Raw genomic sequence first — 288358 nt, 5'->3', positions numbered from 1 at the left:
ATTTATAGGTCAGTAGCAACTTGTGATCAGTTGTGCTGAAGCCTGAAGTATGTCAAATACTATCAGCATTATCACACAGTCATCCATCAGTGCTACATGAGATGTTGGCACCCATGTAGTGGTTGAAGCTGGATTGGGAAAGATCCACACAGTTGACAAAAGCCAAGTGTAAGTTGCCAGGGCCTGGGTGGCAAGTTTGGATAGTGGCAAACACAGATCAAGGAATCGGTCCAAATGTCAAGCTGAAGTAATTGTCGAGAAGCCAAACCAAAGGTCAGAAGCTGAGTCAGAAACCAATCCTAAACTGAAAGGTGAGACAAAGCTATAATCAGAGCTGTAGTGCAGATTTGGAAAACCAGAATGGAGCATAGAGTTAAGATTGAGGCTGGAGAAAATACAGGCTGTGTCTGAGCTGGAACAGGAACACGGCTGGGAGCAAAGCAAGTCTTGGAGCAAAGTATGGTACAGGAGGAAGAAGTAGTAAAAGCAGGATAAACATACAGGCAAGGACAGGCCTGCTGATGGGGGAGTGGCCCAAAGGGGGCAACAGCCTTGGGCCCTTTAAATCGCTGATGGAGTACCACACTCCAGACCCCGAGCAGGGCATTGCAGAGGGTGCTGAGAGCTGGGCGGGGAGTGCAGCACAGTCTGGGTGGCATTGAAGGCTGGCTGGCCCAGCCCTGTCCCTTCCACCCAAGGCCCTGTCCCTTCTGGGAATGGGAAGTAGGCCCATCTTCCCACCTTTCCCAGAGGCCTGGCTAGGCTGTCAGCTATCCTGAGCAAGGTACACAGAAACAGCAGTTGTGCCACCTCTTCTGCAAGGCTCATGTAGCAAACCATTGGCTTCTGTGACCAATCAGGAAGCAGAACTCGGTGGACATTGTTCACTGGGTCCAGATGACCTTGCTGAATTGCCTAGTAGCCAGGCTAGGAGCTAGCTGTGTTCCTGACACCAAGCCTTGTTGTAGCTCTGTTGTCACTTCTTTCTTGATGATTTTGCCACGAAAAACAATTCTCAGTTGGGCAATTATCAGCAGGGTTAACTGAAAAGTAGAAACAATATTCTTGAACAGTTTACAAGTTCTAAATAGAATTTACCTTTGACAGTGTTTGAATCTCTAATTAGTCGGTCTTCACAAAGTTTTGTCTGTACAAATGTTCATTGAAAGTGAAATTCAGGCGTGGAGCCAAGATTGTTTTGATCATAAAACAAAGATAGCTTCCCGATGAAAGAAAAATGTTTAGGCTGTTTAGGCAATTCAGCCAGTAAGCTCAAATGGTGAAACACAAATATCAAACATGAATTTCTGCACTGAACAGTTCACAGTTAACCTAGCAATAGACTGACTTTTCATCACGCAATAATGGCAAGTGAAAGAATCCTAAAAGTCAAAGTGTCTGCAGACAATTCACCAACAGAAAAGAGCATAGTCACTAATAAGTTATTCACTACAAATTGTACACTATGGCAAAATATAATTAAGCTTTTGTTTCCTCAGAACCAGGTGTGTTATTTATCTGTGTTAGGAGATTGCTTTCTTTGAAAGAGAGATTGTTAATTATTTCAGTAATAGGCCCAGTTGTTTGTCACTAAGGGTGTGTCTAGACTACATGCCTCCTTCGACGGAGGCATGTAGATTAGCCAGATCAGAAGAGGGAAATGAAGCCGCGATTAAAATAATCGCGGCTTCATTTAAATTTAAATGGCTGCCCCGATCTGCCGATCAGCTGTTTGTCGGCAGATCGGGGCAGTCTGGACGCAACGCGCCGACAAAGAAGCCTTTCTTCATCGGCACAGTTTAGCCTCGTGAAACCAGGTTTACCTGTGCCGATGAAGAAAGGCTTCTTTGTCGGCGCATCGCGTCCAGACTGCCCCGATCTGCCGACAAACAGCTGATCGGCAGATTGGGGCAGCCAGGACGCAACGCGCCGACAAAGAAGCCTTTCTTCATCGGCACAGGTAAGCCTCGTGAAACCAGGTTTACCTGTGCCGATGAAGAAAGGCTTCTTTGTCGGCGCATCGCGTCCAGACTGCCCCGATCTGCCGACAAACAGCTGATCGGCAGATCGGGGCAGCCATTTAAATTTAAATGAAGCCGCGATTATTTTAATCGCGGCTTCATTTCCCTTTTCCGATCTGGCTAATCTACATGCCTCCGTCGAAGGAGGCATGTAGTCCAGACACACCCTAGGTTTCAATAGCAGGGAATGCCACTATTCAGGGCTTTACTTTTAATTTAAGTGAGACAAATATCTGTCCACAAAACCATTTCATTTATTCATACTTATTAGGAACATTTCCTTCCCTTTAATTGATTTGGTTATGATGGGAAAGCTTTGTTTAAGAGAAACATTTTGCAAAGTGTCCAGAAGCTGGGCAGATTGTATATTAGTCCCACCTGCTCTAGATGCTTCATCCACATCTGAAATGCATTGACCAAGAACAATTTGTCTCTGATGTGACAGTAATTATTATGGTCAGTCCCTTCTTTTTCCCCTACATTCTTTTCTCCTTCTCTCACTTTTCCAATCCATGAATCTGCCAAGCTTTCTGAAGTGCATTCCCCTCCACCATAAAGGTTATTACACATTATTTCCATGTTAATTTCAAGTCACACCTATAGGATTCCTTTCAGTTTTCTAAAGTATTTTGAAAGAACAAGTAATGCGCTTTGCATACAAGTTTACCAGAGTCATTCAAACAGACATCTATTAAATGACAGAAATTAGAAGATCAATGAAGAAATTGGAGAGGGAGTCAAAGCAAAACTTTGGTGACCTTTGCAGCTCTTTGGAGCAGAGTTTTGAAATGAGTTTTTTAAAAAGACCTTTATAAATCTTTAGTGAACAAACAATTCAGATGATATTTGTTGGCAGAAGACTTTGAGAGAGGCAGGGATCTAAATGAGCTATCTATATTCTTGATCCAACTTTCATAACATGTTCAACTACCCCCAAAACAACCACAAGATTAATTCTATTCTCCTAGACAATTACTGCCTAACAAAATATGACTGAATTTAAGTTAGCTTCATTAAAATGCATAACATTTGTTTCTTTTTTTCTGGGAAGAAAGAATACAAGTACAAGTACTATATTATGTCCAAAGAGGAAAACTCTGCAGTTGTCTTTTAAATTCTTTACAAGACTACATACAATCCACCAGGTTTTGACTGTTCTATATCCATAAAAGAAAAAAAAAGCAATTTTGGGGTACGTTTATACATAGGTAAATTTAACTGATCAAACGTGGCATGGCAATTATTATAGCAACTGTTGGAAATCTCAAGGGGGGGCTAGAGAACAAACAGACCAAATGTTACTTAACCTGGCCACGGATTTGGGATACATCAATTTTATGTTACCTAACTGAAAACAGCTAGGACCTCATTTTTGGAGGTGCTAAATAAACTGCTGCCCCTATTGATGGGTGTGGGAGCTCAACAGCTCAGGCTTAGCATTCCGGATCAAAGGCCTTTTTGAAAATTTTAGCAATGGGGGTTGATACAACAGTAAAAAGAAAATGAGTTTAGGGCATGCTGGGGCAGTTTATGCATGTATCATTTGATTATGTTAATATCAATGTAATTAAATTAAGGGGGTTTTATTCAGCTGTTGATTTATTATTCACAGGGAGTATTCAGTGCATTAGATAAACACCATCAATAGGATGACAGAGTTGTAAAGTGTTAATTGAAAGCTAACGGAATATTATTCATATATCTGTGAATTGATATTATGCTTTACAGTTTCTTCCTATCTCCAAGGAACCATGACTCCAGAATACTTGATAGCACCATTAAGCAGCTGTGTAACACTCAAACTGAAACACAAAAGCTCATGCTGAAACACTGGAATTAACTGAAGAGAATACAAATTAGTTAACAGATTTATTTCTCACACTGACATAATAAACAAATATTGATGGTTTCCTGTGGTGTAATACATCCTTATTCACTGCTTCACAACTCACTCAGAGCTTCATCATTTTCTCTTCAGTGCTTCTGAATGGGTGATTTATCCCACACTTCTCGAAATATTAGCCTGTTTATAGTCTTCAGATAGCTAACAGATTGTGCATCATTATAGTTACAATGTGGAGGCTTGCATAGGAGGTTGCTGTGTAACTCACCTTTAACTTGTTAAGATTTTAAAGAAGCAATTAAACTGTGGTGCAGTTAGCACAAAATATTTTTCTTGTAGATCTTTTTAATGTCTTTGTAATAACTTATGTTCCCAAATACATTTCATTTTCTGAAATTTATTGTTTGGAGCATAAATCAAAATCCAAACTCAAGTCTGTGCTCTGCATAAATAATAGATATATGAGTTGAGTGCACACTCCAGGGACAAAGACTCAGAGAGTTTGAAGCACAGTTGCAAATTTTGTAAATAGCTCCAACACTCTCTGACTCAAGCTTTAGATTAGAGTTTTGTACTTGATCACATTTCTAATACAGAGCTTCATAGTGCCTGTGCACATCACAGAATCTACACAGGAATAAAAGCCCTGCAGTGCATAATGAGCTTGAGCTTGAAAACACCAGCCAATATAAGATCATGGGGCTCAGGCTGCGGGGTTAAAACTCACCATGTAGATATTTGTCCTAAGCCTGAATGTCTACACAGCCATTTTTCAGCCCCAGAGCCTGAGGTCTGCGAGCCCAATCAACTAACCCAGGCCAGCAGTGGGATTTTATTCCTATGTAGACATAGTAAATCTTCACAATTCTATTGACTGCAAGGGTTGGTCTAAATGACTTTTTGTTTGAAAGAGGATATGCAAATTCCGTGGGAATTTGCATATCTTCTTCCGATCGCTTTTTTGAAAGCGGGTCTTTTGGAAGTGAAAGCAGTCTGTGTCACGTTATTGGATTGTGAGGGGAGCAGCCGGGTCACTGCTGCACCCATGGGGGGGTGTTCACCCCAAAAGTGGTACAAAGGGGGCCATGTGAGGGGTCAAACAATAGCTTACTTTCTTCTGATTCTGTGTCTGCTCTTCATATATCTATATAATGTCTGTGTGTGTAGTTAGGAATCTGTAATCTGTATGGAGACTGGAAGTCTCTCTGAACGTGGTTGAGCATTGGGTAGAGCCCGGCCTATGGACATGCTAATTAGCGAGGCCCTGTGGGACAATAGCACTCAATGGGCTAAGGACACACCTCAGGAATGGTGACCGACACCTAAGGGCTACCAGCAGGGAACACAGTGATAGGCTGCTGGCCAGGTGACCTGCTGCAGCCAAGAAGAGACCAGGAAGGAGGTATAAATATGCCATGTGGCTGACTCCATCTTGGTACTCAGCTCAGCACTTCATCCCAGAGGCAGCAGTGCAGGGATCGAAGAGCCGGAAAGAACTGTGGACCCATCCTAACCTATGATGTGCAACTAAGGACTTCTAAGCCAGAAGCTATAACATCTCTGCTAGAGCCTGCATAGAGAACTGGGAGATTTGATGCATGTAAAGTATTATCCTTTAACAACCTTACTCTCATGCTTTTCTTTCTGGTAGCGATAAACCTTTAGATGTTAGATGCTAAAGGACTGGCTCAGCGTGATTTGTGGGTAAGATCCGGAGGGTAAATTGACTTGGGATCTGTGACTGGTTTCTTGGAACTGGACAGAACTTGTTCGGAGTAGGTAGAATTGGGTTCTAAGACCCCCCCACCTGTGTATGAGGCCCGGGGCCATCTGGGGCACGGATATTGCTGGGGCGTCAGAGGGGTTTTGCTCGTGAGGCTTCAGGCAGGCTGCTGAAGTGCTCTGTGAGACTGGTTTGTGGCCTGTTTGGAAAGGTCACCAGTCTGGGGGTTGTAAGGAGCCTCAAATTTGAGCAATTTGCCCTGAGCAGATGCCCTCAGCTGTGCCCAGACCGGCCCGGTCCATCACAGTCTGCATATGAGTTTTTTTGGAATAAAACCCCTTTTTCGAAAAAAACGCTCTTCCTAAAAAATGGAGGTTTACATGGTTTTTTGAAAAAGGGTTTTTTTTTTTCAAAAAAAAATGTGTCCAGACTACTTTCACTTTAGAAAGACCCGCTTTCGAAAAAGCGATCGGAAGAAGCTATGCAAATTCCTGTGGCATTTGCATATCTTCTTTCAAAAAAAAAAATCTGTAGTTTAGACAAATAATGGGATCTAAAAGTATTTGAGGCACTCACTCATTCTATTTACAAAAAAAGTGAAAAACATATTTTGTTACACAGCACTCATATTTTATCATCATCTGTAAACATCTCCAAATCCTTAAAATTATTATCAGTTTAGAATATTTGGGATGAAATTCTAATGCATTGACACAATGGAAGATTAATTATTAACTTCAATAAGGAGAGAATTTCAACCTTTTTAGATTGTGTACTTTATATTCCTCAATCTTATTTCTTGAAGTGAAAAATTTCATTTAAGGTCTTAAGAATTCCAAATCGAGGAATTAGGAATGAGTGTGGATTTTACTCACATTCTGAGGTAAGACATTTGAGTCTCTCTCATTTGGGAATTATCAAATAAGTAAATATCAGCCATTTCTGCAGAGAGGCTGGACAATGTTCAAGTAAAACAAATCTAATTGGTTTAAATTCAGATCCATTTGTAGACCTTATTCAGTCATTTGCATCAGTTCTGTAAAATCAGTTCTATATTTCTAATTGTGAATTTAGCAAACAAATTGACTTAGTGCCTTCCATTGACTCCATTGGACAATTGACACAAACCTTTGGCAAAGAAACTATCAAAATTTTTGCAAGTTGCTTCTTTTGTAGATTTGATATTTCAAACATGTCTATGAGTTAAATACTTAGTACAGTTTTCCCAGTCTTTTATAATACAAAAGCAGGGCTTTATATTTAATCATGTAACCTTTCATTCCAATGCACAGTTTTATGTGGGCCTGTGGAAAAAAAAAAGTAATGTAACATATAACATTACTCAACTGGTCTACAAAAATTTACAGAATCACGGGATTTGGACAACTGGTGAAAATTTTTTTTTAATAAAATATCAGAATTTATGGAACTTTCATTAAAGGAAGGGGAACTAGAGAAATCAGTCAAGTGCAAATATTTTGGCCTGAGTTATCAATCTTGGGGTGAAAAAAATAAATATATTTTACTAAAACTTTCTGTTTCACTGCATAAACTACACATTTTGCTGTAATCTTCATAGCTGTAAAATAATATGTTTCACTATCATATACTGTGTGTTATATGTATCATATTTGGAAAAGTATAAAAGGATAGAGCATGCTGATTTTCACTGCAGCAATGGCCCAATTATGAAGAGGGAAGGGATGAGTGAATCAAAGACATAGATTTCCTAACTTTCTTGGCAAAGTAACTGTCTATTGAGGGCCCTGTATGTTTGAAGTTTTGTGGGGGGAAGGGATGGAACCAGGGGTAGAGTCTTCCTATATGTCATCACTGATCTCTAGACCAAAGGGGAAATAACTCGCAGGATTAATACTAACACTGGCAACATTAATTTCCACAAATTCTCCTTACACTAATGCAGACTCCCCTTAAAGTGACAGGGCAAGCAAACCCTGAAAGCACTGTTTTTGTCTTCTCCAAACAAATGCCCTGGTCCTACTGCACAACTTGCTACTGAGGACATATGATCAAAAGAGAACTGGCAAGCTATTTCCTTGATACTATTACAGGCCGTACCTCCTTTGTTGGGCATCCTCAGGACCTGAGGAGTCCCCAACCAGGGAATTTGCCAGACCAGGGGAAGTCCATGCTGGCTTCTCTGCTGCCATGAGCTGCAGAGCTCTGCTCCAGGGAAAGCAGCCATTAATCATGTGGGGACTGGGGAGGGGTATTCGGGAGAAGAGGCGGGGTGGCTGCAGAGCCCTGAAGCTGGGGGCCAGGAACACAGATCTACAAGAGCTCCCTGAGCACCCACAGCCTCCGGGGCTGTGTTTCTGGCCCCTGCTTCTTCCCCAAAATGTCTCCTTGCCCCCACTCCTCTGCTCCCATGTATCATGGAGGGAGCACAAGCCACATCTATCCTTGACTCACCAAGAAGAGGCTTATTTCATGTTTTTAGAAATTTGGGTATTCCAGGTACCACTTGCTGTGCTTCTTGACCCTGTTTTGTAAATTGTACTAAAAAAAAGTGAGAGTTTTATTCTAATGCTTTCTCCATTTTGTTTCTTCCTTTCCTACAGGGAAGCTGATCAATTTTCAAAATTGCTAATAAGATGAAATTCACGCATGATCAAATCCCTCTCTGTTCCATCGATTTCAAGTTTGGCGTTCCAAGGCATGCTTTACATTCAATAGCTGTAGATGTATTGAAGAGTTTGCATAGAGACTCAGTATGACCAAGACTAAGCATTAAAACATCAGCCTGCCAAAATCATGAGACTGACCTATAAATCTTGAGCTTTTTAAAATATAAATGTTGGGTTCTTTGTATTTGCCTTCTGGCTTAGAAGTACTTACTTCATTTTTTTCAAACTTTCCTCTGCAACAACACCTAAGAAGTTACTTTTTTATTTTGAAATAAAAGCTGTGAGTTTCCTGAACTGTCACAATTGCAGTGGCTCAGTCTTTAAAAGAAACACTAAATATTTTGAGACTTGTGATAAAATTGCAAGAATTGGCAACACCACCATAGTTCAACCGACCTTAAGCAAATTCAGGAATTCGGGTGCAGTATTAGGATCAAAATCCAATATTGTACTTGCCAGTCTAAACTGTTAATTCATATAATTACAGTTTCTTGACTGAATTATTGCTAATAAATTATTCCATGAACTGAGCACTTTTTCTCCTCCAGACTTGCTGTGATTTGATTTTGCTTTTTGCAAAGGCTTTCATTATTCAACTAATGATAGTTGGGAGAAGCCCTCTTCTGTATATGGTTGTTTGTAACCTGTTCTCTTTGATTACTGATTAGTCACTATTTATAATGTATTATCAGTCACCTATATAACATACACTGTGTCTGATCTCTGATTAGATAGTTGATGTTCTTTAACAGGAAATTAACAAGTAAGCAATAGCAAATACTCTTCCTCACATGTGAATAGGTGTATTTCTGGAATGAATACCCATATCTCAAATATTCACATACAGGCAGTCCCCGAATTACACGGATCCGACTTTCGTCGGATCCGCAGTTACGAACAGGGCCCTCCCTCTCCCTGGTCTCCAGCAGACCAGGGAGAGGAAGCAAAGCGGCGGAACACGCGGGCAGCGGACAGCCCAGACGCGTCTGGGCTGTCCGCTGCCCACGTGCTCTGCGGCTTTGCTCTGCTTTGCTCCCCGTCTGCTTTGCAGACCAGGGGGACGGGGAGCAAAGCGGCAGAACACGCGGGCAGTGGACAGCCCAGACGCAGACCAGGGGGACGGGGAGCAAAGCAGAGCAAAGCTGCGGAGCCTGGGGTTCTTAAGTTGAATCTGTATGTAAGTCAGAACTGGCGTCCAGATTCAGCCGCTGTTGAAACTGATCAGTTTCAGCAGCAGCTGAATCTGGATGCCAGTTCCGACTTACATACAGATTTAACTTAAGAACAAACCTACAGTCCCTATCTTGTACATAACCCGGGGACTGCCTGTACACTAAAACTCTTCTTGTGAGTGTTTGCAAACAGTGAATACTAAGGGGAATTAACATGGTGAAAACTAAACAGGTCCTTGGAATTCAAATGAATGTCCTCAAAATAAGTTTGCAGCATTGGAGCAGCTCTATTTACATGTTTTCTGAAACTGCTGAGAACTTGTTCTGTGTGCATCACCCCTTGTAAAATTAGTTATTACATTTGTGTGCTCGTGCATAGCTGAGGGAAAGATTGAGCCATGCTTGATATTCTCTTTTAGCATACTGAGAATTATGTTGCGTTAGTGCAACTTTTATCAGCAAGCAGCCAACCATTCTGTGTAAACACAGTCCCTCCAAAAAATCCATGGGCTCTCTATTTCTTGTAAGGTTTGACCTAAATTGCTCTCCATCCAGATTGTCAGCTGGTGCGTATCAGCTGCTTAGCCATTTTACATCAGCTGGGATCTGGCCCCTTGTTTTTAAAGCCCGCCATATTCATTTTAAGTTTTAGTTCAACTAACATGGTTACAATTATTACCCCCCACCCCCACCCCGACCATGCAGCTTTTCTTCTCAGCTTGGAAACTAGGGATGTAAAGAATTAGTTGACTAACCGATAAGCAAAATGCTTATCAGATAGTTGACAGGATAGTTGACTAGTCACTTCACCCCCTCCACTTCTCGCTGCTGCTTCTATGAGACAGAGGTAGCAAGTGGGTGGGAGACGAAGGGGGTACTTAAAAGCAGCAGTGCCACACGGAGCCCAGGGTCAGCTGATCTGTGTGGCGCTTCCACTTTTAATACCGCAGGAAGCCCGGCATCAGGCTTCTTGTGGCATTTCAAAGTGGCAGCGCTGTGTGGAGCCTAGAATCAGCTGGGGACCCCGGCTTCTGTGTGGCATTTGAACGTGGCAGCACCGCTTGGAGCCTGGGATCAATTGGGGACTCCCCAGCTGACCTGAGGTTCTGCATGGTGCTGCCGCTTAGAAATGTATAAGAATCCCCAACAGGGGCTCTTGTGCATTTCAAAGAGGAAGCACAGCATGGAGCCTAGGATCAGCATGGGACTCCCCGCTGGCTCCAGGCTCCACACAGCATGTCAACTTTAAATGTACAAGAGTCTCCAGTGGGGGCTCTTGTGCATTTCAAAGTGGAAGTGCCCATGTGGAGCCCGGAGTCAGAGGGATTTCCTGCTGGCCCTTGGTTCCAAATGCACAAGAGCCCCCACTAGGGCTCTTGTACATTTCAAAGGTGGAACACGGAAGAGCTTATCGCCTAGTCAAGTAGTCAGTGGAAATTCCTACTTAACATCCTTATTGGAAACATATTAGTGTGCATGGGTCTGGGTATAGGTGTAAGTGCAGAAATCATCTCAGTTCTACTGATGATTTCTCCATGGAAATATTGAGACTTCTCTATGGTCCATGTGGATTTATACCTGAACAGAACAGAATTTAACCCTGGGTGCATTCAGGGGCACAGAGCAAACAAAAGCCCCAATAACACATACTTAATGTGCACAAAAGCTTATTTAAAGCCCATAAACTATGCATCAAGTCCAGACAGAATTTATTTCATGATGTGCAATCACTGACATACTCTGTACAACATATTCAGCTTTAACACTATTGGAAATGTCCAACACATGGGTAATGTTCTTTTTCTACATGCATGGTAGAAAGTGTGTAGAAAATGAAACTCTTAAGCCTCTGGGAGAGATCCTTCCTCTCCCACCCACAACAGGAAACTGGTAAAATATTTACCTACGTTACATTCCATAAGAGTCTTTCCTATAGCAACAAACAGGCGATAACCATTGATAGTTGAATAATGCCGACTAAGTAGAAGTCTTCACGTTTGGAAATGTTCAGATGCATTTCAGTCTTTGAGGCCTGTATCAATCTGTGATACTTTAAATATGGTTGAAATTGGTACCAGAAGTGCACAGTGGAGTTCCATTCTAACACATCTTGAGTCCCAGTTTCATCCATGTCCTTTTACTGTTACCAAAATGAGTTTGCTAATGATTTCTATGCAATGTTTTTTGGATGGCCTTCCTACAATAGATGAGGCAAGGGGTGGATTTGCAACTGAAAGAAGAGCTGCTGTTGCTTCTGGAATGTTAACACACAGTTAGATGACTTGATCTGTTATTCCAACCCTGGGCAAGTCACAGTGGTTTTCTGCTCAATATGGAATTGATTTCAAACTTCCTTTGATGACTCATAGAGCAGTATACCTTTGCATAAACCCTAGTCAATGTTTTAACTTATTTGACAAGCAATGTATTGTCTGTTCTAAAATATAGATCTGAATCTTCTGGAACATTAACTTTTTTGTCTAGGGGGCACCCTAAATACAACATTCATTTCTGCTTGCAGCTGAAAATATACTCAGGAGACACATTCAATTCTGAGCTTAAAGAACGCTGTTCAAGACTGTCCAAACTTTTTTTTCCGTATGTTTGACCCTTTTTTAAAATGACACTTTCCCCCTTATGTTATTATTTCCAAATTAATGTCATACCATCTAGCACTCCTGAATAGCCCAACAAAGCACTGTGTTCATGTGCTGGAGGATAAGAAAGGTGGCAAGGAACAGATTTAAGCTTCAAGATTCCAAAAGGTTATTTACAAAATGGATGGAGGTGGGGGAGGATGGGAATAGAAGGGAGAAAAAATGAATTATTTGTTTCTATACTGAATTATATGCTTCAGAAACAGAAGTGATTTTTTTTCCGGATGAAATAGAGCTGCCAGCATTATCAAGGCAAGACTTAGATATCCCTCCTGAGAGATAAGCAATAAAAAGTGCCCTACAAGCAATATTACCTACTAAAGCACCATGACCAGATGGATATACAGCTGAATTTCACAGAACATCCAGTGATAAATTACTTCCAATTTTAGATGAGGTTTATAAACATTCTTTAGAGAGAAAAAACGTGTCCTTATTTTAATTAACCCATGTTTCTGTCTTCTCAAACTAAAGAAAAAATCCCATTTAGTCCCTTTAAAGTTTAAAAAAAAAATTGCAGCTATTTGTTTGGAGAAAGTCACTCCTGTGCCTTTTTACCTGGTTCAAACCAGATTTGTTCTGGGCTGGTTCGTAGCAGATGGTACCCACTATTTAATGAATATGATAGGCCATTACAAATGGAACACTAGATATACAGAAAAAAAGGCTTTCAATGGGGTGGGATTTTTCATTTTTAAATACCACCTTCGGGGAATATTTTCTGAATTGGATTCAGTGTACAGTACGCAAATGACATGAGTTGAAACAGACGGAGATACAGCTGTTTCTGCTCAGTATGAAACTCATTAGAGATCCCCAATATGATTCCATTTGTTTTTAGTTTGTTCTAGAACCACTTCTACACCAGAATTTAGAACTAACCCCTTTGGCAAGTGATGCTCGTAGGAAGAAACAGAAAACTGGCAATCTCTCTGCACTGGGTGATGCATGTGTGAGAATGGGTCACCTCCTGAAATATAAGAAAGATACTAAATGTGGCAAATCAAAAGATTTAAAAGCACATAGCATCAGAAAGAAATAAGATGTAGCAAGCAGTAGCCAGTTACAAAATGGATGCTTAGAGGCTGCAGCCATTTGCCTCTGACAAATTTTAAAGGGACAAGCCCAGGAAGAAATGCTGACGGAAAAGTGCCTATAAGGAAACAACCCGGCCTACAAGGGCTGGGAAGATGTTCTATGCTAGCTAGGGAGGCTTATTCTGCTCTAGCAGAGGATTTAAAAAGCACCTATGTAAACTAAATAGCAGTATAGGGTGTAAGGCAAGTTGAGATGAATGAGTTGTTGCTATTTAAATGTACTTTTGAATATAATTTTAACAGGATATTCCTGTGCAGTTGGGAATATTTAGCGATTTCTGTCTACATGAATATAAAACTAGATGTAAATTATGCTGATCCTTCTGATATTAAATAAGCTACAACACGACTTGATACACTTGCATTATCATAAGTGGAGCATAGGCATATTGTAGCTAGCTGTCTTTGCTGAAGTTTTATAAATCATTAACTATGGAAGAAGTATACAGAACTTCAGAAAGCTACCCAAACTTAGTGTCCAATCATGTCCTGTTGACTCAAAGGGGAATAATTTCATTCACTTCACTGCAAGAGGACATATTGCCAAGCTAATTGAATGTAATTATTAAAGGCTTGTTAGAGTTCATGGAAACCTCTTTACTACTACAAGGATTCAATGACTAGTTTTCAAGGTTGCTCATTTACGGGAATATGATACCAGCCGATGTCGCAAAGAGAAAAATGCGGGGGCGAGGGGAGGAATATTTACTTGTCTTCAAGGGGATGGTAAAATTGCTCTAGTATTGGTACATGTTATGATTCATTCCAGTAACCAATTATTAATTCCTAAAGTCATCCTCATATTTGATTACCACCAGAGGCATCCTTTTCTGCTTAGGTATTATTATAGAGTCAGGTTATTTTTATTTAAAAAGTTATATTTAACAAGATTTGAAATTATTGAGTTTCAAGAGTCACTTAATTACATGATGCCTTTTTTCCTGGTATCTGAAAAATAGTTAAAATATGACAGGAAAAAACCCTCAGGCCAATTATATTAGCCAAAATATTTGTTGCTAGCTTGATATAGCCCAAGGCAACAAAAGAGTTTGATAAACATTCTCATCTGTTTTTTTCCTCTGAAATTCTGTTCCATAAGAATGTTTTGCATGAAGAAATATTGTTACTATAAAACATAGGAAATAAACAGCTAGAGTGAAAATAAGTGCTGTTTACCTCTAACCATGTGTGCCCACAGAATGCTTCCTGTTTCCCTATGTGCATAACAATGTATTGCACCAAAATATTATCATATGTATTATTAGAGGCTCCCGAGTGGTAGGTTTTGTACACACATGTAATAAGACACAATCTCTGCCCTAAAAGGCCTTATAGACAAAGGAACATATTATCTCCATTTTGCAGGTGGGAAAACTGAGTTAAAAATTAAGAAATTTTCCTGAGTTCCCACAGGAAGCAGTAACAGAATCAGAATTTGATCTCATGAATCCCAGGCCTGTGCCCTTGCCAGATATAATTTTTTCCTTTTTAGCTATGCTGTGTGCAAATGCCATCCACATGCTGCTTTTCCGGGTACTCAGGGACCATTTTCAGAAATGATATCAAAAACTCATTAATGACAATCTAACTGATAAAGGAAGTGAAGATAAAGTACAAGTTGTAGCTGCAGTGCTCCTTTCACCCCATTAGGTTATATTTTGTAATTTTGGGAACTTGTTTTGGTCATTCCAGTTTTAAGCATTTGGATAATTTTTTCAGACTACATTTAGGCTACATATGCACTACCCATGCTGCAGACCCCTGTGGTAACTCAACTTAAGGTACATCGAGTCCATCTCAGCTATTCATGTAGCTGGTGTTGCATACCTTGTTGACTTTCTACTACAGTGTAAATGTAGCCTAAGATACTATATCATTTCTTCTTTTTCTTCTTCTTCTTCTTCTAAATGGGTGTCACAAGAAGGAGGGAGACAAATTGTTCTCCTTAGCCTCTGACAAGAAGCAACGGGCTTAAATTGCAGCAAGGGAGGTTTCGGTTGGACATTAGAAAAAACTTCCTAAATGTCAGGGTGGTTAAACACTGGAATAAATTGCCTAGGGAGGTTGTGGACTCTCCATTTCTGGAGATATTTAAGAGCAGGTTAGATAAACATCTGTCAGGGATGGTCAAGTCAGTGCTTGGTCCTTCCATGCAGGCAGGGGACTGGACTCGATGACCTCTTGAGGTCCCTTCCAGTTCTAAGGGATTCTAGGATTCTTCTTTTTTAAATTTTGTAGTTCTGGAAAGGAAAGTATCACTAGTGCAAATCTGAAATAACTACCCTAAGTTAAAAATTACATGAATGTAAAGTGTATATAACTGATCATAGATTTGGCCCAAAGGTCTTCTAATTTATGTTCTTAATCTTATGCTCCCATTTTGTTACATCTCCCTAAGAATGTAACACAATGAAAACTTCTATCATAGTAATGAATGCAGATAAATAATATCAGGTTTTAATATGTTTTGCCCATGGATATGTGCTTTCCATGAGCCTACCAAGTCACAGTAGGCACTGCATTACTTGAGTCAAAGATAGAAACTGTGAGAAACAGTAGAAATGTGACATGACATTTAATTACCATTGAATAAAAAGAAATGTGTGAACTACTCTGGATTTTAGAATATTGATTCAGCAGAATGTGAAAGGAAACAGTATAAAAGGGTATTCTATCCCTATGGCTGAATGTAGGATAAGAACAAATAAAACTCATTCACTTCTGCAAAGGCATTTAATAATGACAATATCCTGTTATAAGAAGAAGTGTGATCTAATGAATAGATAGCTAGACTGGGTATCTGAAGACCTGGGTGCTGTTATTTGTGCTGTTCGAGAGCTACTGTGTGACCTTAGTCAAATCACCTCACCTTTCTGTAACTCACATTCCTCTCCAGCTCTTTGTCTAAGTTATAAATAAGGCTGCGGTTTTGTCACGAAGGTTGTGGAAGTCATGGAATCTGCAACTTCCAGAGACCTCCCTGACTTCAGCTATGGCAGCTGAGAGCTCTAGGGTACCTTTACTGGCAGAGGCAGTTGGGCTCTTCAGGCTCCCAGCCACCACCTGGGCAAGGGTGGACACCATAGTTCCACCGCAGGAGGTAGAAGGATCCTGCCGCTCCCAGCTCTATGGGTAGCAAGGACCCCCAAAGCTCCCTGGTAGTTCCAAGCTGCCATAGCTGTGGGGGCCACTGGAGTACTGAGCCACCATGGGTGGTGGAGGTATCCTGCAGCTCCTGACTGCTACTGGCAGAGGGCAAACCCAAGCTCTGAGCTGCTCCGAGTGGTTTGAGCTCTTAGAGCTCCTAATATGCCCCTGCCCCTACAGAGGCCCAGCTGGGGGGAGGGTTGTTCCCCTTCATTAGGCAGCTTCCCGGGGATATTAGTCAAAATCAAGGACAGGTCATAGGCTTCAATGATTTCTCTTTTTATTGCCCTGACCTGTCCATGACTTTAACTAAAAATATCCAGGGAAAAAACTTACCCTTAATTTTAATCTCTTTTGTGCTGGGATTGGTTCTTTTAACGTGAGTTTGCAGTCACTAAAACAGGGCTGCTGTCTGAAGTGGGAAGGTCCTTGGGTGGAAGGGCCAGGACTGGGGCTTGCATTCACCCATCCAGCCTTTCGGCGCTGCCCAACCTGCGCCTCAGGGGTTCTGGCAGCGATTTGAAGGGCCTGGGGCTCCAGTTACTTCCACAGTCTCCAGGGCCTTTTACATCACCAGACCTTCACGCAGTTGCTCCTTTTGCAACCTTCCCCCGCACCCTCCCTGGTAGACCTGAATACACACTAAAGAAAAATGATATCACAGCACTGTGGACACGGTGGAATGGCAAATGTTGATTTTTCTTAATGGCAACCACAATAATCTTCTGACGATATTGCCTTTTACTCAAAGCTACCACGATAACTGTACAAAGCCCCAGAGATAAAGGAAGTCGATACTACACTATATGCTATTATACAATCTACAATCTCTTGACACAAAGAAATACAATCCTCACGTGGCATGCTGCTTTTGAGATCTCACTTGGAAGTGTGTTTTGGCAATGAAGTTGTTTTAATCAATTATATTATCACTTGGTTAAAAAACAAAAACAAAAAACCTCACAGATTTGCTTAATAACATTACTCCTGCAAGGAAGTAGAAGAAAGGATTAGCAATAAAACTGGCTACATGTTAAAAAGGAGACACAACATATCATGTAGCATAAATCTTTCTTTTCTTTTTTGGAATTGCAAATGATTGTTCATGTATGATGCAACAAGTCATACAATAGATCGATACTGATAATCCCCACTATATTAGATTTTGTTTTCTTCTAGTTACATTTCAGTGATGTTTCCTGAATTAGACTTCTCTGTAAATATATATACCGGTATTAAAGGGGAAGTTGTTACTAGGCACGGAGAAGGCTGATCAATTTGCCTTTTTCCCAGTTGATCATTCAAACCAAAGTCTAGTTATTTTGAATGTTTTCTGAGGCTACAGCTACACTGATCACAGGTTTACAATGCATCTTCAAAATTCAGTGTCACGGCCAAGTTAGATTAATGCAACTGGAAACCTTTGATCAGCTTCATTATTCAGACCATAAAATTACTGATACATAGTCCTTTAGTACACAGGTCAACATTTTTCATAAAGCCTATCTGATATTGGACCTTAAATCCTATGAGTTTCCCACTGGGTCCAAGAATGGAGACTCTGGCTCATTCTACATTGTCAGAACTGATCTTGGGAAAATACCATCATATTTCAGTACAACACTTTTGTGTTGGAAAACATAATCCTACTTTGTACAATGGAACTACAACTATACTCACAAAATGATGCAGTCTAAATTACCTGTTCACAATCAAGAAAGATCGTGAAGTCGTTGTGGGTAGTTCTCTGAAAACATCCCTGGCATATGCAGCGGCAGCCAGAAAAAGAATGTGAGTAATTATTAGGAAAGGAACAGATGTGAGAGAAAATATCATAATGCAACTCTATAAATCCATAGTATACCCGTGCTTTTGAATATTGCATGCAGTTCTGGTCACCCAACCTCAAAAATATATTAGAAATGGAAACACTATAGAGAAAGGCAACAAAAATAATAGAGGGTATGAAAAAGTTTCCTTCTGAGGAGAGATTAAAAAGATTGGAACTTTTCATCTTGGGAAAGAGATGACAAGTGTGGGGGGCATGATAGAAGTCTATAATATCAGGAATGGCATGTACAAAGTGAATAAGGAAGTATTATTTACTCCTTCACATAATACAAGAACCAGGATCACCCAGTGAAATTATTAGGCAGCAGGTTTAAGACAAACAGAAGAAAACACTTTGCACACCATACAATCAATCTGTGGTACTCATGGCTTGGGGATATTGTGACAGTCAAAATTATAATAGAATTAAAAAAAGAAATAGATACAGTCATGGAGGATAGTCCATCAATGGCTATTAGCCAAGATAGCCAGGAATGCAAGTCCATGCCCTGACTCTCCCTAGCCTTAAGTTGAGGGTGCACAGCCGGATGGATCACTCCATGATTGATTTCCTTTTTTATAGATTCCTTTTGAAGCACTTGGTATTGGCCACTATGGAAAGCTGGGGCAATAGGCTAGACACACGTTGGCGGTGTCTACACTGACGCATTCTTGCGCGAAAACAGCCGCTCTTGCACAAAAACATGCCTCCTGTCTACATTAGCCACGTGTTCTTGCTCAATTAAACTGACGTTGTACTGTAGAAAATCACGGCTTCTTGTGCGAAAATGCTGACACTCCCTCTCAGGAAGAAACCCTCTTGCGCAAGAGCTCTTCCAGAACAGGCCAGTGTAGACAAGCAACATGAATTTCTTGTGCAAGGAGCCCCTATGGCTAAAATGGCCATCAGAGCTTTCTTGCGAAAGAGAACGTCTACACTGCCATGGATACTCTTGTGCAAAAGCACATGGCAGTGTAGACGCTCTCTTGTGGAAGAGTTTTTGCACAAGAACTCTTCCACAAAAGAGTTCTTGTACAAGAAGCTGCCAGTGTAGACGTAGCCCCTTAGTCTGCCCCAGATGTCTGTTCTTATCTGATGTTCATCACAGATGAAAAACAGATTTTGGATTTTTTTTTTCAATTCTTCATTTCTCATATAGTGAAAGTCACTAGAATCATGGGTTTGTTTCAAATAACCCTCTATAAATCTAATAAAAACCCATAGTTCTTATTTAGGCTTCAATTATATTGAGTCTGCTTGCAATATATGGTCACTCGTTACTATCCTGTATAAAGGGAATTAGTTGTTTTGAAAATTTTACCCAGAAAAAAAGCACTGTTGCAGAACTCACCGATATGTGCCGAACTAAAATGATTGATATGCTGTTGAAGAGAAATTTTTAAAATAAGCGATTGTTTTAATCCTATTTGAGTTGAAAATAGCAAAACATGAAAACAAACAATAACTGTCTGAGTGCCCCACCCAAGAAAAAAACATAGCACATGAACTACCATCATCAGAGACAGTACAGAACATGTCCAGACAGTTAAACTGGTGGTTCTAAGGACTGATTTACAGGACATGCTGTTAAGGTTCTCTGAGAATTTCCTTGCTTTTGTTCTCTCATTATTTTAATAACCCTTTAAATAAAAAGGGGATTTTTAAAGTATTTTCGTGTGGTTTATTTCTACTCTGAGACTTGGAATTTAATACATGGTTTTAAATTTTATGCATAAAACTAATTCAGGACTTGCCCGCAAGGGGACATCCAGGAAAGTCAATCCAAATGAACTCAACCAATTAGTTTAGCTGCTTTAACCCGTGCAGAATAAGTCTTAGACCACGTCTATACTGCAAACTTTGGTGAAGCGCGTTATGGTGGTGCAAAGCTGCAGCAGTTATTATACTGCTGGTGTGCGTGCATGCATTTATTTTAAGGTAAAATATTACACAGATAATATATTGAAAACAATACCTTCCTATACCCATACTAAAAGCTTACCAGAGGCCACCCATCATGCTCTTGTTGGGTGATAATCTTTCCAACCCTTCTTCAGGAGTCAGAGACCTCTTTGGACAGAAGGTTCGATCCATTTGCTGGAGGAAAAAGAAGGCCTTAGCAACTATAAATGACTGTTTTATACCCAAAGCTCTTTCTTTTCCTGTTACTCCCTGGAAAATCCAATGTGACCTAGTACTGGCAAGCCTCCCCAGGGTAGAGGTGTTTAAACTCTTAAGTGATTTTCCCTCATCACTCTCTCCTTTTTTTTGGCTCCTGCTGGAGATGCAGTACCTCCCGCTGCCCCCTGAGTAGCATGTAATCCCTGGCCCGCAGTGATATACACACTACATATAAACTTAATACAACAGGCAGGTCCACAGATGAGAGGTGGGAGGCAAAGGAGCTAGTTACCCTAGAGCCCAACAATTCAAAGGGCTGCAGCAGTAGCAACTGCCGGGGCCCCAGGCCCTTTAAATTGGTACCAGAGCCTCACACAGCATGATCCCAAACTTAAAGCTCCCTAAAGATCCTTTTGTTATGGCAAGTATGTGGCAGGGTTGCAATTTCTCTCAGACCCAGGTGTATTGCTTTAATTACGAGACCACCAATTTCCCCAAGCCCCAGTGTGGCCATTCCAGTATTGGGCATTCACTGTATATGTATTTAATTTGATTCAAAACAACCAAGCTTTCTAAGATCATTACAGATAAAGGGCAACTTTTCAGTCAGCTTCACTGTGTCATAGTTTTTTTTCCCCCCTCAACTATATTGGCTGCCACATACAGTTATCAGCATGTATAGTTCCTTCCTAATTGCTGGTTCCTCATTCCTCCTTCCCCATACACAAATTTTGTGTCCATAGAGAATACAACTGTTCTATCAGTGATCAGGTTAAAACTTTATTAGACAAGTTCAGGAAGTTCTTCAGTATGATTGTGTAGCTGGAATACCAATATAGCAACATTTTTGACAGAAATAGAAGCGGGAAGGATCACAGTAAATGTCATATCCCAACAGTTTACTCTGTATGCTGTTTAGTCTGTTTTCTTTTTAGATTTCCATTTAATTATATGAGTATTACACAATGCTGTTAGGGGAGGATTGTTACGCTTGCGTTGATAGTCCCAAAGCCAGCACAATATTTTGTGGTTGTTGAACAATTATGCAATTAATTGCTCAATAAGATTAGCCATTGTGTTGCTAGGGAGATAGTCAAAATGATTTTTTTATTATTAGTTTTGTAATTCAAAGTCGGTCCCAATGAGCATTGGAGTTTCTGCCTTGTTTGCTGTCATTCGTGCTCTAAATGTCAATGAGAGAGAACCTTGTTCATGTAACACTCTGAGCATAAAGGCAGTGGAACAGAGGACAATTTAGCATATTGATATTTTTACTTTTTTTCCTATCTCTCTAAACAAATTTTTAGTTTCACAAAAAATTTTATGAATCATATTCTTTTTTATTGTTAGAATAGTAATAAGATTTTATATATAAATTCCCTTCCTTTATCTTATAACATCTTTACTGAGGCCCTTTATATACAAGTTTTCTCTTGACTTTTGCACTTAAACACTATCATATGAATTTCTCTCAACTACATAACAGAAAAATAATCTGATCCATGCTTGCTGCGAAGTCATGTCAATTTAGCTGTTATGTGTGTGTAGGTATGGAGAAAGAGAGTGAGCGAGAGCTGAATTAGAGGTCTGTGTAAGCTTGAAAACTTCTTTCACCAACATATGTTGATCCAATAAGAGAAACTACCTCATCCTTGTTTCTTTTCTTTCTTACATTCCACACACACGCACACATGCACAAAGTATATACAGGAACTTGTGTGTGTGCATGCATCTGTGCATACTATCTTTATATTTATGCAAGATGGAAACGTCTCTGGAATTTGTGATTACGGCTGTGATTTTCCTCTTAAGAAATCCACTGGAATCCTCTTATACTCATCTCATTGAAGGAGCAGGCTTTGAATAAAGATACTGTAAAATAAAGGAAGCAACAGAGATTGGAGAGATATATTAAGTTGTGTGTCCGTGTGTCTGTGTGTCTGTGTTTGCATGACATTTTCTACTATATCTTTTGGCTGTTTCCTTCTCATGCTAATTAAATCTTCAGCGATGATGCATGTCAAAGAATACTTGTAATGATTTATTTTGAAATTTAATCATATTGTTTGGCCATGCTATTTTCTGGTTGCTGTTATAATAAAGAAGAGGAACCATATGGATGAAACAAAATGTAACAGAAATCCTACAAACTGTGATTAATGCCTCTTTCATACACCCCATATACCAATTAGTGCACCATGCTTCACCGCATGCAGCCTCATAAAAATAAACCCTCCACAAGGTTATCGACAAGACATTTTCATCTATAGTTAACAGATGAAAACTGAGAGTCTCCATCCCACAAAAGAGTGGTTATCTGCTTGGATTGCTGACTGAGCTTTGAAAACTTTGGAAAATCCAGCTTCCAAGCAAGCTCACTTTCTGTTAAACCAGACCATGTTTGCAATTTTGTGCTTGCAATTACATGTGAGCCTGCGGGGTGAATGGCACTTAGCTTACAAGCTTTGAGGGGCTTATTTGCCAGACATCGAAACTCTAGTGCAGCTTGCTGCAATTCTGTTTCTTAATGGCATGTCAGGGAGTTATAGCCTGAGGCTATAGAAATCTATGGATGTGGGAAACCCATGAATTCTGAGGATTTAGGGTCTTCACAAAGATTTCCTGAAGATTTTGGCATATTTTCCAGAATGTAAGCTTTTATTTTCAGAAAGTACAACTTCTGCAACAAGACAGGATGAGATGCCAGGGAATGTGAACCTCAGAAAAAATAAATATCAAAGAAAAGTTTCAAATGCAGTGGATTTGAACATGCAATGTTTACTCCCTCCTCACTGAGGGAAAAACTATTGATGGGAGTTTGCTTGAATGATGGCTGCAAGATTTAGAACTATGGGCCATAATCCACAAATATGACAATCATATCTGTCTCTTCCTTAAACCCATTTACTCACAAATGGCTAGAATGTGACATCAGGCACAAGCTTGAGCAAAAGGTGATATGAAGCATCAATCCAAGAGTAGTCCCAGGAGATGTCATGACTCAGAATCACATTTCTGTCACAATTCTTCCCTTCCTTCCCACTTGCTCTAGGGGATTAGTACTTTGCTGCCTGCCTATAGCTTCAGTAAATTACAATCCTCCTTCATCTCAGCTCTGCTAGCCACTGAGTGTGTGTATAGGAGGTAAGGGGAAACAATGAAGGCACTGTACATTCTTTGTTTCTCCCTCACATACCTCTTCTAGCTCAAAGTGTAAAAGTAGCAAGTGACAAGAGAAAGTAGCACCTGTGCTGTAACAGTATACGATAATTTTCCTTACTGAAGAGCTGTCTGGGAAGATGAAACAGAGCCAGAAATTCAGTCATATGCAACAGGGGGTTAATGGACATAGGTAAGAGTAAGAGTAAATGTTGCAAAATGGTAAAAGGCGGAGACACGGATGCATAAGAAATGTCCCTAGAATGCTGGCCAACAAGCATTTTGAGTAAACAGGTTGGTAGGGAATACTTTTTTCATTGAAAAGTATCAATTTGTCAGAAGTGAAACTGGGTTCAGTTTGATGAATTTCTTGACTCAAAAAATATTGAGAATCATTTTTAGATTTTTAAAACATTTTACTTTGACATATTCCAAATGAAAATTTCCAATCTTCTGGTTCAGAACATTTTTTGTTTAGAAATTTAAACTCAACAGATTGAGCAACATGTTTAAAAAGGTTGAATTCAGGACACATTTTATAATCAAAGAAGAAATGTTTTTAAAAAGTATCTTTGATTTGCCAGTACAGGCAGTCCCCGACTTAAGCGGATCCGACTTATGTCGGATCCATACTTACGAACGGGGCTTTTCTCGCCCCGGAGCTCACGGGCGGCGGATCGCCACCCGTGTCCTCCGGGGCGAGAAAAGCTTCTCCCAGTCACCCTGGTCTGCTGGGGGGGTCCAGGAAAGCCGCTGGACCCCTCCAGCAGACCAGGGACACCCGAGCAAAGCCGCCCAGGCGGCGGGAGTCCCGCTGCCTGGGCGGCTTTGCTCGTTTGCTCCGGAGCAAAGCCGCCCAGCACTCCAGGGAGACAGGAGCAAAGCCACACGGGCAGCGGGGTCCCTCCGCCTGTGCGGCTTTGCTCGGGTCTCCCTGGTGTGCTGGGGGGGGGGGAGGACTTTTTAGACCTCTCTAAAAAGTATTTTTAACCTAACCTCTCAGTTTATATGCTATGAATATAGTACACGGGAACCCCCAAGGGTGCTGGAATGGTTTGTGTATTGGAGATGTTGTGAGGCATTGAATGAAACTCTAAATCCTATGTGTGAGGGAAACCACATTAAACCAGGGGTTACAGCAGCCAGAACCATTGTTCAGCTCTACATCCCAGAATCATATTTCTGTAGGATATTTTTTCAGTTTCAAAAGAACAGCAGCCATGGAATTATCTATGTGTACCAAAAAACATGGCAACAGAGAGAAAGGAGGTGAGGAAATCTGGGCCCTATTCTATCACTAGATAGGTCTGCTCAGCAACTTCATTTCAGAGGAATTTACTTATACTCAGGGCAGAATTTGGTCAGCTTTCAAGTGAACAATGAGATAGCATTGGAGACGCATCTGGGAAGCATTCATTAGACCATCAACAGAGCACAGAGAGTGAATGGAGGTTAGAGAAGGAGAATAGAACTGAAGTCAGTCAAATGATGGGAAGAGAAGAGCCTCAGCAGAAGAACGAGTATGGATGTCTACAGAGGCAGCTAGAAAGAAAGAGGAGGCTGGCTTTATTAGGGGCCACACTTTTATAATGGCTGCCTTTACTAGCAGCCAATGGTCCATAAAGGGGAAGTGGAGAGGAAACTGATTGTACTGATTAGGGGTTTGGAATGGGTCCCATATGAAGAGAGAATAAAAAGACTGCGAGTTTTCAACTTAGAAAAGAGGAGACTAAGAAGGCATATGATAGAAGTATATAAAATCATGACTGGTTTGGAAAAAATGAATAAGGAAAAGCTATTTACTTGTTCCCATAACATAAGAACTAGGGGGTCACCAAATGAAATTCATAGGTAGCAGGTTTAAAACAAATAAAAGGATTTTTTTTTTCTTTACACAGTGCACAGTCAACCTATGGAACTCCTTGCCAGAGGATGTTATGAAGACCAAGGTTCAAAAAGGAACTAGAAAAATTCATGGAGGTTAGGTCCATCAATGGCTATTAGCCAGGATGGGTAGAAATAGTATCCCTAGCCTCTGTTTCTCAGAGGCTGAAAATGGATGACAGAAGAGGCATCACATGACGATTACCTGTCCTGTTCACTCCCTCTGGCGTATCGTACCTGGCATTAGCCACTGCTGAAAGACAGAACACTGGACTAAATGGACCTTTGGTCTGACCCAGTATTTGCTGTTGTTATGTTCTTTTTGGTGGACAGAGTGCTGCAATTAGGGGTTCTTGGTGCTGTAATTCCTGGTTTGACATGGTTTCCCTCACACATGCGATTTACAGTTTGATTCAATGGCTCTCAGCATCTCCAATCCAGCAAAGTCATCTAGCACCCTTGGAGGTCCCTGTGTGTTATATTCATAGCATATAAACGGAGGGGTTAGATTAAAAATAACTTTTTAGATAGCTTTGTGCTAGGCTAGCTGTTTCCAGTGGAATATAATTCTTACTCCCTTTTGGAATATTTTACTTTAAAGGATTTAATAAAAGCAAATAATTTTTTAAAGAGAGTTTGAATTCATGTTGAGCATTCATGAAAATGGATATAGAAGCAAAATATGTTATGTACATCTGTACTAAACTTTATTCTGGTATCTGTTTTTATTTGGGAGTTGACAATGAGACAAAAGAGAAAGGGTTGAAATGGATTAATTAGACAACATTGTATTGGACTCTATTATTGAGGAAGCAATGTTGTTAGACCTCTGAATGCGTATTGTTGTTTTGTGCTGTAAAGTGCAGATTGCTTTTATTTATGTTTTATGGTTCCATAAAAAAGAGAAAAGGAAGAAGAGCACTGATGGGCAATCTTGTTTTACATTCAGGGATTAGTACAATGCAGCTGCTTCAAACATAAGTAAAGGTATTCAACAGGCAATAAACTATTTTATCTCTGATTCCTTTTGTCAGGACTTATTGGACTAGGGGTATGTCTACACAGCAGGGCTAAAGTCGAATTAAGCTCCACAACTTCAGCAACGTCAATTGCATAGCTGAAGTCAAAATAGCTTAATTCGGTGTGTGGTGCTGTCTACACAGCAGGAAGTTGAAAGTAGAACACTCTTCCTTCAACTTTCCTTACACCTTGTAAAATGAGGGTTACTATGAGTCATAGTAAGAAGTCCTCCTGCTTGACATTATTTCGAAATAAAGCTTGTAGTGTAGACACACGCTGTTATTTTGGAATAACGTCAGTGTAGCTGCTGTATAGACGCACCCTAAGGGATTCTTGATTTGTTTATTTTTACATAGATCCCTTCAAGAAAAATGTACACTACAGGCCAAATACTCAAATGATGAGTGAATCCTTGTATAGATGAGTAATATCTCTTGAAAGCTGTCTTAATGAAAAATGAGTCATTTCACTTTGGCTAATTGATCATGCCTTGTATATTTGTTTATTCACATGAAACCATTTGTTCCTGTTCCTATTTTGCATCTTTAGAAAAGCAAAGCTGGCAAGTGGTAAATTATGTAACAAATCTTCTTTGAATCGTAGTGGCAGTGAGGAACTGTTAATTTCATTTTTGAGAAGTTGGTTTGCATTTCCTTTCAGATATAAGTAAATTACAAAACTGATTTTAAAATCACCTGCTAAATTGTAACTTGTCCTAACATGGTTGCACAAAAAAAGTAAAGGAAGAAAGGTCATAGACATGTTAATAGAACTGTGCCAATAGCTGTTTTTTAACCATCAGAGAAGGAGTGAAGTTCAAAAACATCTTCAATACGGGCAGTTCCCGGGTTACGTACAAGATAGGGACTGTGGGTTTGTTCTTAAGTTGAATCTGTATGTAAGTCGGAACTGGCATCCAGATTCAGCCGCTGCTGAAACTGACCGCCAGTTCTGACTTACATACAGATTCAACTTAAGAACCCCAAGCGTCCCCAAGTCAGCTGCTGCTGAAACTGATCAGCGGCTGATTCCAGGAAGCCTGGGGCAGAGCAACTCTGCCTCGGGCTTCCTGTAGTCAGCGCTGGTCAGTTTCAGCAGCGGCTGACTTGGGGACGCCTGGGGCAGAGCAGCTGGGGTGCTGCTGGGTTGCTCCAGTAGTACCGCTCCTCGGCGCTACTGGACCAACCCAGCAGCACCCCAGCTGCTCTGCCCCAGGCATCCTGATTCAGCCACTGCTGAAACTGAGCAGCAGCGGCTGAATCAGGAGGCCTGGGGCAGAGCAGCTGGGGTGCTGCCGGGTTGGTCCAGTAGTGCCCAGAGCGGCGCTGCAGGACCAACCGGCAGCGCCCCAGCTGCTCTGCCCCAGGGTCCACAACAAAAGCCTGGTCTGCTGGGGGGGGGGCACACTAGCTGCGCCCCCCCCCCCAGCAGACCAGGGACATGGGGAGCAAAGCCGCAGCGGCAGCCGGGTGCCACGCCTCTGAGGCTTTGCTCTGACAGTCCCCAGCAGACCAGGGGCTCCGGGAGCGAAGTCACAGCAGCGGCAGGTTCCCACGCTTCTGAGGCTTGGCCAGAGCAAAGCCTCAGAAGTATGGGAACCCGCTGCCGCTGCGGCTTCGCTCCCGGTGTCCCTGGTCTGCTGGGGACCATCTCCAGGAGACCAGGGACACCGGGAGTGAAGCCGCAGCCACGGCGGGGTCCCGCGCCTCTGAGGCTTTGCTCTGGCAAAGCCTCAGAAGCGCGGGAACCCGCCGCGGCTGCGGCTTCGCTCCCAGTACCCCTGGTCTGCTGGAGACGGTCTCCAGCAGACCAGGGGCACCGGGAGCAGCTTTTCTTGCCCTGGAGGTCGAGGTGGCGGATCGCTGTCTGCGAGCTTTGGGGCGAGAAAGCCCCGTTCGTAAGTGTGGATCCGACATAAGTCGGATCCGTGTAAGTCAGGGACTGCCTGTATAGGAATAAGGAAGGGGGACAACTTAGTTTTAAGAGAGAGATGGACAAGCGTATAATTCACATCAATTATCGTGGTCATTGGCAGCAGGATGCCCATTACTGACATAGCACCTTTAAGGACCACAGAAAGGGATATAGTGGGAAAAGAAAGACAAAGTAAAGAACCAGATTCTCAGCTGGTCTATAATGGCATAGCTCTACTGACTCCAGTGCTACTGGGCTGATTTACAATAGCTAAGGCTCGGATGTATTAAAGTTATTTTGCAGTGCATACAAGTTGCTTTTTAGGAAGTTGCATGATGATTAGTTCCAGCAGAAAATAATATTCAGCGGTAAGCTATATTAAGGAAAGAGATGAAAAGAAAGATAGGGAGACTTAGTCTGAGGAGGTATACCTCAAGACAGGAAGAAAGTGGAGTGACAAGTTGGGGACCAACCACTTAAGTAGTAGTTCTGCAGAAAAGGACCTGGGGGTTACAGTGGATGAGACGCTGGATATGAGTCAACAGTGTGCCCTTATAGCCAAGAACACTAATGGCATATTAGGTTGCATTAAGAGGAGCATTGCCAGCAGATACAGAGATGTCATTATTCCCCTTTATTCGGCTCTGGTGAGGCCACATCTGGAGTATTGTGTCCAGTTCCGGGCCCCCCACTGCAAAAGGAATGTGGACGCGTTGGAGAGGGTCCAGCGGAGGGCAACCAAAATGATTAGGGGGCTGGAGCATATGACTTATGAGGAGAGGCTGAGGGAGTTGGGTCTGTTTAGTCTGCAGAAGCGAAGAGTGAGGGGGGATTTGATAGCAGCCTTCAACTTCCTGAAGGGAGGTTCCAAAGAGGATGGAGAGAGGCTGTTTTCAGTAGTGACAGATGGCAGAACAAGGAGCACTGGTCTCAAGTTGTGGTGGGAGAGGTCCAGGTTGGATATTAGGAAAAACTATTTCACTAGGGTTGTGTCTACATTGGCATGAATTTCCGGAAATGCTTAAAATGGAATACTATTCCATTTTCAGTTTTTCCGGAAAAGGAGCATCTACATGGGCAGGCTGCTTTTCCGGAAAAGCCGCTGGACCCCCCCAGCAGACCCAGGGACACCCGAGCAAAGCCGCCCAGGCAGCAGGAGTCCTGCTGCCTGGGCGGCTTTGCTCGTTTGCCCCAGAGCAAAGCCGCCCAGCACTCCAGGGAGACAGGAGCAAAGCCACACGGGCAGCGGGGTCCCTCCGCCTGTGCGGCTTTGCTCGGGTCTCCCATGAGTGCTGGAGGGGGAACTCCCCTCAGCACCCCAGGGAGACAGGAGCAAAGCTGCACGGGCAGCGGGGTCCCTCCGCCTGTGCAGCTTTGCTCGGGTCTCCCTGGTCTTCTGGGGGGGAGGGGGCGCAACTAGTGCGCCCCCCCCCCAGCAGACCAGGCTTTTGTTGCGGGACGCCTCGGGTAGAGCAGCTGGGGTGCTGCCAGGTTGGTCCTGTGGGAACCTACCGGGCAGCGCCCCAGCTGTTCTGTCCCAGGCTCCAGATTCAGCAGCTGTTGAAACTGATCAGGCTGATTCCAGGAAGCTGGGGGCAGAGCAACTCTGCCTCTGGCTTCCTTTAGTCAGCCCCTGGTCAGTTTCAGTGGCAGCAGCTGAATCTGGAGCCAGTTCCGACTTACATACAAATTCAACTTAAGAACAAACCTATAGCCTCTATTTTGTACGTAACCCCGGGACTGCCTGTACTGGGCTGTCTACACTGGCCCTTTTCCAGAACAGTGTTCCGAAATAAGGACTTATGCCCAAGTGGGAGCAGAATAGTTTTTCCAGAATAGCGGCTGATTTTGTACAGTAGAGCATCGTTGCTTTTCCAGAAATTCAAGGGCCAGTGTAGACAGCTCGCAGCTTATTCCGGAAAAGCGGCTGATTTTCCGGAATAAGTGGCCCAGTGTAGACACAGCCTAGGAGAGTGGTGAAACACTGGAATGGGTTACCTAGGGAAGTAGTGGAGTCTCCATCCCTAGAGGTGTTTAAGTCTTGGCTTGACAAAGCCTTTGCCGGGTTGATTTAGTTGGGATTGGTCCTGCCTAGAGCAGAGGGCTGGACTTGATGACCTTCTGAGGTCTCTTCCAGCTCTATAGTTCTATGATTCTATGACTTTCACAGGAATTTGATGGAACAGAATCCCTTGTCTTGCTGGTAGCAGCTAAAACATTTTTTCATGATGCCTATGATCACAATTAGAGGTGTATCAGTTCGACTGAGGGTCACTTGGCCAGATGAATCTACCCAGGAGACATGATTCCTTGAAAATAAAAGGAGTAACTTGACTACCATGAAATGTTTAATGCTCAAGGAAATAGGGTGACCTCCCACCCCCAATTTGGGTGGGACAGTCCTGAAATACAAACTTCAAATCTTAGTCCCATATTGAATGATTGAGGGACAGTATTAGTCACGGATTCCCTGTGACACTGCTCAATACCTGCCTGAAGCTCAGAGCTGAGACCAGACTCTTCTTGGTGGGGGGAGTAGAGGGTTAGTTTCCCCTGCCACAAGCTCCCATCTGCTGTTCCTCCTATCCCTCCCCCCCAAAAAAACCTCCTTCCCCTATCCAGACCAGAAGCCAGACCCGAGCAGTAGTTAAGAGCTTTCCAGGAAACCTGAGCTACTGTAGAGTTCTCTGGACTCTCCCTAGGGATGGGGATAGAGGCTAGGGGCCGGTTTCAGGGCCCCCCAGCCCATGCTGGTAGAGAATCTGGGGCTTTCTCAAATGCTCCCTGGGAGGTTATTAGCACTTCTTGGCACCAGCTTTTGGCCTGGCCAGATGGTGGGCTCTCGGTGGGGGGAGTGGGAAAAAGAGAAGGAGGGGCAAGGCCACAGATGGGTTTGGCCTCCTGCTTGTGCCCTGCTTTTGCTTTTTGATAAGATGGTCACCCTACATGGAAGACCCTGCATAAGAAGGAGTGTCTGGAGAAATACCAAGTGTTTTCTCATCATCATTTACCTGCTGGTGGATTAAGAAAGGGAACTTCCACCTCTGCACCCATTCAAACAAGAGCATACAAGGGGAAGGAAGTGAAATGGGAGGAAATAACACTTCCTAAGGTCATATAAGGGTGAAATTCACCCCTGCACAAGGCACTCGTCTGCATGCTTGGTGTTGCACGGCCCTCTCCCCTGCTGTATTTAAAGCCATGAAGAGTGTTCACATTGCCCTTGCTGCCCTATTGTCTAGTGTTTTCCTAGATTGACAGCTAACACAATCACACTGCCATTCTTCAGGACTCATTTCTTTGATAGACAGTAGCCAGTAGCCTTCCTGCTTTAATATCAGTTTAACTAGCAGAAGAATTTTACTGTTTAAAATATTAAACACATCTTCAAATATTAAACAGTTAACATTTTTCCTGGTTGTTAAATTTGTATTGAGACTGCCAGGAAACGGTGATGCAGCCTGTATCTATGGATCTGCCAAAAGCTGGTGTCAATGGCTAACTCTGATCTTACATCCATATATGAAAGTAGAAAGTGTTTGTCGTGAAAGCTTATAGAACACTGCACAGAGCAAAATGGGGAAAGCTTTCCTTTTGCAGGATATGTGCCTTTTGGGATTGATCCAGTGGAAAACAAATCTATGCCAATGAGCCTAAAGAGCAAAATTGATCCAAAGAATAATGGACAGGTTATTTTTGCTTTTTTCCAATTTTAACAAATTAAAATAATTAAAAATGGGAAAGAAGATAAATGACAAAATCAACTTTTAGTGATTAGTTCCGGGGGCTAAAAGCTCTTCCTAGTTCTCTCCTCTCACTGAAAACAAAAGAAGAAGTAATAGGACTATGCGCAAAGGAACTAAGGGGAACAACTGGGGTTGGAGTTTTCTCAGGGTATGTCTACACTACAGCGCTAATTCGAACTAAGCTAATTCGAACTAACGCATCTAGAACTAAAAACTAGTTCGAATTAGCGTTTTGCTAATTCGAACTAGCGCATCCACATTAAGTGGACCCTGAAGCGGGGTTAAGGATGGCCGGAAGCAGTGCCGGCAGGGCATCAGAGGAGGACTTAGAGCGTGGAGATGCTGTCTCAGGCTAGCCGAGAGCTGTGCTTAAAGGGTCCCAACCCCCACCCCGGACAGACAGTTCTCAGGGGTGCCCCGCTTGCAAAGCAGTCCTGGCTTGGAGTGCCCTGAGTGCCCACAGTGGGCACATCACAGCACTCGGCCATCAGCCCGGCTGCACTTGCCGCAGGCTGCCATCTGGGGAGAGGGGGCAATTGGGGGGCTGCAGGAGAGCTTCCACCCCCAGAAGCCCGCAGACCCAGCCCAGTCCTCCCCATCGGGGGCTCGTGCCCCATTCCTCCCTCACCTCTTTCCACTTATCCTTCCCTAGCCCCTCTTCTTGATGTACAAAATAAAGATAACGTGTCTTCCAAAATGGAATCTGTCTTTATTGAACAAAACTGGGGGAGACTGGGAAAAGGAGGTGGGAGAGGGAAAGAGAGAGGCTGGGAGAGGGGAGGGCAACTAAAATGATCAGGGGTTGGGAACAGGTCCCATATGAAGAGAGGCTAAAGAGACTGGGACTTTTCAGCTTAGAAAAGAGGAGACGGAGGGGGGACAGGATAGAGGTCTCTAAAAGCAGGAGTTGGGTGGAGACGGTGCATACAGAAAAGTTCTTCATTAGTTCCCATAAAGAAGGACTAGAGGACACCAAAGGAAAGGAATGGGTAGCAGGCTTCAAAGTAGTAACAGAAAGTTGTTCTTCACAAAGCAAAGAGTCAACCTGTGGAACTCCTTGCTGCAGGAGGCTGTGAAGGCTAGAACTGGAACAGAGTTTAAAGGGAAGTGAGATCAAGTCATGGAGGTTGGGTCCATGGAGTGGTATTAGCCAGGGGGTAGGAGTGATGTCCCTGCCCAAGGTTTGTGGAAGGCTGGAGAGGGATGGCACGAGACAAATGGCTTGGTCACTGTCTTCGGTCCATCCCCTCCAGGGTCCGTTGGCCGCTGTCGGCAGACAGGCTACTGGGCTAGATGGACCTTTGGTCTGACCCAGAACGGCCATTGTAAGCTCAGGGCTCAGGGTCGGGGGTCTCAGTGGACCCCCTTGATTCTCTTGCACACCTGCTCCTGGGTGGCCAGGCTGGCAGCTATCCTGCCCAAGCCGGCCACTTTCCTGTGCCTAGTGCGGAGATCGTGGACGAGGTCCACGATGTCTGCTCTAGCCCAGGCGGGTGCCCGCCTCTTGCGGTCCCGGGCAAGCTCCCAGGAGCCACCAGCCTGGTCCCGGGAAGAGGGGGAGGGCTGGGGGGCATCGGGTCGGTGGCTCGATCCATGCCAGGTGCAGGGTCTGCTGGCTGGGTACTGGCAGGCTTGCACCTGGCACGGGCACTGTAGCCAGCCCGTGCCCCTTTAAGGGGCCCGGGGCCGGGAGGGGGGCAGTAGAGTTTCCCTGGTGTTGGCCTGAGTGGCTAGCCTCCCACTAGTTCGAATTAAGGGGCTACACACCCCTTCATTCGAACTAGTAAGTTCGAACTAGGCTTAATCCTCGTGGAATGAGGATTACCTTGTTCGAACTAAGCGCTCCGTTAGTTCGTATTAAATTCGAACTAACAGAGCGCTAGTGTAGCGCCTATGAAAGTTAGTTCGAACTAACTTTGTAGTGTAGACATACCCTCAGAGGGTGTGCTGCTTCTCCACTGAAATAATTACAAGCAATGAGTTTTAGTAGCAGCTGCTCATCCTGCATACACCAGGGGAGGCTACGAAAGGTGTGGTTAGGATTGTAGATCCACGTAATGATGGACCTTTTGGAAAAACTTACACCATGCCTGTTCCAGCATGCCTGAAACCCCACTTTCTGTTGCTATGAGGAGAGGGGCTTCACCGTGTGTAGGAGGTTCAGAGACTCTCCATAATCTGCCCTGTCCTTTCTTCTTGGCATGCAGTATATCTGTGGTAGGTCCACAGACAGAAATGAAAGGGGATATAGTGGTTTCAAGTCAGACTCAAAGGGGGGGCCACTCTGTATAATGATGCCACCTAGCTATTGATAATCAATTGGCAGGGAATTAGCAAGGTCTCTTGGAGAGTGATGGGAAACCAGCAGTCGGTCACCCAAGCTCTTCTCTTGGGGCAGATGGCAACCACTGTCAGGCTCCGGGCCTTTGGGGAGGGCAGAGCACATAACCGGTCTCTAGCCCAGCATCGCTGGCTGTGGCAGACAGCAAACAAACACAGCCCTTCTGGCCTCAGGTGGTGGGGCTAGCAGCAGGGAGTAAGGGGATCCAAGTTCACCCACTCCAGCCTAGGACCCTCGGACTCTAGTTGTGGTGAGTGATCCTGCCATTGGGATCAAGTGCTGGCACCACAACCAGACTAATTTCTGGTTTCCCTAGGCTACCTTCTACCTCAATCTGTTCATAGGGCTACATCATTCACTGATCCTTGGGATACTTGGTGGCCTGCAGTCTCAGCAATTCCTTGGGATATTTGGCAGACCTAACAGCTCCCTAGAGTATTTGGTGGATGGCAACAAGGCAGGGGTGTCGGCCTCCTTCACTTGCTCCTGTCCAACGGAGCTAGAGGCCCATCTACTATACTTCCTATACCACTTCTTTGCTTCTAGAATTGGTTCAACTTCGGAGGAAGGCCACTTTGACTTACTATGGGGAGGGAAACAGTGGGACCTGAACATGGGCAGCAGGTGAGGGACCAGCTGGGGATGGCAAGCTGAAACCCGCCCCTTCAACTGGAAGTCCTGTCCCTTCTAGCCCCACACCATATCCCTTGAACAACACCATCCCCCAATCAAGCCCTGACCAATCCCAGCTGAGGACCAAGGCTGCTGCATTACCCCAGCCTTCCCCAGCTTCCGGGGAACTAATCTGTCATGTGACACAGCCCCAGCCCCTCCCAGGTAACTGGGAAGTGTAGGAAGTTTGAGGAAGGCAATGCCTTCCCTTGCCTATATTACCCACTGCTCAAAGATCTGATTTTATGTATTTCTACAGGGAAAAAAATGACACTTAATAAATATTGAACTGTGCTGTCATTTTCTATCTAGGTCCACTTTCTTATATTGGATTCATTGCTAAAATCTACTCAACCAGGTCAAAAGACAGAAATGTTAAATTAACAAGTTGTGGAGTTTTATCAGTGTCATGCAGCTGTTCCATTCAATGTATTTGCATTGAAATGACCCTACAACTTCTGGAGACTACACAAACATTTATTTCATTACATTAATAGAACTTCATGAAATAATTAGTGGGATGAGGTTCACTAATCTTTCAAATAGATTTGAAGAAAACTGAATCATGCTTGTGACAGTTCATCTATAGATAAAACTGGAAAGTGAAGTCTTTAATATATCTATACAAAATTTATTAAACCAACAGCAGAAAAGTAAGGTTCCTTACAACACTCCACTCATTTGGTATAGCCTAGACATAGAGAGAAATAATCTCTGAGGGTATGTCTACACTACCCTCCTAGTTCGAACTAGGAGGGTAATGTAGGCATACCGCACTTACAAATGAAGCCTGGGATTTGAATTTCCCGGGCTTCATTTGCATAAACTGGGCGCCGCCATTTTGAAATCCCTGCTCGTTCGAACCCCGTGCCGCGCGGCTACACGCGGCACGGACTAGATAGTTTGGACTAGGCTTCCTAGTCCGAACTACCGTTACTCCTCGTGGAATGAGGAGTAACGGTAGTTCGGACTAGGAAGCCTAGTCCGAACTACCTAGTCCGTGCCGCGTGTAGCCGTGCGACACGGGGTTCGAACGAGCAGGGATTTAAAAATGGTGGCGCCCAGTTTATGCAAATGAAGCCCGGGAAATTCAAATCCCGGGCTTCATTTGCAAGTGCGGTATGCCTACATTACCCCGCTAGTTCAAACTAGCGGGGTAGTGTAGACATACCCTGAGTAGCTAACATGGTTGGAGAATATGGAAGCCACTTCTCCACCAGTATAAACTGTCAATTAGTGAAAGTTTCATTGTTTCTTGTTGCTGTTGTTGTAATGATCCATCATTTAGGAGCTGGACTGAGGCATTCAACTCTTTAGACAGATTTGTGTCAGTGTTGTGCAATTCTGTTGACTGTATATGTTGTATTTTGTCCAGAAAAAACTGGTTAAATGTCAAAATATTAAAGTATCATTGAACACTTTGTTCTTTGATTGAAATTTAAGATTCTTGAAATTGAAAATCATGAAAATTTCAACCATCTCTGCTAATGATTCTGTTTAGCTAATCTGAAACATATTTAATATTTACAAATGTGTTTATTGATTGATAAGTGAAATAGTGTTTCATTTATTTGTTTTATCTGAACATACACTTTACTGGAACTACAGGTTGGACCTCCCAGCAATATCGGACCATGGATGTCCTGGGACCAGGAAGTGCTGACTGGGAGCCCCAGTGGCAAGAGGGCTGGCCACTGGGAGCCCAGCGGGGCTGGGCTGGGACTGGGTCCAGAGCACAGCTAGGGCCATGGCAGCCTTGGTAGTGGCACTGGACACAGCAATGTGTCAGCTCAGGATGCTGAGGCTGCAGCAGCATGGCATTCCAGTGGTGGGGAGGGGAGACAATGGGTTGGGGGAGCTGATAGCAGGATACCTCCCCGGTCCAGCAAATTCCTTTGTTCAAGACCAGCCAGGTCCTGAGGGTACTGGACCCAGAGAAGTCCAGCCTGTAGTATGATGGTTATTTATGTATATTGAGGTGGGATTTAAAGAGAGGCAGAAAAGTCCAGAACATGGGAGAAAAATATTTCCATTTTGTGAGACAAGAGATCATGCTGCAGAACAGGTCAAGTTTCAGGAAAGGATAAATCCATGTAAGACTTTGAAAAATATAAGGGGAAATATTGCATAGGATTTTTAAATGGAATAGAAGCCATTAGAGATTTCTGAAGGCTGTTTTTTTCCATAAAGCCAAATACACAGTTGTTAGCAATTTAATTTTCTTTCCAGTTTTAAGAATCCATGAAGGGATGAACTACCATGGTTTTATCAAATCAAAGTTTACATTTTTAATCTAGAATCGCTAACTCAATTACAAGAGTTAAGTTCAAAAGTGCACCGGAGTCACATTTATATAAGAGAGTAAACTCACATATAAAAAGCTGACTATAAGAAGAGTGGATCTTTCTCCTATTTTGTTGACACTTCCATTCATATGGAAAATTCAGTGCCAAGTTTTCATCTTTTCATGTTCTGTTACCGCTTGTAAAAGTCAATAAGTTACTATTTTTTGTATGTCAGCTAAGACTGATTGGACTGCTGACTTTAAATACAGGTCAGAAAGTCATTGGAAAATAAAACAACAACCTTTGCTAGAATGGAACAATGCTAAATGTCACAGAACAAAAGACTTAGATGTATTTCAGAGAAAAAACATGCAAAATGTTTAGACTGTGGTGTTTAGGGGAGTGTGCTCTTAATCATATTATTTTTAACAAGCTTTGTGCAATGAGCCAGATGTCCTGCCCCAGAGAACAAAGGACTAAAGCAGCCCTTGCAGAGGGCTGGGGCAGGAGCCAATCAGAAGAAAGCTGAAGGCAACCAATCAGGGCCAGGCTAGGCCCTATAAGGAGACAGAGGACACTTAATTTCTCCTCAGGGCTCGAGGGAGATGGACTGGTTGCCTAAAAGGGACTGGCAAGGTGGCCAGCAGGGCTCCAACCTGACTAATGCCCAGGGGTAAGACCCTGGCAAAGAAGTCCCAGAGGGTACTAGGGCTACATAGGAGCATCCAGAGGAGAAAGAGGTAGCAGGTCTGTCCCTCTTGCTGCTGATGAGCATAGCCAAGAGTGCAGTTTGCCACTGAGGGTCCAGGCAAGACTAGGGGCTGCAGAGGGTCACTGATGCAAATAGGATCAGGCATAGCTGGTTCCTTGGGGAAGAGGAATCCTGGAGCAGACAGCTCCAAAGGATAGTAACCCTGGGGAAAGTGTGCCGCAGTCTGGGAGAGATGAGGGTCTCGGCATGGGGGTGGCAGAAGAGGCAGATAACTGGGGCAAGACACTGCCAGACGAGGGCACTCTGGGGCTGGAATGAGCTTATTCCCAGGACATCCATTGGTGGTGGAGACAGCATCTCCATTACCCTTTGCAATAGAAACATACAAATAGTGATAGCTTTACACTTCCCGTTCTCTTCTCAGCTGCATCAAACTACCTGTACCTTGAGTACAGTGAGCCCTGTGTTGTGAACCACGCAGAGCTGCACCTACTGGCACTCTGAAGAATGTCTCCAAGGACTTTCAGCACACATGGGGAGTGTGTGAATTTCAACACTCCTTTTTAGAGCACACACTCTTCATGCCGACCCCTCTCCATGGGCTGATCAAGCGGAGACTATGCTGCTTTTCTCTCCCCTCCCCCCCCATGTTCTTTTGGGTCATTCTACAGGGAGAATAACGAGATTTTTACAATGGCAATAAATGCTTCTCAGTAAAATGTCAGACCTGGGAATTCTGAATTTACTTCAGTTGCCTAATTCATTCCTTGTTCTGTGCTATTAATAATCATTCACAGAGCACTAGAAATGCACAAAGTACTTTACAGACATAGACCGAGACATGTCCTTGACCCCAGAGAACTCTAATCTATGGACTCAGTTGGGAAACACTTATTCACACCAGTTGTCATCATTCACAAAATTAGTCTCAGTGAAATAAAGAGAAATGTATGAGTGACAGTTGCAAGATAAGGCCCTAGCAATCACATCTGCATGTCTTTCTTTAGAACACACTATTTTAGTTCCAGTGATAGAGCAACAAGTAAAGAGCACCATAAAATGCTTTTGACAAAATGGAAATTAAAGCATTTGCCTATTTATCATCTAAGATCTGATTTTCTTCTTAGCGGTAACTGGATTTCAGTTTTCAAATGCACATTTTTTGGGGCTGTAAATAATCAGAGACAAACAATGAATGCAGAAAATAAAGTCCAGCTGTTAAAAACTTGCCTCTGACTGTACCTCAATTAATATGTTCTTCATACCCCTTTCAAAGCCATAACATCAACATTTGAAAATATGATGATGACTGGGCACACTATGGCTACGTCTAGACTGGCATGATTTTCCACAAATGCTTTTAACAGAAAAGGTTTTCCGTTAAAAGCATTTGTGGAAAAGAGCGCCTAGATTGGCATGGACACTTTTCCGCAAAAGCACTTTTTGCGGAAAAGCGTCCGTGCCAATCTAGACGCGGTTTTGCGCAAGAAAGCCCCGATCGCCATTTTCGCTTTTTTGCACAAAATGGTTCTCAGCTGTCTACATTGGCCCTCTTGCGCAAAAGCATTTGCGCAAGAGGGCTTTTTCCCGAACGGGAGAGTCATTGTATTTGCGGAAGAACACTGACAATCTTACATTAGATCGTCAGTGTTCTTGCACAAATTCAAAGTGGCCAGTATAGACAGCTGGCAAGCTTTTCCACAAAAGCGGCCGCAAAAACTTGCCAGTCTAGATGCAGCCTATGTATATGAAATGTTTTCTAAGACCCAAAGGCAATATTTTTAATTGCACAGTTATAGTCAATAGTAAAACAGAGTAGAAACTGGGAGATTTCAAGGTTTTAGTAATGGTATGTGTTATCTTTTGACTCTAGATCACATCTTACTAAATTTGGAAATGACAAAGGCATTACAATTTTATTGTTCAGTGTGAAATGCATTGTTAGTCTCAGTCCTATTCCTAATAGAGGCTCGGCCATCTCAAGAAATCTGCTATTACAAGGGGCATGAACTGCTATCCTAGGTGTCCATCTCTGCATGGAGAGCAAAGGTTAAATGAGCATTGAGATATTGGAAAGTCTCACCTCAGTGGTGATGGCTAAATTCTCCAACTCTAAATGAAACAAAGATAGATTCCTGCAAACACACTGAAAGTGGAACTCCTGCATGGTGGCATGGATATTCAGTTCAATATATTCAATATGCACAAACAGATATATCTGTTTAACAAAGCACCTACTAGGCATTATTTTTAAAAGTTATTTTGTTATTATGATTTCATGATATCTTTTTTGTACGATATTGAAATAATAAAAGAAATAATTGCTTGCTATGCTACACTAACTTGTATTTGATCAAAGTTAACCTACCTAATAACTTTAAAGTAAAACATTTCATTTTAGTCTATTCCTGTATTCAAAGTTAGTCATGGATGTCATCAAGGGAATTCAATCTGAATTTATTTAAACTTTGATCAACACAACAGCTTGAATAATTATTACTGACAATCACAGTTATTATACGGATGATCTGTGTAGTCCCCTTTTTAATGGTGTCATTCAGAGAAAAATATATGTATCATATTAGCGTATATTTAATATAGTTTCTCATTCAAAATGCAAATCAATAGAGCTAAATTTTAAGCAGCTTTCCTTTTTTTAATGGTAACTAATCTTCAGGGCCGAATCACTCCACTCTGGGCATATATAAATTGCTAGACAAACACATCACTCTAAATCTGGTTTGAACTCACCTACAAAGACACAGCACCATCCTTTAAATTGCCAGTTTTGGATGTTGACCTGATGAGGAGTTTGTGAAATCTGGGTACACCTAGGACAATAATTTTCTCAGATGTGATGTGACCACAAGAAGTTCTTATATTGCATGCAGAAGACACAAACTTAAATATGATCGCTGAAAACTTCAGGATCACATCTACATCAGCATCATTCCCCCAGATGTATTTATTTATTTAAGACCAGATTTGGCTACTCTACTCAAAATGACTAATACCTTAATTAATGAGTTGTAGTGTCATTGATTTCAATGGGATTGCTTACAAAGTCTTGTCATACTCCATCTCTATGTTTACACTACAGATAAGATCAAAGCAACTGCAGTCGATTTTCTGGGGTTCAAATTAGGGGGTCTATTGAAGACATGTTAATTTGAATTGAGAGGGCACTCCCATTGATACCGGTAGTCTTGCTTCTATGAGGAGTAAGGGAAGTCGAAGGAAGAGTGTGCTCCCTTTGACTTCCTGCAGTGTGGAAGGTACCAAAATTCGAATTAACTTGCTTGGACTTAAGCTTTACAATTAACAAAACTCCACTCCCCTACAAATATGAACTCCCGTCAGAGCCCTACTTCATTATAAGGCTGGGAATATAAATAGCCTTTGAAGTGTGCCCCAAAGGTCATTCTAATCTAAAAATGGGGCATGACTTTCTAAAAGATAACAATTCTTTAACATGTTTTTTATGATTTTGTATTTTTTCCGCTTACAATCCTCTATTTATAATTTAATTGAGAAACAAAATATTTTGTCTTTGATTTCCTGGAAAAAAAAATCAGCTTTCTTCAGAGTTCTAAGAGCTGTTTAAAGTCATTTTGTTTTTAAAGGCGAAAGTTAAAGGGAAACAATTTCAAAGAACCACAGAAGTGAGAAACCACAGTTACTGTGTCTTCTTGTGTGTGTATACTTTAGCGCTTACTTAAAAGAAGGAAAAATATAGTCTGTTTTCTTTGGGCTGAGGAAGTGAGACAAATACTGCTTAGAAATTGGCAACAGCAATGCAGAAAAAACTGACCCCCAACTCTCATTGAAATCAATGGGATGTTTTCCTATTTCTTTAGTGAGAAAAGGATATTCCTCTAGATACATTCTGTATTTACTCCATTATGTCATTGGGATTTCCATATTTAAGGGTAGAACATGATTATGACTTCCAGGTAGAATTAAACAAAAATGTCACCTGCCATAGTGAAAAGTTACAAATCTGACATTTTCTGACTGTGACGTTTCACCAACAGTGATTTCTTGACTCAGAACGAAAACTAATTTCTGGCATTCTCTTTTTTTTCCCATTTCCAGATCAATTCTAATAATAAAATTGTTGCCCATTCTGCTGGCACCAGTAACCGTTCCAACACCACTAATATCCTTCTTCCAAGTGGCAATAGAGGAGGAGAAACCCATGAAACAGACACTGGGTATGTTTAAAGTGCAACTTACTTTAATTACATACATACTCCATTCCTGCAACAAACAGCTACACACATGGCGTGGGCAATCTCCTCTTCCAGACATTTCCATCCTCACATCAATGCCTAGTTCCCAGGATGATTCTCTGAACCAAGAACTCTATCCAAATAGACAATTAAGCAGAGATGAAATTCCGTCTCTCATAGTTACTTCCAAAAGTTCACCATGTAACAAATCTGACAAGACACCTTTTCTTCAAGGACTGAAAACTTGCTCATATTATTAAACCAAAAAAAAAGCCTTATCTCTAACAATACCAATTGGAGATAATAATACTCCACATTTTTAGGATTTCATTAATTTCAAAGTTGCCCAGAGTTAACAATAAAGGGCCGACACCTCTGAGGTGAAAAATGGCATATGCTCTACCGCACCCAAGTAAGCACTGAAATATCAATTTACAATACAGTTGTCTTACAATAGAGAAGATGTAAGCTTCTCAGCACAGTGAGGTATGGTTGTCCAGTGGAGAAGAAAAGTTTAAACAGAGAATTCTGAAGATTCCCTCTCCCCAAAGGTAACAAATATTTTCATAACTATGGGTAACAGTAACTGACTTCATTTTCTGCTTGTTTATAGATAGTTTAATTTTCTTTCTCTTTTTGACATTTTCCTAGTTTTCATAACGATAGGATTTTTATTTACTGAATGAGAATTCATACCACGTTTTGAAATATTCTCTCGGCTCTTTTTATTTCCATCCTCATTGTAATCCTTTTCTTCAGAAGTTGTCAAGGTCCATTGACTGGAGATATCTAGTCTGAACACCTCAGAGGAAAACATTTGACATATAATATTAACCTTCTAAATGTAATCCCCTTTTACGCGCGCGCGCACACACACACACACACACACACACGAGTCCTACTTCATAATCTTATCTAATAAATGTAATCTGACCTATCCCTCATTTAATGATACTTCTTCAAAGAAAAATGTCACATTAGTGCAATGTCTCAAAGTGCCATTGCTTCAAATCTTCCTGGTACTGTAAAATCAGAACATATATTCAAAATATCTGATTATGAGATTGAGATGTCTTCATTGAGATGATAGCTTCTTTTTATTTAATTCATTTATGCCGTCGGCCCGTATTCAAGTAAAAGTTTCCTGCTTACAGTGGTCTCTCTACTTGGAATATTTTGATCGCCATATTTGTTCTTACATTAGTACTAGCACAAATCCTATTGAATCACCTATACAATTCCAGTTGACCTCATTGGGAGAAGGCTCATATTCTGATTTTTGCCATTTAGTCAATAATATTTTTACAAGGTTAGTTTCGTTAGATCATTGCTTAGTCTGATCTCTCAGGACTTGTCTATACTACGGAGAAGATCGACCTTCCAGAGATTGATCTTCTATCATTTGATTTAGTGGGTCTAGTGAATTCAGACTGAGAGGGTGCCTCCATCAGCGCCAGAAGTCCTGCCTTCTCACAAGGACTAAGGGAAGCCAATGGAAGCATTTGCTCCTTTTGAACTCCTGCTGTGTGGATGGCATGAAAACATGATTTAAGATACAATGACTCCAGCTACATAATTAACACAGCTGAAGTTGTGTATCATATGCAACTTTCTCCTTTAGAGTAGACCTGGCCTCAATGAGCTGTTCTGGCTGAGGCTCAGAGCAACCTTTCCAGACTCTGGAGAGAGCTATAATGTCATATAGGAGAATCCCAACAGTGGGACAATTTCAGGGTGGAGGAAGGAAAGCGAAGAAGAGTAACAACAACCTCCAAAGATTCCGCAAGAAGAAAAAAAGAATAACATTAATTAGATTATTTTAGTGCAATGTTTAATCTTTTCAAATGAACTGAAATCTATTTCCACCCCATCTCTGCTGATTTCTTTTTCTATAAAACCTCTATGGAGTCTTTGTAGGGTTGTTTTTTTGTTTTTTTAATTTACATGAAATTGTCCAACTATAGATAATCCACTTATATAGATTAATATCTAAATTACATTATGATATCTGTCCTGTATAAGTCTACATAATATCCTTTCTTTCATTTTCAATATACCTGCATAGAATCACTGGTCTCTATGAAAAGCTTAGTTTGTCATTTCCTAAACACATTCATCTTCTTTAAATCACCTTTTCAGTAATCTCTGAAATTAGGACAAATTATATGAATAAAAGACTTAACAATTTTATTTTATCTTCTGTTATTGTTTTTTTCGCACTACAGATCTGCTCTCAATAGTTTTCACAATTTTTAAAGACTATTCAAGTTCTCTTGCAAAGGCTTCAGTAGCTCTTAAATAGTTTCATCTCTTCTATATTAAATATTTAAACTTCCAACATTTAATAATGATGAATAAGATTAAGATTGGTGCTCCAAGTAAATTAAGAAAAGTTATTTTATTTCAGCCAATGATGGCCTAATAGTTTTATTAAAGAATTGTTAAAACTATCATTCCCATATTTCTTTTCAGGTCATAATGTTGTCCTCCCTTCTTTATGTTTAAAATATATTCCCTTTTTTGACTGTTTGAACCACTGTTGCTGTACTTTAGTTTTGGTGCCTGAAAGATCTTAGTCTGGCCTGGTCTATTTGCCTACAGCATATTGCTTTTTATGCTGTCTTTTGGGAGACCTAAGTTTGAAAGTGACCTGAGATCTTTTGATTTTGTTTGAGCTCAGCAGAGGATGGAAGATGAGGGATTAATTTGCAAAACCCTATGCAAGTCAGACCAATAGGACACCTTCAATGAACAAGTGCTAACCTACCTGACCCAATAATATTCTCTTTTGGGGCATTTTTCTTTCCCTAGAGTAGGAACCTGTTTTATCATTTCAAATAGTTTTTCTCAGCTCCAGAACTCTCAAATGTATTTTTAATCTAACAATACCTAATAACTTTCTAATGTTACCATTATTGCCTTTTATTTTCATATCTCCCTTTGAAGGAAATATTGCACTTCACATGCAGTCTGTATGCACATAGATTATTTCAGGTGGTAATGCATCCTGTTTGTGACTCTTATGTTTATACAAGCTAAGTGAATCAGATGTAATCTCAGGGATAAATCTCCTACAGAATTGCAGGATGCAGGTCAGTAAAATCAAGGCCCAATCCATAAAATCATCTCCTAACCACGGCATAGTAATCCAGGGCTACATTTTTGTTGTTTAATGATTACTTAGTAAAGAAAGCCCTGTCTCAGAGCCGAGGTCAATTGACTCAGACTCAGTTTGCAGAGCTAAATATATCGGTAATAGAAGACTTACCCAGCATTGCCTCAGCCCTTCAGGGCAGGGGGCTGGCAATGTGGTAGGTGCAGGAGTTAGGGCAGGGCTTTGGGAATGTCAGGTGGGGTAAGGCAGGAGGCTGGGGTATTGGGTAGGTGCAAGAGTGAGGGTTGGAGTGGTTCATCTTGTGGGGCTTTTTCCAGGGCGTGCCAGTGCTATATAGCGGTCCTTGCCTTCCCTAAGTTTGAAGAAGTGCATGCAAACAGACAAGTTCTATACAAAGTTCCTAAAATAAAAAAGTTTGTTTCTCCTTGCTTGGCAGGAGGAAGAAGCAGATAATGTCTCCCCGCTGAAAGCATTAACTGATTGCATTGTTGCTTGAGCACAGCAGCTGTCCTTCTACATTTAGACTCCTAGTGACAACAAAATTAAGGCAGTCTCCCCTCCTGTCAGGCAACAAAATGATTTTTTCAACTTCTTTATTTCTTATGAAAACTTCTCAGATTGGGAGGGGATCACAGGAGAGAGAACAGAATTGGTCTTTTCAGAGCTGCCCCTCTACAATAGCACTAAGATAGTCACGTGGAATTAGTCCACTGGATCATCATGACAGAGCCCATTCTTTAATGTCCCCCCCCCCAAAAAAAAACAAAGAGAAGATAAACAATCAAAAACTCAAATTCCAGTGTGCCCCAGGGAGAGATTTCCTTCCTGGTCCCAAATTTCCCACTTAGTTTAAATTTCTTCATGTGAGTGAGTGTTTTATCTTGTTTAAGCCCAGGCTAGCATAGGCAATCCAAATAAGTGTTCATTGTCTTCTTCTATGCTGTTAGGTGGATCCTGCCAGTATAGCCTCTGTGGCAGAGGACGATTATCCAGCCAAGGGAGGGAGAATGTTTCTGCAGGTATTTAACTCTTTCATTTTCCTTTCCTGAAGAAATGTCCAGATGCTTTCGCATTGCTACAAAATCTAAGAAGATCCCTACTATCCCTAAGAGGACCTTTCATTGCAGTAATGTCTATGATGACCCTAGGCAGTGTATGGATCAAGAATCAGACCTGCAGCTCTGTTATGTTGTGTACCCCTTTTGAGGATGTCATATGTGAGAGTGATTTGGCCCTTGGCTGCGTGTGGATCTGTAGCTCCACCTTTGCCCCTTCTCCTTCTTTGGCTCTTCCCAAAGTTGATCTAACAGAAAAGCTGGGGAGTCTCCACATATAGAGGAATCTACATATGGCACAACCCACTCTCCATCACCTTCTTTTAGCTCCCCCACCGTGGAAAGTACAAGTTGATGTCAAAACGAGGATAGAAGGGCATAAAGGCAGAGTGTAGTACTCTTCATTGTTCCCCAGATGATGAAGCAAATGACCTAACTTATGTTGGGAATTTAACTAGCCTCAGCAATCTAAAGCACATGGTTCAAAGCATTCTCAAAGTCATCTTAACTCCTTCCTTTTCAGGAGTAGTAATGATCCACTCAGGCTCGCTAGAGGATCTGGGGCACTATCTCTATTTCTTTTTACTGCCTTTCATGTTAAGCCATCATTGAAATATGGCTGTGTGATCTGGTATGTAGTGAGAAATAAGGAAACTCCAGATAATTTTACCTTCCAAGATTTTTGGAGAAAAATTATTAAGAACTCCTCTCTCCCCCCCCCCCCCAAAAAAAGCACTTTATCCTTTTCCCTGTCTTCAAACTCCTGTGAATGTTTTGTAGTTGCCCTCCTACCCTCCCATGAAACAAACAGATAGAGGTAGTCTCTTGAACCTGAGTCAACTGTTGCTGAGTAGAATTGCATATAGGTGAAATCAAAAGAAGAGGAGTACAATGGAATTACAATTTCACTAATATATAATGTTTTATATGAGATAAAATGTTAACATCTTTTAGGAAAGACTAAAGCACACATTTTTGTACAGATGTGGTTATACATGAGTGCACACCTACAGCTTAGAATTTAAGCCAAATGCTTGAGAAGAACTGCTGAGTTATTGTATCCAATAGACTATAGAAAAATTGTTAAAACTTTTCAGTACTAAGCTAAATTATCCAAATTTGCCACCACAGGCCACCTGTTGTCTGAAACATTTAGTTTCAGTTTTTAACTTTTGATTTAAACCTTGTAACTCACTTTTTTTGGCCACTTATTTTGAAAAAACCCTGTAGTCTAGACACACCCAGAGACTGACAAAAACCTCCTGCTGATTGCATTGCTGTGGGAGGAGGGGCAGTTGCCTTCTAAATCACTTCATTATTGAAGATTTGAAAATGATTCTCTGAATCTTTGTAATTGTTTCAGCTGCATTGCCTTTTAAACACTGCTACTCATTGTAATTTTAAACCTTGCAACTCTGTAGTTTTTGGAAAACCTTGCAACTATGTAACTCTCAGCTACTTTGCTTTATAAGTTCAGAAACTTACTGTAAACTTGTAAACTTGGTGATTGTTGAGCCTTGCAACTTTGTAATCTTTGTAACAGCCACTTTGCTTGTAACTTGTTCTAAACTGCATTCTCCCCTGAGATAGAAATGAGTATGTGTGAGTGGAGACTATTGTGTGTTTGGGATTAGAAACTGCAAGGCTGAGCACTGTGGAGCCAGGTGATAAGTCATCAGACCAATTAAGGAGACTTGCTCTGCTAGATCAAGGGAGGTCTAGGCACACTTGCTGGTGAGAATGTGGATGAGTCACAGGGGTTGTATAGAGGCAATAAAAGGAGTGGCTCATTACAGTAGCCCTCTTTCTGAGAAGCTCCTCTTTCTTTTCTGACCAGCTCCCCAGCCATAACCAGTAGACAGTCCCTCCAGAACCAATATGCCTTGGCTCCTTCTGAAACTCATATACCTGTTTAAGCATGTGAGTGCCTGAGGACAGGAATGAATGTGTGTGAATGAATGAAGGTGTGTGTTTGTGAGAGAGAGATAGCTGGTTCCCCTTTTTTAAACCTTTAGTGGCAGCTCTATCCTCTTTACTTTAACCATATAGCGCATATAGTGGAGTGTTAATTCCTCAATCAATAAATCTATACAAGTGTAACCTTGGGTGATCTCCAGTGGAGAATGTATTGGGTAACAGTTGCCTCTGGAGAAAACCATCTTGGAATCATCATAGACAGTTTTTAGAAAACCTCTGCCTAATGTGCACTGGTAGTCAAAAAAGCTAACAATGTTAGGAACCAATAGAAAAGGGATAGATAATAAAAGAGTAAATATCACAGTGCCACTGTGTAAATCCTTAGTGCAACCACATCATTAATACTGTGTGCTGGTGGACCCATCTCAAAAAAGAAATTAGAACTTCAAAAATACAGAAAAGGAAAAGGAAAAAAGTATTAGAGGTATGGAATAGCTTGAATCTGAGAAGAGATTACAAAATCTGGGACTGCTCATCTTGGAAAAGAGACAAAGTAAGGAGGATATCATAGAGATCTATAAAATCATGAGTGGTGTGGAAAAAATGAATAAGGAAGTGTTAGTTGCAAATGATTCGGAGGGTAGGATTAAAATTCAAAATATCTGGAAAACTGAAGAAATGGTCTCAAGTAAATAAGATGAAATTCAATAAGGAAAAATACATAGTACTCCACTTAGAATAATCAGTTGCTCACATACAAAAAGGGAAATGATCTTAGAGGAAGTACTGTGGGAAAGGATCTGGAGGCTACAGTGGATCATAGCTTGAATAGGAGTCAACAGTGTAACAAAGTTACAAAAAAAGCAAACATCATTCTGGGATATATTCAGAAGTGTTTTAGGCAAGATACAAAAAGTTGTTCTTCTATTCTATTCTGGGCTGATTAGGCTCCAAATGGAGTACTGTGTCCAGTTCAGGAAGCCACATATCAGGAAATGTGTGGACAAATAGGAAATAATCCAGAGAAGAGCAACAAAAATAATGAAAAGCCTAGAAAACATGACCTATGAGAGAAGATTGACAAAACTAGGTTTCTTTAGTCTGGAGAAGAGATGACTGAGAGGGTACATGATAACAATTCTCAGGTACATAAAAGACTGTTAGAAGAAAAGCTGTTCTCCTTAAACTCTGATGATTGGATAAGAAGCAATGCACTTAAATTGCAGCAAAGGCTGTTTAGGTTTGGCCTGAGGAAATACTTCCTAACTGTCATGGAAGTATTGCCTAGGGAGGTTGCAGAATCTTCTTTATTGGAGATTTTTTAAAACAGGTTAGACATACACGTGTATGGTCTAGATCAGTGTTTCTCAACCTTTTTTTAATACAGTACCCCTTTTTTTAAAAAAAAAGTTATAAGTACCCCGAGTAATTACAGTTTTCAGACACACAATTTTTTTTCTACCATTGCAACACATTTGTTTAAACAACTTAAACGTAGCTGGGTAATGACATTTTTGGGTGTAAAAAGTACATAAATAATAAAACACTGCAAAACTTAAAACAAAAAATCAGTTTTCTCCAAATTTCAGTTGTTAACATACCCCCCTGGATTTCTCTCAAGTACCCCTAAGGGTACTCATACCACTGGTTGAGAAACACTGGTCTAGATAACATTTAGTCCTACCATGAGTGCAAGAGACTGGACTGGATATTCCTTTAAGGTCTCTTCCAGTCCTGTGATTCTATAATTTAGCCCTTCACATAACACAAGAATGTGGGATCCCCCAACAAAATGAACAGGCAGCAGGTTTAAAACAAACATAAGGAACACTTCTTCACACAAAGCTCAGTCAACTCATGGAGCTCATTGCCAGGGAATGCTGTGAAGACCCAAAGTATAACTTAGTTCAAAAATAATTAAACAGATTCATGGAGATAGATCCATCATTGCTATTAGCTAAGATGGTCAGGAGCACAATCCCACCACACTCTGGGTGTCCCTAAAACTCTAATTACTAGAAACTGGGACTGGACATCGAGGAGTGAATCACTTGTATAAATTGCCTTATTCTGTTCACTCTGCCTGAAGCACTGTGCAAGATAGGATACTCGGCTATGTGGACCATTGGTTTTATCCAGTATGGCCTTCTTATGTTCTTATCTTTTTAAACCATCGTTAGCTAGGAGTTGCCATGGAAGATTGGAAACTAGCTTGTGTTATAAAGGATTTTTTTTATAAAAATGTCAATCGTGCATTTGAATTTTAGCTTGAGATAAAAACATTCCTTAAAAAAAACCTGAAGCAATGTGATTTCTACATTTTTAAATCTGATTTCAGCTATTAGAATCTTAGTGTGACATCGTGTTAGCCTCTTTGCAAGAAAAAAACTTAGAGCGTCCACACTGTCAAGCCATTTATTTCAAAATAATGGCCTTGATGTTTCTAAATAACTCCTGCTTATCATGAGGAATAAATCTTATTATGAAATTGTTATTTCAGGAATTATTATTTTGAAATAAGATATTTGGAAACATTTTTTATTATATACTAGAAGAAACTGGCATTGCTCAGACCCTTATCCCAATTAATGTTGGCTGGTTTTGTATGTTTGTTTGTTTGTTTGTTTTGAAAATAACATACAAATGTATATGACTTCATTTAAATCATTGATCTGGAGTGGGGTTAGGGAGGAGGGGTTCAGAATGCAGGCTGCCCTAGGCAGAGAAGACAACCCTAGCCGTCTCGCACTGCGTCAGTTTGGGTACGTCTAGACTACATGCCTCTGGCGACAGAGGCATGTAGATTAGACTACCAGGCACAGGAAAATGAAGTGTCGATTTAAATAATCGCCGCTTCATTTAAATTTACATGGCTGCCGCGCTGAGCCGATCAGCTGTTTGTCGGCTCAGCGCGGAAGTCTGGACGTGCAGGGGTCGAGGCAAAAGGCATTTTTCGACCTCCTAGGTATGCCTCAATGCCTTTGATGCCGACCCCCATGCGTCCAGATTACCGCGCTGAGCCGACAAACAGCTGATCGGTTCAGCGCAGACGCCATGTAAATTTAAATGAAGCGGCGATTATTTAAATCGCCGCTTCATTTTCCTATGCCTGGTAGTCTAATCTACATGCCTCTGTCGCCAGAGGCATGTAGTCTAGATGTACCCTTTGAGGCCAGGCAAGAAGTGCTTCTCTATGGCTACTGCAACTCCGGTGGGCATAGCCAGAAGATGGGTGCATGTTCCCCAGATGAGGGAGGTCCAGGTTCATCTGCTCCCTGTGCTCTCCAGCCAGAGTGAGGAATGCAGCAAATGAGCACTTTTCTCTCACTCCTTGATAATATGGGATCAGTCAGCAATGTTCCAGGACAAGTTGGGGGGGGAGAGCTTTAGCCCCCTACCCACTCTAAAGGATGCCTGTCTGGTGGGAGGCTTGAGGCTGGGACAGTCCTGGATGGTGGTGGTGGGAGGGAGAGACATGCCTCCAACCAGCCCCATTCAGCTGCCTGGTGGTTCTGTCCCTTTTCTGTGGGTATGTTTACATTGCACCATTCTTTCACGATAACTAAGGTTATTTTGAAATAACAATGAGAGCATCTACACAGCTATTCTGTTATTTTGAAATAATTCAGAAATAACAGGAGGCTTATTCTGAAATTTGTAAACCTCATTCTACGAGGAATAACACCTATTCCAAAATAGCTATTTTGAAATAAGGAGTGTGTAGACACTCCACTGCTGCTATTCCAAAATAGCCCCTCACCAAACCCATTTTGTTATTTCTCCCAGTGCCTCCTGGGGGTCTAAATTGAGATAGCACGTCTACATTAGGGAAGCCTGCCTTGGGCTAATTTTGAGGCTTCCCTGCAGTGTAGACATGCTATTTCGAAATAAGCTATATCGGAATAACTGTCCTGGAATAGCTTGTTTCAAAATTAGTGTGCAGTGTAGATGTACCATGTATATTTTATGTAAAGCAAACCCAATACAGGAGCATCCCATTTTCCTGGCAAAACCAAACCCTTACCTTGCTATAAATTACAGGAGCATCAGAGGAAGCTTTATACCAATTTTGGTGGACCTAGCTCTTACCGTTTAGGAGGAGTTCTTGAACAAATAGATGGATGGATATACAGTCACACAAATTCAAATACATGGGAGTAGATTGTTTCTTTGTAGGCACACAACATGAAGAATCCTTTTATTTGGACCTTTCCACCTGCTCTCCATCTTTCTCACTCTTCCTCTTTGTTTGTGAGTTCCTTACACTAAGGACATTATCACCTACCTCCAATGAATCTACATCGACCTCCACATTCATTCTGCCCCTAGCTTTCTATTTACACAGGTATTCATAGCCATGATGTCATTTATGTTATGAAATGGAGTCATGCTCACAGGCTATTGCTGTGAATCTTATTTAAATACCTAGATAGATGCCTATCACCATCTCATTCCACCAGAGATTCCTTTATCTGTGGCCTATTTCTTTAACATGTAAGCTAAATCAGTCCTAAGATTGTTAGGACACTATTGCTCAGTTTCTTATTACAACAATGAATTTTACATTTACATTTAAATTTGATTTCTTTTTCAGCAAAAATTGCAGGTTCTAGGTCTGCTATAACACAATAATTCTCACAATTATTATGAATCTTTCAATATTTAATGTTTTTTTTTAAAGCTCTAACAGCTGGGAAAAAAAGTTTTGATTGCATCATTTGTTTCTCAAAAAAGTTTGTGTCTAGCTGTCAGGGATGCAGACAAAGGCCAAATCAAAGGCATTACCCAGCTCAGAAACCAGAGACAAATAAAAAGAACCCCAAATTTATTATTTAGAGAAAACCCTCATAACTGTGTCTGACTAACTTCAATAAGCTCTATGGAATTGTAGGGTCTGGCTCTGTGGAGTTCTTATCAGAACTTCATGGGTGGAAAGCAAATAAACATAAAATTCACTGTTGTGCAGATGGCTCACATGAGGACTTAAGTCCTACCTATGTGTTATTTTGAATGCTTAAGTGGGTCTTAAATAGTGTATAGGTTTTGAGCTGGCCCTCTTCACTGGTATGAATTGCACTATCACAGGAAACAGAGTGGCCTATCCTCTCCACTGACGTCAGCGACATAAATTTTAGTGACTTCAATGGAAACAGCCTCCAGATAGGGAACATAACCCACTCCATCCTTATCCTTGATCTCTGTCTTCTGGATGTGCCAGCTCATTAATTTCCAAAGGAAGATGGATATGGACAGAATGTTGTTTTTTTGAATTTTTATTGAATTCCTCTCTCCTTACCAAGATTTTGATTTCTTAACTGTGTTGACCTGAGATCTTTAGTCAGTTTGTGTCCTACTTAACATGATACATTGCTGCTTCAGAAATTCAGATGGTGACAAGCTCGTTATTTATAACACAAGACCAGAATGAAACTCCTTAGTGCCATCCCAAAAGAGTTCTACTACCCTTTTTTTTCTGAGCCAACAGAAACATATTTTGCATTACAAACCATTAAAGTAAATAATAATTTTCTTTTAATTCAGTAACCTCAGTGTATAGTCTATCAATGCTACAAGGAAAGCTTAAAGTCATAGCTGCTAAATAGATCAAAATGAGCAAAGGAAAAATGCCTTTAGCTAAAGACAAATCACAAATGTTATTTAAGACACTTTATGTGTTTACAACATGCATGAATGCTAATCTTTGGGAAACTTCATGTAGCAAGCATGGTTTTAATTCTCATTTTTTGTTTTCTTAGTCTGGAACTGTAAATTAACTTCACCCTATAAAAAGAAATAGAGACATTTATTTTCTTAAGCGATCTGGCTTATTCAGCAGGAAACTAAATGTGAATTAATGTCCCTGATACACTGAATATAAAATTAGTGATACAGTAATGTGAAATGCACATAATGATAATATCAGATGAAAGAGTTATAATGTTAGGGTATAGCTTTCTTTCCATTAATATACTCCACTAGGATAAAAAATGGAATTCAATATGCTATCTAGCACTTGAATGCTTTTTCAAGAGCTTCTTTAAAAGAGATGGTAACACCAGCCATGCTAACACAATGAATGTACACTTTATTTTATTTGTGTGAGACCTGATTTATACCTATGTTATCCATTGGGAAAACATGTCTTGAATGAGGCCTGTATTTTGAGTGTTGCCTCCAGTTATTTCAGATATCTACTGAGCTTAGTTGCTTCTTACATTTATCCTGAATAGCTATTTCGGAATAAGCATTACTGTACATAGAATGAGGTTTACAGAAGTCGGAATAAGCTGACCGTTATTTCGAAATTATTTTTCAATAACAGAATTGCTCGCATAGTTATTTCAGAATAATAGCTGTTATCCCAAAATAACTTTGCTGAGTAGACACACCCAAACTGACCAATGGAGGCAGAGGATTTCACTGGGTACTGTTTGATAGAAATATCTCTGTTTGGGGGCAGAAGTACACATAGGTAGAGCTATTTGGGAATTATTCAGCCAAAAGTATGGCTTTTTTGACAAAACTGAAACTCTTTCTGGGAAATGTTTTCTTTTAATAAATTTCTTAATTAAAAAAGTAAAAACAGGTTTTGAAATTGTCAAAATGATCCAGCTTGACATTTTCAAAATGCAAAATTCCTTTCTTATGCATTTGAAATGGCTTTCTATTTTGAAATGTAAGTTAATTATACTTAAAAAGACCTTTTTCAAGAACTGGGATTCTAAAATGCTTTTTTTCTGGACATATTCCAGATTACTTAGTTACATCCAGCATTTGTCACTTCGTGCTCTAAATTGCTATGTAGTGTTGTGATGCACTCCAAAACAATTGCTGCATTTCACTTTACTGTGGGATACATTTCTTTTTATGTATGCAAAGGCATCTTGTTGAATGCTGTACAAGCAACCCAAACTCCATGATATCTATTTGATAGAATTCTGGGTATGTCTTCATTTGGGAACAAGATGTTTTCTCTCATGTTAGAAAACACACGATGACTAACGTGATTAAAGCTGTTGATTAATCACAGTTAACTCATGCGACTATCTAAAACAAATTAATCATGATGGAAATTTGTTTACAATTATAGGAGATAACACCGCCTGCTTCTTATTTACAATGTCACCTGAAAGTGAGAACAGGTGTTCGCATGGCATTTTTGTAGCTGGCATTAGAAGGTATTTTTGTGCCAGATATGCTAAATATTCATATGTCCCTTCATGCCTCAGCCACTATTCCAGAGGATATACTTCAATGTTGATGATGTTTGTTACAAATAATGTGTTAATGAAATTTGTGACTGAATTCTTTGGGGGGAGAATTGTATGTTTCCTGCTATTTTACCCAGATCTGCCATATATGTCATGATATAGCAGTCTTGGATGTTGAACAAGCACAAGTTCATTTAAGAACACTTTCACTGCAGATTTGAAAAATACAAAGAAGGTACCAAAGAAGGTATTGAAGGACAGCTACAGCATTAAGAATATGACACTCCTTCCAACATCTTAGAGGAAGGAATTGTAGAGTACTCTTTCAGAACTCCTAAAAAAGCAATGCTCCAATGAGGAATGTGCAGAACCTGAAGCAAAAGAAAACAAAATCAACTTTCTGCTGGTGGCATCTGACTTAGATGATGAAAATGAACATACATCGGGCTTTACTGTTTTGCATTATTATTGAGCAGAACACATCAACATCATAGACATATGTACTCTGGAATGATGACTAAAGCATGATGGGACATACAAATCCTTTCCTCATCTAGCTACAAGTAATTAGAACAAGGCACATCTGTAATGTTACACTCCATTTTCTTTATGAAAATGTTCTTAGGATATGAATAACCAAGATATGCTTTATGCAAGATAACTCATGTAAGGCATTATTGGAAAGAGTCTGATTTTCTGAATATGATGCTCCTGTTTGTATGCATGCACATTTTTTTATCCAAAATTAGGAATATTGATTATGTATCTGTATTTCAACTATGCTACTTTGAATGATGCCCATTGCTAACAATTCTGGTACAACTGTGGAAAGTCCAGACAGGACAATTGATTTTGAAAAGACTCATGGATGCTGTGATATTAAACTCTATTTTGGACTGCTGAATTTTTCCACTGGGAGGTGGAGGAATTGAACAAAGGATTCCCATCTCACAGAAACCCTATATGAGGTGGGGAAGAAAACAATTCATGAAGTTCATTTCTGTGTAGCTGGGTATGGCCCTGCCTACATGCTTAGCTGGTAGAAGCTTGTGATCCTAGCCCAGCAACATCAAAAAAAGGGGACCCAAGCTAGGCTGATTCATCTCAACGCATCAGGTGGCACTCAAAAGGACTCAAGACATCACAACACCTTATCTACAATTTTGGTTGACAGAGATAATAGTGTTGACATAAGGCACTTATATTTCAATATGATATTTGACATTGTATCACATCATTTTGATTAAGAAATTGGAATGATACAAAGTCAACAAATCACATATAAAAGTGATTAAAAAGTCTTAAAATTTAATTGTAAACATGAGTAATTCCACAAAGAGAGGTTCTTGCCCCAATATTATTTAATACTTTTATCAGTGACCTCAAAGAAAACAAGAAAAAAATCATCTCTGAAAATGTTTGAAGATGACTTGAAGAATTAGGAAATGGTAAATAATGAAACAGAGACATGTCTGATACGGAGCAATCTTGATCCCTTAATAAGTTGGGCAGAATCAAAAATTGAGCATATCAATAAAAATAAATTGAAGGCACAAAGAATGCAGGTTTTAATTATAGGGTGGAGAACACTATTCTGGAATTCAGTGACTAAAAAAGGCTTGAGAGGGCATGTCTTGGGGGACTGTATGTTGTTGGCTGACCATGAATTCCCAGTGCAATGTTGTGGTCCTTGGATGTATAAACACGGAAATACTGCACAGAGGTAGGTAGGACTTATCACCTCTGTATTTGATACTGGTTCAGCTACTCCTTCAATAAATTGCTTACATTTGAAGGAGAATGTTACAAAAATTGGAGAGGGTTCAAAGAGGAGTCAGAAGAATGATTAAAGGATTGAGAAACATGCCTTATAGTGAGAGAAACGATAAGCTACATTTATTTGGTGTATAAAAGAAATGGCTATCAAGTGACTTGATCACAGTGTACATCTACCAATGTAAGCAAAATAAATTTGGCGATAGGAGTTCTTCAGTGTGAAATATAAAGGTATAACAAATTCCAGTGTTTGAAGCTAGATGAATTCAAAGTAGAAATAAGGCATTTTTTAAAAAATAAGTGGCAATAATTAACAATTGGAACAACTTTCAAGTAATTCCGGTGGCTGCTCCAACACTGAAAATGTTGTAATTAAGATTGGATATTTTTCTAAAAGCTAAGTTCTTGTTCAACCACAGCTATTGAGCATCAAGAAGGAAGTACCATAATTCAAGGAAGTCGTACAGCCCATGTTATGCAGAATATTAAACTAGATTATCATAGTGGCTCTTTCTGTCCGAAAAAAGTCCATGAATCTAGGCTTCCTGATAGTTTGTGCCCATTAAACACAAAATGTTCTCTGTAAAAATAAAGCCTGGTTTCATAACTGGTAATGATTGATTTCCCTTCTTTTCATACATTAATCTTTTAGAAAAAAACAAATGTGTTAGATGTACTTTAACAAAAAGTTGCATTAAATTCCACAAACTTGCCTTAGAAAATTAATCCTGCAATTTAAAGCCACGTCATTTTAACCTTTGAGGTACTCATTTTGGAACAAAAGATGAGGGTAAGCAGCCAAAGTGTGACTCACAGGCCAAATATAATTATGAAATATGGCTTGCTGTCATCTTCATCTTTAATAGGATTATGGAGACTACAGGTTCCAGCATGCAATACTACATCTTAATATAAACAGAACTGCTGCAATATCACATGCTAGGACTTTTATTGTCTCTGTTTGACTTAAACTGGAATATTGAATGCTGTGACTAGAGCAGCTTTAAAAAAAACTGGACCATTTTCCATTGCAAACTGCAGTTCTGTGAAAGTCTAAAAGCTTTGTAAAATCATATTTAATTTTGGGACAAAAAGATTTGACCAAAATAAAAGTGTGGGGGGGGGGAGGGGGGGAGGGAATAGTTTGGCCATTGTCAAAACATTCTTTCTTGACAATTTTGGAATGGAATGGCTTTTTTAATGTTTCCTTTTGAAATAACTTTTACAATAAAAGAAACATATTTTGAAATGAAAAGTTCAAACGGAAACAAAATGCTTAGCTGGACGCAAATCAATATTTTCTGCAAAATTTTCTTTCCTTAATCATTTGCAATTTTAGGATTTTGTTCTTAATTGGGATGAAAATGAATTTTGAAATCTTGAAATTATCCATTAAGATTTTGTTCTTTTCACAACTGGAGCTGAGCCATAGTTCTTTGGCAGGTGGTGACGCTATAAAAATGATGACAGAAGCAACAGTTTCCACAAACAACTTCCACAAACTACTTCCAGCACTTTGGCATCAAGTAAACTGCCTTTATGAAGTCTTTGAATAATATTTGGATGTCACCGTGTAATTAAATCCCAAAAGAAATCTAGATAAAGCAACTAATTCTGATAAAGCAGTACATGTCTTGTATACAAAAGAGAAAATTCTCTGTTCAGGTCCACATGGCAAATTTGGACTCCAGTATTCTATTCAGCTGTAATGTCCAGGTCCAAACATGAATGTTAGTTCTATGAAAGAAAAGAGAGCAGAATATTGGAGGCCCTAGATTGGAAGCCTAAGGACCAAAGAATATTATTTTGTCCACAATAAATAATGAAGAATATCTTATTAAACATCAGGGACCACATTGGCATTCTGATTTTAAAATGATAACATAATTTGGTCCTGTATACTTAATATTATTAAATGCCAAACTACATACCCTCATAGCTCGTAGATCCTATGAATCAATAAGGTTTGACAGTTTTATTTTTTAATAGCTGTGAACTACCATTAAGTGACCAAACCACAATTAATGTCTTCAATTTAATATTAAAAAACTCCAAACTGTTGGACTGGCATAGTGACAAGCAACAGACTGTGATTTTATCTCATAGTTGTTTTTTAGTGTTTTTATTAAAAATGCTTTACAGACAAGATTTTATCGAGCAGGGCATGTTACCATTTTTACTTTCTCACAGTGAGTAGTATGTCAAAGACCCAGTGATGTATTTATAGAAGAAATCTTCCAGGGGCTGTGGAAAGAAAAACACTTAACGTTTGGAAATGATTAGGAATCCATACTTATGAGTGTAGTACCATAGATAAATTAGATAAATTATTATGGTGGGCCTTAGATACAAATGTCTGATGCTATGCACTGCCTAATATTTCAGAATCACTTTGATTTTCCTTCTCTGGGAGAGAGGGGTGATGAATAATTTATCCATCTCTTGACTATTTTCTGCTTCTAAAATAAGGATTTTTAGTTACAAACTTTTTATTTTATTTTTCTAAGCATTCTCCATCTCTCTGTGCATGAACATTGTAAAGATATGGTGGCTTAGACATTTCAGAATTCAATAACACGAAGGTTCTTCTGGGATATGTTATTCAAACTACAGGTTGAACATCTCTAGTCCAGCATTCTCTGGTCTGGCATCCATGGTCTGGCATGATTTTAGTTAGCTGGATATCCACTTATCAGTTTCCAGTGGCCCATAAAGTTTGTTTACTGCAACCAATCCTGGCTCTCAGTGTTCTATGCTTTTGTTTAGATCTCACTTACCCTAAATGTCTTCTGAGGACCCAGAAAGCAGTAGAAATGTTAGTAATGCTTGTAGACAATATTGAACTCCCGTGGTCTGGCAAATTCTCTGGTGCTGCCAAAGTCAGGTCCCAAGGGTGCCAGAGTAGAGAGATTCAACCTATACTCAACATTCAAATCTCTGTCCCATAGTGAGATTAAACATGCTGTTTTCAGGCTACATGAAAATGAGGCTACAAGAAAATTATTTTTAAAGAGTCAGCAAATAAGCTAATAAAACTGAAAAACATGCTGTTCTATTCAAATCTTTTATGGTCAAGGTTACCAAGATTACACCAACAGGACCATTGTGAAGCAATGAATTTGCAACATGTTAGTGCTTTTAGAAATCACAAAACCAATTATGCACATTTCCCTCATTGTGTAGACATACTCTTTGGTTACTTTTGAAAAGATACTTAGTCTCCTAAATCAGGGAGGTACTTTTGAAAATTATACCCCTTTTTTAATCTTTTGTTCTTTGTCATTGAAGCTTAACTGTAATTAACAGCTCAGTTTTACACTATCACCTTCAGATTCAGTCTATCACTGCTAGACAAGTAGGATGGTACAATTGTTTTAATCAGTTGGATAAGCTGCAATAATTATACTTTATATACACTGCAGAGAACATTTCAAAATGTTTGTATACATATATGTAAATATAGCATCAAAGTCTTGACAGTTGAGGGCAACACAAACTAGCAGGAAGAAGCTAGGCACAAAATGGAATTTGCCCTACAAGAAATTTTGATGTTTTTAAATTTCCTTTTGTTTTAAATCCATATGAAAAAGTTAAAATTTCTCAATTTATCATGGGATGGCAATGTCAAAATATTTCATTTCAGGATCATCAATTTACTTTATTAAAATATTTCATTTTGATATTGTAAAATATGTTCAATATTATGTAATATATATTAAATATAATATACATAATATGCTAAAATTACAAACATGAAAAAAGTCAAAATGAAACAAGAAATTTAGAACAAAAAACAGTTAAAATAAGGTATTGCATTTTGATTCAAATTGCTTCATTTCTTTCTGTCAAATTTCACTGAAAATGACACATTCCCAAGAAATGTTTCCATTTTGATAAAAATATTTCAGTCCAAAAAAAAAAAAAATCAACCATCTCTAATATGAATACTGCCTATTCCTATTGTGTGGGCAAGAGAAGAATATCTGTTATTTTAGGCTCAATTCCAGTAGTCTATAGGAAACTGGCATCTGTAATAGTACCCTTTGAAGTCAGACACCAGCTACAAGAGATGTTGTAGTTAATAGTACAATAGCACCTAATATTTCTATGCACCTCTCTTGACCTTGAATCAAGGAAAGTGTGGTTATGAAATCCCTCTCAGTAAGATCATGTTCTTCCAAGCGAATTCAGGAATCAAATAACGGTTGAGCTGATAAATTTCTAAATGTTCAGTTCTGATAAACACTTCCTATTTTCTTCGCTCACTTGCTCGCTCTTTTTCTCTCTGGGTACATCTAGACTGTGGGGGTTTTTTGGGATTCTGGTTTTTCCAGGGAACATGTTTGCACTTCTGCTTTTTTTTTGCAGAAGAGCAGACACACTGTTTTGGAAGCCCTGTCTTCCTAGTTCCATGAGGAAGAAGGGATCTTCCAAATGAGGTGATTTTTCCAAAATTTGGCCCAGTGTCGAATTTTGGAATAGCCTCTTCCGAAAGAAAAAGCGGAAAAAGGTACGCAAATTACAGAGCACATTTTCCATACCTTTTTCCGAAAAAAGGCTTTATGGCTATCGATCCTTTACATAAGGATCCATGGCTTCAGTAATGGCTTTCCCAAGTGGGCTGTGGCCCATTTTAAGAAACATTGTTCTATAATTTTTGCAGTAGTGTAAATTTTGTATGGAAATCTTTACATCAGACAAGGGTGGGGAACCTGCAGCCCTCAGACTTCATGTAGTTTGTCAGGGTTAGTTTATGGTAGGCCTCCAGATAGTTTGTTTACCTGAGCATCGACAGGCATGGAGCCCCACAGCTTCCAGTGGCCACGGTTCACTGTTCCCAACCCATGGGATGTGTGAGAAGTGGTGGCCCAACATGCAGCTCCCATTTCCAACAAGGGCAAACTGCACCCACTGGGAGATGCAGGAATCCCAGCTTTAGATTTTGGCAGGATGGAACCCAAAGAACCGTGCAGGACTCCCCATTTGTATAGGATTTTTAGTGAAAATTCATGGATATTGCTGCATTATGCTGTAATTAGTCATTTGAAAAATATGTTTTTTTGGAGATTGCTGGTGAGTTTTTTGGGTGTTGCCGTATCCTGAATTTGATGGGATTTATTATTTTCATTCATTGAGAGTGCTTGCTTTTAACTTTAGGGTCACCAATCTGCCTCTGACCTGTTACCAAATACTACAGGCACATATGATAGTTCCTTTGTGCCCACAAGTGTCTGGCCATTTGACCATTTGAATGCTGTGTGTAATTTTTTATACATTTATATTTTTGACTTACACAAATAAAAATTACACAGTTATTTTCTGAAAAACAGATCAAGTACAAATATTCTAAGATTAAGTAACTATTACTATTACAAATTTTTCCATAATATAAAACACATTCTTATGCTCTTAAAGAAGAAAACAATCCTAAGGATAAAAGGAGGCGCATAGCGATTCATAAGAATCTCCTGCTCTGTTCCTGTCTTAGCACTGATAAACATAAACAGACTGCTTGATGCATCTTTAGCAACAGCACTAGGCCGTTCCTTTCTGCTAGTCAGAAACAGCGGCTGGCAGGGTACACTACACATTACATTGCAAAACCTACATTTTAGCTATCTGGCTCCATTAAAAAAAGGAACAGGGCCAAAATGTAATCGTGGGTCCTTTAATTCCCAGGCCGCTCCCCCCTCCCTCCACCCCAGCATGTCCCAAGAGGCCTTCCTTCGGGCGCCATAGCCAGGCCTTAGAGAAAACAGAAAATGTTAGATGTCTGGTATTTTCTGAGTTTTTTTTTACTGGACAGAAGGCGCAAATACCAGACTGTTTGGTTCAATACCAGCCACCTGGCAAACCTACTCTAGCACATTCAGGACCAGGTCCTGAGTTGCAGCTAAATGCTCCTCACATTTCAGAATAAAGAGAGACAAAGTTGACTTTTTGTTCTCCTTGGCCATAGAATGACTCTCTGCCCAAGCACAGACTAGAATGCTACTTGAAGGCTACCCTAAGGCCTGGTATACAAAGGGAAATCTGGTCAATATCATTACAGCACTCGGTGTGAAAACCCCTCCCCCCCATGACACAGTTAAATTGTCTTATGCTCCCTCTCCTCCCGTGTAGATAGCACTAGCTACAACTCCTGGGGAAGTACACTAGCTACACTGGCAAGAGAAATAGTCCTCTTGTAAGGGAATTTAGAGACTAGAAACCATATCTGCAAAGCAGGAGCCATCTGATGTTCCCATGATGTCATCAGTAGGCCATCCAGAGTCCCAGGCAGGAATCACTGTACAGAATAGATGTTTCAGGAAGTACTACCCAATGTACTCAAAGTGATGGTTCCCTGTAGCCCTTTGATTTGACAAGCATTCCATTTAACATTAGAGGTTGTCCCAGGAAGTGGTCAGGGCATCCACACCAACTTTGAGCTTGCTGCAGGAGGCATAAGGGATCTGTCAAAAAAAAGGCTTTCTTTCTTGACAGATCCCCCTCTAGACTGCTGCTTTTTGCAGACCAAGTACTGAGTCGGCAAAATGCGGTGGCCATTTTTATGCAAATTAAGCACGGGATATTTAAATCCCTGCCTCATTTGCAATGTCGACCTGCCTAGTCTGCATCCCTCTGCCGACAGAGGGATGCAGTCTAGGCATACCCCCTGTCTCCTGAGCTCTGATCACCTATCCCAGCCTGTCTCTCATTCTGAATCTCATCTCCTGGTTCTACCTCTGATTTATGGCCCCAGTCTGACTTTGACCACCAAATCTTGCTTATTGAGCCTCACTCTAGAGATTTCTCTGACCCCAAACTACTGTCCCTGATGTGTGGACCCCACCCCATCTGTGACTGCTATGATAGACTGCCTACTGCCACTGTCTGACACCTGTCAGCAGAGGTAGCATCCTCCCCGAAGTACTACAGGAGTTCAGCTATAGCTGAAGTGTTGCAGCTGTGCCTCGGCATAGCTAAGTATAAACAAGTCCTAACCTGTTCTGACTGTCAACAGTCTCCAGAGGCTAATCCAGGTTCATCCTCTGTCACAGGGGTTACCAAAGTGTAGGGATATCTTGACTGCCTCCCCTGCATTGGAAAATGGAGTGACGGTAGTGATCATTTACCACACATTTTTATTTTAAAAAATCCAGAACACTATACAATTAACATGGCACTCATTAAATGGATTAAAAACTGGGTAACACAGGTCTCAGAATGTCACTGCAAAGGAAGCTGTATCATTAAGTGGGCCTGTTTGTAGGGGTGGGGTCCCTCAGGAATAAGTTGCTGGACCTATGCTATTTAACATTTGTATCAGTGTTCTGGAAGGAGGCATACAATTGTCACTGATAATGTTTGCAGATGGCAAAAAAAAAAAAATGGTGAAATGGTGAACAATGAAGAGAAGTCACTGATTCATACTAATTTGGATCACTGTGTAGACTGGGCACAGGCAAACAATACATGTTTTATTGTGGCTACATGTAAATTTACACATCTAAGAACAGAATGCGGGACTCAGGCCCAGCCAAATAGTTTGTGGGCCCCGAGGCAGCATGCTGTGTTTGGCTGAGCCACACGGCTATGCAGCTCCCAGTAAGGGCAGTGAGTAAGTGGCCAGGTGGGTGAGGCCAGGAGTTGGGCAGTGCAGGGTCCTGAATGCACGGGGCCATGGGGCCCTGCATGTGCAGGGCCCAGGCAACTGCCACGCTCACCTTGCCCAAAGGCCGGGCCTGGCAGGACTCTATCCTGGGAAGCAATGACTTTCAAAAAAGATGTGGGGATCATGGTAGCTAGTCAGGTGAGCAGGAGCTCCACTGCAGTGCCATGCCCAGAAGAACCAATGAGAGCCTAGGATATACAACCAGAGACATCTCAAATGAGAGTTGAGTTTTTGCCTCTTCATTTGGCACTCGTGCTACTGAAGGTTGAATCCTGTGACTAGATCTGATACCCACAACCCAAGAAGGGTGTTGATAAATTGGAGAGAGTTCATATAAGAGCCACAGAAATTATTAAATCATTAGAAAAAATGCTATAGAGAGAGGCTCAAGCAGTTCAATCAATGTAGTTTAACAAAGAAAAGGTTACAGGGTGATTTGATTACAGCCTGTAATTATCTACATGGGAAATAAATATATAATAATGGTCTCATCTGTCTAGCAAAGAACAGTATAACATGATGCAATGGCTGAAAGTTGAAGCTAGAAAAATGCAGACTGGAAATAAGCATAAATGTTTTCAGTGAGGGTAAGTAACTATTGGAACAATTTAGCAGGGGTTGCAGTGGATTCATCATCACTGATGATTTTTAAATCAAGATTTTTTTTTCCAAACTATCTACTCTATTATTATGGTTTTGGGAAGTTTTCAGGCTTGTGCTATACAGGAGCTCAGACTAGATGATAACTACAGGCCCTTCTGGCCTTAGAATCTGTGAAATCCTCTAAGGCAGCTCTGTGTCACTCAAAGGTTTCCCTAGACAGTGGCTTCAAGCATCTTTAAACCATAGAATGAGGCACAACTCATGTCACGTAAGCAACAATCTCAAGAATCATGAGAGAGGAGCATTAAGTCCACTTTACAGACGATCAACTGAAGCCAGCATTGCCCAGCCAGCCAATGGCAGAAGTGGGAATTTCAGATTCCCAAATAAGCTTTGCAGTGGTGATGCTGAGAGAGTCACCACGTCTAACTTTTGGTGCCTAGTAAACGTTTCATTTTCACTGGGTTAAGTGCCTAAACTTCCTGTAAAATGAATGGAGATTATGAACAACTACAGTGATATGGTAGTGGCTGAGCTGTTTAGGGTTGGGAGCTTCTTTTTTTGGAGACAGCTTTTGCTTCATACTTTCTGTGCCAGAAAGAGGAATGCAGAAATGTAGCACTGGTTCAGTCAGGAGGAAGACTTTTCTCAGCTCATTTTTGTCAATAAATAGCAGCTATTTCCAGTGCTGTACATACCGGGCCAGTACAATGGCAGAATAAATCAATAGCCACATTAATCAATACACTGTAAAATGCTGATCTCAGTGAATAAATTGTACAGCTGTAAGAAGGCCTTCAAATAAATTTCAAACCCACTCAAACTTTGTAGGCTTTCAATTTACTTAGGATAGTGAGATGTGTGACAGATTCCTGTTGCACATATGCAGTGCTTTTAAACCTCCAGGGAAGCAGTGCTGAATAACACAATTAAATCACACTCGCACCACCTAAAATGTCTACTTCATGGCACATCGAATGCCCCAGGAAATATCCTTTAGCTCATACCTGTCAGCACAGAAAATTATCATGAGGCAATAACTCAGGAAGAAAAGCCAGGATGAATGCAAAGGAGTATAGAGACTACTGGATGCTGAATTGAAATCTCTGCAGACTAGCAGGACTGCATTGAAGGTTTTATGGAGGTAAATATGGGTATATTTGTGAATCTAATTGCAACTGGAGATGTAGTGATCTTAAATGCTACCATTCTGCTTAGGGTAGGCTGGAACAGTTCTCCCACCAAACACTTTCTGATTTAGTGAGTGACCTTTAGCGATATGACTGTACTTCAGCTGGGGGCTGCTTGCCAGCCAAGGTGGACAGATGGTAGTTCTTCTAGATCTAGCATGCTGAAAGGAGCAGCATGTCCATGGAACAAGGTCTGGGGTGCCATTCAAGCTAGGAGCCCATGTACAAACTCAGCTCAACACTGGATATACACCTGGATTGCTTGCCTGAGTCAATTGCTTGCCTGAGTCATGCAGCCACAATACTATTTTTAGCATGCTAGCTCATGCGTAGCTAGCACATGTTCATCTACCACATTCGGAAGCGAGCTGCCAGTTGCTCTGTAGACATACTCTACAGGCATATGATGACCAGAAAGAATATTACCTTAAAGATCCACTAAACTATAATCCTCAGCTGAATGGCACTATGTACTCGCAAAGTATTATTTTCTCAGCTTTAATAATAATTACTCATGAATATCTAACTAATAAAATGAATCCTTTTCCTTGTTGAGGTGGTCAGGGAGAAAATACATTTTTTTTTCAAATCTATTTGTTGTTCAGAAGTATTCAGTAATTGTAGTTTAAAATTCAGGCGGCGTTCCTTTTTTTTTTTAATGTGATCAGTAAGTCAGATGGTGTTGATTCTGTAACATGATGAAACTTTAATGTTTCTGATTAGGTTTCTGTCTAGGAGATAAGACTGCTTTTGAACTCACATTGGGGTACTTGGTATTTGTCAGAGTGAAATCCACTCTGTCGATACGCCTTAGGTACTATCGTATCTATGGGCCAGTTTCTAAAAGGCATTTACCTCTGCCTAAAGATGAAGATAGATATCTAATAAGACTTTTAAAAGCGCTAGATACCTAATGCCCATTGAAATTTCTGGAAAGCAGCTTTAGAATCTGGGCCTGAACACCTCACTATCTTTTAATGTATGTATAAATCTTCACAAAATCACTTGAAATAGAGTAGCTCTGTTATCCCCATTTCACAGATGGGGACCTCGGGTAAAGACACTAAATCCCTTGCCCAATATCACACAGACTGTTTGTGGTGGAGTAGAAATTGATTTCACCCATCTCCTACAGCTCAGTCAAGTGTTAACTAATCCATCCTTCCTACCCAAACTAGGTCCTTATTGTGCCCTATCTGCATAGAGTACAGGGCAGTTGCTAGCTATCATACAACCTGGAGACAATAAACAGAGATGATGTGGGCCTTCCCCCTCATTACCTCACACCTAATATTCAAATGCAGCCCTTTTGCTGCCCTTCACAAAGGCAATTTATGTGGTGCAAGTGTATAGGCACCTCTTAGTGGCCACTGCCCTATTCTCCTTTCAAAAGGGACTTCAATGTCATGGAGGGCCTTGTGGTGTTCCCATATACCGCTTTGGATCTCAGAATTGTTGCCATCAAATAATTATCTTTCTAAAGACAAATATTGTCATATGAAAGGGCAAATTAAGTAACGAAAAGACTCATACCAACAGTATAAAAATGGCATTCTAATTGCTACCTCAGATGTATTTTCAAGTACTAACTGCTAGGAATTTACAAAGGAAAGAAGTGTGCATTAGAAAACCAAATGATTGAGGCTGCGGAGAGGCCTTTATTTTACCATTCTGTCAAAAATGTCTAAGTGACCTTTTCTGTATGGGAAATTTCTCAAGAAAGACTTTTTAAAAACCATTTCATAACACTGATTTTTTTTCATGCTTTTAGCATTAGGTAATGGTCACCATGAGAGAAATGCCAAGCCACTGTGTATACTCTGCAGAAGATGCAGGGCACATTTGAATTACGCGCTGCTCTTTTGCAACCTTGTTTCAGTTTTCAAGAGTTCGTATTTTTAATGCAGCACAAGTGGCAGAAATCCAATAATACACACTCAGAATTAGAAGGCGGGACACAGACATTATACAACTGCAATGTTAGAGCAAGATTGGACTTTGCATTTATTTAAATTATACTAAAAAGAGAGGTGCAGTATATGGTTCCACATTGTCTCCACTTTGAAAACTTCATCTGTATCCCTTTTGAACCAATTGATAGATAATTTGTCTATTAATAATTTTATTATATGCCAATTCACATTTAACCAAACATTTTCAAAACAGGCCATCTAAAACTAGGTCCTTAAAACCATGTTCAGGTACTTATATAAAAGTGGTCTGGTTTTCCTACACAACTTCTATAGTAATTGTGCATGCTGAACAGCTCTAAAAGCCAGATCCTGGACTAAACATCCACCTTTGAAAATGTTGGCTCAGATGATGTTATTTAAATATTCTACCCAAAATGTGCATAGGCCAAATGCCACCTTAAAACACCAGGCATCCTGTGGTGAAGCTAAGGAAGATGCATAGAAGTAGCTGAAAATCCATCCCTCTGTGATCTTGTTTTCATGTTTGTCATCTCAGCTGCTATCAAAAATCTACTAGCAAGAACAGAGTGAAGCTATAGGCTCAGCTCATTAGTTCATTAGGCAACAAGGAGTATTTTTGCCTCAGCTGTGCAGAGCAGTTGGAGCTCATCCTACTCTGCCTTCATTATCAAAGAACAGGTCATTTCAGCTGCTTGCACATTCCAGAAGAGGAGGGGAAAATCTGTTCATAGGGGGAAGGAAGCCTTCTGTTAATGTGAGTGGCCAACAATCCCTTAGCATAGAACACCAAGACAGGTAATCAGAGATGGTGCCCTGAGGCCTGGCAGATGGACAAACAAGCCTTAAGCAATCCAGGCACATGCTCTGATATGCCAACAGCAAAAGATGTTAGAATAGATGCTGTGATATCAAGGCATTGACAGAAGAGAGGCAGGGGACAGTCCAGGAAGGGGGCCAAGTATCAGCAGTAGAAATGTACAGCTGTATCCTGCATATATTTCCAATAGCAGAGGACCGGTCAGCCCAAGGAACTGGTCTAGCTGGAATCTAAAATAGCAACGTAAGTGCCCAGTGTACACGGCATGCCCTGCCAATATTCTGCACAGGCACTAGAAGACAACAATATGGAGGGCATTATGTTGGCTTGGAGAAGTGACTAGTTCCAGCTCAAGAATATGGTGAGATGAGTGAGATTCTCCAAACCCAGACATTAGTGAGGCAGCAAAGAATCAAGACTCAAAAACACACACAGGTTGCTGGGCCAGACATAATAATGCTTCACATGCATAATTCCCAAGACCTTCACATGGAGAGTCTAATATCCACTGATTTCTGTCATACCTCAAACATATTCAGTCACAGGCACTGCTGACCACCACATGCTCCCACCTATGACCATGATGTAGTCAGGATTTGCTCGCTTTTGAGAGCTGTCATAGGACTACCATTATTCTCACCATTGAATGCCCAATCCCCCATGCAAATAGAGGGATATATGCATGTAAGAGAGATGCATGTAAGAGAGATATATATAGGGGTATATCTGAGATCTGTTGTATTCATAAAAAGATGTTACCAGCCAAAAAAGAACTAAGATGTTAATAAAATCCTTCTTCACTGTTAGAACATTTTAACAGGTAAGCATGGTTTGAGGTTTCATATCAAGTTATTGGTAGTGACTACTTTTGTAACAAACATCAATACAAATCTTTACTATTTATTAAAGTGACAGAATAGAAAGATAGTTAAGACATTTGAAATGTAAAGTAATAAATAAGGCCTTCATTAAGCAGCATCTCTTATTCCCTTTCTGTTTCATTATCAAACCCTCTTGGACAGTCGTTTAGTGGTAGTTAAAGATGGTATTAACAGCACCTTTCAGTCAAAAAGAGAACAAGTCAGTATCGATAGTCTTGAGATCTTGCTGGAGTCCAACTTTGTTTCCTTGAAGACAAAAAGAAAACAAATGTACACAGGAGGGAATGAAAATGAGCAGCAAGGATAGAAACAGTTCTGTCTTTGGTGCTGACTTTCATTTGCAACATTGGTGCTGGGAAACACAGACCCATCATATGGTCTGATCAGTCACTCCAATGTGTGCCAAGCTTTTATTAGCATCGGGCTAAGACATTGTTTTTATCTCATCTTTTGTGTTACAGATTCACAGCAGTTTTTATAAAGGTTGTCTTGGCCAGCTGGGTCAGATTATAACTAGCAAAAGACTAAGAAATAAGACAGGGAATGAAAATGATGCACGCGTGAGGGGAGGCAGCAGGAACCTCGGGTTCACATCCCAGGCGTTAGTCAGGATTTAGCCCAAGCCAGTTGAGGGGTGACAATGCTTTGGTTCTCCTTCTGTGGCCAGGTCTGTTCACAGCTCTTACAACAAAGATCTAATGGTTTTGAAGTACATCTTGGGGTTCCAGATGATGGAGACGAGGTTAGTTCCTCCTAGTTCACACATCCCTCCATTTCTCTCAGGCTACATCTAGACTGCACTGTTAAATCGGAAAAAAGATATGCAATGTGTAGTATGCAAGTTGTGTATCTTTTTTTAATTTACTTTCGAAAGAGGGTTTTTTGTAATTTGGCACATCTACATGATGCCAAATTGCAAAAGAAAGTGCTCTTTCGAACCATCCCGTATTCCTTGTAGAAGAAGGTTTACAGGGATGGTGAAAGAGCGGTATCCCCAAAAAGCAATGCAGTCTAGATGTAGCCTCAGTAATGATCCCCACCCCATTTAAAGATTGCCAAAAAGGTGTTGCAAGCTCTTCCCATTGCTAATAACAAATCAAAATATATTTTAGTGATTTAACTGCAAATATTTCCCCCTGTTTTCTAGAATCTTTGAACTCTTTATCCTTGCTAACTCCTGGTGTTACCAGCAGCTTTGAAAAAGCCTCACAATTATTGCTAAACCTCAGCTATTCAAAAATCAGGAGCCAGGCCCCTGAAAATCATGAGACTAGCTTACAAATCATGGTTTTTTTGTTTTGTTTTGTTTTGTTTAATAATTCCATTGTCTTCTGGTTTCTAAGCCTTCAAGTTGCACTCACTGTACTTCATATTTTCAAGAATATTAGATTATGATGTGCCACAGGAAGAGAATGGGATGGATCAAAGTGCATCAGTCCTCAAGGCTTCCACAGTGGCTGGGAAATTCTTGAGTGACTATACACAGATAATGCGGGAAAATCTCCCACAGCCACAAGTTGCATCATACAAACCCTAGGTCACCACCTAACTGACCCAGTGGAAAATTCCTTCTCAGTCTGGTAGACTTTAATCATGTGAGCAATAAAACACCTGAGAGAATACTTGGTGCCATCTCAGAGCCTTGGCCTTCCCCACCCAATATCCTATCTCCACCCATGCTTCAAATGATGGAAACCAAAAATATCTGAATATACTGGCTAGTGAGAGGAGTGTCTTCCTGACCGTTGGTAATGGCCGGTTGAAACTGTTCATGCCTCGTGATTAGGAACGTAAGAGACACAGCACAGCAGAGCCCTACCTATTATTATCACAAGCAACCCTGTGATAAATTGCACTCGTAAATTTGTCCCACTCTCTGTAAAAACGAATTAAGTTGGTTGCTGACACAAGTCCTATTAGGAAGCTATTCCAGAATCTCATTCCTCTGATGGCTAGAAACACTCTAATTTCTAGCCTGAATTTGTTTATAGCCAGTTTATACTTATTTATTCTTGCACTCAATGGCTATGTCTACACTGGCGGATTATTGCTCAAGAACGGTGGTTCTTCTGGAAAGAGTCCACACTGCCCACCCGCTCTTTCACAAGAAGATTTACAATACGGCAAGGTAAGAGAGGGCTTCTTGCACAGGAGCTCTTGCTCAAGAGGACAGTGTAGACCCGCGGCAAGGGTTTCTTGTGCAAGAAAGCACTATGGCTAAAATGGCCATCAGAGCTTTCTTGCACAAGAGAGTGTCCACACTGCCATGGATGCTCTTGCGCAAAATCATATCTTGGACATGGCAGTGTGGATATGTTCTTGCACAAGAGTTCTTGCACAAAAACCCTTGCTCTAGAAGTTCTTGTGCAAGAAGCCAACAGTAGACATAACCAATCTGTGTCCTTTAGCTAAATAGCTTTTCACCCTTCCTGGTGTTTGCCACCCTGTTGTATTAGTAGAGAGGAGTAATATCCCCTCTTAGTCTTCTTTTTGATAGATTAAACAGCCCAGCTTCTTCTAGCCTTCTCTTATAAGATAGTCCATCTGTCTCTCTGACCATTCTAGTAGTGCTTGTTTGCACCTGTTCCAGTTGGAATTCATCTTGCTTGAACATAGGCAACCAGAATGATAAAACAATATTCCAATTGATGTTTTACCAGTGCCTCATACAATGGCATTAATTCTTCTCTATCTCTGCTGGAAAAGCCTCACCTAATGCATTGGAGGATTGTGCCTTTTTTCACAGCTGTATTAGATTTGTGGCTAATAGTTATCCTGTGACTGTCCCACAAACCCACATCTCTTTCTTCTATCATTTTCAGCTGAGTCCCAGCTCGTAGAAGAAATAATTATTAGACACCGAACGCATGACACTGCACTTTACACTTTTGAATTTTATCCCATGTTTGTTACTCCAGACTTCAGAAAGATCTGAATGAGCTTCTATAATACTCTGATCCTCTGTATTAACTATGCCTCCCAACATTGTCTCATCAGTTAATTTGATTAGCCCATCAAAATATTGAATAAGATTGGTTCCAAGATCAGTCCTTCAGAAACTCCACCAGTAACCACTCCTCAGTCCTATAATTCACATTTCGGCACAACGTTTTGCCTTTCTCCTTTCAGGCCTATCCTTATCTAGCTCATAATTTTGAACTAATCCCATCTTCTCTAATTACATTTCCTACATAGTACACTGTCAAATGTTTTATATACTTCAAGTGTTTTACATCTGCTGCATCTCCAATATCTAAAAAATCAGTTATTTTCTCAAAAGAAGAAAATCAGATTAGTCTGCATGTTGCATTGCATACCTTTTATTGTTTATTTCCATAAATTTAACTATTCTATTCTGTACAGTTTCTTTTAAAGCCTTGCATACTATTGAGGTCAGACTAACAGGGCTGTAATTGGCTGGGTCACTTTTTTCTCTTTCTTTACTATAAGGAAGGCACTAACTATTCATCAGTCATATGACACTACCCCAAGTCAACAGCTGTATTAAAAATCCATTAATGATCACATGTGCCAATTGTTTTAGTATTCTGGGAAATTATTTGATCCCCTTTAAGATTTTCTTCAACCACAGATGGGGTAATTTCCATTTCTACATTCTTACTCCCATCAGGCTTTCTGCCTTCCTGTTCCTCTTCCATATTATCATACTTATTGAAAATCAAGGTAAAGTATTCATTTAGTTTTGAGTCATATGTAGATTAGTTTAATATCCTTCCCATGCACTGCCCATATAAACTATAAATAACATACTTACCACACAAATACAATGCAGAATGCTATCAATGGCAGACTAAAGCAATGAGCATGGTCAATTTCAATTTCTTTTACTCTATAAAAGTTTCTTCAGGCAAGATATTAATATATTTTGTTAAGACCAAGTAAAATGTACCAATGAATATAATTTAATCCAGTTGTATGACACCAAAAGTCTGTGTCCTGCTGACATATTTAGATTATTATAAACAATAATTATTTATCTGTACAATCCCAACAGTCTGCTAGTTGCTACTGTTCAATCAAAGAGTTCTATAAAATTACAAATAGTTATAAGATAATGATATTGAGCTAGATCAGGACAAACCTTTTTTGCTGGGGGCCACTTCAGAAATTTTTGAAGTGACCTCAGGCCACACTGGAAGGAGTAGGGCCTCAAGCAAAAGGGAGAGAGAGCAGGATACTTCCCTGTTTCCCCATGCATAGACCATTATTGGCCTTTTCCCTGTCCCCCCCCCTGAGGTTCCCCTTAGGCACCCATGCCTTTGGCAGTTGGAGGAGACTTAGTGCGCTCCCCCTTCTGCCTCCAGGCTAATCAGGGCTTAGGATGGGGGAGCATGCAAAGTCTCCTCCTTCCCTGCCAGGAGCACATGGCACTTCTAGGCACTGTGTGCTCCTGGCAAGATGGAGGAAACTGTATGCTTCCTCCTGCCCCTGGGCTCTAATTGGACTGGTGGTGGGGGAGCAGCAGGGCCTCCACGGTTTGGATCAACCCACTTGGCGGGCTGGATCCAGCCTGTGGAGGCCCTTTTGCCCACTCCTGAGCTAGACTGTGCCTTAGTTACAGCCCTATGGAGCAGTCCCAGGCCAGAAATATGATCCAAAGGGACATAATTGCATCTTGGCTTCCAGGCTTTTTTATCAGAGGGGTAGCCATATTAGTCTGAATCTGCAAAAGCGGCGAGGAGTCCTGTGGCACCTTATAGACTAACTGAAGTGTTGGAGCATAAGCTTTCGTGGGCAAAGACCCACTTCATCAGATGCATGTACATGTGTATTAAACTTTCTTAAAAAAAACTTTTTTTAGGGGAGCTTAATACACATGTACCTGTCCTCACATGGGTAGTCCCATTACCTTTGCAGAAGCTCCACACTTTTATGGACCCACTCACATGAGTAATGGCTGAACTTTGTGAACATTGCCTCAAACAAACAATGGGACTAATTGCATGAAAAGGGGGTTGGTGGATTAGGTAAATGTTTGAGGCTAGAATGAGAATAGCAAAGCATAGCTAGGAAAAAATGCCTACATTTTAAAAAAATGTCTTCAAAAAGGAGAGAGTGCAAGCAACAATGCTAAGGAACAACACTGTATATCAAGCTGTCCCCGTGAAATGTTTCATTTTCAACTAATCTTCATTCTCTGATGGAAAACCACTCCCTCAGAGAAATTCTGACCAGTTCCTACTGTAACTAATATCTGCTTACCTGTGACCAAAAGATAACAATTTTTTTTCATTATGGTATGCTCTTGGTAATACTACACAAGGGTACATGCATGAGAGAGTGAAATGGATTCTCTTCTGGCTGTGATATCATCGACATGCAAGGGAAATTTGTAACAGTGAGGGCGATACACGAATGCAACAGCTTACCTATAGAAGTGAAAATGTCTCCATTGCTTATTGTCTTTAAATCAAGATTAGGTGTCTTTCTAAAAGACAGGTGATGTCAGGTTACCTGATATTAACATATCTCTTGTGATATTTGGTGTTTTCCATAAAGCCACAGTAGATGAAGCTCTATCATGGTATGAAAATCTTTTATTTTGTATGCAGGAATATGTGATTTTCAAGGTGGTAGAGAAAAGCTTGCAAATGCAAACTCTAAAGACTCAAATACCAGATGGCAAATAAAAGTTGTATGATTTTTAAAATCATAAATCTAGGTTTTTTATAAGACATTATCATGATTTTGGGAAAACGGACTCATTCTTTTTTGAATGTTTGGTACTGGCAAAAGAAACCTCATTCAACTACAAATGACTTAACTCAATGCCAGGATTATTAGGTAAAGTTATATTTGCACAAGCAGTAGTAAGACAGCAGGCTCATAAGATCTGGCCCCAGACTCTAGAAGGATTATTTACTGGTAGAATGAAATACAAACTCTTATATAAACAAAATCCTTATTGGTGTCAGTAATCCCTTTTTAAGCAGGTTTTGTCCACTGCCCTGTGTCAGAGTAGCTGTGGCCAGTGAAGCCAATCCAAGGGTTTGGGCTATAAGGGTATGTCTAGACTACAGGGTTTTGTCGACAAAAATGGACTTTTGTCGACAAAACTATACCTGCGTCTACACTGCCACTGAGTTCTGTTGACATAACATCGACAGAACTCAGTAGTTTTGTTGACAGCTATAAACCTCATTGTATGAGGAATAACACCTTTTGTTGACAGAGTTCTGTCGACAGAAGGCGTTATTGCATTTACACTGTCCTTTGTGTCTACACTGTCATGTTGACAAAAGTTCTGTCCACAAATGCCTGTAGTCTAGACGTACCCTAAAAGCCTGTTAGAGGAGGAGTTAAGGAAACAAGGTGTTCTTTAAGAGAGAGAATCTAATCCCTCTCAGGCAGTGAGTCCTTGGAGGAAGGACCAGAGTGCCTTCTTCTAACAAAGGATGCCCAGGAACTGTTATTCCAAAGAGTAATAGAGCTGGCTGAATAAGATTAATAGATTCCAAGGCAGAAGGGACCTTTGTAATCAAGAAGCTATATTCTAGAAAACCACCTAGTCTTGATTCAAAATTTGTCAGTGATGTAAACTCCACCATGACCCCGGGGAAGCTGTTCCAATAGTTAATCACTTTCACTGTTAAAAATGTACATCTTGTTTCCGGTCTGAATTTGTCTTGTTTCAATATCCAGCCCCTGGATTATTATATTTTCCTCTGCTAAACTGAAGGGACCATTATTAAATATTTGTTCCCGGGGTAGATGATTAAAGACTTTAATCAAGTCACACCTTCACTTCCTCTTTGTAGAGCTAAAAAGATGGGCTTAAGGAGTTCCGTCACTATAAGGCATGTTTTTTAATTGCGTAATCATTCTTGGGGCTCTTCACTGAACCAATCTGTCAACATCCTTCATGAACTGCAGGCATAAGAGCTGACTATAGTATTCCAGCAGTATTCAGACCACTGTCATAAGAGAAGGGAACTGGCTGGGACTAGAAAGCTGTAAAAAGCAAGATTACCAAGGAACCCTGGAAGAGGAGACTGTGGAAACTTAGGACAAAGAGTGAGCTAAGGGGACTTTTGTGGTTCATTTTACTAGCATATGTTTGTACAATAAGCCTACTTAAAGGAGACAGGGTGTGGCAATATAAGGCAAGAGAAGCTCTCTCATAAAAAAACTGTGTCTTACATATACATTTGCACATCTTTAACATATTTATATCTCTAGCTACAGATTCAATAGAGAGATACATGGACACAGTCAAACATGCACACACTTTTATGCTTTTTCCCAGGTTGCCTCTCATACTTAGCAACTCCCTAAAAATAACAGAATTATTTAATTGCCCTCCTTCAAATCGCTCCTTTAAACTCTTCTTTGATACGATACTTAATGAAAATACTTGAAAACAGTTAAGCAGCTAGAGTGCTGAGATTACTCTGGTCAATATTGTCTCACTGTTTCCCTGTGCTCACACCTGTTGCCTCATCTCCAACTTAAATCTTGCACTCTTTGGAGCAGGGACCATCTTTTATCCTGTGTTTGTACAGCACCTAGCATAATGGATTCCAGGCCAATGATTGTGCTTCCTAGGCACTACCAGGATCCAGGTAATGAATGCATAATAAATGTATTCACAAGCAGTTTTAACATTTAAGAATATGTATAAGTGTTTGCAGGATCAGGGCCAGTTGGGAATTTTGCCTCTGTAAAGGCTGCTGCTGGTTGCAGAATCTTTGAGTTGTAGGCTATGTCTAGACTAAGGGTTTTTGCAGGATACTGGAGGTATCCCGCAAAAACCCCACCACATCGAAGGAACACGTTTGCTCTTCCGCTTTTTTTCACGGAAGAGCAAATGCGCTCTTTCGGGGAGCTCTGTATACCTCGTTTCATGAAGCATTAGGCTCTACCAAAAGAAGAGGCTTTTCTACCATTTAGCCCCATCTAGACAGGGCCAAATGGCAGAAAAGCCTTTTCCGAAAAAAAGCGAAAAAAGCTACATAAAATGCAGAGCGCATTTTGTGTAGCTTTTTCTGCAAAAATGTTGCAGTCTAGACCTAGTTATAATGTCCCACAACCCACAAAGAACGAATGTAACATTTAGAGCCTGCATAAGTACAAACATAATTTCTTTGGGAACTGAGGAAGTTAAATGTTCGATTATGGAAAGGTAATTAACATGGAAACTTCCAGAACCATGCTTGCAGAATGGCATTCGGCAATGGAGCTGTGCTTTCGTTTCATGACAGAATCTCACAAGACAACATAAGGATACTCATCCTTCCATCCCTGTTATTGCTTTGCCTGTGGTAGACGCTAACAAATTCAGAGTGTAAACATCTGAAATTGCTATTAGCATGGAAAGGTGCCACGTGAACTGTAACCTACCTGCTGTGCCCATAAATTGACAGATACGGCACTCACTCTGACTATTCAAATTAGCTGAAAATAGTTTTACATGTCTCTATTTTTAAATGTCATCTGTTATCAAGTATGAAGCAACTCTAAACAATGTTCAGATGGCTTGTGGGGATGGGCATACAGTCAGATATCTGCTTTGGAAGTTGGCACTGAGTATGAGCTCTCCACAACACAAAAGAGTGGCAGCATCCCAGCATGTGCTTGCGAGGTGAAATCCAACTGTAACGTAATGAGACAGCATCTTTATTTTGAAAAAGATAATAAACTTTTCTGATTTTTAACCCTGTTAGTAGGTTGGGTGGTCTTAACACAAATAGTCTTTTTTATAATTAATCTCAGTTTTGAAATTCCTTCAGGGATGATGATGGAATTACTTCAGATTTGCACCAATTGGGGAGGAGAATCTGGACCATCTTGCTCTTAGGCCATCTGTTCCTTTTTTGAAAGATCATTCACAGTTGCTATAACAGCAAGGGTTGCCAGGTGAAACACTTGAAAATATGTGAGGTTCTCCATCTACAGAGGGTATTTTGGACCTTAAATGGACTGATGAGGCAAGCTTTGGATAGTCCTGATGAATTTCTTTGATTTAGAAGAAACAGTTTGTTATTATTCATTCTTTTCTTACTTACAAATACTCATTGGCCTGGTCTATACTAGACCAGAAGATCAGCTTTAGGTACACAACTCCAGCTACGCAAAATGCATAGCTGGAGACAGCTTATCTTAAGCCAAGCCTTGGTGGCATCCACACAGAGGAAGGCCAATGGGAGCAAATACTCCATTTGGTTTCCCATACTCTTCACAAAAGTAGGAGTACGAGACACCAGTGGGAGCTGCCCTCAGTGTTTAATTTACGGGTCTATACTAGACCTGCTAAATTGAATGCTAGCAGATAGACTTCTGGAGTGTCAATCTTGCAATCAGTATAGATGTGCCCTTTGTCTCCCAGAAAGTCTTCAAGGGAAATAGAGACACAACAGCATTAAGAGAGAGGCTGAAATTAGAAGAAATGCTATGGGTAAATATCTGAAGAGGAGTTGCTGTAGTCAATAGGCAGACCGCAGGCCAAATCCAGATTGCCAAACACTTTTGAACAGACTCCAAAATCTTTTTTACTTATTATGATCCTTATTGTTGTTTTTGTATTAGTTTTTTCTGGCGTGTAGGCCTCGACTATATCTTGACCAAGAAATTTGAACTTTGCCAGAAATAATTGGATCACCCCTGGCCTCCAGGCTAAGTGTTCTGCTGCAGTTTACATGGATTTTTTAAAATGAATACACTAAACAAAACACCTTTGTGCAATTAATATACTACAGAAAGCACAAAGATAATAAATACCTGTAGTATAAATCCTGGTTTTGTATCTAGACCATAGTGATGTCCCATGTACTGAATTACATTGGGGAGAGGGAAATCACAAGTACTGTATCCGTCTTTCAAGGATGGAATAAAAGTTTTAATTGTCTTCCCTGGAGCTGCAAAAGGATTTGTACCAAATACAAAGCAACCCTCCTCAACGTAAAACAATTCAGGATCCCCAGAATTTATTTTTCCCATCTGCAATTCCCCAGCATATATACCTTATCAGACCAGCATTTGGAAGTAAGAAATTAAAGCTTCCAATGTTTGAATTACCCTACTCTAAAACACAAGAAAGCTGTATTTATCTTGCTATCCTGGTCCTGATTGGCCCCAAACTGTGTTTTATTCAGAGGCTAGGTTAGGTTTGCTGAGAGTTAAACCAAGACAATTAGCTCTGTCTTGTTTGGCCAATTGTTGTTCAGGCAACCTAACTGAGTCCCAGGTGCCAGGAATCTCTTATGCTCATTTGATTCCCAAAAGCGAGAGAGAAAGGAGTTCAAACAACAAAAACAATTCTGCAGCATAGACAGAATGTAGCACAGAAAGAGAAAACACGACAAGATGATTTTTCATGCTCTATTTACAACACATTGACACACTGAATCAAACCACATACAACACTGAGGTTTATAAGCTATGGAAATATCTATAAAACCCACAAAACCCCAGACCATCCTGTGTCCTGTCATGGCACATCTTCTCTCTGTGCATTACTAAGGTAAAAAAGGTGTGATTAATAAGAGTGCTGGTAAGAGATTGATCTTTACTTCCAACTCCAGTTCCAATCAAACGACATAAGTCCAGATGACAAAAGGCTATACCATTGTCACATGCCAGTGATCATTGTCTAATAAGTCCAGGGTTTATTGTTACCTCTTCTGTTTGTTAAATCATACGCAAACAACACTTAGTTTCAATATAATTAGCAGTCATTAACAAGCACAGGTGATCAATGAAACACACCAAAAGAGATGGAAAACTTTTATGTTCTCATAACAATTCTGTGGTTGGTTTGGCTTCTGTAGTGGATAGTTCACCTTAAGCCTGTAATTTTTCAGTGCCAGAGACTGAGCCGATTGTGTTACCTCCATCAGCAGCATTTAGGATGTCTGCAAAAAATAGAGACAGTGTCTTCCTTACTTTTGTTTAAATATCTTCTTTTTCTCCAACACAACTATCTATTGCATGTTGTGGATTAAATAGATATTAATTAAGTACACTGGAAACAAATTTCTGTTTGAAATTTACCATTTTTTCCCACTTGACGTGGGGTTACTGTTTGACATTTTTCTTGTTCTTTATCCTCCATTAAAATTTCCTGGCATATCAGTTTCTTGTGGAGGTGGCTGGAACACTTTCTGAAAATTTTCATTTGGCTGCAATATACTGCTTCATGAAAGCTGATACATTTAATGGGGGTGTATTGGTTTTGACAACATTTACATTGGAAAAGAGAGACAGATTTCCATGCAGCTTGGTGTTTAGGGCACATACCTTCCCACACGTATGTGCACACGTATGCACACGCACACACACACATACAGAAAATCTCAATTTTGTCTGAAAATGGACATTTCAACACAATTCCATTTTCATAAAACACATTTCAAATTTATTTCTTTCCATGCCAATGTGGAACAAAAACAAATTCTGAAACAGCAAAAGTTTCTGATATGGAATTGCCAATTCTACTTATTTTATCTACTTTAAAGTCAATTCCTTTGTCTCAAGAAACAGTTCAGACATTGTGATTCTGCCCCTATGTTCACAAAATGGTGATCCTGCTAACATACTAGAAAGTGTAATAAAATATTGTAAACTATCTTAACTAGGAAACCCTTAAATTTCATTAAGGATATCTTTGCTATTTGCAGTGACTTTTATGTTAATCCTTTTAATTGTATTTAGTAATGGATTGGTGCTTATATATCAGAGTTCCTGAAATAAACTATATATAAATTGAGGTAAGTTATCATTTCCTAACAAACTATGACTTATAGTGTATGGTAATAAGCAATTACATTACTCCTCAGGGGGTTCTCTAACAGCTCAATTTTCAAAGAAACTGAGTATTAGCCCCCTTTTTTAAAAAAGTAGATTTTTTTTTTATTTAGTTCAGCTATGCAGGTCTTCCAGGAAGGGTGGCCAGGAATATCACGTGATTCTTCTGCATTTCATTGTATTCATTACAAACTCATTTCTCTGCAGTTCCTTCTTTTCACTTACCCTTGAAAGTGTGTTCATGATAGGAAGTTCCTCTTTGGGCCAGTATAATTTAATGAGGGTTTGTTTGGGGCTTTTTGTTTTTTGTTTTTGTGTTTTGCAAATTCATGCTAATTTCTGAATGTGCAGGTGTGACCTCAAATAATGATATAGGTTGAAACTCTCAAGTTTGGCACTATCAGAACCTGACCTGTGCTGAAACAGAGAATTTGCCAAACCACAGGAGGTCAATATTGTCTAACATCATTACCAACACTTCCACTGCTTACTGGGCTCTTAGTAGACAGTTAGGGGTAAATTAGAGCTAAATAACAGCACAGAACAAAAAGAGCCAGGACTGGTATCAGTAAATACACGTTATGGAACTGCAGGAAACTTGGCCGCACTGATAAGTGGAAATCAAGCTAACAAAAATCATGCTGGACCAGAAAGCACCAGACTAGAGAGATTCAACCTATAATACAATTTCTAGTGGTTTCTAATTTCTACCTCAGCAGATTTCTGCCAATATGCATATTCATGAAATGGCTCACAAAGGAACACAATTGCCAGCAGGTTTTTTTTTTTTTTTAATCTCAGGATAGTTCTTTATGCCACAGGTGACTAGTCTGCAGAATGATTAGTCACCTATTCCATCTGAGCTCACATGTGTTATAGGCGGCACTGGTGCTGCTCTGGATGAGGCCTTTGATGCGTCTGTATGAGTATGGTGGTTCGAGCTGTGAAAAATGTAACCTGTTCAAAATAAATACTAATTTTATTAAGAACCTGTTTTTATTCCTCTGTTCCTTTGGCCAGGTCTACACAACGAAAGAAAGTCAACCTAAGATATGCAACTCCAGCTACTAGAATAGCATAGCTGGAGTCTACATACCTTAAATTGAATTTCTGTGGCCTCCCCAGTGCAGTGGGTCAACGGAATAAACTCTCCTGTCAACTTCCCTTCTCGTGACCCCATGAAGTACCAGAATTAATGGGGGTGCCACCAGCATTTGATTTAGTAATTCTTTACTAGACCCCCTAAATCAAATCCTGGAAGATCGATCTCTGGAACATCGATCTCAGGGTAAGTGTGATCTTGCCTTAGAATGTTAACAGATTTCTCTTCCCTCTGGGCCTTTTGTGAAGGGGGAATGATTTGCACAATAATCATCAGTAGGAACATTCAGAAAATGTAACTATGTTTCATGGAAAGAATGGATATTGGTAAATATTTTCTACATATTTATTTTCTTAAAAAAAGGAAAGCAGACACAGCACTGGTCATTATGCTGAGCTTGCTCCTTACTTTTCAGTTTAGAAAAGAGGAGACTGAGGGGGGATATGATGGAGGTCTATAAAATCATGAGTGGTGTGGAGAGGGCTGATAAAGAAAAGTTATTTATTAGTTCCCATAATAGAAGAACTAGAGGACACCAAATGAAATTAATGGGTAGCAGGTTTAAAACTAATAAAAGGAAGTTCTTCTTCACACAGCGTGTTGTCAACCTGTGGAACTCCTTGCCAGAGGAGGCGGTGAAGGCTAGGACTATAATAGAGTTTAAAGAGAAGCTGGATAAATTCATGGAGGCTAGGTCCATAAAAGGCTATTAGCCAGGGGATAAAATGGTGTCCTTGGCCTCTGTTTGTCAGAGGCTGGAGAGGGATGGCAGGATACAAATCGCTTGATCATTGTCTTCGGTCAACCCTCTCTGGGGTACCTGGTGCTGGCCACTGTCAGTAGACAGGATACTGGGCTAGATGGACCTTTGGTCTGACCCAGTACGGCCGTTCTTATGTTCTTATGTTCTTACATAGTTTTCAGTAGTGGAGAGGGAATATAAACTTGTGTGAGAGGATGAGGAGATTTCTGGGCCCATCACCTTAATGTAAGGGAGCTAGTCCATTGATATTCGTGTTCATCAAGCTTCAAGTTATAATCAACCAGTGTTGATACATATTTTAAGCCAAACAAATCTATTTCAATCACTTACTACAGGGCCGAGTATGACTAATAATTGAATAAACTGAAAAACTTAATAAGATGATTTTCATTATCTTGTAGTATAAATATAAAACATTGCTTCTTTCCTTCCTCCTCAAATTCCTGTCTGAAGATGGATACACAGCTTTATATAGTGACTAGATAAATACCAGTTAATACATAGTGATTGAATCTGTCACAAGACTAGTATACATTTTTTAAGTGACAAAGGATTTTAACAAGATCTGATAGAGCATCATTGATCTGGTAAATGTGAGAAAACCGTGGAAATCAAACACAAAAGGGAAGAGTGAGATTTTTCCTTATGAAGATTGGTAAAATCTATACTGTATACTTCAGAGAGAGGGAGAGAGACAATTATAACACAGTCCTGCTGAATTAATTAAAGGTCCTGTTTACAAAACAGTAAAGGCATTGGACCCTATTTTCCCACCACATGATTTGAGTATCTTCTGGTCTGATCTCCTTAAGGGAACTTAAAATTAAGCCAGTTATGTAATATGAGTCAGGTGATATTCTGCCCCATTGAAGTCAATTTTGCTACTGACTTTCTCAGGGCCAAGATTTCCTCTGCTATGTACAGTAATAGAGAGGTAGCCATGTTAGTCTGATCTTGCTAAAACAAAAGGAAAAACTATGTAGAACTTTAAACACTAACAAGATGGTTTAATAGGTGATGAGCTTTTGTGGGCCAGACCCACTTCCTGGCCCACGAAAGCTCATCACCTATTAAACCATCTTGTTAGTCTTTAAAGTGCTACATAGTTTTTCCTTCCACTATGTACAGGCAGAGATGATCACATAAATGTGAATACCCTGCTATTACATGGTTCAGCACAAAACATTTCAGATTTTTTCCCCACGTTTAAGATTGTTTATGTGAAATCAATATGCAGAAGTTTCCAACAAACCACTGTATAGTTTATTGATATCAGAGAAAAACTCTCTTGAGATTCATCATTAATTCCTTCAACTGTTGCATTTTATTCAATGGAGTAGTATTGGTATAAAATGATATAGTGAAAGTGTGCTACGAGTTTTCTAAGGTCACACCAACTTTTCATCTCACAAACTGTACGTTTGTGAATTCTATTAACACTAAAGGAAATTATGTACACAAAGCATATCCCAAAGCAGCGAGAGGAAAATACACTCTTGAATATTTAAGTAACCATATGATTGGATTATTCCGTTATTTATTTATTTATTAGAAAAACAGAATGGAAGCAGACATTTAAGAAAGTGAAACAAAATTACATGGAGTTTCAAATAAGAAATATAGTACATCCAATATTTTCGAGACCAGTTGTGAAAATGTTTCTTATATTAACTTGAATGTTTAGCCAGCTCTGAAATGCTTGATTTATTGACCAGAATAGTTTCATTTCATGAAAAAAACCATTATTTGTGAATGTGAAGGCTGTAGCATAAGAATTATTGTCTCATTAAGGGCTTGATCTACTGGTTATGTGATTGAAGACAGTGGGATTGTTTTAACTGAATTCAGTGAGTTTTGGACTGGACTCTAATTCCTTTTATACAAGAAGGTGACTATTTCCTTTTTCAGAGAAAATAATTTGGTAAAGGTCAAAAGATTACATTGCATGCCAATTCCTGTCTCATGACTTCGTAATGGATGATAACCTGATGCAAAAAGGTGCAACAAGTAAACAAATATTTTTCAATAAATTGCAAAGTATCATTATTATTCTTTTTATATATTAAAATGAGGAACATAGAATAAATATCCACTTTACAAACAACTGCAAACCTATTCCCTCTTTGTTATCAATTCACAATTTATGAGTTGACTGAAGTCATTTATGTTTTTCATACAATTAACCTGGATTTGAATCATAACTCACTGTTAGCAAAATATAATAGAGGTCACTTGTTACAATCACACATCTATATTTTGGCACCACTCTATTAATTTATATATATTTATCCTCAGAATTCAATAGATCTTAATTAATGTAATATTTACATTCTTAATAATGTACAGTGTATATTCCCACCCTGCGATAATATAGTCTTCGGGAATGTTGGCTGTATCAAGATAAAATCAACAGCTGATATACTTTCAAAAGTCTATGATTGTCCCTGGTTTTAATCATCAAAGAGCTGAGAACGTAAGAATGCAACTCAGAATCATAATCCCATTTGTTACCACATGGACTACCAACTCAAATGATTTTGTTCCTCTGGAGTTTAAACCTATAAAAATACAAAAATAAAACCACTTAAGGAAAGCATGCATGAGTACCTTGTGTCAGATCTATTTTTCAAAGAATTCAGAATCATTCATATTTGTCAACAAAAATGCATACACAAATGTTATGAATTACAATAATTCATAATCCAATCATGCAAAGTGTGGCATATCCTCAGTGCCACTGATGCTAGCACTTCACAAAATTAGGACCATGGTGTTCCGTTTTCTTTAATGGGCTCACGTATATTTTTACAGCAGCATTGCCCAGGAATTACAGAAATAAAGTGACACAAGTGCATCTCAACAAGAGAAAGAAGGAACCTTTCCTAATAGCTGGCACCTTCTTTGAAGATACTTTTGGAGGAAAGCATTGCAAATGCGACACAATACCCCAGTTGATTACCACAAAATTGGGACAACATAATTCCTATTGATCATACCTGGTGGTCATTTTTTTCCAAACTGGGTGTTGGTCCCACTCTCTAGGCCACTGCTGGGCTATGTCTACACTGGCAGGTTCTTGTGCAAAAACTCAAGAACACAAGAACAAGTCCACACTGCCATGTACTTTTGCACAAGAGCATCCATGGCAGTGTGGATGCTTTCTTGCACAAGAAAGCTCTGATGGCCATTTTAGCCATAGAGGATTCTTGTGCAAGAAACCCCTGCCGCACGTCCACACTGCCCTTTTGCCAAGAGCGCTTGTGCAAAAGGGCTTACACTTAGAAAAGAGCATAGCTCTTGTGCAAGAAGCCCTCTCCTCCCACGCTTAACTGTAAATCTTCTTGCGCAAGAGCATGTGGGAAGTATGATTGCTCTGTGGAAGAATGGCCGTTCTTGTGCAAGAATCCACTGTGTAGACATAGCCCAGAGGTACAGTTACCCTGAAAAGTTGTCACAACCTGACTGTATAAATGGCTTTCCCTTTTTTTTACATTAAACATAAAGCTATACAAGCAACTGCTAAAGGTTTATCCAGCATTAAGCCGTGCTATTGGTCATCTATGGTGGTTAAGATCTAGTTCGCCTTCCCTTTAGAAGAGCACTGCCTGCATGTTAAACAATAATATTCAGAAAAAAAAACTTACTTGACATTTTTGGAATCCTTATTTCCTCACTACTGCTGCCATCCCCACCGTCACTGACTGTTCTTATTTCTATGAGATAATCTTCCTCAAATGGGACCATAATCTCAGCGGAGGTATTATTTGTCTCCAATATATGAGTTTTGCTTTGTCTATTTTGCCTGTACAAAATCTGAATGTGAAGAGATTAGAAAAAAAAGAAGTAATTGGATTTTTTAGGGTCTTTGGGAGAGCATTATTTCTCATCTCTCATACACATGTAATTCTGCATTTTCAGAACCCTGCAGATTTATTGAGCAGAAACACAGACTACTTCAGAAACTTATAATCATTTTCTGTGTAGACTCAGTATGGGGGCCATAATGGGTGTAGTGCTTCACGTACAATGCCAGTCCTTGTCCCAACTGCAATACAGTATTCATGCAATATAGATCCAAACCTCATTTACAGTGTGAATTCAGGCCAGGTCTACACTACACCAAATGGTTGGCTTAAGGTATTCAATGCCACCTACATAGAATATGTAGCTGGAGTTGCCTTACCTTAAGCTGAGCTTGGGGCTGTCTCCAATGTGGGAGGTCAGCATTGCAAAGCAAACACTTCTATCAGCTTTCTTTACTCCTCAGAACTGGGAAGAGTACAGACATCGGCCGGAGCTTCCCTTGGCACTTGATTTACAGGCCTATACTAGACCTGCCTAATTGAATGCCAGAACTTCGATCTCCGGTGTGGTGAATGAAGACTTGCCCTCACTGAAGATTATTAAAATGTATTATTCATGTATCTATTTCACTTAGTGTGGAATTACTGAGGATGGACATAAGGCCAGAATTTGGGGCTTCTCATTCACAATGGAGGCCAGATTTGAAAACAACTCAGCTCTTATTAAGATATCCAAGTGAGGGATTTATTTTCATAAATGCTCATCACTCAGCCTCTCCCCTTGTGACACTCATGACCCCATTTTCAAAACAGCAAAGAACCCATCATGCTGAGCTCTTTTGAAAATCTTCCCATTTGCTTTTGATCTAAAGTCCATCAACATTAGTACCAATACTCGCATTGACTGCCGTGTAATGCTTATCTGCAGAACTGAAAAACAGTGAAGCCACCTGTAGGTGTATGTGTTAAAAAAGCACAAGCAGATAAATTATGTTGGACAGTGTCGGGTAGAACTTCCTCTCTCCTTACACATACTTCACTGCATTTAGTATTGTTCATGTGGACTTTTTTTGATATCATTGTGTCAGCTTACAGATTGTTTGGTCTATGTCACTGGTGAATGTGGGCGAGCTGGTGATACATTTAGATGCAAATCCCGCATGCACAAATAATTTCTTCTTCAAGAAGTCTTTCTCCTTTGCATACATAGCTCTGACTTCTTGCTCTTGACAGCTTTTTGAGATTTATATGCTAAAAAGATAACTGAAGAGTGAAGTGGACAGAAAAAAGATATTAATGAGCATTTTAAAAATAGGTTTTTTGCACTGAGTACTTAAAGAGATTTTAAAATGTTGAAATAGAAAAATAGTTCCTAGAAGCAAATTGCCAAAGAAGGGTATGTCTACACTACTCCGCTAGTTCGAACTAGCGGGGGTAATGTAGTCATCTGCACTTACAAATGAAGCCCGAGATTTGAATTTCCCGGGCTTCATTTGCATGAAGCTGGCCGTCGCCATTTTTAAATGCCAGCTAGTTCGAACCCATTAGGCTTCCTAAAACGAGGCGTTCCACGAGGCATACAGCTAGTTCGGATTAGAAGCCTAATCCGAACTAGCTACTCCGTGCCGCATGTAGCCGCGCGGCATGGGGTTCGAACTAGCCGGCATTTAAAAATGGCGCCGGCCAGCTTCATGCAAATGAAGCCCGGGAAATTCAAATCCCGGGCTTCATTTGCAAGTGCGGATGACTACATTACCCGCACTAGTTCGAACTAGCGGGGTAGTGTAGACGTACCTGGAGTGAGCCTAACAGAGCTCAGCAGTTTAGTCTGTTCCCCAAAGTGTATAGCTTGTCAAATAACATAACCGACTAATAACATAGTGTGGACTCACCTCTTTTCAAAATATGTTGCACTTTTTTTTTGATTGGGAAATAACTGGGCATAGCCTTCGGTTGAGTAAACCAACAATACCACAAAAGTCCTTTATACCCATACACACGTGTGTGAAGACTTGCATGGATAAGAGTTTTGCCTAAAGGTCAGTATCTAAATTCTTCATGAAGGGAATGAAGAATCTTTCCTTTCTTGAACTGAATCATTGCCACATCCCTTCTTGATCAAAACCACTAAACAGGCTTCACACTAACTTTTCCTTTTTAAAATAATAGACTTCTTTAAAAAAAATTCAAATAGTGCTCCTTGGCTCTTTTGTTATTTAGAGGTCTATCCTCTGATATGTGTGGAGATGCATTAATGCATTCACAAATTATAAGAGCAGATGTCAGCCACATTTTAATTTTTATATTTAACTGCTCATCATGCATCCCAAACACTGAAGAAATCAGTATTTCCCATTTAGTGATTATTCTCACGGAAAGTTGGATCATCACGAAGCATTTGCATTACTTGTGGTGCCTCTATTATAACCAATATGTATGATGCATTAGACAAAGAAATGATTTACCTTATAGCCTAGCACTTCTGATTCATTTTCCATTGTTTTTACATGTTCCCAATTCAAGCATATTTTTGAATTTGTCAGCTTCCATGCAATGTTTGCTGGTGGTTGACTTGGTGCTTTAAAAAAAGATAATAACAAGAGATAATTGGATATTAATTTGCATAGTGTAATCAAATAATCTGCTGACATGAAAGTAACCAATGCATGACTGAACCAAGTGAAGAAGAGTAAAAATATTTTCAGGTCAGTCGTTACTATCATTTTAGATAGAATAGTAAAGTTCTACTCAGAACACATATCATTTACTGACAAAAGTGAAATTTTGGAATATAGGCAGAATCTGGTTCTTTCTGACAATATTATTTTACACTGAATAGATTTCATTGAATTTGAAGTACTATTGTTAGTGCATAGATGCAAGGTACTACAAAATGCTTTTTTTATGTGTCCTCCATTTCAGGGGGAGAAAAATGAGGTCACAAAGGCTATGTCTAGATTGCAAGCCTCTTTCGAAAGAGAGCGTCTAGACTGGACGCGGAACTTTCGAAAGAGCAAGCTGCTTTTTTGAAAGAAAGCACCCAGTGAGTCTGGATGCTCTCTTTCGAAGAAGCCCTATTTACATTCAAGAACGCCTTCTTTCGAAAGAAGCACTTTCGAAAGAAGGCGTTCTTCCTCGTGAAATGAGGTTTACCGCCATCGAAAGAAAAGCCGCGTTCTTTCGATTTAATTTCGAAAGAACGCGGCTGCAGTCTAGACGCAGGTGAAGTTTTTTCGGAAAAAGGCTACTTTTCCCGAAAAAACCCTGAGTCTGGACACAGCCAAAGTTTGAAGCAAGCTCAATGAACAAGTCTGTATTTGATAGGTCAGACTGCCAGTGTAACCCACTCACCTTCTGGGTGTGGTTCACTGTCCCAGCTAATGGCACTGAAAAGCAGCTGGCTTTTAGTTCATGCAGTAGAGACTCTCACACTAAGCTCTAGAGGTCCCAGGTTTGATTCTGCCCTCAAATTTCTGGGGTCTGCCAGCATTACACCAGGTTTTAGGAACCTTTATGTACAGTAGACATTTGAAGGCAAAAAAAATGCATTAGATCCTAGATCCACAATGTTCTAAATCCTCAAAGGTACTTAGGTGACTAATGCCTATAACAATCCATTGGAGTTAGGCTCCTATGCACCTTTACATGATTAGTGCCTAAATTCAACATTTAAGCACCATTAACATGCAATGTTGAATTTAAGCACCACTGAGATCCTCAAAACTCTGCTCAACTGCCAACTAACCCAGTAGGCACCTGGAGTCTCCAAGGACTTGTGGGCATGTACAAAAATGCCTATGTTCTGACTGCCACCAAGCTGCTTGGTGCCCTCACCATTGCAGGATCCCTTAATCTGAGATGTGTGCTCATAATCCTCCATCTTTTTTCATGAAAAAGGACTGACTAGGTTTAGGAGACGAACCCTGGAGAGGGTTCATGGCTGAGAAGCCTAAATAAGGTGCTGTGTCTCTCTTTGCCTAGAATTAGGCAACTAAATATCTTGGGGTAGAGACCAAGGGACTTAAGCCCCCCCTCCCTCACATCTTTGCATGTCCTACTGGCAAGTTTAAGGAGCCCCTTACTCAGCTGTCTTGGACTATGTCCCATTTGAGGATTTAGATCCAAGTATCTAAGCACAGTTTGTGCCATTGATAATCTACCCCCAAATGACTGCGTTTACATACTGGCTGATTCAGAGATCTCCAAGTATGTGTGAAGTTGAAACTGCATCTCTGAAGTAGATGGGAGATTTAGAATGGTGGCTTGTCTTCTGGCTGAATGGTGTATCCTTCTGGATTAGGGACACATCTGGGAGAAAAGTATTTAGCAATTAAGGGAATGAGATGAGATTGCCCAAAGAGGAATGTGGACCATTGGCAACAGCAAGTAGAAAATATCTCCAGTAGCCAGAGATGGGACATTGGATATGCAGGGCTTTGAATTACTATAGTGATTTCTTTCGTGAGTGTCTTCTCATTGGTCTCTCAGATATGCCCATGATCTGATTGTCATACCTGGTATTGGGAAAGAATTTTCCTCCAGGTCAGATTGGCAGATATTCTGGGATTTGTTTTGGGGGGCGGCCTTCCTCTGCTATGTGGGGCACAGGTCACTCTCAGGTTTGAACTGGAATAAATGGTTGATTCTCTGTAACTGGGGCTATGTCTAAACTACATTCTCTTTCGAAAGAGGGATGTAAATTAGGCAGATCAAAAGTGCAAATGAAGCAGAGATTTAAATATCCCACGCTTCATTTGCATAATCATGTCACAGCGTTCTTTTGAAAAAAGGATAGAAATGTAGCCATGTTAGTCTGGTCTAGCTGAAACAAAAAACAGGACTATGTAGCACTTTAAAGCCTAACAAGATGGTTTATTAGGTAATGAGCTTTCGTGGGCCAGACCCACTTCCTCAGATCAAATAGTGGAAGAAAATTGGCACAACCATATATACCAAAGGATACAATCAAAAAAATGAACATACATGAAAAGAACAAATCAAATTTCAGAACAGAAGGGGTATGAAAGAGGGACGTAAATGTCTGTGAGCTAATGATATTAGAGGTGATAATTGGGGAGGCTATCTTTGTAATGGGTAAGATAATTAATGTCTTTGTTTAGACCGAGGCGTAAAGTATCGAATTCAAGCATGAATGACAAGTCAGAGGATTCTTTTTCAAGTCTGGTGTTAAAAGGTCTTTGTAGCAGGATGAGCAGGATGCAGGTAATCAAGTCATTGAGACAATGCCATTTCTCATTGAAATGGCAAGAAACTGTTTTTTCTTTGTGATCCTGTCTAATATCTGTTTTGTGGGCATTGATTCTTTGGTGAAGCATATGAGACGTTTGTCCAATGTACATAGCAGACGGACACTTTTGGCATATGATAGCATAAATTATATTTCTGGATGAGCAGGAATATGTGTTCTTGATCTTATAACTCACTTGGTTAGGTCCAATAATGGAATCAGCAGAGTGAATATGTGGACAAAGCTGGCAACGGGGTTTGTTGCAAGGGAAGGTTCCAGGGTTGGTATTAGTGTGGTATGTCCTGTGGTTGTTGGTAAGAATCATCCTGAGGTTACGTGGTTGTCTATAGGAGACTACGGGTCTGTCTCCCAGAACCTCTCAGAGTTTAGCATCTTGTTCCAGTTTATTGATAATGTGTTGGACAGGTTTAAGTTGGGGGCTGTAGGTGATGACAGGTGGTGTTCTATTATTGGTTTTCTTGGGTCTGTCTTGAAGTAGATGGTTTCTAGGTATTCGTCTGGCTCTTTCAATTTGTTTTTTTATTTCTCCGGGTGGATAGTTGAGGTTTATAAATGCTTAGTAGAGATCCTGAAGTTTCTAGTCTCTGTCACTGGGATTAGAGCAGATGAGGTTGTATCGAAGGGCTTGGCTATAGACGATGGATCGTATGGTGTGTTCTGGATGGGAGCTGGAGGCATGTTGGTAACTGTATGAGTCGGTGGGTTTTCTGTAGAGAGTGGTGTCTAATTTTCCATTGGTGATTTGTACTGTGGTGTCCAGGAAAGGGATCTCTCGTGTAGAATGGTCCAGGCTGAGATTGATAGTGGGGTGTAGGTTGTTAAAATCTCTGTGGAATGTCTCCAGTGTTTCTTGGCCATACGTCCAAATCATAAAAATGTCAACGATGTAGCATAAGTAGAGAAGGGGTAAAAGGGGACAGGAGCCGAGGAAACATTGTTCTAAGTCAGCCATAAAGATGTTAGTGTACAGGATCTTTCGAAAAAGTGTTTTTTTTTTTCAAAAGAACCACATCTAGACAGTGGTTTCACTTTTGAAATACCCTTTTTTGAAAGAAAACTGTGATGCGATTATGCAAATGAAGCACAGGATATTTAAATCCGTGCTTCATTTGCACTTTAAATCTGCCTAATTTACATCCCTCTATCGAAAGAGGGATGTAGTTTAGACATTCTCTGGAAGTCTTCAAATCATGATTTGTGTATTTCAGTAACTCAGCCAGAGGTTATAGGTCTGTTATAGGTTTTATGGCCTGCAATATGTAGGAGGTCAGATGATATGATCATGCTGGTCCCTTCTGGCTTCAAAGTCTGTTAATGTAGATTTGGATGGAAATGAAGAAAGTAAGGAAGAATCTGGATTCATTCAGGCCAGTATGACTCCTATAGTTGGGCTTCAGATCCAAGATGGATATGTTAATTTTCTGGGATCCATTTTCTCCCTTTTAATACTATGTACCACTGTTCCCATAGCTGACCTTGACATTTAACATATGTAAATTATAAGGAACAGTTAATTGGATAACAATCTGTAATCTCTTTTGTTTCTTACAGAGATAGAACAAACTAATTGTTGCATTATGTGAGAAAAGTGGTGCTGTTTTTTCATAATTGTGAAGAGTTTAATCCTTTATATCATTAGGAAATGAAGATATTGGTTAACCATCCAGGTGTAACCACACAGATGTGTGCATATTTCAATTACTCTCTCACTCAGAAAAAGTGTGAAAGCTGGGTGAATACTGATTTCTTTTTTTAAAAAAAATTCATGAACTTGAATAAAAAATCAACTCACTTAAATTCATATCTGCTTATTTGCTTTTCGCAAACACTTTTACAAGCAATTATGGAAAAGATAGCTACATTAAAAATATGGACTGGCTTTGGCCTGCTGGAGAATAGGAAACGAAGTCTTCTTTATTTTTTTAACCACAGTATTTCAGATATCTTGGAAGACAAGTGGTTTGATGGCATCAATTTTAATACCCTTATAATAAATGTATACTGTTTATAATCACTTTACATATTATCAGTTCTCATTATTGAAAGATGAGAATATTTTTAAAGAGTTTGAACATTTAATACATATTTTAAAATACTGAATTTGTTATTTTTATAATAAATGAGCCATTAACATAATCCTTACAGTGGGGGTAGCATTAGTCGTTGTACAATAAGCATACATTTATTTTCTTCCTGTCCTGCCATCAGGTTATAATGTATTTAACCATTGTTATTCATGTACTAAAAAGAGGATCTTCTCTTGCATGTACTGAATCATTTCCAGAGACTGTCCATTTTCCATTATTCAAATGTCCTACTAAGAAGATCCCAGCCATGGACCACAGATATTATGGCTCAGTTTTGCTTTTTTTTTAAAAAAATGTAACAGTAGCTCACACTATGAATTATTATTTTTTTAAATACTTACATTGCACTTTTAAGTAATAATATGGAGATGGTATTTGATCAAAAGGAAAAATGCATAAATGAGAGAAAGACATGGTAAATACTTTGTTTTTGTCTATATAAGGACTGATCACATGTTCACAGATGAAGAGTAGCTTGTAGATACAAGGCATAAGAAAAGTTATAACACTTAATACTGAATTTGGGGCAGTTAAGTTTAGAATGTATTTTGAAAATCTGGTCTATTTCTGTGTGTATGTAAGGGTACGTCTAGACTACAGGCTTTTGTCGACAGAAGTTTTGTCGACAGATACTGTCGACAAAACTTCTGTCGTCAAAGAGCGTCTACACTACATTCAGTTCTGTTGACAAAGCAAGCTGCTTTGTCGACATGGTAGTGTAGACGCAAAGGACAGTTTACATGCAATAACACCTTCTGTCGACAGAAACTCTGTCGACAGAAGGCGTTATGCCTCGTAAAATGAGGTTTACCAGCGTTGACAAAACTGCTGAGTTCTGTCGACGTTATGTCGACAGAACTCAGCGGTAGTGTAGACGCAGGTATAGTTTTGTCGACAAAAGTCCACTTTTGTCGACAAAACTCTGTAGTCTAGACACACCCTAAGGGTACGTCTAGACTACCGCGTTTTGTCGACGGAAGTTTTGTCGACAGATACTGTCGACAAAACTTCCATCGACAAAGAGCGTCCAGACACATTGAGTTCTGTCGACAAAGCAAGCTGCTTTGTCGACAGAACTCCGTAGTCTGGACGCAATGTTATAGGCAATAACACCTTCTGTCGACAGAGTTCTGTCGACAGAAGGTGTTATGCCTCGTAAAATGAGGTATACCAGCGTCGACAAAACTGCTGAGTTCTGTCGACGTTATGTCGACAGAACTCAGCGGTAGTGTAGACGCTGGTATAGTTTTGTCGACAAAAGTCCACTTTTGTCGACAAAACTAGATAGTCTAGACACACCCTAAGAGAGTGAATGAACAAGAATATTTTCTTTCCAGAACTTCTTTTCTCTTTTCCTATAAACTAACACTGATTCTTGGGATCCTGGAAAATACTGTGTGTTTTTACATAGGAAATATTTGACTACTGATAAACAAACTCAATGGGGGCAAAATCTGGTTATTCTACTATCCCCAGAAGTTCCAGAGATCTCTAATATGGCACAGATCTCTAATATGGCACGATCACTGCCATAGACCCTAGCTGTAAAGTCACAATTCCTATTATGGTATAGATTCCGGTTGCCTTGTGCAGTAAAACTGTAATGGAGGGGGAGGAGATCTTAGAGGGAATACCTTATATAGGTAAAGGCCGTCTGGAGCTAGTATTAGTTCCCTTCAGCACAAGAATGTAGGCTGGCCTTCCATTTAGGAAATTTAGGTATTTCCTAAATACCAAAGTGTATTCTTCCATGCAGCTAGAAGTACCATATCCATTGTTGTAGGTGATACATCTGAGAAGGCCTGAAGATGAAGCTGGCGTTTATTGTGCTAATGAAATAGTCAGTGGTGCAGTCACTACCCATGTAAATTAGAGCAGTCTTAAGGTTGTTCTAAGTTACTCTGGAGGCCCAATTGGTCCCTCCAGCCAGTGCTACATTAATGGACTAGAAAGGTGTTTAAGAGCTATCTTTTCTCATCCCCCACTCCTCCTTATGTCTCTGCAGAAAGCCAGGTGACTGGACTGGTAGATCTGGCCTATGGAGAAAAAATAATGTGCATACAATATTCTTATTAAAATAAATTAAGCAAACAAACCAAAGCCTAACAGTCTTTGCAATATTTGGAATTAGATTTTCTTAAGCTCGAAGATTCATCCCATTGAATATTTTGATGGGCAGATCTCACTTTGATATGTCATTTTAGTGCCATGATAATCAAAAGAAAACACAGATGCTTTACTAAACCTCAAGTATTTTAGTGCCTACTGAGGAGTGGGCAGTTGGTGGTGGAGGTAGGAAGTATCAACAAAGCTTCTATTGAACAAAGCAAGTGCTTACCCTCTTTTCTGTCAGTTATAATAAATACTAAAGATCGGCCTGAAACACACAGATCCAAATCCTCTTCAACTGTAGAAAATTACAGTTCTAGATCAGAGCTTCTTAGTTCAGGCCCATACCTACTGTACATTTTTAGGAACTGTTCTCAAGTGATAAATATTAATCTAAAGTGCTTAGTTTCATTTATTATTACTTATTTGATACTTGTCACATCTAAAGCACCTATCTTCTGAGGAATTTAGAGTTTTTCAAATATTAGCTAATGAGGCCTCAGATGTCTTAGTATACTTATATTCTTTTAATAGACAGGTAAATTAAGCTTATAAGAAATTAAGGGAGAGATTCTGCCATTTTCAGTCAGGGTGAGTAATGCCTTACTGTATGCTAAGGTGACCAATTGCACAGCTTGAATGTCAGATTGTAGTAGGCTTGCGGCTTAAAAGGCTAGCCAGCCCTTGTTGCTATGCAGGCATACCTGAGCAACGCTCAACTATTAAGAAAAGGGGAAGCTGCAGAGAGGGTATTCCCTGGGGGTATGTCTACATTCCCACCCTAGTTCGCACTAGGGTGGTAGTGTAGACATACCCTGGGAAAGCAGAGTGGAGAAGGAGGAAGATGACTGATTGCTCAGAGCAAACAGGCTCCAGCAGAGAACACTGAGATACCAGGGATGAACTGGGAGAGCAACTTACGGAGGAGTTTATGAGAGAGATATAAAATTAATCCAAAGGTTGCTGGGAACAAGTAACTTCCAGCACAGAAACCTGGGATTTGGGGAGTGAGATCAGAGGCAGGAGGCCACCAACTAACCTGGTGAGAAGATATGTAAACAGATCAGCTTGCGGAGGGATTTGAATGTGAATTAATCTAATAAACCAAAAACTAAGGAGATGTGTGAATGGACAAAAGGAATTGCAAGGGCACTCAGCCACAGGATGACATATTCTAATTGCTATATGTCACGAGCTGCTCATAAAAGAACCATAGGCTAAAAGTTTCACCTAAAATATTCATTTTGAAAGGTAAATTAAATGGCATAAAGCAGCCACTTTAATCAGGAAAAAAGACCAAATTTACTGGATAAACTTTGTGTTACAAAATTTGTGTTCAGCTCTAATTCTGATGTACTCTTTTGAGGAACAGGCAAAATTCTGTTTTGCTGACAATGAAGGTTACAAAAACCATTACTAAACAAAACATATGTTTTCTCTCTTCTACAGGTTAATGAAGGTGGGGAGAAGGGACTCAAGGTTATTGTGAGTAAAATAAATTATATGAATAGTAACTAGACATTTAGAGTGGGAAGGGTAGATCTTGAATTATTTGGCCTTCCCCTATGCCCTAAGTATGATATTGCCAAAGAAACTCAGTGTCCAATTCCCATTGAATTTCAGTGGGAATTGGACACTTAACTCACTAAATCTCTTTTGAACATTGCTGTTTAATTCATAAAAAGGATTCATTGTGGAATTCTGTTTAGAAGACTATATGGTGACTAACAATGCATTTAAATTTAAATATGAAATTCACTTTATCTGTGCAAACATGACCATCTCTCCATATGTAATCAAGAAGTACACAATCTAAAATAAGGATGGCAATGTTCTTGTGGGTGTAATTCATAAATCAATACAATTGTCTCTTAAATTGACATTAATAGGGGATTCACACTTTCTAACATCTAATCTTTGTGAGGAAGAGAAGATCCATCAAGGAAATGCAAAACATTTTGAGATCATTGAGGACTTTTACATAGGCCCTAATTCTGTACAGAAAATGCCACTCCAATTCTGTTTTTTCTAATAATATTTGAAATACATAAAGAGACCAGAAAAACTATTTTCATAAGCTATATGTCCTGGAACACTTCTGAGCTTTCATAATGTATCATAGCATTACACATTAAAAAATAATTCGACTCTTCTTAGTTGCCAATATGTTTTGCTTCCAGCATATGCCAAATTTACAGACTCTGTGCCAGGTTTCTGCCTGAAGTTATTTTTCACTTTCAACTCAGAAACAACCAAAAATAGGAATTTATTATGAAAATGATGTAAAAAATGTATAGCAGAGTTTACAGCCAGCACTATAATAATAAATTGGTTTTATATATCCCCTTGTATGTGTATTTTTCCATCTGTAGAAATTATATGTAATAAAGGCAAAAAACAGAATTATGACTAGGATTAAGACAGTATGTGAGATACACAGCATATATTTAATAGCAAAGAAAAATGTATATCAATTAGTAACTGATATCTTTAACACTCCCACCACTGAATCTAATTAAGTATTAGTATACTTTCTAGCTGTAAATGCTATCAATCTTCAAGGAAAAGGGAAGTTTAAGTAGATGATTTAAGCCTTCGACAACAATGTGCTTATTTAGACATCATCTAGAGGTGATATAGCTGCTTAATATGTCATATGGCATGCACATGCATGCTCGCTATTGCACAAAATCGTTCTGCAAATTCTTGCTATATGTAACCCTTCAGTGCCCACTGAAGTTAGTGACTTCTACTGGGACTGGATTAGTCTTAAATCTTATTTTTATTGTGATTCTACAAATATGTCCCATCTGTGTAGATCTGTGATTTAATGCTTTTTCTATTACTGTTAGCTAATGTTAAGACTCTCATGTCACTTTAAAAACTTGATACTGCAAGATGTTTGGTAGCTCCTAGACTGTACTTGATATTTCCAGGAGTTTCTCAACACCCTATAAAAACAAACCTTAGACCATCATCATTATTAGCTTCATTGGACAGAGTTCTGAAAAGGGAATGGTATATTTTACCATTACAGTGAACCCTCGTTTATCGCGGTAGATAGGTTCCAAACCCGACCGCGATAGTTGAAAATCCGCGAAGTAGGGACATGTATATTTAACATGTATACAGCGAGCCCTCGCTACTTCGCGGTTCGACCATCGCGGATTCACGTATATACATAATGTAATGAAAAAAGTCCGCGAAGTCGTGAATCCGCGATGGTCGAACCGCGAAGTAGCGAGGGCTCACTGTATTCTTTTAGGGAAATTTAAATGGCTGGATAATATACCTTTATATGAATCCATTACATATATTTCTCTCATTCTACAGAACAGTGGTGGATAGCAATGTAAACAGTAAAAACTTTTATTGCAAACAAGCAAACAAACAAACACCCTGACGGAAACTCGTATTCCTGGTTCCCAATATTGTGGTTTGCCATTTGGAATAGCTTTTCTTTATTTGCTTGGCACCTCTTTTAAAATCTCACGTGAAAACATGCAGCAGTGAGGACATAATTGCTATTGAAAAGTAAATGTTTTTCAATGGTTGCCGCTTAGCAACATCTGAAATGCAATAAGGAGTCCTGCAGCACCTTATAGACTAACAGACATCTGACGAAGTGGGTCTTTGCCCACAAAAGCATATGCTCCAATACATCTGTTAGTCTGGATCTGCAAAAGCGACAAGGAGTCCTGTAGCACCTTGTAGACTAACACGGCTATCCCTCTGATACTTGAAATGCAATAGTTATTTTCTGTACCAAAAATTGTGAGTGACTGTGAAAATCACCTAACTGTAGTCTATAATGTACAAAATAGCCTGTAGGGGTAAGATCATGGTCCTATTTATATTAAAGGGAGTTATGCAATTGCCAGGACTAGATGAATCCACATTGCAATTAAATCCATAATTAGCCCATTCTGGCTGGTATACGCTTGGTTTAAGGGTCTGTTTTATTGTGTGTAGACATTTGGTCTCAGCCTGGTGCTGGGCTCTCAGACTCTGAAAGGTGGGAGGGTCCCAGAGCTCAAGTTGCAGCCTGAGCCCATATGTCTACACCTTAATTAAATCAAACCTAAGCCCAAATCTCTTACCCTAGTTCAGGTAGCACAGGTCAGCCATTGGTGTCTAATTGTAGTGCAGATATATCTATTGCAGCCAGGATTTCACCCCAGGAGTTCCCTTTTGGTGTCTATGTACTGAATTGGCACCTCAGATATCACAATGTAGGAAACTGTGGGTAAATGTTGACTTTCTCATGGTGACTACTCTGCCTATTTCAGAGGGAGAGATACAGTAGTTTATTTTGTAAAGAAGTTGATTTTGCTTAATTCTGTGAAGCTATTTGGGATACATTTATTAACGTCATTACAGAAAACAAAGATGCATTGTAATATATTTATATAAGGCTACACATTTGTTCTGCTTCTATATTCCTTATTTAGTATGACAGTAAATACTTACGAGACTTCTTAGTAGTGATGTTGACTGGAGTGCTAGATGGTCCTGTTCCAGCTGTGTTGTAAGCTCTTATTGTTGCAAAATATAGTGTGTTGGCTTTTAATCCTGTGATGTTTTTTGCTGTTACATTTCCACTGACTCTAACTTTACCAGCTGCGGTTTCCTTGGAATCATCTGTCCAGTATAAAACCTGAATATTAAGGGCAAAGAACAGGCAGTTCATTGTTTTCCCACCAATTACAGTCTTGATTGGAAAGGAGATAAGCCAACAACTAAGGTTTCAAGGAAGACAGCATGTTTTGTAATCAAAACTGCCAGGAAATAAAATGAAGCATGAATATTTATAGTGAAGAAATAAAATTTCAGACTCTGAATACAAATTAGAAAAGCAAATGAGAAATCCTTAGTTTTATAGATGTCCAAAAGGGAAACCTTGAGAAGGTAAGAAATTTTAAAGGCTTGTCTTATTTTATAATTTGAGCATATTTGAAGGAAACTTAAAAAAAGACACAATGAGACACTTATATGAGCCATCAAGGAGGATTTTAATTATGTTTCTTTACTATGTGGTTTTGTTACAATAGCAAATATTTTCTTAGACATCTCTTTTTTTCTAATAGATGTTTGATTTACTAAGGCTTGCATACTCTACACCCTACCACTTTATATTAATATAAAGTATATTAATAAGTATATTAATATAAAGTATATTAGTATATTAATAATGATAGGACAATAGAAATTTAAATATTTCTGTTGTCTGCATTAGTTTTATTAAGGGCTTATTTTAACAATAATGCATGTGAAATGGGCTGGATTTACAGGACTGGAAGCTCAAGTAATATTTCAGTGTCAGTGTATTCATAGAACATATAGAGCACAAATGGGGGTAATGTAAAAAACTTCCTGCCCCGCACCCTGCACCAGAGTGCCATAACTCTTTGCTGAAGGCATCACTTCTGGGGATCAATTATTTCCAGATTTATATCCCATGAAAACCCATTGATAGCAATAGAATTGCATGCTGCGTACATAAAGGTGGAGTTTGGAGCAGGCCTTCATGACTATTCAGTGCAGGAGACTGCCAATCAGTGTGTGCAATAGGGAGAAATGTGCTATTATTGTAAGCTGTTATTTTTTATTACTGGGATAGCTATTCGCTGCGAGCTGGGCTGAGAATATCAATGCAATTTACATAAGCTACAGAACAGTCTTTTGATGATAACAATTTTCAGTTACTCCCGATTTCAAATGAATTTGTACTGGTGACCCAATGTCAAAACACTTGCTCTCTCTCATTTATATGCCTCAGAGCCATCAAGTGCCCGATGTTGCTCAAACAGTATTGAATTGCTTATACTGTAAGAACATGAATGGATAGGTGGAAGAAAAGTTAGAGTTTTTAGAATAAAATGCAAGTACTCTTAAATAGGTTGAACCTCTCTAGTGCAGAAATCTCTGGTCTAACAACATCTGTTCACTTATCATGGGCATGGCCAAGTTTCCTGTGGTCCCATAAAGTTTGCTTAAAGCCAGCATTCCTGGCTCTCAATGTTCTGTGTTGTTACTTAGTTCTAATTTACTCCTAAATGTCTTCTAAGAGCCCAATAAGCAGTGGAAGTGTTGGTAATGCTGCTATATAATGTTTTACCTTCTGTGGTTCAGAAAACTCTCTGGTTCAACATCAGTCAGGATCTGAGAGTCCTAGCCTAGAGAGGGTCAACCTGTAGTATTCATTGCAAAAGAGCAGACCTAAGGGTTGATTATGAAGTCATAATTTATTTTTTGCCATTATAGGAAGGCACAGACAGAACGGTAGTATACAAATCCTTGTGATTATTCCAGGTGAAATGTTGCTAATGAGAGCTGGGTTAAGGTTTCTTTATCCATTAACTCACTGTAATGGAAGGCAAACTAGAATATGCATGGCTCTCAGAAGAGATATGATTGCAATGAAGTCCGAAAAGAACATCTTTCAATAAAAATATAATTAATGTTACATGCATCACCTCATAGCCAAGCACCCTTCCTGTATGCCTGTTCCATGCTATAGCATTCCAGGAGACTTCAACTTCAGAAGCGGAAAAGCTCTGCACGGAAACCCCCGATGGTGCAATCTGAGGCTCTAAGATCATAGGAAAGAAAAGGCAGGTCTGTAATAAATGCAATTTACAGAACATATCATTGGATTAAAAGCTGAGACCATCTAAAGCGCAGGAACTAAAAGGAACAAAAGGTATTGTGGTTAAGGCACTGGGCTGTAACTCAGGAAATTTGATTTCAGTTCCTTGTTTTTCAGACATCATGTGTGACCTTGGCTAAGTCAATAAGAGCATGATTTTAAAAAATGCTCAACTCCTGCAACATAAGCCAGATTTTCAGAAAAGCTCAGCTCCAATTTAAGCAACAAAATAAGTGGCTATGTTTACAATAGTGCTTAGCATCCACAATATCAAACTCTTTAGAAAACTATGGATATAAGCAGCATCTTTTAGCCTTCTTCTGATTCCATAGATGGGAGCTGTTAGATGATAAGTGGTTTTGAAAATCTGGACCTACACCCTCTTCACTTGAACCCCCATCCATAAAATGCAGGTCATATTTTTTCCTCTTCTATGAAACAGCCCCAAAGAGAATACAATAGCAAGCAAAATGTGGTAGCATATCTGAGCAATGCCTGGCACTATGAGGCCATAGTTCTCTATATTCTAGTAAGGAGGAGAGGATGGAAGATGACAAAATATGGGTAAGATCAGAAACAGTCAGCTGAAAAAGAGTGCCATTCAAAAACATCAGGAAATGCCAGATGGCTAAACAGTGACAAATTTTTAAATTGCTTATACACAATGCTAGAAGTCTAAATAATAAGATGCGTGAACTAAAGTGCCTCATATTTAAGGAAGATATTGATATAATAAGCATCACAGAAACTTGGTAGAATGAAGACGAACAATGGCACACAGTCATACCAGGGTACAAAATATATCAGAAGGACAGAATAGGTCGTGTTGGGGAGGGAGTGGTGCTCTTCGTGAAAGAAAATGAAGAATCAAATGAAGTAAAAATCATAAATGAGCCAAAATGTTCCATAGAATTTCTGTGGATAGTGATCCATGCTCTAATGATAAGAGTATAGCAGTAGGGATCTATTACTAACCACCTGACCAGGAGACCGTTAGGCTGCTTTTGCGGAAAAACTTGCCAGCTGTCTACACTGGCCGCTTGAATTTCCTCAAGAACACTGACGATCTCATATAAGAAATCAGTGCTTCTTGTGGAAATACTATGCTGCTCCCGTTCAGGCAAAAGTCCTTTTGCACAAAAGCTTTTGTGCAAAAGGGCCAGTGTAGACAGCTCAGATTTGTTTTGTGCAAAAAAGCCCCGATCGTGTAAATGGCGATCGGGGCTTTTTTGCGCAAAAGCGGGGCTAGATTGCCACGAACGCTTTTCCGCAAAAAGTGCTTTTGCAGAATAGCGTCCATGCCAATCTAGACGCTCTTTTCCACAAATGCTTTTAATGGAAAACTTTTCTGTTAAAAGCATTTTTGGAAAATCATGCCAGTCTAGACGTAGCCTTAGTGACTATGAAATACAAAAGGAGATTATAGAGAGGTTATCAAAATAAAAATTCAATAATAGTGGGGGATTTCAACTTTCCCATACAGACTGGGTACACGTCACTTCAGGATGGGATGTAGACATAAAGTTATATGACATCTTAAATGACTGCTTCTTGGAGCAGGTGATTCTGGAACCCACAATTTTGGGGAGAGGCAATTCTTGATTTATTCCTAAGTGGAGCACAGGATTTGGTCCAAGAGGTAAATATACCTGGATTGCTTAGAAATAGTGACCATAATGCAATAAAGTTGAACATCTCTGTGATGGGAAAAACACCTCAGCAGCCCAACCCTGTGACATTTAATTTCAAAAAGGGGGACTACACAAAAATGAGGAAGTTAGTTAAACAGAAATTAAAAGGTACAATGCCAAAAGTTAAATCCCTGCAAGCTGCATAGAGACTTTTCAAAGGCACCATATTAGAGGCCCAACTTCAACGTATACCCCAAATTAAAAACCACAGTAAGAGAACTAAAAAAGTGTCACCATGGCTTAAAGATAAAGTAAAAAAAGCAGTGAGAGAGAAAAAGGCATCATTTAAAAAGTGGAAGTTAAATCCTAGTGAGGAAAATGAAAAAGAAGCATAAACTCTGTCAAACAACTAACCAAAACCTAAAAAAGTAATAGCAAAATATTTTTAAGTACATCAGAAGCAGGAAGCCTGTTAAACAACCAGTGGGACCACTGGACAATCGAGATGCTAAAGAAACACTGAAAGATGATAAGGTCATTGCAGAGGAAATAAATGAATTCTTTGTTTTGGTCTTCATGGCTGAGGCTGTTTGGGAGATTCCCAAACCTGAATATTCCCATTCATTTTAGGTGACAAATCTGAGGAATTGTCCCAGATTGAGGTATCATTAGAGGAGGTTTTGGAACAAATTGATAAACTTAACAGTAACAAGCCACCGGGACCAGATGGCATTCACCCAAAAGTTCTGAAAGAACTTAAATATGAAATTGCAGAAATATTAAATGCGGTTTGTAAACTATCCTTTAATTCTATACCTAATTATTGGAAAATAGTTAATCTGACACCTATATTTAAAAAGGGCTCTACAGGTGATCCCGGCAATGACAGACAGGTAAATCTAACATCAGTACCGGGCAAATTAGCTGAAACAATAGTTAAGAATAGAATTTTCAGACACATAGATGAACTTAATTTGTTGGGGAAAAGTCAACATGGATTCTATAAAGGGAAACTTAGCTTTCCAGAAAGCCTTTGACAAGGTCCTTCACCAAAGGCTCTTAAGTAAAGTTAGTAGTCATGGGATAAGAGGGAATGTCCTCTCCTGGACTGATAACTGATTATAAGACAGGAAACAAAGGGCAGCAATATATGGTCAGTTTTCAGAATGGAAAGAGGTAACTAGTGGTGTCCCCTAAGGGTCTGTACTGGGACCAAACCTATTTAGCCTATTTATAAATAATCTGGAGAATGGGGTAAACAGTGAGGTGGCAAAATTTCCAGATGATACTAAACTGCTTAAGATAGTTAAAAGCAAAGCAGAGTGTGAAGAACTTCAAAAGGATCTCACAAAACTAGAGGATTAGGAAACAAAATGGCAAATGAAATTTAATGTTGATAAATGCAAAGTAATGCATACTGGAAAAATAATCTCAACTATACATACAAAATAATGGGAACTAATTTAGCTATAACGACTCAAGAGAGAGATCTTGGAGTCATTGTGGCTAGTTCTCTGAAAACATCCACTCAATGTGCAATGAGAGTCAAAAAATTCAAACATAACATTAGGAATCATTTAGAAAGGGATAGAGAATAAGACAGAGAATATGTTATTGCCTCTATACAAATCCACGGTATGCCCATATCTTGAATACTGTGTACAGATATGGTTGCATCATTTCAAAAAAGTTTGAAAAAGATTCAGAAAGGGCAAATGATTAGGGGTTTGAAACAGGTGCTATATGAAGAAAGATTAAAAAGACTGTGACTTTTCTTTAAAAAGAGGAAACTGAGTGGGGATATGATAAAAGTCTATAAAATCATGACAGGTATGGAGAAAGTGAATAAGGAAAAATTATTTTCTTGTTCCCATAGCATAAGAACTAGGGGTCACCAAATGAAATTAATGAGTAGCAGTTTAAAAAACAAAACAATAGGAAGTTTTTCTTTATGCAGTGCACAGTCAATCTGTGGAACTTCTTGACAGAGGAGATTGTGAAAACCAGGACTTCAACAGAGTTCAAGAAAGAACTAGATAAATTCATGGAGGTTAGGTCCATCAATACTTATTAGTCAGAATGGAGAGGAATGGTGTCCCTAGCCTCTGTTTGTCAGAGACTGGAAATGGATGACAGGAAAGGGATCACTTGAGGATTAGCTGTTTTAGTCACTCCCTCTGGGGCATCTGGCATTGGCCATTCTCAGCAGACAGGATACCGGGCTAGATGGACCTTTGGTCTGACTCAACATGGCATTCTTATGTTCTTAGGAATGTGGCTGGGAACTAAAATGCTAATTTAACATTAATAAAATAGTAAATAATAATGACAATTATATTTACCATCTTCTCCTGCATAGACAATGGATATGGAGCTCAGGGTTCCTTCTCCTTCATTATTGTAAACACCCACTTTAACTTCAAAAGGGAATAGAGGCATAAGACTTTCATTTCTGTAGATATACTTTGATGATTCTACCGAAGACACTACTGCCTTCGTCCAGCTTGTTGAACCAAGAGGTCGAAACATAATGATGTAGCCAAAACCTTCCCCATTCTGTAGTTCTTCAGGAACTGACTGTAGATGTAGAGGAAATCAATCAATAAGCATTTGAAAGTATATACAGTTTTAATTGAATCTTCATTCTATCAGTATATTTCAGGTGCATTGATTTGGTTGACTGTGCCTTAGAGAAGATAATAATATTTGCTCCATCAGTCAATTTAATATTGAAATAAAAATCAAAACAATACATCTATTGAGGCAATCAATTTAGAAACAAAAGATTTGATCAGCCCCATTAAAGACATGCTCTTGCAAGTGTGATTTTTTTTTTTAAATTAAAAGCATTTCACTCAACTCAGGATGTATCTGAATTGTTCCCCCCACAGGGACTAAAATGCTAATTTTGGACAATTTATAAGGAAAAAAAAGAAGTTGGAAAAGAGCACATGTGGGTTATACATAAGTGTATGTTAATTGCATACTTGTATGCACACCTCTTTTATTTCAATTTTTAGCATGAGTGCAATCCCAAGTGCATAAAATGTCTTTATTTAATTTTGTCTTGCATAGCCATAGACAAGTTATTGAAGGACTACATAGCAAAATTAATGTTTCTATTAGTGAAATCTCCTCTCAAAGTATATGCTAATGGTTCATACCAAGTGGGCACTTTCATCAGCACTGTTTTTTTGTTTTGGTTTATTTTGTGGTTTTTTTGAGGAAAAGAACACAATCACACTGGCATTTTGAGGAGAGAGAACATTTGTATAATATTTTATACAAGGAAGTGAAAGGACCAGTGCTGCATGATACAAGATATACAGGATGTTTTCTGTAGCAATATATCACACAGTGCAGATATTCACATCAAACAAAGATGCATTGAAAAGCATCCGTGCACAAATGGTAGAAAATCTAAAGATATAGTCAAGGGCAGGAAGAACAGCAGAACTGTTAGTGATCATTAGTTTAGAGTACAAAGATCTACCGTACATATGAATTATTACAGCCATCAATATCGTAAAAAGAAGTGGGGGAAGGGGAGGAGAAAAGCATAACAAGCTTTCTAAGGACAATATATTTGCTTATTCTCCTTAATCCTTCCAAGTCCAATGGCAAGTACCATATGAAATAATAAAGCTTAGCATCTGTATTAAGCTTACCCACCCTGAAGTACAAATAAATAGCAGAAGAAGAAAGCTTTCTCTTTTCTCTGATATTTGTATCCTGGGCATCTTAACTCCATTCTTCTGAAGAAGAGGGTTTGTTGTGCCCACGAAAGCTCATGACACCATCTACATTTTTTTTTTGTCTCTTAGGCTATGTCTAGACTACAGGCTTCTTTTGGAAGGCCCTTTTTTTGGAAGAGATCTTTAGAAAAATCTTCCGAAAGACAGCATCCACACACAAAAGCACATCGAAAAAGGGATTTGCTTTTTTGAAAGGTAGAATCCACACTGAATGTTTTCTATCTCACATTTAAGCTATGGTTACTATGGATGGAGTGGCCACCAGGGCACCTGTGCTTTTTCCTCTTTCCTCTTCTTTTGAAAGAACTCCCTCTTCCCTGACCACACACACCTTTTTCTGAAAGAGCTCTTTCAGAAAAAAGGCTTCTTCCTCATAGAAAGAGGATTACCAATGCCAGAAAACCCCCTCTGCTCTTTTGATTTACTTTTGAAAGAATTAAATTGCAGTGTGGACATAACTCAGGTTTTGTTGAAAAAATGGCCTATAATTAGACATACCCTAAGATCCTGCAGGACTATTTGTTGTTTTAAGTCTTTTCAGTTACAGACTAACATAGCTACCCCTTTGAATCAATCCTGAAGTGTTTTACAAACATTAATCCTCAAAACCCTCTGTAGTATATTTCCCCCTTCTATTTTTTACCCAGGACTGAGAGAGTTAACTGTTATATTATGGTCGTGGTGGGGATATGTCAGAGTTTAAGCTATTTGCTAGAGCGTTTAATTTGTTTTGAGGCTTCTGTGACCTCAGATTTTATCAGGGTGGTTGGTCAGTTCATCACAGTAAGCAGAAGAGTTGTGTTCTGTGTTGTTAGCCTGGTATAATTAGCATCTCTCCTGGCTGCTCCTCAGGATAGACTGTAGAGTCCAATATGCTAGATTTCAAAATGGGAATATGGTGGTGCAGCTGCTTGACACAGGTAACAGTGGGGGTTAAAGCAGCCCTCAAAGAGGCTGAGCAGAACTCTAATCAAAGGGCAGGGGGCTTACTGAAATATCCAATAGGGAGGAAGCTTGTTAGGACTGCCAATCAAGGTCACGGAGGGCCATATAAGAAAGTCTGCTCAGCAGAGCAGAGAGGAGTCTCTCCCTGGAGAGCAAGAGAGGAGGACTGGCAGCCAAGAGAGCAACACGGTCAACACAGCAGTGCTAGGTAGGATCAGGGGAGCAATAGGGAGCTCCAGCATGACCGGCTGCTAGACTGAGATCATGGTGTGAAGGCAAATTAGATGCTGGAGCTACTGGGAAGTGGACAAGGGAAACAGGCATCAGAAGCCGGAGCAGGGGTAGGACAGCTATATGATCCCTGGGTTGGGGGACAGACTATTGGGTAGAATTGGTCTCCTCCTCATCCACCCCCCATTGTTCCACTTGCCATTAAGGAGAGTGGTCAGAGCACAGACTACAGCTTGCCATTGAGGCAAGTGGCTAGACAGGCAAATGCAGTTTGCCACAGAGGCAAGTGGCTGGACTGAAAATTAGTGGCCCTTCAGAAGAGGAAAGAGAAAACATAATGGGGATGTTCCCAGAAAAGGGCATTGCGTTCTGAGGAATGGCATGGGTCCCAAGAGAGGAGACAGCAGTGATGGCAGGCAGAGATCTAATTCCGAGAACAGCCAGCAGGAGTTGCCACTGTAGTGACTCCTAGCCCATTACAGAGATAATTTGATGTGGCTGTCTGGCTGTTTTTCATGATGGATGAACAGAGGAGAAGAAAAGAGAAAGGAGAGAAAGTAGTATATGGAAACGTAAGAAAACCATCGTTGAAATGACATGGGCATGGGCATTCAGTGGACCTGATATCCAAGAAGAAAATCACATTTGCAGCAGTATGTGCAAAACAAAAAGCCCATTTTGCAATCTAAATCTTTTATTTCAAGATTCTTATTTGCTCAGTAACCACTTGTGAACTATTTTACTGTAATCACCACTTGCTCTTGGATTCTTTCCATGGAGGGAAGAAAATAACGGCAGTGTCATTTCTCAAGGCCATGGAAATCAAGGGCTGCCACTTGTTTCTTGACACTGTGTAACAGAAGAAGAATTTATCTAAAGAAGGTGAGTGAACTGTCTGTTTAACATATGATCAAACACAAGAGAATTTAGATTTGTTGTGGCCATTAAATATGGAAATTGTACCATTTAATTGTCCTTTATCTCTTCTAGGGTTACACCCTATGGGTACGTCTAAACTACATGCCTCCGTCGATGGAGGCATGTAGATTAGCCAGATCGGCAGAGGGAAATGAAGCCGCGATTAAAATAATCACGGCTTCATTTAAATTTAAATGGCTGCCCCGCTCTGCCGATCAGCTGTTTGTCGGCAGATCGGGGCAGTCTGGACGCGCCGCGCCGACAAAGAAGCCTTTCTTGATCGGCACAGGTATGCCTCGTGAAACCAGGTTTACCTGTGCCGATCAAGAAAGGCTTCTTTGTCGGCGCAGCGCGTCCAGACTGCCCCGATCTGCCGACAAACAGCTGATCGGCAGAGCGGGGCAGCCATTTAAATTTAAATGAAGCCACGATTATTTTAATCGCAGCTTCATTTCCCTTTGCCGATCTGGCTAATCTACATGCCTCCATCGACGGAGGCATGTAGTCTAGACACACCCTATCTGTGGGTTTGTAGCCAGACAGGAACCCCCACCTGTAACATCCATTTTTGCTTGCCTGGAGCATACATGGCACACAGAGCAGTAAAATCAGCAGAGTCTTTGAAGCCTTGACAGAAGGCCCAGATATGCTGGCTGCTGTGACCCTGGATGGCTATAAACAGAGATACGCCAATTGTTGACCTCGAGGCTGTGAGCGCTGCCTTGGCTGGCACCTATATTGATACGAACACACACTCGTCCGAGTGGGGAGGGGTAGGGGGAGGAATCTCCCACCCAGTAAAGAATGTCCAGTACTCCCAATTTAGTTCTCTCTCTTACAAGTGTAAATTAAGTTCACAACTCCCTTGTAAGAGCTGGTATCACAAAGACAAACCAGATCCATTTGGCGCCATAGATAAGGAAGAGAATACGTGACCCTATGGGTATAAAGATGGGTCCAGCTGCACACTCACTCTGAGTGTCAATCTACCATCTACTTGCTGGTTGAGTTAGGTGATTGGCCCCCCGAGGTTCCATGGGGACGCCCACCTCGTATTCGTCTTTCCTAGGAATTGAAGGACCGGCCCTGGCCTGATACTCTGGAGTCAAGAGGCACAGAAGGGGGTAAAAATTGTACCTGGATGTGTCCTTTGTCTTAAGTGTACACATAGACTTAGAGCTCTTTAAAGATTAAGCTGTCACTTGGTACCATTATTTTTATTTTCTATCTTTAGTTTCTTTGTAGCCATTTTTTAAAGATCTATATTTGCTAGCAGTTAGGAAATAGAGCCATAGCCATTATAACCACATGCTTTATAAGTTTCCTTAATAAACCTGTGACTGGTTAAGTTTTAACCTGACTCCTTCAGTTGCTGTAACAGAACCAAGCACAATTTAAAAGAACTTCAGCTGGTCATAGGGAGCAGAATCAGGCAGAGCAGGGCATTTGGATCGTGTCGCCTCGAGGGGACAGATCCGTAGGGGCACCTCTCAGCCTTCCCTAGGCTGCCCGCTGCGAAGGGATCATGTGTCCTAGCAGTCAAAGGCTGAGGTATAATAAGATCTCCTTGTAAACTCTAGGGCATCTGTCAGCCTGTTGGCTGCCCTCTGCAATGGGACCCACCACAAAGGGACCCTGGTCCTAGCAGTCAAAGACACGGACATAAAACTTCTCGGGGTGCCCGTCGGCCTCCCCTAGGTGTCCCGTTGTGACAGGACCTTGTGTCCTAGCAGTTGAAGACTCGGGTGTATAACACACACACACACACACACACACACACACACACACACACACACACACACACTATCCTGACCATGGGCTGACAGGGTTCAGTTTAGGACTCTCCACTCTTTGCAAAGGGAAACAACCTCATGAGGCAAACAGAGGAGCAGAATCAGATCAGGCTCCTCCAATCATCTTGAATTCATAGAAGAGGGAACATTGTGAACAGAAGAGCCTGACCCAAAGTTCACTGAAATAAATAGGAGTCTTCCCCCTTAAAACATATTTCATCTTGTAGAATTCCATATCTACTCCCCAGCTCTGTCCTATTCAGGAGAGGGTGAGGCCTACTTGGCTGGTGTTCAGCCTACAATCTGGGCTGTAGCATCCTTTTCATGTACAGGTTGACATTTTCTAAGACAACTAAAATATTGAACAGTGTAAATCCCATAAATTTAAATATGAGTTGTGTGTCTAAATCCCCAAATCACCTCAGAAAGCCAAAGCCACATTTCTTATCTATAACATGTCCCCTCTCGCCCTCCCCCCCCCCCAAAAAAAAACCCTGAAGGAAAAGAAGAATTGTTTTAGGTGTCTCTCTGACTCCCGAAGTGGTGATTGGAGTTTTAATCCAGACCACATTTTATGGGTAGTATATTTTAAGGAAGAGATTTCCTTCAGATATATGATTGGTCTTTATTCTCTAATACTAAGTGTATGCATTGAAGGCATAGCTCTTTTAATACATGGTATTCCCAAATAAAGCACAGTATTCCCAAATAAAGAACATTCAAACAAAAGTGTAAAAAATGTTTAAGGCAGAAAATAGCCAAGCAGATTAGCATGTTAAGTGATTTTCTGTACTATGGAGATAACAGGGTTATAGACATGTTCTAAACATCTTTACAGTATGCCTCTCAAACTGTTTATTTCTATAAATTATTAATGACAAAGAAAACCTGATTTGTATCTTTTGAGTATTTCCATGCCAGCAGAGGGTAAAAGTCCTGGCTCTATTTAAATCAGCGATAAGACTTGTGGTGGCTTTAGGAGGTCCTGGGTTTCACCCATATTCTTTTCCTCAAACTATTTAGATCAATTGATTTAGATTAGACTTTACCTCCCATGTGATGACAAGCTCAGAGCGACTTCCTTCACCTCCGCTCACATTTGTTGGTGCCACTAGAGGAACTAAAGAACAAAGGACATTTGTAACTTGCAATTAACAGCAGCTGTTGTCAAAAGCATGATTGCAGCCTCCCATGTCAGCTGTTTTGATATACAGTAACTTTGCTTTTCGAAATGTAATGTGTAGAGTCTGTGGTTTAAATGAGTTTAAATTGTATTTACACATTTTAAGTTTTCTAAGGCAGAGGTCACAGATGAATTTGATACCTGGGTATCCTGGTTGAAAAAATTAAACAACCTAGGAACATTAAGTATTTGACACTCATATTCATCAGCTAATTGACAAAATGATTTTTCAATCAGGCTGTAGCTGCTATTCTACTGATTTTCTGGCTAATTATACATTTGAGCAGTAAATATGTTCCTGGAGAAATATATATTTTAATTAGCTTTAGGTTTTCCTTTTTCTGAAGAAACTTGACACCCCTCAAAAAAAATCCTACCACATTTGTGCTTGTCGTTTGACAAACTGTTTGAAGATTCCAAAGGTATTTAAATTTGCAGTTTGATTCACCGTAATGCTATTATTATAATGTCCAATTAATGTAACGAAATGGTATTTCAAGATGAGGAGCATACTTCATAGAACTTCCAAGCAATGTTACCTCTTTTTTCCCATCCATGTGCAGAATAATTGTATGTGCACTGATGTATGTGCAAATGTGAACCACCAACAGAAACAAAAACCTAGCTGTGGGTGCTGTGCTAATCAGATGGGCCTCATTTGAATTCTGCAACTTCAGAGTGTGCCAGAGCTTAGAAGCATTACTCAGATTGAATAGCACCTCATACGTAGCTTCAGTGGGAAGGATTCTCCCTTCCACTATGGCTGTTATATGTTGCTGCAGCAATGCTTTTGGCATGCTGGAGCTAGCCATAAGAGCAATCCTTTCATTAGTAGCTTTATGCTGCCCGACAGGGCCTCTACGGCAAGACTGGATGTAGAATCAGTATCTAACATGTCAGAGATGGAAAGGGGAGAGCATACATCTCACAGCTCCCTCAAATACTGGAACCTCAATGCACCTCAAGCAGATGAGGTCTGATAGTGCACAAAGGAGGCTTAAAGTCACCGGAACTGCAGGCAGGCCTGATGGGAGGGAGGGCACAAAAGGGGCAGCTGCCCTGGGGCCAGGTGATTTTAAAGGGCCTGGTGTTCCTGAAGCTGCCACCGCCAGCTAGAGCTCTGCCTTTCAGAATTGTTGCTCAAGTACCAGGCAAGATGCTCCAGAGCCCTGCACTGCATGCTCTGGCTGACTCAGAGGGCCAGCAGCAGGGAGACACTGCATGGTCTGAGCATCGCTGGGGGCTGGCTGCTGGCTGCCTCTGCGCTGTCCCTTCCGCCTGCGGCCCTGCCCTTTCCTGCAGCATGGAACCCCTCCCCCCACCACCACACACACACATTGCCCAGGGGCCTGATACTCCTGTCAGATACTCTGGCTGCAAGTTGTTCTGTGCCTCTCAGAGACAGATGGTAAAATCACACCCATTGTCTTCAGAGGAACAATTTGTGGAGGACAGTGTTATTAAACCAGAGTACAGGTAACAAAATCTGGCCTTATGGACCAAATTCTGACACCTTTTGAGAAGTCCCTTATTCTTGACTATTCTTCTATGGGACTAATGATATAAATAAGTTCCTAGTTAAAATCAGGAAGATAGTAACCACATATGTTTATGTGGTTTGTATTGCATTAACCTGAAACGTGACCACACACTAATTACAGGACTCCAATAGGGTATGTCTACACTACCCCGCTAGTTCAAACTAGCGGGGTAATGTAGGCATACCGCACTTGCAAATGAAGCCCGGGATTTGAATTTCCCGGGCTTCATTTGCATAAGCGGGGAGCCGCCATTTTTAAAACCCTGCTGGTTCGAACCCCGTGCAGCGCGGTTACACGGGGCACAAACTAGGTAGTTCGAACTAGGCTTCCTAGTTCGAACTACTGTTACTCCTCGTGAACTACCTAGTTCGAGCCCTGTGTAGCCGCGCTGCGCGGGGTTCGAACCAGCGGGGTTTTAAAAATGGCGGCTCCCCGCTTATGCAAATGAAGCCCGGGAAATTCAAATCCCGGGCTTCATTTGCAAGTGCGGTATGCCTACATTACCCTCCTAGTTCGAACTAGGAGGGTAGTGTAGACATACCCCTTCAGTCCTAAACCTTTGTGAGGCTTCGTCCTTTCTAGTGATTTCATACTTAAATCAGTTTTTTTCCAAGGAAACATATTCTGTAGCCCAAATTTAGCCTTTACCTCATGTCTTCTGCACAACATTTCTGCGACTACTTTTGCTTTTTTTTCCCAATTTTAGAACTTTGGGGAGACTATTGTTACAAAATGGCCGAATCTGATAAAAGTAAAGCAAGATCTATTGGCGAACTTATTATAAGAGGTTAAAGTTTGTCACTCATATCCAGTGTCACTGTGTGCTTCATAGTTAAGGCATTTAAGATGGGAAGGAGAGGGATTAATCTAAAGAAGTAAATGAAAAAAAAAAGACTTTCACGCCAGACTCAACTAGCGCTCCACTGTTCCATGAACCAGTTGATGCTCAATTAGCACATGTGTTAAATGAGTTCAGTGTTTACTGCATTTGCATGGGGAAAAATTTATACTACTGCTCAACAGAGCCTCAACTGGGTCATAGTTGAGAAACAGATGAAAATTTACAGTTGAGTGCACCAACGGAGGCTCAATTAATTCTCAGCTGCATTTTAATGAAATGAGCAGTGGTTCATTTGCATCCACAAATCTACTAATGCTCAATCAGGTTTTAGCTGGCAAAATCGCTATTACAACAGGGCATTTCTAATTTACCCTTTCATTGCTAGTCTTCTGCTGCCACTGCTGTGTTCTTGTTGTGAATTCATATTCTGTGAAGAAAAGAAGGCTAAGCTGTGTCTAGTATATCTTGCTGCACAGCCGTTGTATTCAGCCCATGTGTACAGCAGCTGGTACACTTTACCACAATAATGTGCTTAAGGCATTAGGTCCTGAACCAGTACAGTTTATGGAAGCCTCTGCCCTGGCATCAGTGCATTGGGCCAGGCCTTAGTGAAGCATTGTGAGCAAGATGTTCTTTTCTCTTATTTCAATTTCTTCCCCAACTGCCTATTTTAAATGGCCTGATTGTTATTGGGTTTTTCTTTTTTTGTTTTTTGCTTTGCAAACTGCTGTCTCTTTGCATCTAATCTAGTGCAGCCTCCTGGCAGAGCTATTGAAAGTTTTTACTTAGGCCAGGTCTACACTGATGAAGGAAATTGATGCAAGATACACAACTCCAGCTGCGTGAATTGCCTAGCTGGAGTCAATTTACCTTGCACCGATTTTCTAGGGCAGTCCAATAGTTAGAGGTCAACTGGAGAAATGCTCCTGTTAACTTTCCTTACTCCCTACAACAAGGAGTACTGGCATCGACGGTGGTGCCCTCAGCATTCAATTTAGTGGGTCTTTACTAAAAAGGCTAATAAAGTCATGGCCTAAAAGAAAGAATCTTGAATTCCAACATACTACTTCTCACTGAAGCATCATGTAATCAGCAGGATTGCTAATTAAGTGAGGGAGACTAAAAAGTATCTGACTATCTTATTTGCTTTTTAAATCTCAGCCTGAGAAGGTATTTTAGTATTTGTTCCACTCTAGGTTGGTGGGGGATTAGAACCTTACATGGTTTAGACTGAACTTTCATCCTCACTCCTCTGTGAAGGATAGCACATAGTTCGGCCCCAGCAACAATTTTAGAAAGTCACAATTCCTTATGTACTCCCCACTTGCTCCAGAGGAAGAAGATATATTTTACTACAACCCTTTTTGGGGTGCAGCATTTTCCCCTTGCTTTTAAGAAAAGCTGGCCTGCATCTTCACTTTATTCACCATCACCCCATGAATGAGAGGAGATGAGTCACCCATTCCAGCTATGTGGGTCCCAGTCTTTAAAAGGCTTCCAGTGTGGGGTAAAATGAAGGCAGCCTGGAGATTGGGGCTATGTCTACACTGCAGCGCTATTTTAGGATACTGGATGTATCCCAAAATAGCTACTCTGTGTCTTTTGGGCATGCCCATTATTTTAAAATATATTGGGCTCACTATTCCACAAGGAATAAGGGATGTTTTGGAATAGTGTGTTGTTTCACAATTTGAAGCTGTGTAGACAGCTCCAAATTACAAAATAAGCTATTTCAAAATAAGATAGAAATAAGATATGTAATTTGCATAGCTCAAATTCAGTCTCTTTTTTTGAGCTACGGTGCAGTGTCGATGCATTCTGAGGGAGTAAGGCAGTTGGTGACTATCCCTGGAACACTTCTCACCTATTGCTATAAGTTAAATCTGAGGGCAAAAGTGAAGTTCTCTTATCCTGGGGACGTGGCATTGAAGATTCTGGGCTGGTTGCTGTGTTCTGAAATCTGGATGTGGCTGAGGACTGTATGGATGAGATTGCCCTGCAGTTAGATGAGTTAGCACCTGTTTTCTAGCAGGGCTTTGGAGGTCAGAGCAGTGTGGTTTTTATTTGAATAGACCAGTTATTAAGGGCAGCTAGGAGAGAGGAAGGGTGGCCAGATTTCTCTATGCTGAATATGGGACGCCTATTTAAATTATGCATATCCAAGAGAGTTCAACAGCAATCAATCAGAACTAACTTTCATATTAACATTACTTGACTGAATCCCCATTAAAAATACTGTGTAGTTGGATTTTTTTTTATCATCAAGGTTTTGGGGATTATATGGGGAGAAGGGACACACCTCTCATACACAGGGGGTGACAGACTAACCCAGCACTCCCTGCCTGTTACTCTGTGCCCTCCATGCCTGGATGAATCTCTGGGGACAGACCCACCTCTCTTGGTATCAGGCATCATGACTCCCTGAGACAACACAATGAGGTGGGGGAGCAGGGTCACATCCCTCCCCTCCCCACACTGATTTTTGCCACTGTACATCTCAGAGTATAGCTACCAGAACCTTTCTGCACGATGCAGAATGGACGAGACAGGAACTGCTTCCAGTGGGGGAATGGAGGAGTAGGAAAGGAGAATGACCAAGCCCACGACTTGACTTTACAGAACCGAACCCTTCCTGCCTTCACAGTGTTGAAGGGAAGCTATCACCTCCAGGCTGCTGCTAGCCACCAACATAACTCAGGCACCTCCGGTCCCTTGGCTGCAAATTGATCAGTAAGGTGTTAAACTCTAAGGATGCATTGTGCACAAGGGCCTAGGGAACCGTAACAAAGAGGCTTCAGTGGCCATGGAGCCTGGCTTAGCAAGAGGGAAGTGGCTTAGTAAGAGGGCTGCCTAAGGGACAGAAGAGGGAGGACCAAAGATGGGGGAGGGGAAGCAAAAAGGGTGTTAAGCCCCTGCTAAGGGGATGGCTGTGGAGACTGAAGGTTTGGGGTGGGAACAGGCTGAAAACTGCTTCCACACACCATTCCAGAGCTTAGCTGAAGGGCAGAGGGACTTCTCTATGCCAGTGCTGAGTAGGACTTTGGCATATGCAGGGCTTGGCTTGTCCTGGACATCACCACAGACTGAAGGTTCTTGGATTTGCTTGGGGGGGGGCAGCCCAGCCAGAAGCAGTGGAGGACAGAAGGAGCCTGCCAGTCTGGCTGCCAATGAGCTGAGTGCTCTGACCAGGGGATAGTTCTCCACACAGCATGGGGAGTGGGACAAGCATGGAGAGGGCAGTGAGGGGGGAACATGTACGGGGCCAATGGGGTGGGCAGCAGAGGTAACACAGAAATGGCCCCACCTGGCATCTGCCTACACTCTGCAGCCATTGTAGCTCACAGCACACAGCCAGCACTGTCTGGACATGAGATGGGGTGGAGGGCTGCTAGCCAGGAGCCAGCACACAGTGGAATCTGTGCTGACAGACCAGCAAAGGCAGCAGCTGGACCCATATGCTGCATCTTTGCCCCGTCACCAGCCTTCTTCCCTCTCCCCCATCATCTGCCACTGGATTCCACCCCAACTCAGTACCCCCCACTCAGCACCAGGAGGTAGGCAGTTCAGGAGCTGAAATCTGGCCAGCAGCAGGACTTACCGTTACTGATGGGGGAAGGGTGGAAAGACAAAAAATATGGGATAATTTGCATGTTTTTAAGAAAAAGTTGGGAGGCCTGAAGGAAGGATTAAATATGGAACTGTCCCTTTAAAAATGGGATGCCTGGTCACCCTATAGAGAGGGGTTGAGCCACTCACTCATGCTATGTGGGGCCCATACTTAAAAAGGATGTTCCAGAGTACATCTACATTACAATTAGACACCTGACTCAGGCTTGCAGGCCCTGGGCCATTTAATTGCAGTGTAGACATTTGGCTTCAGGCTGGAGCCTGAGCTCTGGGACCCACAGAGGTAGCAGGGGCCTAGAGCTCATGTCTACCCCCCATTTAAACAGTCACATCTCCAAAGCTCTGTCTTGGTGTAACCCATACACCTAGGCTATGTCTACACTGGCGGGTTGTTGCGCCAGAAGTATGCAAATGAGGCTAAGCGTGGAATATCGCCAAGCCTCATTTGCATACCTAATGAGCCACTATTTTTGCGGAAGAGGCTCTTGCGCTAGAGGGAGCTGTCTACACTGCCCCTTCTTGAGCAAGAGACTCCTTCTAGCGCAAGAGACTCTTCTGCAAAAATGGCAGCTCATTAGGTATGCAAATGAGGCTCGGCGATAATCCACGCTTAACTTCATTTGCATACTTCTGGCGCAACAACCCGCCAGTGTAGACATATCCCTAGTGTGATTACTGAGCAATACAAGTGGTACAATACAATACAATACCTAGACCACAGCAACAGTTAAGATCAAGTATCAGAGGGGTAGCCGTGTTAGTCTGAATCTGCAAAAGCAGCGATTGGTTCCTGAGTTCGAGTTATTATGGTGCGGTGTGTAGTTGCTGGTGAGAATATGCTTTAGGTTGGCGGGTTGTCTGTGGGCAAGGACCAGCCTACCTCCCAAGGCCTGTGAAAGCGAGGGATCATTGTCCAGGATGGGTTGTAGATCTCTAATGATGCGTTGGAGAGGTTTTAGCTGGGGACTGTAGGTGATGGCCAGTGGTGTTCTGTTGGTTTCTTTCTTGGGCTTGTCCCGTAGCAGGGGGCTTCTGGGTACATGTCTGGCTCTGTCAATCTGTCTCCTCACTTCCTCGTGTGGGTATCGCAGTTTACAGAATGCTTGTTGAAGATCTTGTAGGTGTAGGTCTCTGTCTGAGGGTTTGGAGCATATGTGGTTGTACCTCAGTGCTTGGCTGTAAACAATGGATCGTGTGGTGTGTCTGGGATGGAAGCTGGAGGCATGCAGGTAAGTATAGCGGTTGGTAGGTTTGGAACCAATGCTGGTTCCAATCCTTGCAACAAAGCTCAGTGCCAACTCTGCCCACATATATACACCAGCAACACCATCACAGGACCTAACCAGATCAGCCATACTGTCACTGGTACATTCTCCTGCACACCTACCAACGTAATATATGCCATCATGTGCCAACAATGCCCCACTGCTATACACATCGGCCAAACTGGACAGTCCCTACGTAAAAGAATCAATGGACACAAATCTGATATTAGGAATGGCAACATACAAAAACCTGTAGGGGAACACTTCAATCTTCCTGGACACACAATTGCAGATCTAAAGGTAGCCATCCTGCAGCAAAAAAACTTCAGGACCAGACTTCAAAGAGAAACTGCTGAGCTACAGTTCATCTTCAAGTTTGACACAATCAACTCTGGATTAAACAAAGACTGTGAATGGCTTGCTAACTACAAAAGCAGCTTCTGCTCTCTTGGAATTCACACCTCCAGATCAGCTGCTAGAAGTAGGCCTCATCCTCCTTGATTGGATCCACCTCGTCATCTCCAGCCTGATCCTGGCCTGCATATTTATACCTGCCTCTGGAAATTTCCACTACATGCATCTGACGAAGTGGGTCTTTGCCCACGAAAGCTTATGCTCCTACATTTCTAGTTAAGATCAAGAGACCTCTACAGCATGGGCTAGGCTTTTAGCTCGGGGGCTTTTAGCTGGCTTTTAGCTCGGGGGTAGAGGCTCCTATACTCAACTCTAGAGGTCCCAGGTTCAAATCCACCTGGTGGCACTTACATCAGCAACCATGGGCCAGCCATCAGGTTTTTAGTTACTGTGTAGACATACTCCATGTGGTTGGTAAGATGAAGGCAGATGGGAGCCTAAGGGAGTTCAACGATGGAGGAAGGCAGGTTTTAAAAAGGAAGAACCCACAAAGAGAGGAAAACTGCCTGTTGCCAACACCACTGTAGCTTTCCCTTGTCTTGCATCTATCATGCCCCCACCTGATGGGATTCTTAACCCTGCAGGCATCAGATCAGGCTCTAGTCTTGACTTGCTGGAAATTCAGCTTTCATGTCCCCACCAACAAAAGCCAGGCAGGGAGGATCAAACCAATATAAGAGCTGTTTGTTGATAGAGTCCCCCAGGAAGTAGGTAAAATAAATTCAGAAGGAAATGGTTAGAGAATTGTATATGGACTAGGCTGACTGTGTAGCAAAATATCACGGCCACTGAAATCAATGGAAACAATCCTATTGTCATCAGCGGTCTTAAATGAGGTCCTAAGTCTCTTCCTTCTAGCTAAGCGCAGATATGGGTGGCTAAGCTCTCAGACAAGTTTTGAATGAAGATGTAAAACAGTGGGATTGTACTCAGGAAGACAACATTCACCCATTGCATGCTGATTCTTTGCTTAGTGGCTGGCATGTTCTCATCATTATAACCGTCAAAAAACAAGATCAGTGATTGGTGTTTAAACAATAGAATCCATATTTTGTAATAACAGTATGGACAGACTCAGACCTGGTATAACATTGAGATCAGTGGAGTTTCATTAAGACTAAATTAGCATATGATGAACTGAAAAATGCTTTCATAAATCTAATGTACACAGGGCCTGGACCATGGCTCATTGATGTCAATGAAAAAACCCTCTTTGATTGTAGTGGAGCAGTCCCATAACCCTATGTAATTTCATTTTTAAGTAGAATAGTGACTAGGGGCACAGCAGACTGAGTTTATCTTTCAGGATACCGGAAGTATCCCGAAATAGCAAAGTTTATTAAAGGCATGCTATTGCAGCATCCCTGTAGCCCTCGTTCCATGAGGGTTAAGGGAGTTGTCAGAATAGTACCTTATTCGGAAATTTGGTGCTGTGTAGACAGTGCCAAATTTCAAATAAGCTCTTTCGATTTAGATTCAGAATAAGCTACACAATTCGCGTAGCACAAATTGCGTAGCTTATTCCGACAAAAGGGTGCTGTCTAGATACACCCTAAGAGGTTTCTACAATCATTGAAACAATTCAGGAAGACTTACTGGATGCTTTCGTTCTTAGCAGCTCTGATGGTCTGCTTGGCTCCCCAATTCCAATGCTATTGCCAGCAACTACACGGAATTCATATTCCACCCAAGGGTTTAAACCAGTCACTGTTGCTGAATAGGTTCTGCCATTGAGAACTTCAGGAACTAAATACAAAAGACATGTGAGTGAAAAACGCATCTTTGGATAAGTCATGTGACGAGCATGAAAGTGAACCAGAAATTTCAACTTGCTTACCGGTTGAAACTGCCTGCCAACCAACTGAAAAGGGAGTCCTTGTCTGAACACTGTAGATCTGGACTGGACTATTATTATCTGTTCCTGGTCTCCAGGATAGTAGTGCAGTAGTGCTAGAAATGTGTTCGACTATAACATCTTGCGGGGGACCTGGAGGGCCTGATGGAAATATGTATTTTATTGAAAAAATGACATTCCTGCAGTATTTAAAACAAGATATTGAAGGTACATATCTCTGTTGTGAACATGAAGGAAACAGAATGCAGTAGAAAGAGCTTAATTGTACAATACAAAAGTGTGAAACAGCATTTTGGAACCCATATTCTCTGTACATCCAAAATCCCCACTGAAAATAATGGGAAATTAGGATCCGTAAATATTGTGGTATGGAGCCTTATATCTAGTAGAATTTGACTTTTCCTAAAGTTTGAAATGGATGCATAATTCAGCTCCAGCACCTATCATAGAACATCTTTTTGGATTCCTAATTGTATCTTTTTTTTAGCAAGGGCCACAAAATTGGAGTCTCAGCAGCCAGTAGAATGCCCACAATGTTCCATCCTAAGAACACTAAAGGGAGATGGAGAGAAGGTGGGACCATGACATTTCCTCTTTGCACTGACATGAATAACCTGGACACACCTGGGGGAGAGCAGGCTGTGTCATTCTGAAGGTTGGGGCAACATGTAGTGACAACCTCCACATTTACTAGAATTCTTAGGGAGGATGTTTGCCACTTTATCTTTAAACGGGGCTTGCTTCTATTGCTCACCACCCTTACCTTGGCCAGCAGCTACCAAGCATAACTTGGCCCAAAGAGAGCAATGAGTGTGGGAAATGCCATCACATTACTGCATTGTTATATCAGAGAGCCACAAACTTTTTAAATTTCACCAATCCAGTTGCTGATGTTAAGCATTTCACAATCTTACATAGAATATTGTTAGACTTCTACACTTAATAGACTTACCTCTTACAATTACATCTGCTGCTGAAGATAGACTGTCTATGGTTGTTTGTACCATGCAAACATATTTCCCGGAATGATTTAGCTGAATATTTCTTATCATCAAATCCCCAACAGATTCCTTGAGATAAAAGGAAGAAAAAGATAAAACTAATCACTCACAACATATTTTCCAACTGGACATTTTTATAACTTGCTAAATATTAATAAAAATGCAGCTTTTAAATTAAAGCATTCATTGCCATCATCAGTTTATTTCAGTTTGACAGTTTTATTATGACTTCACAAATAACTTGTTTATGAAATATAAGAAAGCAAACTAAATGGATGTAACTTTTATAAAGTAGCCGTGATTTGACATGCATATAAAAAATGAGCATGACAAAAGATGTTCATGTGGTTTAAGGATTGTTAAGAAGAGTTTGATGAAGCACTAAAGTATCTGAAGAACTTACTCCTCCAATTCTTTCAAAATGATTCACTCCTCTTTTAAAATCTATCACATTTCCATTGAATGACCATGTGAATACAACCTCAGCGGAGGGGTCATGAGACACCTGACATGGTAGAACTATACTTTCTCCAACTGTAACATCCATTTTAGAAGGTGGAACAGTAATTACAGTCCTCTCTGTTGAGAAAAATCATTCTTTATTATAAACAAGTGTATAAAAATACCAGTATATGATTGTAATAAAAAAGTAGAAAACTGAATGATTTTTGCAACATTTCTGAAATGGTTTAAATTGATTTAATGTTCTATTCAGTCCCTATTAAAGAAACTTTAATATTTCAATAATTACAGTGCATTATTCATCATTTATAACCTATTACCAAGAGCACTATGTATACAGTGAGTGCTATGTATATTTTAGAGAAGACCTGAAGATGTGCAACATACCAAATTATTCATCTCCTATAATATGCTGATTCATAAATGTCATACTCATTTGACTTAATTTCAAACAATATAGTATACAATGTTGAAGCTGCTAAGACTACAGGGAGAAAGGGAAGAAACATGATAAGGTAGACATTGAAAAAACTTTCTTTACAGAATACTGCAGCAAAAGAAAATGTGGTCATTGTTTTTTCTTAGTTCATATACTGAGATTTTCTGCTCATTTAATTTATTATTTGAATACAATTAATTTTCATTGGCAGTTTCTTACAGTGTCACATGCATTGCAGTATTTAGGGTCCAAAGGAGATGACTTGAAACCTGAAAAATCATTTAATATTTTTTATCCCCTACATCATTAATGAAAAAAGTAGCTTGCTGAAGCTGAAATAAGCTGGTTTACATGGCTTTACTGTTGTTGATGTAATTGGCACCACCCTTTTTGTGAACAATTCTCTTAAATAAAGTATTTGCATTAACTTTTATAAAACCGTGAGAATTCAGATGCACATGAATAAAATTTGCAGAAATCATTCAGTTTTAGTAATGTGTTCTGTGTGTATGTGTCTTTCAGGAACTGCATTAGTTCAGCATGTCTATCTCATGCCAGGATAAACCCTGTATTGGCAAAGTATTTGAAAATACAATACTTCATTCAATATAGAATCATAGAATCATAGAATAATAGGACTGGAAGGGACCTCGAGAGGTCATCGAGTCCAGCCCCCCGCCCTCAAGGCAGGATCAAGCTCCGTCTACACCATCCCTGACAGATGTCTATCTAACCTGTTCTTAAATATCTTAAATAAAGTAGAGGGAGATTCCACCACCTCCCTTGGTGGGGGATCTTATTAACTTGTGATTCAGAACACTCTTTGAGAAGATTGCTAAAGCATTTCCAGTAACTGAATAGTACATAGGTGGGAGCATTATGTACAGTACTGAACTTCAAGTGACTTCCTCACAGAGTTGAGTTATCAGTTCTGGGACTGTCAAGGAAGGTGTGAAGTAGCAATGAGGAGGAATACTGCACTTTCTGTGATCATTCTTTTGAACTAAAGCTGACTCTCCAGTTACAGTGTTTACACCAGATTTTAACTGGCACTTCCCAAGGAATTCAAAGAAAGGTCTTTGCATTGTTAAAATGGATTAGATGGTGCTAAAATCTTTTTCTTGTTGGACTTCCCCTTTAATGGGAACAAGTGACAAGGAAAGGAAAAAAAAGAATCTTTGAAGATCTTCAATTGTTGAAGCAAAGCATGCTCTTTCTTGATTTCCATTGCATGACTTAATGGGTATTTGGAACCTTTTCTTTAATGATCAGAACAGTTTCACATCACTTGGAGGTTTTGCTGGGGGTTTTTTTTGGGTGGGGGGAGGAGAAGGTTTGCCCTAGTGTGGAAGCATGATGTGATAATATTATTATAGATTTTCTTTAACTAGTAGAATAGAGACATTTTTCCTGTCTGAAAGCAAGAGTGGGCAGGTGCACTACATTTCAGATGCATTCAAGTCCCAAATTATCTGATGGCATGACCACAAATATTCACATTTTGTGAGAGACGCAAAGAATATTTCTTTCTAAAAAACTTACAACTCATATTACATCAATGTAGTTATACTGGGGTGCTTGATTTGCCTTTTACATCTAGCTTGATTAATCTTTAATAAAGCTGTGAATGTGCATTGTATTTCCCATGTGCCCAATGCGCTCCTTGTCCTTCAGGACCCTCTATACCCTTTACAGAGATGTCGCAGTGTCAATCTCTTCTTGAGTGTCTGAATACCACCTGGTGCCTGAACAGTTATCCTGTAAATCCTACTTGTCTGTATTAGATGGTAAATCAATTGGAGGTACTTTTTGCCTACTCTGTAAAGCTGTGTGTGAAGTTATAGCACTCTATGAATATTAATACTGCTATTATAAATAATGTATGCTTATGACAAAATTATATAAAAATGATATTATATCAATAAGATTGTGTGTAAATTCATGGAAATCATTCAGAAATCTATGGAATGTAATCAAAATTTAAAAGAAAGGATATTATTTTCTAACTGTTCCGTGGGGCATATGTCATAATACATGGAACACTAGCTTCACTTAGGGGACTGGAATGAGTTGGGGATTTGTCAACATTTTTTTTCCCCCGAAACAGCCAATTCATCAAATCTAAATATTTTAATAAGAAAGTGTTGGCTTTACAAATTTTTCTGAATTGAGACACTTATTGAAGGAAAGTTTTAATGCTGTCAATATGAAATATTGACACTTTCTAAACAAACAATTCCAGTTTTCTACTTCAAAAGGAATTTAATTTGGAAATGGTAGCTAATTATAGATTTTAAAAGTAAAAATGGTCAAAGTCAAAACAAAACGTTTCAATTGACCTAAGCTGATTTTATTATTTTTCACAATGTTTCAGTTTGCAATTTTTGCGGTGATTTTGACTTGTCACAACATGGGGTGGGAAAATAGCTATAAAAAATTGAATTGGAAAACTTTTCTTTCCAGCAATAGGTGTGAGGGGTGGAGTCTGATGGATGACACTGCACACATAAAAGAAAAATAAAATCTGTAAAAACGCGCTAGGAGCCAGAACACAAAGAAAGAGCAATTTATCCCTTCTTTCCTTCTTCTGCTTCAGAGGGGTAGCTAAGTTAGTTTTTAAGGTGCTGCTAGACTATTCATTGTTTTTTAAGATTTTCCAGTTAGGGAATGTCTACACTTGCACACTAGTTCAGACTAGGGATGCAAATGTAGGCCACCGAAATTGCTAATGAAGCAGGAATTTAAATATCCCATACTTCATTAGAATAATCTCATCCACGCTCTAGTCTGATCGCCAGCTGTTTCGAACCAGGAAGTGCGCTCTGGCCCGTGTTAGTTCGAATCAAACCCTGTGGTTTGAGTAACGTTTTGAGGAGTAACGTTAGTTCGAACCATGGAGTTTGATTCGAACTAACGCGGCCCGGAGCACACTTCCTGGTTTGAAACAGCTGGCGATTGGACTAGCGCGTGGGCAAGAGTATGCTAATGAAGCACAGGTTATTTAAATCCCCACTTCATTAGCACTTTTGGTTGCCTACATTTGCATCCCTAGTTAGAACTAGGGTGCAAGTGTAGACATACCCTTACAGACTAACAAAACGTGGATATTATGATGAGCTTTCATGGTACAAACAACTGCTTCAGAAGAATACACACATCTGAAGAAGTGGGTTGTACCCATGAAAGCTCACAATACCATCTACATGTTTTGTTAGTCTTTAAGGTACTGCTAGACTATTTGTTGCTTTTTAAGTTTTTTCTTTCGTCTGCTTTGCATCCTACTGCCTTCAAATCCAGAACTTTGTTTCCCCATCTCATTTCTGGTTTACCACGGTGTTCAGTTGTAATCACAGAGTTTAGCAGCAAAAGCGAGCATACAATGAGGAAGAAGGATGCCCATTCTACCAGTTACCAGTCACGCCAAGCAGTACATCCAACTTCCACTGTGTCTGCTTATTGCTATTTCCCTGGAACCATTCCATTGTGGCCACAAAGAATTGTTGGGTAAGGTTGTTGGGAAGACTTTTTTTTATTTATTATTTGAGTCTCAGACTCAAAGACACTGAAAACAAACCACTATTCTAGCATTTGATAGTCATACCCCTCCGATAGAATGCTATAGAGAAAATTCTTAATCAGAGAGACAACTTGCAATTTCCTATTGATTCCCATAGCACAGAAGCATAAGGGACAGTTTGAAAGCAGTTTGAACAATGTAGTACTTGGGCTTCCCACCACAGATCTTCCCTTTTGGAATATCAAAACCCACAAAGACTTCCATTTATACACTGGCAAAGGCCATGACTACACAGTCATGCAAAGGAGCCTGGCTTTCTCAAAACTTCTCCATGCTGGCTACCTTTTTATTTTTCCACAAAGACATATTTCAACTGCCTTATTGTGAATTATAGGGTCTATGAGTGAGAGTGGGTGTGTGTATTCTTGCTGTGATAGCAAAAGAAAAAAATACATCTTTATAGAAGTATCATGCTATGAGATGATTGTTCCTTTGGGTTCATCGTTCTTGCTGGGCCACAGCACATGACATGCCTCATGCTTTCTTGCTCACTTAGTGTGATCTTTGCTGATTCCATTATGAAGCTGTGTTTAAAACCTCCATCTCAGACCCTTTCAAAAGCCTCTCAGAAACTCTTGGTTTCCCATTATCTATCCATCTTGCTTAGTAGCTGCAGAGACACATTATATAGAATGGTTTTCATTCCAGAGACAAGTAAATAGATAAGATGCTCTGTGTGCTTGAGGTATAATAAAGACTTCTATCACAAAGAATAAACAACTCAATGAGCAGCAATAAACTTAATTTGCACATTAGATATGCTTTTCCAAGTTCTGACATTTCAGTTGAAAATAATGCTGAAGCAATGAGCCCTATAATTGAACAGCCCAAACTTCTCCAGAGGGGAAACAAAAACAAATGTTCCCTGCAAACAAGATCATTTTTATACCATGTTATTACTCTGGTTTTAATACATTTTGTAAATGCCAAATGAAATAATTTTGGTGTTGTTTTTAATGTGTTTCGTTGTTGTTGTTGCATACTGCTCCATTAGGAAGTATATATGGTGGTATGTGCAATGGTATCTAACTCTCATGGAGTGAGAGTTCCTCAAACACTACATGACTCATTTTATTCACTGCTAGCTGTGCTGTAACATTTTCTCAAATTACACCTTGCATTGATATTAATTGTACTTACAAAATATGAATGTGAAAACTACTTTAGCCAGCTGCAATATGGTAAGGAGGAAGTAAGGCCTGCAGGCTAGAAAAAATGATCATGAAATTACCAAAAATGAGCCCAATCCGAAAAAAATGTATTACAAATGATGCTGAGTAATCTCTCATTCCTAAAACTACAGGTTCTAACATTATCTAACATCAAGAGTTGTCTTCTCATAGATCTGATAATTAATTTCAAAGCTACAGGTTTTACTTTCCTTTCTCCACTTTTTCATTGTTAACATTTAATGTCACACAGTATGGATGTTTTCCTAAGAAACCAATTATATTAAAATTTACAATCATGTTTCATAAGGAGCAAGAGGAGGTTCTAAATTTTCCACAGTTTTTCCTGTTCTGGCAGCTATATTGACTTAATGATTAACCCGTCCACTGATCAGCAGGGCCTGAACACAAAACATTAAGTATCAGTCAAAAGCATACTATTACACATAACCTAAACACTCTTTTCCCACCCTGTCCTTCTCCACCCTAACCTGCCATGCCCCTTTTCCAAGGCCCTGACCCCTCTCTGAAGTCCTGCCCTGCTCACTCCATCTTCCCACCTTCCATTGCTCACTTTCTACCACCCTCACTCTCTTTCATAGGCTGGGGCAGGGAGCTGAGGTACAGGAAGGGACTTGGAGTGCAGCCTCTGGCCTAGCAGCACTTGCCTTGGGTGGCTTCTAGTTGGTGATACAGTGGAGTTAAAGCAGGTTCCCTGTCTGCTCTGGCTCCACACCACTCCCGGAAGCTACTGGCAGCATGGTGGGATGGGGAGGTAGGTGTCTCTGCCCACTGCCCCCCACCTATAACCACCACACCTGAACTTCCATTGGCTGCAGTTACCAGTCAAGAGAAACTGCAATGGTGGTGCTCAGTGCAGAAGTGGTTCGGGGCAGTGTGTGGAAGCAATGTAGGGCCATGGCAGGCAGGGAACCTCCTTTGGTCCCAGTGCACTGCCAGACTTTTAGTGACTGATGTCACAGTGTGGCCTCAGGAGCCTTTGAGAGATCGAGCCCAATTCCGGGAGACTTCCAGTGAAACCAGAAGGGGGGACAACCCTATAGGCCTGTCTTCAATGCAGTTGCACTAGTGAAAATGCTTATTATTGTCATGATTTACACTGTGGCAGTGAATTTTCCTGTGCTTAAAAAAAATAACAATATTAAAGGCAAAGGCAAAATGCACCATTATCACGCACATCTGCACTCAGGGCTTCCAGATGAAGTTCCAGTATGGACAAGGCCTTAGTCAGTGTATAATAGTCACAAGAGAGAGAGAAAGGTCATACATGCATAATACACTTTTAACAGGCTTCCCAGAACAGCAGTAGGAAGTCAGAGACGTTTAAGCTGACAATCACACAGAGATATTATAGCTATAAAGTCATCAATCCATCCAGCATAAATCAGCACCCTATTTTAATAACATAAAAGGTGCATAGGCCAGTTGCTGACCTGGCATGCTACACAGGGATGAATGTCACTCACTCACCCTTTCCTGTGCTGAAAACTTGATCACTTTTTATTCTTTTTTTCCCCCATTCTTTTAGGTTTCCCACCTTTTCTAGCTAAGCCCGCTATGTATTATATAAAGGGATCTGGATACTTAGGCTTAAAAAAAAACCTGTCCCTTTCTAACCATTCTTTTTGTGGGTGATCTTTAGGATAAGTAGACAGGATCACTGAGGGCAGAGGGCAATTGTATGAGGGTCCTGAGCTCAGGGAGGGCCCAAAATATCTGTCTGATCTGTGTGTAAATAAAGCAAAATGGGGAAAGGTCAGGTCCCAGAGAACATGATGTTTTGGGGCCTTGACATTTTTCTCATGGGCTGTTAGGTGGTAGGCACTTACCTGTACTTAAGAAAAAAATATAGGTAAGGTTGATGGGTAGCAGCATTTAATATGTCAGCTTCACAACACTTTCAATAACAATTCATATACTTGGGAAACTTCTCTTCACATATTAGCCTGGAGGGTGCAGTTTGACATATCCCATCAGGTTACTTCAGTCACATTCTCTTAGAACACTTCAAAACGGATTTGTCATAATGCAACCTGACCAGGACAAGTCCATAGTGATGTCTCACAATGTGACATCAAGTCAATTTCTTTCAAAGAACAGGATTACAAGTTCAACTAATATGCAATTGGGGTGGGAGGGGAGGAACAAGGAGAGGAAAGGTGCTTTTTTCCTTCACTAAAATGACTTGCTAGGTGATATGAGCATTTCTGAGTTTTGGCAGCTCAGATTACTCCCACTAGGAGCAAATATTTTTAGCTGCTGGAGCACACAGTGAAATGACACAAACGAATCTGGAAAGTTAAGATGTTAAAATTCAGGTAAGTAAATTGGCAGGAGATATTACAACTGCTCTTGGTGTCCTTTGGGAGTGAGTATGGGGAGAACATTTTAATATTAAGAAAAGGAGACTATATAAAGGACCTAAGACCACTTCTATTTAAGCTCTGTATTTTTTGTGTGTAATATGCCAAGGTGGTTAACCACGACTATGACATAGGGAAATAGCTTCTTAGTGATTGGGTGTTTTATTAGAATGAAGTTTTTATTTAGCTTCTGAACAACTATTTTTTTCAAATAGAACAAAAGAAAATGAAACAATTTGATAATCAGAGTAATTCACTCAAGGGTATGTCTACACAGCAAAGTTATTTTGAAATAACAGCCCTTTCCTAGCGTCTACACAGCCAAACCGTTATTTTGAAATAAATTTGAAATAGCGGAGCGCTTATTTCAAATTTAGTAAATCTCATTCCATGAGGAATAACACCAAATTCAAAATAGCTATTTTGAAATAAGTGCTGTATAGACACTTATTTCTAAATGGGGGCCTCCAGCCTTCCCAGGGTGCCCTGGTGGCCACTCCAGCCTCAACCAAGAACACTTCTCTTTCTCCTCCACTCCCTGGAGACCTTAAAGGGGCAGACTCTGGCAACAGTGCCTGTGCCAGCTCCAAGCCTACCAGCCCAGAGCCAACAGTCACTGCCCTTGACCCAGTGGCCCCAAAACATGAGCCAGCAAGCCACTGGCAGCCAGCCCCCACTGTTCCCCAGGAGCAGTCTGCCAGCTCCCAGGAGACTGCCAGGGTTCAGAGAAGGTGGGTGCCTTCCTACTCCAAGGTGGAGATCATGGACCTTATTCAGGTTTGGGGGGATGCCCCCAATATCCATGATCTCCGCATTAGATGGAGGAATGTGGCCATCTATGGCAGGATAGCTGCCAGCCTGCCACCAAAGGCCACATGCAAACCCAGGAGCAGGTCTGCATGAAAATCAAGTTTGTCCAGTGAGATCCCCACCCCTGAGACCTCAGCTTTCTCTCCAACTTCTTTCCATTGCTTCCCCCTTCCAGCTCCCTCCTCCCAGGTTTCCCCCTCCCCTCTCCCACCCTCTTTTCTCCCTTCTCCCTCCTCCCTTCCTTAGTCTCACCAGAGTTTCATCCTCCCCACCCAGTTTTGTTAAATAAAGAGAGTTTGTGTTCATGAAAATATAGGTATTTTATTTTACAACAGGAAGGAGCGTTGGGGAGGGGTAAGTGGAAGGATGTGAGGGAGGAATGAGGCACAATCCCCCAGTGGGGCAGTCCAGGGTGGATCTTAGTATTCTTCAAGGTGGAAGCTCTCCCACAGGGCCTCCTGGATACTGACAGCCCCCTGATGGACCTACCGGATGGCAGCCTGCAAAAAGTGCAGCCAGGCTCACAGTAACACATCCACGAGAAGCACCAGAGTGGGGCAGCTCCGGCTCCATGTTGCAGAGTGCTGTGGTCTCCTGAGTGAGGGCAATCAAAGCACGCAGAGACAAAATGCTTTGCTGTCCCTCATCAAAGTAGATAAGCAAGCAGGGAAACGTGAGCACTGGGGCTGTGTCTAGACTACAGCCCTTTGTCGGCAGCCCCGTTATTCCTCGTGGAATGAGGTTTACCGGGGCTGCTGACAAAGGGCTTTGATGTCGACAGGGGAGCGTCCAGACTAGCGCGCTGAGCGGACAAACAGCTAATCAGCTTTTTGTCGGCTCAGTGCGGCAGCCATGTAAATTTAAATGAAGCCGCGATCATTTTAATTGCGGCTTCATTTGACTTTGCCAAACAAACAAATCTACATGGCTCCGTCGGCGGAGCCATGTAGTTTAGCTGTACCCTGGCTGTCCGGGGGCAGGCCCTTTAAGCACATACATCAGATAGCCTCAGGCATCATCCCCTCACATTACATCCTGACCTGGTGCCCTGCTGGAACTGGTTCTGGATGGCCTTAAATGCGATTTTGAGTCCACTCAGTGCTTTGAATTCTAGAAGCCTCTGCTGATTGGCTGAGCCTTGGTAGGGGGAGGGGCTTTATAAGGCAGTGGGCAAGCGACCAAGGAGCTTGCGAACAGGTGATTGCTAACAGGGAGTTTTGAGAGGGAGTTCTCCAGGTGAAGGAGAAGCAGATACAGGACTCTTGAGGGAAGTGTGTTTTGTTATTGGGGCTTTCTCAGTGTGTGCAGAGCTTGTGTTTGTTTGGTGTGTGGTGGTTTGTGGTTTTTTTTTTTTCCTTTCCCTCCTCCCCCCCTGTTTGAGTGAGGCTTTAGAGGGGGAGTTCTCCAGGTAGAGAAGAAGTAGATACAGGAGTCTTGGGAGAAGTGGGTGTTGTGCTTGGGGCTTTCTTGCTGTATGCTGAGCTTGTGTTTGTGAGTGAGGGTTGTGTGTGTTCTTTTTTGTTTGTTTGTTTGTTTATTTATTTATTTATTTTCCCCTGTGTTTGAGAGTGAGGCTTTTTTTAATTTTTTTTTTCCCTTCCCCCCTCCCCTTGATAGAGTTTGTGCTGTGATTGGTAGGGGCTGTGATTGGCAGGTGGAAACTGTTGGCTTCTAATTAAAGTTTGAATTCTAGAAGCCTCTGCTGATTGGCTGAGCCTTGGTAGGGGGAGGGGCTTTATAAGGCAGTGGGCAAGTGACCAAGGAGCTTGCGAACAGGTGATTGCTAACAGGGAGTTTTGAGAGGGAGTTCTGAAGGGGAGAGGGAAGGGTGGGAGGTTCTCTTGTCTTTCTTTTTAAATCCCTTCTCCAGGACAGCAGCGATGGTTGATGATGCGTCTGCTGCTGTTGTTACCTGCACGGCGTGTGCCATGTTTGTCTTCCTCCCGGAAGAAAGAACGGATTTCATCTGCACCAAGTGCAAGCTGGTCGAGATTTTGGAAGAAAAAATTAGAGGACTGGAGGCCCAAGTGTCGACCTTACGCTTGATCAGAGAGGATGAAGACTTTCTCGATAGAAGGCAGCAATTGATCTTTCAAGCACGGCAGGCAGAGGAGCCAGTGAGGGCAGTACGCGACCAAGAAGAGAACTGGCAGCATGTAACTTCTAGAAGGGGAAAAAGGCCAGCACGGGATTCCCCCGATGCTATAGAGGTAAGCAATCGCTTTCAAGCTCTCTCCACAGGCTCTGCAGTGCTGAATGCTCTGGAAGGGACCTCACAAGGTAGAAACCAGAAGGGAGCACCATCTACTGAAAGGCATGGGATGCGTAGTCCTAGGGATGGGGGTTCCACGGCCACCACCCCCAAAAGGAAACGACGGGTGGTGGTGGTCGGGGACTCCCTCCTAAGAGGGACTGAGCCATCCCTCTGCCGTCCGGACCTGGAATCTCGAGAGGTGTGCTGCTTACCGGGAGCTCGCATTCGGGATGTCACTGAGAGGCTTAGCAAGCTGATCAAACCTTCAGATCGCTACCCCTTCCTGCTTCTCCATGTAGGAACGAATGATACGGCCAAGAATGACCTTGAGCGGGTTGCTGCGGATTATGTAGCACTGGGAAGAAGGATCCAAGACTTTGGAGCGCAAGTGGTGTTCTCGTCCATCCTCCCTGTTGAAGGGAAAGGACTGGGCAGGGATCGTCGAATTGAGGACGTAAATGCGTGGTTGCGCAGGTGGTGTCGCAGAGAGGGCTTTGGTTTCTTCGACCATGGGACTCTGTTCCGGGCGGAAGGATTGTTAGGAAGAGATGGGATCCACCTAACGAAGAGAGGAAGGAGCATCTTCGCGGGCAGGCTTGCGAACCTAGTGAGGAGGGCTTTAAACTAGGTTCGTTGGGGGACGGTGACCAAAACCCTGAGGGGAGTGGGAAAGTCAGATACGGGGAAGAAATGCATAGAGCAAGGAGCGAGAAAGGAGGACCCCAGTTTCGAATGGAGAATCAATCAACTGGTTACCTGAAGTGTTTGTACACTAATGCGAGAAGCCTGGGCAACAAGCAGGAAGAACTGGAGGCCCTGGCCCAGGCCAAGAAATATGATTTAATTGGGATAACAGAGACTTGGTGGGATGACTCGCATGACTGGAGCGCTGTCATGGAAGGGTATAGATTGTTCAGGAAGAATAGGCAGGGGAGAAAAGGAGGAGGAGTTGCACTATATGTAAGAGAGCACTATGATTGCTCTGAACTCCAGTATAAAGAGGGAGAAAAACTTGTTGAAAGTCTATGGGTCAGGTTTAAAGGAGCAAACAGCAGTGATGTTGTGGTTGGTGTCTGCTACAGGCCACCGAACCAGGTGGATGAGGTAGATGAGGCTTTCTTCGAACAACTGAGCGAAGCTTCCAGATCGCAGGCCCTGGTTCTCATGGGGGACTTTAATCACCCTGACATCTGTTGGGAAACCAATACGGCAGTACACAGGCAATCCAGGAAGTTTTTGGAGAATGTTGGGGATAACTTCTTGGTACAAGTGCTGAAGGATCCGACCAGGGGCCGTGCACAGCTTGACCTTCTCCTCACAAACAGAGAGGAACTAATAGGGGACGTAGAGGTGGGTGACAACCTGGGAAGCAGTGATCATGAGATGGTAGATTTCAGGATCCTGACCAAAGGAAGGAAAGAGAGTAGTAAAATACACACCTTGGACTTCAAAAAAGCAGATTTTGACTCCCTCAGAGATCTGATGGAAAGAATCCCCTGGGATGTTAACATGAAGGGGAAAGGAGTCCAGGACAGCTGGCAGTATTTTAAAGAAGCCTTATTGAAGGCACAGAAAGAAACCATCCCGACACGTAGCAAGAGAGGCAAACCTGGTAGGAGACCGGATTGGCTTACAGGGGAAATCCTTGGTGTACTTAAGCACAAAAAGGAAGCTTACAGAAAGTGGAAACTTGGACAAATGACTAGGGAGGAGCTTAAAGGTATAGTTCGAGAATGCCGGGGGGTTATCAGGAAGGCGAAAGCGCAAATGGAGTTGCGACTGGCTAAGGATGTGAAGGATAACAAGAAAGGTTTCTACAGGCATGTCAACAAGAAGAAGGTGATCAGAGAGGGTGTGCAGTCCCTAATGGATGAAGGAGGTAACCTAGTGACAGAGGATGTGGGGAAAGCTGAAGTACTCAATGCTTTCTTTGCCTCTGTATTCACGGACAAGGTCGGCTCCTGGACTTCTGTGCTAAGCGACGCAAGATGGGAAGAAGATGGACAGCCCTTGGTGGGTAAAGAACAGGTTAGGAACTATTTAGAAAAACTAAACGTACACAAATCCATGGGTCCAGACTTAATGCACCCAAGGGTACTGAAGGAGTTGGCAAATGTCATTGAGGAGCCTTTGGCCATTATCTTTGAAAAGTCGTGGAGATCGGGCGAAATCCCGGATGATTGGAAAAAGGCAAATGTAGTGCCCATCTTCAAAAAAGGGAAGAAGGACGATCCAGGGAAGTATAGGCCGGTCAGTCTTACCTCGGTTCCTGGAAAAATCATGGAAGGGATCCTAAAGGAATCCATTTTGAGACACTTGAATGAGAGGAAAGTGATCAGGAATAGTCAGCATGGATTCACAAAGGGCAAGTCGTGCTTGACCAATCTGATTAGCTTCTATGATGAGATAACTGGCTCAGTGGACATGGGAAAGTCAGTGGATGTTATATACCTTGACTTTAGCAAGGCTTTTGATACGGTCTCCCACAATATTCTTGCCAGCAAGTTAAGGGAATGCGGATTGGATAAATGGACGGTAAGATGGATAGAAAGATGGCTAGAAGGCCGGGCCCAGCGGGTAGTGATCAACGGTTCGATGTCAGGATGGCGGTTGGTTTCTAGTGGAGTGCCCCAAGGTTCGGTTCTAGGACCGGTTTTGTTCAATATCTTTATTAATGACCTGGATGAGGGGATAGATTGCACCCTCAGCAAGTTTGCAGATGACACTAAGCTAGGGGGAGAGGTAGATACGCTTAAGGGCAGAGATAGGGTCCAGAGTGACTTAGACAAATTGGAGGATTGGGCCACTAGAAATCTCATGAGATTCAACAAAGACAAGTGTAGAGTCCTGCACTTGGGACGGAAGAATCCCAAGCATAGTTACAGGCTGGGGACCAACCAGTTAAGTAGTAGTTCTGCAGAAAAGGACCTGGGGGTTACAGTGGATGAGAAGCTAGATATGAGTCAACAGTGTGCCCTTGTAGCCAAGAAGGCTAATGGCATATTAGGTTGCATTAAGAGGAGCATTGCCAGCAGATCCAGAGATGTCATTATTCCCCTTTATTCGGCTTTGGTGAGGCCACATCTGGAGTACTGTGTCCAGTTCTGGGCCCCCCACTACAAAAAGGATGCGGACGCATTGGAGAGGGTCCAGCGGAGGGCAACCAAAATGATTAGGGGTCTGGAGCATATGACCTACGAGGAGAGGCTGAGGGACTTGGGTCTGTTTAGTCTGCAGAAGCGAAGAGTGAGGGGGGACTTGATAGCAGCCTTCAACTTCCTGAAGGGAGGTTCCAAAGAGGATGGAGAGAGGCTGTTCTCAGTAGTGACAGATGGCAGAACAAGGAGCAATGGTCTCAAGTTGTGGTGGGAGAGGTCCAGATTGGATATTAGGAAAAACTATTTTACTAGGAGGGTAGTGAAGCATTGGAATGGGTTACCTAGGGAAGTAGTGGAGTCTCCATCCCTAGAGGTGTTTAAGTCTCGGCTTGACAAAGCCCTGGCCGGGTTGATTTAGATGGGATTGGTCCTGCCTAGAGCGGAGGGCTGGACTTGACGACCTTCTGAGGTCTCTTCCAGTTCTGATTCTATGATAAGGGGATGGTTGGATGAAATAACATGATCTTGGTAACTAATTGACCATTCATTACCAGTTGGAAATAGGTCAATGGAGGGATGATAGGAGTTGCTATAGGGAACTTTCTGGGTGTCTGGCTGGTGAGTCTTGCCCACATGCTCAGGGTTTAGCTGATCGCCATATTTGGGGTCAGGAAGGAATTTTCCTCCAGGGTAGATTGGCAGAGGCCCTGGAGGTTTTTCGCCTTCCTCTGTAGCATGGGGCACAGATCACAGCTGAAGGACTCTCTGCATGTTGGGGCCTTCAAAGTATTGGAAGGCTTCAATATCTGAGACATAGGTGAGAGGATTATTCTAAGAGGGGTGGGCGAGATTTTGTGGCCTGCACTGTGCAGGGGGTCAGACTAGATGATCATAATGGTCCCTTCTGACCTTAAAGTCTATGAGTCTATGAGTCTATGAGACCTGCTATTTTGAAATAGCAAAATGTTTCTGGTATTTTGTTTACAAGCTGTTTGTGGCAGGGGCTCTCTGTTCTGTGTTTGTACAACACCTAGTACAATGAGGACCTTGCACAGGACAAGGGCTCCTCAGTGCTACTGTGATACAAATGATAAGTACTGATTACCATATATCTGAAGTCATTGATCAACTTCCAGACAGGGACATCCTTGTGATTTATGGGAACATACATAGTGCTATTAACTTAGTGCCCCTATGAACAACAGCAATCCAGAGGGTGGGGAATGGTGATTTTTTTAGAGGTGTAATTTTATAATCTTCAACAACACACTAATGTATTTTAAACTAAAGTTCTGTTGACTGAAAGAGTAAATTCAGAAAACTGACAGCATATAGCTGGGGTTAGCAAATGATTGTTAAATGGCTTAATTACCTCTTGAATGGCTCTCTCACAGGTTTGGTGTTCTAATAGAGATGGCAGACTTTTTCACTTTTAAGCTAGCTAGAGCCTCTCCCAAGAAAGTAGAGCCACAGAATAAGGATCAGAAGAGGCGAGTGAGCAGATATTAAGACCCAGCTGTGCCTCAAATTTTTGGGAGCCGTAGGCCTCTGTTTCTCCTATGTATGAGTAAGGACAGACCTGCTGCCAGATTTCTGTTGTTCTATCAATATTTTTCTTAGAAGTGCTAATTTGGAAGATATTGACAACAAAGCCTAATTCTTTCACCAAGGCCCTCTGGGTTATCAATATCATTTTAAGGATGATACTAAAGCATAGTCACTCCCTATGGACAGGCAAAGTATTTTAACAGTTGTTGCAGCCATTCAGTAGCTATGGTTCAGTATAAAGATTGGTTTATATCTTGCATCATAACAGTATTATTATGATCTTTGACATGCCAGTTTGTTTCATCAAATATGTATGTACATTTCCAATATTCATAAAGCACAAACGAAGGCAATAACATACCTTTCACAACCAGGTTTCCTGAGTTCCTAGCAACTCCAAATGGATTCATTGCTATACAAGTGAACACTCCCGCATCTGTTTTTGTAATGTTATATATCTTGAGACTGCCATCCTCTCCCATAAAGATCCTAAAAAATATACAGATAGATAGATTTACACAGATATTGTGCCAACTTCCTGTACAGGAACTGTAATAAAAGTAGCATCATATTGTTAATATTCAGATACTGTGATAATGATTATACTTTTCTACAGCAAACTAAATGTATTCCAATTATTTTTCAGTTCCATCTCTTAACTATCAAATATAATGTAGATGGGGCTACTATATGGTGGGTGAATAACTGGCTGGATAACCATTCTCAGAGATTAGGTATTAATGGTTCACAGTCATGCTGGAAGGACTTCGGGTACGTCTACACTACAGCGCTAATTCGAACTAACTTAGTTCGAATTAGTTAATTCGAACTAAGCTAATTCGAACTAACGCATCTAGAACTAAAAACTAGTTCGAATTAGTGTTTTGCTAATTCGAACTAGCGCGTCCACACTGATTGGACACAGGGGCGCATTTAAGGGCGTCTGAAACCGGTTCTGGCAGGGCATCAGGTCAGTAGTTGCTTTGTGTGGCTGCTATCTGAGGCTATCTGAGGCTCGTGCTTAAAGGGACCCCCCCGGACAGCCGGTTCACAGCTTTTCCTGCGTGCTTGCCAGCCTCGCCGAGGGACAGCAAAGCGTTGGTCTCTGCGCCCATCTGTGTTGGTGCTTCCCTTCGGGGACGCCGCTGCAGGTGGGACCATGGAGCCAGAGCTCGCCCTGCACCTTCTGGTGCACTTTCTGGACTTGCTGCTGCAAGCCTGCCACCAATGGCTTGAGGCTGCCTGGCACCACCTGGTGCACGTCAGCCCCCTGCCTCTCTGACTGGCCGCCCTGGGGGCCATGGAGGAGCCGCGGCGGCACCCCGGCACTGGCGTGCCCCGCCGCATCTGGCATCTGGACACCAGCAGCGACTGGTGGGACCGCATCATCCTGGAGCGCTGGGAAGACCGACAGTGGACCCAGAACTTCAGGATGAGGAGGGACACCTTCCTGGAACTAACGGACATTAGTTCGAACTAACTTTGTAGTGTAGACATACCCATAATGAGTGGAGTTCTACTGGGGTCTGTTTTGGGACCATTTCTGTTCAATATCATCATCAACTATTTAGATGATGTGATAGAGAGTACACTTATTAAGTTTGCAGATGAAACCAAGCTGGAAGGGGTTGCAACTGCTTTGGAGGATAAAGTCATAATTCAAAATGCTGTGGACAAACTGGAGAAATGGTCTGAGGTAAATAGGATGAAGTTTAATAAGGACAAATGCAAAGGACTCCACTTAGGAACAATGCATTTCACACACACAGAATGGGAAGCGACTGTCTAGAAAGGAGTACTGCAGAAAGAGATCTAGGGGTTATAGTGGACCACAAGCTAAACAGGAGTCAATAGTGGACCACAAGCTAAACATGAGCCAACACTGTTGCAAAAAAAGCAAACATGATTCTGGGATGCATTAACAGGAGTGTTGTGAGCAAGACACGAGAAGTCATACTTCCACTCTACTCTGCACTGTTTAGGCCTCAGTTCTGGGTACCACATTTCAAGAAAAATGTGGAGAAATTGGAGAAGGTCCAGAGAAGAGCAACAAAAAAAGCTCTAGAAAATATGAGTTAGAAGGGAAAGCTGAAAGAATTGGGTTTGTTTAGTTTGGAAAAGAGAAGACTGAGAGGGGACATGATAGTGGTTTTCAGGTATCGAAAAGGGGGTCACAGGGAGGAAAGGGGAGAATTGTTCTCCTGATAATAGGATGAGAAGCAATGGGCTTAAACTGCAGCAAGAGAGGTTTAGGTTGAACATTAAGAAAAACTTCTTCGCTGTCAGGGTGGTTAAAGACTGGAATAAATTACCTAGGGAGGTTGCGGAATCTCTATCACTGGAGATATGAAAGAGCAGACTATCTATCAGGGGTGATGTAGACAGTGCTTGGTCCTGCCCCTTGAGGGCAGGGGACTGGACTTGATGATCTCTCTAGGTCCCTTCCAGTTCTAGTGTTCTATGATTCTATAAACGAGAATTGACCATAAACATCCAGTCCAATTTTCTGTGCCCTTCTGTGTTCAATGCTGGATGTTTCAAAAGAAGAAATAAAATCCCAATAATGGAGCTAATTGTGTTACTTTATACTAGAGGGGTTTTCTCCCCCTCTCTTCCCCTGACCTCAGATGACAAATCACTTATGATGTGAAATATAAGGACTGACAGCCAGTGTAATTTTGCTAGTTTTACAAAAAGTTGTTAGCAAGCTAGAGGAGAGTCTGAAACACCACCTCACAGGCAATGAAAACATAAAAAACACAGCTTTGTTATATTGCCCTATGAAATCATCTTCTTCTACGAAATCATCTTTTTAGTGGCTGTGTTTTACATTGCCCAGTTAAGCACTGATTTGTGAGTACTGACTAGATTATACTGGCTAATATTATGAGAATCTCAAAGATAATGGTGAGACATGTGGGGAGGAAGTTGGAGAAATATATACCAGATAAAAATAGTGACGATTTATCTGAACTGTCTCAAGCAGTATAAACCCAAGACAGTACCATGCCTGAATTTTGTATTTCAGGTTCATCACTGATTTTTATTTCTTTGAGTCAATGTGGTGTTTCTGAGTGCAAGCCAGTGCAGAATTTGGCCCAAGTTCTTGCTAGTTAAACTTTAAGGGAGCTTGAACAAGGACTCAACATTGTGTCACCTCCCTGTTAATGAATACAGAGAGATAACATTAGACTTTTTGCTGTGTCTTTTTATAGGCACATATACAATGTGCAACCATCCAGAGGTGGGAAAATTAATTTCAAATCTGAGTTAAATGGAGCCATAAATACTAGAGATAAAAAGAGACGGAATTTTCTGGCAGAGGGGCAGATATAAATCTGATTAAAAAAAACAGTTCACATAAGAAAAAAATTGAATATAAGTCTCACAGCCAGGGTGTTCAATATTTACAATGTAATTTTAGATGATTTAGCATTTAAATTATTAAAGCAAATGAACAACTAGAGTGCAAAAGGAAGTTGGCAGTAATATAAAATATATTACATATATACAAAATATTATTGGATCTTGTATTCCGACATGTATTTATATCCTTGTGTTTAGCTGCATAACATACCATGGTCTATGTTCTACTTTTGGTTTCAATTCTCATTTAGTTAAGAGCCATTCTGTGAAGGTGAATACAGTATCTGGCCCAAGTTTTGATGAAGTACAAATACTAACTCTTTGTGGAGCACCTCTGTGAACTGCATGAACAAATTCTGATTTGCTTGGAGACAGATACATTATTACAGACTGTGTTCAAGTAACTGTCAAATGAAAGGGAGCTCTCACACCTGTGTTTAGTGTGCTGGGTGATGAGGTGTGGATATAAAAGTTAGCTCTCTGGGGGGTGTTTTGTAAGGGGGCTTTCAGTTTACTGCTCTTGCTGAAACTGCAGGGTACTTTCATAGGACTTAGAACTGACTAAATTTATCTTCAGATCTGCATTGTCACCACGTGTAATTCTTGTTCCTTATTTCCAGCACTGATCATGACCTAAATATGACCTTTTTTTGGTGGGTGAGGTGAGGCAAAATAAAGGTTCGGATTCTCTTCAACGCCACTGAAATCAGGGAAGGGAGAGATTTGCCATGGTCCCTAAAGATGTGTCTAACCAGCACCTTTACCTCGAAACAAAGCATCAAATTTCAAAATAAAGTACTATTTTGACAAATCTCTTAACCCTCGTGGAATGAGAGTGACAAGGATGCCAGGACTGCGTGCCCATTTTTTCAAAATATGTTTCAAAATAACAGGTGCATTTAAAGACACAGAATAACTATTTCACGATACTGGCGGTATCCCAAAACAGCTCCGCTGTGTAGACATAGCCTACATTAATTAACAACAAGAAGTCCTGTGGCACCTTGTAGACTAACAGATTTATTGGAGCATAAGCTTTCGTGGGCAAAGTTAATTAGGAGCCCAACTCCCCCCTATACACCACTTAAGTACTTTAGAAAAATCCATCTATAAATCATACACTACTCTAACTAGTGAACAAAGAAGGTAAATGTGAAGTCAATTTAACCTCCCCATGTCATGCAGAGGAACTTTGTAGCTAGAATGGGACTTATTTATTACTAGATCATAACTACCCTTAATATAGCCACATTGAGAAGAAAAATAAGATGGATTCATTAAGATTTTACCTGCAGAGCTGCCTTTTGTGAGACATTGGTCAGCACTGGAAGTGGATTGGAGAGAAGAATAGATGCCCACTAAGTCACTTCCCTCCCCCTTTCTTCTGCCCTTGGCAAGAGCAAGAAGGACTCATGGAAAGTATTATGACTGTGTACTTCCCAAGGCTGCTGGGGTGCTGCAACTATCAATTGTGCGGGACGATGCCTCAGGCCACACTAATGTTGATGACAAGATTACTACACTTCCACATCTTTGGATGTCAACAAATTCACTAATACATAGCAAAGTCAAGGGTAGAAAATATTCCCTTTGAGAAATCCACCAGTGCCTTGTACATCTGCCTCTTTATTCCCCACACAGAACGTCATTTTATACAGTAGTTGTGCTTGCCTCGCTATGCCAAAGAATTTGCCAAATGTGCACTAGTGAAAAAGCAATAGGGGCTCTTTTGCAGCACAGCTTGAGTGTCTCAGCTTACAGACCGGGTTGAATGACATCCCTAAAGTTTTATCAACAGCCAAGAGCTTTAATGCAGCCAAAGGGTTGGTCCTAGAATGGACAAGTCTTTGGGATGCCCTGTGCATGAGGAGCTGCAATGAAGGCACTTGATTTTGCTGCACAAGCATGCAGTGCAGTAGGAGATGAAAGAGGATGACCAGACAAGACCATCTATTGAGCTGTCATGTACAGGGGCACAGCAGCATTTGGGACAACAAGTGTGTCTAAATTACATGGCTCCATCAATGGAGCCATGTAGATTAGGCTGATCGGCAAAGGGAAATGAAGCCGCGATTATGAATCGCGGCTTCATTTAAATTTAAATGGTTGATCAGCTATTTGTCGGCTCAGCACCGCGGCCATTTAAATTTAAATGAAGCCACAATTCATAATCGCGGCTTCATTTCCCTTTGCCAAACAAACAAATCTAGATGGCTCCGTCGACGGAGCCATGTAGTTTAGACATACCCCAAGTTACAAGAGCTGCCACAGGTGGTGTATATAGCCATTCTGAATTCTTGGGTGAAGGGAAAGTTTTACCTGCTGGGTTTGCAGTAGAAAGAGGAAAGGATTTGGCTGTAAGTGAATATCCTTGTTGATTTGATTATGAGGCTGCTGAGGTGCATTCACATGCATACAGTTAGTAGCATGGTAAGAAAGTAAATTTGGATTTAACAGCCATAAATCAAAACAGTTCAAAATCAACCTACCTTAGTAACATATGAACAAAGAGGTAGACTGTTATCTCTAATGACATACCAACTAGCTAACATTTTCAGCTAAGAATGGCTGGACACAGAAGAATAAACTAGCACTTTTTAATTGACATAATTAAGCTAGACATCAGTGCAAGAAACTCAGGTATCTCTCTTAATCAACTGTGGAGAGAGCTGTGAGGGTTGTGTTTGAAAGAAGGATGTACATCAGTATGAAGAACCATCTTTGGAAAACGTTTCAGGCTCTGTTCTGCAAGCTTGACTGGCATTTAAAATAGGGCTATGCCGCAATTGCTGTGTGATGGGGAACCTGCCCCACACTGGGCTCTCAGGAGTTAATAGAGCCCTATGGAGGCAGCTAATCACAGAAGGGCTTCTGGGAGCAGCTACTCAGGGTTGGAAATTGCAGACCAGCATGAGTCACTTGCTGGAACTTGAGGAAGGAGAAAGAATGTCTGACTAGCATGCAGAGGACATCAAGCTCCCAGGACAGAGCAGTGCCACAGGCAGAGAATCGGGGAGCTAAGGGATGCGCTTGTTGTACACCAGGAATCAGCAGGCTGAGGCTCTGAGGCAAGGGAAAGGGTGCTATGGCCACAGGTAAATCTACTGTGGAGTCAGAGGGAAGGTTGGAAGCAGTGACCATCTACACAGGGTCCTTGGGCCAGGAGGCAAAATAGTGAACAGACCTGGGTCCTTCCCCTGATGCCACTCTATATAGTGGCTGGACACTGTGATACTCACTCCCCTTCCCCCCAAGAGTGCAGCACAGCTGGAGGGCCGTGTCACACTGAGGGTGGCATGGTCCTGGAAGTGATGTGAGACCCTGGAACAGAAGTGATAGTACAAGATATCACCAGAAGAGTGTGCACTGGTGAACAGAGCTAATCCCTGGGATGGCAAGCAGGAGGTGCCACACTGGTGAGTTGAAACCCCCCTCCCATCATATGCAGCTACATGGCCAAGAGAAAATATTGGTGACAAAATAGAATTAGGTGACTAACAAGCAAAGACTGTGCATTCTGTATAGTGAAAATCAAAGACTATTTCACTTGTGGATCACCATATAATCACACGCTGCATGCTTGAATTATAACTCAGACTGAGCAGGAGTTAGAGAGTTTAATCAGATATTATGTATTTATTATTCATTTGTATTGTGGTAGCTCTCTTCATTATCATACGTAATTTTCCCCTTTAGGTATTCTCGCCTTTTTTTCCATATCTACCCTGATTGAATTAGCACTGATGTAACACTCCTATTTCTGTATCCCTACTATCTCTTTCTTTCACTTCATGCATCTGATGAAGTGAGTTGCAACTCATGAAAGTTTATGCCATAATAAAATTGTTAGTCTTTAAAGTGCCACTGGACTCCTTGTTGTTTGCATTCTAATGTAAAATGTATGAAGTTAATCCATCTCTCTGAGAGAGATTACTGCTGCTGATGGTTCATTTCCTGACTGTAGCTGCAAACTCAGATATGCTTCTATATTGTTTTATAGAAATCTAGACTGGCATGCAGTTGGACAAAATGATTACTGTATATTGTGCATGGCATCTTGGGTACGCACATGTTTATTTACCAGGATTGCTTACTGTCCACTCAGAAGTTGGTCAGATAATCCTAGACCCAGGGAATCACTCACAGTAATGCTTAAATTATCAGCCAATTTGAAACTCAACATGAACAAAATCTATGCTGGCAAAGAGAAACTATGGCATAAGCCAGTGGAAGTTTTCAAATGGTTTTAGAATTTGAAGTCACATTATCTACAAATTAGGAAGCTGGCAATAAATAGAAGCAAAGGCATAATTATTTCAAAGGGTATTGAATACATAATTAACTAAAAGAAAAGGCAGTTGAAGCAAAGAGTGTGAGTTTATTTCTGGAAAAGGAAGAGGATACAGAGCATGGCAGAAAAGCAAAACAAAATTTAAATACATCCAGAAAAATAATGTGGTGAAATCCTCAATTTCATTCAGAGAATTGGGCTGATTGGCCTGTTCCTTGTATTTTTCTGTATGTCTGTTAGGGTATGTCTACACTAGTTCGTTAGTTCGAGCTAGGTAGGGTAATTAGGGCAACCGGAGTTGCAAATGAAGCCCAGGATTTAAGTATCCCGGGCTTCATTTGCATGTTCCCGGGCGCCACAATTTTTAAATCCCCCTTAGTCTGAACTCCGTGCTTGCGGCTACACGCGGCACAGTTCGAATTAGAGATCCTAATTCAAACTACTGCTACTCCTCATTCCACGAGGAGTAACGGTAGTTCGAATTAGGATCTCTAATTTGAACTACCTACTCCGTGCCGTGTGTAGTCGCGGGCATGGAGTTCGGACTAAGGGGGATTTAAAAATGACGGCGCCCGGGAACATGCCAATGAAGCCCGGGATATTTAAATACCGGGCTTCATTTGCAACTCCGGTTGCCCTAATTACCCTACCTAGCTCGAACTAATGAGCTAGTGTAGACATACCCTTTTATAGTGAAATTGTGGGCCTGATCCAAAGCTCATTGAAGATAATGGGAATCTTTCCATTTTCTCCAGTTGGCTCTGGATCAAGTTCTCTGCAAGGCCATGTCTACATTACAGATAAGATTGAAGCTGCTGCAGTTGATATTCTAGGGTTCGAATTACCGAGTCTAGTGAAGACCTGCTAATTCGAACTGAGAGGGGGCTCCCATCCATGTGGGTAGTCCTGTTTCTTTAAGTCATAAGGGAAGTTGAAGGGAGAGTGTGCTCCTTTTGACTTCCCACAGTGTGGACGGCATCAAAATTCAAATTAAGATACTTCTACTTAAGCTACTCAATTAATGTAGCTGAAGTTGCATATCTTAATTGGAACGTATCCCCTAGTGAAGACCAGGGGCAACTGATTAGAAAGATCAGAAGTAGTGAAAAGTGATCCCATTTTGCTTTCTGAAGAGCTTACTATAAAACAATAACTTTTCACAATGTTTGGATGGGATGAAACTTGGTAATAATAAATCTTATTTATATAAAAAGTCAAGGTAATTCCAGCTACCCAAACAAGATAATAATGTGCATTAATATTTAAAGTTCAGTCTAACACAGGTAACCACAGAATAAATTTTCTTCTCCAAGAAATTCAGCTTTTGAGAACAAATAAACTCTCATTTGCCAAAGGACAAACTGAATCAAAGTTAAGGTAAATCTGTTAAAAGCATCTCCATTAAGATAGGTCTGAAGACAAGTGTGCAATGAACTTTTCTCATTGATGCCTTATGACAGCAAGTTACTTGGGTGTGTGCCGAAATCTGAGCATTAACTAGTGCCAATGAAGTCAATAGAATGATTCACTGGCATAAAGGTAGTCACATGCTTCCTATTCTAATCAGGATCTGAGCTTTGGTACTTTAGTGTAGGTGAATGACGCAAATAGGTGACCATTCTGTGTGAGATGAAGGGATGAATAAAAATCCTGTGTTCCAAACACAACAAATAGACACAGCCACTACAGACTTGAATGAATCCATTATTTCTAGAATTATTGTTTCATAAATGAGATAAACATAATATAAAGTCCTATTTCTATAACTAGAATCCTTAGCTTTGGATGCTTATGTCTTTAGACTATAAAAAAAATGAAAGGGACATTGTAAATTTTCACCTGAGTCAATATTTTCTTAACGGTCTCCAGAAATAAAGACAGTATGCCATATTTGTGCAGAAGGCACAAGTCTGAGGAACATCAAAAGTGTTCATTAAAATTGCCACACATAAGTAAAAGTTTAAGAAATCTAGCAGAGATTATATATACAACTTTTAATTAACTGCACCAAACAAATCAACTCCCAATGTGATGTCTCAAGTGAACAAAAGATTGTTGACTGCTATTTCTCTTGATCTTGAGAATATAATGTGTGTTTACCAAAGTAAACAGAAAATAAAATCTGGGATGTGTAGTAGGAGTCAACACATTACCTCTGCCACAGTTTAAAATCTAATATGTACCCTGTTAAATTATTCCAACCGTGGCGTGCCCTGCTATGTCATTCATGTTATCTACAGGCAGTCCCCGGGTTACGTACAAGATAGGGACTGTAGGTTTGTTCTTAAGTTGAATCGGTATGTAAGTCGGAACTGGCGTCCAGATTCAGCCGCTGCTGAAACTGACCGCCAGTTCTGACTTACATACAGATTCTACTTAAGAACCCCAAGCTTCCCCAAGTCAGCTGCTGCTGAAACTGATCAGCGCTGATTCCAGGAAGCCTGGGGCAGAGCAACTCTGCCTCGGGCTTCCTGTAGTCAGCGCTGGTCAGTTTCAGCAGCGGCTGACTTGGGGACGCCTGGGGCAGAGCAGCTGGGGTGCTGCTGGGTTGCTCCAGTAGCGCCGCTCCTCGGTGCTACTGGACCAACCCAGCAGCACCCCAGCTGCTCTGCCCCAGGCGTCCTGATTCAGCCACTGCTGAAACTGACCAGCAGCGGCTGAATCAGGACCTGGGGCAGAGCAACTGGGGTGCTGCCGGGTTGGTCCAGTAGTGCCCAGAGCGGCGCTGCAGGACCAATCGGCAGCGCCCCAGCTGCTCTGCTCCAGGGTCCAAAACAAAAGTCTGGTCTGCTGGGGGGGGGCACACTAGCCGCGCCCCCCCCCCCCCAGCAGACCAGGGACACCGGGAGCAGAGCCGCAGCGGCAGCGGGGTGCCGCGCCTCTGAGGCTTTGCTCTGGCAAAGTCTCAGAGGCGCGGGACCCCCCCGTGGCTGCGGCTTCAGTCCCGGTGCCTGTGGTCTGCTGGGGACGGTCCCCAGCAGACCACAGGCACCGGGACTGAAGCCGCAGCAGCGGCGGGTTCCCGCGCTTCTGAGGCTTTGCTCTGGCAAAGCCTCAGAAGCGCGGGAACCCGCCCGGTGCCCCTGGTCTGCTTGAGACGGTCTCCAGCAGACCAGGGGCACCAGAGCAGCTTATGAACGGGGCTTTCTCGCCCTGGAGCTCGCAGGTAGCAATCCGCTACCTCGACCTCTGGGGCGAGAAAGCCCCGTTCGTAAGTGCAGATCCGACATAAGTCGGATCCGCGTAAGTCGGGGACTGCCTGTATATACACCCTGCTTCACCATTGCTTTACTTCAGTACAGATTCAGCCTACTGCCTCTGAAATCATTGGTTAGTCTGGTGTAAAGTTTGACTTATGTTTTAGAAAATCAGACTCAATGGTCCAAGTCCTGTAGTATTTACTCTAGCGAGTGGGACTTTTTTTCCTTATTAAGGGCTGCAAAATCACAGCCTTTTAATTATAAAAATTGTCGTTATTTAAACCTAGTGCAATTAGGACAATGAAAGACACAATTTTTCAAAAGTTAGATCTGAAACTGTATATCCAATTTGTATGCACAATTAGCACAAGTCTGGCAACTGCATACACAAAGGAGGCTGGATTAAGGAATAGGCACTCTAGGAGTGTGCCTACACTGCATCCAAAGTGAGAAATAAGATACGCGATTTGAGCTACACAAATTGCATACCTTAGTTCTAGTCAATGACTAAATAGCTTATTTCAAAATTTGGTGCTATCTACATAGCACTTATTTCAAAATAAATCGCTATTCCAAAACACCACTTCTTCTGGAATGAGGTTTACAGCAATGTCAGAATAGCGAGCCCATTATATTTCAAAATAACGGGCACACTCAAAAGATGTGGAATGTCTATTTTGGGATACCTGCAGTATCTCAAAATAGTGCTGCAGTGTAAAGGTATGACTAGAGAATGTACTCCTGGAATTATAGGATTAAAAGGAAATGGGATTTGGGGGATAGGAAGAAGTAATTTTCTAGTCCTCTGGAATGTGATGAAAAGCTTTAATCTCTGAATCGATCAGAATCAACTCTAACATCTGCCTGAGTCTGCAGAGTGGTTGAAATAACTGTTGAGGCTGGTGTGCAAAATTCCACACATTTCAATGGGCTCCTAGCAACAAGACCAGCTAGTCTACTTGGTCTAACTAATATCACCCATATAGAGGACCCTGTGTGGGAGGAGTCAGCACATCCATCCACGCAGATCAACCCCAGCTGCTGGGATAAGTAATGTGAAGGGTATCACTCTTTGCAAAGAAGGGTCCCCCTTTACTATCATCACTCCAAAAGAGCTTGAGGTGACATTGCTGGGCCAAAACTATGCAGAGATCCATGTTGTAGTTTGTTTATAGGCCTTAGTTTAATCCGGCTCTAAGCATAAATAACAATTGTTGACCATTTGTGAATGCAAACACTTATACAGCATCTACGACCAGTGTACCTGCATTTATAAATTAGGCCATGAGACCCTAAAGGTAGGCTCACATTCATATATAGGCACCCAATTAATAGCCTCATTTTCAAAATACAGCTGAGTAGGTTCAGAATTCAAATGAGAGGCTAGATTACAGAGATTTGGATACGTAAACAGAAAATGAGAAAGAAAAGAAAAGTGGGCCAAATTCTCAAGTAACTTCAATAAGGGCAGTCAAATGATTAGACACTTATAAAGGTTTAAATCAGAGTGAAATTTAGCTAAGTGAATGAATTGTGCCTCATGACAGCTTTAGTTTTAGTTAAAAGATTCTACTGACTTCCATCTTAGCCTCAATTGCTTATATTATATGTTAATGATCTCTGTACCTCTTTATCCTATTCAGAGTATTAATTTGTATGCTAATGGTATTGCTATTTAATAAACTATGTTTAAAAGAAGACTTTATCTGCAAGCTGATATTAATGAACTTCTAAATCAAATGGCACAATTAACTGCAAACAAAATAAATAGCATTAAAACCAATGTTTAGTATTTGGATGAAAACAAAGTTACAAAATCTAACTGAACAAGGTTATTAAAATATTTAAATAAAGAATATTATTAGCAATCATAATAAGCAATAACACAATATTGTTCTTTGCTAATTAAAAAGCAGGTCTCTTATTTTTACTATTTTTTCTCATAACCTAAGGTGTAGGAACTATTCACAATTTGTGAAGTCAAATATTTGTTTTATGCAAAAATAGACAGACATCTTGAGTTGTGTTTTGCTGCAAGATAAAGCTTCAAGGCAAAATGCAATATGGTGAGCAAACTAAGTTTCCATAAAAGATATGTTGTTAGAGTTCCTCATTTCATCATACAAAAGAACCTAATATGACCCAGGATGTAACTTGTGAATTGACCTGATTTAATTTTTTTAAGAAAAAAAAGGGATAATGGATCCATTGTTAACCAACCACTCCCATCAGTACAAAATATACATGACACAAAAGCACATTGATGCACCTGGATAAATCATAACATAATAAAAAAGTAGGATTGGAAGGGATCAATCCCACTCCGTGCACAGAGGCAGGACTGAGTACCATATGGAACATTTCTGATGGATGCTTTTTTCTAACCTGATCTTAAAAATCTCTAATGACAGAGATTCCACAACTTCCCTAGGTAATTTGTTCCAGTGCTTAGCTACTTTGACAGTTAGGAAGTGTTTTGAAATGTGTAGCCTAAATCTCCCTTGGTGCAATTTAAGTCCATTGCTTCCTCAGTGGTTAAGGAGAATAATTTATCAACCTTCTCTTTATAACAACATTTTACATACTTGAAGACTTGTATCCTAACCGACTCCTTCTTCCCTTCTTAAGTCTAAATACAGTTTTTCCAATCTTTTCTCATGAGTCATATTTTCTAGACCTTTCATAATTTTTTTGTGGCTCTCCTGGACTTCCTCCAATTTGTCCACATCTTTTCCAAATTGTGGTCTTGAGAACTGGCTACAATACTGCAGAGGAGGCCTTAACTGTGCTAAGTAGAATAGAGAAGAATTACTTCCTGGCTACGTCTAGACTGGCATGATTTTCCGCAAATGCTTTTAATGGAAAAGTTTTTCTGTTAAAAGCATTTGCGGAAAAGAGTGTCTAGATTGGCACGGACGCTTTTCCGCAAAAGCACTTTTTGCGGAAAAGCATCTGTGTAAATCTAGACGCGTTTTTGCACAAGAAAGCCCCGATAGCCATTTTCATGATCAGGGCTTTTTTGCGCAAAACAATAACGCGTAGTCTACACTGGCCCTTTTGCGCAAAAGCATTTGTGCAAGAGGGCTTTTGCCCGAACGGGAGCAGCATAGTGTTTCCGTAAGAACATTGACAATCTTACATGAGATCGTCAGTGTTCTTGCACAAATTCAAGCGGCCAGTGTATACAGCTGGCAAGTGTTTCTGCAAAAGCAGCTGCTTTTGCGGAAAAACTTGCTAGTCTAGACGCAGCCCTTGTGTCTTCTGATACATGACAGATTGATGGCTTTTTGTTTATTTGTTTTACATTGATTCATACTTACTTTGTGACATATTATGTTGACCCCCACCCAATCTTTTTCTGCAGTACTCCTTCCTAGAAATTGATTTCCTATTTTGTATCTGTGCAGCTGACTTTTTCTTCCTAAGGGTATGTCTAGAATACATGCCTCTGTCATCAGACGCATGTAAATTAGACTACCCAACATAGTCAATGAAGCCAGGATTTAAATATCCCCAGCTTCATTCAAATAAAAATGGCCGCTGCGCTGTGCCGGCTCAGCTGATGGACGGCACAGCGCACGAATCAAGATGCGGATCAGTCGACAGGGAATGTCTTTGTCAACCACTCCTTTAAACCTTGTTTTATGAGGCATAAGGGAGTGGTTGACAAAGGCATTCCCTGTTGACCGATCCGCGTCTTGACTGTTGCGCTGTGCCGACTATCAGCTGAGACGGCACGGCGCAGCAGCCATTTTTATTTTAATAAAGCCAAGGATATTTAAATCCTGGCTTCATTGACTATGTCGGGTAGTCTAATTTACATGCCTCTGGCGACATACCCTAAGTGTAGTATTTTGCATCTGTCCTTATTGAATTTCAGCCTGTTTATTTTAGATCACTTTTCCAGTTTGTCAAAATTATTCTGAATTCTAATCCTATCCTAGAAAGCACTTGCAACCCCTCTCAGTGTGTTATTGTCTGCAATCTTTAGAAGTGTAGTCTTGATGTCTTTATCCTCGAAATCATTTATGAAGATACTGAGCAGAACTGGACCTAGGCTGGATCCCTATGGGATACTACTCAATATGTCCTTACAGCTTGACTGTCCATTGATAACAGCTTTTCGAGTGTGATTTTCCAACAAGTTGTTCGCCCTTCATAAGAAATTCATTATTAATCCATAGTATATCTTTACCTCATCACAGATACAAACTGCAACTCCCCATGCTTGTCTTTTTTAAGAAGAAAACGGGGCTCCATATGTGTTCAGGCTACTTACACTGTTATACTCTGGCCCACAGTTCAGACTATTGGGAGTAAATAAAAGTGTGGGCCAAAGCGCTGTGGGTGTGAAATGAAAGTTTCTTAGTTCAGATTAAAGGGGTCCAGTTAGAAGATGACTATGTAACACACCCTAAAAACCTGTTCTTGTCTGCACACACAACAATGACACAGAAGAGTTACAACTCAGTAATTTACGGAGCATAGCTATTCACACCCCTGTAGTTCTAGGTGAAAGGCAGTGTATGCGTGCCCTCTGTATTAAGGCTCATCCATACTACCTATGTCCCATCTTCTTTCTAGCTCCACCCTCCTCTTTACAAGAGAAGACTAGAAAACTATGCCAGAGTTCTTGCCCAACCTCAAAGTTGTGACAATATATACAATCCTTGGGTGTCTGTAAATGGACAAATTACCCAAACTGCAAACTGAGATCACATTCCATCTTAGAAATGAAAAGTAACTAGCTAGACTGCTCAAATAAAAATTAATGAATATTGCAACTACTGAAAAAGTACACCAAGACAGCCAACCTGGGCTCATCTACCACAGACACAGACACAGACACAGACACAGACACAGACACAGAGAGAGAGAGAGAGAGAGAGAGAGAGAATCATTTTTCAGCCCAACTCTGTAGGAAGAAAAATTTAGTCCCAAGTACAAATTTAGTAATCAATATTAGGCAGCATAACCAAGGGCCAATTCAGATAAGGCCTGTGTCACCATCCTGTTCGGTGCTATGGACCCAGCAGACTGCCATTTTATTGAAAGCTGTAGCTATAGTGAAATTACCTTTTATCAGCGTAAGAGAGAAGGAATAATCTTCCCATTCAGTCAACAGCCATACACCAAAACTCAGAGTCAAAAAGTCACCAAAACTCAGAAATATCGCTACGTGAAGGGGGCACAGTGAAACATAGTCCTTACAGACCTGGGAACCTGTGGTAAAAGTCCACAGTTGAAAAAACATATAATATAGCTTGCTGTTGAGAGGGGAAGAATCAGCTTCCACTAGTTGTTGGATTCTGCAGTGAAAGTAGAAGTGTAAATGTCAAATATAATTGTCAGAAAGATATCCTGCCAATTTCCTCTATTTGCTAGTAAATCCTGCTGTCTTTGAAAGATATTAACAATGCAGGAGCTCCAGAGAAAAATCTCACTTACCCTGTGACAGTGTGCCCACACTGCTATTATTAGAACTAATTCCACCACTGATCATTATTTTTCATGATGTTTCAGCCAATTATTACAACTTCAGATGCAGCCTCAGATAAAAACAGACTCAATACTGATATCAAGTTATAGCCTTAATTCAGGACAAAAGTGGGATTTCAATGGTCCAGTGGAATTTCTGATACCTTATGTGTGGGAGTGAATTCACTCCCAGAAAATTCTGCCTTCCACCAGTATATAGAGTCAACATAAAATTGAAACTGCTACTGTCTCACAAATATACCATATTTACTCTATGTAGAACAAGAAAGTACCATTCATCCACTTCCCAAATGTAAAGGCCTGATTTTCAGTCCCTGGACACTTAGGCTGTGTCCAGACTCCATGCCTCCGTCGACGGAGGCATGTAGATTAGCCAGATCGGAAGAGGGAAATGAAGCCGCGATTAAAATAATCGCGGCTTCATTTAAATTTAAATGGCTGCCCTGATCTGCCGATCAGCTGTTTGTCGGCAGATCGGGAGAGTCTGGACGCGATGCCCCGACAAAGAAGCCTTTCTTCATCGACACAGGTAAACCTGGTTTCACGAGGCTTACCTGTGTCGATGAAGAAAGGCTTCTTTGTCGGGGCATCGCGTCCAGACTCTCCCGATCTGCCGACAAACAGCTGATCGGCAGATCGGGGCAGCCATTTAAATTTAAATGAAGCCGCGATTATTTTAATCGCGGCTTCATTTCCCTCTTCCGATCTGGCTAATCTACATGCCTCCGTCGACGGAGGCATGGAGTCTGGACACAGCCTTAGGGTGCATCTACACAGCAGTGTTATTTTGGAATAATGTCCGTTATTCCAAAATAAAAATGTGAGTGTCTACATAGCAATTCTGTTATTTCAAACTAATGGGCAGCTTATTCTGATTTCTGTAAACATCATTTGATGAGGAATAACGTTTCTTCCGAAACTGCTATTTCGAAATACCAGTAATGTGAACGCTCCACTGCTATTTCGAAATAGATCCTCCTCAGAACCATTCAAAGTAATTACTCCCTAGTGCTTCCTAGGGCTCTAAATCGAGAAAACACATCCGCACTAGGGGAGTGATAATTTTGGACTAATTTTGAGGCCTTCTTGTAGAGTAGATGCGCTACTTCGAAATAAGCTATTTCAGAGTATTTCTTTCAAAATTGCTTATTCCAAAATAAGTGTGCAGGGTAGAGATACCCTGACGGTCATGAACATGTTGTCTAAACATACCCAGTCTGCTGCATGTGCATTTTGGTATACTAATATCCCTTTCATGCCATTGAAAGACTCCAACATGCAAGAGATAAAATAATTATAATGAAATCACACTAGTCAAAATGGAACTTGTGAATGAAAATTCTAATATCTGTAACAGTGGGATGGGGACCAAGGACAAGAGACAAACAGGCAGGTCTGCATTTCACTCTTATGAAGAACCCTTCATTGTCATCAGTCTTCCTGCCTGATTTCAACACCTGCCTCTCCCTCTTTTCCTCTCTTCAGAATTCTCCACACTCATCTTTAAGACTTCAGATGGGTACTGACGACACATCTGACTTCTTAGCTGTACACTATATTCTTGCCCTCACCTGTGCCATCCTGGTTCGACTCTGACTCCAACAGGGCTAATAACTTGATTTGGTCTCCATCACATATTGCTCTTTCTCTGATCTTTCTTTTGCTGAGTTCCCCATCTCTGATCATCACCTAACCCCTTTCAGCATCATTCATAAGCCCCATACTCATGCTCTGCCACATAGCCGTTCCATGACTTCCAGTCCATCAGAACCAATACTTCTCTTCAGGGTTTAGCCCTCTCTACTCTCTGCCCTCTTTTCTTTTTCATTGATGTCCAATTATCTGCATTCTCACTTTCCTTCACTTAAAAAAACAAAACAAAAAACACACAAAAAACCCTTAAAAACAACAAATAGTCTAGTAGCACCTTAAAGACTAACAAAACATGTAGATCAGTGGTCTCCAACTTTTTTAATCACAAGATCACTTTTCAATTTCAGTGCAATGTAAGATCTACCACAAACCCAAATACCCTTGCCCCATTTGCTTCCTGTCCCTTCTTTGAGGCCCTGCCCCTGCTCTGAGGCCTCACCCTGCTCACTCCACCACCTTCCTCTCCCATCCTCACTTAATTGCACAGGCTGGGGTAGGGAGATAGGGTACAGGCTCTGATCTTGGGCCAAGGAGTTTGGAGTGTGGGAGGGGCTCAGGGCTTCACTCAGGGTGGAGGATTGGAGTCCAGGAGGGGTTTCAGGGTACAAGCTCTGGGAAGGAGTTTGGGTCTAGGGGGACTCCCATCCAGGGCAGGAGGTTGGGTGCAGGAAGAGCTTCAGGAAGCAGGCTCTGTCTGGGCACCATTTAGCTGAGATGGTTTTCAGGTGGAGCAGTGGGTTAAGGCAGGCTTACTCCTGCCCTGGCCCCACACCACTTCTGAAAACAGCTGGTATGTACAGCAATGGCTCCTTGTGCTGCCCCTCATCTACAGGCACTGAGACCACAGCTTCTACTGGTCATGGTTCCCCTATTATTGATCAATGGGAGCCTTTCTCAGGGGCTGCAGGGATATGCCTGCCACTTCCAGGAGCAGCAGTTACCACAGGAATAATTACTCCAGCCACAACAGGTTAGGCATTTTAGAACTCACTACGCAATTAAATTTAAGCATAAAAGAGAAACGAAAATTAAGAAATGCACAGGCCAGTCAAAAACCAAAAATAACCCACTTTGCAAGCAGTAAAAGAAGTAACAACTACCCCACATGTGTTGGGTGAGAGATGAAAGTGAAGGACAGTGTGTGTTTGTGAGACAGTCACACTCATGCATTGTGTGTGTGTCTGCCAGAGATTTGCATTGCCAAGCTCCCTCCATCCACTTCTCTCTGTGTGGAGATAGGGTATAGGAGTGGGGAGAGGACGGACACCCTGACATCCAAACACACCCCTTTTCCCTCCCACCCCCTGCACAGCAAGCAGGAGGCTCCCAGGGGACAGCTCTAAGGCAGAGCAGGAGCAACATGACAGTGGGTGGAGGGGCAACTTAAGTGCCAGTGCTTGATAGTGCAAGGGGACTGTTACCCCTTACTAAAACTCTGTGGGAGTTTTTTGGTTTGCCAGCTCCCACTTTCAGAGGGAGAAGGGTTCAGGAGGCTGACAGACCCCAGAGACAATGGAAAGCAGCCAACACTCCAGCTCAGCCTGATTGACAGGTTGGACAGGCCAGTGAGGAAGGGGAGAGGCCAGGCCCCGTCCTCCCTGTGAGCTGGGATTGTCTTGGCTCTCTCTCTGAACAAACAAGCTGTGTGCAGAAGAGGTCCTGCAAAGACAGAGAGCTGAAATAGGAGGACAAGCTGTGTGAAGAAGTCCTGCAAAAACAGGGAGCTGAGAGACTAGCAAAGCAAGCTGTGTGCTGAGGGGCAGTTTTTGCAGCAGCTGAGCCAGACACACACAGCTCAAAGAGCGCAGACCCTGAGTTGAGCAGCAGACTGGCAGTGCTCAGAGAGCCAAAAGGAACAGAGAAGCAACGCAAGAAGCTAGAGACTGGCCACACAGCACAGCCTGCAGCTGGATGTGGTGAGCAGCTGGGACCTGCAAAGTGTGGGGAGAGGCTCTGGACTGGGAGAGGGGTCTGGCCACTTAGAGCTTGAGGCTGTGTGGTCACTGCCAGAGCAAGCGTGTCCAGCCTGCAGCCCCCCCTGCAGCACATCCAAGGCCTCTAAGGGGCCTCTAAGGAAGAGACTGTGGACTGTCCTTACACTCTGCAGGCTGCTGTTTTGATGTCCCTGTGCTACAGAGCAGGGCTATGTGTTCTCATTTAACCATTCTCATTTTTTTCTTATTCTTTTCTCTTTAATCAGTTGTTGTTTAATAAATTGTATTTGCTTTGAACCTTATGAAGTGATCACTGGGCCAAGAAGGCCTGCAGTGTAAAGAGAGCACCTCGGAGTGGGGACACCCTAACTCCTGCCCCTACTGACTACAAGGTCAGGGATTAAGCCCCAGGAAACCTGGGCCCAGCCTTGTTGGGGTTTCAAGGGCTCTGCTACTCAGGAGAGTGGAGGGGGAGCCCTCAGGATCAGGGAGCCGTGGGGTAAAGGAAGTGGGAGCGGGGACTCAGATCCTTTCGCTGGTTCATTTCACCGGGGTGTATAGAAGCCAGGAAAGTTCCCCACAATAGCGGGATCATTCCCCCGCTTACAATAGCTTCCTAGCCAACCAAATCAGGAGACCCTGTCAGAGGCTCCAAGATCTACTGGTAGATCCCAATCTACTGGTTGGTGACCACTGATGTAGATGGTATCATGTGCTTTCATGGGCACAACCCACTTTTTCAGATGACAGTACTAGTTTGCCCCTATCTCTCATCACAGTCAGCCCTGGCTCACCCCCATCATCTTCTTCCTCAGCTCCTGCATTCATGCTGCAGAGAATTGGTGGTGGCAATCCCACGACAAGGCTGATTTATTTCACTACAGGTATTGGGGCTGGTTCCTTGTGGCGCTCCTAGGCAAAGTGAGGGGAGCTCCATGCCCCTGGAAGGGGTGGGGCCTCGGGCAGAAGGGATGGGGTTGGAGCTAGCTTCCCCCAGGAAGCCTCAGCGCCACTTGGACTTCATTACAGCTACTTCAGGAAGCCGTCAGCGCTGCCTGGAATGCTCTGTGGGAGGCTCCATTGGTGATTTAAAGGGTCCAGGGCCCCTGTGGTAGCAACGCCAGTGACTGTAATCCCGGGCCCTTTTGAGTTGCTGGGTCCTGGAACAGATGCCCATCCCTCCCCCATCAGCAGGCCTGACTACAGATTTGTTCTTTCCTCCTTTAGTTCTACCATCTTGCCAGCTAAACAATCCTGTACCTCCAGTGTAACAGAATTCCCCACCTGCCGTCTCAACTGACTATTCACAGCATCCTCCAGCTGACCCTGAACTTCTGCCTGTGCTTCTCTATCTGCTCAGAATCTCACTGAGTTCTTCCAAAAGAAATCTGACAATATATGGCAGCCCTCCCTCCTCAGCTTCCCTCCCCTTCTTCCTTGCCCTCTGACAGCTTTTATTATTATTATGATTATTACTATCATTATTATCATGTCACCTAAGAGCCCAGTCATGAGCCAGGACCCCATTGTGTTAGACACTGAACAAACACAGAACAAACACCCAGTCCTTGCCCAACAGAGCTTGTAATTTATGGGTAAGGCAAGAAAAAACAGATGGGTACGGAAAGATTTCTGACTACAAGGAAACAAAGAGGCTATATCTGTGGTAGGCAGCGGTCATACAATCTAGGAGCCTAACTATTGTCAAGTTTTTTGGAGGCATCACGGCAAAGGAGAGATTCCAGGTGGTAATTGAAGGTATGGTAGCTATGCAGATATGAGAAGGATGTTTCTCCCAGTCAAGGGGCACAGATTCTTTCTCCCTAAGGGTATGTCTAGACTGCATCACTCTGTCAGTAGAGGGATGCAGATTAGGCAGGTTGATATTGTAAATGAAGTGGGGATTTAAATATCCCACGCCTAATTAGCATAAAAATGCCCACCATTTTTGCCGACTCAGCACTTTGTCTGCAAAAAGTGGCAGTCTGGGGGGGGGGGGAGATCTGTCAAGAAAGAAAGCCTTTTTTGACAGATCCTGTAAACCTCCTTGCAGGAGGCATAAATTCAGCATCCTTTTCTCTGATCTGAACAAATAAAATTTTCCCCCATTCATACCCATTCACAAAGCCTCTGCAAAGATTGTTTTCCTACCGAGCCCATTGCTTTCAGCCCTCTCTTAGAATCCTCCACTGGCTCCCCCTTCTCTGTTACATAAAAGCATAAGCTGATTTTTTCACTTCCAAAGCCCTTTATGGCCTGCCTACCCTAACCTGTCATCTCTTACTATCTTACGTCGACTTCCCCCTCCAATCTTCCCATGATGCCACCCTCCATGGAGCACTTGTTAAATTTTCAAACATGCTTTCTCCCTCTGCCCTGATGCTTGAAGGGAGCTCCCCCAAAACATTCACAACACTAATTCATTACCCTCCTTAAAACTCTCCTTTTCCATTATAGGACTTATGGGCTGCATCTACTGAGGTGAATGGAAAACCTACTGAGGTCAATGGAAAGAGTACCACTGATTTTGTTTGGTTTTGGCTCATGCCCTCAATATCAGTGATATTTCCCTGGATGAATCAAGGGCTGAGTATGACACTCAGAAAGAGTGACAGAGGACTCATCAATGACCCTCACAGGATTTGAGCTTATTACAGCTCCATATAAAATGGTACAAGTGGCAGATTGTTTGGGACATTTTCAGAATGTACCACATCCCCTTTGGTATAGCTCACCTTAACAAGGTTCCCAGGAGCTCAATATGAACATTTTTTTTACAACGACAACATACAGAAGGTAAATTGTAATATGTTGATTATTATGCAGGTTGTCATTCTTCCTTAAGCATGAGAACATATGGTTCATTTGCCTACCTGATGCTCACAGGAGCTACTGTACTAAATGTGTTACATTAAGAAGTCGGTGGCAGATGATGAAATTAGGTTTATTGGCTTGTTCCGTTACGAAGCTCTCTAAGGAGGGGGAAGTAGAAGAAAAGGCTCTTTGCCTACTGCTTTCTATTGCACTGTTATTTTTATGTTAGCTGCCTGCTAACATTTTTTGGGTCAAGATGCTACATGCATTCAATTCAGCATTCTCATTATATTTCAGTGGAATGGCTTCAGCTGTAAAGAAAACAGCAAAGGAAGAAAGGGGGACAATGAAACAAAAGTGATAAAATCAACAAGATAATCTTCTTCCTTTTCCTATCCCTGCTCATTCTTCTATTATCAGTAAATATTTGTGTACTGTATTTGGGTAGAATGATGTAGTCATGTCATACAAAAACACTCCTTTCTTTCTATAGTATCTCAATAGGATATTAAATAACTGCTACTAAAGTTAATCATTTTAAAATCAGCAGAGCCAGATAACTTGAATGCCAAGAGTTTTAAAAGAGCTGACTGAGGAACTTGCTAAACCATTTATGGTGATTTTCAATATATCTTGGAGCACAGGAGAAGTTCCAGGAAAGTGAAAGAAGGGCAATGCTATGACAATATTTAAAAAGAGTAAAGAGGATGACTGGGAGAATTATTGGCCATTCAGTGTGACATTGATCCCAGGCAAGATAGTGGAGTAGGTAGTATATGATTCAATTAATAAAGAATTAAAGGGGAGGCACATTAATTTGGAAAATAGATCCCTCAATATAACTTGATACCTTTCCTCCAGGTAATAATTTTGATGTAATATACTTAGATTTCTTTAAAGTGTTTCAACGTATACCACACAGAATGTTGATTAAAGAACTAGAGCATTATAAAATCAACAAAGCATGCATTAAAGGGACTAAAAGCTTGCTGACTCATAGATCTCAAAATGTAATTGTACATAGAAAATTGTAAATGGAGTTTGTTTGTATTGGAGTCCTTCGGGGATTAGTTCTTGGCCCTATACTTATTGATATTTGTATCAATGATCTAGAAGACAACAAAAAATTATTACTGATGACGTTTGCAGATGACAGAAAAATTAGAAGAATGGTAAATAACGTTTGAGTGAACATGATTGCTTGGTAAAATGGGTGCAAGCAAACAATACGCCTTTTAATGTAGCTAAATATAAATGTGTAGATCTAGGAACAAAGAGTATATTTATATTCATTGTATGGGTACTAAAAAGATTTGGGGGATGTAATCAGCAGAACATGAGCGTCCAATGTGAAACTGCCATCAAAAGGGCTAGCTAATGTGATAATTGAATGCATAAATGGGGAACAATTCAAATAAGAGTAGAATGTTTTTTCTACCTCTTAATTTAGCACTGGTGCTACCATGCCAGAACACTGTGCAGCTCTAATGTCCACAATTCAAGATAGGCATTGGAAAAAATGGAGAAGTTTTAGAGACGAGCAAGAATGATTGAAGGATTAGAAACCATGCATTATAGTGATAGACTCAATGATTAAAAGAGAAGGGTAAGGGGTGACTTGATTACAGTCTATAAGGCTCTACATGGGGAAGAAATATTTCATAATGAGCTCTTCATTCCAGCAGAGAAAGTATAACAAAATCCATTGGCTAGAATTTGGAGCGAAAAAAATCATCCTGAATTTTTTTTTTTTTGACAGGGAAATTAACCATCGGAAGCTATTTACCAGGTTCAGGGTGAATTCTCCATCACTGGCAATTTTTAATACAAAATTGGATTTTTTTTAATAAAAAGCCATACTCATCAATTATTTGGGGAATTTCTAAGGCCTCTGTAATAGAGGAAGTCAGACTAGAGGATCACAATGGCCTTGGGGCATATGAATCTCTTTTATCTCTTGTCAGCTTTTAGCCACTAGTGAAAATAAGAAAGGCAATATTTGGTAAGTCCAATGGTCCATCTAGCCCAGTATCTTTTCTTTCAACAGTGGCAAATGCCAGATGTTTCGTAAGAAATGAGTAGAACAGACAGTCATTGAATAATACATCCCTTGTCATTCATTCCCAGGTTCTAGCCGTCAGAGGCTAGAGACACTCAGGCTATGTCTACACTACACTGTTTTGCGCAAGAAATATGCAAATGAGGTGAAGCAAGGAATATCGCCATGCCTCATTTGCATAATTAATGAGTGGCCACTTTTTGCGCAAGAGACTTTTGTTCAAAAAAGGAGCCATCTACATGGCTCTTGTGCAAGAAGAGTTTTTGCGCAAAAATGAGCTGTGTAGATGGCTCCTTTTTGTGCAAAAGCCTCTTGCGCAAAAAGCGGCCTCATTAATTATGCAAATGAGGTGCACTGATATTCCACACTTTGCCTCATTTTCATATTTCTTGCATGAAACAGCTCAGTGTAGATTTAGGCTCAGAGCATTGGGTTGCATCCCTTATGATCTAGCTAACAGCCATTGATAGACCTATACTCCATGAACTTACCTAGTTTTTTTTAACCCTGTTATACCTTTAACCTTAATCTTGACTGGAGTTTTTCAGACTCCCTGAACCCCACCACTCCATGCAGATCTATTGCTCCTTCCACTTTGTAATCCTCTCACTTATCATAATGGAAAGAGAGATTGATAGAGAGAAAAAATTGATTGAACCTAGAGACAAATAAATATGGTTAAAATAAACTTGGAACAATTGGTCTCTGTCTTGGTCTTTGGATTTTGATGTCAGTGTCTTTAGGTTCCCCCATTCTCTGCTGTTAGACAAATGGCCCTGTTTCTGCAAACACTTCTGCATATGCTCAGTTTTTGCGAACAGACCCACTGAGTTCAATGACGCTATTCAGAAGTGCAATGTTAAGCATGTGCACAACTATTTGTAGAATTGTTTATAATTTACTGCAAATAGAAGAGTCATTAACAGATAGATAATAGATTCTCAAGGCTTATAAATCCCTTTTTCTTACATGTTTTTGTCACAAAACGTTATTGGCCATCCAGCCATGTAGAGAGAGAAGCCACCATGCACAGAGAGGGAAATATAATTTTAAAACACAAATACTCATTACTGTTGCCAGCATTCTCCTGAAAGAGATGTAATGATTATGTTTGTTGTCAGGGTTGCAGAGTATGTTCAATGTTTAGTGTTTTCTGCCAATAGAAAAATCAAAGTGATTCTATCGAGCAATCTGAGATTTTGCATGCATTTTCATATCTCAGTACAGTAGATGATTCCAGAACAAGCAATACATGAGCACTGGAAACAGGCAGGCAAATCTATGCATTCGATTTCTGTCACTTCACTTGTTAGCTAAGAATGAAACTGAAGTGATTAATCAAATTTAGCAGATGTGGATTCAGTTCCATTGGTTCCCTAAGTCAAATTAGAATGTCACAAAGAGATAAGCATAATCTGTATTCATGTTGATTTACAGTGATGCTGCCTAAGATATCTAAACCTGTTCTGACTGTTAATGCTAGTGCTCACTTTCAAACTAGAAGGGGAAATGAACTTTCTTCTTTACAAGCATACACATGCTGATAAGATACTGGGTGAAAGGGAATCATCAAAGTTAAGAAAATCTCCTACTAAAGGAGGATCAAGAACTATAAGTGAAAACAAACTGAAACCAGGCTCCCAAACTGAAAAAACATAAAGCCCAACTATTTTGTAGGTTCACATGTGTTCATTGAACATTTTGTTAGAGAAAGCTGAAGTCAAAAGTGCCAAAACATAGTGAGAAAGCAACGAGGAGTCCTGTGGTACCTTAGGGTATGTCTACACTACCACCCTAGTTCTATCCCTAGTTGGGATAGAGAGTACGCTTATTAAGTTTGCAGATGATACCAAACTGGGTGGGGTTGCGACTTCTTTGGAGGATAGGGACATAATTCAAAATGACCTTAGCAAGTTAGAGAAATGGTCAGAGGTAAACAGGATGAGGTTTAATAAAGAGAAATGCAAAGTGCTCCACTTAGGAAGGAACAATCAGTTCCATACATACAAGATGGGAAGCGACTGTCTAGGAAGGAGCATGGCAGAAAGGGATCTAGGGGTCATAGTGAACCACAAGTTGAATATGAGTCAACAGTGTGATGCTGTTGCAAAAAAAGCAAATATGATTCTAGGTTGTATCAACAGGTGTGTTGTAAGCAAAACTCGTGAAGTCATTCTGCCGCTCTACTCTGCACTAGTTAGGCCTCAGCTGGAGTACTGTGTCCAGTTCTGGGCGCCACATTTCAAGAAAGATGTGGAGAAATTGGAAAGGGTACAGAGAAGAGCGACAAGAATGATTAAAGGTCTAGAGAACATGACCTATGAAGCCAGGCTTCATGAACTGGGCTTGTTTAGTTTGGAAAAAAGAAGATTAAGGGGGGACATGATAGCGGTTTTCAAATATCTAAAAGGGTGTCACAAGGAGGAAGGAGAAAATTTGTTCCTCTTGGTTTCTGAGGACAGGACAAGGAGTAATGGGCTTAAAGTGCAGCAGGAGAGGTTTAGATTGGACATTAGGAAAAAATTCCTAACTGTCAGGGTGGTCAAATATTGGAATAAATTGCCAAGGGAGGTGGTGGAATCTCCCTCTCTGGAGATATTTAAGAACAAGTTAGATAGACATCTGTCAGGGATGGTGTAGGTGGAGCTTGGTCCTGCCTTGAGGGCGGGGGGCTGGACTCGATGACCTCTTGAGGTCCCTTCCAGTCCTATTATTCTATGATTCTATGATTCTATGAACTAGGGTGGTAATGTAGGCAACCGGAGTTGCAATGAAGCCCGGGATTTGAATTTCACGGGCTTCATTTGCATAAAGCCGGTGCCGCCATTTTTAAATGTCCACTAGTGCAGACTCCGTGCCGCGCGGCTACACGCGGCACGGACTAGGTATTTCGGACTAGGCTTCCTAGTCCGAACTACCATTACTCCTTCACGTGAAACGAGGAGTAATGGTAGTTCGGATTAGGAAGCCTAGTCCGAACTACCTAGTCCATGCCGCGTGTAGCCGCGTGGCACTGAGTCCGCACTAGGAGACATTTAAAAATGGCGGCACCCGGCTTTATGTGAATGAAGCCCGGGAAATTCAAATCCCGGGCTTCATTTGCAACTCCGGTTGCCTACATTACCACCCTAATTCGAACTAGGGTGATAGTGCAGACATACCTTTATAGACTAGCTGAAGTGTTGGAGCATAAGATTTCATGGGCAAAGACCCACTTCATCAGATGCAGACATGCGTCTGACGAAGTGGGTCTTTGCCCACGAAAGCTTATGCTCCAACACTTCAGTTAGTCTACAAGGTGCCACAGGACTCCTCGCCGCTTTTGCAGATTCAGACTAACACGGCTACCCCTCTGATAGTGAGAAAGGTTGTTCCCATGTAAAACTATAATGCCAGTACAGAAGCTTGCATAGGGGTGCATCTACACTGCATAGTTATTTCAAGATAACTAGTGTTATTTCAAAATACCAATGCACGTGTTTACACAGTCATTCCATTATTTCAAAATAATTTTGAAATAATGGACAGCTTATTCTGAAATCTGTAAACCTCATTCTATGAAGAATAGTGCCTATTCCAAAATAGTTATTTCAAAATAAGGTATGTGCAGACACTCCACGGCTGCTATTTCAAAATGGCTCTGGTGAGGGGCTATTCTAAGTTATTCCTCTGCAGTGCCTACTGGGGTTCTAAACTAAGACAGCACATCTACATTAGGGAAAACTGCCTCGGACTAATTTTGAGGCTTCCCAGCTGTGTAGATGAGCTATTTTGAAATAAGCGTGCAGTGTAGATGTAGTCATACAGAAAGTCCCCTCACTTCAAGCAGTTGATGCATAAGGTAGTTTGATCTATTTCCTGGCTTACTAATCTAGGTGTCAGGAACCCTGGGGTCTGCTTCTCTGCCACTGCTCTTATGTCTGACCATCAGAACACCACTTTGTCTGACACAATTTGCTCTGGTTTTGATTAGAGCATCTATGCATCCAGATCATGGATGAACCCATTTGCTTTGAAGGCTGGTGGCATAGTTCAAAGGCAATACCTTGGTATAAGCAGATTGAAATCCTTAATGAAACTTTCTGGGTCACCATGTTGGGAATGGGCACAGCTCTGAGTTTAAGACTCCAAAGGTCAGCTCTAAGACTTTAGCAATGACTGAATAATCTTTATTAGGCAGTGATACGAGTCTGCAATTACAACATCTGTTCAGTTGTTTAAGTTTTGTTTAGCTAGATTATTAAAAGACAGAATTTAATTCTTCTTTTTTCAAGATTTTTTTCACTGTTTCCTAAAGAAATAAAACTACAAAAATATCTGGAGTTATAATATTATGAATATTGTTATTGCTAATTATGAGTAATTAGATTACTGACTGTAATCTATTCCTTCCTTTTGCTTTATTAACTAATGTCTGTGTTTTCCCTCAGCAGGCTTCCTGTATCTATAAGTGAAGATTTAGCAATATATATATGTAAACACATACATGTGTATTTGTGTGTATACACACACACACAACGTGTGTGTTTACACATTTTATACAGAAAACAGATACTTTGACAAATGATCAAACTGAAATAAGATTCCCATCTACCAACTTGTTTCAGCTGAAAATAACTTTTAACATATAGCAAGATTTTCATTAGGGCCTGATTCTGCATCATTGAGGTCAATGGCACAGCTACTAATGACTTGTTATGCAGGATGAAAGTCTAGATTTCAGATAAGTCTTGCTTATCTTGCTTTATCTGAGATGCAAATCACTATTCCCTCTCCCTACCATTTCTTCATTTTTCACAATTTGAGTAAACAGCTATACTTTTATAGATAAAACATGAAGGTAGATCTCAGTTGATTAGCCAGCACTGCTTAATAACCTCTTCGTTTTTACATGTAGGAGATACAATACATAAAAGGCAACATGTTCAGACCATGTGATATTAAAAAAGGAATTGCTGCAGATGATAAATCTATGCATAGCCTTCAGAAATAGATCAAATCATGAGCAAGGATGGGGAGGGAGGTGAAAATCTTTTCTGCTTTAGGGCAAAATATTCTCCACAGATTTGGTAACCCCATCTCCTTAACAAAGGATTTAATTTGTCTAGATCATCCTAAAGGAGCTATGTGGTTTAACTTATTTAGCAACTTGTCCATCATCACATTCTTGTCAGAACTGTGAAAGATATTTCTTCCCAGATAATATGCCAGCCAGCAATTCAAAAAGGTTAGCAAAGGAATCCATGGAGATTATAAATGCTGCACAATAAAATAGATGGAGAACTCAGGTAACCTTTATTTAAAATAGTTCAGATTTATGTGTTCTGCTAGAATTCAAATATACACAAAAAAGCTAGAGCGGATGTCCTCTCCCCCCCCCTTTATAAGTAAAGATGCATATGATTTTGCTAGGTGAGGAGAAAACACCTATTCAAGTCCCTTCATTTTCTGTATGCTATTTCACATTCTATGGAACTTCTGGAAGAGTTTGTCTTTAAAATTGTGGCACTAACTACTTTATGATTTAACAATCAAGGGAAAGAGCAATTTGCAAAAGATTGAACGTTGATTATTATGTTACTTTATGTCCAAACGATACACTGTAACTGCATAGGAGGAAGTTGAGGGTGTTATTATATAGGTGAATTCAAACATACAACCATTCCCATTGTCATTGAAATTATACTTCTGTGGTTTATTTTTGAAGGGTGCCTGGAGCCCCTCAGAATGGAGGTCCATAAATACAAGATAGTTATAATTACTAGTAATAATTTAATATTATCAAGGAACATTTATATCCAAGTTAATATTATGGCTGTGTGCATGCATAGCACATGCACATGCAAATCACACTGGACCCACACTGCCAATGCAGGTCTTGACATAGAAAAGTTTAGACCGCATTTATCTCTTTACTGCTGTATATAAGAAAGCCCAGTCAGTGTCTGTGAAATGCATCCTATAGCTGTAGCATTTTAATGAGGTTTTATTTCAACATTTTGTATAATATAACAGTAAATATTGTAAACATTGTATAATATACAATTAAAACAATATTCATGATAAGTAATAGCTGAAAGTTTTCCCCATAATTTAAAGATAGCTCTTCTGCTATTGTCTCAGAGAAAAAATTATTAGGAATCTCTGTTCTGTAAAAGCACCTTATATTACAGTCTCTGGGCCAGGTTCTTTACTGACTTTCTCTTGAGTAATGATTTACACCTGTGGATAACAGATGCAAAATGCTCTCTTTTCTATGTTAGCATTTTACACTCACTCACTAACGGTGGAAACAAAATACAAACCAATAGAAAATCTGGCCGTCTTTTCCTACACTTAACACCACTATCCCCAACTGCAATATTGAATTTGGAGTAATTGCACATTTGTGTGTGGAATGCCTATGAGTATGTACTATAAGTATAGATAGTAGATTTAATTTGTTAACTCTGAAGTGGGGGGAGGGGAGGAGAAAGAGATTTTTCCTTGTATGGATCATTGAAAATCTTAGGTAGATTTCTCCTTAAAGTCTTAGCGTATGTCTACACTGCAGCTGGAGGCATGATTTCCAGAGCAAGTTGTCAGTCTCATGCTAAGTCTGCTCAATTTGATTTACTAAAAATAAACAACTCAGTAGCCATCCACACTATGACTCAGTGTGTCAGGCAGGCTTGAACATGGTTGGCTCTTGGTGAACAAAGGAGGCTGGGGTGCAGGACTGCTGCAGAAGAGCCAGCACATGCAAATTACTCTACCACTTTCCTGTTCCACAGGCAAAATCTCCTTGCTTAAGGATTAAAAGCATAGACCATGGAGAGTAATGTAATCATGGGCTGCTGTGCTGTCTCTATAGCTACCATGCAGTTCATCTGGAGTTCTGAGGAGGATTTCATCCACTCAAACCTCCAATGATCTTCTTTATTAGAAGTGCATTCAATCAGGCTTTGCATAGGGTAAGAAGAGATGGCACAGAGAATACTGCAGTGATATAACTGTTCAAGAAAGCAAAGCATACATTCCAAGTGTCTTTAACCCAGTTTTGTTGTCAATCAACTTTCTATCTACAATTGTATGGCTAGAGCTCATAATGAATAGGCCTACAGCATCAGTGTGCTCCAGCAACGAGCTGTCAAAAGTAACAGTCAATTGATGTTCTTCCAATACCAGAAAACTAAAAACAAGCAAACAAACAAATTAAAAAAAACCAGAACCAAACCAAACCAAACCAAACCAAAATAAAAAAAACAAATCCCAGCAATCAGTTGACCGAAGTACCTTTTATTTTGTCGCAGATCATTGGTGCCCTTTTTCCAGTTAACTACTGCCCTGGGAGAAGCGTTTGGTTTACATTCAATGGTAACTTCGCCCCCAACTTGAGCTACTGACATTTGTTTCACAGGATTTTTGGAAAAATCCGGGGCTGAAGCTTTAAAAAAAAAAAAAAGAAAAGAAAAAAATGAAAAAACTTCATGACATAGTTGACAAAGTAAATTAATTTTCTGAAATTAAGTCCAATTGCCTTCTTTGCCTTTGCAGATTTGGATTAAAGATTTCTAGTTGCACTCTACGAATTTAAATCCATTTAGTGGCCTTGTATTTATATTGTCGTGTGAATTTTGTCCATCTGTAAACAAAAAGGATTAGAACAACCCAGCTTTCTATGTTATCCCTAGTAGCCTTTATTTAGGAAAGTCTCTGAGAACTGGACAGAAGGTTTGTGTTAGATTAGGAAGGAAGTGATTTAGCAGAGTTCTAATAGGCTGTATAGGGAGAATATACCTAGATGGATTCAAGCAGACTGGCATAGCCCATGATAAGGACCACACTCCTCCATCTTCAATTTATTTTTAGAAAATTAGTTGGATTAAAGCTAAAATGGGCATGTCCACATGAGCTACAAATCATATGCTCAGCTGCAATGCAGACGTAGTAAAAGCTAGAGCAGAATTAAGCCTGAATATTGTCCATTTTATTCACTACTAAAGTGTAGATTATTCATAGCTAATATATTTGTCAATTCCATTTTTTTCCACAGGATCTCATTCTGTTTTCTGAAATCCATTCATTATTCACAGATTTTTATCAAACAATTCATGGGTGAAATTTTATCTTGCAGAGAGGAGCATCACAAGATCTGTACAGACTTTGTGTGACTGGAGGTTGTATTTGGAAAGGTTAACATCTGTTGGGAGACCAATACAACAGTACACAGACAATCCAGGAAGTTTTTGGAGAATGTTGGGCTTGTTTAGTTTGCAGAAGAAAGGAGTGAGTGGGGATTTGATAGCAGTCTTCAACCTCCTGAAGGGGAGTTCCAAAGAGGATGGAGGTAGGTTGTTCTCAGTAGTGACAGATGGCAAAATGAGGAGCAATGGTCCCAAGTTGCAGTGGGGGAGGTCTAGGTTGGATATTAGTAAAAAACTATTTTCTTAGGAGGGTGGTGAAGCACTGGAATGAGTTATCTAGGGAGGGGTGGAATTTCCATCCCTAGAGGTTTTTAAGTCCTGGCTTGACAAAGTCCTTGGCTGGGATGATTTAGTTGGGGCTGGTCCTGCTTTAGGCACGGGGCTGGACTTGATGATCTCCTGAAGTTTCTTCCAGCCCTATGATTCCAAGTGGGACTCATCATATGTGAACAAATTGTAGCCCATGGGTGTTGCTGAAATTCATATTGAGATTATATGCACTAACTGTGCTGTTGGCTTAAGTCACATGACATTGGTTTTGCTCCCTTGAAATGATGACTGATGTTTTTAAATTGCAGAAATCAAATAATATCAAGAAAGGAATAACACCCAATAAGTGCCCTTGTTCACACACAGAAATGCTGTTCACCCAGCATGTTGAAAATACCAACAAAGAACACCCGTTCCCCAAACATTCACGCAAACAAAACATGTTTGGACAAATGTTTGTGAATAGTAAGGGATACAAACATATATGAACTGAACAGCCTTGTGGAATTGAAATAGAAGTCCACAAAAGCTGACTTTGCAATATTCAGTCAAGTCTCTTCATTTCCTATGTTTTCAAAATTTTGAAATTAATTTTACACTCTAGTTACTATCTGTTTTTTAATGGTCTGTTTACTTACCTATCACTCTTAGCTCAGCATTGGCATAAATAGTATTGTATTTGTTTTCTGCAACACACTGATAGAGGCCAGAATCTGTCATGTTCAGCATAGTTATGGTAAGAGTTCCATTTTCTATTTGAATTCTCTCCTACCAAAGGAAAAACAAGCAAACATTTGTTTGAAGAGGTGAATATAAAAACAGATGGTCATGAGTTAGAAGCTAATATTCTGTTATCTTTGAATGCTTATTAAAACACTATAAAAATGAAATAAAAAATGAGGAAGCCAAGTAGCCCAGCTAAAATACATATATATCTTAGAATATAGATTAATGATGGTTATCATGATATCATAGTAGATGGACAAATAGTTTCACATGAAACTTCTTTTTGCTGAAAATTCAGATTTAGCACACCAGAATATTTTGCAAATCTGTAAAAAAATGGACTGATTCACTTAAACAATTAACAAATTACAAAACATTTTAATTTTTCTATTTTAAATTACCTTTCATTTAGAAACTTTCTTCAATTTATTGTTAATAAATAAATATATAAAACTTTTGAAATCAAAACATTTGATTCCCTCAAACTAAAATGTTCAATTTTTGGGGTTTCCAAACAAACATTTAAAACAAATGTTTATAGCTTCCCCTGAAATGAGGGGTTTTCCAGGTTTTTTTTTTAATTACCAGCAATCCAAATAATTTATTTACCCTGTTCTAATTTTAAAATCCCAGTTCATCAAAGCACTTAAACATATGTTTAACTGTGGACACATGCTGAAATCTCATTGTTTAAAGGCATTGTTGCATTGGGAGCTACAGGGCTACACTTCAACAGGAAGCAGACACAGAAGCAGCTGCAGCAGGGAGAGCTGCACCATGAGAGGAGGTAGAAAATGAGACCCTAAGAGATTTACTCTTTTAGCACCTGGAAGACAGAAACTTACAGGGAGACTCCTCCCCAGTGGCAGTAAAACCGATAGCCTACTCTTCCCCTCCAACCATGTGGACTTGGGGAAGAGAAAAGCTACAGAAACTCAGCAGGCAGGAGCAGATACAGAGGCAGTTGTGTTAAGGACCTTTTTGATGTCTACAGGCTCCATTTCTCAGTTTTTACTTTGGAAATTCTTCACCCTTTGCTGATTGGCTGTTTGCTGCAACCCCTAACATAGCCTCTCCTACATGCCCTCCTTAGCGGTCATGTATCACAGCCTCACTCCACCTGCCCCCCTGCTTCTTTCATTTCTCCTTCACCCCTCTCCTTTTCCTTTGCCCTTCTTCAGTGTTTCTCCTCTTTCCTTGCTTTTTATCTCATTCCCGCCCAATAAACTCTCCCCCTTGTTTTTTGTTTAATCATGGAACTAACAGGATGTTTGTCAATATTCTCATTATATTCTAGCTTTTTCCTTTTTTATTTGTTATAAACCACAAATAACAATATGTTGAAAATTGCCACCTCACCTGCAGGACACTATACAGTGCCACATGTCCTGCACATGTCCTGCTAAAGCTCACAAATTGCCACACAGAGGAGCAGCTGTTGAGATTGAGACAGAGAATACAGGTAGGCAAAAACTATTGTTTTTGAAAACCTGTCTATCACCAGTTAAATATTTCAGGTGTCCAGAAGACTTGATAATATTGCCTAGTACATTTACAGCATGAGTCATATGAAAATAACCAGATCTGCACAATCAGAATAAAATTTGAGAGGGTTTTGGATTCTATTCCATTAATATGAATATTTAGTCCTCCCACTTTTGATCATTTAATGATATACACCAGGGCTGTGTCTACACTAGGCCACTTATTCCGGAAAATCAGCCGCTTTTCCGGAATAAGCTGCGAGCTGTCTACACTGGCCCTTGAATTTCCGGAAAAGCAACGACGCTCTACTGTACAAAATCAGCTGCTATTCCGGAAAAACTATTCTGCTCCCACTCGGGCATAAGTCCTTATTCCGGAACACTGTTCCGGAAAACGGCCAGTGTAGACAGCCCAGTAGTCTTTTCCGGAAAAAAGCCCCGATCGCGAAAATGGCGATCAGGGCTCTTTTCCGGAAAAGCGCGTCTACATTGGCCACAGATGCTTTTCCAGAAAAAGGGCTTTTCCGGAAAAGCAGCCTGCCAATGTAGACACTCCTTTTCCAGAAAAACTGAAAACGGAATAGTATTCCATTTTAAGCAGTTCCGGAAATTCATGCCAGTGTAGACACAGCCCATGTGTGAACACAACTGTTGTCTATCCAATTATTGGGTCCATACCTACAGTTAATTATTCAAGGGTACATTACTAAATATTTTAATTAGACAGGTCTCAAGTCAATAATGGCTTTAAAGGACAGTCATCACCTTAAACGCCACCTGGAAACCCATAGGCAGGACGATCCCAAGGGGGGTGCAGAACCTGGGCAACCCCCTGAAGTACCAAAGGCAGGAGTCTCAAGGCAACCCCCCTCACTGCTGGCCCTGCCTCCACCCCATCCTCTCCACAAGCCTCATCTCTGCTCTGCCCCCCAATCTGCCCATTTGCCTCCTCCCCTGAACAACACAACCCAGGTGGATTACCAGGGCCTGGCATGGAGCAATATCAGGGCCACCCTCCCCCTACTTACCATGTGAGCAGCAGGAGCTGGAGTGGTTTGGTAGCCTGCTCTGTCGTACCACATTTCCATCTCTCAGCCTTCTCTGTGGTGGCAAGAAGTGGAATGCCTTGAAGCCAGAGCTCTCTGCTTCCCACCGCCATGGAGAGGCGTGGCACAGCAGGCTGGGAGAGGGTGGTGCAGCTGGGGATGAAGAAGGTTGCCTATGCCCATGTGGTGAGTGGGGGCGGGGGGAAGGTGACCCCTTCTGGTGCCCGATGCGTGGCTCCCATAATCCCCCAGTCTCTCCCATCATTGGATGGTTGGGATGGCCACCGTTGGGTCCCCAAAAGTGCAGGGTTTAGGGCAGCTGTCCCGATTCATCCTATGGATGGGACAGCTCTGCCCACTGGCAGCCAGCACAAATCATTTAGTGGAAGCTGGGTATGCTTACCTTCAATTTCAGCTTTTACGGGGCCAATTTAATCAATGGTACGATGATGATGAAGTAAAAACAACAATAAAAACAAAACAAAAAGTTCCCCTCCCTCAAACACACACATGCACATAGAAACACTATGAATAAATCTGGCCCATATTTTTGTTTCTATGCTTTAAGCAATTTTTCCTTCACTTTTCCTCAGCACACAATGAAACTGGCTCTGTACGACTAACATAACTTAAAACCAAATATTTCAAGTCTTACTATTGCTATCCTCCAGGGACAATAAAAGCCACACTTTAAAGTAGAATACCAAAAAGCAAGAGAGAGCACTCTCTCCAAAATGAATCAGTGAGAAAGAAACACACAACAACAGAATATAAATTCCATCTTGGAATGCCAGCCTGGAAACAACAGATTTGTTTTTTTATTATATTTCTTTAGACTGTCTAGATTGCCTTCATAGAATTTAGAGTGAACCGTATAGTATTATAGCATGTAATAGAATCCCCAGCTGAAATACTGTATGCATCTGAAATAAAATGTACATTTCTGAACTAATCAATGTATTTCATGTAACTTCTTAATAGTTAAAGATAATGCTAGTTTCAGAGATTGTTTGATGTCCTCTTGTTATTACATAGATGCATAGGAAAGAGTGCCACCTATTGAGACAGCAAAAACATTTTCTTGGCATTCTGCTTTTTCCTTCCACTCAGAGGTCTACAAACCAAGTACTAACCCAGCCCAACTTTGATTATATTGAAAATTTGATGAGAGCGTAGCCTGGAGTAATATAGCTGATATATTGCTAACTAATTAACAACATCCCATTACTTATCCACTTTTTTTCCCTCAAGTGTCTGACTACAGATATCTTCCGCATATTTAGTTCTTCCTACAGGGTGTTTGCTATCCTCTCAATGTATTTTTTTTCTTTTTAGCAGACATCCTATGAATATAAAACCCTTTTTAAAAAGTAATGCAAGCAGTTCATGGAGAAGCTGAATTCCCCCTCCACCCACATCTGAGATGACTTTTTTCTTAGTTAGTCAGACAAAATGAAGAATGAAGTATCATTTGCACACAAGCAGAAATAACATAGAGATGACCAGCTATGTGGTCAGAGAGAAGTGGTTTGTTAAACAGTGGGCCTGTGTTATAGAATAAACCCTAGGGTGGAAGGCAGCATTCTAAGATGTTTTCAACAAGCATAGTTCTGAGACATAGTGAATATTCACCTTTAAACTATCCATTTAGTCCATTGAGTAATAGCATTCAACATTTTGTTTCCCAAAATATTCCATTTACAATGCACTGTAAGTGCTGTGAACAATATTAGTGAGACTTTATTTTATCCCTCTTTCATTAAAAGGATACCATTAGAAAATGGCAGTCTGTAAATAACATCTTCAAAGACAGACTTGATATTTCCACTTCACAAGGACAACAATAATAAGAACATAGGAACGGATATACTGGGTCAGACCAAAGGTCCATCTAGCCCAGTATCCTGTCTGCAGACAGTGGCCAATACCAGATGCCCCAGAGGGAGGGAACACAACAGGTAATCATCACGTGATCCCTCTCCTGTCATCTATTTCCAAACAGAAGCTAGGGACACCATTCCTACCCATCCTGGCTAATAGCCATTGATGGACCTAACCCCCATGAATCTATCTAGCTCTTTTTTAACCCTCTTAAAGTCCTTGTCTTTACCACATCCTCCCAAAGGGTGTGTCTAGACTACAGGGTTTTGTCGACAAAAGTGGACTTTTGTCGACAAAACTATACCTGCGTCCACACTACCGCTGAGTTCTGTCGACATAATGTTGACAGAACTCAGCAGTTTTGTCAACGCTGGTAAACCTCATTTTACGAGGCATAACGCCTTCTGTCGACAGAGTCTCTGTCGACAGAAGGTGTTATTGAATGTAAACTGTCCTTTGCGTCCACACTACCATGTCGACAAAGCAGGTTGCTTTGTCGACAGAACTCAATGTAGTCTAGACGCTCTTTGTCGACAGAAGTCTGTAGTCTAGACGTACCCAACATGAGTAGGGTTTTATTTTTTAGAACAGCCAATGCTAAACAATGTAAAAAAATGTTGCATCTTACCTCTGGCATAAGAGGTTCACCATTTTTTAACCAACTGTAGGAGGGACTTGGTTTTCCACTTGCCTTACATTCCCAAAACAAGCTGTCATAGAGAGAGAGATAGGCATTTTGGATTTTTTTATCCCATTCAGGGAGAGCTGTATTAACAAGACAAAAAAATGGAAAGCATTGTAAACAGAAGCATGGCTTTTGGTTTGCTCAGCTTACAGTCTATCATGTGGACCAATATTGCCTCACTGTTTCCTTGTACTCACCAGTCTGTCCGTTTTCATCTCTTATCTTTTCATCTTACACTCAGACCATAAACTCTCTGAGGTAGGGATCATCTATTTGTTCTGTGTTTGTATAGTGACTAGCACAATAAGGTCCTGGCAGGCCTGTTAAGGGGGGAGGAAGCAATTCAAAAGGTCCTGGGGCTCCTAAGCCCTTTAAACAACCAATGGAGCACCGAACAGCGTGCAGCTCTGGCAGCTGCCAGGGAAAGAGATGCATGATACAGATGCTTCAGGCAGTGCTGAGAGCTGGCTGCCCCCAACTCTGCCCTTTCTGCCAAAGTCACTGCCCCTTCTGGGAATGTGGAGCCCATGGGCCCAGTGAGTCTGTCACCCCTCTTCTGCCCCTCCAAGGTCCTAGTTTATGACTGAGACTCTGAAGTACTGACAACATAATAGTAGTAATAATACATAATAAACTGCATTCCTGGGAAGGGGGGCACCCGGAGTTATTCCTGTATGAGCTCTTTGCTGACAAGAGGACTATGCCAGATGATAGGACCTTCTCTCCCTGGTTGCTGACCCTGCTCCAGAGATTCCCACAGAGGACAGCAGGAGCACAACTTATCTATTGCTCACCACTGTTTGCCTTCCTTGAGATGATATGCATCCCCCAGAGGAATACAGAGGGAGCTAGTACTGTGCTCTCCTGGGTTGTGTCTAGACTGCAGGGTTTTTTTCGGAAAAAGTAGACTTTTTTCGAAAAAACTTCACCTGCTGTAGCCAGACACGGCTGACACCTGCGTCTAGACTATAGCCGTGTTCTTTCAAAATTAAATCGAAAGAACGCGGCTATTCTTTTGACGGCGTCACTCCTCATTTTATGAGGAGGAACGCCTTTTTTTGAAAGTTCTCTTTTGAAAAAAGGTGTTCTTGAATGCAAACAGGGCTTTTTCGAAAGAGAGCATCCAGACTGCCTGGGTGCTCTTTCGAAAAAGTGGCTCACTTTTTCAAAAGAAGAGGTTACAGTCTAGACTCTCTTTTGAAAGAGGCTTTTTCGAAAGATTCTTTCGAAAAAGCCTCTTTTGAAAGAGGCTTGTAGTCTCTGTAAGGGACCTTTGGCAGAGATGCTTTTTGTGCACATACCATCTTACATTACAGTGTAAAGGCCCATCACAGTCCTGCCTTAAGTAACAAAGAAGATCATTGTTATAATTTCAGGGAATAAACAGAGCCAGATATTTGACAAAATAACTTTCAATATAATTCCAAATATAGATCAAGTTATTGGTTGGCTCCTGACTCTGTATCTCCAGATCATTCATCCATGGATGCAGACTATTCCTAGAGTCCAATCCAGGAATTGTGAATGTACATTTGTGAGAAAAAAACAAGTTGGTAAAGGGGACCATGCTGAATTATGAATAATATTTACTACAATCGTGCTCAAGGACTAACCAAAATTGAAGCCCCTTGTGCTAAGCACTTTACAAACAGAGTGTACTGGACAGTTCCAGCCCAAAATAACAGACACAGGGTAGAGGATATGAACAGAACATTCTGCAACAGTGTGGGAATTAAGAAAGAGGAAATAAATCACACAAATCATGCCCACTTGCTTATAAAATCATGAAAAATGTGTTAGATAGATAGATATAATCTACAAACAATTATGAATGAAAATCCAAAGTACAATTAATAAGCTTGTAATGTTAATTACATTTATATAATTAAATCTGCAGTTATTAGTCTTGGCAAAATAATCTGCTAAATTGAATACAACCATTTATTCATGTTTCATGAGAATAACTGGACAGTGAGAACAAAATGACCCCACCAAAAGCATCACTAGCAGCAACAATTAAAGCAGCAGCAGCAAATAGTTCTATTTTCGGCATAAGCCAGTGCTTTGGCATGAAGGCCTGTCTCCACTTACCAGGAGATTGATATTGTGGGAATTGATCTCCCAGGAGTTAACTTAGCTGCAAAATCGACTGCTAATCACACTCCTGTAGACTTCACTGAGTTTTGAGGAGTAGAAGAAGTCCACAGTGGGGATGCTGCAGCAAGTTGAACTAAGGTATGTAGTCTCCACTATGCTATTTACATAGCTGGAGTTACATACCTTAGTTTGACTTTGTCCCCTACTGTAGACCTAACCTGGAGATTAGTAGTTGGTCAGTTAAACCAAAAAACTATACATTAGAATGAAAAAGTTTCCTTTTTCAACAAAGAAAGAAGTGTCTGCTGACATAGGCTGTGTCCAGACTCAGGGGTTTTTTCGAAAAAAGTAGCCTTTTTTCGAAAAAACTTCCCCAGCAACCAGACTCAAGCCGCGTTCCTTCGAAATTAATTCGAAAGAACGCGGCTTTTCTTTCGATGGCGGTAAACCTCATTTCACGAGGAAGAACGCCTTCTTTCGAAAGTTCCTCTTTCGAAAGAAGGCGTTCTTCAATGTAAATAGGGCTTCTTCAAAAGAGAGCATCCAGACTCACTGGATGCTTTCTTTCGAAAAAGCAAGCCGCTTTTTCGAAATTTCTCCGTGCAGTCTAGACGCTCTCTTTCGAAAGAGGCCTGCAGTCTAGACATAGCCATAGAGCCAAATGCAGGATCAGGGAGCAGAACTGTGAATGCTAATCATTTCTCATTGCCCCATTTTATTTTTTAATCTCTTCGCTTTTACATTATTTCTGGCATATATAGATGAGCACCATACTTTGCTATTTATAGCAAGAATGTTTGTTTTATGTACCTTGCACAAGAACAAAAGTGAAAAGATACCCACTGATCATCCTCTGCATGCTTCCTTTATCCTAGTTCACAGAGCAGGAGTGGGATTGGTTCCGTGGGACTGCTCTTCCCCACTTCTGTGCATGTAGCAAGGTTTAGCTGGAGAATTACTTTCTTCCACAACACATTGGTCAACACAGATAAGCTAGTATGGTAGGTGAAGTAAGCTGCTACTAGTATAGATCAGAGGGGCATAGTTCTTTTCCTCTGTTACTTCAGGGCATCATAGATACATGTTCCTCCCCATAATATGGGCTGAGAGTAAATTTTCTATCTATCCCTTAATGTTTCATGTAAATACATGAGATTTCTTTCTGCCTTATATTAACCTTTTTAGCTGCAGCATGGCACAGCCTACATTTTTCAATCTGATACTAATACACAATATCTTGTACTCGCTGAAGTTTAAATTGTAATTCAGGGGTCATTTCAAGGCTCCAATCCTTTTATTAATCAGCTTAACCTGAAACTGCATTCTTCACTGATATCTCCTTTCAAGGGGCTAATGGACTTCATTATCTTTCTCTTGTACAGAATATTTCCAAATGCTAACATATTCTACATAAAAAACAATTCCATTTGCTCACCATAGATTATTAGTTGACCTCTTGCAATGTTTCTTCCTCGAATGTTTCCTGTAATACATTCATAAAAGCCTTCATCTTCCTGCTGAAAATCTGGGATTTCAAGGACTCCTTTGGATTTGTAGTGTTTGATTTTCCTTGACAATGGGTGTCCATCACTCCTCTTCCAGTTAATACTGGGAACGGGACTAAATAATTATACTATATTAAATGTGGGGATACTTTTATCAATACACCACAGAAAAGGTAAAACGTATTCCCTTAATCACTCTAGGGGGAAGAGGGAAGGATTTTAAATAAATTAAAACATAAAACTTGTTCATTTCTAAAAGTTTTATTAAAGTGGTCTCCAGTGAGATTTTCAGAAGCATTCAATGATTTAGGAACCCAAGTCTTATTGACAGGCAATGGGAATTGTATTCCCAAGACCCATATGAGCTTTTGAAAGTACTGGTCTTAGTTCAATATCACTTCACACAGATTTGCTCAACTTTTAGGAACAAATCCTGCCATCTGAGAAAGAAAGAAAGAAAGAAAGAAAGAAAGAAAGAAAGAAAGAAAGAAAGAAAGAAAATGCATGGGATGGAGGAGAGAACTCAGAAAACTTGGAAGGGCAGCTAATTTTCATGCAAGCATCTGAATTATTGGTGGCTTTCAGAACAAACAAAATGTCTGCACCACTTCAGTTACTTATCACTAATCAGAATGATGAAACATCAGACAGGAACACAAAGGAGGAATGAAGAGCTATAACTCAGGATATAAAAGATGGAGCAAAGAGAGGGTACAAAAAGAAATGAGCAGAGAACAGAAAAAGAACATGAGTGACAATCAGAAAGAAGGCAAAAGGGAGTTTTTTTCCTTGTTTTGCATTTTTATAGCTTTTTATCATTTTCATTTATGTTTGAATCAATATATTCTATATGATAAAAAATAGCCAAGTATGACAAAGGCCATACATACTTCCTGAGTTCCTGGTAATATCACAGACCATACAAGCTTCACCTTCATGATTTGTTATGTCACTAGAACACTTTGAAATATTAATAGTCTTGCATTTCCAGATTGCTTTTCATGCTACTGAAAAGTAAAGTAAGCTTCTTTTCCAATGCAGAAGATCTGATACACTGTGAACAGCTTTTTGAAGTGGTTTTGACTCAGTGCTGGAGATGTTTCTTTGTGTGGCTTATAATATCATCAGAAAATATTCTGTGTTAAAATTTAGAAAGGCAAAAACTATATTTTGTGTATGTTTCTAGATGCCTGTTTCAAGAGAGCAGAAAGTATATGTCATGGCTCCCAATCCTGCACACTCGTCTACACAGATGGATTTCTGCCCCATAAGAGCGCTTAGTTCGAACTAGGTAAACCTCATTCTACGAGGACTAAGCCTAGTTCGAACTTACTAGTTCGAATTAAGGTCTGTGTAGCCCCTTAATTCAAACTAGTGAGAGGCTAGCCCTCCCCAGGTTTCCTTGGTGGCCACTCTGGCCAACACCAGGGAAACTCTATTGCCCCCCTCCCGGCCCCAGACCCCTTAAAGGGGCACGGGCTGGCTACGGTGCCCGTGCCAGGTGCAAGCCTGCCAGCACCCAGCCAGCAGACCCTGCACCTGGCATGGCTTGAGCCAGCCACCCGATGCCCCCCAGCCCTCCCCCTCTTCCCGGGACCAGGAGCTTGCCAGGGACCGCAAGAGGCGGGCACCCGCCTGGTCTACTGCGGACATCGTGGACCTTGTCCACGACCTCCGCACTAGACACAGGAAAGTGGCCATCTAGAGTAGGAGAGCTGCCAGCCTGGCCACCCAGGAGCAGGTGTGTATGAAAATCAAGGTGGTCCACTGAGACCCCGAACCCTGAGCCCTGAGCTTACAATGGCCGTACTGGGTCAGACCAAAGGTCCATCTAGCCCAGTAGCCTGTCTGCCAACAGCGGCCAACCCTAGGGACCCTGGAGGGGATGGACCAAAGACAGTGACCAAACCATTTGTCTCGTGCCATCCCTCTCCAGCCTTCCACAAACCTTGGGCAGGGACACCACTCCTACCCCCTGGCTAATACCACTCCATGGACCCAACCTCCATGACTTGATCTCACTTCTCTTTAAACTCTGTTCTAGTTCTAGCCTTCACAGCCTCCTGCAGCAAGGAGTTCCACAGGTTGACTCTTTGCTTTCTGAAGAACAACTTTCTGTTACTAGTTTGAAGCCTACTACCCATTCCTTTCCTTTGGTGTCCTCTAGTCCTTCTATTATGGGAACTAATGAAGAACTTTTCTTGATGCACCCTTCCACCCCACTCATGCTTTTAGAGACCTCTATCCTATCCCCCCTCAGTCTCCTCTTTTCTAAACTGAAAAGTCCCAGTCTCTTTAGCCTCTCTTCATATGGGACCTGTTCCAAACCTCTGATCATTTTAGTTGCCCTCCCCTCTCTCACACTCTCTCTTCCCCTCTCCCACCTCCTTTTCCCAGTCTCCCCGAGTTTTGTTCAATAAAGAGAGATTCTATTTTTGACCACACGTTTTCTTTATTTTGTACATCAGGAAGGGGGGTTAGGGAAGGGTAAGTGGAAGGAGGTGAGGGAGGAATGGGGTACGAGCCCCCGATAGGGAGGACTGGGCTGGCTCTGTGGGCTTCTGGGGGTGGAAGCTCTCCTGCAGCCCCCCAATTGCCCCCTCTCCCCAGATGGCAGCCTGCGGCAAGTGCAGCCGGTCTGATGGCCGAGTGCTGTGATGTGCCCAGTGTGGGTACTCCGGGCAATCCAAGCCAGGACTGCTTTGCAAGCGGGGCACCCCTGAGAACTGTCTGTCCGGGGTGGGGTTCGGGTCCCTTTAAGCACAGCCCTCGGCTAGCCTGAGACAGCATCTCCACGCTCTAAGTCCTACTCTGATGCCCTGCCGGCATTGCTTCCAGCCATCCTTAACCCCTGTTCAGGGTCCACTTAATGTGGACATGCTAGTTCGAATTAGCAAAACGCTAATTCGAACTAGTTTTTTAGTCTGGATCCGTTAGTTCGAATTAGCTTAGTTCGAATTAACTAATTCGAACTAAGTTAGTTCGAATTAGCGCTGTAGTGTAGACATACCCTAAGAGAGTTAGAGTCACCAATAGGTATCTACTTGTAGAACAGGAGCTATAGTGTGTATGACTTTGTCTAATTCTATCGTGAAAGAAGTCAAATGTTATCTGTATGGAAATATCATTATCTAAGTAGGAAAAATACAAATCTTTACAGAACATTTTACAGCTGGAGTACCATAAAAATATAATGAAAGATAAAATCAGGTAAACCTCACCTAGTTTGGGTAACATTAATAACTCGAAACTCAGACCAAACACATATTGTTTTCAGCAATCTAGTGCTGGCAGAAGTTGATAAATTGTGCAGCTGAAGAACTTCTAACCTAAGCTCCTTTCTGCTACATGAAACAGAAAAGTATAGCATCAAGACCAGAACATTAGCTGAAAACCCTCTAATAACTATTTAGAGAACTCAGTGATCTATCTAGCTATTATTTCATCATAACTACATTGCCTACACAGACGATGTACGGCTATACACAATTCATTCTGAGTCTTACTGTGGCTCTTAGCTCCAGCCCTGCACACGTGTGTATATATACAGGCAGTCCCCAGGTTACGTGCAAGATAGGGACTGTAGGTTTGTTCTTAAGTTGAATTTGTATGTAAGTCGGAACTGGTACATATTGTAGGGGAAACTCTAGCCAAACATTTCTCCAGAGCTCAGTTTTATTCTCCCACACCTCACTTCCCTCAGTCCTTTATTCTCAAGCTGAGGTGTCTGCTGAGAAAAGCCGCTCCGCGTCTCCCTGGTCTGCTGGGGGGAAGCAGCTAGTGCGGGGTTGCCTCACCCCGTTTGTAAGTAGGGATCCGATGTAAGTCGGATCCATGTAACCCGGGGACTGCCTGTAATTCTAATCTGACCTCTCCAATGTAGCTGAACAAGTTACTATAAGTGAGACTGGGAAATGGCTGAGAGATAGGCTGTGTCTAATCCAATGCACAGAAGCAGAGCCTGTATAATTGTTTACAGGCTTTCATCTGAAAAAAAAAAGAATATAACTTTCTAGGGACCAAAAATAATAAAAGTCATAATGACAGTCCCTGCTTTCTGAACATCCAGAAGATACCTGGGGCCCCAAAAGCCCTGTAGGAGCCCAGGATCTTTCAAAAAAGGGTTTTAGTTTTGATTGATGCCCATCTAAATAACCTATAGTTTTCTTTCAAAAAGCCCCATTTTGAAAAAAATGTGGCCGCCATTATTCACATAAAGCATGGAAAATTTAAATCCCAGCTTCATTTGAAATTTCAAAATGTCTAATTTACATCCCTTTTTTGAGAAAAGGGAAGTAGTTTAGACACAGCCAAAGAGAGAGATAGAGTCAACTGAATTAACACTCAAGGCAATGTCGGTAGCAAGAGGAAACACTTGGAGGAAGCACCAAAATTTTATCTGTACCCACAATTTTCATTCCATGCCCTTTTGTTGTACAAGTTTGAAACCTACAGGGCTTTGGGGGCCCCAGGTATCTTCTGGATGTTCAGACAGCAGGGACTGTCATTGTGACTTTTATTATGTTTGGTTCTCTAGAAAGTTATATTCTTTTTTTTTTTTCAGATGAAAGCCTGCAAACAATTATTCAGGATCTGCTTCCATGCACTGGATTATTGCAAAACACACTCCTTAAACTCATGTAAAAATGGCAGCTAGTGGGCAGAATAGCTCTATTCCCTCATGATTGTGATCAAGATTATGAAAAAGATTGGTTGGAATGGCTCTTCCTATAGGTTGAAAGAGACCGTTGATAATAGGCAGAACATGGATGGCTTTTAAAAATGATATTGCATATTAAACAGTGGACTAATTGCTATAGTTTAATGTCAAAACCACAATGTATAAAATGCAAAAAGCATTTATGTAAACTTCTGGCCCAAAGTTGACAAAAAGATGAAGAGAAAATAGGAACCATTGGTGGTGGAGTGGGAGAAGAAGACAAAAATGATTCTTCAATTTTTTCCTACACTGTTACTGCCCCCCCCCCTCCCGTTACTGGTTTGTTTTATTTTAGCAATCTCTATTCATGAATAAGGAAAGTCTTCACTGACACTAAGGCCAGAGGCAGAGTTCTGTGGGAAAATGCCTCTTCTGTCAATCTGTCAACTCAGGTTTACCAAGGCCTCAGCTGAAGATGACCTTCTGTTTTCCTTATCCATACCAGATCTTTATAATTACTTCCTTGGGGATCTTTCAAGATAAAATCTCCTCTTCATTTTTGTTTTTTGCTTTTGGGGTTTTTTTCCCCCCTTCTCTCTCCTTTATACCAAGATAGTTTGAAATGCATTTCTCCTCTGATGTGAACTATTAGAATGATGATAGAAGGATGATAGATGATATTAGGATGATAGAAGTAAAATTTAGCATTTGGAGCATCAACTTTGCTCTGTGTAAATTAGTAATTGTAACATACTCAGTGGTACTCTGTGCTCTCCTAGAAGGGGCTTAGACTGAGGAGGTGGCCTAGTTTTATGAAGAGAGAGAGTTCATTTGTCAGGACAGCAGCTTTAGCAGACCTTCTCCAACCTAAATTATAGGTTAAATGACTGCTGTTGCAGTCTAGAGTAGGACTGGTGTTTCTTTTATGTGCCTATCATACATAAATACAATCTGCGTTATCTGGGCTTTTTCAGAAGATCTTTTTCTCCATTGGCTTTTTCTGGTAGCTGATTAGCATGTACTTTCCATGTCTTCAGTCACTGTTTATTGGACAAGACAACTTTTTATCTGGTTTCTATAGATTTAAATGACACCCCGTTACCAATGAACTTCATTCTAGTAAAATCTCTTCATAGTGACCCATTACAGTGGACCAAATGAAATAGTTTTGACTAAGGGGAGGATAAAAAGGAAATATTATATAGGATTTTAAATGGGTGAATTAAAATTCACCTTAGCAAAGTGAAAGCTGTTCATTTTTTCCCTCTTGTCCCATTTAGTAAAAGCCAGTGCTTTAAGAAGGAACACTGAAATATGGCTCACACACAGTTTGTCCAGATGCTAATCTTGGACTTTTATAGAGGGAAATAATTTCTATGGGAGTGTTAGTGTTCAGTATATTTTAGGATCAGAATTATCCCATTGGCTACTGAATGACCATAACACGAAACGTCAGACAATAGTATCCTTATACTGAGCAGTACCTTACCCAGTCAGTAGACCCACTGACAACAGTGAGGGTGTGTCTAAACTACATGGCTCCATCAGTGGAGCCATGTAGATTAGGCTGATCGGCAGAGGGAAATGAAGCCGCGATTTAAATAATAAGCCATATTTTCCCTGACAGAGGGGCATGCACTTTATATTGGGACTGTTAGTACCGTATTTACCATGATGGATGAGCATTGATTTATATTGGGACTGGTAGTGCCATATTTACCCTGATAGAGAGGCATGGCCTTTATATTGTTAATACCATGGATGCCCTGAGCTAGGAGCCCGAGAGGGGCAACGTGACCTTAAAAGGGGGGGGCACAACCCACACCAGGGGTGTACCCCACGACAGGCTTATTTCGACTTCAGGGTGTTGTGTAGATGCACTCTAAGTTACTAAATTTGACGAGCCCTGCAGATACACTAATATCTGCTTTATATTCACAGATATATGCATCTATGGATGTGAATTTGGATATCCTCAGCTCATGTTTGTGGATGTAGATACAAAGTTTGTATGTCAAACCCTGCATATTCATGGATATCTGCTTTATATCCATGACCATCCAAGTGTACGGATGTCAATGTGGATATCTGCAGCTCATTTTTGCAGATGCAGATACAAATTTTGTATCTGCCCAGGGATCTATAAATGAGATAGAAAAGAAGTCCAAAATATTTTATTTTGGGGCATAAATCTTGTCACACTGGGCCTCAATTTAAAGTGCTTGTACTATCATAATCTGCACCAATAGGAAAGTTCCATCTCTTGAAGGCACACATTGCATAAGTCAGTCAATCAGAGCATCTTTCATGCTGTGCCTCTCAGGGCACTTCACAATGAAATTAAATTTACAGTTTAGATAATTAAGACTATGCCTGGTTAAACAAATGAGACAAAGCTGAGATGTGAAAGCTGCTATGATGACTGCGTCAAATATGGACATGAGAAAGAATGAAGATCCAAAGGGCATAATAATTAGAGGGTTCAAGGTTCCAATCATTCTGCTTCATTACTTGGAGAGCAGCTGAGACTTCCATTGCTGTGCAAGGCATGTTTGGCCAGAAGTGTGATAAGAATCAAGTGGTCCACCCTCAAGCAGTATAACAGTGAAATGAAGATGATCCCTCTAGAGCTTCTAATTGGTGATATCATGTTGTTATCAAATTCTAGCAGGCAACCAGCAAAAATATCCATTTCCTGTATCGGGTGTCGGCTGGATGTAGCCCAATCCACAGACAGTGTACTGGAGCTGGGAAATATAATTAAAAAAACTTGGGAGCCTTCTAGTGATCCTCCTTCTCTTCTATTTCATAAGCCCCCAGATCCTCACAGAGCAGCTGTGTGTAGAGTTAGATAGACTTTGTATGTGTCTGTATAGTTAGTAAGCATGCTTGAAACGCATAGACACAATGCAATCTTTGTCCTAAAACCATGGCAATGTGTTGGTAGCTCCCTCTCCCCCCAGAGATAAGTGTTCTGGGTTATAATTCACAAGGCCTGCGCAACATAATCCATGTGGATAAGCTTGTATGTTCTCTGGTTCAGCAATGGCCAATATGCACAGGCTTCCCAAGGTTATTCCTGATGTTAGCAGAAATAATCTACACATGGAATGACTAGGAAAAGGGTTACTCTCAGCCAGAATAAAAAATAAATTTGCATTTACAGCATGTGTGCCTGTTTGGGGTGCCATTTTGTTTATTTTCTCAACAAACGTAGCCTCTAACTGATGACCATATTCGACATAGGAAGGAACTTTACCCCCAGTCAGATTGTCAGAGATCCTTCTGCCATCATTAGCCGCATCATTAGGGGGCATGTACTGCTTTCAACTACAGTAAATGGTGGATACTCTATAATGTGAAATCTTCATATCAAAAATTGAGAACTTCAGTAACTCCATCATAAGTTATAGCCTTACTCTAGGAGTGAGAGGGTGAGATTCCATGGCCCGTGAAATATATAAGGTCAGACTAGATGATCATGAGGTTCCCTTCTGGCATAAAGATTATGAGTCTGATCCTTTATTGTATTAACTCCCTTCAAAAGCAATGTTACAGTAATATCAATATAATGTTACTGATAGATAATGTGACAATGAATGTTGCATGGAGATAACATTGTTCAGTGGAATGAACACAAGGGTGGAACTCACAAGTTTAGATCCCAGTTGTGATGAGTTGCCGAATCGAGTAACAGTTCTGAATTTTAGTTTCCCTCTGTGTAAAATGATTAAACTAAAGAGCACATTTAAATGCCTTAGGTGTCCTATTCTGTTCATCCTTCCAGTTAATCATAAATGTAACTGCTGTTCATCTGATGGTGATGCATTTTTGTTTTCTCCAACCCACCCAGTAATCCAGCACTTTCGGTACCAATTTATTTTCCATCCACGTCAAAGGTTTCTTCGTGGTCTGGGGAAGCTACACACAGAGTCTTGTTGCATTCTTCAGAATACGATTCAGTGTCAGTAGGTGATCCATGATTTGAAAATTACTTTTGAATACAGCCTGCTGCACACTTGATGCAAATGGAATGATATTCCATTCACCACTAACTATGGGGTCCTTCATGCTTGTCTTATCACTTGATATTAATTTTGTTTTTCAGCTTGTAGGTATTCCTGTCCTTCAAATATTGTGTGAACAGGTAACCTACATGCAACCTCTCCATCCACTGGGAAGCCACTTCAACTAAATTAATCTAATATTGATGCTCTGTCCACCTTCACTTTCTTGGCAATTCAGTTTTCTGATTTCTGAGATCTGTTGTGACAAAAATTGCCATCTCCTTAGTTGCCAAATTGCCAGTGAAGCAGAGTTCTGCAGGGATTTTTCCTCCTCCTCTCAGTGAGCTAATTGGTCTTTGATCAAATAAGTACTTCATTATGGGTTATAGCTATTATAGTCAAGGGCACCTGAACCTTTGTAGAAGTTGGCTGGGGGGCAAAGCCAAAATACTTCCTATTTCTTTGAAGCTGATTGCTCTGGTTGTGAGCCAGCTGCCCTCTCAGGCAACACAGCAGCTCCTTCTGGGCAAAAGGTATAATGGCAATGCCTCCTCTGCAGAATCTATTATTCTGCTGGGGGAAAAAAATCTAAGGAATGTTCCAGAACTCATGATTTGTCAAATAATGTAAGGGACAGAGGATGCTAAATGTCTCCTTTAACCTTCAACTTTCCAAAACTATCCAATCAAAAGATAGTGGGCACAGTTTTATTTTCACTTATAACTAGAGATAAATAAACATTTTTAAATGAAACCTCTTCCTAGGTTCACCACTTTCTAATATTCACAGAAAACATTTATTGCAAGGTTTTTGAGACAGGGACTGGGCTGAAATGTTGGATATATTTGGAGACTCTCAAGCACATTGTGCGCAGAAATAATACTTACGAATTTGTTTAAAAAATCAGGTAACTTCATCTTTAAGATTCAAGTTTATCTTTTTTGTGTATTTTGCCCTTACAAGTTTTCATTAAGACTGGAGATAGAAGTAAACGTAGCTTGCTGGCCAAGAAGTCATAGGAATCATCAGTAACTCAGAGGGCTCATAAACTACGGGGAACTGTTGAAAAAAAGTATGCAAATGCTGCGGGAATTTGCATATCTTCTTCTTATCGCACTTAAAGTCCTTTCGAAAGAGAAAGTGTTAAGACACGGCTTTTTCGGTGACACCCCCCCCCCATCAAAAAGCCGTGTAAACCTCTTTTTTTTGAGGAAGAGCTGCTTTTTGATGAAGGGGGGAGTTCGCCAAAAAAGCCGCATCTTAACCGTTTCCCAAAGTCTAGATGAGCCCTAAGAGAAAGACTAATCTGATAAAACTCTCAGACCTAGGAAATCTGAGCAAGTTCAATTAAGATTAGATAACTATCTAGACTTCTAAGGACAAATCTTGAGCTGGTATAGAATGGTATGAAATGGAGTAATTTCGTTCATTTAAGTAGATTAAGTTACAGCCCTGAGGACTTGGCCCAATATTCTTTTCAGAACTCAGTATATGAGTTTTTGAAGATAAACATTATTGTGTATTGCAGGACTATTCAACTTTGGAAGCCCCAGTGGCCACAATTATACTCACAGCACATGCCGAGGTCTACAACTTAAGTGTGGTTGCATATGCATGCAAATATATGTAAATAGCTTATTTCACACTGACAGACATGAATACAAAGATTAAGGCAATACTACATAACACGTAGGCCCTATGTAAGTCAGTTCTGCTGATATTAATAAAATGCAATATTTACCTGATTTTCAGCTTTATGATAGCACTTTTAATGAGCAACGACAGTCCAGGAATTTAACTACTAAAACCTATATCAACAGAAGACCATTATATTGACTACTTTTTTGTTTTGGTTCCCACAGCCACGTATTGAGCCCTGCATAAACCCAAACCACACCACGGGCCACAAACAAACGGGCCGTGGGCTGGGCCATGTTGAGTAGCCCTGGTGTACTGCAATAATTATTAAAATGTTTAAAGAAAACTGCAGTATCTCACCCTTTTAGTAAAAAGGGAAGGAGGAAGAAATTCAACAGATGCTGAATCTCCCTCTCTTCCAGCACCCCAGGAACCTGACCGGTGATGAACCAGAGAATTTGCTGAACCACGGGAGATCAATATTGTCTTGTAGCAATGCCAACACTTTCACTCCTTTCTGGGCTCTTAGAAAACATTTAGGGGTAAATTAGAGCTAAATAACAGCACAGAACAATAAGAGCCAGGACTGATGGCTGTAAACAAACTTTGTGGGACCACAGGAATCTTGGCCTCACCCATGATAAGTGAACTTCCGGCTAAATAAAATCATGCTGACCATGGATATTGCCATTCCAGAGAGTGTCAGATTAGAGAGGTTCAACCTGTATTTTGTCATTTCCAATTCTCACTGTTTCATAATGTTGTTGGTTTGTTTTTGTTTTTTTTAAATCCTGCTGTAATAAATAATTATCCAGACCATTTCAGGCTATCATGATATTACTGTGGTTTACATGAAGAGTAAATCTATTGACATCTATTGACTGCATTTACATCAATGAAACACCAGTCCATCCCTACCCCACTTTTTAATACAGTATCATTCCTTTTATATATAATAGAAAATACAATACCACCTTAATAATCTTGATCTAAGCTATTGTGATACTTTTTTCTTAAATCACCATTACTCGGGAAAACAAAATCAAAATAGGACTAATGGATTTTGAAGTAATGAATAAAATCCATTAATTACAATTAATGGTAAATTTTTCTTTCTAGAACTAACATTTTATATTATGTGTCTGCACTTATTACCTGAACTTGCTCTTCTTTCTCTTGCCTGACATTGCAGCTGGTCAAAAAGAGAATTGACAAGGCAGAACAATTCTCTGGATGTTGCCTCCAAGGTTTCCCCACTAGTCCTTTAATTTTTAAAGTCAGTGGATGATTTTAATCTCTATTGATTTGGTAAGTGAAATTTTCAATGTGATAGTCTTTTCTCACTTTCAGTTATTATATATGTGACACCTTTGTTCCCTGTAAAATGAGCATTTGGGCAGCTGCCCAAGAGAGATTTAAATGCTGTCCAGGTAATTAGCAGAACACCCATAGCATCCACAGCTAGCAGCATGAGTTTCTATTGATGGTGCACATCTGTACATGCCTTGGTGCACACAACAAAATATATCCTGCACACACATGGAAAAAATTGAGGGAACATTGTGTGGCATCCACTTCCTTGGACATTGAGATTAATGGAGATTAAGATTAGGGATGCAAATCAAGTGCAGAAGAGACCATTTTTAAATCCAGAAGGGACCATTAGATAATTCTCTCAGACCTTCTATATAACACAGACCATAGAATTTCATCCTGTAAGACCCATTATTGAGCTGATTCACATGTATAACTATAGCATATCTTAGTAGGGAGAGCACTGGTGGACAATCTAAGAGTAGATTCACTATAATGTGTAGCAAATTCCCCAATACTAGCTTTTTCCCCCCAAAATTCATTTGTCATAGCAAATGCAGTATATTCAATATCACTTAATAAACGTTGTTCATAGTTAGCTACATATTGTAGCTAAAAGGGCCAATCATCTCTTAGAAGCAGTGTATTTCCACTAGTACTATGAGAAGAGGACAGAACACCTGCTCCATCCCTAATTGATCCAGTTTATCTCTATCATTTAAAAATAGCAGTTAATTGTGCTTTAATATTCAAAACATGAACATGTTTTTATCTCCAGAAAATGCCAATTAATCATGCAACAAGATACTTCAGAACCTGGTCAGATTCTCAGCGAGTAGAAATTGGTACAGTTCCATTAACTTCATTGAAGTTATGTTGAATTACACCAACTCAGGGTCTGGCCCACTGTGTTGCTCAGTGAGTGACTTATTGCACAGTGTGTTGTGAAATATGAAGTGAGAAGTCGAGTGACTTCAACCACTCCTTTAGACAAGTGCAATAGTTTCTTATAAGTACCATGCCTAAAGGATATAGTCCAGTCCTGATAGGTGCTGAGTATCTGCAACTCTGTCAGATTTTAATGGAAGGCTTAATCCTTAGCGCCTCTCAAGAGATAATCAACACTTCTGAGCCATTGGTATAAAGAGAACTGTGTGAATGACAATGGTTTCATTTTGGAAGGGTCCTTGGAATACATTCAAGTTCAATCTGTATGAGTTCATCCCAAATTTTGTTCTGAGATGTGAACTGAATCCTAAAATTTGGTTTCACATGGGATTTTAAATGATTTAAATGCATAACTGAAAATCAACTCAGAAATGCTTATTACTGAGGCTTGGTCATTCTTCCAAGGTTTAAATAGCTCAGTGAACCTTTCAGTGAATGAGTCTTAGTTGTGAGTTTGTAACAAAACTTACAATTAAGTCAGCTTCAGATTTTGTTTGTTTGCCTTTATCATTGTGAATATTCAAAAGAGAAACAGATAAGCTGCAAAAAGGTGTTTTAAAATGACCTGACAAGGTATTATTGACATTTTGATGACAACCAATCAAAAAACTTTCCACTTAACCAAGCATTCTAAAGATACTCATAATTCTTTGTGATTATCACTGTTGAATAAAAAACATTAAATAAAAACAAAAACCCCTTACTTTCCAAGAGCAAAGCATTCCAGTTTAACAGATGAACCCTTCGCTGCGTATGTTGTTTCTGGAAAACGTACTTCAATCTTTGGTTCATACTCTCCCATCACACCTGTTGAACATCAAAACAGCTAGCACTCCAGTTGTGTCTCAGACCTGTCTAGTACAACAGAATTTCAGTGTAAAAGAAAGAATGTCGTTATTTCTAAACTTAGAATCTCATCCTGCTCCCATTGGACTCAATTAGCATTTTTCAAATGATTTCAATGGGAGTAAGGTAGGAGTTCTGAGTGAATTTTAACCGCAGACAGCCACCACAAGCACCATAACTGACATAAGTCTATATGGATGTTAATTAGTATATGCTGTTGTTTTTATGCTGGGTAAATTTCACTTGTGGGTACAGATGTTTGAAAGACCTCAGCACCATGATGTTCTTATTCAGAACAATGACTACCAATACACAGAGCGTTAACCACATTACCATCAAATATCAAAAGGAAGAAGGCTAATGTTCAGGATGACATGTGGGTGAAGAGGAAAATAATGAAAGCAGCTAGGTACTGAACATTTTTGAAAATCTGACCATTTCATTTAGGCTCCAAAGTGGGATCTGAAGATTTTGGAAAATCTGATCCCAATTTTCTGTACTGAACAGTTTGGAAAAATCAGTCTAAAGAGCTAGTGTTTACAATACTTACTGTGAATGGGATCAGTTTGAGGGTGCTTAGCATTGCAGTGAATGTAGGCTTAATTTTAAGCAAATGTGCTTCAAGCTGAACTAACTGTACAGACGCTTCAGAGGTGTAGCTGAGTTCGTTGTTTTTAAGTTTATCCTGTACAAACTAATAGTCTGGTAGCACTTTAAAGACTAACAAAATATGTAGATGGTATCATGAGCTTTCGTGGGCACAGCCCACTTCTTCAGATGACCGGAAAGCTCATGATACCATCTACATGTTTTGTTGGTCTTTAAAGTGCTAGCAGACTATTTGATGGTTTTTTTTAAGTTTAACTGTACAGAGATAGAGTACACTGCATTACAGTAAACCAATCTATTCAGATGTTTCTATTGATCCAACGTCTTTACCATATCCCATACTGGATGTAAACCAATGCTTCTTTTTTATGCTTAGCAAGAATTTTGTAATCATGATGTGTGTTGTTTTTCATTGTCTCTCGGTGCTTTAGAGATCCTTGGCCTAGGGCCTAATCCAGAACCCATTGAAATTAATGGAAATACTCCCCTGAATTTCAGAAGGCTCCTACTCACTCTAAAGTAAAGGAAGCAGAAAGCAGATAAGGAGTGGAAGACAGATGGAAAAAATTAGGGGGTAAGGAAAGGAGGGTAGAAAAAAGGAGCATATTGGTAGAAAGGGGGTGAGAAGAATAGGAGCAAAACATGGGGTGTTTGTACCAATGTTTTATATAAAATAGCTAACGTATGAGCCTATGGAGCATGATGTTTCTTTGGAGGCTGTGGTCTTCATGCAAATGACACAAACATTATCTGAATTAAAATGTGATCTGAACTTTATGGAGGAAATATCCTATAATTCACAAATGCCTTTTATTTATTCTAGGAATGTAACCTTCTGCTGTATTTTGTTAGTGTATCAGAGTGCTTTGAAAGCAGTATGGGGGATTACAATTCAGGTAAACAATCCCATCAGAAAAACTTTGCTAACAGATTTCCCAGCTATATATTCCCCACTGTGAACATTTATTTAGAGAGCTGCCTAAAAGGCGTTTGTTTTTCTCTCACTCCAGTGACTCACTTAGTTTTGAGCTATCTCTGGATTTTATATTTGAGCGATAACCTGAATTTAAGTTTAGAAAGCTTTGCCAAATTCAAATCCACATGTAAGCCTTCCTGGGACCAAAATTAGAATGGAGAACTGGAATTTTTTTTGCTTTCTTTCAACTGTAGCGTGTCTTCCCTTGTTGTAGACATATTTATTGACCACAAATAGAACTTCTTTCTTCATTTTACAAAGGTCTGATCCAAAGTCCACTGGATGTAAAAGGGAATCTTTAGCTTAGACCCCAGATAATAGTATGAATGTACATGTTTGCATTCAAGGATTAGTTCAGCCTCAGAATTAATTACTAACATCAAAGTCAAATAAATGATTTTTAAAACTTTGCGTGGGTTTGTTTTTTCAGAAAGTCAAATTAAAAGAACTTACCATCGCTACGGAGGATAAGGGGAGTGGGAGGGCCCCGAACACTTTGTTGTGCTTTAGCATTAGTTACAACACAGGTGTAATTGCCCACATCAGATGGCTCTACTTTAGCGATATATAGATTTCCTGTCTCTTGGGATACAAATCGACGACTATCCTCCTGAACATACAAGGGGTTATCATTGAAGATCCAAGCATAGGAAATGTCTGGAAAACATCAAATATTCATGATGCATCCTTTCCAAAGTACTGTATTCCACATTAATGCCTAACCCCGATGTAGCAAGTTTCAAATAGCCAGTCACCCTCGTAGGATGCATTTGGGATGAACTTAGATAAAATAAGCAGTTGTTTGTCCTAAAACATAAATCAAACCTTTTCAGAAGTTCATCAACTTTTCGACAACTTTTGGGCAACAATCAATTAATTTAATTTTCCAGTGTGAATCTTGCTTAAAACACAACTTAGTTAGTATGCCATATTCATATCATAACAATATTTCTGTGAAGAATATGTGGTGTAGCCTCACAGAAGTATCACACCAACACCCAGTATTCTATAACTATTGCTTGTTTCTGTACTGCTGCTCTTTGCTGATGGCATCAGACAAGATCTAAAGCATGCATGTATATCACCTTCTAACAGCAAAACATATAAGAAATTTGCTTTAATATTACTGTTTCTAAACAGCTCTTCTTTGGGTCAGTAACAGAGAATCATGTATCTTGTTAAAATTATCACAGGTACACTGTGAGATTATTGACACTGTTTTGCAGATTGCTGACCACCTACACGGAAGAGGTCATGAATATTGACTATTATATAATGTGTTCACCCCCAATATTCTATTTTACTCATTTTCTTATGGTTTAAGCAATATAAACAAAGTAGGGTGATTTGAGAATATATCACCAGATTCCTAAGAGGGGAGGAGTCTCACATGGACATACACAAGTTGTACTTTGTTCTATTTTTAAAATGAATTATAGAAACAATAAATATGCCCTTTTCTACCATCTGCTTCTTGATATCTCATGATATCTATGTCTCACTTCTCCTATGCTCCTTGTGCTTCACTGAATTCCTTATCTCCCTCTCTGCTAACTCTTTTCTTTCACCCCCTTTCCTCTTGCTTTGCCTGCATTTCTTATTCTTCTGTTTGCCTCTGCCACAGTAACTCCTTCCTGCTGCCTGGAGTTTGACAGCTGACTGAAGGGTTTTTTGCGGGGTTTTTTTTCTATCCTGTTCCAGAAGTGGCAGGAGTAGTTCTGAAATTCTATTTTTAATAAAACACACTAAATCAAAAGTTTCGAAATCCAACAGCTTAGCTTTTCTTAATTGAATGTATAATTCATGAGCTAACAACGTTCTGCCAACAGCTTCATTTTTACACATTTTCCCTGCCATCATCGGTTATGACATCAGTATGGTATGATAATAAATCTGTAAACGACAGTAGTTTGGTGGAGTTTTACATTATCACCTTCCAATATTACAGGAGCACAATTAGAAATGACATGAATCTGGGAACTGATCAAGGACACTTTACCTAAGTGGCTAATGCCTGTTTTACTGCTAGACCTTACACTATTCCCTCTAATAAAATACAAAACAAAAACCTGTTCGGGGGTTATGAGCCATTCCATAGAAGTTAATGGAAAAATATATGCCTGCTATAAAAATCAATAGTGTGGTATTAGAAAAAAGATCTATAGAAAGAGTCTTGCTCCCTACTAAACGCTATGTAATGTAAGAAAATTTCTACAAAATTCTATTAAATGTCTGTCAAATCCTTCCAGAATCATGGCATATAAAGCTTTCCCATAAGGCTGATATCAGAGGCTAATGAATCAGCAAAGAAGGGTCCATGTCTCTCTGTCCTTCTCTCAGTTTTCAGTAGTCTCCAGTTGACCTCAGCTACTATTCACTTTGCTAGGCATCTCCCAACATCCCCATCACATCACTGTCTTTGGGTTTATCAGTGTCAATGAGAGATTTTGCCATGAACTTACTTGGGATCAAGTGCAAGTCCTTCTCCTTCATATCTGAATCTATGGGTATGTCTACACTTTCACCCTAGTTCGAACTAGGGATGCAAATGGAGGCATTCGAAAGAGTCAATGAAGAAGGGATTTAAATATCTCGTGCTTCATTAGAATGATCTTGCCAGTGCATTACTCTGATCAACAGCTTTTTCGAAAGTGAAAGTGCGCGCCGGGACACGTTAGTTCAAACCAAATCCCTTGGTTCAAATTAACATTATTCCTCAAAAAACGTCCTCCTCATTTTTTGAGGAATAATGTTAGTTCAAACCAAGGGGTTTGGTTCGAACTAACGTGTCCCTGTGCGCACTTTCACTTTCGAATAGCTGTTGATCGGAGTAACGTGCCGGAAAGATCATGCTAATGAAGTGCGGAATATTTAAAACCCCACTTGACTGACTCTTTCGAATGCCTACATTTGCATCCCTAGTTCGAACTAGGGTGCAAGTGTAGACATTTACTTCTCCCAGAAGAAATATAGGATAAGAGCTCCTACTCTTCTAACCGGAGGTTGATTCCCTCCCACCTTTTGCAGGCCAAGCTTGCCTAGAGGCCAATTCAGCTCCCCCCAAAATCAAAGGAAGCCTTTAGTTTACCAGACTTCATTGGGATCAAATCTCCAGAGAGCAAGATACCAAACTCTAGAGCTCTTCTATATGGCATAACACTGAACTGTCAGGCATGCTTCACTTACACTAACTTCTTTTCTAATGCAGCACTACATTTTCTAGTCTATTATCTCTGTGAAAGTTAAGGTACAAATACTTAAACACACATGCCTGTCACTATATTTTGGGTAAAACAGCTTCAAGGCAGAGCCATTAAACTAGTGTATTATTGAAGGAAGGTGTGCTAGGACTATGTCTGCCACTTGTAGGATTTCCTTCATTTTTATGACTATCGGTATCGGAGCAAAGAGTCTAGTAAGGATACTATTGGACAAGTATATAGGAGTGGTGTGTAGATGCAGTAAAAGCACAGAGAAAATGGTTGACAGTAGGGCCCTAGCAAATGAGGCTTAGTGAAATGAAAAGGCTTGGTGGTTGTAAATATGCAGGCTGTTTCATAGAAAGTCAAAAAAAGGACACCCCTATCTTTTTATTTTTTTGTTTGTTTTGTTTTTAATTTACCAACAGGATTGCTGTGAAAAACACAGTTGTGTGAATTACACCTCTTCCCTGTGACAGTCAACATGCCTGTGACAGTTTCAGAATTATTGAATCCTGTAGACTCTGGTATGAGAACTACAGTGTTGCAAGTCGGGATACATATTTTAATCTTCAGCACTGGTGAGAGTTCTTGTGATTTCTTCTGTTCAAAGAATAGTATCTACACAAGCCGCCCATTATTCTGAAATATTTTTCAAAATAACATGTGTTCTATTTTGCCATTCGAGGAACTCTCGTTGCCTGAGGTATAAGGAATGGCTCAAAATAGCGCATTATTTTGAAATTTGGCACTGTGTTGATGCACCAAATTTCAAAATAGATTCAATTTAAGAAACTCAATTTGCATAGTGCTAATTGTGTATCTTATTTTGCGTTTAGGGTGTTGCGTAGACACGCCCTGGAGATTTTCCCTTTGGGAGTAACTATTTCTATATGAAATTAAAAAAGTTTCTGAAGTTAGGGAATAGAGGATTTTCCATACCAGATTGACACTTGATTTTACTCCATTGTTCTCTTCAGCCCTAGCCAATGTCTCATGCTTTAGCAATATGAATACATTTAGCAAAATATGCAGACTTGCATAGGAGGGTGTGTGTCAAGGTACAGTAGTTGGAGCCCTTTTAGAATCACTTGCAGTCAGTAAACTTATTCCTAGAAATATGAGATTTCTTTCAAGAAATATAATAAATGGTCATAAAGTTACCTAGTCTTTTCCAAATGTGGAAGAACTACCTAAAAGATTAGATAGAAAGACAGACTGACAGATAGTAGATCAACACACATCTAACCTGCAATGGATTAACAACCAGGCAAAGTTATATCATTCAGCAAACTAATAAAATATCTCTAAGAAGATCTGTACTGTTCTGAAAAGAAGAACACACTGTCTATAATATGTTTTAGATATTAAAAAGACTGAAGAATTAAGTTCTTCAACTGGTGAATTTTTTTTTCCATTTGGGCCCAAAGCCCATATAACTGGTAACACTGAAATCAATGAGGCTATGCACAGGGTGAGTCAGACATGGTCTATTCTGAAATAACAAGCAGAGCATCCACACTACCAAGCCCATTATTTCAAAATAAGAGGTTGGTTATTTCAAAATAATAACTCTTGTTTCCATGAGTAATGATGCTTATTTCATTTCAAAATAGTAGCGTGGATGCTTTCCTGCTGCTATTTCAAAATAACTACTCCCCAGAGTCAAAATAATTACTCAAAGTAGTGCCTCCACATTAAGGGATCTTGCCTCAGACTAATTTTGAGGCGTCCCTGTTGTGGGGGCATACTATTTTGAAATAGTTATTTCAGTAGTTATTTTGAAATAATTTCTTAGTGTAGATGTACCCTCAGTGTGTAATCTACTGCTGAATGGGGTTAACAGGAGCAAATGCTGTTGAGTTACACCCTGCTTGTGTCAGGAAAGCAGAATCTTTGACCCACCCACTTTTATGGTGTTTTTTCTAAACTTTTGAAGCAAAATCATCTGCCCTACTTGCTGGACTCATTCCAATGGTACTGCTGGAACAGAGTGAAATTTACCCTTAGGTCACAAAAATGTTCTGCTAACCTTATGACAATTTTACACCTGGAGAGAAACCCCTAGCTATATGTGCCTGCAAATAATTATTGAAAATGAAATTCACAGATGTGTGAAACTTTTATGATTAGCTTAGCAAAAACTCCTCAGCAAAATTGGAATGCATATAAAATACTCATGTCACTTTCTCCTCACATTTTTAATGTAACATTGAGGTGGCAGCCTCTCAGGAAAGCTTACAAAGTGTAATTATTCTAATTTGGTTAAAATATTTTGGTTATATTCAGCCACTACATAATAAGCACGGAATGACATTTCCTATTAGCAGGTACTACTGCTTGGTCTTTGCCCACAGCAATGTGCTTGAATAACACCAACAACTAGTCATCTGCAGGTGGAATTGAACCGGGGGCTTATGGAGCTTAGAACATGAGCCTCAACAATATAAGCTAAATGTTTCTAAGATTCAAATGGCAATGGACCCTGAGCCCATAACTGACTTAGGGTGGGTAGATCCTTCAACTTCATAGGACTCCTGTCACATCAAAGGAGATCCCTGTCCATGCAAGGGTCCCATCCAGGGAAAAAAGGCCTTAGATGCATATCCACAAAAGGATTTAGGTACTGAAGTGCTGAGCATCATAACACCTAACTGTTAGGTGCCTAGAACCAGTTAGGGAGGCCTGGGTCACTATAAATGTGTGGGGAGAGACAGAGGACTTGGATGGCTTTTTTAGACTTCTTTCTATGTTAGATGGCTGCTACTTAAGCAAAGCCAGGTAAGTGGTGAAAGCTGGCTGCCCCTGGCCCTGCCCTTTCTGCCTGAGGCTCTGCCCTTTCTGGACATGCAGAGTTGCCTGTGTGTCCCGCTTCCCCCGCTTCACCAGAGGCCTGGTGAGTCTGTTGGCTCCCCTTAGAGTCTGGGTCCAGTTGTCCTACCCAAGCAGTTTCTAAGCCATTTTGTGGGTATTGGCCCTGGTATCCTGCTACACATGCTGCAGAGCAAAGACTACCTTCACTAGTGCTACATCTGGAAAGCACATATGGCCTTTATCTACTCTCAGGAGTAAGCCCACTAAAATCACAATAGGAAAGTTAAACATTTACTTATATATACGGAATTAGAGTCCAGTCCCACAAATCCTTATTCTTATGTCCAATTTTAAGCATATTAGTAGTTCTTCTGTTATCTATAGAACTACTCACATGCTTAAAGTTAAACTCTTCTGTAGTAGATTGAAAGAGCAGGGCTTTAAGTTTCATATACTGGATATTGGCTGTGTCTAGACTGGCAAGTTTTTCTGCATAAGCAGCTGCTTTTGCAGAAAAACTTGCTAGCTGTCTACACTGGCCACTTGAATTTCCACAAGAACACTGACGATCTCATATAAGATTGTCAGTGTTCTTGAGGAAATACTATACTGATCCCGTTCGGGCAAAAGCCCTCTTGCGCAAATGCTTTTGCACAAGAGGGCCAGTGTAGACAACGCGGTATTGTTTTGCACAAAAAAGCCCCGATCACGAAAATGGCGATTGGGGCTTTCTTGCGCAAAACCGCGTCTAGATTGGCATGGATGCTTTTCCGCAAAAAGTGCTTTTGCGGAAAAGCGTCTGTGCCAATCTAGACACCCTTTTCTGCAAATGCTTTTAACGGAAAAACTTTTCCGTTAAATAGCATTTGTGGAAAATCATGCCAGTCTAGACATAGCCGTAAAGTAAAGAGGATGATAACTGGTCTTTGGTTCCAGTGCAACACCAAAAGAACGCAACTTTCTTAATAAACAGCTCCAATCAACTCATATCCCTGCTGTGCATTCATGTGAATGAATTAAGAGCTTGTTTATTTACTTATGTCATATAAATATATGATCCTTTCCTAAATACACCCATTACTTAATAAGGTCACAATTTCATTTTTAACCTGTATATAATTGAATGAGAGCAGGAAAACATACTCAGATTTCCTGGGTTTTTTTTTCTTCTTTTGTTCTACTTTTTAAAATTGCACCAAATTATCAGTTAGTAACTGATGTGGCTGACAGTTCTCACAGAGACTGTGGCAGTGATAGAATTAAAACACCTCCCATGACAATCAGCCCTGCTGAACCTTCTTAACCAGTCCAGATAGTTTAGCAGCTGCATCTTGCAGAGTGTTGATGAGCATCATTAGTAAAAAGCTGCTGAATTTATTTGGAGTTGTGGGGCAGGGTATATAAATCCACATGGCAGTAGCAGCAGAAAGGAGCAAAGGTATTGTGATAGAGGACTTATTTATGAGCCTTATTATGTGCTTTAAACATGGAAGAAATCAGCTTGCTTTATTATTTTGCTTACTTTGAACTTGACAGAAGAAAGCCTTCCCTTCTTTTGATTAGTGCTAACAAAAAAAGCTATGAAGAGGCAGGATATTCTGGATAGCCACATTCATTTTGCTCTTACACTTAACTCACATTAATAGATAAAGATGGTAAGAGACAGATTAAGGCTGAAAGTTTTCAGACATGGCTAGTGACTGGCAGTTTTAAGGTGCACAGTTTGGCTGTGTCTAGACTACATACCTCTGTCATCAGAGGCATGTAGATTAGACACATAGGCAAAGGCAAATGAAGCCGCGATTTAAATGATCGCGGCTTCATTTAAATTTACATGGCTGCCGCGCTGAGCCGACAAACAGCTGATCAGCTGTTTGTCCACTCGGCGCACTAGTCTGGATGCTCCCCTGCCGACATCAAAGCCCTTTGTTGGCAGCCCCGATAAACCTCATCCCACGAGGAATAACGGGGCTGCCAACAAAGGGCTTTGATGTCGGCAAGGGATGTCATTTAAGAAGCCGCGATCATTTAAATCGCGGCTTCATTTGCCTTTGCCAAAACAACAAATCTACATGGCTCCGTTGACAGAGCCATGTAGTTTATACGTACCCTTTGAGACACCTTAAGGCTATTACTGAAAACCTTGGCTAAATTGTTTGAACTCCACCAAAGTGTTCAGGATTTCTTGCTTTCTTGCTAAAAATCTTTATCTCCTTTCTACATAGCAACCTTCCTACACAATATATAATTGATCTCCTTTCTGAGATGTTGTCAACTTCTCCTTCTATTGGAAATGGAAGATAACCATTCTGTCTTGGGTTGGGGGAGGAGTCTTAGAGGCACAGCTGGATTTTTTTTTTTTTACCTCATACATAATATTTAAACTTTTGGGAAAATCAGCTTATTTTAAGTGTTAGCTTTTAACATTTAAGGTATATGAAGATAAGCACCTATAGCCACCAAGGTATCTCCATATTGCAAATTCAGAATGCACTAGTGGCCATTGCTCTGTTCTCTTCTCATAGCAAATGTGGGACTAGAGGTGAGGCTGGTTTCAAAACATTTATAAAACAGAAGGGCCAGACCCTCAGCTGCTGTGAACTTGCACAGTTTTGAGACAGAGAGGTTCAAGCCAAGCTTCTGTCCCCCCACTCCCAACCCTGCTTTACTTCTCCTGCCAGGGGAGAGAGGAATAGTCTTTTCTCTGAAGGACTGGATACATCCCCTAGGACTATGATTTTTTTCCTCCATCATCTCATGGTTTTATTTCTGGGTTCAATGAACGTGAAGTCCTAGGGCCCCAGTTGGCACCTTAACCTACATTCCCCTCCTCTTACTCTTAGGGTATGTCTAAACTACATGCCTCCGTCGATGGAGGCATGTAGATTAGACAGATCGGCAGAGGGAAATGAAGCCGCGATTAAAATAATCGCGGCTTCATTTAAATTTAAATGGCTGCCCCGCTCTGCCAATCAGCTGTTTGTCGGCAGATCGGGGCAGTCTGGACGTGCTGCGTCGACAAAGAAGCCTTTCTTGATCGGCACAGGTAAACCTGGTTTCACGAGGCATACCTGTGCCGATCAAGAAAGGCTTCTTTGTCGACGCGGTGCGTCCAGACTGCCCCGATCTGCCGACAAACAGCTGATCGGCAGAGCGGGGCAGCCATTTAAATTTAAATGAAGCCGCGATTATTTTAATCGCAGCTTCATTTCCCTCTGCCGATCTGTGTAATCTACATGCCTCCGTCGATGGAGGCATGTAGTCTAGACACATCCTTGCATTCCAATCTTCTAGCAGTGAGGTGGGGAAGGAAAGAGAGAAATTCTGCTTTTAGGATTATCTGTACTTAAGAGTATGGAGAGATCTTTCTCTTCAGTATTCACTGTCAGCATTTCCTCCCTGCATATTTAGCTTCAATTCTACTACATGGAGAACAAAATAATATGGCAACTTTCAAGTCAAGACTATGTCACATTCAACAAGACTGTGATTTCCTCAGGGCAATCTTTTCAATGTAATATGTAGAGCATTATGGATGCATACTACATCCTGCAACAAATACAGTAAACTTCCAATAATCTGGCACCTTCCGGACCCAGGGAGTGCCGGATTATTGGATATGCCAGAGTACTGGAAGGGGGGCTATGAGGTGTCGGGGGAGAAGGGGTCGGCGAGGAATGGTGCAGCATGGGCAGCACCCCAGATGCTCTGCCCCCGGCTTCCCCAAGTCTGCCGCTGCTGAAACTGACCAGCGGCAGACTTGGGAAAGCCAGAGGCAGAGCAGCTGGAGTGCTGCCGGGTTGGTCCCACAGCGCCGCTCAGGTGAGACCAGCTTTGGACTTGGGGAAGCAGAGGGCAGAGCAGCTCCAATTGTCCGGCTGGCCAGAGCACTTCTGGGTTCCAGCTGGTGCTGGACTATCGGGAGTGCCGGACCACTGGATGCTGAACAACTGGAGTTTTACTGTAATAGTCAAATAAATATACAGGAGTCCTTATTTTATGCTTTGCATGTAGAAATCCAATGGCATCACTAGAATGTCATGTATGGAACATATACACTCTGCAGTATGCATCCTAGGGTTTGGCAGGACAGAAAATGGACATAATTATTTTTGGTCTCAATAATCTACAAATAATGCAAGGAATAAGATTAGATACAATTTTGATTTAAAAACTTCTTGATAACATACTATTCAAATTGTCTATATTAAATGGTGATCATTTTTTTATTATAAGCCTCTTTTGCAGCAACTGGATTCATGTGTTTATTTCACAATATTAAACCAAATGATTAGCTGAAATATAATGTCAAATGTATTTGAGTGACCTAGCTATATCAGTAATGAGAATTGTGGCAAAGTAACAAGAGATTTTATGTACAGCCTGGGTGTTATTCACTGTAATATTTGTGGGAACAATATTAAGATGTCTAAAAAGGATCATCAGTAGCAAATTTAGGCAACCTTGGGGCAGGGATCCTTGTTCTCTGTCCAGTGTGTAACACAATGTGGTCCTGGTGAATGATTAGAGCTTGTAGGTACTACGGTAATCTACAATATTTTTTAGACAGTTTGTGCATCTGTGTGTGTGTGTCTGTCCATCTGTGAGTCCATTTGTTTAAGATCTCATCCTAAATATTCAGAGCAAGGACCACCATATTTGGTATGCAGCTTTGTCTTATCATAACTTCAAGCAAGGTCAGGGTTTGGCTGTTCCAGGACAACAGGATATGCCTGGAATTTGATTGTTTCTCATAAAATGGAAAGAGAAGGGTCTGGCAGGAGGGACAATTGTATTGTAGAATGACGCAGGGGACAGCAAAGAGCCAGAGATGGGGACCAAGACAACTATAACCCCATTGGGCCAGCAGGGGGCAGGGGTGGAGAAATGACAGCTATCTACTATATATTTCAGAATGAGTTTGGTTGTGTATCTCTCCATCCCATGGTCAAGGGACTTGCTCCCTCCCCCAGCTATGCCGACTGCAATTGCTGCAGCCATGGACAGATGCATCTCACCTAGCCTCAAGCTTCTATGGTGACAGAGGGCTGCGGTTCTCCTCTCTCCCTAGGGCAGCCTGCGTACTGAACCCCTCATCCCCCTCCCCACCTCAGAGCAATGACTTAAATAAAGAAAAACAAAACTTATGTTAAAGACTGAACCACACTGGGTAAATATTTTAGTATAAATTTATAATGGTTAGCACAAATAGCCTCATCTTTAGTTTTGAGACTGATCTTAGATTGCAACAAACTTACTTATTTTTTTTCTTAAAGTAATAAATGCAGAGAGTACCACCTGTAGAAACTAAACTTTTGTTTAAAGAAACAAAGACCAATTTAATCTGAGCACTCTTTCTCTCTCTCTCATGAAAGTTGAAGAATGTCCATTCAATAAGGATACCTCTTATTCTAATCCAGATCCCCCCTTTATATAAAACAAGGAAATTCAACACATTTGCAACTGTTCTCTGGCACAGGGTACAATCCAAGAAAAGTAAACATCCAACTGTTTGATAGCTAACTAGTTTCCTTCCCATTTATTTTAAGACCTAAATCCTGCTTGCCTTACTCACACAGAACTCCCATAGAATTTAGTGGGAGCCATGCACAGAGCTACTAGATTTTTCTCTTTTAGGTGTAAGGGGAGAGAGCTTCAATCAAAACACCTTTTCCATAGACATAGAATTGTTTCACTATCTTAGAGCCCTAGAATAGAATACTATTTATATGTAGCTCATGCCTTACTCCTCATCCCTATGGCATATACTTTTGGAGCACATACAGTGTCAATGGCTCACAGGAGGAGAGGAACTCAATATCCATTCTCTGGAGGCTTGTTATTTCAAATAATATTTTTGGTTTTCATGCACATTGGTCAGACGCTAACATTTCCAACCAATAAAGCACCATGGAACAGGGTTTGTTCATGACTGTCATTCTGTCAGTTCAATTAATCTGGGATCAATTCACCTTTATCTATTGGATTCCATTATGAATGCCTTCCCCGATTTTATGTCACTATACTGTTTTACTTTACGAATCTAGAGAAACCTGCTAGTTTGAGGATGGTTAATTATCCCATCTGTCCCATTGATCCATCTGAAGGACTCCCTTTGGAACTTTCCCCACCTTTAAGGACTGGGTTTCAGTTAATCTCCCTGATTATATACTGCTTTCACAGTGCTGTAAACGTTATATGAACTGACATTTTATTCTCTGGGCTTATGCCAATTGATGGACTTCATTCCCCCTCTGATATAGTGCTTTCCCTTTACAGATCACTATTTACCTTCTCTTCTTGAGAATTGGTCTCATAACTTTGTTTCTTTAATAAGAGTTGAGAAAAATATTGGAGATAGAGAAGTGTGAGTGCTAGAACTCAATAAACTATTTTTACTTCCCAAGCATGTGTGGTGATCTCCCCTGGAAGACGGACAAAATGAATGACCAAAGAAAAGTTACTTCTTTCAGTTTGAAATACTGATTTGACCATTGTGCTATCTTTCTTCTTCGTGTTATTATTTTTAAATGATATGTTCTGTGCTCTTTAGCAGGTAAGACAGGCAGTTTGGGCCACAGTAGAAAACAGTGGGGTTGTGAGCATTCAGTTACTCCTGGGTAGAACTCAAAAGGTTTGAAGGTGTGATCTGGGTTATAACACCTAGCATTTTTGTTTGTTCATGCAAATGGTTCAAGCTCGCTTCAGATTTGCAAGGCTGAGCTGCAAAATCTCAAAAGAACAGGTTTTCTTGAGAATAATATCACATATTTCTTGTAGGGACATAAATGCATGAGAAAAATATATCTATATCAGTTTTCCGTGTAAGCTGAGAGCTCATGTGGCTGTACAGGTGAGATTCAAATGCCACCTAGCTGATTAGCAGAGCACCCACAGCTTCCCATAGCCAGTAGCATGTGTTTTTAATGGTGGTACACATCTGCACATATCTTGGTGCACATAAAATGCACATGGATGGAGAAATTAGATGGAACATTGATCTATATAAGCATACATGCATACACATATATATGCATTCATACTAAAACATACACATGTGATACTGGTAGTAGAGGGTAAAAGAGAAACAGCAGTGTAGGAAATCAATGGGAAGATCAAGTAAGTACAATATCCAAATGTAGAAAGACTACATGTGATCTTGGGCTACAAGCAAAAACTAGATCAATGTGATTGAATAGCAATGTCTTGAAAAGGAATATATTCACTATTGAAATTTTGCCGAATCCCGTCTTTCACCAAAAGAGATCATCACTACAAAATACCTGCTCGGGAGCACTGATGGCTTAGAAATAGCAGTTGTGGGGCAGCAGAGTCATCAAGAAACCTCCAATCAATTCCTCCACGCTCTTTATGGTGTTTAGCCAAAGTTTTACTGTGTGTTTGTGTACTATACACAGTTACAGCACAAAACACACATGCAAACACACTTGGTTTTGCCAGAGTATTTAATCAGAGATATTCCACAGAACACAGCAAGTTTCCATGTCAGACTGAATGTATAAAATATTGAATCAAAGTAACAGGGAGCACAAGGACAAATGGCACTCTTCTGCCATCCAAAGCAATTTGAATGTGTAATTAAGTTCTTGCTACAGGCTACAGTTCAGTTAGTACACCTAGAAGATGGGGGAATTTATACGGGATGAAGTGAGGTGGTGTTGCCTGTGGATTCAGAGCATAAAGGGATACAAAATGTTTTGAACTTTCCTACTTTCCTTTCCTCGCTTTTGTTCTTCAGAGGAAAAATAACATACTCTTTTCCCTCTGCAACAATTCTTGAGCTATGAGGGACACGGGGGAGGGGGAAAGGGTGGGGGTATAATAAATACAAATTAGACCATTACTGAATGGAAACTATATAAGAGTGTGCAGGACATCACTCCTGCCTACATAAACCAAATTATCAATGCACAAAAATGCACTATTTTCTTGTCCCTTTATAGGCCCCTCAATGGACCCTTCCCCTGATTTTCCCTATTTCCCAGTATGGTTGTTTTTTTGGAAGGTATCACTGATGACCACGTATCCCCAGCAGTCACTCAGTAAAACTCATGTCTGCTTTCTGACCAGCATGTTGTCTTGCTTTCTCTCACACAAGTGTGAGGAAACAAGAGAAAAAAACCTTCTAATGATCCTTCCATGCATATAGAATAGAATACAGGTAATTAAGAAGATTGAGGAAATATCATGCGACTTCATTTGGGTATTGACACCCAAACAACACAGCTTGAGGTACTAAAAACTTAACTGAAAACACTGCCATGTTTACCTTCAACTAAATACTGAGGAGAAGCATTTTGCACAGAAGCCCTTCAATCTCAGGAAGTGTATTTAGTTTCTCAACAAATGTTTTACACAGCTCTTAAGATGTCATAGTGCATATGGTCAACATTAGCGTTATGGAGTTGTATATCTAGGGTGATCCAATTTTATAGGCACTCTTCTGATATTTAGCGTTTTTTCTTCTATAGGTGACACTCCCCTGCCCACTTACTGTCCTGATTTTTCAAACTTGGTATCTGGCCAACCTAAGTATATCTATGAATTGTATGCCTATTTTCAGAGTTTCCACTTTCTTTCTGATGATGGAGGGGTATTGAATACTGATGAGGGAACATTTGCTGTAACCCATTTCCAGATAGGGAACTCCAAGTACTTAGTTCTGTGTCACAGGGACCATATTTATGTGTGGTCAGCACAATGGAGATTTGATCTTGCCTGGAGTTATAATACAAATGATAATAAATAAAAGTTTGGGTTCTTCATGACCTTATAAAAATGAAGAACTATCATCTATCTGAAACAAAAGACAGGACTATGTAGCACTTTAAAGACTAACAAGATGGTTTAAAGTCTTTAAAGTGCTGCATAGTCCTGTCTTTTGTTTCAGCTAGACCAGACTAACACGGCTGCATCTCTATCACTATCATCTATCTGAACTTCTTTGATCTTTGAAACTGGACTGCTAATCTCATGAAAGAGGGTGTCCATTAATTTTTTGCTTTTGGTGGGTATGGAAATATGAGACCTTTATAATATACTTTGCACATTTTATACAAATCCCTTTCTTAAGGCATCTATTACAGCATACTCTAAAGAATACTGTGTACATTTCTGCACCACCAATATTGGAAGATCCCACTCTCTCTATTAAGGAAACAATTATTATCAGTGTTTTTAATTTGCATGCTGCTTTGTATTGACAACAAATTTCCAGATATGTTTGCAACTTGTATGTCAGGTTGAAAACGCTAGAAGGTTTGACTACAGTTTTATATTTAAGTGAATAAGTTTAATGGCTTTTATTTTATACAACCAGGTTTACACAGCTCTAGTATAGATTAAAGCCCCAATCCTGCAAACATTTTATGCACTTGCTTAATTGTATTGCCAGAGAGAAGTCCAATTTAGGGATCTTAATAGTGATAATCCAAGCATCAAAAGAAACCCATTGAAGAGCATAGCTTTAGAGGTTTAAATATGAAGAATAATTAGTCATATCCAGATTGTGATGCTTTGAAAAAAAATGGCCAATTTACTATTATTCTATTCAATTTATGGTATTCTACTGTCCAATATCTTGTGAGCTGCAGGCTACTGTTTCCTGGATAGGACAGTACCGTACCTGTACAAATTAATCCCAATTGCACAATTCAGAACTTTATATCATACCTCCATAGTGTGGTGGAGGACCACAAAGCAAAACCACTCCTTGTCCTTCTCTGACTGAGACGGTGCTTCTTGTTTTTGTTTCAAAATTTCCAAGATCTTGAACAAAAGAAAAGAAAACAAAAAAATTCAAATATTAACTGTCAGATTTATTTAGCTGCAAACGATGGGTCCAATTTTCCATTATTATTCTGACAAAACTCTAAATGAAATTAACAGAGCCAGACCTTTTACTCCAATAGTATATTAGAACTTCTATCTGCAAATATGCTCATATACCATGTCAGACTAATGGTCCCACTAATCTCAAGTCCCTATGGGAAAGAACTCCCATCATTTTGTAATATTATATTCCCCCTTTTAAGCTCATTCAGTACTATTGTATGACACTATAGCACCATTTTTGGATACTGAATGCAAAAAGGTTGGGCTGTTTTGTATATTTCTGATTTACAAGTCCTTCACATCAATAGAGAACAAATCTAATGTTTCTAATAATAAAGTTTTATTAATTTAATTATTAGGTGGACATCGAAGTTAGCATTTATTTTAGTACATAGTTGAGAATCTGTGCTTAAATACCTAAGCAGGCAGAAATTTTTAAATGAATCTGCTCACTTTAGTTCACATTCAAAGCCCCCTGAAGTCTAGGGAATCTCTTTCTTAATATGAATGGGATTTGCATTCAGAGCTATAGGAGCAAATGAAGAGCTTTACAGGAGACAAATGGACACTAGGAGATTCATTATTGTGTAAAGTCTCCCTTTGCCAACACACACACACATACACATGCATAACCCATGCTTATGTGTAATTTCTATGGCAATTTGTCAATTTCTTTTAACTGAAGCTATGAATATACATAAGGAGAAGAGTCTACTCTTTGTTTCATTGCTTATTGAAAAAAGTACAGATAATAAGTTTCTCAGTATAGTTCCCCTTTAATAATGTGACTCTAATGACAAAAGATAACATAGCAGATGTATCTTCCAAAAAATTCCATCAAAGCCAATGGTTTTCTTTTTGTTCCAAAAGCTCTCATTTAAAATGCCGAGATTCATTACTTTCATGTCAGAGTGCCTTATGGCAAGGGTTGTATCAAATGCTATTTTTTTTTCATTCAAACTGTGATTTAATAAAATATAACAGGATATATCATCTCCTCCCTAGAGCTATCTATACCATATAATTTCACATATTGTTCGCTTTATTTACTTTACCACAAGGGTTTTGACTCACAGCTTATTATGTTCATAATCTGAAAAGTAAGTTTAGGTTCTGTTAGGCATGGAAACTTACTCTTATAAGATAGTGTCATACAAATCAGACTGATAACCTACAAGAAATCAGGTAAAATAATAGCCGTGTTTGCTTTTTCCACTGAATTTACCTTTGTATCATCCCTTCTCCAAAGCATCAACCAAGCTTTAGATATCCACTTAATTTGTACTTATCAGCAAGTCATTTCAATAATGTGCTATTTTCCCCCCATGAACTAAACCTTTTTATTTAATTCTGTTTTATTTAGAGCTGCACAGGGAGATGGATGTGTCAGGGGACTCTGCTAATGGGGCAGCTAAATGTCAGGGTTAATTCAGGTCATTTGTATCCAGTGACAGAGTCAACTGTGTCTCACTGTGAGGAATAACCAGATTATTCTGCGGTTAAATTAGCTCAGATTTGGCCCAGGCTATCTGCTTCTGCAGTCACCTTTGTTTTGTTTTGTTTTTTTTCCCAATGTCAATTGCTGAGATGCTGGTGGGGATAGGGAAGCTTTCTGTTATAACCTGAAAATGGAATCCATTTCCTTCTCAGCTAGTGAAGGCCATCAGGAAGTTGCTCAGGCTATTGTTGGAAATAATTTCCATGAGTTGTCTCTGGTAGACAACGTATAATTTTCTTTGAAAGAGGTGATTAAGCAAGCTGTCACTGACAATGACAATATCCAAAAAAAGGTTTTTTTATTTTTATTTTTGTATTCCATTACTGAAAATTATCAAGAAAGCTTTGGTAGAACCGGTTGAGAATCTAATATTGCTTTCAGGAATATTTACCATAGGAATTTACCATAGAGACTATGCTGATAGTGGTGGTCAGCAGATGAAGAAGATAATATGTCCATGCGGTTCCTTTTGTATCTGTCAGCTGTCTGTGATAGCACTAACACTCATGGAACTTAATATGAAGCAGTGGAGTCCCACATGAATATCTCTGTCCTTTTCTTTTTGAGAATCATAGAATACTAGGACTGGAAGGGACCTTGAAAGGTCTTCAAGTCCAGTCCCCTGCCCTCATGGCAGGACCCAGTCCTGTCTAGACAATCCCTGATAGACATTTATCTAATCTACTCTTAAATATCTCCAGGGATGGAGATTCCACACACCCCTTAGGTAATTTATTCCACTCTGACAGTTAGGAGCTTTTTCCTAATGTCCAACCTAAACTTCCCTTGCTGCAGTTTAAGCCCATTGCTTCTTGTTCTATGCTCAGAGGCCAGGAAGACCAAGTTTTCTCTTTCCTCCTTGTGACATCCTTTTAGATATCTGAAAATCGCTATCATGTCCCCTCTCAATCTTCTCTTTTCCAAACTAAACAAGCCCAATTCTTTCAGTCTTCCTTCATAGGTTATGTTCTCTAGACCTTTAATCATTCTTGTTGCTCTTCTCTGGACCTTCTCCAATTTCTCCACATCTTTCTTGAAATGTGGTGCCCAGAACTGGACACAATATTCCAGTTGAGGCCTACTCAGTGCAGGGTAGAGTGGAAGAATGACTTCTCGTGTCTTGCTCAAAACACACCTGTCAATGCATCCTAGAATCATATTTGCATTTTTTGCAACAGTGTCACACTGGTGACTCATATTTAGCTTGTGGTCCACTAAAACCCCTAGATCCCTTTCTGCCGAACTCCTTCCTAGACAGTCACTTCCCATTCTGTATCTGAGAAACTGATTGTTCCTTCCTAAGTAGAGCACTTTGCATTTCTCCTTGTTAAGCTTCATCCTGTTTACCTCAGACCATTTCTCCAAATTGTCCAGATCATTTTATATTATGACCTTTCCTCCAAAGCAGTTGCAACCCCTGCCATCTTGGTATCATCTGCAAACTTAATAAGTGTACTCTTTATGCCGATATCTAAACTGTTGATGAAGATATTGAACAGAACCAGTCCCAAAACAGACCCCTGTGGAATCCCACTTGTACCTTTCCAGCAGGATTGTGAACCATTAATAACTAATCTCAGGGAACAGTTATCCAGCCAGTTATGCATCCACCTTATAGTAGCCCCATCTAAGTTGTATTTGCCTAGTTTATTGATAAGAATATCTTGAGAGACCATAGCAAATGCTAAGGTTTATATATACCACGTCTACTGCTTCTCCCTTATCCACAAGACTCGTTATCCTATCAGATTGGTTTGACATGATTTGTTCTTTACAAATCCATGCGGGCTGTTCTCTATCACCTTATTATCTTCGAAGTGTTTGCAGATGATTTCCTTAATTACTTGCTCCATTATCTTTCCTGGCACATAAGTTAAACTGACTTGTCTGTAGTTTTCTGAGTTGTTTTTATTTCCCTTTTTATAGCTGGGCACTATATTTGCCCTTTTCCAATCTTCTGGAATCTCTCCTGTCTTCCATGATTTTCCAAAGATGATAGCTAAAAGCTCGGATACCTCCTCTATCAACTCCTTGAGTATTCTAGAATGCATTTCATCAGGCTCTGGTGACTTGCAGGCATCTAACTTTTCTAAGTGGTTTTTAACTTCTTTTTTTATTTTATCTTCTAAATCTACCCCCTTCCCACTAGCATCCACTATGTTAGGCATTTCTTCATGACACTTCTCGGTGAAGACCGAAACAAAGAAGTCATTAAGTATCTCTGCCATTTCCAAGTTTCCTGTTACTGTTTCTCCCTCCACATTGAACACATAGAAGGTGATAGGGATTTTTATATAGCTAGCTAGAATTCATGAACTGTGATATCATCAGTATGAAATACCCACTAGCTCTATTTGCCAATCTCTTCAATTCAAACTTCAGTGAAGCACATTGCCTAGCATCTAATTATGAGCTTAAGGATGAGACCAAGCTGATGTAGTTAAGAATGAGGTAACACCTAGGGTGTGTCCAGATAACAGAGTTTTTTCGAAAAAAAGTGACCTTTTTTCGAAAAAACTTCCCCTGCATCTAGACTGCTGCCGTGTTCTTTCAAAAGTAAATCGAAAGAATGCGGTAGTATTTTCGACCGCAGGAAACCTCATTTTACAAGGACTAACACCTTTTTTTGAAAGTGCTCTTTTGAAAAAAGGCACTATTTAATGCAAGCTGTGCTTTTTCGAAAGAGAGCATCATCCAGACTGCCTGGGTTCTTTTTTTTAAAAAAGTGGCTTGCTTTTTCGAAAGTACTGGTTGTAGTCTAGACACTCTTTTTCGAAAGAGGCTTTTTCAAACGCATCTTTAGAAAGCCTTTTTCGAAAGAGGTTTGCAGTCTAGACATAGCCCTAGTGAGCAAATATAAGAAATAGAGGAATGTATATCTCTCATCATTTATTACACTAGTTTGCAACTGCTATGTCTAAATTACATTTCTCTTCCAAATGATGAATGTAAATGAAGTGCGGATTTACAAATCTTGCACTTCATTTGCATAATCATGTGAGAGCACTTTTTTGAAAAAAGGATTTTTTGAAAAAGAAACCGCAGTCTAGATGGGGTTATTTCGAAAAAAAAACCTTTTACTAAAGAACCCATACACCTCGTCTTTTCAGGTGTACGGGTTCTTTCAAAAAAGGTTTTTTTTTTCCTAAATAACCCCGTCTAGGCTGTGGTTTCTTTTTCAAAAATCCCTTCTCAAGCAATTATGCAAATGAAACGCGAGATTTGTAAATCCATGTTTCATTTGCATTTTCAATGGGGCTCATTTACATTCCTCTTTCAGAAGAGGAATGTAGTTTAGACATGCCCCTAGTGTTTCCCCTAAGGAACATTTATCCTTTAGTGCTGGGACTGCCCAGGTTGGCCAATATACGCAGAGGGACAATACTAGCACTTGATGGCATACATTATGTTAGTGAATGAGCCCCTGATGTTGTGCCTTATGTGGTTAGGTCCTGTGATGGTATTGCTTGTATAGATATGTGGACAGAGTTGGCAATGGGGTTTGTTGCAGAGAGAGGGTTGGGACAGTTCTTGTTTATTAATGCCTCAGTTAGCTCCTTCTTGGATGAACCTTTGACAGCTCACTTTATTTTTTCCTCCTTCTCTCTCTTCTTATGTATTGGTCTTCTATGCCAATATTGTCTATTCGGAAGTGGCTGAATTTAATTAGAGAGCTGCAGCACTTCTTGAGCATGTTCCACACTCTTACGGTAATAGTGGTAGGTATCTGTCAATGTATTGGAAAAGCATTTTAAGCTCTATGACATCCCTTTAACTCCTTGTTTGCTAGTGCTTTGTGTCTGAGTATTTTATGCGGGGAAAAGAAACAGAAAAGGAGAATATAGAGTGTTGTATTCACTACCATAAACAGAAAGCAAACCAAGCATGTCTTGGTTCTGTAAAACCTCACTATATTAATTCAAACTTAACTAATTGTCAGAGCTCTCACACCCACACCAGGGAAGAAGTGGAGTGGGGTGCAGAAGCGGGGGATGGCCCTGGTTATTGTTCTATTTATTGGTGAACTATCCAAACATCCAGTCTTTTAAACCCTTTTCAAACATGTCTATGTCCTTGTTCTGAAAAATTAGTACAGTATAAGGGTATGTCTACACTTGCACCTTCTTTCGAGAGAGAGATGCAAATGCAGTTGAGCGAAATTGCAAATGAAGCACGGATTTGAATTTCCCATGCTTCATTTGCATATTCATGTTTTGGTTATTTCGAAATAGCGATATTTTGAAAAAAGAAACACTATAGAATAGGGTTAAGCGAACTCATGAAGAAAGTGGTGGTAGGAATATTGATGTTCCTTGTCTTAGTATGCTCTATATACATAATGATACAGCTAGCCTTATGCTGTATTAAAAGGTGCTTACAAAAGATAGACAATGTAGCAGAAAGCAAGATACAACAGATCTTCTTCTAAATGTACAGAACCCTCCCGAGAAAGACTACGAAGACACTCCCACGTTTGAGGATGAATGAGAAAGGATGCTTAAGATTAATTGTGATTCACAAGCGGATCAAAGGGGGGAATGAAGGATAAACTTAACTGTTGTCAGTATGACCTCTGTGTGACCTGGATGTTAAGTCTGGTCTTTGTAAAGAGGTACGTGCTTGGACTCAGGTATACAATCAGGAGGGGATAGGTGAAACTGGTTTGAACCTGTAGTAAGGCCTCCAAAGGGACTGTGAGGGGACAAATAATGATTGGAGAGAATTTGGTGCAAAGGGGCATGACCTGTATATGCATGCAATTGTAAGTGGTCAGTGAAAAAGAGGTAATTACCATGTAAGGTAGTACAAAAGACCTCACCTTTTGTTTGGGCAGTTGCAGAAACTTTTCCTGAGTATCCTGGAGATTTTTGCCTTGGAATGCATTCCTGAATAAAGCTGGTTGCTTAAGAAGGGTGTCTGGAATTGATTTGGTAGGGGTTTTGGGCCCCCATCCGAACCCTCGGATTAAATTCTCCTTCACTGTCTAGATCCGGTTATTTCAAAAGAAACCCCTTCTTCTGAAATAACCCTTATTCCTCCTACAACGAGGTTTACAAGTTATTTTGGAAGAAGGGTTTTCTTTCAAAATAACTGCGTCTAGACAGCATTTCTTTTTTCGAAATAGTGCTATTTCGAAATAGCGCCATAATGCAAATATTCAAATGAAGCATGGGAAATTCAAATCCGCGCTTCATTTTCAATTTTGCTCAGCTGCATTTGTATCCCTCGGTCGAAAGAGGGTACAAGTGTAGACATACCCTAAATGAATTATGCCTGTTCTCTTTTTTCCACGGTGTTAGCAATTTGCTGTAGATCCATATCAATTCCCCACCCATCTTCCTTGGAAAGGAAATTGGCAAGCGCATTGTACTCACTCACAGTTGGCCCCAAATACAGGAAATGCCACAGGTGCATAGGACCTAGATGTTAATGTTGACTTGCTTTATGTACATATAAAAGCCTCTCAAAGTTGTGTGCTTATTAGAACTTAGTAAAAGTCAAGTCACATAAGATCTTCCAACACGGTGATGAGATACCAGCGATGACATGTGACGTCTGCTGTGAAAATTCCATTTTTAGATAGTGTGTTAACACCACTAAGAAGTGCTTTTGAGAGGATTTGGTAGATCATCATCAGATCTGCTACATTTAAAAATGACACCAAAACATTTGGGGATCCCTCAGGCCTTGGATTTAAAAATGTCACCAAAATAGCTAGAGAAATGCATGGAGATTAGGTAAATCATTGGCTATTAGCCAGGATGGGTAGGAATGGTGCTCCCAGCCTCTGTTTGTCTGGAAATGGATGACAGGAGAGGGATCACGTGATGATTACCTGTTGTGTTCCCTCTGGGACATCTGGCATTGGCTACTGTCGGCACACAGGATATTGGACTAGATGGATCTTCAGTCTGACCCAGTATGGCCATTCTTGTGTTGTTATTTGGGGATCCTTCAGGCCTCAGATATTAAAATGTCACCATAACATCCATCAGGCCTGAATGTCCCAAATTTCAGAGTTTAAGATTTAAGAGAAGAGATCTATTTATCTTTGGGGAGGGAGGAACTACCATGGTCTTCAGTAAAAGAAGGGTAAGAAAACCTTGCAGTTTCAAACTCACACTGCTGTTTCAATAGATGAGCATGGGAGATTAACTATTCTAGACAGGAAAAAATATGTACAGAATGGAGTCACTGGCTTTATGATTTATTAGTATAATCTGTTACCCGCTAACTCCTCTGTGTCTGTGAAGAGTTCATGGGCCACTCTATCTAGAACAATCCCTTAGGGCACGTCTACACAGCCAGGCTAAATCCAAAATAAACTACGCAACTTGAGCTATGACAATTGTGCAGCTTATGTCAAAATAGCATATTTTGGCTTTTGATGATGTCTGCACAGCAGGAAATCCAAGTTAGAGCACTCTTCCTCCAACTTCCTTTACTCCTCATAAAATGAGGGTTATAGGAGCTGGAGTAAGAAGTCCTCCAGCTCAACTATGTCAAAATATCTGCTTGTAGTGTAGTCACGGACTATGTTATATCAAAATAACATCAGTTATACCAAAATAACACTGCTGTGTAGACGTAGGTCCTAACTACTTATGTTAAACAATTTCTTTCGCTTTTCATTTAGCTGTGATGCTGGGAGTACCTTTTCCAGACCTGAAGAAGATCTGTGTGTGTTTTGAAAGCTTGTCTCATGCACCAACAGAAGCTGGTCCATTAAAATATATGACCTCACCCACCTTGTCTATAATATAATATATCTCAGAGTGGTCTGTGAAACCACTTTTAGAATCCTGCTAACTGACTGTGCTGATGTGTTTAGTTACTAGCTCTGTGGCCATAAAGCCTCACAGATCCTATTGGCTCCAGTTTGCTGTTTGCAGCCAAGGAGAGCCATGGGAAGTGGCGCGAGCCTGTTGGCTGCAAATGGTGAATAGGAGCCATTGGGAGCCACGAGGCTCCGTGGCCGCAGAGCCAGTAAGTAAACACACCAGCACAGCCAGTTAGCAGGTTTGTCAAAGTTGTTCTGCAGACCGCTTTGAGAAACACTGCTCTAATATCATGGAACCAACACAGCCACAATTGCACTGCTTACAAAGTTACAGATTGTGAGTTCACTTCACAGATGGTCATCCAAGAGGAAATAAAACAAATCTTTTGAGGTTTGTTTATGAGTAATAAAATGCTCTCAGAAATACTTCTATCTGAGCACATTCTTTCCTCCCTTTTGCTAATGAAGCAAAAAGTAGATAAGGTTTCATCTTTTTAATAACAAAATACAACAAAACACCCATAGTTTAGTCAATGGTTTCTACTCCCCTTCCATTACTATAAATCGTAGACTCACAGTTCCGCTAAGAAAAGCTTTTGCTGGTAAAATATGCTCCGTTAGGGAAAATAAAGAGCAATACCGTGAAGAATATTTTCACACAGAGGCAAAGGTAACCAAGTTTGCATTGCTCTTCTTAGAGTTCTCCAAGTAATTTTACACATCACTCTGGAAACTGGTACATTTGCTAGAAAGCGGGAGACAGCCAGAAGAAACTTTAGTATAATGTGACTATAATAATCTCTTTTGGTCTCACCATCTACCTTCTCTTTGTGAATTGATTTCCCTTTATTTTCCATTTAAAAATCACTGAATACAAATATCAATAGTATAACGGTGACTTAAATCCTAGAAACTCCTTTTGTTCCCTGATTAGTAGGATTAATTGTGATGTTGTGTAAGAAATTATCTTCTGTATGTGACGGTGCTGTGCCAAAATACCAATTTCACTGTCATTTTTGGTGGGAAACTGTAGGTCAGATTTACTCTCGCCACAACTGGGAACAGATTTCAAAAAGAATTTAATTCCCACTTGGTTACCTGAAGGAAGCAGACAGATTATTTAGAGGTACGTAGCATCCAGCATGTCCCATTAAAACCAATGGACGCATACTGGATGCTTACCAGTTTGTCATATTCTTTGAACATAAAAACTGTTTTCCATTGGCCTCTGCAGAAAATACCAAATTTTCATAACCCCTCATGCACCAGAAAAAAGAGAGGGGGAAAGAGGGGAAAATATTCATAAATACCTCAGTTGTGCCTCATGAGCTCTGTTATTCAGGTGCCTCGTTCTTCTCTGTGGGCTCAGTTTCTCGACACTTCCTATGACACATAGCAGCCAGGGACTCCCATGGTGTACTGTGACAGCTCCTGGGAGACTGGGACATGTAGTCTAGCCAGGGAACCCAGTCCATAGAAAAGGAGGGTGGCATGAGGCTCCATAACTGTATTTCCTAATCCAACACTTTAGCTGAATTTGTTCCAATTTTGGCCAAAAAAATTGGGTTTTGTTTTTTAGTTTTTTACTTGAAACAAAGGTGTTTTAATTTGTGTCTTTTTTTTCCCTTAAGACACCTCCCCCTTCCCCCCCCCCCTCCCAATTTTCCAATCAGTTCGAGAGAGGAATGGTTTTGAAAATCTGTCCACTTATTTAAAGGACTAAATGTGAGCTGTTAGGTGCTGATCCCTTTTGAAAATCTGGCCCAGCATGAACATTTCCAATAACAGCAGCAAAACCACCCTGTCTTCCTTTTGACTATGTTACCTAGCATAACTTTATAACATAACATGACATAACCTAATAAAGTATAATGTGGCCTGTCAAGAGCTGTATTAAATAAGATAGCAAAGATCAGGTGTTTGGCATGTATTTAGATTGCTAATATGCACTTAGGAATAGTGAGGCTATGTAACAGATGGTATATTTTGCTAACTATAGTGTTTCTGCAGAAATCTATAAATAAGTTATTACCTATTTCTCTATAAATTCCTTCTATTCTTTGCCTGCGTTTCTCTCCCTTTGTGAATAATGAGTTGCCACAAACTGCATTGTACCATGAACTGCAAGTCAAAAAAATAATCCCCTTTCAGAACTGTGTGTGCTGGCAGATTACTATTGGGATGGCACAATTAATCAGTCAAATGTAATAATGAGGGCATGTAGACTAAGCAAAACACTCAGGTGAATAAGTGATTCTTCACAATGAAGGGTGGAAATGTATGGACTCAGCTGTGTGTGGCAGCAAGTCATCATCTTCAGTAGGGAACTTTTGCAGACCTCAGCAAGAGAGATATATGCTTAGAGCAGGAAAAACATATGTTACCCTGTGGAAACCAAATTAGCAGCTGACAGGACTATTTCTGATAGAGGCTGAAAAATCTGAGGTAGTGAGGCTTCCAGATTTGCATGGGGTGTAAATATGTGAGGGAAGTTGCTATAATGGGTATGAATTGTTATAGGTCTGTCAAAGTCAACAGAATTACACTGATTTACACCAGCAGAGGATATGGCCTGTGATTTTTTAATTTGGATATTCAATTACAATAAAAGCAGAAGGTAAAATGAATAGTATTTTAGAGGAGAATGAACATCAGAGCAGTTTTGCTAAGTACTGCACTGCAGCTACCAGGAGATAAGCAAACCCATAGTGATCAGTGAAGTGTTTAGTTAAGGTGATGAATGATGATATCTAGAGAAATGCACTAATGTAATATACACAAACATTTCCTGCTCATTATGCTCATGCTACTGCATTAAAAGAGCTGATGATCAATCACTGAAAGGAGTCTGTATCCCAAAGTCTTTCTTTTAAAAGTGTTTAATGCCAACCACTACCAGAAATGCTGATTGCACCAGGAATTTATAATTATTTTGATTTTTGCCTATAGGTTCCTTGATTTTTTTTAATGTAAATTGCTTTTAAAATAAAGAGATGGAGTAATTCTTTGAAGTCACTCAACAGTGTATCCTAACATGTCACAATGCAATGACTGGATATGGGAAGATAATGCAGTTTTGTACAGCTGGGTATCAAAATCCCATCAGGAGTAAGAAAAAATTTAATGTTGCCTATTTATAATAATTTCACATCTACATAAATTTACATAAGGGTAGTTGGGACACTTTCCAATCTGCATCTTAATCAAATATCTAACTTCAAGGTGATGGAATGCTATTCTGTTCTTTTTTGTGCATTTTAAAATGTCAGGGTGACAAAGTTGTCCGTGTCCTCACCTTTCAGACAGAAGCTGGTAGGGAGAGAAGGATGAACTGGTGCTAATAAAACATGAACTTGCTCGAAGCTGATTGTCCATCCCCTGATCTGAATCAATTTTTTCCCTAGATTGAGTCCCCTTATTCTGCCTTACTCTGGTTCTATCAACATCTCTACTTTCCACCACTATTCTTAGGGTATGTCTACACTACCCCCCTAGTTCGAACTAGGGGGGGTAATGTAGTCATACGGAGTTGCAAATAAAGCCCGGGATTTGAATTTCCTGGGCTTCATTTGCATAAAGCTGGCCGGCGCCATTTTTAAATGCCGGCTAGTTCGGACCCCATGCCACGCGGCTACACGCGGCATGGACTAGCTAGTTCGGATTAGGCTAGTTCGGATTAGGCGTACAGCTAGTTCAGATAGGAAGCCTATCTGCACGGGGTCTGAACTAACCGGCATTTAAAAATGGCTCCGGCCGGCTTTATGCAAATGAAGCCCGGGAAATTCAAATCCCGGGTTTCATTTGCAACTCCATATGACTACATTACCCCCCCTAATTCGATCTAGGGGGGTAGTGTAGACATACCCTTAGTCCCTTTCCTACAGCTGATTTCTCTCTTTTTTGAAACTATTGGGTACAGCATTTTCTTTAGTGAGCCTTGTCAACTAACAGCTATATAACTAACATGCTGACTAAAAACTAACCGGTTCTAAAAGTGCTCTTAGGTGATTTGAATACAAATAAATTTGATGGTATCTGCAATTCTTGCTTACAGATACATATCATTCTGATATCATGGTGAGGGAACTATGTAGAAAATAATGAATCTGAATACTATTCTGTGAAGTAGAAGCATAACAGGCATCAAGACCACGAAGTACTGACACACCTTTTTCAATAAATTAAATCCAGTTTATACACCCATGCCTGTTGAGTGATAAATAATGCTATTGTAACCCAAGCCTGCTTGGTGTGGCTCTCTGGCCCCCTCCAGTGGTCCCTAGGCTATCTAGAGCAGTGGCTTTCAAACTATGGGTTGTGATCCAGTACTGGATCATGGAATATCAGGCACTGGGTCTCATTGTTGCACAGTGATCAGGTGACCAGTGGGGGTGCTAAGGCAGCTAGCTACCTGCCTATCCTGGCACCACAAACTATACTGTGCCCCAGAAGCAGTTGGCAGCAGGCCCATGGTGGGGCGGGGGGGAAGTGCACAGGGCTTTGTGCACTGCCCTGCCCTGAGCACTAGCTCCACACTCCCACTAGCTGAGAACCTGCTGATGGCTGTTTCTAGGATGCAGCATGGTCTATGGTGTCAGGAGAGGCAGGAAGCCTGCCTTAGTGTAACCCACACAACTAGGCTACATCTACACTGCACCTCTCTTGCGCAAAAGCCTATGCAAATGAAGCACAGATTAGCATAATGTGCATAATTAATTAAAGGGCATTTTTGCACAAGAGGCTTTTGAGCAAAAAGGAGCTGTGTAGACTGCTCCTTTTTGAGCAAAAAAAAAAAACCCTCTTGCACAAGAGCCATTCTTCCTGAAAAAAATGAGGAAGAACGGATCTTGAGCAAGAGGTGTTTTTGCGCAAAAAGGAGCCATCTACACAGATCCTTTTTGCGCAAAAGCCTCTTGCACAAAAATGCCCCCTAATTAACTATGCAAATGAAGTGCAGCACTATGCTAATCCACACTTCATTTGCATAGGCTTTTGCACAAGAGAGGTGCAGTGTAGACATAGCCCTCTTGTGTTCACTGTACCATGCAGTGGCACTTAGACCACAGCAACAGATAAAGAACAAGAGACCTCTATAGGATGAGCTGCGAGCCAGCTGCTTTTTAGCTCAAAGGGTAGAGGCTCCTATACTAAACTCCAGAGGTCTCAGGTTCAAATCCACCTGGTGGTGGTTACATTAGCCATGTTGCACTGCTTACTGGATGCTGTTCAAGTTAAGCGCCTCCTGCCACAGCCCTCACACTCCAAAAGCTAGAGCCTTGTCCTATACCACAAATCTCTCAGCCTCACTCTAGAGGCTACACTCGAGCCAATTTATTTTGGGTTGCTGGTATCAACAATTTTCTTCAGCTGAGTCACGAGAAAAAAAAGTTTGAAAACCACTGATCTAGACAGCCTTAGTTAGCTAGGCCACAGGTGGATTTTAGCTCATGAAGCAGAGACTCATTAATTTTCAGAAGTTACCAGGTTCAGTCCTGCTTATCCACAGCCTTACACTATCAACAGAAACTGAATGATTTAAGTAGAGACAGATAAGCCTTAGAATGCTCTTAGCTTGGGTTCAGTTGGGATGCTTATTAAAAAAAACCTGTCAGAAATATCCAGACCTCCTGTCTTAGTAAATTTGGGTTAGGAATGTCACAAGAACAGGTTGTTTCATGATGTTCTCTGACATTTCCATCACTTCTGCTCCCCTGTTATAGCTGGAAATATTATGAGGATAGCTGTTATTGTGGCCTTCCAGCATTTCTTGATGCAGTCCTTGCCAGAAACACAAAATAAGAATATAGAACTGCATGGGGGAGCAAACAATCACTATACTCTTTTTCTAAGTTTTGAAGACTAGCTCATAAAGAAAGTATTGATCCAAACATTTCACAGGTTCAAAAAAAGTTTTAGTTATTCATTCTAAAAATGGGTCAAGGTTCAGACCACTCCAATTCATCTGATGTAGTGGGTTATACCCATGAAAGCTCATGAGTCTATATATTTTGGCCAGTCTCTAAGGGTATTTCTCTACACGAGGAAATTATTTCAAAATAACATATATTGTAATAATAACTCTCAAAATAACTATCTTTAAAAAGTGTGTCCATGCTACAGGAAAGCCTTAAAATTAGTCCAAGGCAGTTAATGTAGACATGTTACCTCGACTTAGAGCCCCAGGAAGTACTGGGGAGTAGTTACATTGAATGTCTCTGGGGAGCAGTTATTTCAAAATAGCAGCAGTGGAACGGTCACGCTACTGCTATTTCAAAATAAGCATTTATTTCTTGTGGAAAGCAGGAGTTATTATTTCGAAATGACCAACCCATTATTTAGAAATAACAGGCTCGGTAGTGTGGAGCTCCACTGTTATTTCGAAATAGGGGAAGTTATTTTGAAATACCTCCCTAGTGTAGACTAGAGCTGAAGTGCCACAAGACTACCTGTTTTTTTGTTTTGTTTCTTTTAATTTTAACTAGTATTGACCCTAGATATAAGCCTAGCTTTATAGGACAGGACATTTGCAACTATTTCTTGCACTGGGAATAAAATATCTCTTGCACATTAGAGAAGCAATGGAATTGGGACTGAGAGAAGAATGTAGCTCTGGCTTGGGGGATCCTTGAATCAATCTGCTAGTGCAGGGCAGTGTTTCAGAAAGACAGTAACCAGAAAACCAGTTTTACTGCTCCTCCTGAAAAGACCAGCATGTATTCCCATTTGTATGCATGTTTCCTAACTTTGAGAATGCTCTATATGCACAGTAGCCCACTGAATTTTCCATGACTCCAACCAAGATACTATGTTCTTTTGGGATCTTGGTTAGTGTCATTGTCACATATACCTCTATTTGGGCAACTGATCCAGGTCATGCAGCAAAATGGGTCTGATGCAACAGTATGGTTCGGTTACTCTTGGGCTATGTCTAGACTGGCCAGTTTTTCCAGAAAATCAGCCGCTTTTCCGGAAAAACTTGCCAGCTGTCTACACTGGCCACTTGAATTTCCGCCAAAGCACTGACTTCCTACTGCAAGAAATCAGTGCTTTTTGCTGAAATACTATGCTGCTCCCATTCGGGCAAAAGTCTCTGTTACGCAAAAAGGGGCAGTGTAGACAGCTGAGATTTGTTTTGCGCAAAAAAGCCCCTATCGCGAAAATGGCGATCAGGGCTTTTTTGCGCAAAAGCGCGTCTAGATTGGCTATGGATGCTTTTCTGCAAAAAGTGCTTTTGCGGAAAAGCGTCCGTGCCAATTTAGACACTCTTTTCCGAAAATGCTTTTAACGGAAAACTTTTCCATTAAAAGCATTTCCGGAAAATCATGCCAGTCTAGACGTAGCCTTGATGTATTCATTTATAGATGATAAAAACACCACTGATTTGGGACTGTGAGAATTGGTCACACAGAGATAAATTACGTTGCTTTATAGAAGAAAACATCTTTTCTTTAATTAGAAAAAAATAAAAGTATGTTAACTTATATTAGGAATGAATATGGGACAGCCCTATAGTACTAAATAGCAAACAAGGATATAAGAGAATTTTAATCCATGAGATTGTTACAGACAATTAAAGCAAATTAAATTTACCACCTTGCATAATTACTAACAGTTCATCTGAATTAATGCAATTTCATGCTTTCTTAAACTTTTGATTCTTTTCCCTAAATGTTTTGTCATTATACAATCCCAAATATTACTGCTATAATTATGGGCTCTTACTGAATAAAACAATAAATGCTAAGTCATTAGAAGTAAGAGCACTTCACAAACTAGAAGTCCTGCTGAGGAAAAATCAATAGTCTTTCTCACATTTCTGTGGAGATGTGCTGATTTGTGATACACCACATTGGGTTCCAGTTTCTTCTCTTTGTTTTAGAGGGTGTGATGGATCATAACATGATTAGTGTAACTGTGCATGATGTATCACAATGCAATTTTCCTCATGGAGAAATGTGACCAAAAATTGTGAACTCAACAGATTTCAGAAAAAACTCTTTGTTAATATTTGCGATGAGCAATTCTACCATCTGTGATGATAGACTGGTTATTTGTTACCTATTCTTTTTCTGTGGTGGAAATTACTCATATAACACACTGCTTTTATGGCATATGTTACAGCTCTTTCTTTGTGCCTGAATCATAGGGGATACGGGTTGCTAATACAGCACCCAGCTAGAGAACCTGGCTCTTTACTTCAAGCTGTAAAAGTTTATGCTTTTAGTTTTGGAGTTCCCTGATTCAGTCCTGATCTGTGGTCAAAGATGGGAGCCATAATTCACACACAAATGAGTTCTAGTCATATAGGTTAGCCCCAGTGCAAACAAATGAGGCTACTCACATAAAGCTTTGCAGGTCTTGAATCTTAGACACAGGATTACCTTTGTTCCTATTTTTAATCATTGTCTTTCTTCATGTAGGAAGGTTCATTGACTTCAGCAGGGCTACAAAATTAGTTAGGGACAGATTTGATTGCCCCTTATATGCATCCACAAGTGTGAAGGACACCAGAATGCTCCAGAAGGTATTGCACTTCCTAGTAATGCAGTGCCTCCAAGTGTACCTGTTTGGGCACTACAGCTTTGAGCAACCGCTAATGGAGATTGGTTCTAAAATGCCATAACTGGGGCTACGTCTAGACCACAAGCTCTCAGAAAGAGAGCATCTAGACTGCAACCATTTCAAGATGCTTTTTCAAAAGAGAGCACCTAGGCAGTCTGGATGCTCTCTTTCGAAAAAGCCCTGTTTGCATTCAAGAATGCCTTTTTTCAAAAGAGCACTTCTGAAAAAAGGCATTCTTCCTTGTAAAATGAGCTTTACCATGGTCGAAAAAAACACCGAATTCTTTCAATTTAATTTTGAAAGAATGCGGTGGCAGTCTAGACACAGGGGAAGTTTTTTCAAAAAAAGGCTAAGATCTTTTAAGATGTTTACTATGTAGGTGACTATCTACATCTGCAGATGCATCGTTTAAAATCTGGCACTCCATCTCTCTGTGCTCTAGTTTCTCTATTGCAAAACATGGATAGCAACTTTGTCTGTCTTGTAAAATAAAAACTTAGTTATCTCTGCAAGATAATATTAAGCACCTCCATGGAAGAACAGCAAGAAAACCACAATTAAATTGAACAGTGAAAATCCTTAGCTGAGTTTATATTTGCAATGTGCATGAAGAAACTCACTGCAAAGCATATCTTATGATGTCCTTCAGCTGGCCCACATCTGACTCTCTTTCATCTCTAGTGTTAACAGTATAAAATATTAAAACCCACTTCTGAACTGAGCCAGAGTGAGCTATCCTGAGCAGTGAGTACTGATAAAGGCTTTCACTCTGAATTCCATCTCTCTTCAGGCCAGAGGTACAACCACGGCATTGACACCCACAAAAGGAAATAAAATATATATTTTTAATATTTATAGTCTTTGACCATTTTCTCGTTTGTCATTATAGAGTCTATTTGTCACTAGTCAGCACAGAGTCACTTTACCATCTACATGATTTTTCCCCAGATTGGAGTGTTCTTAAAAACAGATTTCTCACCACAAGTCTAAATCAAATGGGCTAAATTAATCCTTCAGTGCACCTACACTAGGGATGGACTTGGCCCCGTGTGTCAAACTGTACCTCATGGCAGAGGTATTAGTAGTCATCTTGAACTAGTCTTGTCTATTTCTATTCCTCTGCTCTCCTATTTGTATTTTTCAGCATGCATGTAGATTTTTACGTATGACTAGCTTTGCCCAATTGGTTTGCTCACTCGGCCTACACCTAGACAGTGGGGCTATTCTGAGACACCAGAAGCATCCAGAAATAGCAATTCTGCATCTTTAAACATGTCCTTTATTTTGAAATATATTTCAAAATAATGGGTGCACTATGCCAGCATTCTTGTAACCCTCGTTCCAAGAGAGTTAAGGGAATTGTCGGAATAGCCCTTTATTTCAAAATTTGGCACTGTGTAGATAGCTTGAAATAAGATAGACAGCACAAGCTGTGTAGCTTATTTTGAGGGAAAGGTGCAATGTAGATGCTCCCTGGGACTCTGATCCTGCAATTGGCTTTAGACACACGTAATCCTCAACCTGCACAAAGCCAGATCTTGCAAGGTGCTGAGTACCTCCTGTGAAATGCTGAGTGCCCTCATCTCCAGTTACAAGAAGAAATACATAATAAAAACTGATTAAATTACTTTTTACTGTGAATTTTATGTGGTTTTCTTATTTTTTTTCCACAACTCCATCTATCTTTTTTTTTGCACCAAACTAAAAATAAAAAGTTCATGTGGACATTGTAGATATTGTATTCCATAATTTATTGCAAGCTAAGTCATACTGTGTGCAATGAAACTAGGAGAGAGAAAAAGGAACTTAACCCACTTCGCAAATAAAGAGACTGGTTATACCCTTCAAAAATATTAAATTTTATCAATCAGAATCCAGCAGCTCTGGGACCAACAATATTTCAATCACACATATTACTTTTCCAGGACAGCTTGCAACAGGCTGACTTCGGAAAAACATTTCTACAGAAGAGTAAATAACCTATAACTAAAAATAATCTTCAAATGTGTATATGGTCCCTATTACCTGAGCTATTCATAATCTTTAATACTCCACATAACAACTCTTTGCTATTTGGAATTACTATTATATCCCCATTTTATTTTATAGACATACAGGGAACTTTGACACAAGGAGAGCAAGCAACATACTGAAGGTCACACAGAAAGTCTATGGCAGAAATAGGAACGGAAAGATCTCCCAGGGTATGTCTATACAAGGTTGGATTGAAAGACTCAGGCTAGCAGGGTTTCTAATGGCTGTCTAAAAAGAGCTGCATAGGAAGCACCTTGAAGTTGCCACTTGGGCTCTGAAGCTTAGCAATGGATGATCTTCAGAGGGGGTTGGGTTGCTGATCTGTGCTCGTAAACAGATGGACAGATTAATTTTACATGAGGCAGAGCTTCTCCAGCCAATTGAGATTTGTTTCTACATAATAAGGAGTTGCATTAGTGAGCTTCAGGCTTATCTACTACAACTCCATGGGTATGTGTACACAGCAACATTATTTCAAAATAACTAGTGTTATTTTGAAATAACTTAGTCCGCGTCTACATAGCAGGAAGTCATTTCAAAATAATGTCAAAATACTGTCAAGCTGGAGAACTTCTTACTCCGACTTCTGTAACCCTCATTGTACAAGGAGTAAGGGAAGTCAGAGGAAGAGTGCTCTAATTCGAAATAAGTGCTGTGTAGATGCTCCCAATTTTGAAATAAGCTATGTAATTCACGTAGCTCAATTTGTGTAACTTATTTTGAGTTAAGCCCTGCTGAATAGATGCACTCTATATGCTCATTCCTATTGGTCACATGCTAGCCAGTCACAGATGGGATTAGGTATTTACTGTGGCTAGCTATTTGAGTACCCAATCATAATGAAGATCCCAACAAGGAACTCAGATTTGTGGACCCATTTTACAATCTGAGGGCATGAGTCAGTCAACAGTGGGATAGCTTCAAAGCAATCTCCTCCTACTGCCAGCATCATTTTAGTCTTCCTTGAGTTTGGTATACTGAGCTGCTCTTTCCTCTCTAAGTGGCAGCCTTCAGTGCTACCTTTTGGAGTTTGAATCCATCCAGGGCATATCTTGCCTTGGTAACGGTGTGAGGTGAAATGTACTGGACTAGAAACCATGCTGTTTCTAATCATCAGCAGAGTGAGGTTCAGGAATGAGCTTTCAATAGGAGTAGGGGGCAAACGACTAAATTAGTTTTAATAAGGAGCTTGATAAGATTATGAATGGATAATCCAGAAGACTGGACTGAGGATACATCTACAAAGCAGTGTTATCTACACTACAAGTAGTTATTTTGAAATAATGTCAAAATAATGTCAAGCTGGAGGACTTCTGACTCCAACTCCTGTAACGCTGGTTTTATCAGGACTAAGGGAAGTCGGAGGAAGAGGGCTCTAACTCAGATTTCCTGCTGTATAGGCAGTGCCAAAAGCCAAAATAAGCTATTTTGATTTAAGCCACGCAATTGACGTAACTCAAGTTGCGTAGCTTATTTGGGCTTTAGCTGTGCTGTGTAGATGTGCCCTGAATGACTGGGGACATTCCTTCCAGTCCTATGTTTCCTCTGTATTCTATCTGGTCCTATATGTGCAGACGAATCTTTCCACCAATGATGGAATGTTTAAGATGTCACGGTTTGCTATTGCACTTAGCTGTCACAAGAGAGCAGTGTAAAACAAAGGTCAAAATTGTGACTTGCCCTATGTGCCCCTACAGTGGAGTTTCTGGTTTGAATTTGGCAGTGCTACTTCCTTTCATCTCATAAGAAGGAAAGGCGTGGCCAGACAGTGAGGAATACATGGATACACAACTCTGTGTGTCTTCCCCTTCCCCATTCATTGGCCAGTAGAGAGTCAATACTGCTGGGAAGTAAATTATTACTGATATGAGCCAATTATTCATAGCTTTCATTTCTGGATGTCACTACTCTTTCCCTGAGCTGCTGTAATGGGGCATATTAATAGGCGGCTCCTTACCCAAAATGGGAAAATTTTTCGAAAGTGAGTAAACTAATGGGATTAAGACCCAAATCCTCAAAGGTGTTAGGGAATGAGGAATTAGGTACCTAAGGACTTTTGAGAATTGGGCTTTTGACATTTAAAAGCCCCCTAAGTTCCCTTTGAAGATAGAGCTGAGACTCCTACTTTATTTAGGAGTTTTTGAAAATCATATCCATCATTGCAAAACTTGTCAAAAATGAATAAAATGTAAACAACACAATAAAATTCACACTATCACTTGTTAAGGAGAAAAAATGTTGCAATGATTTTTGTGTCATGCAGTTCAACAAGATATACAAACATCTGTTGGTAATTAATTGGTAATCAGTGGCTCAGATTATGAGAGAGAACTTGAGAGAGAGCTTTTACTCCTAGGCAGTAGATACTACGCCCACTATATCTTTAATTATGATATAATCACAATGGGCATCTCAGTACATGTACAGTAGTACACTATCAACCTAGGTAGGAGTATAAGAGCCATTTAGACTGAAATTCATGCATGTCGAGACTTCATAAGTTCAGAGTAGCTGATCTGATTTAACTGCATTGATTTTTCCATTTTCTGTTTCAAAACATATGGTTCAAGCAGAAAGGGTTATGACATTTTGAGGCATGCCATATTGCTTTGTGATGTTCATGTAATTTGTGTGCAGTCAAAGGTAAACAAGATGATGAAGTAATCAGATGAAAAGTGGGATTTTATGCTTTCTGAACATCTCATACAAAAATTGTCTAAAAGGGCTCTGCACGTAGCTAAGACTGTCATGGTCTAGCTAAAACTAAATTAATCTGAATGTTTTAAATATCTTATCTTAAAATGGTTAGATAAAAATAAAGTGTTGATGTTTGGGATTTTTTCTGTTATCCTCTAGAAGATCATGTTCTAGATGGGTCTATCTCTCCTTCTATTTGGCATTTTAAATATGAGACTATTTCATGTGTTCTGCAAAAATCAGGCAAACACTGTGTTAGAGTATTCAGGAAATCCAGATTTCTTCCATGACTTCCAATTCCTGCTTTTGCATCCATTATTACTGAAACATGTGTGACATCATTGAACCTTATCTCCAGCCAAGGGCAGAGAGGATAAAAGTGCAACATGAGGTGCTCTCTCTATCATTGATAATAAGGCCCAGGTTCTGAGGCAGAATAGCATCTTACTTTCTGACGTAGCCCATGGAAATTTATGGGTATCTGAATGTGGCCATAAAATGCTAAGCAAAATAACATTATTTACAATTAGAGCTCTGTTTAAAATAAAGAGGGAAGCTTTTTGAAATATGAACAAATATCAAACAGATTGATCAAACAGTATTTTTCTCTTTTAAAACCCATTAACCTTATACCTACCTTCAAATTCTTGTGAATGTTTCTTGAAATTCATATGTAAAAATTAACATTTCTGACTCTCCCTTGATTTTTGCATGGGATAGAAATAGACATGTGTTTAACAGAAATTATCTTTGCTTCTGATTAGCGATAGAATAGGTAACAAAATGTTTTTAAAGTATTAGAAAGAATCGCATTTAAAACCCCTGACAAATTAAGTGTTTTAAATATTTGGGCGGCTCTTTTCACTCCATGAATAGTCATGTTTTTTTCACATAATTTGATTCACAACATAACATACACTTTTTCCCCTTAGTATATAATTTGAGTTGCCATTTCTGGAATGTATTTTTATATGTTTGGCTTTTTTATATGTTATTTTAAAAAATAATAATATAGGAAAGGATGGACAGTTTTACAGTAGCTGGTTGTTGGTATTTTCCCCAACCCCAGCTGTTTGCAAATACTTAGTTTATATAAAACCGATGAAATAATTTCTGCAAATTCCTTGTGCTTGAGGGATAGAATCCTAGCAGAAGCAGCACTCTCAGGCTTTGTCTACACTGCCGGCTTTTGCGGGCAGAGAGTATGCAAACGAAGCACTGATTAGCATTTTGTTGCACTTCATTTGCATAACCAATTCGAGCCCTTTTTGCGCAACTCCCAGAGAGGCATAAGGAAAAAAACTCCCATTGGTCAAAATTCTTCCCTGCTCTGAGATGCTTTTTCACCTTGTGGATTTTCTGGTGTGGTTGCTATTTCTGGCAGTGAAATTATACCACCCAAATTGCTGCGTTAATGGGCTCTGTGACAGTTTTGAGAAACACCTTTTACTAGTGGTATCATCACCCACAATCCTGTCATTGCACCCTCCACTGCAGGGGCACATAGGGCAAGTCACAATTTTGACCTTTGTTTTACACTGCTCTCTCGTGACAGCTAAATGCAATAGCAAACTGTGACATCTTAAACATTCCATCATCTGCACATATAGGACCAGATAGAATACAGAGGAAACATAGGACTGGAAGGAATGTCCCCGTCATTCAGGGCACATCTACACAGCAGGGCTGGCAGTGGACATTTTTAATGCTATGTCCATGAAGTGGAAAGCAAACTAAAACTCTCCATATGGGGAAGCCTGCACCCAAAGCAAATGTCACATCTTTGGTTTGGAAAACACCATGCTGAATGCAGCACCAATAATTAGTTAATCGTCATTCAATATTTGCCCCCATCACTCAAAGTATTGTATAATTATTGATCTGATTGATTTTTCAGACTGAGTGAAGAGTGATTAAGATGGGCAAGGGACTCCTTGGCAGCTACTCCAGCATATGTGTTTGTTTTACATGTGTAGTGCTTTTTTGGGACCACCAATTGCACCTAAACTCAGATTTCATGGCTCAAGAATGGACCTGCCCCGAGTCCTCCCCAATCACCAGTCTTCTATTTGATACTCCTCCCTCTGCACTGTCCAAAGGAAATGCAGATGCGTTCTCCATGTCAGCTCTCTGGAAGGTTCTCCCCATTCTGGGGTTAAGCATTGCATAACTTCATGCTAGATCTCTGCACCATGGCTGCATTTGTCATCTAGATGATGAAAAAAGATGGCTGCTGACTTCTGACTCTGGAATAGAAGGGGTTGCTCAGACTCTAAATCTAGTTCCAGGCTCCTTTTTTGTGACTGGCTGCAGAAGCAAGATCTGAGATCTGTTTATTTGAAGAGGTTGGAAATTCAGATCTCGATTTGGATTATTCAGCTCCAGTTATTATCAAGATAACATTAGTAGTTGAAAACCATATTCAGCAGGTAATAGTCAAAGCTGTATTGCTGTTTCTAATTTAAAAGTTATTTTTATAGGGAATACGTACATTTTCCTTTCTATTTAGAATGACTCAAACTTTTCCATCACCATGCCATGTGTCCTGCTTAAACATCTATATGATCACACAGTCCTCTCTATCACCAAGACTGTGTTTAATTTTCATAATCTGTGTTGCTTCCTTCCATCTTATATTCCTCCTGTGGCTTTGATCTGACACCTCTGTTTTCAATAGAGGATAAGCCGGAAACTTCAAGTGAAGTGAAATGCCTATTTCTAATCTCAAGAATAGTGCCCTACTGAATTCATGACAATGAAAAACTTGTCATGGACCATGAAATATGGTCTTTCCCCGTGAAATCTTGTCCTTTGTGTGCTTTCTAACCTATATACTATGCAGACTTCATGGGGTAAACCAGCATTTCTCAGATTAGAGGTCCTGACCCAAAAGGGAATTTCAGGTGGATTGCAAGGTCATTTGAAGGAGGTTTGCTGTATTGCTACCCTTACTTCTGTGCTGCCTTCAGAGCCAGGTGGCCAGAGAGTGGTAGCTGTTTGCCAGGCACCCAGATCTGAATGCAGTGCCCTGCCAACAACATTGCAGAAGTAAGGGTGACAGTACCATACCAGAGCCTTCAGAGCTGGTTCCCAACCACTCTCCCAGCTGTGGTGCAGAAGTCAGAGTAGCAGAACCACCATCTCCATCCCCCACCCCAAGTCCTTTTTGGCTCGGAACTTCTGCAATTACAACACTGTGAAATTTCAGATTTAAATAGCTGAAATTGTGAAATTTACAATTTTTAATCCCTATGACTGTGAAATTGATCAAATCAAACCGTAAATTTGGCAGGACCTTACTCGTGGAGCAATTGTTTTGTTACTCAGAGAAGAACATGTTTATAATCTTCACAAATCTTATTGGGTATGTCTACACTACCCCGCTAGTTCGAACTAGCAGGGTAATGTAGGCATACCGCACTTGCAAATGAAGCCCGGGATTTGAATTTCCCGGGCTTCATTTGCATAAGCGGAGAGCCGCCATTTTTAAAACCCCACTGGTTCGAACCCCGTGCCGCGCGGCTACACGGGGCACGAACTAGGTAGTTCGAACTAGGTTTCCTAGTTCGAACTACCTAGTTCGTGCCCCATGTAGCCGCGCGGCACGGGGTTCGAACCAGAGGGGTTTTAAAAATGGCGGCTCCCCGCTTATGCGAATGAAGCCCGGGAAATTCAAATCCCGGGCTTCATTTGCAAGTGCGGTATGCCTATATTACCCTCCTAGTTCGAACTAGGAGGGTAGTGTAGACATACCCATAGATGTGTGCAATGAATATGTGACCACTATGTTTGAGAAGAGGGAAGAAGATTTGAAGTTAATTTGAGTAACTGTACTTTACATTAGAACTCATGGTTATTTGCCTTCTAATAAAGAAACAGATATACTTAAAATTCCCCTTTCCAAATATATTACTAGAATTATTTATGATTGGGATGGCAATAGCAACTTGGAGCCCAAATCACAGATCAGGTTGCTGTGCACACATTTTTTAAAAAATAGACACCTCTAGTCACAAAGGGTGTGTCTAGACTATAGGGGTTTTTTAGAGAAAAGTGGCCTTTTTTCAAAAAAACTTCCCCTATGTCTAGTCTGCTGCCGTGTTCTGTCGACAGTAAATTGAAAGAACGCGGCAGTTTTTTCGACCATGGAAAACCTCGTTTTATGAGGAAGAACGTCTTTTTTTGAAAGTGCTCTTTCAAAAAAAGGCGCTATGTAAAACAAATTGTGCTTTTTCGAAACAGAGCATCCAGACTGCCTGGGTTCTGTCTTTCAAAAAAGCGTCTTGCTTTTTCACAAGTACTGGTTGTAATCTAGATGCTCTCTTTGAAAGAGGCTTTTTCAAAAGAGGCTTACAGTCTAGACGTAGCCAAAGGTATTATCATAAGATACGAGACAACAGGTGTATGCAAGACCTGATTCAGAAGCTCGAACCAGCTGGTCAGATCCCTGCATTCCCACAAAGCCCTAAGGAAGTTCCTGCTGACACAGTAGCAGGCTTATGGCCTAAGTGAGAAGTCAACTGAAATGAATGAGACTGCTCCTGTAGAGAGCTCTTACTGTTTGTGAGAATGACAGAACTGAGCCACTGTTTTGTTTCAGGAAAAATTACCAATAAAAACTATGAACTTGATAAAAGCTAGTAGGATCTTGTTCTGCATTCCCACTCAGTGCAGTCATGAACTCCTGACCCACTCAAAACTCCTATTGATGTTTATGGGGCCCTAAAGTGGGCAATGTAATAACTGGCTATTAAGCAGTGCAATTTCAAAGTGTTAAAAGATAACTCAGGGTTTCATTTATCAAGGCCTGTCCCTTAATTTTATAAGAACAATTTTGTGGCTTTACTTTTGCACAGCAATTTTACTTTTCTTTTTATTGGACCCATAGATGTAAGGCAGGTTAAAAGCTATGAAGTTTTTTAGTAGGATTGGGGCCATAGGCCATGCAGCCCCAAAAGTGGCTAGTTTGAATAAATTAAAAACCCTTTCTGTGATCCTGTCTTTTCAACTATTTATCAAAGACTTTATACTGGACTCCTCACCAAGGTGCCCTTGTGCCTTTCTCAATGTTGCTGTTTTTTTCTTTCTGTAAACCAGGTTATGAGTCATGTTCATAATGCCTTTTTTATTGGGTGCTTTCACTTCTGTTTCTTGCTGCTTTGTCTGACAAGGAAAAGGATGTACATTTCTGCCATCTCCTCTGATAATGAAGCCTTCAGCCTGAAATTAGTATCTTATATGTCTTTATATTTCTGTTCCTTATACTTCTGCATACTAGTACTGGAACTTGCTGGTTCATCTGATCCACAAAAATAGAATCTTGTGTTCAATATTGGTCCTACAAGTAGCTGTGCAAAGTGTGTCTCTGAGGACACAAAGCCTCAGTAAACTAACTGCTTGATCTTTAACCTCTAAAACCAAGGGATCTTATTTCTCAATGAATTAAGTTATTCTGGAAGAATGCTTCACCAGGGTAGAGTGCCAAAATTCCTGTATTAAACAGATAAAACCATTTAACACTATCCATACAGTCATAGTCCTTACTAGTTGTTGAATTGCTTTAATTGTATCTGATTGTGATGTAGCTTTTCTGGCCAACAGACAGAAGAAAAAAAATCATTTATATTTTTCCTTTAAGTTTGACTCCTGATAACATGTGGCCAGTATTTGGTACACTAATCTAGGATTGAGAGAGTCTCCTATGTAATATCCTTGCTCTCCACTGCTGAAGCATATTGAATTCTTGTTTGTCCATCTTAATATTATTTGTCTGGCAAAGACAATTTCCTCTGCGTTTCTGAGAGCTATGTTGTACTTCTGAAAGAAATCCATCTACTTTTGGCCTAGCACCATACAATAATGTTAACTCCTACTCAGTTTGGAGATATGTATCTTTGCAGTTTGCCTCAGATTTATTCTCACCTTCAAGTTCTTTGGCTAAATACAGGTTTGTGTTTCTATTCCACTACTTGGCAAAGTTTTCCTTCTCTGCATTGGTGGATGTTACTTCAAACACCAGCTCTGTATATGGAATGTATCTCTGTTAGTAATCCTAGCTAATACCATTGATCATGTGATTCATAAAATAAATGTGTAAAAACAACATTGCAACAGCAGCCTGGCAGAGAATGGTTTTCCTTTCCTTCTTTCAAGTGAAAAGAGACAGTCCTTCCTGCAGGCCACCCTTCTCTTCTATTCTACTCTTCCAAAGCTCCTTTTCATATTTTGTAGCTCCCTCCTTTTCCTACCCTTGCAATCCAGGCTGTGAAAAAAGTAATATTCCTAGAAACCTTCAGGAAATCCTGTGAATAGGGTATGAATATTTTTTTTATTTTTTTCTACAGGGTCCCTTTCAATGGATACATCTTCCTCTTGGCAGTATAGTGTGCCTATGGCTGAAGGAACTGAGGAGTTTCCTTCAATCCATGCGGAGATGGAGTCTGTAATGAATACCATAATTGGAGGTGTTTTTGGCATATAGCCTTCAGCTTCCTCCTCATAGTCTCTCTTGGTACATTCCTTTTCCTCTTTTGAGCTCATCCTCTTCCATTCATTCCCCAGTTTCCTCCCAGTAACTTACCCTGCTTCTTTCTTCACTCACAGGGTGCGTCTACACAGCACCCTAAACTTGAAATAAGATATGCAATTTGCTCTATGGAAATTGTGCGTCTTATATCAATTCTATTTTGAAATACCTTATTTTTAAATTTGGCATGTCTACATAGTGCCAAATTTTGAAATAATACACTATTTTGAGACATCCCTTAACCTTCGTGAAATGAGGGATACAGGGATGCCAAAATAGCGCACCCGTTGTTTTGAAAAATATTTTGAAATAACAGGTGGCTTGTTAAGATGTGGAGTAGCTATTTCGGGATACCTCAGTATCCTGAAATAGCTACACAGAGTAGATGTACTCACAGTTTCCACAAACAAAATTCTAATATGGCTGCTCCACTATTTCTGCCTGACAGGGATTTTGTTTGGTCACAAAGCAAATTTCACCTACTAGCTTGGAATTCATTTCCCACGAACAAAAGGTTGCTCGCAGAAATATTTGAGAAAAGCAAATATAAAGGGTCAGACTATGATGAATTAAAATTTGGTTTTCATTTGCCCCGATCTCTAGAGACCAAATCTCTTTGCTTAAGAAATTAAAAGGAAAAATTACAAAACTCAGTACAAATGATAAAACCAAATGATCAGCTTTATGAAAAGAAAGTCTGTGAACTATCTCAACTTCTGATGTCTCCTTTGTATAACCTTTGTGACATGAGATTTGCTATGAGAAATGGAACAGGATTAATAATTAATACATTTACTGATGTCTGAAATAGCGACATAAGGTTGGCTTTAGATGTATGTTTTATTAATGAGTTTTGAAAACAATTGCTTTCTCACAGTAACAGGCAGTGCAGACCTTTAGAAAGGAGAAAAAAATGAGTGCATGTAAAATGTGTGGCTTCCTTCAAGTTTCCTTTGAGGGTACCAATAAAATTCAGTTACCATTCAAAAATGTGCAGAAGAAATAATAAAAGGGTTAGCATAATAATTCAGAAACTGGTTCAAATTGACATCTGTGACTGCATCCAACCCGGCTGAAATATGATACATTTCAGCACAGCACAACAATATCCTTTTACACAGTATATAAAGAAGAAGAGAATCTTCCTGTATATCTCTTAATGTAACAAAATGTCACTGAGGTAATTACTGGTGTGACATTTATGTGACACTGCTGGGCATCATTATGCAGAAGCAACCATAAAGCCTAGTCTTCTGCATTTTTTTAGCTTTTTTTTCTTTGCACGTGTGGCTAGGTATGGAAGAAGATAACTAATGAACATCACTCAGGCCAAAAAAAAACCCCACCCTCTTAAAAATTGTAATAGCTTTATTAAACAAAAGTAATTGCATTCATCTTTCTTGACCTTTCAGTCAGCAGTGGTAATTATTGTTCTCTGAGTGCTGTAAGGAATCGGAAGTCTGTTTTAGTTGTAAATATTTATAAGAAAATAGGATTTTTTAAATCTAAAATAGAAAAGCACTGCAGAGATAAATTCACCCCTTTCATTGTAGTCATTGTGATACTTTTAATGATCAAATAAATGACATGACACATACAAAATTAGTTAGAAAGTAATGCTTTCATAACTTACATGCAAACTGAAGCTTTGCTTTCCTGCTCAGAATTGTTCCAAATGAATTTGTGGCCAAACACTGGTATGTTCCAATATCCTGTTTTGTATGTGGGTTATTGATTGCCAAGCTGCCTTCAACCAACCTGTAGTGATAACTCATGGTAAGATCAATATCTGTACCATTTTGCTTCCACCTTTGAGGGGAAAAAAATCAAATTATGCTTATAATTTACAGCATCTATTCAGATTTATCAAATAGTGTGCTGTAGCATCCCTGTAACAAAAAAAGTGTATCAATCTTAATATTATCAATATTTCTTCGGTTTAAAAATCTTTGCTGCTTGTATGTTAGTCACCAGAGTTCAACCCATATCCACAAAAGGTAATTATAACTTATTTATAAAAAATTAAATTATTCATCCAATTGGGAGTACAGATACCTTGACTGCAGATGCATTATTTTTATAATATAAATGGTACCTGAAAGTGTTTTATTGCCTTTGCAAGTGATGTCATAAATTTGCTTATAGAAATGTTTTAGAGATATAAATCAGGAAAGGATTATACTTCAAAGAGCAGAAGAAAACAGCCAGGTTTTCTATAGCATGTCTGAGATTGATAATACAATAATAAGAATGGTGCTATTTTAAAACATGAGTTGTCACTATCAGTCTGTTAAGTAGAAAGATTGAGTCTGCAACATTTCACAGCTACTTCCAAATGTCAAAATAAACATAATATTTCATTGAAAATAAATATATATACAAGCAGTCCCCGGGTTACGTACAAGATAGGGACTGTAGGTTTGTTCTTAAGTTGAATTTGTATGTAAGTCGGAACTGGTACATATTGTAGGGGAAACTCTAGCCAAACATTTCTCCAGAGCTCAGTTTTATTCTCCCACACCTCACTTCCCTCAGTCCTTTATTCTCAAGCTGAGGTGTCTGCTGAGAAAAGCCGCTCCGTGTCTCCCTGGTCTGTGGGGGGCGGGGAGGCGCTAGCTTCGTGTCTCCCTGGTCTGTTGGGGGCAAGCAGCTAGTGCGGGGTTGCCTCACCCCGTTTGTAAGTAGGGATCCGATGTAAGTCAGATCCATGTAACCCGGGGACTGCCTGTATATATATATTTAATTTTTAAAAAGGAAGTGTCTCAGGGCTTTGCCATTATTCACATTAGAATGGAATTCACATAACTCAGTTAAAGCCCCAAAAAACTAGCATTCATATGGGCGAGGCCCTTCAGTAGGTGTTGTCCAAGCAGTGGTCTTGAATAATATCTAGAGCCTTATCCTTGCACTATACATAAGGGGTTTTTTTCCACACTAGTTCCACATGATCCTTATCATTTTTCACCTAATGCATTCCCCCATTCCACTCTATCTAAACACTGCACTGACATGTAGATGTGATGTGGACCCCTCTATGACCTGCAAGGGTATGTCTAGACTACATGGCTCCATCGACGGAGCCATGTAAACTACTTTACCTGACATAGTCAATGAAGCGGGGATTTCACAAAGCATAAGGGAGCGATTGATATAGGCTTCCCTTGTCTACCGATCTGCGTTTAGACTGCCGCTCTGTGCCGTATCAGCTGATTGTCGGCACAGAGCGGTGGCCATTCTTATTTTAATGAAGTAGGGATTATTTAAATCCACGCTTCATTGACTGTGTCGGGTAAACGAGTTTACATGGCTCCGTCGATGGAGCCATGTAGTCTAGACATACCCCAAAATATATAGAAATCTTGTGCATGGCTTAAGTGGCATGGATGCCTTCTGTAAGTTCTCTGCACCATGGGAATTTTGTTTAATTATCCATAGACTAACAGAGCAAAATATAGAGTACTAATTAGTTTCAGCAATAAGTGATGATAGTTTAGCTGAACTAGATACTATAGTCTAAAACTTGAAAGAGACTTTTGTACCTTCACCAATATCTTCTAAACTAAAACTGTTTCCCACAAATGTAAACACTGGTAGCTGATCTTCAGCCGTCATAAACTGGCATAGCTTCATTAAAATCAATAGGGCTATACATCTGAGGAACTGTCCCTGATATATATTGCAAAAAAATGTATATGAGCCAACCGCTGAGAGGAGTTTCTCCAAGAATTTGATTGTGCGGATTATTTGTGAGTAGGAGAAACTGCTTCAAAGAATCGTGTGAAATGTCATTGCACGCTCTAAGGAAAATCTTGACAAATATATACAGAGAAAGACAAGAAACATGACCTTGGAGAGGGATATATGCTTTTAAAGATGAGAAGTGATTGATCAAATATCAAATCAATTGAATTTTTGTGAACAAATTCTAGAAGCTTTAAATAATTTAGCTGGATCCTCCATATCTCTGACTTCTGTTTTATGAATGCTTTAGCATTAAGAAGTCTAGTGGCAACTGCAGAACAGCAATAGTTTGCTTGCCTCTAGTTACTGCTAATTTTGATCCCTGGATTCCTTTATCTTTTACATTTTTATCAGGACAAGCAGAGCTGTAGGCAATGGCCATCCATCAGCCTTCTATAAGAAGCAGTTCTCTATATCACAGTCAGTAGTTCTCCATATTTCATAATTTGTGTACTGTACATGCTCTCTGGACCTTGGTTCTCCTTTTAGTTTTCTAGCATAGGAAATAGTGGTATTTAGTTTGCCAGCTCTCTTTAATTTGAGAATCAATCACTGAAATAACTGCTGTCATCATTACATGGCTCCCAATTAAGCTCCATAATTGTTTTTCAACACAAATGCAAAGTTGTTGGCTTAGTTGCAGCAAATGAATTTTTCACACTATCCCCATAATCATTCTAATCACCATGGTACAATGATTATTAAACTGTGCATATAGATCAGGGGTTCAGCTCCTGGTGTGGGCTTTTTTCCTAATTAATATGTTTAAATCAATGAAGGAACAGAATTAATGAATCCATGTGATTGCCAGACAAGTGTTTAATCATAGCATGTGTGCCCTAGTGTATTTATCTGATATTAACTAATCCATGAAGGATTATTTCAAATCATTTTTAATATCTTTATATTAATCCCAGCTGATCTAATAGTTTTATGAACCTTTTTTGAATTCAATAATTTAAAATGTATATTTATCATTGCATGTCAAAAATACATCACTGACTGCTAATTTATCTTCAGAATAGAACCAAAAATATGCAAGTCACTGAGCTTAGTTTAAATATTTGCCTAGAGAGGAAATGTTCTCAAATAAGACTGATGAAAAAAAGACCTCTAGTGAAATAAATACTATACGGCTGTGTCTACACTGGGCCATTTATTCCAGAAAAGCAGCCACTTTTCCGGAATAACTTGCCAGCTGTCTACACTGGCTGCTTGCTTTTCTGGAAAAGCAATGACGATCTACTGTAAAATTGTCAGTGTTTTTCCGGAAAAACTATGCTGCTCCCGTTCGGGCAAAAGTCCTTTTCCGGAAAAACTGTTCTGGAAAAGGGCCAGTGTAGACAGCACAGTAGTCTTTTCCACAAAAAATCCCCGATCGAGAAAATGACAATCGGGGCTTTTTTCTGGAAAAGCGCGTCTACATTGGCCACGGACGCTTTTCCGGAAAAAGTGCTTTTCTGGAAAAGCATCCTGCCAAAGTAGACACGCTTTTTCCGGAAATACTTATAACGGAAAACTGTTCCGTTATAAGCATTTCCGGAAAAGGGTGCCAGTGTAGACGTAGCCCATGTGTTTTATAGATTCATAGAGTTTAAGGCTAGACAGGAAAAATAGGATCAACTATTCTGATTAGGAATGTTAAAACAGTTAACTGATTAAATGATAGCGCTTAACGGTTGCCCATTTTTACTTAGGTTCTGCCACCAAGACCTGTCGATGGGGGAGTGACAAAGAGTGCAAATGTCCCAGGGCCTGGTGATTCCAGAGGGTCTGCGGTTCCTGGCTGCTGTCACCATTACTGCCACAATGGAGGCACCCTGAGCCCTCTAAATTGCTGCTGGAACACCACACAGCATGCTCCAGGCAACTCTGGGAGGGAGGAGGTGGTATGGACAGTACTGAGGGCTGGCTGACCCAATCCCGTCCCTTTCCATCTGAAGCCCTTCCCCTTCTGGGAGCTTGGAGCCAGACTTTCCCCCACCTTTCACAGGGACCTGGCAAGACTGTCAGCCCCCATGCTGGCATCTAGCTCATCAACCAGGAAGCCTACTATTAAGTCTCAGTATGCTTTCCAGTTAATTTGTTAACATTCCTAATTCTGATCTCTTACATAACATGAAGAATAGACCAAATCCTCCATCAGGCCCAAAACATCTGGTTGAACTGGAACATATCTTTTTTAAAAGACCTGTAGTGATCATTGGGGCCTAGTGCAGCGACCCCAGCTATGATCCTAAATGCAAGGAAGTGAATAAAACAGTTGATAAAATAGCACAATAATCTGTAACAATAAATATTTATCAGGAAAGGGACACGGATTATTAGGCCAAATGCAAAAGGCCTACAGATATAATTCAAGATTTTGTAAAGATCATGCCCTGTTAAACAACAGAAATGTGGGACTGAAAATCGGTGGACCAAAACTGGTGTGTTAGAAATTAGGACTAACTGATGGACAAAATAATGAAAGGATAGGCTCCATTTCTACCCACCTCTGCCCTTTGGGAATTTTAAAAATGATACTCTCAGAGGAGAGGCGGATTGGTTATCATGGATGCTGGTTCACTGATAGCAGGGAGAATGGGAGGGTGCTAACATCCACACATTATTTCTTGAGATCTTGAAATCCAGTGTGATGCCATTGGCAGTTCAACACTCTGATCTTGAGGGCTATACTGATGAGATTTGGCAAAAGAGGTGGACACACAAGAGATTTCAGCCTCCACTGTCTCTAGCTAAATCCCAAACACAACCTGAGATGTGAAACTTTGTGTCCTTTCTTCCTTAGGTTTTTTTCTCTCTCTTCCCTGTGTTATTTCTTAGCTTTCCTATCCCCTTCGTGTTGCCTTCTGTTTAATAGGAGTCTGCCTTATCCAACAACACTGTATACTTTTCAACACTGCTGTAAGCCTACTGACCAAAGAAGTGGCTAAAATCAATGCCCTAAAAACCTCACTGCTGCTACAATTTTGCCAGATCTCACCGTATCTAATAAGATGGTGGTGGTGTGCCTGTATTTTATTAGCTGAGAGAGTACAAGGTGAAAATAAGCATCAGGGACAGAAGCTGCATTTTCTATCTTAACTGTTCTTTTCTGTACCCTTCTGTGTGCACCTTATTTGGTCTTTTAGGAAACTGGATCAGACAGCAAAAATAACAGCTCCAACCCATCTTAACTAATCTTTTCTCTCCCCTTCCAAAAAAAGATAGTTATTATCATCTAAGATACTGTCAAAAAGGGAGTTTTCTTCATAAAAACTCTTTATAGCTAAAAGAGAAAGCAGAAAGGCAATAGAATGAAAAGGAAATGTTATGTTCTAAACTTCATATTTCAAATGCTGTACATATTTTTTTCCTTTTTCTGTGTCTTTAATAAAATAAAGTTTAAAATATGTTTAATGATGTGTTTGCCATGTTACTAAACAGTATTTAAAACTGTATAGTGATGGACAATGACAGGGTCATGTAACACTTTTGAATCTTTGGGTCCATTTATTGCAACAAAATTAAAAGAACAGACTTCCACTTTTGATTTAAAGATCGGAAGTGATGAAGAATGTCTCTTGGTAAATTATTCCAGCGATCAGTTAATTTCATTGTTAAAAACACATGCCTTATTTGTAATATGACTTATGTAGCTTTATCTTCCACCCATTGGATCTTATTATGTCTTCTTTGATAGTTTAAAAGTTTTGAGATATATTTTCCATATGTTGACTATAATGTTATTACTTGTTGACTTTCTTATAGATAATAAAGATCCCCTAATTGATGAAGGTTTCCCATTTAAAATTACTTTTGAGATCCATCATTTAGAGATGTTAATCCATTTAATATGTAGTATATTGTTATTGTTAATGCTATATTTTAATCAGAATGTCAAGTGCCTTACAAAAGGCTAATAATATGTTGTCAACACAGATATCTTTATTAAGCAAATTCATAATCTAATCAAATATGGTATCTAGTTCATTTGACAAGATCTATTTTCCATAAAATTACTTGACAGGTTCACTTTATTTAATTAACTTTGTCTAAACATTTCAACATTATAAAAAATATTTTGATTGTCCTAAATAGATTTTTCCTCTGAACTTATGTTCCATGGGAAATTTCAAAATGTTGGGTTTTTATTCCAATGTGGAATGAAAACAAATTTTGAAAAATCAGAACTTCATGTGGAATCGAAATTCCATTTGACACTAAGCGGTAGGTTCTATACAGTGCAATAGTCAATTTAGGTGCTTCCCACCACATGACAGGTTGTGGTGTGAAATGAAAGTAATCTCAATTAGAAAACATCCTGTTAGGCAGCTCTTCATGCTTTGGATTGGATTCTTTATGCTACCAAAAAATTCTAGCCACGAGCACAGAAAAGAGGGTTAGATTTGTGTTACCATTTTGTTTTTCAAATATACCTTAGTCTTCTGTCTAAAAGGAAGATCGCCAATGCCACGATTGATTTTCCGGAGTTCGCTGTAGCGAGTTTAGTTAAGATTTGCTAAATCAAACGTCCAGTACTACTCCTTTTGCAAGGAGTAAGGGAAGCCAATGGGAGCATTTGCTCCTATCGTCCTCCCACTGTGGGAACACCTCTAAGCTTGGTTTAAGGTAAGCTGACTGTAGCTACATATTCTATGTAACTGGAATTGCATACCTTAAGCTGAGCTGCCTGGTATAGTGTAGACCTGGCCTTTGTTTTAAGCATTAATTAGAATAACCGTTCACCTGAACAAGCCCTATTTATCACAGACTTTCATATCAGATGTGAGTAGAAGCAAAATCTGTACTTTATCTCAGTGAGGTGGAATGAATTCTATGGCGCATGTTAGTACCAACTCAAAGCAATCAAATTATTATTAGTCTTTATTGATGCTCTTGTAAATGGTTAAAATATTTATGTGTAGCTCATTGCCACTTACTAAGGCATGGAATTCATTCCTGTCTTTGAAAACATTCAAAACAGCTTTTCGATTTTGACTGTTTCAACCAAAAAACAATCTTACTAGTGTAAGGGGTGGGTAAGCACACTAAAATCTTTGGCAATCAAAATTGGCTCCATACCGCACAATGGCAGCTGTCATTTGTGGTCAATAAAAAAAATTATTTCCCTTCACTTTCCGGTCTAAGGCCAGGTCTACCCTAAAAGAGAAAGTCAAATTAAGATATACAAATCCATCTACAGTAATTACATAGCTGGAGTTGACATATCATAATTTGAGTTTTCCTGCTTTCCCCACAGCAGGATGCTGATGGGAGCAAATGGTCCCATCAACTTCCCTTACACCTCTCAGTTCCCTTACTCTTCTGTGTTTGATTTAGTGCGTCTTTACTAGAACTCTGGAAGATCGATCACAGCAGCATCGATCTTCTCCTTAGTGAAGACATGGCCTAAGATAACATTTCCAGAATTAGCAATGGTACCTATTTGTACAGTAAAAAAACCAAGAAGTGGGTCAGTGATGAACCATACAAGTAAGGCTCCCCCCTCATTCCTCTGTTTCCCTCATAACGTTATAATACCCAAATGTTGGTGTGAGTATATCACATGTTTCCTAGTTATCTGGACATTGGTGGGAGTGGGGCTGATACAACTCCCACTGTAATCAATGTGAGACTTTCCTTTGAGCTTTGTATTAGATTCTAAAACATCTCCTCTGACCTCCTACACTTCTCTAAAGTCTCTCTGAAGTAGCAGCAGCAGCTTCATCAGAAGCCAAGTGAGCAGTAGGCATTCATTGCTCCCACTAGAACACTTTTACACCCTCACTGTACCATCATGTGGAGGCTCATCTCTAGTCAGAAGACATATGGATGTATTAGTCATGTACCTGATTGAGGTTCGATGATAGTTAAGCCATGAAATTAAAGAAGTGTATGTAAGGGCCAGATTCTCATTTTGTATAAACTCTGTCTAATTATTCCAGCTGATTATCTGGCCCATTGTATTTAAACCAAAACAAAATATGTGTTTTAAGAATTCTTGTGTAGCAACAACATCTTCTGTTAGAAAGGACGTTTTAAAAGTCTGCATTATTAGAATTCTGTTTTTGTCAGACATCTTTGTATTCATCTGGAAAATCTCCTACACAACTCTTTAGAGGAATACAGTTCTTTTTTGTGATCAATATTTACTTGTAAGCCTCCTGGGTTTATGTCCATGAATGATCACAAAAAAGGAAGGGAAAAGGCTAACATCTAGTGACCAAAACAGAGGGGAAAGAGATATATAATTCACTAATGCTTTTTATATGTTCTTAACATGATGTCCATCATATAAATTTGATAGTTGCCTAATTGCTAAAGGCAGCCTACTACAGATAGATATTTATTTAGGGTGATAAAAAGACAAACATAATAATGAATAAATTAGAGGAAACAATGATATGCTCATAGATATTTTTCAGTTAGAAAAAGAGACTAAGTATAGTTGTAAAATAATTTATTGTCAATTATTGACTCCACGCTAATGAAAATATTCATGTGCAATGAATTTATCTTGTAAGCTTCTGTGATATTTTTTTCCTTTCACTAATATTATATTAAGTACAGTAAAGATACTGGATCAAATTTTGTAATTAACAATCAACTTTGTCATTAAAAGGTAAAGTAGGGTATTAGATCTGAGGTAATATAACTGAATATTCATGTTTACTCGCTATCTAAAGTTATATTTCTATCTTTAGTTTTGTTTTCATTGTAATCTGATCTGCATTATAAAATTTCTGAGATAATGTCTCATTTTGTACTTATTCATTATACTCATTTCAGTTCCCTCTGTGTGTGTGTGTGTGCGCGCGCACGCATAAAATGTGTGTGATATTATTAAACATCATTTTTTTAAAAACGCTGAAAAAATAGACTAGAATCAACAGTTTTCTTTAAAAATATATATAATTAAATTCTTACTTAAAAGACCTTTAGGAAATGCTAAATATTTCCAATTTATTTATTTGTTTGTTTTATCTTTACATCAGCATATTTATTTTTATGTAGAAAACTACAAGGTAGAAAATTACATTGTATATAACTTTATTCCTACTGTAGTACTTCTTTGTTTATGAATCAAATAAAACCTTTGCACTTTGTCCTTGCAACCATCAACACTTTACTCAGCATAGAATATTACTATAGTTTCATACCGTACTCAATTTTCTAGATACATGAGAATCTAACATATGTGGACCAGATCCTTAGCTAGTATAACTGATTTAGCTGCACTGAAATCAAAGAAGTTAAGCGATTTACACTAAGGCTATGTCTACACTACAGAGTTTTGTCAGAAAAATGACAATTTTTCTGACAAAACTTGAGGAACGTCCACACTGAAATTGCGTTCTTCCTCAAGAAAATCGAAAACAGTGGAATTTTTCCAGCATTGGTAATCCCCATTCTACGAGGAAGAAGCCTTTTTATAAAAGACCTCTTTCACAAAAAGGCATGTGTGGTCAGGGAAGAGGGAGGTCATTCGGAAGAAGACGAAAGAGGAAAAAGCACAGCTGCCCTGGTGGACATTCCATACATAGCAATCACAGTTTACATGTGAAAGAGTGTCCATTTAGTCTGCACGCTCTCTTTCGAAAAAGTAGATTGCTTTTTCAATGCACTTTTGGAGCATGGATACTCTCTTTCAGAAGTAGTAGATCTCTTCCAAAAAAGGCTTCTTCTGAAAGAAGCCTGCAATCTAGAAGTAGCCTATTCCTTCTCCCACTAAAGTCAATGCAAGAGTGCAGACCAAACTCCAGGAAAAGATATAATCAGAGAGAGCAACCAGGATTTTAGAAAAGATTTTATATGTTGCAAATCTTTAAAATGTTTAAACTGATTCTGACATCACACTAACTGCATCTGTAATCCACACACATAGGGTATGTCTAGACTACATGGCTCCATCGACGGAGCCATGTAGATGAGTTTACTAGACATAGGGAAATGAAGCTGTGATTTAAATAATCGCCGCTTCATTTACATCAAAATGGCCGCCGTGCTGTGCCGATCAGCTGTTTGGCGGCACAGTGGGGGCGTCTGGATGCTCCACAGTCGATAACAGAAGCCTTTGTTGACCGCTCCATTATGCCTCGTGGAATGAGGTTTACCGGAGCGATTGACAAAGGCTTCCGTTGTTGACCGCGGAGAGTCCAGACTGCTCCACTGTGCCGCCAAACAGCTGATCGGCACAGAGTAATGGTCATTTTGATGTAAATGAAGTGGCAATTATTTAAAACGCCGCTTCATTTCCCTGTGTCTAGTATACTCATCTACATTGCTCCATCGACGGAGCCATGTAGTCTAGATATGCCACTAATGTGGTTACAGAGCAATGCAAGTGGTAGCTAGACCACAGCAACAGTTAAGATCAAGAGACCTCTACAGCATGGGCTGGGAGCCAGCTGGCTTTTAGCTCAGAGGGTAGAGGCTCCTATATTCAGCTCTGGAGGTTCCCAGGTTCAAATCTGCCAGGTGGCGGTTACACATCACTGTAACTCCATTTACAATAATGGCATGACTACACTAGGACATTATTTTGAAATAACTGAATTCAAAATAATAACTCTTGAAACAACAAATAACAAAATTGAAATAGTGTGTCCCCACTACGTGAGAGCCTCGAAATTAGTCTAAGGCAGGCTCCATTATTGTGGACATGCTATCCCAACTTAGATCCCTCAGGAAGCACTGGGAAGTAATTTGAATTACTCTGGGGAGTAGTTATTTTGAAATAGCAACAATGGAACATCTATACTAACACTATTTTGAAATAAGCATTACTCCCCAAGGAAACAAGGAATACATATTTTGAAATAACTAGCCCTTTTTTTTCAAAATAATGGGCTTGGTAGTGTGAATGCTCCACTTATTTCAAAATAAGGGGAGCTATTTTGAAATAACTCCTAGTGTAGACCAGGACCAAGTGAGTTAGTCCTGAATTAAACCAAAGAAACTGAAAAGGGAGTGAGAAAACACCACCAAATGATTTGTCCCAATTGGAAACATATAGGAAAGGAGGTAAGGAATGCAGGAGAGGGAGAAAGTGAAAAGCGGAATAAGAGAGAGGAGGGAGAGAGACGAAATAGGGGACTATGGCATGTGACCAGGAAGAGTTCCTATTCCAAGTGTCTATCTGGATATTGGGGGAAGATTCACAAAGGAGCTGAGACAAGTCTCCCAGGCTGATGATCCATTCCAGTGAATTTATAGTGCTGAAGGCTACTCTTGCTACTGCACCAATTATTTGTGCATGTTTGCGGCAGAGAGGAAACCGTGCAGGTCAAGGTAGGGATTTTCATGATCTGCCAAGGAAACGTCACCTTCCCCTGGCCATTGTGAAAATGAGTGAGTAAATGGACTGGAGAACCTGAAACTCAGGGTGTTTCTACACAGAAAAGGTATTTCAGAATAACGGCTGTTATTCCGAAGTAACTATGTGAGTGTCCACATGGCAATTCTGTTATTTCGAAATAATTTTGCAATAACGGACAGCTTATTCCAACTTCTGTAAATGTCATTCTACAAAGAATAATGCCTATCCCAAAATAGTTATTTTGGAATAGGGGCCGTGTAGATGCTCCACTTCTGCTATTTCAAAATAGCCCCTCAACAGGGCCATTCTAAGTTTTTCCTCCCTGGGCTCTAAATCGAGATATCACATCTACATTAGGGAAGTCTACCTCAGATTAATTTTGAGACTTCCCTGTAGTGTAGACATGCTATTTCAAAACAAGTTATTTCAGAATAACTGTTCCAGAAAAGCTTATTCTGAAATAACTGTTCAGTGTAGATGTAGCCTCTGTGACCTGAAGCAACTGATGTGTGTGCTGGTAGATAGCAGGAGATCATGGGATGAGGCTAAAAGACCTATATATAGTGAAAGGCCACAATTATGAAAAAAAAAAGTGGGATTGGGAGAAAAAATATTGAAACCCTGAAAAATTTAACTGCTAAAAAGCTACACTTAAGAGTCAGAGAAGCCAGGTTCCCATTTATTATTGACAGCTTTGCAGGGAAAATCTGCACCTCATACTTAACAGTTATTTAATATAGTTTCCAGTATTTTAGGTAACACTAGTTTTCCTTCAATAACTTGCATGCACTATTTCTTCTTCCTCAGTTTCCTTTTTCCCAAGCCTTTGCTTTAACCCCATGTAATGAGGAACACATAGCATCCTTTTCTACACTTACAACTTCTTTTATAAAACTCAGGTTTCCTGAGCCTTGGAGCAAAGGGCTAAAATAAGAGTCTAAGTCATTGTTACTGAATGAGCAAACAATTCTTTGGACCTAGATTTTATTAAGTTAGCCTATTGGGTATAGTAAGCAAGAAATCAGAACTGTGCCATGCAGTTTCTCTAAATAAACCTTATAAATATATTCATGAAATGTTAGTGTTAAGCAAGACTTGTGTTTTTTGCTTTATACGTTTTTATGATACACACATACACACACACTTAGGCACAACAAAAAGCTATCCTTTTCTGGTTTTCACAGCTGTGCTATGGATTTTAAGTAATTTTATAGGTTTTAAAACACTTTATGGGAAGTTTTCTGTGATGTTTTTTCTTTGTTAAACACTCGTGAAGTTGCACCAGTAGAAGGACATTCTAATGACATGTACTCCACAAAGTTGATATATTTGTGCATTTTTTTACCACCTTTTTAAAGGAATTCTGAACAACTCAGGCCTGATCCCAAACTAGTGAAGTAAGAGAAAGATTTCCATTGTCTTCAGTGTGGTTTGAATCCAACTCAATGGGATATATTATTTTCAAAAGGTCTAGTTTTTGTTTGTTTGTTTCCTGCCCTTTACATGCGGTTTCTTAATAATATTTTAAACTATTTCTTTGTGATGATTATATTGTCTTTATTATGTTTTAATGTAAATAGCTAATCAAATTTTATGCAAATGAAGATATTACATTGTTGAAGGGTAGATTGTACCACTTTTACTCATATTGGTGAGTATCTGCTCACAAAAGTAGCCCCAATGATCCCTTAATACCATTAGTGTGTGTGTGTAAGCACTCACTAAAGTCAAGGATGTGCACCTGAGCGTTTCAGGAGCTATAGTTTAAGACATTGACAGGGAGACCACAGAGTTGCAAAGATGACTTCACCTGTAGTTTGGCAATGGATATCCGTTGGCTGTACAATTCAGCAGTATTTCTGAATCCTCTGAACCAATAGAATAAGTGATGTCATATGGCTCTTGGATAAAAATAGGACCGTGAAGAGTATCTTCCTCTGCGAAATAAAACAATAATGTAAGATTAGCCTTTTAAATGTTCTGATAAAACACTAGAACTTCTAGTGTCCTTCCTTTGTTTGAAAATGAATACTCTGCAAACTATTATATTGGGCATCAGACGACAGGGTTTTTCCCCACTGTACTGAGTAAATATTTAAAAGCAGATACATAATACAACTTCATTCTGGGAGATTCATGGTTTATTTGTATAATGAAAGTGAAGAGTAGCTTGTTTCTGTGTTTCCTACATAAATTATGTGGATGTCTATTATATTTACTCCCTCTCCTCTCAGCATCTCACTTAGGGCACCTCTAGACTGCCTGCGGCTTTCGAAGGAAGATATGCAAATTTGGCATGATTTAGCATATCTTCTTCTGATCCCATTTTCGGAAGAGTTTAAATAAAAAAGCAATCTAGACACGGTTCTTTTTTTAAAAAAACCCTTTTCAAAAGAACCTTGTAGACCTAATTTTTTTAGAAAGAAGGGTTCTTTTGAAAAAGGATTGTTTTTTTTTTTTTAAGAACCACATCTATATTGCATTTCCCCCCCCCCCCAAAAAACTCTTCTGAAAACAGGATTGGAAGAAGATATGCCAATTCACACCCAAATTGGCATATCTTCTTTGAAAAGCCACGGGCAGTCTAGGGGTACGTCTAAACTACATGCCTCCGTCGACGGAGGCATGTAGATTAGCCAGATTGGCAGAGGGAAATGAAGCCGCGATTAAAATAATCACGGCTTCATTTAAATTTAAATGGGTGCCCCGCTCTGCCGATCAGCTGTTTGTCGGCAGATCGGGGCAGTCTGGACGCGACGCGCCGACAAAGAAGCCTTTCTTGATCGGCACAGGTAAACCTGGTTTCACGAGGCATACCTGTGCCGATCAAGAAAGGCTTCTTTGTCGGCGCGTCGCATCCAGACTGCCCCGATCTGCCGACAAACAGCTGATCGGCAGAGCGGGGCAGCCATTTAAATTTAAATGAAGCCGCGATTATTTTAATCGCGGCTTCATTTCCCTCTGCCGATCTGGCTAATCTACATGCCTCCGTCGACAGAGGCATGTAGTCTAGACACACCCTAGATGTGCATAAAGATTATGGTGGAAGTGAAGATTGACAAAGAGACGTCATTCCACCAATCTAACTTTAGTATTTGTATGTTGTACAAGACCTCAAAATTGTTAACACATTTATCCTTAGAGTAACCCTATGACATAGGGAAATACTATTATATCAGCATTGTACAGATGGGGAGCTGAGACACAAAGGGCCCAGCTATACTTACCAGAAGATTGATGCTCTGGAGGTCGAGGAGTAAGGGAAGTTCCTTCTTATGCGAGACATAAAGGAAGACAACAGGAGCATTTGCTCCCATCAGCCTTCCTCAGTGTGCACACCATCAAGGTGTGGCTTAAGGTAAGCAAACTCCAGCTACACATTTTACTAGTGTAGACCTGGCCAAGAGACTTAGGGTGCATCTATACATCAGCCTAAACTCGAAATAAGATACACAATTTGTGTAGAGCAAATTGCCTATCTTGATTCTAATCCATTTTGAAATTTGGCATATCTACACAGTGCCAAATTTCGAGAACGTGCTATTTTGAAACATCCCTTAGCCGAACGAGTGTTACCAGGATGCTGAAACAGCGTGCCCATTATTTCAAAAAATATTTCAAAATAACGGGCAGCTTGTGTAGATGCAGGGTAGCTATTTTGGGATACTTACAGTATCCCAAAGTAGCCATGCAGTGTAGACATACCCTAAGTGAGCTGCCCAAGGTTACACAGGAAGTCTGATGAACAGAGAACTGAATCCAAGTTCTAAGTCAGTACCTTGACCAGTGGACTCTCTGAAATGTTTAAAATTAGTGTGATGCCACTCACCAGTTTTCAGTATGAATTTTTTGTTCTCTGGGGGGGGGGGGGGTTTCTTGAAAAAAGGATGATTCATTGGTTAGTAATGCACAGACATATTGCAATACACTTAAGTATACATTTAGTTCCTGATTCTGCAAGTAGAACTTCACAGAGATTCCTGTACTTGCCCAAACCTCAATTGATTTCAAGGGTCTATCAGCTCAAAACTTGCAAGAACAAGGCCTTATAAAGTATATTGTGAAATATAAGGAGCCCTTGTTACATGATGGGTGTAATCCTCTTTGATCTTCTTACTGTTATTAAAGCTTCTTCTGTTCACAGATAAGATCTGAATTTTAGTTTCATGGATCTGAAACCAATAACATTTGACACTTACAATAAGTCAGTTGAAATGTTATGATCATATAAAAATCTTGTATATTTTAACTTTATTACTTAAAAGCTTTTCAAGGATTGCAGCAGACCATCAAGACAGTACCAGGGAAAAAAAGATGCTTCATAAAAGGCTTTTAAACATAGAAGACTTTTGAAAGACTTGTAAGAAGCAATTGCCCATTTCCTATTTCCTGGTATAGTCTTGGCTTTTTTGTTTTATTGCTATCCAATTTACTGATTAATCATTTATAATGAATAATAATCTAGGGAACAGGATTAATTAACATCAGATAATACAATTGCTATTTTTGAATTATAGCTACTGTTGGATTTAAAAATAACAAGCAGTCCAGTGACACTTTATGCTAGGTCTACACTAGGGGATAAGTTCGAATTAAGATATGCAACTCCAGCTACATTAATTACGTAGCTGGAAATGAAGTATCTTAAATTGCACTTTGGCACCATCCACACAGCATCAGATCAACGGGACACATTCTCCCTTTGACTTCCCTTATTCTTCATAGGAGCAGGATTGCCACCATTGATGGGAATTACAGTTCAAATTACTGTGTCTTCACTAGACCCGTTAATTCTAACCCCAGAAGATCAGCTGTGGCAGCTTCAGTCTTCTCTGTGAGGGCTGGTGTACATTAGAGACTAACTAAATATATAGACTCATGAGCTTTCATGGGTAAAACCCTTTGTTCAAATGAATTGCAGTGGAAATAACAGAAACCAAGAGTTATATATAACATCAGAAGAAATACCTGTCAATGGTAGGACGCATTAATGAGACTAATTAAATGGGCTGGATGTGTCCCATACATAGCTTTTGATGTGGAAATGCAGATGTTAAAGGCAGGAGAAATTTGTTTCCTGACCTACATTCGTGTGTTGTGCTGTGCTCTTGAACAGCTTTTTATTCACCCAGAAGTGTCTGCTGCTGCTTTTGTAAAAGAGTAACACAATGTTGACTACCAGTCTTTTCAATGGAAAGTTTATATTGAAATATCAGTGGCCTTGTCAGGAATCCGACCGAGGTTAAACACAAGTGTTTCCAATATATATTTAATGTTACACTCTGCCCAGGAACAAATTCTGCACACCAATATAAGATATATTTGGTCTATGCTTCTGGAACAACATAAAAATGCACAGAACTCAACCTGACTGTGAATATATTTTTATGACTAGCACTTGGTAGAAATAGCCTCCACAAGAGGTGGAGTTAAATTGTGAATGATAGTCCAAAGAGATTGATTTGTTTTGTACTGCAATAGCTGTTGGGGAAGATACATCTCATTTTTAAAAGAGTATCTTGTGTTATAAAGGAAATGGTATGGGTATACATACATTAGATACACAAGAAAGATAAAATACATCCGCCAAGTATAGGATATAAAGCTAGAACTATACAATATTTCAAGCCAGTAAAACAGCTAAGATGAGCTAGTAGTTTGAAGGTAAAACATTAAACTTCTCTGAACATTATATGAGGTATTATAAGTGACATAACAGACCATAAAATGATGTAAATCATATGAAAAAGCATCAATTTCCATAACTGTTTATATTCTGCTGAACTTTAAAGGCTGTATCTGAACTTGAATGAGACTTTTGAACATTTCTTCATTTAGCCATTTCTAGTGGACATAAAGCAAGCTTCCCATAAAATACAAAGCAAAACCAGTGACAAGATGAAAAAGATAGAAAAACAAATATGCAATTGAATACAACCATTGGTGTCATCTCACCATTTTCCTTTAGTGGGACTACTTGTTCTTTAAAAGAAGTATGTACTTCAGTGCCTTGCTAGATCAGGACCTAAATTCACAAAGGGTACGTCTAGACTACCGCATTTTGTCGATGGAAGTTTTGTCAACAGATACTGTCGACAAAACTTCCGTCGACAAAGAGCGTCCAGACACATTGAGTTCTGTCGACAAAGCAAGCTGCTTTGTCGACAGAACTCCGTAGTCTGGACGCAATGTTACAGGCAATAACACCTTCTGTCGACAGAGTTCTGTCGACAGAAGGTGTTATGCCTCGTAAAATGAAGTATACCAGAGTCGACAAAACTGCTGAGTTCTGTCGACGTTATGTCGACAGAACTCAGTGGTAGTGTAGACGCTGGTATAGTTTTGTCGACAAAAGTCCACTTTTGTCGACAAAACTAGGTAGTCTAGACACACCCAAACTGTTGTTGTTATTACTATTACTGCTACTACTATTATTATTCTGCATTATGCTAGGTGCTGTGCAAACACAGATCAAGAACACAATCCCTGTCCCAGTCTTAGTAAATATATAAGTAGGGCTCTCAATTATTTTTCTCTGCCTGCTGTCCTGTTTGCTTATACTAAAACTAAAGATATTTTCCATATTGTACAGAAATATTTCAAGTAGTTGAGGTCTTCATAATGTTTTCCCATCTCTCTATATGTACATTAGAGATCTGGGAGTCCATCCATCTGTCTATCTGGGAGTCCATTTGTTCAAGAACTCCCCCTAACCGGTAGCAACTAGGACCACCAAATTTGGTAGGCAGCTTCTCCTTATCCTAACTTAAAGCAAGGTCAGGGTTTGGTTGGACCAGGAAAATGAGCTGTGCCTGTAATTTAATTGTTTTCCATAACATGGAAAGGGAGGGGCAGAGATGAAGGACACTGTAGTACAGAGTAACCAATGGAGGCAGCTGCATCAGGAAGGGAGTGGCCACCTGGGGACTGGGCTCACCATCTTGCCAGCCACCAGCCCAGGTAAGTGACTCTCTTGCCCCAAACTCCTCTCACTGGACTGCGGAGGAGGAGGGGGGAAACTCTGTCAGCCCCATTGCCACATGCCCTCTTCCCCTCCCTCACCCCCAGAACACTGCAGGGGATGAGCAGCACAGCCGACCCTCTCTATCCCAAGCTGGCCCCCCCTCTGGCACTGGGCCAGGCCCGGAGAGTGCCAGTGGGAGGCTTGTACAGTCCCCACCCATGCCTCCTGGTAGACCTAGGCAATGCCAAATAAGTCTTCTAGTATTTCTTAAGGAAGGAATCAAATCAGGAGTGGCAGATCGCAGAGTCACTCTTCAGGTTGCTCCCATTTCCCTGAGCCCTGGTGAAGAGTCTTCACAGACATGTCCCCCATGAAGCTAATGGTGGGAGAGAAAATCCATTAGCACCAATTTATTCAGTTAAACACCATTTTAATTTTGAAAATTCTTTGTAGGGGAGTGTCTGGAGAGGACTACCAAAGACCACAGTCAGCTATGCTACCATAGAAATGGGGAACTCTGCTGAAGCATTTGACCTCCTTATAGATGGTTTCTACTCATGTCAACACACATTTAGGCATGTCTTTTCGTTTAAATAAAAGAACAAGCACCATTTATCCAATACCTTGAGAGGCAAAGAAGAGCAGACCCCTCCCTGAAGATGCAATGCAGAGTTTGCAGTGCATTTTTCTCAGTGGAAAGGGACAAAACTATTTTTTCTATAGTATTAAAAAATGAACAAATACATTAATGTATTATAAAAAATATTGGGAGAAAGAGATACTGAAGTGACTCATACATCTGTCCCAGCTACCTCCCTAGATGCTTGCAAATATACTGTTCTTTCTCTCGGCATTTCCTACATTGCGACTTTTTTCCAACATGGCTCTGCTAGATCTTTTTAATGCTACCCTTAGTAGAACATTTGTCAAACTGACCATACACTGAGTAATAAAATTTATTTAAATCTCTCCCTCTGTGCCCTATGATTTCTTATTTTTACTGCCTTTCTGAAATGTTAGGTTTATTATTGCAAGGGCCAAATTAGTTCCCTTCCTTCAGTAAGTACCATGTGATTTTCTTGCCTTCTGTGTTAATCTACAAAGCCTTTTCATCATCATTATCTTTCTGTGGCTCCTGTCTAACATTTTTAGAAGCACCTCTATGTTTTAGAAGCATTAGTGCCACTTTCAAAAATGATTTTGTCCCTTAGAACACCGTCCCATCAGTGGGACATAGACTTCCAAGGGCCAGATTTACAAAGGTATTTAAACACTTTACAATGTAGATAGGTGCCTAATGGGATGTAAAAAGATCACGTGTGCAGATAAGGCTCCTAACGCCCAATGAAAATCTTTGTGCTACAATATGATGCCAAATATGTTACGCCAGTTGCTCTAGAAGGATCTTTGAGGAAGATGTGTTACTTACCCCTATTAGAAAAATTACTCAGATATTGAACATGATTTTTTGCATGTTTCTGACAATGGCTTGTCTGACAGATGAACCTCTTAATGCCTACTGGCAGAGGGCACGGGGCCTCAAACATAAATTCAGTAAGATTGCCTAAGGGTATTTTGTGATGTCTCTTCAAATAGACAATGGATAGTCCTAACAACCGAAATGTACATATGGATAAAATTTAAGGAATTATGTACCTATACTGAAAATTGTGTTCTCATGATATGTGAGTTAAAGCAGGTCACCAGGAGATAATAAACATGCTTCTGTCAGGTAGGAAAGAAGAGATGCTTCTCTCTCTCTGGCTGGTTAGATGTGTTGTCTAGCTTCACAGTAGAGGCCCAGCTGCAGTCTGAGACAGAAGCAAATCAAGGGGCACATGCTTGGGGAGAAACAACCTGCAGGGGGCATCCCTTTTATGAACAAGGACAACAGTAAGGATAAAGGCTATAATGAGGGTGCAGGAAGGATACTGGATCTTTTCTATTGAGGAGCCAAACTAACAGAATGGCTTTTCTGAAGCATGGAAGTCCACAGCCAACCCTGGCTATAAATTTGGGGTGAGCTTTGCCCTATAAGATGTGGTAATAACTAGTTAAGAGGGTTTATGGCTAACCAGCAGAGGGACAACAGGACCTGGATACTGACGCTATGTCTAGACTGCAAGCTTCTTTTGGCAGAAGCTTTTCCAGAAGAGATCTTCCGGTAAAGCTTATTTTGAAAGATAGCATCCACATTGATTGGACACTATCTCGCATTTAAGTTATGATTACTATGGACAGAGTGGCCACCAGGGCACCTGTGTTATTTCCTGGAAGCCTCTTCTTTTGAAAGAACTCCCGCTTCCGCGTCCGCATGTGCCTTTTTTCCAAAAATCTTTTTTGGAAAAAGGGCTTCTTCCTTGTAGAAAGAGGTTTATCACCATCAGAAAATACCCTCTGTTCTTTCGACTTTGGGTACGTCTAGACTACAGGCTTTTGTCGACAGAAGTTTTGTCGACAGATACTGTCGACAAAGCTTCTGTCGACAAAGAGCGTCTAGACTACATTCAGTTCTGTCGACAAAGCAAGCTGCTTTGTTGACATGGCAGTGTAGATGCAAAGGACAGTTTAGATGCAATAACGCCTTCTGTTGACAGAACTCTGTTGACAAAAGGCGTTATTCCTCGTAAAATGAGGTTTACCAGCGTCGACAAAACTACTGAGTTCTGTCGACGTTATGTCAACAGAACTCAGTGGTAGTGTAGATACAGGTTTAGTTTTGTCGAGTAAAGTCCACTTTTGTCGACAAAACCCTGTAGTCTAGACATACCCTTAGTGTGAACTTTGCAGTGTGGATGCAAGTATTATTTTTCCAGAAAAATTGCAGGTTTTTTTCAGGGAAATGCTGCAGTAGAGATGCACCCTGAGAGGGGAGTGCTCATATTGCCCATAGTCAGTGTAGCTGGACACCTGACTCCTGCCAGGCACGGACAAGAGGTTCCTCAGGCTAAGAGCAGGTGGTAACGAGGTGCCTCTGGGAAGAGCCACAGCATCCCAGTATCAACCTGTCTTCATTCTAACATCCTTCTCCCACCCTGCGAGCTGTGGAGGATGGCACCAATTTTGTCACGATATACTTGCATTGTTGGAGATGATATAGATTAGGTTTTATCAGTCTATATTTCTTCAGCTATGTTAGGAACCCATTCCTTATTACTGTCTCTCTATGAAAGGTCAGGCATGGTCATTTCTAATTTCCTGATTCTTCCATTATCCTTTCTTGTAGACCATAGTCATATATTTCCCCCTATATTGGCCAAGAACCCCTGTTCCTCCATAATTACTTATGACAAATGAATCTTTTTAGTATCTCTAATTTCTCTAGTATTTGGATTTGGATTTCAGTCTATCAGAGTAACGGCATTTGACTAAATGGATGTATTTGTCCACACACCTTGGATGTGACACTTCTGCTTAGCATCTGAAAGCAAATACAAACTCTCATTAGGAAACACATCCTTAGAAAGTCAAAATGTATGTGTTTCTCTATGCCGCCTGATCAGTTTGAGCTCCATAAACATAATAATTATGCTAGCTTGAATTCAAATGTGGAATGTAGAAATGAAATATCAGTCCTTTCATCATTATGTGACATTGTCTTGAGCCAATTAAAGATTATCCCCCCGGTGGAAGCCTATTCTTTTCATAATCAAAACTCAATGGAGGATTTCAGTGTGGTTTTCTTTAATGTCTATATAGGCAGTACATTTTTTGTTATGTGGGGCTGAGGAACTCAATTTGGAGGCACTTGAACAATTTTCAGTGTGTGCCTTTAGATTTTTAGTTACTTTTACGCTGTATCAATGACAACATAGTTAAATACTATTCTAAGTCTATTAGGGTATGTCTACACTTGCAGCCTATTTCAGAATAGTGCTGCAAATGTAGGCATTCAAAATTGCAAATCAAGCCCAGGATTTAAATATCTCGTGCTTGATTTGCATCTTCCCGGCCAGGCGACATTTTTGAAATTTACAAGCCCGGAATAACTGCCTGGTCTACACGCGGCAGTGAAACGGGCGTTAGAAATAAAGCCCTATTTTGAACTACAGGCAGTCCCCGAGTTACGCGGAGCCGACTTATGTCGGATCCACAGTTACGAACGGGGCCCTCTCCCTGGTCTCCAGCAGACCAGGGAGAGGGAAGCAAAGCGGTGAAACACGCGGGCAGCGGACAGTCTGGGCTGTCCGCTGCCCGCGTGCTCCGCAGCTTTGCTCTGCTTTGCTCCCCGTCCCCCTGGCAGGGGCTCGGGGAGCAAAGCAGAGCAAAGCTGCGGCAGGAGGACGGGGAGCAAAGCCGCGGCAGGGGGACGGGGAGCAAAGCCCTGGCAGGGGGACGGGGAGCAAAGCAGAGCAAAGCCGCGGAGCACGTGGGCAGCGGACAGCCCAGACGTGTCTGGGCTGCCCGCTGCCCGTGTGTTCCGCCGCTTTGCTCCCCGTCCCCCTGGTCTGCAGACCAGGGGGACGGGGAGCAAAGCAGAACAAAGCCGCGGAGCCCAAGGGCAGCAGGACAGCCACGGCGCGTCTGGGTTTGTAAATTTGTTCCGGGTTTGTAAATTTCAAAAAATGGCGCCCGGCTGGGAAGATGCAAATCAAGCGTGGGATATTTAAATCCCGGGCTTGATTTGCAATTCTGAATGCCTACATTTGCAGCCCTATTCTGAAATAGGCTGCAAGTGTAGACATACCCCTAGATATGCTTGGGATCTGAAAAGCAGAGAACAGATCAGCAGTTCCCATCCTTTTGAAACCCTCATACCCCATCACAAATGGATGTATATGGAGTATACAGAACTATGTGGGTTTTCTTTATATTATATGGGTTCTATTTTAAATAGAATTATAACCCCTGTTACATAGTGCCATAATTACTATTATATGCAGCCTCTATAGCTAAAAATGACCTATGCATAGAGGGCACCTACAAATGTCCATGCACTGCTTAAAAGAAAAGCCATACAGGGCTTTTGGCCTTTTTGCAATCTCCAAACAGACTAACACAAGAGGAGACACTAAACATGGGTATGGCCGGTTCTACGCATTTTCATTAACCCAGAAGCCCATATATGATGTATAAACAGAAGATCATGGGGTTACTGTGTTTCTTCTTATTTCTTATTATATGCACTGTGGTAATATATAGGTACCCCAGTGTGGGACATAGGTCCCATTGTACTAGGTGCAGTCCTAACAAATATCAATAAGATAGTACAATACCTGCCATAAAGAGCTTGAATTGTGCCAATGACTCTTTTTTGTCCCATACTTCTGAGTAGCAGACACAGAAGGACAGCATTGCTGTCCCATAAAATGAAAGTGTTGGTATTAAGGGCAGCCTAAATAAGTTGAAATATCACAACATAAAAAAGGTTAGAAAAAGAAAGCCATATAGCCAGAAGCTTCTAAAGGTGAAGCTGCAATAATTCACATAGGGAAACCAGATAAGGAGGAATTTACCCAAGTTATTAGCTTCCAGGAAGGTTATAAATTTAAGAGGTCATGAGTCTTTAATGAATTTTTCGTAACATGTCTTAGGCAGAGCCTCATATCTGATTCAAAACATTAATATGACTGCATGAACCAAAAACAGAAGATGATTAAGAGGTGTCTTTTCTAGCAACCTTAGGCTGTGTCCAGACTCAGGGTTTTTTTTTTCGAAAAAAGTAACCTTTTTTCGAAAAAACTTCACCTGCGTCTAGACTGCAGCCGCGTTCTTTAGAAATTAAATCAAAGAATGCGGCTTTTCTTTCGACGGCGGTAAACCTAATTCCACGAGGAAGAACGCCTTTTTTTGAAAGTGCTCTTTCGAAAAAAGGCGTTCTTGAAAGCAAACAGGGCTTTTTAGAAAGAGAGCATCCAGACTCACTTGCTGCTTTCTTTCGAAAAAGCGGCTTGCTTTTTTGAAAGTTCCGCCTGCAGTCTAGACACTCTCTTTCTAAAGAGGCTTTTTCGAAAGATACTTTCGAAAAAGCCTCTTTAGAAAGAGGCTTGCAGTCTAGACATAGCCTTATAGTAAAGACCAGGGCAATGAGAGAAAGAGAGAGAGAGAGAGCAACATTTCTCCCTTACCCTGTAGCGACGCCATGAGGGAAAAAAAAAATACGGAAAACCAGACTATCTTGAAAATCAGTATAATTGTTAGACTGGACACACTAGAAAGTTTTAATCATATCAGTACAATTATTGTCTCACATCAATACAGAGCACAATTATGTGTCTTCACTCTGCATTCTCATAGTCAATAAGTAGGAAAATTACAACATCCATGTAATGTAATCAAATCTAAATTAATGCACATATTTTCAAACATAATTCCATTTGAAAGGTTTTTTTTCTAAAAATTTCTTTGTTTTATTACCACTTATTTATATTCTGGTAGCATAGGTGCTCCAATTGGTATAGGGGAACCATTTTGCTAAGCACTTTAAAACAGGTATCAGGCCCAAAATACTTACACTTTAACAACTATATTATGACTCTTATGCTGGGTAGCAATTTATTCTGTGATATTTCCACTGAATGCTTAGTACTACTCATCAATTAGGAGTGGGATTTTCTAAATGGACTTCTGACATTTCCAAATTTATTTTCCTCCCAAATGAGGATGAAATGCAAAATCTAAAATATTTTGTGGAATGGAAATTTTAAAAAATAGACAGTTAAATAACCCAAAAAATATTTTGGTTCAAGAATGTCAACATTTAATTTCAATATTGTGAAATATATTAAATATGAATTATGATGTATGAATAAAATAGTAACATTAATACCATCACATATAACTTCATATAAAGGTAGACATGAAATGAAAAAGCAAATGAGGGTCTACCAAATGAAAAAGCCAGTGATGTCTCATTTATACCCAATATCGTAGGGAGAAAAGGGGGACTGGGTTAAAGACCTCTGTCCCCCAACAGTTGCTTTCAATCTCTCTCTCTGATGCTTTCCCACTTTATATGAAATATCTGGATATTTATTGGATATGAGAGAGTGCAAATAACTCTCAATTCCCATGGCCAGGGAACTGAAGTAGGAAGACCAGGTTCCAGTCCCTGCTCTAATAAATATTTAATTGTGTATACAAGGTGGAACAGTTTCAATCAATTACAGTGCGACTTGCGCTCCTAAACCACTCATGGACTTTGGACAATCTCACCATGGTGTGTGATGTTGGCCATGTGTAAAGGTTTAAGCATCTGGTTCTAAGGAAGCCCTGCAGTCATAAGTATAATACAAGAAGACAGTATTTTTTTTTAAATACTACCCCACATATATGTAAAGAAGAAATGCTAGTTACCCCCCCATACTAAAATTGTGTGTGATTTTCTTGTTGCAAACAATGCTAGGGATTTTGAGCCAGTCCTGTTTGAAACAGAACAAAATGGATATTTGCTTCAACCAAAAAGTAGCTCAAGGGCTTTTAATAATATGACTGATACAAAAGAACAGGCAGTGGACAAATGCAGTGTCAGTCCATTAACTTGTTAACACCAACGGGGCATAAAACTTACAATAACATATTAATGCAAAGAATTAGATATTTTCCAAACAATGACAGGTAGAAAAGAAAGGGAATTAAAGCATCCAAGAAAAAGAATAAAATATGTAAGACATAGCAGACATTGTACACCCAGGGAGACATATTTTCCCCGTAAGTTGTTCAAATCCCAGCCTGATATTGAACGCAGAGAGTAGCGTACCGAAAGTAAGATTAAAGGACATATTACAGGCTTCAGCAACAAAAACAGCCTAAAGCCTGTTGGGTTTTTCCCCCTCAGGAGTCTTCAACTTTCATGTGCTTTCTTTCCCTCCAGAAATTGAAGTATAGAGCTTCAGAGATATTGGGTTCCTTTCAGGTTTCAGTTTCTGTTGAAAAAGTCATTTAGGGAGCAACCAAGACCTCCTAGTTTGTCTCTTATCTGGAGCTAAAAATAGAAAGGAAGCCAACTTTCTGAAATGCTCAAGAATGTGGTTGTAGCATTCTACGAGGCACTTGGAGTAAAACCCTAGTCCCACTGAAACCAGCTGAAAAACTCCAACTGACTTTAATAGAATTGAGGATTTCAGACTCAGGCTTTACATGATGTGGCCATATATACAATTAATATACGTAATTAAGTACAGGTTGGACCTCCCAAAACTGGGACTCCCTCATCCATCAACATCAGTGGTCTGACAAGTATTCCTGGACCAGGCAGTCCTGGCTGAGAGCCCCAGTGGCAAGCGGGCTGGGGGCTTGGAGACCAGCAGGACTGGGGCTGGGACTGGTACCAGACCCCCAGTAGTGCAGTAAGGGCTGTGGGAGCCCTGGCAGCAAGGTTGGAGATGTGGCAGCCACAGTAGCAGACCCTGAGTTGGAGATGCAGCAGCTATGGTAGCCCTAATAATGGGATTGGGGCCAGAGGAGACCAGGCTGTTGGGACTGCATCAGCACAGCAGCCCAATAGGGGTTGCGGCTGGGGCCGGCAGCAGGGAGGGAAGATGATCTGGGGAGCCAGTAGCAGGGAACCTCTGGTCCGGCAAATTCCTTCGTTTGGGACCGGACAGGTCCTGAGGGTGCCGGACCAGAGAGGTCCAACCTGTACCAACATAGGCAGACATCATTATGCTCCAGGTCACCACAATTTTATAGCTGCAGAGTTGGTACCAGCTCTTAGCATAGGAAGTAGCAGGATGGTTCAGGGCACAGCTTTGAAGTCCTGTGGTCCTAGGGTGACCGGATAACAATGTGAACAATCCGAACAGAGGGTGGTTAGGGGGGCAATAGGTGCCTAAATAAATAGGTGCCAAATATTGAGACTGTCCCTATAACATCAGGACATCTGGTCACCCTTTCTGACCCCTGGCAGCCGGACACTATATAAAGCAGAATTCTTTTCAGCAAGTCACCTTTGTATCTGCAGAATAATTTATATCAAAATATCTATGGTGTGTTGATTGGCTAGAAATTTGGGGTAGTTGGAGGTGGAGTGCCCATTTTCACACTCTTAAATTCCATACTACTTGTGTAATCTCTTAAGTGTTTTGATGCTGCAAATGCAATACTCATGAAAACTATTACGTTGTTGGAGTTAATTTCTGTCTAATCAGAAATTACTTATCAAAAGTTACTACATTTAATGAAATTGTTTTCCTGAAAAACAACACACTGAAATTTAGGGCCAAATTCTATGCATGCAGAGGACTAAAATAATTTGATTACAATTTCAAAATATTCCCACTCCCCCAAAGCATTCAGAGTTAAAAGCTCATGCTATGACATAGAAATATGTCTGGTAAATTGCATAAGAGTGTTCTGTCAATGACATTTAAATCAGTTCACACCAGATGAGGATGTGACATTATATTATGTAGACTTGGTTACTGCTATGTATGGATAAATTCATTATATAGATGTTGGTATAGATATATAGACTACAAACAGGTATAGAGAATATAGACATACATATCCATGAGTTTATTAACAATTGCACAATACCACACGGAAGAAAACTTGCAGGTTTACAATTGACAGGTTTTGCTGGAGTAGAATGACTTGCTGTACCCTGCTACACTGTTTTTACAGCACATTTTTCTGAAGATTTTGTATTATTGTGTAAGATGTGGACAAGATAAAGAAAGCCTTTTCTTCCGTGAGGATGATTTGTTTTATATTCTGAACTTGGCCATGTCCTTCAGATATAAAAGTATTGCAGAACAGGCATCTAATTACACAGACAAATATCCACAGTGATGTTAAAAGGATGTGTCTTTATGATGTACAGTAATCCTGACATGCATTCTTCTCAATGAAATTTCATTAGTTTTTGTGTTACCAGGCAAGACAAATAAATAATAATGAATCTTTTTCCAATCTACTGCACAAGCATTTTATTCATTGTAATTTTCAGCTATAAGTGGGACCTAGATTCAGTGACAGATATTGTTTGCTGCATTGTACTGCTGTAATATTTATTTGGTACTATTGCCAAACTGACTGAAGGTTTAATTCAATAATTTACAATACAGGAAAAGATAACAGCTATATTATTTAATATCCTGCCAGTTAAATAAATCCAACATTGTGTTTTCATAACTTTTCTGAGTAAAATATAACCATGCTTACTACATTAAAAGAATAGTTAATTAAGGTCAGGCAATTCTGACAGGTGCTACAGTTGGTTTACTCTGTGTTTTTGTGGAATTTACACAGAAATCTATCACTAGCATTTCAGTTCTGTTAGCATGTTGATCTCAGATTCGGGTTTAGATAAGGTGGGAAAGAGACTTAAGTGCATTAGCATATAATAGTTGACCCATTGCAAAGTTTTGTTTAGACTCAAAAAAATATTGCACAAAAAATAAATTGGTATGAAAAATATTCTTCAAACCTCTGTGTTTGAAGAATCATTGAAAGTGTATTCAAAACAGAAGGACATTTGCTTATCTGTCTATTTTTACATAACATTAGTGGTTTAAGTAGATTTAGACATAGCTTTTTACTGAAAATTCTTATTTTATATATTTATAGATTATACCTGTCACAAGGCAACATTGACCGAGTAACTTTATAATCCATCTTGAACAAGGGTGGCAGTTAATTGCACTGCTTGGGGGTATAGCTCAATACTTCCCCTACTTCTCCACTGCTCTGTGGAAGGAAGAGATTACTTTAACTCTTTCGTGTAGCAGTTTACTGTGCATGGAGACAGCTATGACTGAACTGTGTCTTTGTATTTGTATAGCTATGAATCATTCTACTCCTTTTAATGCCTCCCATTTCCGCCCCCCCCCCCCCCAGGAATTAAATATTCTCAAATCTCTCCCTACATCCTCATCATATGGTAGGAAAGACAATCTGAACGGGGTAAAGGAAAGAGGGATGGGAGTAGGAGATGAGGGGATAACTTATATCTCCTTCATCTCTTGAATGAAAAGAAGGGTTAGGGGCAACCTAGCTGCAAATCTTTGGGTGCATTTACGAAATCTGTAAACCCGCATTTGCTTTTCACTTATCTGATTATCTTCTGGAGTGGTTTATTGTAGGATCTGATGGAAATAAAAAGGATAAATACAAGAAGAGTTATGTAGAGAATGACAAAATAACCTTTCCCCTCTTCCACAGCATGACTGTAGATGCATAATAGAAATGGCTTACATTTTTATAGCTGGTGCTAAGAAAAATTTCAAGCCACAAATTGAATGCTTCATCAATTTTCTCTCTTTCTGTATAAAGGGCATGAGTCAAATCCTTTTGAAGTCAAAGAAAGCCATTGACTTCAATGGGTATTTGATCAAGCCTATACTGAGAATACCATAACAGTGTATATACACCACATCCTCTCTGTGTGTATATAGATGTGTGAAAATACTGCTATTGGGCACACTGTGTGTGTGTGTATACATATACATATAGATACAATCTGGAGAAGCACACACATAAATACACTCCTAATGAGAAAGAAATATTACAGAAGAGTTTTTATTGCCCTTCTATTCAAATTGAATATTGTGCTGATTACAGTATATTACACAGGAAATAATAACCTATTTACTGTATTACAGTGTCTGATAATTCCACCAGAACTGTGCGAAATAGCTAAGAGTGCCAATCTTAGGTCCAACTGCCAGAAAAGAGAACAGGCACCACAAACTTCTGGTATAGTCAACAACTATACATCACCAAGCCAATAACAAGTGTGAACTCCTGGATCATTATGCAACTCTTATCCATGGAGAAACAGAGTCTCTTTAGTGCACCAGCCTATCTTGTCACCAGACAAACTGGACTTAGTGATAATGGTCACATAAACCAAAAATCACATTACATCAGGTTACTCACAGTTACAAAGGATCAGTCATTAATCCTTGACAGATTGGTACTATGGATCTCAAACCAAAGACAAAACTGACAGATAATTCCCTAGTAAACTAATTAAAGATTTATTAGCTAAGAAAAAGACATGATTTATTGAGAGGTTAAAAGAAATAAAATTGCAGTAACAGACAAGTGAGTCAATGTCTGAAGTCCAAATTCAAACAGTTGATAATTATAAACTAGTAATGTTCCCCTACAGGTTTGTGTGTGTTGCCATTTCTGATGTCTCATTGGTGTCCTTTTATCCTTTTGTTGTAGAGACTGTCCATGTATATTGGCTAATACATGGACAGTCTCTATGATAAAGGATAAATGGACACAAGTCAGACACTGGGCACTCATTAATGGATTTAAAAGTAGCCATTCTTCTACAAAGGAATTTCACCAGCCAATTACATACAGAGAGAGAGAAAGTGGAATTGATATTCATTTGTGAATGTGACACTGTTTCTCTGAGTTTGATCAAAGACATTAATTGGATGTCACATTATAAAGCCAGCCTTCCCTGCATTTAACATCTCATTTTTACATCAAAAGCTTAGTATGGGGCATTTCCAGCTTACTTAATTAGCCTGATTTGCACCGGTACTAGAACTTACAGGTACCGCAACTTTTTTTTTCTGTTATAAATTCTGGGTTTCTAATATCCCTCTCCAGCTCATCTGATGAAGTGGGTTTTGCCCACAAAAGCTCATTATACCATACAAATGCTTGTTAGTCTCTGAGGCACTACAGGACTACTCATTATTTTTTATCTAGGGTTGACTAGTTACAGGGATATACATAATGTAATGCAATAACAATTAGCAGATTATACATAAGTGAATACAGTAACAGCATTTCCTTTGAACTGAAGTAACACTATAGTTAAGTGGCCTGATCACATTACAATACCTTCTGATACTCTTTTAATTTCTATCAGTGTATGAGGGAATTTTCCCGTAGTCCGACCTGAACTGGCACCAGGACAGATAGCATCCTAAAGGTCAAAGAGAAGACTGATAGAACAACAAGGTGTGATAAATGTGGAACATAATCCATGCAGTCTATTGGAAAGAATGTACAAAACATAAGAAAAGTAATCTTAGTGGAAAGTGGGAAAAGCCAAACATACAGTACATAAAAATGCACTCAACAGACTGAACTCTCCCTGTTGTGGTTGTAACAAATGTAAACAATATTGATCTTGGGGGCTACCAATAATTATAAGCAATTGTAACATGCCTTTTAAATTACCCTCAGGGGACTAAATCAATCTTATTTTATTGAGACACGATATTAGTTCATGTGCACTAAAATGCAAATGAAGGTGATAAGAGGCTCTGGGGCTGATTTCCCAGCTAAAGGAGAGATGAGCTAGTATACCATCATCAGCCAAGAGAATGATTCATATCATATCAAGTGCTTGATTGTATCAAAAGAAGTACAGCTTGTATGAGACCTGAGTGCATATGAGTAGATGAACCTGATTAAACAGGAGTGTCCAGTAACACTAAGCATTTGGTTTGGTTCTTGAGTGTCTGAATTAATTTAAAGATGTAGGAAACCAGACATTCCATGCATAGCATCATCTGCTGTTACTTCAGATTTATCCCAGACTGGGAATATTCTTGTGCAGTTATTATTTTGGCATTCTGCCAAAAATTTCCTGCACAACAGAAGGGAAATACTGATTTGTGACAGTTTATATTTCAGCCAAACCTAAATGAAATTTCATGAGACATAGTCTCAGGGATTTCCACCTGCTACATTTCAAAGACACGATGAAAACCAGAGAAGTACAAGAACTTCTCAAAAATGGTCACAAGACTATTTTATTGTGGAAATTATTTGGCAAATTACATATTACACTGCTGCTAACATAATTAGTGTTGTATATTTTATTGTATCAAGCATCTCAAGCTCATAGTCAGTTTTAAAATAAACAGATAAATAACTCTGAACTATGTTCAATTAGTAAAGTAAAAACTATTTTATTACTGTCAATTAGCACCAAAAGTCAAAACACAAGCTATCATTATCACTCATTGATTAAAAAAAACAGTTTAGTATGTTGCATTTCAAATTGCATTACCTGCCATTTGCATGTTATGTATTTCAACATGAGTGGCAGCACAATATTTTAAAAAATAATTAAGAACACAGCATGTGTGATCCGTGTTAATGATCTTGAATAAAATTACCAAAACAAATGATTACAGATAAGCAAAAACACAACTCAAAGGAGTTGTCTTTTTTGAATATTTAGGATCTTGATGTCAATCTCAGTCTGTGCAAGTTATTCACAGAAACAGGGATGAAGTTGAAAGCAGTCCTAATGTCAATATCCTGCCCGTTTTTTTTTTTCTTCGAAAAGCCCTGTTTTGGAAAAAAGCGGCGTCTTCCATTATGCTGCCATTTATGCAAATGAAACATGGGATATTTAAATCCCGGATTAATTTGCCCTTTTGATACATTTAATTTACATCCCTCTGCCGACAAAAGGCTGTAGTTTAGACGTAGCCAAAAGGAGGCAGAAAAACATAGCCTAAAAGCAAGTGGTGGTGGTGACACATAGCAAATCTCTTGGTAGCTCCGAGACCTTCTTCTCCTCCACTGAAATCATGTTTCAGGAGGTGACTGAGTGTTTCTCTTTTCTGCAGGGAGAAAGGTGTTTGTTGGGAAGTAAAGACAAAAGTAGGAAGCAAACGAGATTGATGGAAACAATAGCAAGAAAGATCGGGGAGAGAGAGAAGAGTTTAGTATGAGGGACAGACACGTGACTGGAGCAGGCCAAAAAACTTCATATAGCAATGTCCTTGATGACATCTGAAGGCCAAGTATTTATCCCAGGCTATTTTAGCAAAGCAGAATCCTTTCACAGGGCTTTTAGTTCCTCTTCGCCTTTTGATTTGAGTGGTGGAGATCATCTTTGCTTCAGACCTGCCCTTACAGAAAAGTACTACAGTGTTCCACAGAAATAGTTGAAAATACACAAATAGAAACACTATCCCAGAGGATACCACTGCCAAGCTGGTAGCAGACCTATGTAACTTTGTTCTCACCCATGATTATTTCCAATTTGGGGACAACTTATACCTCCAGATCAGCAGCACCAGCCACGGGTACCCGCATGGCCCCATGCTAACATCTTAATGGCTGACTTAGAACAACGTTTCCTCAGATCCCGTCCCCTTTTATCCCTTCTCTATTTACGCTACATCGATGACATCTTTATGATCTGGACCAAAGGCCAAGAAACACTGGATGCATTCCACAGAGACTTTAACAACCTACACCCCACCATCAATCTCAGCCTGGACCATTCTACATGAGAGATCCATTCCCTGGGCACCACTGTACAAATCACAAATGGTAAATTAGATACCACTCTCTACAGAAAACCCACTGACTCATAGTTACCTACATGCCTCCAGCTCCCATCCAGAACACACCATACGATACATCGTCTATAGCCAAGTCCTTAGATACAATCACATCTGCTCTAATCCCACTGACAGAGACCAGAAACTTCAGGATCTCTACCAAGCATTTATAAACCTCAATTACCCACCCGGAGAAATAAAAAAACAAATTGAAAGAGCCAGATGAATATCCAGAAACCATTTACTTCAAGACAGACCCAAGAAAACCAACAATAGAACACCACTTGTCATAGCCCCCAACTTAAACCTGTCCAACACATTATCAATAAACTACAAACTATACTGGAACAGGATACTACACTCTGAGAGGCTCTGGGAGACAGACCCATAGTCTCCTCTAGACAACCACCTAACCTCAGGATGATTCTTACCAACAACCACAGGACATACCACACTAATACCAACTGTGGAACTTTCCCTTGCAACAAACCCTGTTGCCAGTTTTCTCCACATATTTACTCTGCTGACACCATCATTGGGCCTAACCATGTCAGTTACAAGATCAAGAACACATATTCCTGTTCATCCAGAAATATAATTTATGCTATCATGTGCCAACGGTGTCCGTCTGCTATGTATATTGGACAAACTTCTCAGACACTTCGCCAAAGAATCAATGCACACAAAACAGACATCAGACAGTTTCACAAAGAAAAAAACAGTTTCTTGCCATTTCATCCAGACTAGGCATTTTCTCAATGACCTTATTATATGCATTCTGCTTAAAAGAGATTTTAACATCAGACTACAAAGGGAAGCCTCAGAACTGTCTTTCATGCTTAAATTTGATACTTTACGAATGGACCTTAACAAAGATGCTAATTATCTTACCCATTACCAAGATAGCTTCCCCAATTATCACCCCTAATATAATTATCTCATAGACTCTAACCTCCCCTTCCCTCCTTCTGTTCTGTCAATTTTATATGTGTTCACTTTTTTTGATTGCATCCCTTTGGTATATATGGTCATGCCAATTTTCTTCTGCAATTTGATCTGAGGAAGTGGGTCTGGCCCACGAAAGCTCATCACCTAATAAACCATCCTGTTAGTCTTTAAAGTGCTGCATAGTCCTGTCTTTTGTTTCACACTTCCACTAGTGATACTACTACAGTGTCCTGATATAATTATTGGGGCAGAATAGATCAGCATTTATAAAGGTGTTGACTCAGGTCTCTACTCCTCTCTTTTCCTCTTGGGATTTAATTTAAAGTCCTAACTGTGCCATTCTTTACTTCACACACACACACACACACACACAGACACACACACACCATTCTCTCTGACTCACTGGACCATCCCTGAAATGAGCAACAGCTACTTTATCTTTTGAATTTCTTTTTCTTTATTTCACTCTGCCCTTCCCCTTGATTCTTTTACTCCTGAAATAAAATGATAAAAATAGCAAACTCTAAAACCTCTTAGGAAAGGTTTTTCAGATAGCTATTATTATGGGGCTAAAATAAATGTTGCTCACAAAATGGTTAAACTGTCAAATGGCAAATTCTATTATAGCATAATTGACTAGATAATGCTCTTTTCCCATAGAGTGTTTTAGTGCTGCTAAGAGAGTGTACTTACGTTAATTTTGGTGTTACTTTTTATAATTCATATGAAAAGAAATGAATAGAAGACATAGAGAAAATGGCCTGTATCTCACACTGAAATGGCTATCACAAAGCCATTAGAGAATATGGAGACTATTTTGAATGGAATTTCCTTTGAAGGGAAAGAGTGGCTGTGCTTTTCAAGAATGTTTTCACAAGAGAAATTACCAATTGGAAATGGATCGCACAAGCAAATCTGTGAAAAATTCCATGTTATCTCTGATGCTAACTGCAGCAGTAAGGGCAGTTTAGCTTCCCTGTTTGTATGCTCCTTTTATCCCCATTTTCACTAGCACTGGTTTCAGTTTTTTGCTTTTGCTTTTCAAGCCCACAACTATATTGCAGGAATGACAGCATTCACAGATAGTGCCCATCTTCCTCGAAATGTTTTGGGGTTGTATCTATATATCAAATCCCTGGAAACTGCAAAACAAAGGCTGAAATCCAAACTATTAATCTCAATGAAACAAGAATGATTTGAGGAAGAACATTAACAAAACCAAAAAATGTTTCATTTTTGTCAAAATTATTTTTTGGGAAAAAATCAACCAGCTCTAATTTCCATGCATATTTCCATGATGTTCCTCTAACCTCTGCCATCAATTTAAATGCCTCCTTAGATTCCATTTTCTGTGATGGCCCCAAACATTAATTTGAGTCAAATGCCTTCTCCACTCTAGTATTTTTTAAAAGGACTGTAATAAAAGACAAGCATAGTCTTAATTTAACACCTGCTTATGTTTCTCTCAAGCTGCTCAGTACTGGATGATTTCTTGAGTTTCTTCAATTTGGTTCAAATGGAAATACTGAGTTGAGGTTTTATGTGCACACAAAAGAGCCTGCAAGACATTTCAACACAGGGCAAAAAAAATGAAATGTAGGGAAAACACACTGTATAAAACTTTTCTGTATATTTTCACTAATGAAATACCACATGTGCCTCCCAGCCCACACAAAAATGATGTCTATGCAGAGGAAAGTAGATGTCCCCAGAGTGGTATGAAAGGGAACACTGCATACAAGGACAGTGGATTAGTCATCTCATCAATGACAGTGCTGAAATTCAGGCTGAAACTGAAAAAAGATTGATGAAAATAAAGAGGCAGAATTCTGTAGTATGGTAAAGGAAGAAATGCGCTCAATTGGTGCGCTCAGTTGGAGACAGTGTTTGAACTGAGACACAAACTGAGCAATTAAAAATATTCTCATCTAAAAAGAACACAGTAAATAACAAAATAGATGCTACCAAAAAACCCATGAGGGCATTTGGGAATGGGCATTTAAAAAGGCCGTAGAGCAGTTTTTAAACTAAGAGATGGGGGAAAGCCGATTGGTGCGGAAATGCACATAAATCGGAGGGAGACTTCTCTTAGAGGAGAATCCATTGATAGAGATTCTTTAAGCTGTAGTCAGAAAGAGAGGAGGGGAGAGAGCAAACCATGGGCCAGAGCAGACAAACAACCACATACAAAGGAATCCAATGCATCAGAGAAGGGCAGACAAATAAGCAGTGGCAAATTTTTAAAGTGCTTGTACACAAATGCTAGGAGTCTGACTAATAAGATGGGTGAACTAGAGTACCTTGTATTAAATGAGGAGATTGACATAATAGGCATCACTGAAACCTGGTGGAATGAGGAAAATCTGTGGGACACAATCATACCGGGATATAAAATATATAGAAAGGATAGAGCAGGCTGGGTGGGTGGCGGAGTGGCACTGTATGTGAAAGATAAGGTAGAATCAAATGAAATAAAAATATTAAGTGAATCAACATGTTCCATAGAATCGCTATGGATAGTAATTCCATGCTCCAATAATAAGAAATTAGCAGTAGGGATATTACCGACCACCTGACCAGGACAGCGATACTGACATTGAAATGCTGACGGAGATTAGAGAGGCTACCAAAATAGAGAACTCTATAATAATGGGGGATTTTAATTACCCCCATATTGACTGGATACATGTCACCTCAGGAAGAGAAGTGGAGATAAAATTTCTCAATGGCTTAAATGACTGCTTCTTGGAGCAGCTAGTACAGGAACCCACAAGGGGAGAGGCAATTCTCAATTTAGTCCTGAGTGGAGCACAGGATCAGGTCCAGGAAATAATCCTTACAGGACCGCTTGGGAATAGTGACCATAATATAATAACATTCAACATTCCTGTGGTGGGAAGAACACCTCAGCAGTCCAGCACCCTGGAATTTAATTTCAAAAAGGGGAATTACACAAAAATGAGGAGGTTAGTTAAACAGAAATTAAAAGGCACAGTGACTAGAGCCAAATCCCTGAAAGCTGCATGGAAACTTTTTAAAGACACCATAATAGAGGCTCAACTTAAATGTATACCCCAAATTAAAAAACATAGCAAGAGACCTAAAAAAGTGTCACCGTGGCTTAACCACCATGTTAAAGAAGCAGTGAGGGACAAAAAGGTATCTTTTAAGAAGTGGAATTCCAATCCTAGTGAGATAAATAGAAAGGAACATAAACACTGTCAAATCAAGTGTAAAAATGTAATAAGAAAAGCAAAAAAAAATTGAGGAACAGCTAGCCAAAAACTCAAAAAGAAATAACAAAATGTTTTTTAAGTACATTAGAAGCAGAAAGCCTGCTAAAAAACCTGTGGGTCCCCTAGATGATCGAGCTATAGAAGGAGCAATCAAGGACGATAAAGCCATTGCGGAGAAACTAAATGATTTCTTTGCTTCAGTCTACACGGCTGAGGACATTGGGGAGATTTCCGAATCTGCACCGTCCTTTGTGGGTGATGAATCTGAGGAACTGTCCCGGATTGAAGTGTCATTAGAGGAGGTTTTGGAACAAATAGAAAAACTTAATGTTAACAAATCTCCGGGACCGGATGGCATTCATCCAAGGGTTCTAAAAGAACTCAAATGGGAAATTGCTGAGCTATTATCTGTGGTTTGTAACCTCTCCTTTAAATTGGCTTCCGTACCTAATGACTGGAAGGTAGCCAACGTGACACCAATATTTAAAAAGGGCTCTAGAGGCAATCCTGGCAATTACAGACCGGTAAGTCTAACTTCAGTACCGGGCAAATTAGTCGAAACAATAGTAAAGAATAAAATTGTGAAGCATGTAGAAGAACAAATTTGTTGGACAAAAGTCAACATGGTTTCTGTAAAGGGAAATACTGTCTTACTAATCTATTAGAGTTCTTTGAAGGGGTTAACAAACATGCGGATAAGGGGGATCCAGTAGATATAGTATACTTGGATTTTCAGAAAGCATTTGACAAGGTCCCTCACCAAAGGCTCTTGTGTAAATTACATAGTCATGGGATAAGAGGGAAGGTCCTTTCTTGGATTGAGAACTGGTTAAAAGACAGGAAACAAAGGGTAGGAATAAATGGTAAATTTTCAGATTGGAGAGGGCTAACTAGTGGTGTCCCCCAAGGGTCAGTCTTGGGACCAGTCCTTTTCAACTTATTCATAAATGATCTGGAGAAAGGGGTAAGCAGTGAGATAGTAAAGTTTGCAGATGATACCAAACTGTTTAGGATAGTCAAGACAGAAGCTGACTGTGAGGGACTCCAAGAAGATCTCACCAAACTGAGTGATTGGGCAACAAAATGGCAAATGAAATTTAATGTGGGTAAGTGTAAAGTATTGCACATCGGGAAAAATAACCCCAACTATATGTACAGTATGATGGGGGCTAATTTGGCTACGACAAATCAGGAAAGAGATCTTGGAGTTATCGTGGACAGTTCTCTGAAAACTTCCACGCAGTGTGCAGAGGCGGTCAAAAAGGCAAATAGGATGCTAGGAATTATTAGGAAAGGGATAGAAAATAAGACCCAGAATATCTTACTGCCCCTGTATAAAACTATGGTACGCCCACATCTTCAATACTGTGTACAGATGTGGTCTCCTCACCTCAAAAAAGATATTTTGGCCTTGGAAAGGGTTCAGAAAAGGGCAACTAAAATGAGTAGGGGTTTGGAACGGGTCCCGTATGAGGAGAGGTTAAACCGACTGGGACTTTTCAGTTTAGAAAAGAGGAAACTGAGGGGGGATATGATAGAGGTCTATAAAATCATGAGTGGTGTGGAGAGGGCTGATGAAGAAAAGTTATTTATTAGTTCCCTAAATAGAAGAACTAGAGGATACCTAATGAATTTAATGGGTAGCAGGTTTAAAACTAATAAAAGAAAGTTCTTCTTCACACAGCGTGTAGTCAACCTGTGGAACTCCTTGCCAGAGGAGGCTGTGAAGGCTAGGACTATAATAGAGTTTAAAGAGAAGCTAGATAATTTCATGGAGGTTAGGTCCATAAAAGGCTATTAGCCAGGGGATAAAATGGTGTCCTTGGCCTCTGTCAGAGGCTGGAAAGAGATGGCAGGAGACAAATCGCTTGATCATTGTCTTCGGTCCACCCTCTCTGGGGCACCTGGTGCTGGCCACTGTCAGTAGACAGGATACTGGGCTAGAAGGACCTTTGGGCTGACCCAGTACAGCCGTTCTTATGTTCTTATGTTCTAAATGCAAGGACAGTGGGCCAAATAAATCAAATGTCCATAAATGTCCATGAGTTGTGTGTTCACTTTAAAATACAGTACAGATATTAAGCTGTACTCATCCACTCCTGGAAAAGCCTGATTCAAAAGGTAGGGGATATACTTGTTTTATTTACAATGGTTAGAGAAATTTATCATGGAATTATATTCATTGTGTCCATTGAGTAGCACTACCAACAACACCCTGACAAACTACCTGGAGGCCATATTTCCAAAGAATGACACAAAAGTTATTGTTGTGACGTTAGTACTCTAGTTTAGCTATGCAGAGGGGATACAGTTTGCAATGAAATAAAGCATGGCAACACTTCCATCATTTTGCTTTTGAGTGTGTGTCCAGCTGTGGGTGGGAGGCTGGGGGATTCATGGTACATCTTCATAGCTTCATATATCCCAAGTCCAGAAGGGGCCATTGTGATCATTCTTCACGTACCAAATATTTTCCACATGCTTACATTTAAACCAGCATCTCGTTATCCTGAAAACTGCACCTGAACTACAATTAAATTTCAAAGCTTTAGCAAGTTTCTAGTGAAAATGTTAGTTGACTTACTGTGAAAATGCCACAAAATTTTTACATGTAAAAGAATTTTTCCCATTTTCTATATACTAGCTAATTTATATGTACAGTATTTAAATGTGTTACTGTAACCCATATACCTAGGTCACGCCTACACTGCACAGTTATTTTGGAATAAGCTATTCTGAAATAGTTATTTTGAAATAGCTCATTTTAAAATAGCACATATACACTGCAGGGAAACATTAAAATTAGTCCAAGGCAAGTTTCCCTAATATAGACATGCTATCTTGATTTAGAGCCTCAGGAGGATTAACTTAGAATGGCCCTGGTGAGGGCTATTTTGGAATAGCAGCAGTGGAACGTCTACACATGGCTTATTTCGAAATAGCTATTTTAGAATAGGTGTTATTCTTCATAGAATGAGTTTTGCAGAAGTTGGAATAAGCCATTCATTATTTTGAAATTATTTCAAAATAATGGAATTGCTGTGTAGATGCTCACATAGTTATTTTGGAATAATGGCTGTTATCCCGAAATAATTTGCTGTGTACACACACCCCTAGTGTGGTTCACTGTCCCATGTAGTGGCACTTAGGCTACTTACAGCAAGAGTTAAAGAAAAGATGTCTTTACAGCCTAAGCTGAGAGCCAGCTGGCTTTCTAGCTCAAGCTATAGAGGCTCCTCCCCTAAGCTCCAGAGATCCCAGGTTCAAATCTGCCTGGTGATGGTTATATCAGATTGGTTGAAAATCCATTTCTCCCATGCAATGCATTATCTGAAACATGTATATTAGGAAATGATTTATTGGATAAAACTTGACTCGAGACACTACTACACTTAAGACACTAGGGCCAGATTCTCAACTGACGTAAATCCATAGAGGTACACGGACGTTGACGATCTGGCTATTTGCCTAGATGAAATCAATTTGTTGTTAACTAGAATTTCTTAAAGCTTAGAATCCTCAACAGAAATCCATTGAGTGACCTTTTCCTTTAGCTTTCATTAGTGAATTCCCACTTCCTAGGTTTCACTTTCAGTGTCAAATTAGAATGAATACAAACACTTGGTATGAAACTCAGCTAATACCCAATTTTGGGCTGACCCCAGCATAGACATGATTTGAATATCAAGCCTGGAATCCAAACACATTCCAGTGGAAAAATTGGTCTTTTAAAAACATTTTTTGAGTTTGTAGCGAAAAAAGGGCACAAGACTGAGAATTAGTACATCGGGGTTTGGCTTTATGTGCTGCCACAGATTTTGTATCCTGTGTGACCTGAAGCTACTCACTGAACTTTCTGGCTTAAGGGACTGTGTTGTTATGAAATGGTGTGATATGAGATGTTATTACCACATAAGAGTTGTTAACCAAAATTGTATGATGGGGTGTGTTGTTGGTTGAAGACAAAGAACATATGCTGTTGAATATACAGAGGCACGGGGTATATCTACACTTCAAAAAAAGTCTTGTGGCAGTGGGTCTCAGAGCCTTAATCTACAGACTCTGGCTTGCCTGGTCCTTTGCAGGGCTAAATGCAGCACTAAAATGTAGAGATTCCCACTTGGGCTGGAGCTCAGATTCTGAAGTCTGGCGAAAGGGTGAATTTCAGTACCTTTCCAGCCCAAGGAGGAACATCTACATAAGTATCTCAGAGCCATAGTGTGAACCCGCATCTGTAGGTTTGAGCTTTGATACTCAGGGTCTTGAGTGCTTTTTCTGGAGTGTAGACATACCTCCATAGGCTTGGATTTCTGGAATGAAGCTTTGCCCTAACTACTTGTTCTGAACTTTAGCAGAAATGAAATTGAAACGACTGACAGCTGGCTTCAGAGAAGAGAGGGAGAGCAAGATTGAAGAGGAAGTTAGGAAGCTAGACTGTGCTCAGGAATTTAAGTACAGATGGGATCTTATAAAACTAGAGATTCCTTATGGGATTGGGAAGTAGAAGGATTACTGCATACTGCCTTTTGGTTTATTCTGGTTAAAGTTTAGTGGGCTTTGAGACTCAGAAATTGGAAGTGTTATTGATCAGTGATTCCCTTACCCTAAGAGATCTTCAGCGCTCTTGAAAAAGAATGAGTAATAGCAGCCAAGATAATACAATATTCACAGACAAGCTTTTAGACAGGGAGTTTTGAGAGGGGAAAGAGCTATGATAATGACCCAGAGACAATGGTATTAAATCAGGAGTGTGCGCAGGAAGAGCAGGTAGTGACAGCTGTAAGGGTCTGTTTAGACTACATCTCTCTGGTGACAGAGGGATGTAAATTAGACAAACAGAAATTGCTAATGAAGAGGGGAATTTACATATCCCGCACTTCATTAGAATAAAAATGGCCGCCACTTTTTGCCGATGTGGCAATTTGCTGGCAAAAAGCAGCAGTCTAGATGGGGATAGGTCGGCAAGGAAAGCCTTTTCCAACTGATCCTTTATGCCTTGTGCAACGAGGTTTACAGGATCGGACGGAAAAGGTTTTCCTTGTTGACTGATCCCCTTCTAGACTGCTGCTTTTTGCCGGCAAATTGCCATGTTGGCAAAAAGCGGTGGCCATTTTTATTCTAATGAAGAATGGGATATTTAAATACCCGGTTCATTAGCAATTTCAGTATGTCTAATTTACAACTCTCTGGCGACAGAGGGATGTAGTCTAGACATACCCTAAGATAGTGAATGGGTAGGTAAAAGTTTTCAAAAATAGCTACATGTGTTAGGACCCAAATCCCATTTTCAAAAGTGACTGAGTCAGTTAGGATTCACTGTCTAATTTTAGAAATTAGATCTCTATCTTTTAAAGGTATTGAAATCAGCTTCTGTACTCAAGGACTGGAAGACAGCTAACATAACGCCAATATTTAAAAAGGGCTCTAGAGGCGACCCTGGCAGTTACAGGCCAGTAAGTCTAATGTCAGTACCGGGCAAATTAGTTGAAACAATATTAAAGAATAAAATTGTCAGACACGTAGAAGAACATAATTTGTTGGGCAAAAGTCAACATGGTTTCTGTAAAGGGAAATCATGTCTTACTAATCTATTAGGGTATGTCTATACTACATGCCTCTGTCAGCATGTATAAATTAGACATACTGACATACTGTCAAGAAAGATGTGGAGAAATTGGAAAGGGTACAGAGAAGAGCGACAAGAATGATTAAAGGTCTAGAGAACATGACCTATGAAGCCAGGCTTCATGAACTGGGCTTGTTTAGTTTGGAAAAAAGAAGATTAAGGGGGGACATGATAGCGGTTTTCAAATATCTAAAAGGGTGTCACAAGGAGGAAGGAGAAAATTTGTTCCTCTTGGTTTCTGAGGACAGGACAAGGAGTAATGGGCTTAAAGTGCAGCAGGGGAGGTTTAGATTGGACATTAGGAAAAAATTCCTAACTGTCAGGGTGGTCAAATATTGGAATAAATTGCCAAGGGAGGTGGTGGAATCTCCCTCTCTGGAGATATTTAAGAACAGGTTAGATAGACATCTGTCAGGGATGGTGTAGACGGAGCTTGGTCCTGCCTTGAGGGCAGGGGGCTGGACTCGATGACCCCTTGAGGTCCCTTCCAGTCCTATTATTCTATGATTCTATGATTCTATAGTCAATGAAGCGGAGATTTAAATATCCCCTGCTTCATTAGAATAAAAATGGCCACCATGTTGTGCTGGGTCAGCTGTTTGTCGAGGTTTACAGGGTCAGTCAGCAAATGCTTTCCTTGTCGACTGATCCCTGTCTTGACTGCCGGTTTCTGCTGACAAACAGTTGAGCCGGCACAACGTGGCAGCCATTTTTATTCTAATGAAGCGGGGGATATTTAAATCCCTGCTTCATTGATTATGTCGGTATGTCTAATTTACATGCCTCTGTCAGCAGAGTCATACCCTTAGAGTTCTTTGAAGGGGTTAACAAACATGTGGACAAGGGGAATCCAATAGATATAGTGTACTTAGATTTTCAGAAAGCCTTTGACAAGTCCCTCACCAAAGGCTCTTATGTAAATTAGGTTGCCAGGGGATAAGAAGGAAGGTCCTTTCATGGACTGAGAACTGGTTAAAAGACAGGAAACAA

The 288358-nt window shown here is 40.3% G+C and overlaps 1 protein-coding gene across 3 annotated transcripts; it reads right to left on the bottom strand.

The window, feature by feature from the left end:
- Positions 1-85214: 85214 nt before the first annotated feature.
- On the bottom strand, positions 85215-244137 carry CNTN6 (contactin-6). 3 transcript variants are annotated; one of them, XM_006122484.4, is made up of 20 exons: positions 243962-244137; positions 214069-214164; positions 198815-199018; positions 196635-196737; positions 183294-183478; positions 179705-179841; positions 174578-174707; positions 172759-172909; positions 141029-141156; positions 125330-125505; positions 124878-124995; positions 123908-124066; positions 123667-123816; positions 114249-114319; positions 107900-108134; positions 103754-103869; positions 101748-101934; positions 90278-90390; positions 87654-87822; positions 85215-86567 (listed from the first exon to the last, which is right to left on the bottom strand). In XM_006122484.4, the coding sequence occupies exons 1-20, from the start codon at positions 244101-244103 to the stop codon at positions 86467-86469; spliced, it is 2871 nt and encodes a 956-aa protein (XP_006122546.3). In that variant the 5' UTR covers positions 244104-244137; the 3' UTR covers positions 85215-86466. The 3 variants fall into 3 exon arrangements, with proteins under 3 accessions (XP_006122546.3, XP_075794784.1, XP_075794785.1); XM_075938669.1 differs by lacking the exon at positions 196635-196737 and having other exon boundaries at positions 198811-199018; XM_075938670.1 differs by lacking the exons at positions 174578-174707; positions 179705-179841; positions 183294-183478; positions 196635-196737.
- Between the last annotated feature and the right edge of the window lie 44221 nt (positions 244138-288358).

Source organism: Pelodiscus sinensis, chromosome 11, assembly GCF_049634645.1.
Source record: "Pelodiscus sinensis isolate JC-2024 chromosome 11, ASM4963464v1, whole genome shotgun sequence".
In the NCBI taxonomy this organism is placed as follows: Eukaryota; Metazoa; Chordata; order Testudines; family Trionychidae; genus Pelodiscus; species Pelodiscus sinensis.
Note: the sequence above shows the minus strand (reverse complement) of the source record. Positions and strands in the feature narration are given on the sequence as shown.

Coding starts and splice junctions, on each gene's coding strand:
- CNTN6 (XM_006122484.4), bottom strand. CDS start 244,103: ATGAGTTATCACTACAGGTTGGTTGAAGGCAGCTTGGCAATCAATAAC. Junction 125,506..141,028: donor AGGAAACCTGGTTGTGAAAG/GTATGTTATTGC, acceptor TTTTCTCAACAG/AGAGGACTGTAATTACTGTT. Junction 87,823..90,277: donor CAGAAGTGCTAGGCTATAAG/GTAAATCATTTC, acceptor CTTCACATTCAG/ATTTTGTACAGGCAAAATAG.